The 288,358-nt window shown below is 41.6% G+C and overlaps 2 protein-coding genes across 2 annotated transcripts; both read left to right on the plus strand.

The window, feature by feature from the left end:
* Positions 1–25,232: 25,232 nt before the first annotated feature.
* Positions 25,233–171,765, plus strand: LOC126278845 (odorant receptor Or2-like). Its single transcript, XM_049979121.1, has 8 exons — positions 25,233–25,323; positions 79,681–79,769; positions 112,441–112,791; positions 120,963–121,411; positions 127,224–127,323; positions 136,369–136,473; positions 147,866–148,027; positions 171,420–171,765. Exons 1-8 carry the CDS (start codon positions 25,233–25,235, stop codon positions 171,480–171,482), a joined length of 1,410 nt encoding a protein of 469 aa, XP_049835078.1. The 3' UTR covers positions 171,483–171,765.
* Positions 171,766–212,506: 40,741 nt separating this feature from the next.
* Positions 212,507–272,643, plus strand: LOC126278846 (odorant receptor Or2-like). Its single transcript, XM_049979122.1, has 7 exons — positions 212,507–212,602; positions 226,678–227,028; positions 239,246–239,694; positions 250,736–250,835; positions 257,697–257,801; positions 268,792–268,953; positions 272,581–272,643. Exons 1-7 carry the CDS (start codon positions 212,507–212,509, stop codon positions 272,641–272,643), a joined length of 1,326 nt encoding a protein of 441 aa, XP_049835079.1.
* The last annotated feature ends 15,715 nt before the right edge of the window (positions 272,644–288,358 follow it).

Below are 288,358 nucleotides of genomic sequence, written 5' to 3' on the forward strand. Positions count from 1 at the left end.
ATGAAAGGTATAGTTTTACATCACGTTTCCATCTATATTCTAACTGCTGGAAGACTAAGATAACGATTTCCAACTGGTGACCATTGCTCGGTGATGATTTGGTCGGTGTAAAATGCTGTCTCCAATACTGTGCCATAAGATAACTTCCTGTCAATAAGCATCTGTAGCACATATAGCAGATGTATCACATTAATTGACGGACTGTAATGACACCTGGATACCATCCCCTTCTCGACAGGTAGAAATATTAGTATTATAACCGGCTGTCTCATCGTGATCAATTTTATGAGCTGCCATCCAGTAAAGAGAACAGTTTCCAAATGTTGGCCATTGCTCAGTGACCATTTGGTCGGCGTAGAACGCTGTCTCACATAACGTGTTACAAGACAACTATAGTAGCGACTGTAGTATATATAGCAGACGTATCACTTTAATTGCCGAACTCTAATGACTTATGATACCGCCCCCTTCTTGACAGGTAGACGGAAGGATTAGCATTATAACTGGCTTCCTCATCGTAATGAATTTTTTGAGCTGTTAGTCAGTAAGCAGATGGAAAAGTTTTCAGTAAGGGCCACTGGTATCTTTAGATAGCAGACAGCGCTACAGCAAATGTATTTCCAAACCAAACTCAAAATACTCTCTGTACCAATATCAATAGCTTTACAAATTTCACTTGTTTTATATAAGACTGGAAATGACTATTAGAAGATTACAGAAATACTGAATACTAGCATTTAACTTCGAGAACTGAGACAAAACGTTAATGATGTCATGGAAATGGTGACTGTACTCTTAAATAAAATCGTGAATAATTATTTACTGCATCTGCTTCTGCCACTGGATATATTGTATTACAGATACTGAATATTGTATATCAAAGAAAGAAAAATTATTTTCATAAATATTTTATATTACAAATAAAAACAAAGTGTCTATGAAATAATTGTGGCTCCGTGATGGTATATATATTACAGGTTTGTTCATATGTGGAAGATCACCATATTTGGTTTACCTAAGGAGTAATGTTACACGCTGATATGAGAGAAATAAATCAAAAGACTGATCAGAAATTGACTGTAAATTCAAGGATAATTTGTACAGCTGAGATTTACCTGTGTTTCAATTTTCTGGAAGTCAACATACAGTAGTCTCCCAAATCCACAACCTATGCTGATATAGCCTGTTGTCGTTGATGTGTCCAAGATTACAATCCCATGGCTTTATTTCCTGTTTCAGATGCTACTTTTATTTTACTGTAGTTGCTTGCGACGTTTTTATTACGGCGACAACGAAGCTCAGCGCCAAATTTACGAAGTGTCTCATGAATCAAATTATTATTTTGTAGTGTCAAATCACACTGAAAGAAAGTTTTCAAATGATTCTGTTGATCAATATACAACCCGCAGATTCTCAATGTTATTGGTTCTGTTCAAATACAAGTCTTATTTATCATGTATTGGTTGATATGGGGATAGAATGCAAAAAAAAAAACACAAAAAAAACAAAATGTAGCTAACGGGTGTGATGTTAATTGAAGCAGCGTCTTTTGTTTGAAACAAATGGCTTGTATCCGGACATTTTGACTTCGTACATCAACTATGGACTCTTACTAGCTCCAGAATGCTTTCCAAAGAAAGTGTCGAAAACCAATATGAACAATGCTCTCAGGTTTAGTTCTGCTGGGTTAATTCATAGAAGATACATTCACACAAAAGTTATTATGTCGCAGCTAATATGAGGTTTTTCTGACTTCCAATGAATGTTAGAAATTCTGAGGATAATTTTCAAAGGATAAAACAAATGCTAAAACACGAATAATGTGAAGAAAGCTGATAAAGTCAATATAAGTTCGAAATAGTGAAAGGTGAGGAAGATTTAAAACACTTTTCTGATGGACTGGAAAGTGTTACGATTTTAAAAAAATGCAAATACTTACAATAGAGCCATGATTCATGAACAGAGCGGAGAATTCATTAGAAATATGTCATACACGTAAGTCACTGTGACCAGTCTGAACAATACAATTCTAGACCACGTTGAACATAAATTTCAACTTTACAAATCTGTAAATATTGAAATGTTGCTGTAATGTCTTATTACAGACGCGATTGTAGTATGAAACTGCTACACGACAAAACGCAAACATCCTTAGTTCATATACAGAGCTAGTTAGTCTCTGGTGTGGTCTCTAATCTTACACCGCTTGTGTTGTGGCGACAGTAAGATGTCCATTATTTTTGTAAGTAGGCTGTTTAGGTTTTTATATTGGTAACGCCACGTAGCGCTCTGTATGAAAATCACTGGCTTTGCTGTGTGCAGTCTGCGGCTGGCTAGCATTGTTGTAATATTCGCTATTGTAGTGTTGGGCACCTCCCACCCATGAACCATGGACCTAGCCGTTGGTGGGGAGGCTTGCGTGCCTCAGTGATACAAATAGCCGTACCGTAGGTTCAACCACAACGGAGGGGTATCTGTTGAGAGGCCAGACAAACGTGTGGTTCCTGAAGAGGGGCAGCAGCCTTTTCAGTAGTTGCAGGGGCAACAGTCTGGATAATTGACTGATATAGCCTTGTAACAATAACCAAAACGGCCTTGCTGTGGTGATACTGCGAAGGGCTGAAAGCAAGGGGAAACTACGGCCGTAATTTTTCCCGAGGGCATGCAGCTTTACTGTATGATTAAATGATGATGGCGTCCTCTTGGGTAAAATATTCCGGAGGTAAAATAATCCCCCATTCGGATCTCCGGGCGGGGACTACTCAAGAGGATGTCGTTATCAGGAGAAAGAAAACTGGCGTTCTACGGATCGGAGCGTGGAATGTCAGATCCCTTAAACGGGCAGGTAGGTTAGAAAATTTAAAAAGGTAAATGGATAGGTTAAAGTTAGATATAGTGGGAATTAGTGAAGTTCGGTGGCAGCAGGAACAAGACTTCTGGTCAGGTGACTACAGGGTTATAAACACAAAATCAAATAGGGGTAATGCAGGAGTAGGTTTAATAATGAATAGGAAAATAGGAATGCGGGTAAGCTACTACAAACAGCATAGTGAACGCATTATTGTGGCCAAGATAGATACGAAGCCCACACCTACTACAGTAGTACAAGTTTATATGCCAACTAGCTCTGCATATGACGAAGAAATTGATGAAATGTATGAACAAATAAAAGAAATTATTCAGATAGTGAAGCGAGACGAAAATTTAATAGTCATGGGTGACTGGAATTCGGTAGTAGGAAAAGGGAGAGAAGGAAACATAGTAGGTGAATATGGACTGGGGCAAAGAAATGAAAGAGGAAGCCGCCTGGTAGAATTTTGCACAGAGCACAACTTAATCATAGGTAACACTTGGTTCAAGAATCATAAAAGGAGGCTGTATACATGGAAGAAGCCTGGAGATACTGACAGGTTTCAGATAGATTATATAATGGTAAGACAGAGATTTAGGAACCAGATTTTAAATTGTAAGACATTTCCAGGGGCAGATGTGGACTCTGACCACAATCTATTGGTTATGACCTGTAGATTAAAACTGGAAAAACTTCAAAAAGGTGGGAATTTAAGGAGATGGGACATGGATAAACTAAAAGAACCAGAGGTTGTACAGAGTTTCAGGGAGAGCATAAGGGAGCAATTGACAGGAATGGGGGAAAGAACTACAGCAGAAGAAGAATAGGTAGCTTTGTGGGATGAAGTAGTGAAGGCAGCAGAGGATCAAGTAGGTAAAAAGACGAGGGCTAGTAGAAATCCTTGGGTGACAGAAGAAATATTGAATTTAATTGATGAAAGGAGAAAATATAAAAATGTAGTAAATGAAGCAGGCAAAAAGAAATACAAACTGTCTCAAAAATGAGATCGACAGGAAGTGCAAAATGGCTAAGCAGGGATGGCTAGAGGAAAAATGTAAGGATGTAGAGGCTTCTCTCATTAGGGGTAAGATAGATACTGCCTACAGGAAAATTGAAGAGACCTTTGGAGAAAAGAGAACCACTTGTATGAATATCAAGAGCTCAGATGGAAACCGAGTTCTAAGCAAAGAAGGGAAAGCAGAAAGGTGGAAGGAGTATATAGAGGGTCTATACAAGGGTGATGCACTTAAGGACAATATTATGGAAATGGAAGAGGATGTAGATGAAGATGAAATGGGAGATATGATACTTCGTGAAGAATTTGACAGAGCACTGAAAGACCTGAGTCGAAACAAGGCCCCCAGAGTAGACAACATTCCATTGGAGCTACCGACTGCCTCGGGAGAGCCAGTCCTGACAAAACTCCACCATCGGGTGAGCAAGGTGTATGAGACAGGCGAAATACCCTCAGACTTCAAGAAGAAGTGTGTTAACACTTGTGAAAATTACCGAACTATTAGTTTAATAAATCACAGCTGCAAAATGCTACCGCGCATTCTTTACAGACGAATGGAAAAACTAGTAGAATCCGACCTCGGGGAAGATCAGTTTGGATTCCGTAGAAATGTTGGAACACGTGAGGCAATACTGACCCTACGACTTATCTTAGAAGCTAGATTAAGGAAGGGCAAACCTACGTTTCTCGAATTTGTAGACTTGGAGAAAGCTTTTGACAATGTTGACAGGGAATACTCTCTTTCAAATTCTGAAGGTGGAAGGGGTAAAATACAGGGAGCGAAAGGCTATTTACAATTTGTACAGAAAACAGATGGCAGTTATAAGAGTCGAGTGACATGAAAGGGAAGCAGTGTTTGGGAAGGGAATGAGACAGGGTTGCAGCCTCTCCCCGATGTTATTCAATCTGTATATTGAGCAAGCAGTGAAGGAAACAAAAGAAAATTTCGGAGTAGGTATTAAAATCCATGGAGAAGAAATAAAAACTTTGAGGTTTGCCGATGACATTGTAATTCTGTCAGAGACAGCAAAGGACTTGGAAGAGCAGCTGAACGGAATGGATAGCGTCTTGAAAAGAGGATATAAGATGAACATCAACAAAAGCAAAACTAGGGTAATGGAATGTAGTCGAATTACGTCGGGTGATGTTGAGGGTATTAGATTAGGAAATGAGACACTTAGTAAAGGAGTTTTGTAATTGGGGAGCAAAATAACTGATGATGGTCGAAGTAGAGAGGATATAAAATGTAGACTGGCAATGGCAATGAAGGCGTTTCTGAAGAAGAGAAATTTCTTAACATCGAGTATAGATTTAAGTGTCAGGAAGTCGTTTCTGAAAGTATTTGTATGGAGCGTAGCCATGTATGGAAATGAAACATGGATCATAAATAGTTTGGACAAGAAGAGAATAGAAGCTTTCGAAATGTGGTGCTACAGAAGAATCCTGAAGATTAGATGGGTAGATCACATAACTAATGAGGAAATATTGAATAGGATTGGGTAGAAGAGAAGTTTGTGGCACAACTTGACCAGAAGAAGGGATCGGTTGGTAGGACATGTTCTGAGGCATCAAGGGATCACCAATTTAGTACTGGAGGGTAGCGTGGAGGGTAAAAATCGTAGAGGGAAACCAAGAGATGACTACACTACGCAGATTCAGAAGGATGTAGGTTGCAGTGGGTACTGGGAGATGAAGAGGCTTGCACAGGATAGAGTAGCATGGAGAGCTGCATCAAACCAGTCTCAGGACTGAAGACTACAACAACAACAGTGCTGGGCAGTTGGATGTTAACAGCGCGTAGCGATGTGCAGTTGGAGGTGAGCCGCCAGAAGTGGTGGATGCGGGGGAAGAGATGGCGGAGTTTTGAGCGCGAATGATCTGGACGTGTGCCCATCAGAGCCAAGACTGGATGTCATGAACTTATATATATATATATATATATATATATATATATATATATATATATATATATATATATATATATATAATGACTTTTGAACACTATTAAGGTACATACATTGTTTGTTCTCTATTAAAATCTTTCATTTGCTAACTATGCTTATCAGTATTTAGTGCCTTCAGTAGTTTGAATTTTTTATTTAGCTGGCAGTGTTGGTAGTCGCTGTATTGCAGTAGTTCGAGTAACGAAGATTTTTGTGAGGTAAGTGATTCATGAAACGTATAGGTTATTGTTGGTCAAGGCCATTCTTTCTTAGAGATTATTGAAAGTGAGATTGCGTTGCGCTAAAAATATTGTGTGTCAGTTTAGTGTTGATCAGAATAAGTAAAGAGAGAAATGTCTGAGTACGTTCAGTTCTGCTCAAGTGTTTGAAAATCAAATAACGTAAGAGGTCTATCAGCATAGTAATTCATAAATGTTTCTAAGGGGACGTTTCATTTTATAGACTATAGACTGATACGAACGTGTCCCTAGTGGGTGAGAAGCCCCAATCTAAACAAAATTACTTATGTCTGTAAATTTTAAATAAGAAACCATGAAATTTTAACTGCAATCCTGTACGATTAATACACGTACAATAACAGTGCAACCCGTCGTTTAAGGATTATTATTTTCAAGAAGTAAACTTACATTCCGGAAGCTTCCTGTTAGAGACTTTATCTTCCCTTGCTTAGTTTGTAGCTTCTGCCCCGACTACGACTCCTAACTTTACTGTTGCCTTCTGCTTCGTTGAATAGACAGCCTTCCATCCGTTCTCTGCAGCAGATAATACTCGAATCTCAGACTGCTGCTAACTGTTACCACCTGTACTATTATCCGCAACATGCGTCGTCAAGAAATTGTGGTTAATAGACTGGACATGGCACAGAGGGCATCTAACGCCTGGTATAACGATCACTGCAAGAGATATAAAATGGAATGTTCCCATACATTCAGATGTAAGTAAACCAGGTGCGTGACTGTGGTTCATCGCATCGACAGGATACTTCGAAAATTCAGTTAGTCTACGAAGGAGATTGCTTAAAAAACACTATTGCTCAGTGTGTGTGACCTGTAATAGTAGTAAGTAAGGGTTCCAGGCCATTTTTATGTGATTTGCCATCTTGACCCCCCCCCCCCCCACCACCGTTTAGGTAACATCTTAATTTATTGGTCTCTAATTGGTCTCTCTCTGTCTCGGCCTTGTCACTCACTCCCTAGTTTTTTGGGGGATCCAATAGCGTTTGAGTATTGATACTGTTGCTATTTCAACTGTTTATTTTAGTACTGTTGCTTCATGCAGCAGCAGCTATAGCCACGTAAATCCTCAATACTGCAGAAACGTCATACTGAGCAGCACCACACAGCAGCAAGTAGCATAACTAACGTTGGAGTGTCTACAATACAGCCAAGCCAGTAACGAATTTCATTGTCTGCAGTTTTCTTTCGCTCTAGCGCACAAAAGTGTTGGAAAAAATTAACTGATATTTCCCTACCCGCCGTAATGCGACAGGCAGGGAAAAATTAGTACACACAACGGTAAAAACAAATTAAAAATATACAAAAGCCCACTGCAACTGATGACACAATCAACGGCTCATCACGTTAGCTCACAATACAAAATGGGGTACTACAGGCAATGCTCAACAGGACGTGAAAAATATCCCTTTGGAGATTGAAGACAAACTACAAGAACTGAAAACAATCAAACTAATGTCTGGCTCTGAGCACTATGGGACTTAACAGATGACCTCATCAGTCCCCTAGAACTACTTAAACCTAACTAACCTAAGGACATCACAAACATCCATGCTCGAGGCAGGATTCGAACCTGCGCCGTAGCGGTCGCGCGGTTCCAGACTGAAGCGCCTAGAACCGCTGGGCCACTTCGGCCGGTATCAAACTAATAGCCCACGATAATGGTTACAGCTCTGACACCGTCACTAAACTTTACAACAGAATTAAAAACAAATACAGTGACAAAGATAGCTCAGCCCATATTATCCTGTAGCCCTTACTTCCACTCCTTGCACTACAACCGCATTTCAGTCCGCCTTGACTGTTAGATTTTCGTCTCCCTTTACATACCCAATTACCCTTCAGCATCCTCTAACAGTTCCTCTCTCTCTCTCTCTCTCTCTCTCTCTCTCTCTCTCTCTCTCTCTCTCTCTCTCTCTCTATCTGCTGCTTGCGGCGTCGACATGTATACATGATCTGTTGTTGTCAGTGTTGGTTTGCAGTCGATTCTGAAGAGAAGAACCGTGTCACTGAACTGTGGGACGGCCAGTCTCAAAGCAAGATGCGGTGCATGCTGGATGTTGGCAGATGACAAAATTTATACACTACACATAAATTAAAATTTATACTACGCTCTATTGAACATCTGAAAATCCCTAAAAAAATATGCTTGATATCGATCTTAACAATCAATTTTACAGATAATCAAAAATAGATCAGGAAGTACAATAATTAATTTATCTTTCTCAGCTGAGTTCTTAATCAGTTCATTGACAACAAGTAATTGTACCAAATAGGAGTCAATTCTGCTTCGCTCCCACGGTGTTTCTTTCTCTTTAGAAAGCAGGTGTACATTAATCCGGGCATACAGTTAGTCTTGCTCACAGCGAATTCAAGTTGCTACATCTCTTCGCCGACTATCAACGTCTCTGGCACCATGTGTATCTTTGGCCGCATACGCAGTGGCTCGGTCCTCGGGTTTAAAAGGACGGAGCAAGTGCTCGAGCGTTAGTCACCTCGGCTCACTCTGAAGATGACTGGACGGTATTCAGCCTAAATATGAGACGAAGAAGCTGAATTTACGCGGCTGCACGCCCGAAATTTTATGGAACTGTCGGAGAACAGTTTAGAATAATTAATTTTCATTTTATCCAATAGGATTGAATCTGCTAGACACGACTACCATAAATACGTAAAAATCCTATAACCTTAATGTGTCACAGGATAGGCTCACAGTAGTGTACCAAGAGGGAAGAACCTGTTGTGCATGACAGCCAAACGCATGAAATTAAGCTCAACTTGAATCGCTACAGAGAAGCGTTTCGACACAGTGATCTTCAGCAACCAAACTACCAGCACAAGTGTCTGTTGGGAAGCTTTTCAGACCCACAGCAACTCCAAACACGATGGCTTAATCAGATTCGATGATTCAGTGCAATTCCGTCTAACATGTTTATTATCGTTCAATGTCTCACAGCGACAAAATACCTTTAAAAACGATACTTCAGACAGAGTGAATACGTACAACACTGTCCTAAATATCGAAATGCTACTCGGTGCCTTGCTCCGACGAAACACCTTTGAACAAGATGCTTTACACCGATTCAGTTCGCACTACAAAGCCATCCAACATATCCTGCTCAGCGCACTGATCGAACAAAACACCGTTATGAGTTTGAGATTCCAGACACATGCTGAGCCGTCGGCCATCAGAATCTCGCTTGTGACAGTCACCACTGTCCACTAGCTACCCCACCGACATGTGCGTAACGTCTACTCCTCGCTTCTGTCCACACACAGCAGCGGATACAACAGAAGGCAGCACGCCGCAACTAAAGCCTACTAGATCCACAGGCGTCACGTCTGCGCGGCGAAACTCGGACAGCGTGCCACAGGCGAGGCACACTTGCTGTTAATTTGGTTCCACGCTGCACCGTGTTGCTTACTGCCTGTGACTTTGGCGGCTCATTCCTTTCTCCTCTACTGACAATTGCATGCTCTTTGCCGATCCCGGTGCCGCTTCTTCTTGGGAGCGCAGCAGAAGTTTTCTCTGGGTAAGTGAGGCTCGTAGTTACCTGTAGCACTCCCCTACAACTCTCTCAGGAGTTGATAGCCGCTTCGATGGCACATCCTCCCCTGCCTAAATTGCGCCCAGGCAGTTGAAACAGATCGATTTGACAAGATGCATGTTAGGAATACCTACTAGCATCAGACTCTGATACTAAATCCGAATTATCTCAAACTTATCGTTAAGATTTATGCAGAGAAGAAAATGGAAATCATGATATTTTGCAGCCTAGACTTACCAACAACAACACATAAAATTACAATAACGGAAATACAGGATTTGTCAGAAAGAGGCATCCAGTTTTTAAAAAATCATAGCGATTTTGTTATTTGAGAAATGTCCTTGAACGACGTACTGTTTGAAAGAGCAAACACACTCTAGTTTTATATGGTTCCCGCTAGGTAGCAGCAGTGTGAACCCACTTCAGCTCTAGTAAAAATGGTGTCGATACAACAGAAAGCGTTTTGTGTGCGGGTCAGTAATAACTGTTTAGCGTGACTTTCGTACTAGGTACAGCTTGCGTCTTGCTACAGCACAGAGCATTAGACGATGGCATGAACAATTTCGAGAAACAGGTTGTTTGTATAAAGGCAAATAGCCGAGACATCCTCGAGTGTCGGCCTCAGACATCGAACACATCCGCCATTGTTTCACAAGAAGCGTGCAGAAATCCGTTCGCTGTGCAGTTCGACAGCTCAACATGCCCTCGATGTCCGTCTGGCGCGTGTTGCGTCGACATTTACACATGAAACCATACAAAATTCAGCTACTGCAAGCTCTTCATGAAGGTGACAAACAACAACGTGTGGAGTTCTGTAATTTCGTTCTTGGCAAGATGGAGTGTTACACTTTTCTTCCACGCTTAGTGTTTACTGAAAAGGCAACATTCCATTGAAATGGAAAGGTGAACCGTCATATTGTGAGAATATGGGAACGGAACAGCTACATGAAGTTTTACAAGATGAGAGGTACTCTCTAAAATTTAATGTGTTTTGCGCAGTTTCACAGGAAAAGGTGTGTGCACCATTTTTCTTTGCCGAGAACATTGTTACAGGAAGCACATATCTCGTATGCCTGAGAATTGTTTTCCCCACAGTTGGAAACCGAACTTCATTTACGAAGAGTACGGGGCACCGCCATACTGGCATATGTAAGTGCGGGAATTTTAAACCGAAGGATTACTGAACGATGGATTGGTCGCACTGGATCAAATGATTCAGACTTACACTACTGGCCTCCAAGTTCACCGGACCTGATTCTGTTTATATGCCTCCGTTACCAACAACAATGAATGAACTGAGACCTCGAATAACAGCAGTTGTGCAAGCTGTAACCAAGGCACGCTCGCTACAGCGTGTGAAAAATTTGAATACCGCATTGACGTATGCCATGCATCTCAAGGGGGGAATATCAAAAGGTATGAAAAACTTTTGGAGTTTTCCGTCCATCAAAAAACCAAAATTCATTGCATATATTTATTAGTTTCAGAAATATAGACGTGCCAAATCGGATGATTCTGTGTGATATGCCCTGTATAATTCGGAACATTACATATCACTAGTTGTTACAAATTCTTATAGAGCCATTACACCACACGAGTGACCACTTCCAATTTAACCTTAACTTATGCAGGTGGACTCCAAGAATCTCCGTTTGTAGATGTTTAACCAGGAAAGTCACAGGTATCACAAACTAAAGAACTTCCCACAGTCCAGTTAAATGGGCAATATTTTAAATAATCCCCTTTATTTTAACACCTACTACTCCCCCTCATCCTTACGCACGACGTAGGAAGTGAGGAAGGCTGCCCATTGCGATGACAAGTCACGTTTCCCCCCCATAGTGCGCTATCCCAAGGTTTCATCTTTTCCTTGCAACGATGAATAACATATTGTTTCCAATTCACGTATAAGACGATTTGGCTCAAATCGCTCTATAAGATTTTTATGTAACTGTTCTACATTACTTCTAGTCGAGGTTGTTGTTGTTGTTGTTGTTGGGGTCTTCAGTCCTGAGACTGGTTGGATGCAGCTCTCCATGCTAATCTATTCTGTGCAAGCTTCTTCATCTCCCAGTACCTACTGCAACTTACATCCTTCTGAATCTGCTTAGTGTATTCATCTCTTGGTCTCCCTCTACGATTTTTACCCTCCACGCTGCCCTCCAATACTAAATTGGTGATCCCTTGATGCCTCAGAACATGTCCTACCAACCGATCCTTTCTTCTGGTCAAGTGTTGCCACAAACTTCTCTTCTCCCCAATCCTATTCAATACTTTCTCATTAGTTATGTGATCTACCCGTCTAATCTTCAGCATTCTTCTGTAGCACCACATTTCGAAAGCTTCTATTCTCTTCTTGTCCAAACAATTTATCGTCCATGTTTCACTTCCATACATGGCTACACTCCATACAAATACTTTCAGAAACGACTTCCTGACACTTAAATCTATACTCGATGTTAACAAATTTCTCTTCTTCAGAAACGCTTTCCTTGCCATTGCCAGTCTACATTTTATATCCTCTCTACTTCGACCATCATCAGTTATTTTCCTCCCCAAATAGCAAAACTACTTTACTGCTTTAAGTGTCTCATTTCCTAATCTAATTCCCTCAGCAGCACCCGACTTAATTCGACTACATTCCATTATCCTCGTTTTGCTTTTGTTGATTTTCGTATTATATCCTCGTTTCAAGACACTATCCATTCCATTTAACTGCTCTTCCAAGTCCTTTGCTGTCTCTGACAGAATTACGATGTCATCGGCGAACCTCAAAGTTTTTATTTCTTCTCCATGGATTTTAATACCTACCCCGAATTTTTCTTTTGTTTCCTTTACTGCTTGCTCAATATACAGATTGAATAACATCGGGGAGAAGCAAAAACCCTGTCTTACTCCCTTCCCAACAACTGCTTCCCTTTCATGTCCCTCGACTCTTATAACTGCCTTCTGGTTTCTGTACAAATTGTAAATAGCCTTTCGCTCCCTGTATTTTACCCCTGCCACCTTTAGAATTTGAAAGAGAGTATTCCAGTTAACATTGTCAAAAGCTTTCTCTAAGTCCACGAATGCTAGAGATGTAGGTTTGCCTTTCCTTAACCTTTCTTCTAAGATAAGTCGTAAGGTCAGTATTGCTTCACATGTTCCAGTGTTTCTACGAAATCCAAACTGATCTTCCCCGAGGTCGGCTTCAACTAGTTTTTCCATTCGTCTGTAGAGAATTCGTGTTAGTATTTTGCAGCTGTGGCTTATTAAACTGATTGTTCGGTAATTTTCACATCTGTCAACACCTGCTTTCTTTGGGATTGGAATTATTATATTCTTCTTGAAGTCTGCGGGTATTTCACCTGTTTCATAGATCTTGTTCACCAGATGGTAGAGTTTTGTCAGGACTGGCTCTCCCAAGGCCGTCAGTAGTTCCAATGGAACGTTGTCTACTCCGGGAGCCTTGTTTCGACTCAGGTCTTTCAGTGCTCTGTCAAACTCTTCACGTAGTATCGTATCTCCCATTTCATCTTCATCCACATCCTCTTCCATTTCCATAATATTGTCCTCAAGTACATCACCCTTGTATAGACCCTCTATATACTCCTTCCACCTTTCTGTTTTCCCTTCTTTGCTTAGAACTGGGTTTCCATCTGAGCTCTTGATGTTCATACAATTGGTTCTCTTATCTCCAAAGGTCTCTTTAATTTTCCTGTAGGCAGTATCTATCTTACCCCTCATGAGAGAAGCCTGTACATCCTTACATTTGTCCTCTAGCCATCCCTGCTTAGGCATTTTGCACTTCCTGTCGATCTCATCTTTGAGACGTTTGTATTCCTTTTTGTCTGCTTCATTTACTGCATTTTTATATTTTCTCCTTTCATCAATTAAATTCAATATTTCTTCTGTTACCCAAGGATTTCTACTAGCCCTCGTCTTTTTACCTACTTGATCCTCTGCTGCCTTCACTACTTCATCCCTCAAAGCTATCCATTCTTCTTCTACTGTATTTCTCTCCCCCATTCCTGTCAATTTTTCCCTTATGCTCTCCCTGAAACTCTGTACAACCTCTGGTTCTTTCAGTTTATCCAGGTGCCATCTTTTTAAATTTACACCTTTTTGCAGTTTCTTCAGTTTTAATCTACAGGTCATAACCAATAGATTGTGATCAGAGTCCACATCTGCCCCTGGGAATGTCTTACATTTTAAAACCTGGTTCCTAAATCTCTGTCTTACCATTATATAATCTACCTGATACCTTTTAGTCGAGGTAGATTCGCTAATATGCCGGTTTAAGCGTCTCTCAGCATTTGGATATAGCAATAACAATTATTCTCTGTCTCCCATTTGCTTGTTCCTATATCTCAACTAAAAACAAGAACACGTTCTACGAATAATTCCGTTAGTCTCTGAAGAATATGCAAAAACATGTTGGGTAACCTAGCGAAACTACTAAACACGCTCGTCCACGCTCTTCCGTAGAAAGATCTGTGACACTCTTTTCAATTACATCCATGGCCAAGCCATTTACATGAAATACATACACATTGGTTAACAATCCCGTAATCTAGTTTATAATACCTTGACTTGATTTAAGTCTTCTGTTGGCAACTCAGAGGATTGAATAGCGTTCTAATGATTTATGTAACGAATCACTTGTGCCTCTATAATTTTTTGGAAAGCTCTACTTACTCACGCAATATCAACACGCAGTCTAACTCAGAAGTAGCAACTTCCGTATTGCGAAGAGCTACAAGCACCGAGCTACTCGGTCCGACGGTTAATGGCTGCCCAAACGATCTACGCAACTGCGTATTTGCTCGCAAAAGTCTCACTCCGATGACCACCCGTGGATGGCGAGTTCGCACCGCTTTTTTTCCTTCTTCGGGCCGCTCACTCCCCGTATCTCGTTCGGTTCCATGCAACCATTTCCTAACGGGGTAAGACTTTCACAAATACAAGTGGCACATTTAAAAAAGATTACTAATTGTTACAAATACTGCCAACGCCCGTAGCAGACCTGCCTGTGCTCTAACACTGGAACAGCGAGTCTCAAAGCTGGAATTCTGTTCATGTTGGGTCTTTTGATACGAACAATAATTGCAAATGATAAAATGTATTCCCAACAGATAAATTTAAATTAACAAGCCTACTAAGCATTTGAAATTTCTTAAAAGATACACTTGGTTGTGTTAAACAATATTAACACATTGAACAACAGTATAGTGTAGATGCCCCAAAATAGATTAAGTAGTACAATAATCCATTTATCTTCCTCAAGTGAGCTCTTAATCAATTCAATTAACAACAAATAATTTAGAAGGAAGTCCGAACCTACAGTCCACCCACAACCGAATTTAGGTTCAGTTAATCAGATCCGACTCTTAACCTGTGTTCGAAGTACATAAGGGAAATACTAACATAGCTACATCAAGAACATGAACCATCAGAAGCATAACTGTTTCCCTAATGTGAGCAACAGTTGCAGTTTGTACTGACAATTTTTTTACTAACCCAATCCAGCAACCATGAAAGGTAATATTGACATACAGTAATGACAGCATTCATAAGGTTAATATATGTGACTTGTCCTGTATGAGTGTTATTTACCGCCGGCCGGGATGGCCAAGCGATTCTAGGCGCTACAGTCTGGAGCCGCGAGACCGCTACGGTCGCAGGTTCGAATCACTCCTCGGGCATGGATGTGTGTGATTTCCTTAGGTTAGTTAGGTTTAAGTAGTTCTAAGTTCTAGAGGACTAATGTCCTCAGAAGTTAAATCCCATAGTGCTCAGAGCCATTTGAACATTATTATTTACCCAACATTTATCAAAGTTCAGAGAGAAGTAACATTTATTATTGTAAGGCTTATTTCTAGAGAAGTAACATTTCTTATAGTAAGGCTTGTTTCTAAATGTGCGGCTCAGCAAATAATAAATTACTCCTTCAAACTGGGCAGAACCTGTTCCACTTGACAGTAAAAAATACGAAAAAAGTATTTTACTATTTATGTGCCGCAGAATAGTGTAACAATAATTTACTTCAACCAACAGGGTAGGCCGAGTTACACATTACAACCCCAATCATGTAAAAATGCATCAATGCTAATGTGCCACATGTTAGGCTCCCAGTAGTGTATTGCATCGAACAGGGCAGAACCTGTTATGCGTGAGAAGCAAATGGATCAAACTAATTCAGCTGGAATCACTACAAAAAGCAACTTGACACGGTGGTCTTCAAGAAACCAATTTCCTGCACAAGTGTTTATTAGGAAACAGTTCCGACTCATAGCAAGAGCAAACATAATGACTTAACCACTAATTCAGGGTCCTAGATACAGCATCACTAGTCGGTGCCTTGCTTCAGCGCTATTAAACCCGGTGCTTTAGACGGATTCAGTACGCACTGCCAAGCCGTCTACATGTCCTGGTCTGTGCGTTGCTCCAACAAAATACTCTTACCAAATTGAGACTCCAGACCGCCGCTGATTCGTCGGGCATCAGATTCTCCCTAGTGAAATTCACTACTGTCCAGTAGCTACCCTACCGACGCGTGTGAATCTTGGCCCTTTACTCTGCCCCCACTCGGTAATGGATGCATGCCGCCACTACAGCCACGTGCCTACTCGCTCCACTGGAGTGACGTCAGCGAGGGGGGAAAAGGGACAGTGCGCCGGATGCCAGGCACAGACGGTGCTAATTTGGTTCCAAGCTGCAGTATATTGCTTACCTCCTCTCACTTTGGTAGCGGCGGCTCCTTCCATTTTCACCTACGGACACTTGCCTTCTCTCTGTCCCTCCTACTATCGCTATCTGTAGGGGCGTTGCTGAACTTTTCTCTGGGCCAGAGATGCTACTAGCGGTCTGCGCAAACGTCCCTGGAATCAATAGCCACCTCGACAGCTCAAACTGTTCACAATAACTTACTCGCTGCTTTTCCTTCCTATTTATAATGATTTCTGCTTCCGTTATACCACTTTCAGCTGCTGTCGATATTACTCTAGACTCATCTTGCTATGTCGTCTAAATAAGACACAGCCAGGGAGAAAGTATAATGGGCGCAAAGATGCGAGCTGGTGTCAGTACCATAGAGACTCGGCACTTGCGCGAGTTCCACCAGCGCCACGGTTGGAGCTGAGGATGAAGATTCTGACTTCACCTCGGCCAAGTGCCGGCCGAGTACAATGCGCCAATCACCGGACGACAACGAACAAAGGCCTACTCGGAAAGTAGAAGAGCAGCTCTCACGCACTTAGTTATACACTCCTGGAAATTGAAATAAGAACACCGTGAATTCATTGTCCCAGGAAGGGGAAACTTTATTGACACATTCCTGGAGTCAGATACATCACATGATCACACTGACAGAACCACAGGCACATAGACACAGGCAACAGAGCATGCACAATGTCGGCACTAGTACAGTGTATATCCACCTTTCGCAGCAATGCAGGCTGCTATTCTCCCATGGAGACGATCGTAGAGATGCTGGATGTAGTCCTGTGGAACGGCTTGCCATGCCATTTCCACCTGGCGCCTCAGTTGGACCAGCGTTCGTGCTGGACGTGCAGACCGCGTGAGACGGCGCTTCATCCAGTCCCAAACATGCTCAATGGGGGACAGATCCGGAGATCTTGCTGGCCAGGGTAGTTGACTTACACCTTCTAGAGCACGTTGGGTGGCACGGGATACATGCAGACGTGCATTGTCCTGTTGGAACAGCAAGTTCCCTTGCCGGTCTAGGAATGGTAGAACGATGGGTTCGATGACGGTTTGGATGTACCATGCACTATTCAGTGTCCCCTCGACGATCACCAGAGGTGTACGGCCAGTGTAGGAGATCGCTCCCCACACCATGATGCCGGGTGTTGGCCCTGTGTGCCTCGGTCGTATGCAGTCCTGATTGTGGCGCTCACCTGCACGGCGCCAAACACTCATACGACCATCATTGGCACCAAGGCAGAAGCGACTCTCATCGCTGAAGACGACACGTCTCCATTTGTCCCTCCATTCACGCCTGTCGCGACACCACTGGAGGCGGGCTGCACGATGTTGGGGCGTGAGCGGAAGACGGCCTAACAGTGTGCGGGACCGTAGCCCGGCTTCATGGAGACGGTTGCGAATGGTCCTCGCCGATACCCCAGGAGCAACAGTGTCCCTAATTTGCTGGGAAGTGGCGGTGCGGTCCCCTACGGCACTGCGTAGGATCCTACGGTCTTGGCGTGCAGCCGTGCGTCGCCGGGGTCGGTCCCAGGTCGACGGGCACGTGCACCTTGCGCCGACCGCTGGCGACAACATCGATGTACTGTGGAGACGTCACGCCCCACGTGTTGAGCAATTCGGCGGTACGTCCACCCGGCCTCCCTCATACCCACTATACGCCCTCGCTCAAAGTCCGTCAACTGCACATACGGTTGACGTCCACGCTGTCGCGGCATGCTACCAGTGTTAAAGACTGCGATGGAGCTCCGTATGCTAAGGCAAACTGGCTGACACTGACGGCGGCGGTGCACAAATGGTGCGCAGCTAGCGCCATTCGACGGCCAACACCGAGGTTCCTGGTGTGTCCGCTGTGCCGTGCGTGTGATCATTGCTTGTACAGCCCTCTCGCAGTGTCCGGAGCAAGTATGGTGGGTCTGACACACCGGTGTCATTGTGTTCTTTTTTCCATTTCCAGGAGTGTAGATCATCGTCCAGGGCTGACTTAGATAGGGAACTTCGCTTAGTGAACTCTTACAAGTGAACAGACAGTAGTTTTAATTTGCGTTTGCTACGTACTGTGAAGTTTACCAACGATTATTTCACTTAGCCCTTGAGGGCCTTTATCGTATTATATTACATGCAGTGTTGCCGACTTCAATATTCGACAGGTCACAAAGAAAAGTAAACCTTTTAACTCATTTCGTGACTTTGTTACTAATTTGTTGGAGTGTTGTAGAACCTTCGTTCCCCTATCCTGTTACCTGAGCCTGAGGCATAGCTCTGTAATAGTTGCAGAGAGATGTTGTCTTAGCGATGTACTGCACCAGAAGCTTTATCACGAACTCGCAAACTCGGCCTACCGCTACAACAGTGGCAACTCGGCCTCAACAGCGACGAGACTTTTACAAACCTAGTGACGAGGATTTACAAAACATCTGACCAAAAGTCCTTGTCTTTTTTCCATTTCAATTCACTGGCCTGCATTATGTCTACACTGATCCTCAGCAGTTCTCTTCTCAGATTTTCTGGCTTCGCTACTACGTTCAAATTTCTGACTTTCCACTTCCTGTCTCGTAGAACGTCATCCTTTCGTTGCTTATTCTTTTCTCGTGGTCATCTCTCCCTTGGCAGGTTCATCCCAGAAACCCGAACGAAGAACATGTCCGGAATCTTTTAGCAATGGAGAGACCATCATGACACTTTTTCAGTTCTAGACCACATATCCTGTGGTTACACAGCATTTGATGCAGTTGTTTCCATTTTTGTCCAACCCCTGTAAGAGTTCCCATGGAGCAATTTTGTAATATTTTGCTGGAATCCTTCACTATTTCTATGCTCTGTAGGTTGTACGAAATAATACTCTTCCGAAACGACCAGTGTAAAAAAGGCCAATGTAATTTTCACCGTCTCAAGAGAAGCGTGTGTAGGGAACCATCACCGGGATGTATGCCCGGCCCTGGTAGCTGAGTGGTCAGCGGACAGAATGTCAGTCCTAACGGCCCGGGTTAGATTCCCGGCTACATCGGGAAATTTTCTTCGCTCAGGGACTGGGGTTTGTCCTAATCATCATCATTTCATCCCCATCGACGCGCAAGTCGCCGAAGTGGCGTCAAGTCGAAAGACGTGCACCAGGCGAACGGTCTACCCGATGGGAGGCCCTAGTCACACGACATTTCCATTTTACCGGGGTGTGTAATATTCACCTTAGACAAAGGAACATAATTGTGTGATCTCTCCAGATCTGTGATCGATGGTCTTGGATTTTTGATTATTGTCGCATACGTCAGCATGTAACATATTTCCACACTTCTTCAGTGAGGTGAGCTTAACATGCGCAGGGGGAAAAGCTACTTCCTTTGCTGTGACGGTAAAAATGTGATAAAAAGTAAATATTCTGCTTATATTTTGCAGCAAACGTGTGGGTTGTATAAAATTTAGATTAGTTGGATCATTAATTTGCTCAGTTAGTGCTATCGGCCAAAGAACAGATACAATGGCGGACGTCTTCGATCATTACGGAAAGACATAAAATGCCGGGTACATCGCTTTCAAAAGGCAGGGGATACCAAACATATGGCGTAAAAACTATAAAGGCAAGCATTAGAGACATACATCAATTTGCCGGCCGTTGTGGCCGAACGGTTCTAGGCGCTTCAGTCTGGAACCACGCGACCGCTACGGTCGCAGGTTCGAATCCTGCCTCGGGCATGGACGTGTGTGGTGTCCTTAGGTTAGTTAGGTTTACGTAGTTCTAATCTCTAGGGGTCTGATGACCTCAGATGTTAAGTCCCATAGTGCTCAGAGCCATTTGAACCATTTGAACATCAATTTCAACGGCCCGCTGACGACAAGGTCGTTAGAGCCGGAGCAAAAGTTCCAAAGTTGGAAAGTAAATAAACTGCGTCATTTTCGGAGGGGTCATGCCAGCATTCGCCTTAAAAAAACTACTAGAAACTATTAATAGTGTATCTCTGGATGTCCACTCCTTTCGAATATGAAACGTCTGCCGTAATTACTGCGTGTCTCACTTAGACCTACTGGCTGTTGTTATCTCCGTTGTAGAGTCTCTTTTTATTTCTTTCTTGTTATTCTTATTATTTGTCAGGCATGGAGAGCTGGGCTACATGTGTTCTTCCCTTGGCTCAGAGGATGAGGTACAATAAAACATCCCTTACTCCAAGAGTTATTTATTGACAAACATTTCCTTGACAACAGTGCATTCAGCGGACTTCAACCGGTTTACTTTACTCGCTTGGTTCAGTGCTTCCGTAGCAACACGGCGTAGTGGCCTCGGTGCTGGCGGCGGCGGGAGATGCTAACGTAAACTGCAAGGAATGCCCCAGAAACAGCAGCTGACGACGGCCGCACGTGGCGAGCGCTGCTTACGCGGTAAGACTGTGTGCCGGCGAGTGTACTGGCTTGCAATTCAGGGCGGCTGGCCGGCCACTGCGATGACGAAAGTTGTCCCGTGCTAGGAGCGAACCCGTGTTCTCAGATTCGGCGGCTCTGGGCGGCGTCCATTGAACTGGAGTTCTTCCCAATTCACGGGTGACTTCACTGGTTCGGCCGCATCCCTTCGTCCGAACCAGTCACGTGGGTTATTCAATATACGTCTTCCTCCTATGCTATAGGTGAGACTTCGACTTTAATGACTTAACTCAGAACGAAGACTCGACTTCTGTGACTAGTTCGTAAGTCGTGGTAACTAGACGCTGCTATCAGGTTCGATGCTGTCCTATGACCTCCATAGCTGCCGCTTCTTCTTCATGCGTACCGTCGGGAGTACATCAGCACGCCCAGCAAACGTCACGAGGCTTCCGGAACATGACAAGCGTACTCCATAAGTTGACCAGCACTTCCGGCAGACTTCGAGCAGACTCCCAGCAGACTTCAGAAGAAGCTGCAACTTCGAGAGGGAGCTGCCTCTTCCTGGGGTATTTATTTCGTGTTCCTGCTGACGGCGTGACGTTTGTAGCACAGTGACTGACCTCTGTGGTTCGATGCTAGAAGGTTCCCTCGTGTATCGTACACGTGACTTATACTGGCTTCTGAACCGTCTGCCCTGCTTTCCAGCGGGGCGGGCAATGTCCTCCGGATGACGTCCCCAGTAGACTGCTGACTGCTTGGTTCGCATACTCGATAGGCCGATTACCTCTCCGCTGTCCTGCTCCACTTTCGTGTCTCTGCTAGCGTACTTGAGTCCCTTAACTTCCTTCACCACGTCTTTACTTAATTTTATAACTAATATTTACACATACGATCACTACACTTATTACACCGTGAATCGAATGACACAAAGGGATACAAATGTTAGTGGTATGCCACGAGTCCTCTAACACGCATCTTACGGTGGCTGTCAGCGTACAAAATCTGATCCGCTGAATCATTTTAATTACGTTAGTCGTTGACAGGTGAATAGGTCGTATCTAAAAAACAGTTACTCAAATCGACTTCTGAAAAACAATTCATAATTCGATGTACACTTTGAAATACGTTCAGAGTTAATCTGTAATAATGGGCGTCGAGCCTACGCTTTGTGAACAAACACGTCCCCATCTCTTGACTGTCAAGTCAAGTTAATGTGACACCTGTCAACAACCTGAATAACCACCTCGTGGAGAGTGGACCGCTGCGAGACGTGCAAGAAAAGAGTCAATCAGATTCTGGAAGTCACCGACAGGGATTTGAAGGCATGGCAACATTGGCGTGGCCAGCTGCACTAGGCTTATGGTTGAACATCCATGGCGCGATCAGCTGATCCAGTTGGTCCTGCAGATTACCGACTACCATCAAGTCTGGGGAGTCTGGATGCCAGTAGAGTGCGGTAAACGCAGCCTTTCGCTCTTCGAACCGCGCACGTTCGCTGAAAGCTATGCGTCACACTGGATTGTCCTCTGGTAGATGCCATATTTGCAAGGAAAAACAACTGCATGTAGGGGTCGGCTTGATCTCCAGGAAAGATGCATACCTGTACCATACCATTGCGCCTTCCAGAATGACGAGATCACCAAGGAAATACCACGAAACGTTCTCCAGCCCATACCGTTGTCTCCTCCGCCTTAGTTTCTACCGACGATTCTTGCAGGGTGTTTGGTTTCAGTCCGACTGAGTATTAAACGTCGTTATTCATCTAAGACGGCCACCTGTCGCGCTCGACTCGACATTCAAATTCCAACCTTCGTCGCCGATGAACAACAATCAGTATAAGTGTATGAACCTGGCGTCTGCTGCAGAGGTCCGTACGCAGTAACGTTCGCTGGACGCTTGCTGAGGAGACACAGTTGGTAGTCTGTTATTTCATCACTTGTCCAACAGTTTATAACACTACTTCAACGTTTGTTATATTATTATGCAGTTTACCTAGTCACGATAAGATTTTATTCCTGTGACAAGGGAGCCTATTTGTTATACCGGCATCATGCGTATTACCAAATATGGTATTACGATGCAGCAAATGTTACCCTGTGGGAGGATTTTAGTAAATTGACCGTGAGTTGCCTAATGGGTATGGATTATGGAACCTGAATTTAATATAACAGTAGAAACCAGAAAGCTATAGAATGAAATTTGGAAAATATCTTAAGTAACCAAGTTTACTTAAATGAAATAAAATACGGTCGCCAGCCTAATTAGGCATAGTAATATGAAAATTACTTTTAAAGAAATTGTATTAAATTTTGGTAAAGGAAGTCTACCATTACTTCTTTCCCAAAGAAGTGCAATGAACTCTACCCTAATGAGACAAGTGGTACAGTGATGCTAGCAGTTACAAATAATATATGCAAGTTGTCACAGAATAGTAATTACTTTGTTATATATGAATTATGTTATCACGAAAAGTTATGAAAGTCAGTACAAAACAAAGAAATGGACATGGACTTAGTCCTATTTCAATAGTTACTTCACAAATAGTACAAATATAATTAAAAGTCACTTTTAATATGATTTTTATACTGATTAAGAAGTAATATTGTTTCTATCTTTATGCAGGAGAGCAATTGCAGTAACTTTATCTGCAATGTTGGTGGGAACTCTCAAACTGTCTTTCCAATTTTCTTCACTCAACGTAAACAAAACTCAAAATATACTTCAACTGCAATTAATATATTCATTATTGAAGTAGGTTTATTCATTTTAAGCAACTCAAAATTGGGAACCTTTAAACTGTCCATTACCATAAAGCAAACTAACACACATTTATGAGAGAGTTTGTGAGATGCAAATCTTGGTATTATCCTTTCACTAATTTCACTCACATTGCATGGTTTTTAAAACAGCATATGCTGGCAATTTCCTCTACATAATTTTAAGTATGACTTCAAGTGCAATAAACTCTAACTTCAAAACAATGTGCTGTCTTATTACCATTAACACAACCAGTAATTTACACTAACAGAATTTAATGCAGTTAATCTTTAAAACACAAACGCTTTGAAATAAAGCAACTCAATCACTGTGGAGGTTTTATAAACGCAATACATACTTCCTCCCTTAACTTAAATTGAAACCACAGTATCTCTAGATATCTTTTTGCATTCAGAGTTATGCAAATAAACAAATATGCATTTTCATCAGTTTTTAACGCACAAGATTCTCGGATCGAAGTATTCATGTGGAGTGAATCCTAAGACGTATCATGAGAGGAACCAAATCACGGATCGGACATAAGTTTCCCAAAATTTGCCTTATTATTGCGAATTAAACCATACTTAAATGTACTGATTTACACTTTGACATAAAACGGACCTTTTAGATTTGCTGAAGTGATAGCGCAATATAGGTGGCGAGTACATGGTGGCTACCTGATCTTTCTTCTGGATGTAATTTGCTCCATTATCTTCTCGTTGGCGACGATACTTCCAACATTAGAGCCTTTTTCATTAATAGAGCACCATTTTACAGCCGTACACACATCCGGGGCCTTTCCATATTAATCCAGGTACTGGTTACCAACCTTGGCACTTGCGCTGTTCACTCACTTGCTGCTCAGACCAGACCGTCCAGTAGACAGCTGCCGACTGCCTCCTATTCCACCTTTTAGCCCGCACCAACCACATTCTGACGCTTGCCAACTCACTTCCGTTGCAAATGTGAAGTACTGTTGCTTTTCATTTTATACAATGCAAGTCCCTAGGTATGAACCAGCTTATATATAGTTGTGAACAAGCATCTTTTAAAAAATCTTAATATTTAAATACATTAACATGTCGACACAAAAGCCGCATAATTATATAACATTTTCCTCCAAGTAATACAAAGAATTTTAACAGTAAAGAGAAAACATTTTAGACAACTTTCCACTTCATTACAATAGATCAAAGACATTACATAGTGAAAAATACATACTTGACATGGAACATAATTAATTAGAACAAAATATTTACAGTATTAATTATGGTCTTACAAGCTGCACGTCTATTCACGCGTACACAACTCCTCAACCGTCATTCACCCATGTCACCTATTGTCCGTGGTGAAGCACCGGGTTTGGATAGCGTCATTATACCATGCACAGTATACTTCCAACATGTCGGCAGGTGAAGTGTTTATGAACTTAATTGTTTCAGAAATGCTTTTACCTTTGCCGTGAAAGTCAATGATCATGCCTTTTGGGCATCGGATAAATCGCTTCGTTAGTCGCATTACGATAGCGACTGATCTGTTTACCGCAAACCCTAACTTACGTTATGCAACCTGCACCGCTAGTGCTCCCACCTGCAATTTGTCAGTAATCATTGCACGTTTACGTCGTGCATAGACGGTGGTGACATTACTGTGAGAGGACCGTGTGCATTGTCGTAACTCCTATGGTAACTAGAGCGTTAAACGACGAGCTCCAATTTGAAACCCTGCAGCGGGATTAGTTGGCTCTGCGTAGTAAAACGTAAGCTGAAAGTTTATGTTGCATGAGCAAATAAATTGAAGTACCTATTCACCATGAAGCATAACAACTATAGATATGCAATGTTATCGCTGCAGCGTCTAGAACGATGTAAGAAGCAGCAGTGCAGAGATGCAGGGACGAAAGGTATGTGACGATGGCTATCAATTAGTCGACATGTTTTACCGATTCACATAATTTTGTGGAGAAAAACTTTAGTAAAAGTGGGTTTATGTAGAAAAAGAAATTCGACGTGACGTATATGGACCCACACAGATAGTCGCTCGCGGTAGCAAGCCGCTTCCAGGATTCGGGGAGGCGCACCACCCCCACATCGAATCTGCCCGGTTGGTTAACGATGATGTCCGGTGTGCCTGCCAGCGTGGATGTGGTTCTTAGGCGGTTCCTACATCCGGCTATGTGAACAACACATCGGTACCCGTGTTCCACCTCAGTTACAAGATTCGCTGATATTTCCACAACGTCCTCCCACTTTCACGTGAGATTAGATGCAGACAGATGGAGTACACAGGTTTCGTTCAGAGGCGAAGAAGGAGTGGCGACAGTGTTGCAAAAGGAAGGACGTGCAGCCACCCTTTGGTATCAAGACTGCCAAGTCCAGAGTATCACGCCGATCCCATGAAGGTAAGGCACAAGGCCAGGAAAAAGGAAGAAGTGACAGACTAGGCTTATAAAAACGAAATGAGGTAGTATGTGACATTTGGAAAGATACATCAACTGTTCTCAAAAGAGGTCCTTACATGCTTGATAAGCTAGTCGAAGCTTTCAGTCGGCGAAGGCTTTACTGTAACAAGATGGAGCTTAGATGCCAAATCCTTGAAATCACACCACATACTTCATGATTCTTAAATGAAAACTCGATGGTGAAAAACTTTTCTGCACCGTTGCATGCTAACAGAAGATGCTTAGACCACCTTGATAACGGCATCTTATTTATTAACCGACAGAAAATTATTAATTTCCTTCGGGTCGAGCTGATACTCTACTGCAGATGAAAAGGGTAGAGCAGGAGTGCTGGCATGTGATATACGCTGTGAAAATGATTGCGCTTCACGGTTGCCACGAAATTTGCAGTCAGTAATGAGCCAGCACTCTCTTAAAAGTACATAATGTAAGTCATGTTTATTTTTCAAATTATGTATCTAACACATTACACAAATTGCGTTAATTCCCAATTTCCTTTTCAGTTGTTAGAATATTTATACATTAAGAAAAGCACACGAGATTTGTATAAAATTGTAGAATATTACATCTCTTTCATGTGTTCTTTTTTTCATTAATAGCTCATTCCAGATTTTTTTCTGCGAAGTCAAAGCATTTTAAAATAGCTATTATTTTGTTACCTGTTTATTAGTCTGTAAGTTCCCGTCAACATATCCCCGGTTAGTAAATGCATAATAATGCCAACATATTGTTTTCTAAGTCCATTCGAGCTAATAACCCAGACTTAAGAATGAAATTTTCCTCCACAGCCTCTGTAAACCATTGCGACAGGTGGTGGGTCGTTCCCATTCTGTATTAAGCTTTCTAGCTTCTTCCAACTTTGTTCTCCTGTTAACCTAAGGATTCCAGAGTGAGATTTTCACTCTGCAGTGGAGTGTGCGCTGATATGAAACTTCCTGCCGGACCGAGACTCGAACTCGGGACCTTTGCCCTTCGCGGGCTAGTGCTGTACCAACTGAGCTACCCAAGCATGACTCACGCCCCGTCCTCACAGCTTCACTTCTGCCAGTACCTCGTCTCCTACCTTACAAACATTACAGAAGCTCTCCTGCGAACCTTGCACACAGTTTCGATCTGCCAGGAAGTTTCATTTCAGCGAACACTCCACTGCAGAGTGAAAATCTCATTCTGGAAACATCCCCCCCCCCCCCCCTCGCCGGCTGTGGCTAAGCCATGTCTCCGCAATACCCTTTCATTGAGAAGTGCTGGTTCTGCAAGGTTCGCAGGAGAGCTTCTGTAAGGTCTGGAAGGTAGGAGACGAGGTACTGGCAAAAGTAAAGCTGTGAGGACGAGGCATGAGTTGCGCTTGGGCAGCTCAGTTGGTAGAGCACTTGCCCGCGAAAGGCAGAGGTCCACAGTTATAGTCTCGATCTGTCACACAGTTTCGATCTGCCAGGAAGTTTCATATCAGCGCCAGGAAGTTTCAACCTAAGGATTCATTGCAATACAGTACCTTTCTGATATTTGATTGGTCATATTTTGTGCTGCGTTAGCAAAGTAGGATTGTTGGAGTTGTGTAGTATGCGTTTGTCAGGTAGGAAACTATTCATTTGCGCATTCTAATATAACAATATAAATAACTTATTGGCATGCATTCCTTATCTTAACAATGAGACGAGAAAAACTGCATGTTCCCCTGGTGTCATTCATCTCCAGAATAGCTCATACCTTTCAACAGTTGTGCATTCACTGTTCATTAAGAAACAAGACGAGGAGGATGCTTTCTACTGAACACATTTGTTGTCGTGTCTTTTTTTCTGGGCCCGACGTCTCACATGGTAAAACTGCAGATATCTTTCAACAGACAGTTCTAGAACTATTGTACATTACAAATAGAACTGTTTCTTTTTTCCTATAGAAATATATGTTGGAGTCCTGAAAGTTCCATAAAACCAACGTGTTTGAGCATCAAACAATTACGAGTGACCGATACTGGCAGTAGATGATTTAAAATTGCTCAGTATCGATTGTAAAAACTGCGAATTTGTTGTATGCTGTAAAGACAAAATGTTTTGCGCAATAATTCTCAATACCACATTTTTCCCCAGACTGTGAAAATACTTCGTTGGCTCCCACCTACGTAGGCAGAAATTATCATCATTAAAAAATAAAGGAAATCAGAGCGTGCATAGACAGATTCAAGTGCTCGTTTTTCCTGTGCGGTGTTCGAGAATGGAACGGTAGAGAAGTAGCTTGTAGGTGGTGTGATGAACTATCTGCCATGCACTTAATTGTGAATTGCAGAGTCCTCACGCAGATGTAGAATACGTTGACAAGAAACTGCCTCCAACAACTAGTTCAACAGCCACTCACCCAAAAATTTTGAATGGCCTGGCTGCAGACAGACCATATCATCTACGTCACAAGTGATAGAGGAACGATAACATCCACTAACGGCCTAAAGATTAACAAAAAACCTGTTTAATTGAGTAGAGGGTCACTGGGCATTCAAGCCTGGTATTCACTGACATCAGCATGAACATTTTCTTATATGTATATTACAGCTGACACAATTGCACATGTATATTTCGCTGACAGCAGTATCTGCACTTCCTTACCAACGAGGCCACTCCCCCATACCCCATACGCCTTAGCTCCATGTCAACCTTTCGGCAGCCAAATGCATGCAGTGTAATAGACAGGCTGTGACCTAGTGACGTTACAATAAAAATTTAATATCAAAAATGCCTAATGTTAGTGTAAGTGTCAAATACTGCAATACCGCCCCTACGACTTATCTTAGAAGCTAGATTAAGGAAAGGCAAATCTACGTTTCTAGCATTTCTAGACTTGGAGAAAGCTTTTGACAATGTTGACTGGAATACTCTCTTTCAAATTCTGAAAGTGGCAGGGGTAAAATACAAGGAGCGAAAGGCTATTTACAATTTGTACAGGAACCAGATGGCAGTTATAAGAGTCGAGGGACATGAAAGGGAAGCAGTGGTTGGGAAGGGAGTGAGACAGGGTTGTAGCCTCTCCCCGATGTTATTCAATCTGTATATTGAGCAAGCAGAGAAGGAAAGAAAAGAAAAATTCGGTGTTGGAGTTAAAATCCACGGAGAAGAAATAAAAACTTTGAAGCTCGCTGATGACATTGTAATTTTGTCAGAAACGGCAAAGGAATGGAAGAGCAGTTGAACGGAATGGGCAGTTTCTTTAAAGGAGGATATAAGATGAACATCAACAAAAGCAAAACGAGGATAATGGAATTTAGTCGAATTAAGTCGGGTGATGCTGAGGGAATTATATTAAGAAATGAAGCACTTAAAGTAGTAAAGAAGTTTTGCTGTTTTGGGAGCAAAATAACTGATGATGGTCGAATTAGAGAGGATATAAAACGTATACTGTCAATGGCAAGGAAAGAGTTTCTGAAGAAGAGAAATTTGTTAACATCGAGTAAAGATTTAAGTGTCAGGAAGTCGTTTCTGAAAGTATTTGTATGGAGTGTAGCCATGTATGGAAGTGAAACATGGACAATAAGTAGTTTGGACAAGAAGAGAATAGAAGCTTTCGAAATGTGGTGCTACAGAAGAATGTTGAAGATTAGATGGGTAGATCACATAACTAATGAGGAGGTGCTGAACAGGATTGGGGAGGAGTTTGTGGCACAACTTGACTAGAAGAAGGGATCGGTTGGTAGTACAAGTTCTGAGGCATCAAGGGATCACTAATTTAGTATTTGAGGGCAGCATGGAGGGTAAAAATCGTATAGGGAGACCAAGAGATGAATAAACTAAGCAGATTCAGAAGGATGTAGGCTGCAGTACGTACTGGGAGATGAAGAAGCTTGCACAGGATAGAGTAGCATGGAGAGCTGCATCAAACCAGCCTCAGGACTGAAGACCACAGAAACAACAACAAGTGTCAAATATAATAACGTGTCATATTTGCCTAAAATGCTGAAAATTTTGTCACCAATGTTTGATTTAGTGACTTTCAATGGCGTTGGCCTTTACACGAATTTGAGGTCTCATTGTGTTTGCAAGAAATCTCCTATTAACGTTAATTCACAAAATATGAAGTTGTAATACATGTAAGACTTTGCAAACACAACTACAGTGTAACTATAGACCAAGTGGAGTAATGTATCCAAGCCTGTATTTTTCGTGTACTAAAGTGTCTAAAGCTCCAGCCTATCAAGTCTATTGAGCCCTTGTCGCGAACGGTATTCCAACAACTGAGTATTCGCATCTTTTGCACTCAGTGCAATAAAGGGTGAATGCAAGGTTTATAGAAGACTGCTCTTTGTGAAATAAATAGGCTGTAAAACAATGATTATTAAATACCCATTGCTCTTATTTCCTGCCACTCAGCCTTGCTGCTTACCCACGAACCTGTGTGACAGCATTCAACAAATTAACTGTTAAGTCAGTACAAACACACACACTTGCAGTTTGAACATATACTACTACTATTGAGGTGTTGACATGGCTACTCTCTGAAGAGTAGAGAATTCTTCTCTAGGCGTATAGAAGAACTACCTCTTGGTCACAATGAAAACTGGTGTACCTGGAAGTCTCTTAACAGATTTTGGTAGTAATTACAGCTACACTATAAGGTGAAAAGTATCCGGACACCTGGCTGAAAATGACTTACAAGTTCATGGCACCCTCCATCGGTAATGCTGAAATTCAATATGGTGTTGGCCCACCCTTAGCCTTGATGATAGCTTCCACTTTCGCAGCCATACGTTCAATTAGGTGCTGGAGGGTTTCTTGGGGAAATGGCAGCCCATTCTTCACGGAGTGCTGCACTGAGGACAGGTATCGATGTCAGTCGGTGAGGCGTTCCAGAAATCGGCTTTCCAAAACGTCCCAATGGTGTTCTATTGTCCTCAGGTCAGGACTCGGTGCAGACCGTTCCATTACGGGGATGTTATTGTCGTGTAACCACTCCGCCACAGGACGGGCCTTATGAACAGGTGATAGATCGTGTTGAAAGATGCAATCGCCATCCCCGAATTGCTCTTCAACAGTGGGAAGCAATGGGCTGCTTAAAACATCAATGTAGGCCTGTGCTGTGATAGTGCCACGCAAAACAAGGGGTGCAAGCGCCCTCCATGAAAAACACGACCACACGATAACACCACCGTCTCTGTATATTACTGTTGTCACTACACACACTGGCAGGTGAGGTTCACCGGGTATTCGCCATACCCACACCCTGCCGTGTGAACCGTGATTCGTCACTGCACACAACGTTTTTCCACTTTTCAATCGTCCAATGTTCACGCTCCTTACACCAAGCGAGGCGTCGTTTGGCATTTACCGGCGTTATGTGTTTCTTATGAGCAGCCACTCGACGATGAAATCCAAGTTTTCTCACATCCCGCCTAACTGTCATAGTACTTGTAGTGGATCCTGATGCAGTTTGGAATTCCTTTGTGATGGCCGCGAGAGAGGTCAGTCTATTACACATTACGACTGTCTTCAACTGGCGGCGGTCTCTGTGTCAACTGACGAGGTGGGCCTGTACGCTTTTGCGCTGTACGTGTCCCTTCACGTTTTCTCTTCACTATCACATCGCAAACAGTGCACCTGGCAGTAAGTGGCAGCACAATGCACCTAATACGAAAAACGTATGTTTTTGGGGGTGCCCGGATACTTTTGATCACGCAGTGTATTCGTTTCTGTTGTAGTGTGCATTATAATTTACATAACCACACGCGGATAATGGTAGGCTGCATAATAGGCAGGTGGACACCGCTCTGTATGAGACATGTCTCATGAGTACTGGATTCCCGAGAACAACATACATGTACTGGTAGGAATAGCTCCACCTGATATCAGGCATTAAGCAGCTGCCGAAGATTTGAGCTCTGATATTCACTCACTGTTAAGCCTCTCGGCAACACCGACACATCCAAAAAATTTTTTGTAAGAGTCTACGTCAACACAAACAATAGGACCTAACGGCTAGACATATGGTAAAGAGAGTAGAGAATGCTCTCTTGGCTGGGGTCTCCTGGTCTCAATGAGAACTAGCGTACCGTAAAGTCCTTCAACAAATTTTAGCAGTAATTAGGCCTACACAACCTTGGAAAACATCAGTTACTACTGGTTGCTAACAGTTCTGTTCGTTAGATATTATTTGCTTTCGTGTGCTAAGTAACAGTGGAAATAAGAAAAGGTGAGTCCTTGTCTTAGCAAGCTTTGAAGGTAAATGCGTTGTTTTACAAACTCAATTTCATGGAAGAACCTACGCCACTAAGGACACATTCTGTACAACATGTAAAGGAATTTGATGTTACTCCTCTGAAAACTGGCTGTATAAACATTAATAGAAAGTTTAAAGAAAAAATTGCGAGTGGGAGAAAAGCCATGTGGTTACGTTAAATAGACACTTGTCATCGCTGTTAACATTTCTCCACACTCTACGTGAATCGTAAGGCAGGCATTATAACAAGTCAAGTCCACTGCCCGCCCCAACCAATCATGCGACACCAGCTGGAGACAGCCAAGCTATTCCCTGCACCACCAACCTCGCGTGTCGCTCCAGACCACCAAATTATCTTTGCGTATTGTTACTGTTAGTTTCATTTATGAACATTGCCATCAATAATAACTTAGTCGACTTGCAAAGACTATGCACGATACTACAAAAGTAATTTTCACAGGAGGAATCGCCAAGTATACTACAGACTTTGGTCATAACCAATATTGTGTTAGATACTTACAATTCACCATTGTTTGAATCACTCCGTTTCTTTGGTGACTTGCTCCTAGATCCTCATGTTTTGTGACCAAAACGCCAAACTTGTGACTTACTTTAAAATTTCAATACTCAATTTAACACTATTTTCAGCATGATGACTCCCACAAGGTTGGTTTTTTTAAGTCCTAGCAGAATCCTTAAAAAGCAAAAAGGGTATGTATATATTGGTTTCCCATGCTATTAATTCCTGTTACTCCTCTACGTGGTCGAGAGTTCTGTATCTTCAGGATGCTATTCTGCCATTCGTAACTGGAGGTAAGCAGAGGTTCACATATTAGCGAGTCTGATGGCTGCAATATGCATTTTTGCATTTTCTCTGTTACGTATAGGGAGAAGCCAAGTCCTGAATTATGTGCTCAAGCGTCAGTGCTACATGAAATTCTGTAGCATTTGTATCTTTATATAAATACATACTCGGAAGCCACCGTATGGCGCGTGACGGACGGTAGTACTCTGTACCACTACTGATCATTTCCTTTCCTGTTCCACCCACAAACAGAGCGAGGGAAAGACGACTGTCTCTATGCCTCCATATCAGTCATAATTTCTCACATCTTATCTTTGTGGTCCTTACGCACAATATATGTGGATGGAAGTACAATCGTTCAGCAGTCAGCTTGAAATGCTGATTATCTAAATTTTCTCAATAGTGTTCCTCGAAACCTGCATTTACAATCCATTTCAAACTCGCCACGGTACTCGCGATCGGATTTAATGTCATTTACTTTACAGACATGAAAACCGCTGATTTCCCACACTCAAATAAGATACAGTACTGCTTGCATTTATCATTTGCAAATCAAGTGCTCAGGACTGATTACAATGAGCCGTGCGTGGCTCGTGTTTCCGCCATCATGTATTTTACACCCTGTTTGCAACATTAATTTATATAACTACTGTCATTGAGCTGCTGCTTTGCCTGACCGTGAGCGACGTTAGCAGCGCGTATCGATGTATCCCCTCTCGTGTTGTCTTTGCTGGATTGCTATTACTTTCCAGTAGTTGTCTGTCGTAAAATACACTCCTGGAAATTGAAATAAGAACACCGTGAATTCATTGTCCCAGGAAGGGGAAACTTTATTGACACATTCCTGGGGTCAGATGCATCGCATGATCACACTGACAGAACCACAGGCACATAGACACAGGCAACAGAGCATGCACAATGTCGGCACTAGTACAGTGTATATCCACCTTTCGCAGCAATGCAGGCTGCTATTCTCCCATGGAGACGATCGTAGAGATGCTGGATGTAGTCCTGTGGAACGGCTTGCCATGCCATTTCCACCTGGCGCCTCAGTTGGACCAGCGTTCGTGCTGGACGTGCACTCCGCGTGAGACGACGCTTCATCCAGTCCCAAACATGCTCAATGGGGGACAGATCCGGAGATCTGGCTGGCCACGGTAGTTGACTTACACCTTCTAGAGCACGTTGGGTGGCACGGGATACATGAGGACGTGCATTGTCCTGTTGGAACAGCAAGTTCCCTTGCCGGTCTAGGAATGGTAGAACGATGGGTTCGATGACGGTTTGGATGTACCGTGCACTATTCAGTGTCCCCTCGACGATCACCAGAGGTGTACGGCCAGTGTAGGAGATCGCTCCCCACACCATGGTGCTGGGTGTTGGCCCTGTGTGCCTCGGTCGTATGCAGTCCTGATTGTGGCGCTCACCTGCACGGCGCCAAACACGCATACGACCATCATTGGCACCAAGGCAGAAGCGACTCTCATCGCTGAAGACGACACGTCTCCATTCGTCCCTCCATTCACGCCTGTCGCGACACCACTGGAGGCGGGCTGCACGATGTTGGGGCGTGAGCGGAAGACGGCCTAACGGTGTGCGGGACCGTAGCCCAGCTTCATGGAGACGGTAGCGAATGGTCCTCGCCGATACCCCAGGAGCAACAGTGTCCCTAATTTGCTGGGAAGTGGCGGTGCGGTCCCCTACGGCACAGCGTAGGATCCTACGGTCTTGGCGTGCATCCGTGCGTCGCTGCGGTCCGGTCCCAGGTCGACGGGCACGTGCACCTTCCGCCGACCACTGGCGACAACATCGATGTACTGTGGAGACCTCACGCCCCACATGTTGAGCAATTCGGCGGTACGTCCACCCGGCCTCCCGCATGCCCACTATACGCCCTCGCTCAAAGTCCGTCAACTGCACATACGGTTCACGTCCACGCTGTCGCGGCATGCTACCAGTGTTAAAGACTGCGATGGAGCTCCGTATGCCACGGAAAACTGGCTGACACTGACGGCGGCGGTGCACAAATGGTGCGCAGCTAGCGCCATTCGACGGCCAACACCGCGGTTCTTGGTGTGTCCGCTGTGCCGTGCGTGTGATCATTGCTTGTACAGCCCTCTCGCAGTGTCCGGAGCGAGTATGGTGGGTCTGACACACCGGTGTCAATGTGTTCTTTTTTCCATTTCCAGGATTGTAGTTCGCGTCGCGAGTTCGAGTCGTGAGTTCGGGTCTGCCAGTCAGCTGGAACGCGTCTGGACCGGAGTCCGGACCAGCCAGTCGGCGAGTTGCAACGCGGCACTACTGTAGTCTGGTTGGAACAGCAGTGAGGTCTGCGTCGACATGGCTCTCCCGACCATTGCCGCCACGCATCACTTGAGCCGCGCCACGATCTTGGTGGATCGTCGGTCGGTCGTCCTACCGCACGACACGTTTTGGCTCGCCGATCGTTCATGAGTCGGCTGTGTGTGTGTGTTTGTGTGTGCATCGACTCCCGATTTGTCTTCGTGCGTGTTTAGTTACTGTTGGCTATCGTTCAGGTCTTTGTGCAAGTGTTATTTCCACTGACGACTACTTTAGATGTTCTCGGCATTCTGAGGGAGGTCGGTCTGTTGCTGCGGACCAGGGAGGATATCTCCGCGCCGTGCAGTCGGCTGGGTCCGCTGGCGATCCCTGTGCAGTGTCGGAGCGTTTCTGGAGCTGTCCGATCGCTACGAACTTTGTGGTTCACCGAGCCAGGACTTCAAAGTTGAGTAGGTGTTTCAACTACCTAAGCCACGTCCATTCATGTTGTGTGGTTCGTTTCGATGGTTCGCTGTTGGGAAGGTTTTCCTGTGAGCAACACCGAGTGTTTCTATCGCTGACATTTAGCCGCCATGCGGTGCAATTAACTATATTGGTTCACTACAATTCAAGTCCACCTGTGGAATTTTCTGCCTTGTGGCCGTTAGTGTTCTGGTTTCCTGCCATGGCGACTAACGTAAATTCAGCCAGTGTTCCTTTTGGGTGAAGTGAACTATATTACCGTGTTTCAAATTCAAGTGTACCAGCGGAATTCTCTGCCTTGCGGCCGTTAGTTTTCTGATTGCCTGCCCTGACCAATAACGTAATTTCAGGCAGAGACCTTTCCGCTCCTGTTGTCGCTGACCAACACGGTGTATAGTTTTGACAGCTAATTCATACACTACTGGCCATTAAAATTTGCTACACCAAGGAAAATGCAGATAATAAACTGGTATTCATTGGACAAATATATTATACTAGAACTAACATGTGATTACATTTTCACGCAATTTGGGTGCATAGACCCTGAGAAATCAGTACCTAGAACAACCACCACTGGCCGTAATAACGGCCTTAATACGCCTTGACATTGAGTCCAACAGAGCTTGGATGGCGTGTACAGGTACAGCTGCCAATGCACCTTCAATACGATACCACAGTTCATCAAGAGTAGTGACTGGCGTACTGTGACGAACCAGTTGCTCGGCCACCATTGACCAGACATTTTCAGCTGGTGACAGATTTGGAGAATGTGCTGGCAAGGGCAGCAGTAGAACATTTTCTGTACCTAGAAAGGCCCGTACAGGACCTGCAACACGCGGTCATGCATTATTCTGATGAAATGTTGGGTTTCGCAGGGATCGAATGAAGGGTAGAGCCACGGGTCGTAACACACCTGAAATGTAACGTCTACTGTTCAAAGTGCCGTCAGTGCGACCAAGACGTGACCGAGATGTGTAACCAATGGCACCCCATACCATCACGGGTGGGTGATACGCCAGTATGACGACGACGAATACACGCTTCCTATGTGCGTTTGCCGCGATGTCGCCAAACACGGATGCGACCATCATGATGCTGTAAACAGAACCTCGGTTCATCCGAAAAATGACGTTTTGCCATTCGTGCACCCAGGTTCGTCGTTGAGTACACCATCGGAGGCGCTCCTGTCTGTGATGCAGCGTCGAGGGTAACCGCAGCCGTGATCTCCGAGCTGATAGGCCATGCTGCTGCAAACGTCATCGAACTGTTCGTGCAGATGGTTGTTGTCTTGCAAACGCCCCCATCTGTTGACTCAGGGATCGAGACGTGGCTGCACGATCCGTTACAGCTATGCAGATAAGATGCCAGTCATCTCGACTGCTAGTGATACGAGACCGCAATCGCGATGATTACAATCCGACCTTTATCAAAGTCGGAAACGTGATGGTAGGCATTCTCCTCCTTACACGAGGCATCACAACAACATTTCACAGGCAACGTCGGTCAACTGCTGTTTGTGTATGAGAGATCATTTGGAAACTTTCCTCATGTCAGCACGTTGTAGGTGGCGCCACCGGCGACAACCTTGTGTGAATGCTCTGAAAAGCTAATCATTTGCATAACACAACATCTTCTTCCTGTCCCTAAACTTTCGCATCTGTAACACGTCATCTTCGTGGTGTAGCAATTCTAATGGCCAATAGTGTACTTCATTGTGGATAATCACGTTCGTAAACTTTTGTGTTTGAGTTCTCATATACCGATTGGTGGCAAGCAATCGGTCCGTGTCTGTCCCCTAGTTGGGTTGCGACGGACCAAGTGTAGCTGGGCTCCCCACCTGTCTCACCTAAATGAACCAGGGCAGATCGGCCTCCCTAGAGGCTTCTGAGTGCCGTTTTCTTTATTGTCCTTCTCACCGGTGTTTAATTGTCTGTTTGTAATGTATCATACCCGAAGATTTAAAGATTTTTGTTTTTACTGGACTTTATGTATTTTGGAATTTTGGAAAATCAGTTGTGCGCCTTAAGCCGCTTAAAACCTTATTCTTGAAATTACCCTTTAAGCAAACATTGTAGTTTTCTTCCTTAAAACATTATGGTAATATATTTTAAAATTTTCAAATTTAATTGTGGTCCTCAGCCGCTTGTATTACAGCTTGCATATGTTTGTTCTTTTGCCTTGAGGCTTTCCAGCATAGCTGTGGTATCATACACATGTTAATCATTTTATTTGCTATTTTAACTGCATTTTTATTTTGTTGACTTTTAAGATTTCTTGTTTGGAGGCCCTCAGCCATGAAATAATTACCTTTTTGAAACTCGTAGTTTTAAAGGTTCGGCTATATGCCGTTTTGATTTAAAGGTGTTATTAAATTATAATAAATTACAATTTTGAATGAACCTGACCGACCTTATTTGGCCCTTTCCTCAATGCTAATCACCTGTTCTTCCCTGTAGGTTTAGTGGGCGTCTCTACAATACTTCTTATAAATGGTTCAAATGGCTCTGAGCACTATGCTACTTAACTTCTGAGGTCATCAGTCGCCTAGAACGTAGAACTAATTAAACCTAACTAACCTAAGGACATCACACACATGTATGCCCGAGGCAGGATTCGAACCTGCGACCGTAGCGGTCACGCGGTTCCAGACTGAAGAGCCTAGAACCGCACGGCCACACCGGCCGGCCTTCTTATAAATGGTCAGTGTGCATTTGAACGACCTGCTATGGGTACTAACCTGGTGAACATGGAATACGCTGCAATGGAAAATCTGTTTACACTATCACGACCTTTTCAGTTGTCGATAACTGACACCCATTTAAACTCACTAATTATCAATTTTGTGCTCTTCTACACACAATTAGGCTCGACGTTTTGGAGGATGATTCCTGACAACTTTAACCCAGCTATAAATAGTGGAAAATTGTTTCTTCATGTGTACACAGGTATAGCATCACAGACGTTTACCGAGCGAGGTGGCGCAGTGGTTAGCACACTGGACTCGCATTCGGGAGGACGACGGTTCAATCCCGTCTCCGGCCATCCTGATTTAGGTTTTCCGTGATTTCCCTAAACCGTTTCAGGCAAATGCCGGGATGGTTCCTTTGAAAGGGCACGGCCGATTTCCTTCCCCATCCTTCCCTAACTCGAGCTTGCGCTCCGTCTCTAATAACCTCGTTGTCGACGGGACGTTAAACTCCACCAACCTAACCTAACCTAACCACAGACGTTTCACAAAAGGGGTGAATACTCTCCGACGGGTTTCCAGGAAGAAAGTGAACGAAATTTATTACAGGAAAACTGCTGATCACGTACAGACATAGTAATTCCGCATGTTCAGGTGGCGGTTCCTGAAATAGTTTACTGTTCGACCTCGAAATCTACAGACTGAGCAAAATGGCGCAGTGGTTAGCACACTGGAATCGTATTAGGGAGAATGAGGGTTCAGAACTGCGTCGGACCATCCAGATTCAAGGTTTTCGGTGTTTTCCCTAAACCGCTCCCCGCTAATTCCGGGACAGTTCCTCTCCCTGACAAAATCAGAGCTTTTGCTCCGTCTCTAACGACCTTGATGTCGATGAGACGTTAAGCCCAATCTTCCTCTTACGTCTACACCCTTGTTCAGTAACAAACGTTACCTGTCGCTATCATTACTAGGTTCCTTTTGGCACCTGCTCTTCCAAACATCAGTACGCCATTGTTAATTATTTACTATTTCATCGTCATCCAAACATCAGTACACCATTGTTAATTATTTACTAGTTCATCGTCATCCTTTTCCTATAAGTTAATACGACTGAGTGTGGTTCCCAACGACCAAACTCGAGTGTTGCATTCTTATACATTGGCGCAGTTACTACTACTCTCGCTCTTTGGTGAATTGTACAGCCCCAGTAGGAACAAAAAAAAAAGTGGTTCAAATGGCTCTGAGCACTATGGGACATAACTTCTGAGGCCATCAGTCCCCTATAAATTAGAACTACTTAAACCTAACTAACGTAACGACATCACACACATCCATGCCCAAGGCAGGATTCGAACCTGCGACCGCAGCGGTCGCGCGGTTCCAGACTGTAGTGCGTAGAACCTCTCGGCCACCCCTGCCGGCGTAGGAACAAAGGCACAGGCTGTGTGGCGTCGGTGCGCGGTGGGATAGCACACGCTGCTCGTTCCTGCACACTTAGAAGACAAACACTGCGCTGCCGCCTTATACTTTACGCCGCTCTTAAGACACTGTCTGTTCCACTCGAGCACTTACGTTTTGTTATAACTCTTGTGCAAAGCGCACTAAACGATTGGCATTGCACCGCTTACTAACATACTACTGCCCATTAAAATTGCTACACCACGAAGACGACGTGTTACAATTTAACCGACAGGAAGAAGATGCTGTGATATGCAAATGATTAGCTTTTCAGAGCATTCACACAAGGCTGGCGCCCGTAGCGACACCTACAACGAGCTGACATGAGGAAAGTTTCCAACCGATTTCTCGTACACGAACAGTAGTTGACCGGTGTTGCCTGGTGAAACGTTGTTGTAATGCCTCGTGTAAGGAGGGCAAATGCGTATCACGTTTCCGACTTTGATAAAGGTCGGATTGTAGCGGTTTATCGTATCGCGAGATTGCTGCTCGCGTTGGTCGAGATACAATGACTGTTAGCAAAATATGGAATCGGTGGGTTCAGGAGGGTAATACGGAACGCCGTGCTGGATCCCAACGGCCTCGTATCACTAGCAGTCGAGATGACAGGCATCTTATCCGCATGGCTGTAACGGGTCGTGCAGCCACGTCTCGATCCCTGAGTCAACAGATGTGGATGTTTGCAAGACAACAGCCATCTTCACGAACGTTTGCAGCAGCGTGGACTATCAACTCGGAGGCCATGGCAGCGGTTACCCTTGACGCTACATTAGAGACAGAAGTGCCTGCTATGGTGTACTCGACGACGAACCTGGGTGCACGAATGGCAAAACGTTTTCGGATGAATCCAGGTTCTGTTTACAGCATCATGATGGTCGCATCCGTGTTTGGCGACATCGCGGCAAACGCACATAGGAAGCGTGTATTCGTCATCGTCATACTGGCGTATCACCCGGCATGATGGTATGGGGTACCATTGGTTACACGTCTCGGTCACCTCTTGTTCGCATTGACGGCTCTTTGAACAGTGGACGTTACATTTCAGATGTGTTACGACCCGTGGCTCTACCCTTCATTCTATCCCTGCGAAACCCTACACTTCAGCATAGCACTACGTCAGCGTTATGCTAACTTTGCATGTCTATGTGTCTTAAAGGCACCGCATATTCAAACATCAATATGTACGATCACAAGAGGAAAGATATCCAATCAATAATTATCATTGAAGCAGATGTCAACACCACAACAAATCATGATTAAAACTTTTGGTACATACTTTACGCTTTAAAAAAAGGAGATCACTTGTTTTGAGTTTCTGCCTAATTTACAAAAAATACCTTTCGTGAAATCCCGATGACGCAGGTAAGTTCATCGAGAGATGATGCCGCTGCACAAAGAGATCATCGATTCAGCACGGATATAGAACATTGCAGGTAGGTCAGAGCACATAAAATATAAAGAACATTTGTTTGAAAACCGGAATTTTGTACAAGGAAACCACTCTCCAAAGAGTTGAATCATTCACTAATTTTGCATCACGTTACTTGAAAGGTGCTAACGACATGAAAACTGTCGAACGTACTTTCTCAACAAAAAATTTTGAAGAGGCAACATTGAATTATACACAGTTTTATGTAATGAGACCACAAATTTTGCAAACAATTATCAAACAACAGTAGCACCTTTATTGTGTTGGCATGGATAAGGCCCAATGAGAGTTAAGTATGATTCAGCAAAGGAGGGTACGGTAAATATGTTGACTGTTATAACTGAATAATGATGAACTGACTGCTCATCCCACTCCTCTACGTACTTGGCCATGCATGATACGCAAATGTATCTTACTTGTATTGATTGTCTGTGTTTAAGAACCTCTAATTTGTTGCTAATTATGTTTATGTATTTTATATACTGTATTTCATGCGAGTTAGAGATAAGCTGATGGCAATCTCCCTCCCTTGAAGCTAGAAGAAACTAGTAGCCTATGACTTATAGTGATAGTAAGGGTACGATATCAAATGAGTACTTTTAAATGAAACACTATGCTGAAGTTGGTGGTTCTGTAGAAACTGGTAAATGCATTGAGAGGAAGTTCATGATTTTAGTATGGAGTATACAACATACTTGGTGATGAAGCTACAACATACTTGGTGATGAAGAGCAGCATTTCACATGTTTTTACTGGAAATTTTGGATAATTTACGCACGGAAGTATTTTTAGAAGTTAATGCTTCTTGTAATAGGATTTTTTTAAATTTCTATTGAGCATAGTCAAGCGGCTTCAATTTGATACCCTCTTGAGAAAACTACTTGTTTTGTGTTTTCAGTGGTGAATGTTGTTCTTTCATCGGTTTTTGGTACTGTGGGATACTTTGGCCAACTCAGATTATCGTATAATACAATTTTCTTAACTGTGGTTACACTTCTACCCTTATCCCAACCATTCAAACGGATACGAGTGATTAAGGAGAGTTCTTCCCAGAAGATCTGGCAGTAGTTACCTGTATTACAAAGGTCAATATTCAAACTACATAATTTTGACCCTACCCCGGAACTGTTGCTACAGATATGGAAAGATACTTGGCTATAATGTTTACGGTCAGACCATATCTGGCGCTAGCGCTAAACAATGAAAGTTGTGTCACCCTTTTCCAACATTGTTACCTTCTAACCACTTGCGTAAAGATGTTGGTGTTTACCCACAACAAACAAGGGAGAATGGGAGTATGTTCTTAATTACATGGTCTAGTACGCTACTGGTAAGGCAAGACACCGGTAGATGTCTGTAGTCACATGTCGCTGCCGTTATTGTTTTGAAACCATACACTTTTACTCCTTGCCCTATGGCCGAGTCATTGAGCTTGTTCTATTTTTTCTCCTTTTGTTATCGAGAAGTCTTCTCACATTACTCCGACAGTATGAAATATGCTCACTATTTTTATACACTTGAACTTAGCATATTTCGTGACAGTATTCACTTTTCCGTGAATGTTTATAAGATGATATTTGACTTTTTGTGTTTTTTGATTCCATTGGGTAGAGGCAGTTGTAGGTGGGTTACAATAAATTTTTGTTTATAACGGATTTGATGGTGAAATACTGTTGATGAAGGTGGATTTGACAGTAATTTGATTAATTTAATTTAATTTATATTGGCTCTGAGGTAGAGGAAGACTGAGATTGAAATATATGCAGTAAATAAGGTAGGACGTAGGCTGCATGTGCTACTCTGAGATTCCATAATGGTGTTTCATCGGCTGCGGAAATGTCCTGGTTCAATGCGTTTGCCTCATTTTTGGTGCTCCAAATACCATTTTTCCGAATGTGTTTCCTTCTTCGTTTATATAAAAAAGGTAGTAGAATAACTAATTTTTGTTGGTCACTTGCAAATTATTATAACGGGGAGCTGTACATTGTTCCACCGTCACACGCAGAGTGTTTATTGCCGACTGACTACGGCCAAAGACGACTCCAGCGTCAAAAATATTTCACACAACACACAAGCTTCCACTTGTAACCAGTCTCTTTGATATTATTCGTCTCATCTACTAATATTAATCAATATGCTGTCACTCTCGAACATGTAAGCAAATTAGCATAAAATAAGGCAAATTACAATTCACAAAAAATATTCTGACAAAAATATAAGAAAACATTTACAGCCTCCCTCATTAAATTTGGTATCGATAAATCCGGTAGACATTAACACATCTCCCACATCCATTACAGGTACCAGATCTATCTTTCTGTTCCACCCAATAAATACTGAGGCATTGTTCTTCCTTTCTCACAGCGTCAAATCTATCTGTTATTCGAAGATTTACCGCGTGGTATGAATTATGTCTCAAATGGTTAGTTAAGCAAAGAGCCAGCGTTACTTTGTCACACATGATACAGTATATCGCTAGCTAACCATTAAACACTACGCAAAAATGAGAAACTGTGCACTCACACATGCTCAAAATCTAGTACATTCCTACGTGGGCACCCCGCCCTGCGTCATGTGCTTCTATCATCTGTACCTTCTGAATCCTGATTCGTTTTTGCTTACGTGTATGAGTATGTGACTCAGCAGTTAGAGTCTCACTTAAATTTGTAACATGGTAGACTAACATTTATGAGTTTTGTTCATGCTCTTTACGCATCCTATTCTGCATCCCCTTCAACATTCTTGGAAGAGAAACACTTCGATATTCTGTTAGTGCTTCAGCGTCTCATTAACGTTTCAGAAATGTTCCTTCCCAATTCTTCTATTTGTCTCCTTCCTTGAAACTAATGTAATCGTGGCTTGCCAGTTGTTCTTTTCATCTTATCTAAATAGTACTCCTCAGGACCAATTAGGTCCGATTTTCAAGAAAATATGACAAGAACTCCATAACCATACACCTCCTATTTCAGCATCGTGAACACCTGTTTCCAGCTCGTTGCGTAGCGAGCTACCTGGTGTGGCGCGCAACATGCCGGATTGCTTAGGAAGCTACGAGCTTGGACAGCTAATCACTATTGGCTCCCTATCTTACGAGTAGCTCATAACCCTACTACATCCCTCTTTCTACTAAAGTTTGCTGGGACTGAGTTTCACACATTTAACCAGTAGAGTCATCACTAAATCTATCACTCTTTTTCATAGTTGAGCAATAATTTGAAATGGTGCGTAGGTTCTGATTTTATGATTTCTGCCAATATGTTATGAGTTCTGCTAATCGGTCATTTCAGAACACAATATAAGACATCTGTCTTGTGACTGTTTGTATGCGAGCTGCTACAGATTCCTCTCCTGTGCCAACCTCTTAATCTCAGAGTAGCACATGCAGCCTACGTCCTACCTTATTTACTGCATATATTTCAATCTCAGTCTTCCTCTACCTCAGAGCCAATATAAATTAAATTAAATAAATCAAATTACTGTCAAATCCACCTTCATCAACAGTATTTCACCATCAAATCCGTTATAAACAAAAATTTATTGTAACCCACCTACAACTGCCTCTACCCAATGGAACTTACTCCATGATGTCTTAACAGATGTCGTATTTCTATTCCTTCTCCTGATCAGTGTTTTCATATGTTTCTTTCTTCGTCCATTCTGCGGGGAGCCTTCTCGTTCATTAACTTATTAGTCCACCTGATTTTCAGCATGCTTCGATAGCACCACATCTCAGGCGCTTCTAAGGCCAATGTCTGATACCAGTAGACATCTCTTGGCCTCTTTGCCTTTGCCAGTCTGCTTTTAAAGTTCTCCTTGCTTGCAGGGTATCAGAATTCCTTAATTTCGTCTGATTGTGATCCCAAATTTTGATGTTTAATTTCTCGCTGTTTTCATTTCTGCAACGCGTCGTTATCTGTGTCTTTTTCCGGTACACTCTAATCCGTACTCTGCACTCATTAGGCTGTTCATTCCATCCAACAGAACCTCTAATCTTTCTTTACATTCGCTGAAAGTAGCAGTGTCAACAGCGAATCTTATCACTGATTTCCTTTCACCCCGAATTTTAATCCCAATCTTAAACGCTTCTTTAATTTCCATCACTGCTTCTTCTTTTTATAGATTGCACAGCAGTGGCAAAAGCTGTATCGCTGTCATACGCCTTTTTTAATCAGAACATTTCGTTCTTTGTCTTCCAGTCGTGTTGTTCCCTCTCGCTTTTTCCAAGTATTTTACATTACACATCTTCCCTATAACTTACAGCTATTTTTCTCAGAATCTCGAGCGTCTTGCGTAATTTTACATTGTCGATCTCTTTCTCTATCCTGACGAATGCTAAGCGTGTGTCTTGAGATTTCTTCAGTCTTCTGTCCACTATCAAGCGTAATGTGAGAACTGCCTCTCTCTTTCCCTGAAGCCAGACTGATCGTCATCTTAACTGTTCCTCAGTTTTCTTTCCATTCTTCGGTATGTTATTCTTTTCCCTAGTTTGGATGCATGAACTGTTACGTTGACTGTGCAACAGTTTTCGCATTTATCTGCCCTTGCTATCCTTGGAATTGTGTGGATGATATGTTTCCGAAAGTCCGATGTTACGTTGCCAGTCTTATAGATTCAACACACCAACGTGAATAATCGTTTGGTAGCCACTTCCGCCAATGAGTTTAGAAATTCCGATGGAATGCTGTCTGCCTTATTTTATATCACATTTTCCACAGCTCTTTTCAAATCCGACTCTAATACTGTACCCCCTATGTCATCCCCATAGACTCTAATTTCTTCTTGTAACACGTCTTCAGACAAGTCTTCCCCTCACAGCCTCCTTGAGTGTATTCTTTCCAGCCGTCTCTCTCTTCGGTGTGCTAAGAGGCAAGCAATACTGCGTGAAATAACCGCAGAAATCGATGTGACACATATGACAAACGTATCCATTAGCATAATGCGTCGAAATTTGGCGTTAATGGGTTATAGCAGCAGACGATCGACACGAGTTGCTTTTCTATCAGCGAGCCGCGATGGCCGAGCGGTTCTAGGCGCTTCAGTATGGAACCGCGCGACTGCTACGGCAGCAGGTTCGAATCCTGCCTCGGGCATGGATGTGTGAGATGTCCTTAGGTTAGTTAGGTTTAAGTAGATCTAAGTCCTAGGCGAATGATGACCTCAAATGTTAAGTCCCATACTGCTCAGAGCCATTTTTTTGTTTTTCTATCAGCACGGCATCGACGGCTCGTGACCGTATCGGTTGGACTCTAGACGACTGGAAAACTGTCACCTGGTCAGATGAGACCAAATTTCAGCTGGTAAGAGCTGATGGTGTAGTTCGAGTGCAGCGCATATCGCACGAAGCCATGGACGCTTGTTGTCAAGAAGACGCTGTGCAAGCTGGTAGTGGCTCCACAAACGTGTGTTAGCGTGGAATGGACTGGATCCTGTGTTAAAACTGAACCGGCAGTTGGCTGGAAATGGTTACTTTCTGCTATTTGGAGATGATTTGCAGCCATGGGTGGACTTCATGTTACCACACAACGACAGAATTATTGTGGATGGCAATGTTCCATATCACAAGACCACAATTGTTTGTGATTAGTTTGAAGAACATTCTGGACAATTCGGTCAGTTCGTGCGCACAATCCTGCACCGGCATCACTTTTGCAGCTATGGACGGCTATAGAGGTAGCATATAGAGGCAGCATAGTATTTCTACAGGGGACGTCCAACGAATTGTTGAGAATATACCACATCGAGAACGCCCTACACGATATTAGGAGGTATCCCATGGCTTTTGTCACTTCAGTGTATGTCTGTCCAACATCTATGATTGCCCTTTTTATAAATGTCCCACTCCTTTTCAATCGAGCCAAAATTTCCGACAGGTTATCGGTGGGTCGGATAAATTTACGTGACGATCCTGGTTCTCCGTGGACCTTCCATACAGTCTTGGTGGAACTCAACTATTTAGTCTCAATCTCTTAATGAAATTTCACATTTAATGACTTGTTCACATGCGTAGCTTTCAATGACTCGATCAGGGTGTACTAGTGGGTACCCTTTTGATAGATTTAAGATGGTGTACAATTAGCTCAAGAGTTTTATGGTTATATAAAAGCGATAATTTTTCAAATGAATCTTTCGCACGTTTTACAACAATAAATACAGGGTGTTACAAAAAGGTACGGCCAAACTTTCAGGAAACATTTCTCACACACAATGAAAGAAAATAGGTTATGTGGACATGTGTCCGGAAACGCTTACTTTCCATCTTAAAGCTCATTTTATTACTTCTCTTCAAATCACATTAATCATGGAATGGAAACACAAAGCAACAGAACGTACCAGCGTGACTTCAAACACTTTGTTACAGGAAATGTTCAAAATCTCCTCCGTTAGCGAAGATACATGCATCCACCCTCCGTCGCACTGAATCCCTGATGCGCTGATGCAGCCCTGGAGAATGGCGTATTGTATAACAGCCGTCCACAATACGAGCACGAAGAGTCTCTACATTTGGTACCGGGGTTGCGTAGACAAGAGCTTTATAATGCCCCCATAAATAAAAGTCAAGAGGGCTGAAGTCAGGAGAGCGTGGAGGCCATGGAATTGGTCCGCCTCTACCAATCCATCGGTCACCGAATCTGTTGTTGACAAGCGTACGAACACTTCGACTAAAATGTGCAGGAGTTCCATCGTGCATGAACTACATGTTGTGTCGTACTTGTAAAGGCACATGTTCTAGCAGCACAGATAGAGTATCCCATATGAGATCATGATAACGTGCTCCATTGAGCGTGGGTGGAAGAACAAACTAAAATGAGCTCTAACATGGAAATTAAGCGTTCCCGGCCACATGTCCACATAACATCTATTCTTTATTTGTGTGTGAAGAATGGTTCCTGAAAGTTTGGCCGTACCTTTTTGTGACATCCTATATATTTTCTACCACAGGAGACAGTAAGTTACTATTACCTTTCTCTTACATTCACAGACATCTTAGGTGGACTACCAACAAGAGGTCTCTTTGGAGTTTGGATTTTTGTCCAACGGACCAAACAAAACCATTTGGAGTAGAAATTGCAAGTGGGATGTTTCCCTGTTGGTAGCACTGTGTAGCGCTTTGCATTGGATCTCTGACTGCGCTTTCTTTGTAAGAGACTCTGTGACTGATCGGACTCGTTGTTGAGAGTTAATCGCCAGTACTGTTGGGCAGTCGGAAGTTAGTCGCCAGCAGTGATGGAAGTACTGTTGCGCAGTTGTAGATGAAGAGCCAGCAGTGATCGATGTTAAATGTGAGAAGACGGTAGAGGTCTGAAGTGTTAGCGTAGGCTAACGATCTGGAAGTATACGACATGGAGATTGAAATTTATACATTATCTTTGTTCTGGATGTCAATTGCGATTTATATTCGTGTTTGAACTGGATGTCACATTATTATGGTAAAAGATACATTATTTGGTTTGCAACAAAATATTTCCTTTTGCTAACCACATGCCTATTAGTAGTTAGTGGCTTTAGTAGTTTGAATCTTTTATTTAGTTGGCAGTATTGACGCTCGCTGGATTGCAGTAGTCCACGTAATGAAGATTTTTGTGAGGTAAGTGCTTAATGGAATGCATAGGTTATTGTCAGGACTGCTTCTTATTCAGGGTCATTCTTTTCTGTTAATTATTTGAAGTCGGGTTTTAATTTTTTTTTTGAGCAGTCAGATTGCGTTGCACTACAATATTGTGGGTCGGTGTTGACATGATAAAAAAAAGTAAAGAGAAAGTAGGTTCAGTACGTTCAGTTTTACTCAGCTGTTTCGGGATCAAATAACGCAGAAGTTTCATCTTCTCAGTCGTTCAGTAATTTAGGTACATATTCACATATTTAAATAAAGAAGTTTCAAAATGAGGGATCTAACCTCCACGGAACTCCATTGAGCAGCTACGGAAGTAAATGTTCAGCCATACAGAACCACACTTACCTAGATAGGCTTTCTACAACTGACCTGCTAATGACTGTTCCACCTCAACAGTTATGGGTTTCATCAAAGAGGAGCAAATCTTGAGATTGAGGGTTTATCTATAGAGGTTTCTACCATCCTCACATCCCGGCCGATAAGCCAAGATCCTTGTTCCCTGTGACACACAACTTCCAATGCTGCTCCACACGGTGGTTGCTCAAGCATGCGCAGGGTGTATGGTTATATTGGACTGGCACCCACGGATTCCCAGCTAAGGAAACCAAGATTTGTCAAACTCATACCCAGCAAACAAATGCTGAGCTCCATGAGGTCCCACTAATTGGCACGCCCAGGAGAAACGTGTGGCAAATGGATGTCGTGGTTATCATGAGTATTGTACTCGTCTGTGGGTGAGTATTATCCCGGTAGAATAGCACCTCGCTATCCTGAGTCCAGCCGGCCGGAGTCGCCGAGCGATTCTAGACGCTTCAGTCTGGAACCGCGCGACCGCTACGGTCGCAGGTTCGAATCCTGTCTCGGGCATGGATGTGTGTGATGTCCTTAGGTTAGTTAGGTTTACGTAGTTCTAAGTTCTAGGGGACTGATGACCACAGCAGTTAAGTCCCATAGTGCTCAGAGCCAGCCATCCTGAGCCCCAGGGAATTTTACCACAGGATCATAATCGACATCATCTTAAAAGGTGTTCAAACATTTTTCCATTAATAGATTTAGAACAGCTGAAAGCAAAAACCCGGCCGACAGCGAAAAAAAGTGCAAAATTGTCAAAATCACCTCGAGTACTTATGGTCAACGGAAGAATGTTTCCAAAACTAACCTACTGATATGACAGGAATGATAATTTTACTAGGTGTTTGTGTTTCCTGTTTTCACTTATGGCAATGTAACATGAACTTTCACTGTTGAAATAGTTCAAAATGTAAAGGTTCTTAAATAATTACATTGATCAGCCATAAAATTATGCCCAGCTACCTACTACCGATATAAACCCGTCCAGACGATAGCAGGATCACATGGCGAAGAATGACTGCTAGTGAGACACGCTATAGTGCATGTAATTTCAGTCAGCGAGCTTAGGGTATGTAGAATGGGGAAGGCGAACGATCAATCTTAGCTCGACCGAAGGCAGATTGTGATGGCTCGCAGGCTCGGCAGAAGCATTTCGGACACTGCACGACATTTTGGGTATTCGAGAAATGGTATGATGAGTGTCTTAAACACCTGGCGAAACCAAGGTGAAACCATGTTCGGACATCGTGGGGTTGGGTGGCCACCCGTCATTGAAGATGTCAGATGTTGTAGACTGAACAGACTTGTAAAACAGGACAGGCAGCGAACAGTGGCGGAACTAACATCAGACCTCAATGATGGGCAGCGTACAAGTATGTCTGGACACACTCCTAACAATGGGTCTCTGCAGCCGACGACCTATGCATGTGGCAACGTGAACACCACGACATCGGTAACTACGACAGAATTCGGCACGTAACCACTGGCACTGAGCGCCAGCGATGCGGCAGAGTATTGCCTGGTCTGATGAATCCCGATAGCTATGAATCCCGATACCTGTCATTCTTTCATTTTGAAAAATGAAGAATCCGCAAAATAGTTGCTTAATCGATTGTCTTTTATTGGGTACACAACAAGTTTCGGAACACTTAAAGTTCCATCATTGGTGTAAAAATTAAAATCACCTAATCTGAGGTCATGCTCACCCCAGTGTTGTCATGGAACTAAATGTTCTGTGTCAGAAAGGTAAAAGGCACAAAAATTCCATAACAAAACAAACTGTTCTCTCGTGGGGCGCAACCCCGTGGGCACATACTTTCCCTGTTTCCAATCCCCGGTCGTACAGCATGGGAGAACGGTTTATTTCGTTATGGAATTTTGTCCCTTTTACCTTTCTGACATGGAACCTTTGGTTCCATGACAACATTTCAGTGAGGATAACCTCAGATGGTAAACTCTATCTTTTGCACCAAACGATGGAACATCAAGAGTTCCGAAACTGGTCGTTGATGTTGTTGTTTTGGTCTTCAGTCCAGAGACTGGTTAGACGCAGCTCTCCATGCTACTCTATCCTGTGCAAGCTTCTTCATCTACCAGTACCTACTGCAACCTACATCCTTCTGAATCTGTTTAGTGTATTCATCTCTTTGACTCCCTCTACGATTTTTACCCTCCACGCTGCCTTCCAATATTAAATTGATGATCCCTTGATGCCTCAGAATATGCCCTACCAACCGATCCCTTCTTCTAGTAAATTTGTGCCACAAACTCCTCTTCTCCCCAATTCTATTCAATACCTCCTAATTAGTTATGTGATATACTCATCTAATCTTCTGTAGCACCACATTTCGAAAGCTTCTATTCTCTTCTTGTCTAAACTATTTATCGTCCATGTTTCACTTCCATACATGGCTACACTCCATACAAATACTTTCAGAAACGACTTCCTGACACTTAAATCTATACTTGATGTTAACGAATTTCTCTTCTTCAGGAACGCTTTCCTTACCATTGCCAGTCTACATTTTTTATCCTCTCTACTTCGACCATCATCAGTTATTTTGCTCCCCAAATCGCAAAAATCATTTACAACTTTAAGCGTCTCATTACCTAATCTAACTCCCGTAGCATCACCCGATTTAATTCGGCTACATTCCATTATCCTCGTTTTGCTTTTGTTGATGTTCATCTTATATCCTCCTCTCAAGACACTGTCTATTCCATTCAGCTGCTCTTTCAGGTCCTTTGCTGTCTCTGACAGGATTACAATGTCATCGGCGAACCTCAAAGTTTTTATTTCTTCTCCATGGATTTTAATACCTACTCCGAATTTTTCTTTTGTTTCCTTCACTGCTTGCTCAATATACAAACTGAATAGCATCCGAGAGAGGCTACAACCCTGTCTCACTCCCTTCCCAACCACTGCTTCCCTTTCATGTCCCTAGACTCTTATAACTCCCATCTGGTTTCTGTACAAATTGTAAATAGCCTTTCGCTCCCTGTATTTTACCCCTGCCACCTTCAGAATTTGAAAGAGAGTGTTCCAGTCAACATTGTCAAAAGCTTTCTCTAAGTCTACAAATGCTAGAAACATAGGTTTGCCTTTCCTTAATCTATTTTCTAGTTTAAGTCGTAGGGTCAGTATTACCTCTCGTGTTCCAACATTTCTACGGAATCCAAACTGATCTTTCCCGAGGTCGGCTTCTACCAGTTTTGCCATTCGTCTGTAAAGAATTCGCGTTAGTATTTTGTAGCTGTGACTTATTAAACCGATAGTTCGGCAATTTTCACATTTGTCAACACCTGCTTTCTTCGGTGTACACAATAAAAGATCGTGGATTATGCAATCGTACTGCGGTTTCTTAATTTTTCAAAATGAAAGAAAATAAATGATAAGATTTTATGACATCGGTATCCAGAGTGAAAGTAAAGAAGAATCCCAGGATATATTGAATGGAATGTAAAGTCTAGTAAGTACAGAATATGCATGGAGAGTAAATCGAAGAAAGACGAAAGTAATGAGAAGCAGCAGAAATGAGAACAGCGAGGTACTTAACATCAGAATTGGGGATAAACAAGTAGGCGAAGTTAAAGAATTCTGCTACGTAGGCAGCAAAATAACTCATTATAAGGCATAAAAAATATATTTGTGTTGGGAAAAATGGTATTCCTGGCCAAGAAAAGTCTGTTAGTATCAAACATATTTCTTAGTAAAAGAATACATGTCTTTGTAGGTTGTATTGTGCTTTATTAAAATCGTGCTACTACCTAATTTCGACCGTGAACGATTATCAATTATTGCCGTGCAAATCTGGTAATGTTAATGTGCTTGATAATGACTCCCAGCCGAAATTAGCTAATAGCACAATTTTAATAAAGCACAATACAGCTTATTCTTTTACTAAGCAGACATGGACCGACATGGAAGCACAAATATGTTCTCCTTAAACTCAGGGAGGACTTTCTGAAAATGTACGTTTGGAACAGAGCATTGTATGGTAGTGAAATATGGAAGAGAAGAGAATCGAAGGATTTGGGATAGGGTGCCACGGAATAATGTTGAAAATTTTGTGGACTGATAACGTTATAAATGAGGTGGCTCTCCGCAGAATCGGCAAGGATAGGAATGTGTGGAAAACGTGAAGGCTTCAGGGCAGAACCTCTATGGTGCTAGAGGAGATTTAGGGGGTAAAATCTGTATTCGAAGAAGGTGGCACATTAAATGAAGGTCAATTTCGCACATTACATTGAGAGTATTATACACTGGATCAGGAAGGTGAGTATGACAGCTAGTTTCCTTCAGCGGAAAAGAGCAGATTGTCTATAAGTATGAAAAGCAAATACATGATACTCAATCGATGGTATGAGCACACCAATCCTATATACTGCATGTTAATGAGCAAAATGTGAAACAAGCAGCTAGAGGAAACGAGAAGAAACGTTTTGTTTGGAAGCAGGTGCATGCAGGCGTAAAGCAAGCACCACAGGCGGTATAACAAAAAGCTCTCAGGGGGCGTCCCACGGTGGCAGTCAACGAACGAGCAGGTGGCTCGCGCTGGACCACAAGTAATGGGCCACTACAAGTATCACGGAAAGGAGCTTAAGATTTTCCAAGTGGACACGAACAAACCAGTGATGCAGTTGATCACATGAACAGCGAGTGGTACACATATGATATACACATGTAACTTTTAGGTGTCTGGAGTGGGCACGAAACGTTCGATTGGAGGAAACGAACTGGGAAGGAGTAAAGTGCCGAGATTTCAACACATTTTAATGGTAGGACCCTTGCAATTGGCAGAGAGTTTCCACAAAATAAGAGAAACGCTCCTATTGGCCGGAAAAAGCCGTGACGTGGAGCACGAAAGAACCCAGTTTTGCTGCGCGAAAGACAAGACTGACAATTTCAGGGCACTCTCCTCTGAACTGGCGTCAAATGCAGAACGGGGCGCATCATTCTCTGTATGATGCAGAGGAGAAATTTGTGTGAACACTGCGTTCACTGCAGCTCACATTCAGCTAGATATCAGCTGTAGCATCGCTGGGCTCCAACTGTGGAGAAACGGACCAGCCAATTAGTTAATCGTTCTTATGAGAACTGAGAAAGCATTGTAATATGCACGCTGCTCCAGCCATGCTCGTGCAAATCACCATATTCCGAGACTAGGGATGAGTACATGTTTTCTCGCCTAATGAGAAACGTAGGTTTCATTAGCTTTTATAGGAATTTTGGATGACGAGAGCAGCCATGCAGACGGCATCTCATCACAGCTAAGGTAAATACCGTGAGCGGAGGCGTAACTTGTTGGTTCACCAGCTGGCAACCACTGCCATTACCTTGGGTAACCTTTTGCTCAGCTTGTCACAAAATTAACCAGCCTCCATAGACTTGACTGTCATCCTGAATAGTACAGAACTTAGAACCAGAATCGGACGATTTATCGTAGTATTGGCCAACTTCATGGCGTAGTAGTAAGAATAATGTTATAAAGAAACTTCTAGTTAAAATTTGATATCGTTTTGCTTATAGTTATTTCACTTACTCAGACCGAGATGCGTTATCTTGACAACTGTCCTAACATTGACATGTTGCAAACTGTGTAAATTTGTGTATTTCTGTGAAAAAATTAGCATTAAAAACCAATATGTTTACAGATTAAACAAAGTTGTGAGCTGTCATAGAATAAGAATCCACACCTATACCGAAGTGTTAGAAATGGAGTACATCTAGCAAGTAATTGATGACGTAGCTTGCAAGTGCAATTCTGAGATGAAGAGGTTGGCGCAGGAGAGGAATTCGTGGAGGGGTGCGTCACACCAGTGAGAAGACAGCAAAAAAAAAAAAAAAGAGAGAGAGAGAGAGAGAGACTAGCGTTTCTTATGTGAGGATATGTGGCGTGGCGCAGGGAGCCACAGAGCATTGTTATGCCATTGTTATGCCATACAACTGAACGGTTGTCAGCGGATGAAGAACTTTAGCCTGTTCTGTTGTTCTCAAAGTGTTCACGTTGGCTCTTCATTAAGTTACAGTTAGCTTTTGCCATAGCTTTTGAGTGCAAAGCATGCAGTTAGCTGATACCTCATCCACTGTTGGTACATATGATGATCACAACAGATTTATGTTATTACACACGGTACACACGGTAGCTGATAAATTATCTAGGATGCGTATAGCTCAAGACCATGACATATGAAGGAGCCTGGTGGACTCATTTACCGGCACTAGGCGACAAACGGTTGATAATGAAGATAAGGAACTACGAGGTACAAAAAATAATGGGATTATCATGAAACAATATACACAGCAAAAACACAACTTAGAAAGTCTCTAAGGTTCCAGAGAACAATGGCACGCATAATAGTGATTAAAAGTATTACGTTCTATAGAGATTACTCGAATTTTTGTGTTGAAAAAGAAATGGCAATCAATGTTTGTTTTGTAATATTATTTAAATTAAATCTCGGAACTTTTCGATTGTAAAAGTCTCTGCCATAGCGATCACAATACTACATAGACGCGTTGCGTTGCATTTCTATTCGTGTCGCGCTTCTTTTTTTCCCTACCCCATTATGAAATACATTAAAGTTAAATCATCTTTAGAGAAAGATCTTTTTGGTTGACAAGAGTTGAAGAGATTGGAGGCATAGACGATTATCACTTATTGACACCGTACTGCAAGCTGTATTGTACCTATAAATTACTCTTATTACTCAAGACCTGTACAGATCTAATAAACATTTTTGTTATTTTGTTGTCTCTATTCAACTGATACAAACAAAATACAGGTGGGCCTTACAGACTTCCCAATTACTATCTCAGTGTAACAGCTATGAGTCTATCTAACTATAAAACCAATCGAGACGTTGGACGTCCATTCTTTGATTATACATTTAATTATACCTACAGACCTCCATCTCTGTCAAAAATTATGTAGATGCTAACTTACAACGCAATTTTATCAGTCATCAGTACAGGAAATATATACGTTGCCTTTTCTGACATTCGAGCGAAACAGACGAGGAATGACATACGCAGTTCCAGCAAATAAATCACGATACTAAACTCTCTTCAGTGATTCTATGTTGTATGGTGGATGACGAATTATTTGCAACGTAAGCTTTATGTCTCACTTTCTGATACCCTGCGGTAAGGAAGGGAGTGAACATATGTTTTAGAATAATCTATTCCTATTCTACGTTTCGAAAGTTGCTACCACTAATGTGATATGTACACCGGGATGGACAATTGATTGTCTTTTGAATTTGTTTTTCTCTTACTATTAGAAATTACTCGCATAGATCCTATCATTCTTCATCACAATCGCTTCCACTGTCTCACTGTGATCATTGCCTAGCTTATAATGAAGAAACGTACTTCCCCTGATGTGTTATAGCCATATTTCTCTTTTGCAGATTTCGACAGATCGATCTCGGAAACTACTGTCCTACTGAGTGCTTGTTAAAAGAATGAAGTGAAGCCACGCAGTAATGCTAGTATGACTAGAAATGGTAAGAATAAATACACAAGTATATGAAAACCGGCCTTGCTGCTTTGGTACTGCGAACGGCTGAAAGCAAGGGGAAACTACAGCCGTAATTTTTCCAGAGGGCATGCAGCTTTACTGTATGATTAAATGATGATGGCATCTTCTTGGGTAAAATATTCCGGAGGTAAAATAGTCCCCCATTCGGATCTCCGGGTGAGGACTACTCAAGAGGATATCGTTATCAGGAGAAAGGAAACTGGCGTTCTACGGATCGGGGCGTGGAATGTCAGATCCTTTAATCGTGCAGGTAGGTCAGAAAATTTAAAAAGGGAAATGGATAGGTTAAAGTTAGATGTAGTGGGAATTAGTGAAGTTAGGTGGAAGGAGGAAAAAGACTTTTGGTCATGTGAATACAGGTTTATAAATACAAAATCAAATAGGGGTAATGCAGGAATAGGTTTAATACTGAATAAAAAATAGGAGTCCGGGTAAGCTACTACAAACAGCGTAGTGGACGCATTATTGTGGCCAAGATAGACACGAAGCCCAAGCTGCTACAGTAGTGCACATTTATGCGTCAACTAGCTCTGCAGATGATGAAGAAATTGATAAAATGTATGATATACATGAAATTATTCAGATAGTGAAGGGAGATGAAAATTTAATAGTCATGGGTGACTGGAATTCGACAGTAGGAAAAGGAAGAGGAGGAAACGTAGTAGGTGAATATGGATTGGGGCTACGAAATGAAACAGGAAGCCGCCTGGTAGAATTTTGCACAGAGCATAACTTAATCAAAGCTAACACTTGGTTCAAGAATCATAAAAGATGGTTGTATACATGGAAGAACCCTGGGGATACTGACAGGTTTCAGATAGATTATATAATGGTAAGACAGAGATTTAGGAACCAGATTTTAAATTGTAAGACATTTCCAGGGGCTGATGTGGACTCTGAAACAATCTATTGGTTATGAACTATAGACTAAAAATGAAAAAACTGCAAAAAGATGGGAATTTAACGAGATGGGACCTGGATAAACTGAAAGAACCAGAGGTTGTACAGAATTTCAAGGAGGGCATAAGGGAACAATTGACAGGAATGGGGTAAAGAAATACAGTAGAAGAAGAATGGGTAGCTTTGAGGAATGAAATAGTGAAGGCAGCAGAGGATCAAGTAGGTAAAAAAGACGAGGGCTGGTAGAAATTCTTGGGTGACAGAAGAGATACTGAATTTAATTGATGAAAGGAGAAAATATAAAAATGCAGCAAGTGACGCAGGCAAAAAGGAACACAAACGTCTCAAAAATGAGATCGACAGGAAGTGCAAAATGGCTAAGCAGGGATGGCTAGAGGACAAATGTAAGGATGTACAGGCTTCTCTCATGAGGGGTAAGATGAATATTGCCTACAGGAAAATTAAAGAGAGCTTTGGAAAAAAGAGAACCACTTGCATGAATATCAAGAGCTCAGATGGAAACCCAGTTCTAAGCAAAGAAGGGAAAGCAGAAAGGTGGAAAGAGTATATAGAGGGTCTACACAGGGCGATGTTCTTAAGGACAATATTATGGAAATGGAAGAGGATGTAGATGAAGATGAAATGGGAGATATGATACTGCGTGAAGAGTTTGACAGAGCACTGGAAGACCTGAGTCGAAACAAGGCCCCGGGAGTAGACAACATTTCATTGGTACTACTGACAGCCTTGGGAGAGCCGGTCCTGACAAAACTCTACCATCTGGTAAGCAAGATGTATGATATAGGCGAAATTCCCTCAGACTTCAAAAAGAATATAATAATTCCAATCCCAAAGAAAGCAGGTGTTGACAAATGTGAAAATTACCGAACTATCAGTTTAATAAGTCACAGCTGCAAAATACTAACGCGCATTCTTTACAGACGAATGGAAAAACTGGTAGAAGCCGATCTCGGGGAAGATCAGTTTGGATTCCGTAGAAATGTTGGAACACGAGAGGCAATACTGCCCCTACGACGTTTCTTAGAAGAAAGATTAAGGAAAGACAAACCTACGTTTCTGGCATTTGTAGACTTAAAGAAAGCTTTTGACGATGTTGACTGGAATACTCTCTTTCAAATTCCGAAGATGGCAGGGGTAAAATACAAGGAGCGAAAGGCTATTTACAATTTGTACAGTAACCAGATGGCAGTTATAAGAGTCGAGGGACATGAAAGGGAAGTAGTGGTTGGGGAGGGACTGAGACAGGGTTATAGCTTCTCCCTGATGCTATTCAATCTGTATATTGAGCAAGCAGTAAAGGAAACGAAAGAAAAGTTCGGAGTAGGTATTAAAATCCATGGAGAAGAAATAAAAACTCTGAGGTTTGCCGATGACATTGTAATTCTGTCAGAGACAGCAAAGGACTTGGAAGAGCAGTTGAGCGGAATGGACAGTGTCTTGAAAGGAGGGTATAAGATGAATACCAACAAATGCAAAACGAGGATAATGGAATGTAGCTAAATTAAATGGAATGTAGCTGAGTTAAATTGGGTGATGCTGCGGGAATTAGCTTAGGTAATGAGACGCTTAAAGTAGTGAAGGAGTTTTGCTATTTGGGGAGCAAAATAACTGATGATGGCCGAAGTAGAGAGGATATAAAATGTAGAGTGGGAATTGCAAGGAAAGCGGTTCTGAAGAAGAGGAATTTGTTAACATCGAGTATTGATTTAAGTGTCACGAAGTCGTTTCTGAAAGTATTTGTATGGAGTGTAGCCATGTATGGAAGTGAAACATGGACGATAAATAGTTTAGCCAAGGAGAGAATAGAAGCTTTCGAAATGTGGTGCTACAGAAGAATGCTGAAGATTAGATGGGTAGATCACATAACTAATGAGGAGGTATTGAATCGAATTGGGGAGAAGAGAAGTGTGTGGCAGAACTTGACTAGAAGAAGATATCGGTTGGTAGGACATGTTCTGAGGCATCAAGGGATCTCCAATGTAGCACTGGAGTGCATCATGGAGAGTAAAAATAGTAGAAGGAGACCAAGAGATGAATACACTAAGCAGATTGAGGGATGTAGGTTGCAGTAAGTACTGGGAGAGGAAGAGGCTTGCACAGGATAGAGTAGCATTGAGAGCTGCATCAAACCAGCCTCAGGACTGAGTACCACAACAACAATGAAAACCTTGCCTGGATGTCGTTAAAAATCTGGGAATAATGTGTCGGGGGTGACGGTAGTCCCGGATATCAATCACTCTTTTCTGAGACGTAGTTCGTCCTCATCATGTTCTTTACATTCCTACTAAAGGCAGTAATTTACAACTGAAAGTTGCCCCTTACATCTATTGCACGTCGGTGAAAGATATGTAGGAAGAAAAGAACAGAAATGGAAAGATATCACTAAATACCGAAGTTCTATTAAGTAACGAGTCTGCCATTGGAGGAAAAGTTACCACAGTAAATATTCTCTGTGACACTGAAAGCTGCTGAGCTTCATTTCTAAAATTTTAGGTGCTGGAACGTAGTTGTTCAGTCAGAATCCTCCCCCCCTCCCCCCCTTCCGGTTATAGAAATCACATTTTTCGGTTTTCGAAAACTTGTTGTAAAACTTGCAATGAGAAGTAATTTTTTTCCGTAATATTGTTCTGAAATTCAAGTTATTAAAACATAATTTTTTAATCAAAAAAACAAAACCTTAAGATTTAACGCAAACAACAGGTGATACCTTCTGCCCAAGTAGCAGAGTCGATTTGCTTCCTAGTCCTGCTCGATACATATCGGCACAATTTGGTAGTCCTCGTTCCTACGACGCCTTACCTTAAACTGCTGCCAGCCGCAACGTTCAAACAACTGCACTATATCTGCACAGTGAACGTGTGTCCAGTATTAATTGATAAAAGATTTAACGATGAATGACGGCGAAAATATTCCTGACCCATAGGGGTTACGTATGATTTCCACTTCCCGGCGAGCTAGAAGAAACAAAACACAATGTGATATGACACACAGAGGCAGATGTTTAGTAAATGCTTCCAATGTCATAACTCACTGGGTGGTATGACACCTTGATTGTTTTTAGTTCATATTAATTACTACAAATATGCAACACATATGAACACGAACTCCCCGTACTTTGTTTACACGAAACTTTAATTCCGTGTGCAGTGGTCGCAGGTTCGAATCCTGCCTCCGGCAGGGATGTGTGTACTGTCCTTAAGTTAGTTAGGTTTAAGTAGTTCTATGTCTAGGGGAGTGATGACTTCAGATGTTAAGTCCCATAGTGCTTAGAGCCATTTGAACCATTTAATTCCGTGTGCAATTTGCACCATAGGAACTAACGGTGCATGGCACCTGAGTTGGTGGCATTTGAGGATAAAGAGAAAAACATTCCCGTCCTTCCCTCTTTCCCCTTTTCTCTCCGTGGCTACCAGAATCTTCCTCATCTCCTCCTCACTCATGTGACACTCCTATGGAGACAGACTATACGTATTACTATTCAGTCAGATTTTGTCGCTCATGTGGGAAAAAGAATTCATAAGTTTCTTGTATATAATTAATAAACAAAAAAGCGCTTAAATATAAAATGTTCCGGATTTAATTAAAAATATCTGACATTTTTTGTACACTTTTTTCTAATTTAACCAATTGTTGTGAGCCCCAAAACTATTCAGTTAAGCAGATATACAGGGTGAGTACGATAAAAGTTAAACTTTGAAAACGCTATTGAAATTGCACCCCTGGATAGAATGACGTCAAATTGCAGCGGAATATTATCGGAGAAAGGGGAGAACGTATCGCAGAAAAAAATAACGTGAAAATTGATCAACAGATGACGCTGTATGTGTCGTAATTCGTATATAAAAACACTTTTCATGGCACAACCCATTAAAGTTTGTATAAGCACGCCGGGTACACAGCTTTTCCTGCTTTCACGTCTGCGACGTTCGCCATGACTGTCTCAATGCAGGATCGCACTCTGCTTGTAAAGCTGCATTAAAAGAATAATGACTGTGCTCGTCGCTCTACAGAACTTCCGGACACTGAAGAGTTTCAAAAAGGCGTTGGTCTGACGACCGCCGTGAGTGTGGAGAAAAAGATTCGGAAATTCGAAAAGGCGGGTTCGTTTGATGTGCAACCTGGTAGAGGGAGGAAACGAATTGATTCGACGTCAGCGGAAGCAGTGGCCAGAGGAATGCAGGAGGAGACGAGTGGTGGTGTGCAAACGTGTAGTGAACAGAGAATTGCCACAACATTGGACATACACGTGAGCACGGTACTTCAAATCCTACGAAACATCCTTCTTTGTATCAATTCAAAATTCCCATGTGCACGAGTTGCTTCCTGTTGACCTGCCAGCATGAAAGACCTTTCGCTTTAGACGTTTTTGTCCGCATTGAAGTGTACAATGATTGGCCGTGGAAGATTTTGTGGACAGACGAAGCCCACTTCCATCTGACAGGATATTCCAGTACATAGAATTGTCGAATGTGGGCAATGGAAACCCCACACGCAAATCAACCAGTACCACTTCATCCTGAAAAGGTCACTACGTCGTGCGGGTTTACGGCATCATTTACCATAGGGCCTCATTTCTTCGAACAAGCAGGTGCTTCAGGTCCTGTTACCTGTACCGTTACTGGTAACCGCTTTGAGTGTCTTTTGCGCAACTACGTCATTCCAGCTCTCCAACAATGTGGATGTGGGGATGGGATCATTTTTATGCAAGATGGCGCACCTCCACACATTGCAAATCCAATTAAGCAGCTGTTGGAGCGCCATTTAAGAAATCCTAGAATTATTAGCCGCCATTTCCCTGCAGCCTGTCCATCCCGAACAACTGATCTTAATTTTTGTGATTTCTGGCTGTGGGGTTATGTGAAAAATGTGTTCAGTGTTCCGACTGCAACCTTAGCTGCAATGAAGGCACACATTGCGCAACACATTCTGGATGTGACCCCGGAAACACTTCGGTCATATGTAGAACATGCTGTTTCTCGATTTCAACTTGTTGCAGAAAGTGGTGGACAGTATACTGAACATGTTTTGCGCCAGTCACACGGAAATTAATAATCCGATTTTATTTTGACTGAAGCTTTCTATATGGTTTTTGGCCTCAGTACAATTAAAAGCCGATGTGAGTGATACTTTTTATGCGGTTTTTGGCCTCGGGACAGATTTTTCCCATCCCATGTGATATGTGACCTTGCTGTGGTGGATAGGCTTACGTAACTAACAGTATCACACCAGTAAACCCATGGACACTGAATAATGCAGTTTGTTTAACGTCAAACGTACACCTTAGGCATTGTTGTATGATTCATTTGTGTTTATTAGTGGACCACTATTAAATTAAAATGTTTACAACGCCATCTATTGATACTTTTTGTAGCTATTTATTTTTCTCCTGCCATACGTCTCCCCCCTTCTCCGATAATGTTCCGATACACCTGCCATACGTTTCCCCCCTTCTCCGATAATGTTCCGATACAATTTGACGTCATTCTGACCAGTGGCGTTATTTCTACAGCGGTTTGAAAATTTAATTTTAATTATAATCACCCTGCATTAGGAAAATAATTACACCATAGATAAAATCATTAGGCTCGAATTAATTTGAAAGTTGGAGAGGAACAATGTGGTGAAAATGCTAGGTAAATAAATAAATTGCAGATTAGCATTATGTGTGTATTTACTGCTCGTAAATTAAATAAGTCGTTGCTATGTTACTAGCCGAAGAGAAACGACTTTACCATTTCCCTAATATGAAACTCCATGTGTAACAGCTGAACTAAAGTAACGCATTCGTTGTATGTCAGCCCCACGACATGTTCGGTAGTGATTGTTTTCAGCGAGAGAACAGACGTTAGCATGGCTGTAAGTCTGAAAGAGAACTGCAGGTAGGAAGCAGGTTAAGCCTTACATATCGTTCACTACTGTCACCAACCTGACCTAAGAATGTTTCCACTTACCTCAAAATGTCTTCCGTTTCTCTTTATTTCTGCAGCCACTGATTATTTCTTCATACTGAAACTGTAATGTTAAGTTCGCTTGAAAATGCCAATGAAACCTCTCGTAAATTATTATTAGGAAAGTAATTGTGGAGGTATACGGAATGTAGCTGCTATGGTGGCGCTTTGCGACGCTAAGACTTTGTATTCAACTGTCGTCTGTACTGTCTGTCAAATCGCTCAAGAAACAATAACTATTGATCTGCGCACGCCATTCGAGATACATTATTACAAACACAAAACACAGGCTGTTATGACTCCACAGAAATTTGTTTAACTGGCAGTGGTCGCGAGGGTTACATTTATGTAACCCAGTTGCGTAAATTCAAAAAAAGTCTGAGAATCGGGTAAAGTTAATGTTTCGAGCCTTCGTGTACTTTAAGACGGGTAATTGACGAACGCTTTCAGATTACCACAATCTCCATTTGCGTGTGGTTGTGTCGTATGAGTTCTGCGAAATCAATGAGCCACCGCTGTAATCGATGCAACCTATTACATAATTATTTTAACACACAGCATTTCTTCTTAGTGACATATTCCCCTTTGTTTGTTAGAAATATATGTGTTATATTTATTTATTGTTGCAGAATGTATATAAATGTAATATAATCATATCATTTCCTAAATTTTGAAAAATCTAGAATGTAAAGGAAAAAGCTCCAGTCTTAGGGTTGCCGGAGGAAACTGCCCAAGTACATTCGTGACTTCACTTCTAACGATGATTACGATGTTCTTGAACACTAAGACCATAACCGCGAGTCTGAACAAGACAAAGGAATTCCAGGAGAGGCACGTTATATCGGGTTGGAATTTGTATTTGACGTACCGTTCTGGTGAAGCAGTTGCGTAGATGACACTATCTCGTCAAAGACTGCTCTTCTCAGAGGAAGACGTAGAAGCCATAAAGATGCCACTTTCATTTTATACAGCAGACAAAAACTACGTTGCTGCTCAACGTTGAGGCTTGCTCATCGACCTGCCTTTGGTGGAACGAAAACACTGACCCACGGAAAATTGCAATATAAAACGTTGGCAAGATCTATCTTTTTGAAAATAATACGCTTACTATCGTGAAATATAAAGGTTTCTTTGCATTACTCTGGTAGAAAGCTAGCCATCGACCTCATGACCAGGATGGAAGAGTTCCGCGCAATCTTGCTATTGCTATGAAAGAGCACGCAATAGAAGTACTCCTAAGGAGCGCAAATTCGTGTCAGAAATTCTTTTAACCCACAATTGTAAGTTCATCTGTATATTTTGCACAGGAACCTATGATTAGATTAATATATTTCAGACTATATTTATATCGGTCACAGCTGAATGTATGATAGTTAAAGTTAGGAGGAACTATCATAATTTTAACGATTTCTTTCATATATGAAATGGTATGTCAAGGAGAGAGTCGTTTAAAACAGGGTACTTAAAAAACAAAGTAGTTTCCCTTCTGTCTACTTCCAACTGGGCATGAAAAACATACATTTAAAAAATGCCTCATCACAGAAAAGAATTTTTTACATTGTGTCAACTACCCCTTTTTATCAAACTAATTGGATAAAACAAGGTACTACATTATAATGAAAATATAAAATAACAACTCGATTTACAAAGCCTGACAATCACTTCATGTACAAAAATGGTTCATCATCATTATCATCATTAATGACGGCGCACTGTTCATGAGCCCATTCACTACATTTATAGCACTTCATCCAGCCTTCTTCAGACTTAGAATTGGAGAAAAGTTCATTACAATAAATGCAAACCATGTTATTATCTTCTCCTTCCTCTTCTGACGATGTGCTATACTCCCGTACTACTCCAACTTTCTTTTCTCTCTTCTGTCCAACATTTCTGACTTCAGTAGCCTAGAACTGTTAGAATGTGGCCCCATTTGAGGTTTCTTTTTGGCAGTCTTCCCCTTTTTCATAGAAGAGTTTAATTATTCCTTATAAGGTGAACTTGTAAGAACAGCTGTCTTTCCTCTATCAGATTTTTGTTTCTTTCTTTCATCTATCGGCACTGCTCTTATGTCTTTCGAAGAGACGTGGAAAGCTGAAGTTGAAGGCTTAGGCCTAGCCGACTAGGAATATCCTGGGGTGGTTGGAAAAGATGTTTCTCTGTTTAATGCCTCTGAAGTTGGTTCCGAAGGCGGGACACGACCGTTCTCCAACGGTGGGTCAGTGTTTTTTCAGCAGGCTGTTACATCCAACCAAGGAAAATATCTGCATCCAGTTGGAAGATTACAGTTTTACGGAATGCATTTACAGCAGTCTCAATAGAAACAGCTTTCATGAATGATGTCCCATACAGCCTTGCAACTTGATTGATGGTTATCACTCGTCCAGGATGAAAGCAACTTTCGAACCTCTTGAGAGTAATAATTACTCAGTGGGGCCTTGAATGCAATATCCAGGGGCCGCATTCGGTGGATATAGTGTGGAGGGGAAGCATAAGAGATGAACATGGTTTTCTCTAGCCATATCAGTAAGTTCAATACTCTTTTGTGTGTGTTGAATGATCATCCCAAAGTAAAAGAACGGTTTTCTCTGCAGTCGGTTTAGAGAATTCAAAAAATCGTTGAAACCACATCAGGAAAATTTCTTTCTGCATCCATCCGCTAGGGCGATATTCCGCAGTAGATGCTGGCGGAGAATTATCCAGCAGCTCAGGCTTGGCAGTTTGTCCAAGGAACACAAACATTGTGGGCCTACAAATCCCAGAAGCGCTCATAAAGCCTACAGCAGTCACTAAGATGCCTCTCTCCGCAGAAACCAAACCGACAACTTGACGTTGCCCCCTCAAGGCTAGCACCTTTGATTGCTTATTAGTGACTGCTGTTATTTCTGTCTCATCCACATTATAGATACTCTATCGTCTGTGAAGTTGTACCTATTATAAAGTTATAATAGCAAACCAAAGAACTACTTCACCACTGCACTGTCAAAGTCCATTGCTCCGGCAAGAGAAGTTGGCTCGGCAGAACGCAGGCTTATTTCCGGATTCTTTTTCAAAAACATATTGTACCAGCGCTTACCTGCAACTCCTTAGTCTTGCTGAAGTTATGCGGCAAGTTATTTTTTCTGCCAGCACGAAAGCAAGACTCCGCACCTCATCGATGGTCAATCCAAACAATCTGCTTTCCATTAACAGGATATACTTAGCCAGTTCATTTTCCTGCTCCTGATTAAATACAGGTTTGTAGCAGCCTAGACCTAAAACAACAACAACAGTAATAATAACAACTGCAACAGTTTAATTAATTTCTTCTAAAATAGTAAATAGGCCTACTTTTCTTTGTAGGATCCTCTAAACACATTCCACTCTGGGCCTTTTTTACACGTGCTTCCAGAGTACTCTGAGAAACACTAAAGGACTTTGATACTTTCAAATAGCCCATTGTTTGCGCCAAAACTACCACTACAGCTTCTTTCATACTCTCTTGGCTCCGTGGCGGTCTGTCAGTTTTCCTTTTATAAGGTGCCATAATAAAACATAATTTAAGTTATATCCTGTGAATAATAATAATAATAATAATAATAAAATTCTACTTGAACAAACTAAATAAACAATTTGAAAATCACAAACGGCGATTTTTAAATGAGTTCGATAAACGGGGTACTACACTGTTTTATCAAAGTTAGTGGCATCCTGTTTTATCCGACAACGCCACGTTAAGAACAAGTTGATTTCAACTGTCCTTGAGCGGGACAAACATTTTGAAACACTCAGCGATCTGTAATGCAGACAACGTTTAACTTATATCATAATTACTTTACAGTCTTCAAAATAGTGCCTTGCAAAATGAACGCACAATTCACAGTCGAATACAACAACACAACATTGTAAAAATATATTTTTCCACCTAGAGAACTCACGGTTGCTTTCAACTGACCTACTCTAAGAATGAAGGTCACCAAGTGGGAAAGAGGCTACTATGTTTACTGGGAGATGGCAGCACATATCATAAGAGAAAAGTACGATACCCTGTTTCATCAGACTACTCTGTTTTATCACACTCTCTCCTACTTTTTGTGGATACGTTTTCTTATGCAGTGCGTGGTTAACACATAAGACTTAAAGAAAAACTTTTAAAAAAGGAGGTGACATCCTCTTTTATTTGAAAAATGATAACCCCCATGTAATCCACGTGACTACGTTCTTCTGTAAACAAAATTGTAATGCAATAAAGTTATAATACGGCTGACCATAAAATACGAGCCAACGGGCACTGTTTGCACACGAAAAGAACAGTCGTAGAAACAGACATGTAATACCTTTATTCCCATAGTGACCAAGGATCGTGGGATTTTCTTGTTAGTAATAGCAATAAGGTCAGACAAAATGATGTGTTTTATTCAGAACCAAGCACTAAACATAATTTTTTTATGAAATTATACATTACGTTACAACAATCAGCGAACGACAAACTAGATACACAGTCGACAGATTTGCTTTTTGCCGTAGTTTCTTTTAAATGGAAAACTATATTCCATGAATATCCGCCACAAACTGAATATCAAATCGTTATGTAACAAAAAAATCAAAGGGAGTCTACTATCAGAAATACTAACATACTTGCGGCAATCCGTCCGGGAAACGTTTTACACATAGCGTATATCTTCTGCGAAACGCTAACAGCACATTTGTCGATGAGACCGATTTATTACAAAAATATACATGCACTAAAATTAAAATCAGCTTCAGAGCATACTCAAGCATTTAAAAGATATAATTCCTAACAATCATCTATCTTTGGCGAATATTTTAGACATACCAAAGCTTTTTCCGTTCCATCATAGCTCTCGAAAAATTATTATTTTGCTCCAATGACATACCCTATGCATCCATAATACATTGGTTTATACACTGTACCATCATTATTTATTCATTTTTTTGTTTGAGCGGTTTGCTAGAAGACGTTACATTGCTTCAAGCACCGTTTCACAACATTAAAAAACTCACGTTTCAATAGATTTTTGGAGCGATTTGCCATTCAACTATTACAATGACAATTCTGGCGAAAGTCGGTGACATGTGATCAGTCAGTTATGATGCTCACATTATATATTTACTGTAAAAAGATACGTTTCCAGAACATACTGAATTTTAACTGAGCCCATACCTTTAATTAAATTCATCATCAGTGACACAAAAAATAAGGAAGAAATAAACGTCGTCAAATTATTTCAAACACAACCAATCAAAAACGAATAGCCTGAGCTGACCAGTATTTCCGTAATACAATATTGTCTTCACTAAATACTTCATCATTTCGGTTTTTCGACCATTTACCAAGTGCAGAATGATATCCCTTCGCCAGCCAAGACTCTAAATGTCGGGGAGGAGGAGGTGGAGGAGACGGAGGACGGAGGAGGGGATTAGTTTTTAACGTCCCGTCAGCCACTAGATCATTAGAGACGGAGCACAAGATCGGATTAGGGAAGGGCGGAGAAGGAAGTCGGCCGTGTCCTTTCAAGGAATCATCCTGACATTCGCCTTAAGCGATTTAGGGAAATTACGGAAATCTGGATATCCAGAGGCGGGTTTGAACCGTCGGCCTCCCAAATATGATTCCAGTTTTACATGACGCCTAGCTTCATATCTAGCCACAGGAGGACCCTGAAGTCTTGAGCGAAATAAACTACGAACAATGCTGATGTAGAGTGCAGATCTCAGTTTTGTCATAATTTAGCTCTTCGCAGAAAAGCCACGTTCAAACTCATTACACTGCAGTTTGTTCCTGGTAAGCATTTCTTTAAACATTGGTGGCTCTACAAGAATTGTTGGTGTTTCTCCGCATAGTACTGGTTTTTAGATCCTGTTTCTAATCTTTGAGGTCCATTATTATTTCACTAGGGCTGTTAATCCTAAATCTTTCACAAATTCGAGAAATCTCATTTTCTACGTAACTAATCGATGTACACTGACGGGAAAAAATCGCAGCACCGAAAAAAAATTAATGTCGAGCACTAAAATTTCATAAATACATTTGTCTATGTTACATATTTAAGTAATTAACGTTGCAAGATGATAGGTCAATACAAGTGAGAGGCAAGCCATTGCAAATGTGGAATGCGGCTACAGTAATAACCGGTATAGCTGCCAGAATGCAAACGTACATATATTGTGTTGTACGGATGGCCGATGACTCTTGCTTCAAGTTTTCAGTGTTGAGGAAGGTACATCACACACTTTAGCGGCCTTCAAAATCCCCATTTTCTTCGCCCTCGCCACAGGGAACGCTTCAAACATCGTCAAAGGGTCCCATTTCTTCCTTTTGTCCTTGGATTGGTAGCTACGCTTGTTACGGAGAATCCTGCAATAGAAAAACTAGAGTAGCTTGCAATTAAAATTATAGAAATATAAACTGGTCCAGTTATGGGCTAGCCCATAATTTGACCCCTCGTAGTACCCCATATTTGTTTTATATTGTGATTCCCACAAAATGGCCACGACGATCGTTACGAAATGCAGAAAGAAATATGGAAATTGGGGAACAGCTAGTTTAACATATCAGTGAAACAGTTCTACGAAGAAACTGCAGACAGAATTAAGTCAGAACGTAAAGGAAACGGTTATGTACATAGCTGTCGATAGACTGCAATCCGCAGAATTTTCATGTCTTAAAATCACTACAGCCAAACAGCGCACGTTCAATCCATCAACTCCTCATGGCCAACCTAGGAGGTACTGGAGAGTAGATTCACTCATTCACCAGGCAGATTTCAACGCTTTCTGGGCTCCAAGACCTCATAGACCATATTTAGATCAATGCCCAAATTCTTCTGCTCACACGGTAAGACAACTACGTGCGTTAGCGTTAGGTTGTTAACAATCCACAGGGGAGGAAAAGCCTGACTGTAGCAAAGTATTCCCAAAGTGGAGGCAAATAAAGAGAGAAATTTCTTCTTAGATTCCCCATCTAAAAATCGCAGCATAAAAAATTATTATTGTAGAGTAATTACATATCAGGAACACGTTTGATTGAATAAAATATTTAAGTGATTAATATTGCAAGATCAGATGCTAATGTAAGCAGAAGAAAATCCATTGCAAATGTGAAAAAATGCATTGTGTTGTACAGGTGCCGGATGTCAGTTTGTGAGATAGAGATCCACACCTGTTGCACTTGGTTGGTCAATACAGGGACAGTTAATGCTGTTTGTGGATGACGCTGGAGTTGTCGTTCGATGATGTCCCATATGTGCTCGACTGGAGACAACTTTGGTAATCGTGGAGGCCAAAGCAACATGTCGACACTGTAGAATGTGTTGGATTACAACATCGGTGTGTGGGCGATCATTATCCTGTTGGAATACACCCGCTGGAATGCTGCTCACTACGGTCGCACGTTCGAATTCTACCTCGGGCATGGATGTGTGTGATGTCCTTAGGTTAGTTAGGTTTAAGTAGTTCTAAGTTCTAGTGGACTGATGACCTCAGAAGTTAAGTCCCATAGTGCTCAGAGCCATTTGAACCTTGTTTTGAATGCTGCTCATGAATGGCAGCACAACGGGTCCATTCACCAGACTGACGTACAAATTTTCAATCCGGGTACGTTGGACAACTACAGCGGTTATATGAAATCGCACCACAGACCATAATTCCACATGTAGATCAAGTGTGTCAAGGACGCAGTGAGGTTGCCTGCTGGCCCTCTATTAGCCTCCTTCTAACCAACACACACCCATCACTCTCACCGACGCACAACCAGCTTTCATCAGAAAACACCCTGCTTTCCAATGAGCCCTCGTTTGGCACTTTACATCACTGAAGTCGCAAACGGCGGTGCTTTGGGGTCAAAGGAATGCACGCTACAGGACGTCTGTCTCGGAGCTCTCCGGGAAGTTAGCGTTTTGCAACAGTTCATTGTGTCGCCATGGTGCCAAATGCTGCTCACATTGCTGCTGCAGGTGCAGCACAATGCACCAGAGCCCCACGCCGAACACAGTGTTCTTCCATCTCGGTACCGGCACGTGGTCGTGTGGAACCAGGTCTTCTTGCGACCGTACGTTCTTGTGACCTCCGCTGCCAGCAATCATGTACAGTGTCCACATTCCCGCCACGTCTTCCTGCAGTATCGCAGTAGAAATACACAGCTTGACGTAGTCCTGTTACACACCTCGTTCAAACTCGCGGAGGCGTTGATAATGGCGTCATTGTCGCCTTAAAGACTAACATCAACTCAACACGTCCAACATCGGAAGTAAGTAACGCTCACAACCGTTGCAGCGCGTGTTTAAAGCGAACCTGATTTGCATCGCCATAGTGGCGCTACTAGCGCAGAATCACGCCTGCCAACTTTCGCTTGTGCCGCACAAGTTCCTCTTTGTGCAACTATTTTTTTCCGTCAGTATATTTTTAGACTCGAATTTGGGGTAAGTGACCTTGATATGATTCAAAACGAGATCGCAGGTTTCGGCTGCATTTATATTTAACAGCAGCCTGGATGACAAATTATTTGCCGAGCGAGAAAACTGTTTATCAGCAGTCTTAAGAATTTCTGTTTTTTACAGAATTTGACACAATGCAAATTCAAATTTTCTAGTGGAATCAAAGCTACACTTGCATATGATTCTACAGAATCAACCCGCCTTCCAGACGATTTTTAAAAGAGTGATATCGTTGTGAGCCTGAGTAATATTTAGACTTGATCTTTGAATATGTAGGGATAGATCAACCAACTTCTCCATGTGTATACGTTACAACAAGCATACAGACAAAAAATGTAGACGACAATTTATTACAAAGTGTTTTGTAAGTAGAACACTGTTTTGATTCACGTTTCCCGCCCTGTGACACTTCTAAAAAATGATTGCACTCAACTGTGTAACGTTCCCAGGCATCGCTTACTGACAAAAAGCTAGTGGCTCCCAATTAGGGTCAAGCACAAGAGCGGCCGCTGGTGGCCGAGCGGTTCTGGCGCTGCAAACTGCACGACCGCTACGGTCGCAGGTTCGAATCCTGCCTCGGGCATGGGTGTGTGTGTTGTCCTTACGTTAGTTAGGTTTAAGTAGTTCTAAGTTCTAGGGGACTTATGACCTCAGCAGTTGAGTCCCCTAGTGCTCAGAGCCATTTGAACCAAGCACAAGACCGAATTTCCAAATGTCTGCTTCCAGATCTTCAGCAATAACTGTCAGCTCCCAGCTGTTTTTCGGAGAGCAGCTGAAGATATTTGTAACTTAATCGAAGAATATTTTAGATTAATCCCCGTCACTTCTTCTATCGAACCGTGCACGGCGAATTCTAAACGGTGATGCTATGTCAATTACTTTGCGAGACCAAACTTTTTCCCAAACATGACAGACTTTCGATAGCCAGTCAAAGCGATTAAATGGTCTTTCAAAAAGGCGTAGGCTAGACCTAGTGACTGTAAATGCTTTAGAAGTCCCCACGATACCAGATGCTGCTGCTTTATTATTTAGCTCAAAGTTTCCCACTGCTTTTAACTTTCTTCTTCTTCTTCGCGGATGGATCACTTAAGACCACGCTGTAAACAACATTTGTTGGCCTTCCTTTTCGCCCAGTATTCCTTCATAAACAACGAATGGGCTAGCTTTCGTTGCATAGACCACGTATGTCGGTTAGTTTTTCTCTCTTCTTCCTCAAAACCCCTTTGTGATTTTTATGATTTCATTTCCATCATGTAGATTTCGAACCCCTAATTCTCTCAGGTCTTTTTCGGTCTGTTTGTACTAGTTCGGTCTTGTAGTTTTGTTCCTTAAAAATGTATGGATTTTGTGCGTTAACCTGTTTGAGTCCAATCTTTCTAAATACCCCATGAATTGGATTCTTCTCATGCGCATTGTGTCTGTTATTTTGGAGATATTTTTATATATTTCTGCATTGGGTTTTGGATAATGCGCACCATTTTTAGTTCTTGGTCCTATGATTTTCCTCATTATTTTGCTTGCAAGAGAAGCGGCTTTATTCAGAATTATTGAAAATTTTAAGTCATTCTTTACTAAATTAGATATCAGATCTGATGTCATCTGGTCAGAAGTATGAAGCACTATATTAGAGCATGCTTTAAAAGAGCTTGTGGTGCTCTAAACAATCATGGTGGTTTCTGTTTGTTCTATATCGTGTCTCCCTACCACGTTCGCGTAACGACGCTCTGAGTGTGTTTTTTAGGGAATTAACTAGTTTGAACCTGGGACCTGTTGCTGGTAAGGAGACGCCAGACCACACATGACATGTAGAATTCTGAAGAGTTCAGTGAGACTATCGATGATATAACCAAATACTTAATGATCTCAGCGTCAGCTCCACTGCACTCCCTGTAAAAGAATCTTAATACTAACTAAATTTAGTGGAAAGGGTTCGAGGCTTTCCTATTTTTAGTTAGCTGGTAAAATAACGTCGAAAAAGCAGTTAAGTTTACCATTGGAAATTTCATTCTACTCACAAAACATCGTTTATAAATTGCACTATTGATAAAAGGAAATGTTTTAATACAGAATGGTAAAAACCAACTGCGTTCAACAAAAATGTGAACCAATATTCCCTAAATGGGTTTCCAAGTTCTACAATCGATCGAAGGATGACCCATGCCATATCACATCTATAATCTCGGTTTAATTTAAGTTTCACAAAAGAGAAAACTATAAAAATGGTCTACAACTATAAAAATGGTCTACAGTGACCCTCAAATATCTATGATTACTTATTTAACTTGTCGTAAATTACAGTGGCTGATGTGGCTTCTCAATAACTAAAAATAGAAAAATTATCGCGTTTCAGATTTTTACTTCGAGTGGCAAATGTGAACACCATGAGTTTTAATTAACGATCGACACTAGTATTATGCAAAAAGGGGGTGTAACAGATGAGACTTCTGCAGTTCTGAGTGAAGCCTTATGCGCTCAAAAATGCGGCAGCGCGTGCGTTCATTACCTTGTCGGTGTTTTGGCAGCGTCAGGGCGACAGCGGCCGGCGCACCAGCCATCCAGCTCGCCGTCTCGGAACTAACTCTTCACTTCTCCTTACTACAATTTACCGAAGTTAGTTTAAAAAACTATCTGGCTATGTTTTCATCTGACCAATCAGGGTCACAATGTTAACCTTAAACTCCGCCTACAAAAAATCTGTCTATCCAATGAGAAACGTTATACTTTTCGTGGTGGGGCAATGTTTTTTAAAGTTTGCAACGTAACAGAGACGCTAAAAAGTCTCACGCTAAAACCTGCAGCTGGTGTGGTCCTTTTAGCGTTATCGTGAGATCTATACTGTTCATCTGGAGGTCTCTATCTTTTAACATGGGCTGGGGGTTGTCCTAATGTAACAGACATGCGAAAAAGTCTCACGCTAAAACTTGCGGGTGGTAGTGGCCCTTTTTGTGTTATCGTAAGATCTATACTGCTTTTCTGGAGGGCTCTAGCTTTTAACATGGGCTGGGGGTTGTCCTTGCTGGGGGTTGTCCTTGACGTACCTGAGACGCGAAACAGTCTCACGCTAAAACGTGCGGGTGGTGAGCCCTAGTGGTTAGCTGGAGACGTGGGTGACCGTCCCTTATCGTAGGACCTTCTAGCTTAACACGGTTCTGCTCTCGGCTTCTGTCCTCGTTTCTCCCCTCGGAACTGCGTCTGCCTCACGGTGGGAAGGTACGACATGCATTTAGGCATTCTTGTGTTATTCTGTGGTATTCCATTTGCTCACTCGCTACTCGTATTACTTTGGTTAATTTAATGTCACGATTTATTCGGAGCTATGTGACATACTAGTAGATTTGCTTATTATGTCAGGGTTTTCATGGAAGGTGTTGGATTTCCCTGACACCTTACAGTGCCTTTGCCGTGGAAGCAACTGAGTTTTGAATTTGATGTTTTTCTGCGTTTGTCAGGATTTTGCTAGCTAAACCGTAAGCTAGAGACATGCAGTGATCAAATTGGTTTTTTTCCTAAGAGGTGTTGGTTGGTCTTTTTTGTTTGCCCCATATGAGCTTACAGTTCCTAAAACTCATTGCTCACTCAGTTTTAACGTTTTTCTTTCTTTCAGCACCTAGTGTATATCCACTTCTACAAACTTGACAAATTTGCTTTTTTCGAATGATTAACCACGGGTTTTTAGCTTTGTATTCTGTGAACTGTTCGCAAAACTAATAATCTGGCTTTTCATCATCATTACAATTAGCATTGCTTTCTAAAAATGATTATCCAGAACCATAACCACCAATCTGGAGACAGATTCAGATAGCGACGACGACGTAGGAGATGGATCGTCTTCTTTGTTGTTAGCATCTTCTTTACATCGACAGTTGAAATCGAAGATTTTAAATTTAAATTGTAATTTTCATTATTCCCACTTTCGGCTTTAAAGAAGTCACTACTTTTAATAGAAATATAAATAACTCTTAAACTGTCATATACACTTATGTTCAAAATCTTTAAATAAACAACTCGAACTAATCCAAATAATGATGCCAGTTCAATGCAGAACAGTCGACGCAACTACATAACTGTAAGTGACTGATGCACGTTACGTGCATGAGTAATTGTTGAATGTGTGTTCCGCAAGCGTCATTTGGGTGGTTTGTTGGTTTCTCTGTGACGTAGTGATGGCTAACAAGAGAAATGTATTCAAATTTAAAATACCCCCGACACCATCTGTGCGAGTGGTGTACCATGAAGACTGAATTCAAAACATACATACACATGTTTCTTTTTTTTTTAATTCACAGATGTTTTTATTTACTATGTTTTAGTGTATATAGTTACTTTAGGTAACTTAAGGATTGAGACGTGGCACTAATTGCAAATCAAGTGGGAAGAAAGTGGGCTGCCGGTACGCTTCCTTGCAGTACGCTACCTAAACCTTCAGAGTAAAGATCATTACAAAAATTCAGCGAAAGCACGTACTTATTTTTTGCAACTGAGTCACATTCATCCGCATTGTGCTTTGTATGTGCTGAAACAGACAACATCAAAAGACAAAAATCATAATTGTTGGTCAGCCGTAAAAGACAAATATAATTATGACTCGAAGATCTTTTCGAGATCTACAATCTGGACTGCGTAATTTGACGTAGCTGTTATGGATTACCTAGTGCATATCAAGAAAGCACACTGGCGGGAAACATTTTTACTTTGTATACCTGTGAAATTTGAAAGGTTCAAAAGACTTTCATGAGACACAGCTAACAATTATACCGATTAAATGAACTTACAAATAAGTAAAAAATTGCATTGCAATCGGTCCTCTTTTTGGGAGCTACGTTTGCGCAGACAAACAAACATACAGACCTAGGAGTCAAATATACTATGTGCATTCGGTAAGTAATGCAACATTTATGTTTTAAGCAAGTTGGTTTTACTCAGGCTTCCAATACACCAGACTATTGCTCCCTCTCTTGACTACAAAAGCTTATTTTATTGTTCATTGGGCTAAACACACGGAGCTCGGAAGGTTGAAAATGTTCAAATGTGTGTGATTTCCTAAGGGACCAAGCTGTTGAGGTCATTTCACACTACTTAAACTAACTTATGCTAAGTACAACACGTACAGCCTTGCCCGAGGGAGAACTCGAACCTCCGGCGGGAGGGACCGCGTAATCCGTGACATGCCGCCTTAAACCGCGCTGCCACTCCGAGCGTCCAGGTCGGAAGGTGTGAGATCCGAGAGTGAATGAGGAACAACAATCCTACGAAGTTTTGTGAGCTCTTGGGTGCGCAGACTTGTATGACGCCTTGCATTGTCATGGAGAAGCAGTCCGTTTTCATTTTTGTGGCGACGAACACGCCTTTCTTCAATCTCTTGAGGTATCACAGTACACTTTCGAGTTGATCGTTGCACTATGAGGGAGGACATCAAACTGAATAACCCCTTCACAGTCCCAGAAGACCGTCAACATAACTTTATCAGTTGAGGGTGGGACTTTGAATTTTTTACTCGAAGGAGAAGTGGTGTGTTGCTATTCCGTGGATTGCAGTTTTGTTTCCAGTTTGAAGTAATGAATTCATGTTTCATCGCCTCTGGCGATGTTCGGCAAAAAAACTGACACGATCAGCCTCGTAAAGCGCAAGCGGTTCCACACATATTGTCCTTCGTTGCTCTTTATGGCCTTCTGTTAGACGGCTAGGACCCTGGTAGGCACACACGAATACCCCGACTTGTGCGCGAGTGTGTCAGCACTACATACAGACGTCCAGTTGTGCAGTGAGGTGTTTTACTGCGATACTTCTATCGCCTCGCGTGAGACTCTCCGCACATTCCAAACACTAAAGGAGTCACAGCTGTGTGTGAAAGGCTCTGAGCACTATGAAACTTAACTTCTGAGGTCATCAGTCCCTTAGAACTTAGAACTACTTGAACCTAACTAACCTAAGGACATCACACACATCCATGCCCGAGGCAGGATTCGAACCTGCGACCGTAGCAGCAGCGCGGTTCCGGACTGTAGCGCCTAGAACCGTTCGGCCACCCTATCCTGCTGTGGAAGATCGGCACGTGGGAGATCAGAAAGGCTTTAAAGACCTTGTTGCGATCATGGCAGACACCTCGCCCAACTACTCACCGTGCTTTTGTTCACTGCCAGGTCATCGTAGACATTCTGCAAGCGCCTCCGAATATCTTCAATAGTCTGGTTTTCTGATAAAAGAAACTCAATGACAGATGCCATTTTAAAGGCTACAGACAGCGCCACCACCTACTGGAAATTTATAAAAATATACGGGCTGAAGCGGGAATATTACAAGATGTGCCAAACAAATTCTTTTTTGCAACCAAAATTTGTTTAGAAAAAATAATACTACTTACTGAACGCCTCTCGTGTAAGACTACCGTTTTGCATCGGGAGCTAAAAATAGCCCCTGCTGGGAGCTCCCATCTACTGTGAAAGTATTCCAAGATAAGTTTAGCGTCGAAGTACGTTCTAGAATTGTTATGGGACAAAAATGTGTGAATTCATAAAGGAACAAACTGCTGAGATCATCGGTCCCTGGACTTACACACAGCTTAAACTAACTTATGTAAGAAGAACACACACACCCGCGCCCGAAGGAGAACTCGAACCACCGGCGGGAGGGCCCGTGCAAGCTATGGGACAGATAAGGAGAAAAATACATTGAGCGTCACGGGCAAAGGAACGTGAGGGGAAGGATGTTTATGTATCGTTTCCAAAGGTTACCAACTTTTAACCACTCGTGCGCTGTGCGCACGGTATCAGCAGCTATGGCGAAAAATACGACGCAGCAGAAAGAAGATTTCGTGAAATCACATTTTACAGACACTGCTTACATTATTTATTTATGACTGATACACGTAACACAAAACGTCACCATGCTACTTGATCGCTGAGGCTGCTGGCAGTCGCAAACAAAAGACGATATGTACCAAACACAACAACGGAACGAGCCCAAGTTATCTAGGTTATACTGCACGTGTCCGAGGTTGCTGACAGACGTAAACAAAACACAGCCATTACGAGGTTTGCAGATATATGCCGGTCACAACTTCGGAACGAAGCTCAACTTATCTTTATTATAACGGACACAGACACACAAGCATACAAACACACACACACACACACACACACATACATGGAGTATCTCGCCCAGACCCATCGCTTTGCTCTCACATTCGCTGGTGCCAGCTTAGCGGCGAACTATATTTACGTTACGATTTAATACGAGTGTACTGTTTTAAAACTATGCTGCCGACTTGATCCAGTGAGATCATGAAAAATTTCCTGATTGGTGCCGGAACGCCGTTCCGGTGCGTTCCGACCGAAATTGAGCCCTGCTGAAGGATGCAAATAAATGATTTACTGCGCTTATCTTCACTGGCCAAAGGACAAAAAAATGACAGTTAGAACATTAACATATTTATAGAGATGTTAATTACTGGGCAGGTACCACGACGAGGTTTCATTTGGTATGCAGAGGCGACAAGAAGTGACTATCAGTTTTTCCGAAGTCGTCATAAAATTCGCCGCTCGTAACACGAAAATAATTGTTGGGTAACAGAGTTTGTGGACCCATGGTGATTAAAACATGCTTAAATCACGGAAAGAAAGCGGACAGCGGCACGCACCTGAGATGTTAAATAGCTTTCTTTGGCGGGAGAGGGCTCTGTGAGGCAGTTGCAGCTCCAGCTACATCCTCGGCGCTCACTGCGCGCTCCCGAGAAATAGACCCGGTGAGATTCTCTTGACTTTTCAGAATAGATGTAAGTTTCAGAGTGTAAGATGCTATGACAAGCATAAAGTAGTAAAACAAAAACGCAATGTGAATTTCAACATATGAAAGGGATGTAAATTTGCATGAATTATGCCTGAAAAATTTTGTCACTATCAGTTTTCAAACATTTTCGAACCATGAAAACATTCGAACTGTTACAGGATGCACACTTAGTTCTTAGCTGATGTTGCTATATTTCATAGATCCTTTTCTTTTCTTCATAATCTGCTGATGAGCTGCATAATAAACTATTACCTGATATTTTGTTAACGAGTTGAGAATCGATTACTTGTAAGTTTAAAAGCATCAAAGTGTAATTTCACTCCCAACCACTTTTATTTTTTAGTACGGAAGTCAAAGCTGATATTACTGCACGTTAATAGCTTTGTGATGTTCATTAGTCTTAAACACGTTGAACTTAAAAAAGCAATGTTATTTTGTTTGACCTTCACAACACTGACGTCTGCCATCCGTGTTTTACAGCAGCATTTTAATTAATTCAAATTTTGCTTAGTTTAATAACATCAATGTGCGTGATAGCACTAAAATATTGTATTTAATAAAATGGAACACCTTCAACCGTCCTTACGATATTATTCATCATGTGGCTAACAGTTTCGGTGTTTCAGTACACCACCTTCAGTCCTTAACCGACGCTGAGAGGGTTAACTCCAGTACTGTACCACATTCCATCAATAACCAATATGTATGAACTGGTTTTCGCATACTACCTGTAACAACGATGTTGTGGCTCCAATCGTCAGCTACCATCTGACTACTGATGGAATCGGGAATACCATTGGAGTTAACCTCCTCAGATCTGAAGCACCGAATCTGGTCTAGTAAATAACATCGTAAGCACGGTTGTGGGTGTTACATTTTATTACTTAAGTGAACGACCGAAGTCCCTCAAAACCCCAGTCGGACGGACGGACATAGAATCATATTGGATATCTGGAAGAGTAAGAAATTATTTTCCCAAGGTAAGGGAGACACAGGATTTCGAAAGTTTTCATCGAGCAGTCAGAAATTATAATGCTGTAAACGATTTTTTGTTTGGCTCTTACTGCGTCCAGGATTGCTGACGATGTCCGCCCCCGGTAGCTGAGTGGTAAGCACGACAAAATGTCAATCCTAAGGGCCCGGGTTCGATTCCCGGCTGGGCCGGAGATTTCCTCCGCTCAGGGACTGGGTGTTGTGTTGTCCTGATCATCACGCCGAAGTGGCGTCATATCGAAAGACTTGCACCCGGCGAACGGTCTACCGCCGGCCAGAGTGGCCGTGCGGTTCTAGGCGCTACAGTCTGAAGCCGAGCGACCGTTGCGGTCGCAGGTTCAAATCCTGCCTCGGGCATGGATGTGTGTGATGTCCTTAGGTTAGTTAGGTTTAATTAGTTGTAAGTTCTAGGCGACTGATGACATCAGAAGTTAAGTCGCATACTGCTCAGAGCCGTTTGAACCATTTTTGAACGGTCTACCCGACGGGAGGTCGTAGTCACACGACATTTTTTTTTCTGACGATGAATTCTGGGCGGTTCGGGGCACCCAGCTACAGTTCACTAGATACGTGAAATATTGCAGACTTTACAAGGCTGAAAATAATTTATATCGATTATTTATGCACCGCATATAATCGATTTCGGAATACAGACACTTTTGCCAGATATGCGTACCTGGGAAACCAATAACATATATGTCGATTCAATTTAAATACGTCAGTTCATGGAAAGCCGCTAATCATCGGTATACTGCTTTACCACCTTATCACGTTGGTAATATCACGTAAAGTTATGCGAAAACTTTTCCCTGTTTTACGAGACATCCGAAAGCTAAACTGACTGTAGAGACCACCAATCGAACTACTCCACCCACAGCCAGTTTGGGTTTCATGTGTCGGAAAAAAAATTGCGTAACTTTACGTGATGTTGCTTACTTGATAAAATAGCATGGTAGGATTTCGGTGGTTAGCTGCTGCCTGTGCATGGACGTAATTCATTGAATAAATACAGGCATGGCTGGTTTCGCAGATAAAACCTACGACAGAATAAATATTTCGAAATCGATCATGTACGAATAATCCATGTCAATAAAGTTGATTCTTAGGAAGTCTATACTATTTCACGTAGTTAAACTTCTCTAGTTTTTCTCATGCGAATGTGTGTACCCAGCTCCGGTGATTCAATAAAGGAAAATAGTAGGAAGCTGTATAGTGGCGTACTTTAGTAAATGTAGTTCTATTGGAAATGGTCTCTCTGTCTCACCTACTTGTGATTAGGTCAGTCCCGCAACTTAGGAGGGGCTGACTGGGTTGCGCAGATAATGCGGTTGATAGCTCTCTGTCCTCAAACTGGTTTCGTACTCATGCCCTGGTAATCTGAATAGTTTTAAGTTCTTACATATACAATAAAATGAAACATTACAGTCAAAGTAATTATACACATTCCTAACACGCTTTATATGAATGTAAAATCGACTGGACGTGGGATATTCATACAACCTCTTTTTTATTTTCTATGTTGTATTTTTTTTAAGACGAGGTTTCAGAGCAATTACGGCTGGTCATACAGATCTCATACCCATCGCGTCTGGCTATTGTCCAAGCAGCCTGTATTGTACCTATCTTATACTTGTGCTCGGTGTCCTAGTGTATCAGCGTCTGTCGCTACTGCTAACTGTCAGCATCCCTGTGTGTGTGTGTGTGTGTGTGTGTGTGTGTGTGTGTGTGTGTGTGTGTACATCAAGGCCTACGAGAAAGAGATGCCGCGGCGCGTACATCACGAAGGTAGTCCGGCGCTACCTCGCTCTCTCGCTCAAATCAGCAGACAAACTACGTGTCTACACCTGTTAACTCGTAACTAGGCGTGTCCCTACAAACGGAAACTGAATCTTCTTCTAGAATCCGCTATTATGGAATCTTACTCTTATTAGTCCTATAATGATGGGAAGTCCATGGGCCTGCTTATAATTTGTTACGGCTGTACTGGCTTACAATAAAATAAAATCATACTAAAATGATTATCAGTTGCATAAGGCACCACTTCCAGTATGTAATGAGTACTGTTAAGCAGAAGAGACTAAATGCTATAAACAAACCGTTATACCATTTATATCGAGTATTGATCTTAAATTACATTTTGCTGTAGTACTGTTAATCAGTAAGACTTCATAATAGCAGATTCTAGTGGAAGATGCAATTCTAGTTAGTACTTACAATCCCAGCCGCGAGTTAACAGGTATAGAAACGCATTTTATCTGCTGAGCTGAGCGGGCGGGCGAGTTGAGGACTACCTTCATGACGTAATCGACGCGGCCTGTCTTTCTCGTGGCCCTCGGTGTACATCCCCTCGTTTGTATCGGTGTCAGTATCCCCCTGATTCCACGTTGCTCTATGTCTTCCGAATGTGTCCTTTGTGCGACGCATGGTCATGTCTGTCTGTTAAGTGTCGCCTTTGTTAAGATGACGCAGCAGTTCTGCTTAGTGCGTCCTATTCGTCAAGGCTCCTGTCTGCCTCTCCTCTGTCGCCTGGAGGTGGTAGGTCTTTCATCTCTCGTGTAAAACTTTCACAGTGCAATTTCCGATATGTTTACTGGAGCCACATGCCCGCACGTACTTTCATCTCTTTGCCTTAAGTCCACGAGTGTAGGTTCGCACAATGAGGACCGTGGCTGGTCAAAAAGAGAGCCGTGTTTTGGCTAAGGTCTACATCTTACGTCTTCAGGCGATCCGTCACAGAGAAAAGAGATACACGACGCTCTTAATTACTGTTCTCCCACTCCCTCTGCCATGTATTCACTTTCCAGAGTTGGTGCTTATTTGTGAACCTTTTTGATTCATTTATTGAGGCCATCAATTTAGACTACTGTTCCTTGGTTGCCTGCAACAGCACTTAGAAACATCAGTGAATGTTTTTCAGCTTCGTATCATACTAATTACAATAAGGGATAATAGGTAAGTAATTGAATTAAACATAAAATCTTATAGTTATACGTCCAATATAATATAAACATGCCTTCACGATGTGATTCTTGAAGTTTTCCTGGCGTACTAAATATTCTATGAGGTTTCGGGATTGCAGCCTGACCATGTTGACTTCTCGTTTCAATATTTCGGCTATAAACCGTCCAGATATCTTCAGGTGAGTGTCCGGTGGAGTGTGGAGAAGCTCATAGAATATATCTTTACCAGTCTTCAGAATTAATTATGATTCTAACTGTATCAACATTGGATGCGTGCCAGTCTGGGTAAAACTCGAGTCACAGCACCGACTCTATCCATTAGTAATTCTAATTGCTTTGCGGAACTCGTTGGAGGTCCAGTCCTCGCAACTGATATAGGTTGCCGGATATTTAGTTATATGTATCAACATAAATCTATTTACAGCAACAATAATTATCCTTCCCAATTTAAAACGAAATACGAGACGCAAAAGAAAAGAAATTATTCAACATGTGTGTTTAATGTACAATGCCTGACAAAAAAAATTAAGTACCCAGAACCGGAGGAGGAAACAAAATTCTTAGCTTGGTAAAGGATGTAATTTTAGTGATTACAAAATCGAATCTGATTTATAAATAATTTGGCAGTATGCGACCACTTATCAGTATGACGTAGCTCGCCCTCTCAACTGCATGTAAGCACTGATTCGGTAGGGAAAGGTGTCACCAATCTGTTACATCCTCACCTAAGACAAGGCGCTTGTAAGTGGTCCTTGAAATCCTGAATAATGACACTAGAGCCGGTCGCTGTGGTCGAGCGGTTCTAGGCGCTTCAGCAAGGAACCATGCGGCTGCTACGCTCGCAGGTTCGAATCCTGCCTCGGGCATGGATGTGTGTGCTGTCCTTAGGTTAGTTAGGTTTAAGTACTTCTAAGTCTAGGGGCCTGATGACCTAAGATGTTAAGTCCCATAGTGTTTAGAGCCATTTGAACCATTTTGAACCAATGGCACTAGGGCATAATTGATGTCCGAGCTGGTCTCTAACATGCTCTATCGGGGACAGATCTGAGTATTTTAGTGGCCATAGTAGTTCCTCATCATCACATAGTCTGTTCGTAGAGGCACGTACCCTGTGTGGACGAATACTGTCCAGTTAAAAGTGGCATCACGATACTGCCGCATGAAGTGTAGTACCGAGTGATCAAAAATTCAGTATAAATTAGAAAACTGAATAAATCACGGAATAATGTAGATAGAGAGGTACAAATTGACACACATTCTTGGAATGACATGGGGTTTTATTAGAACCAAAAAAGGTTCAAAAAGTGTCCGACAGATGGCGCTTCATCTGATCAGAATAGCAATAATTAACATAACAAAGTAAGACAAGGCAAAGATGATGTTCTTTACAGAAAATGCTCAATATGTCCACCATCATTCCTCAACAATAGCTGTAGTCGAGGAGTAATGTTGTGAACAGCACTGTAAATCATGTCCGGAGTTATGGTGAGGCACTGGCGTCGGATGTTGTCTTTCAGCATCCCTAGAGATGTCGATCGATCACGATACACTTGCGACTTCAGGTAACCCCAAAGCCAATAATCGCACATACTGAGGTCTGGTGACCTGGGAGGCCAAGCATGACGAAAGTGACGGCTGAGCACACGATCATCACCAAACGACGCGCGCAACAGATATTTCACGGGTCTAGCAAAATGGGCTCTTTCTTTTTTTTTTGTTCTAATAAAACCCCATGTCATTCCAAGCATGTGTGTCAATTTTTACCTCTCTATCTACATTATTCCGCGGTTTATTAAGTTTTCAAATTTATACTTACTTTTTGATCACCCGGTACATAAGTACGCACGATACCGTTGTATCATTACTGTTCCCACAGTCACTGTTAGCTGTGACCAGAAGTGATATCCGATGACTCCCCACACCATGACGTTTAGAAACATCACTGTGCTTCTCTAAAGCACTGGCAGAACCTCTATCAGGATCTCCACACGCTTGCCGACGACGGTCATCCGAGATAGAATAAAACTGTAATTCCTTCCAAAAAGACAATGTGACGATAGTCATGCTCTCAGAGGTCCGTTCTTCCTGGTTCGTGCTTCTCGATCATGGCAACATTCAAACCGCAGCCGTTTGTGTTTTGGCATTAATGGCAGCCTATGCATACGACGGTAATTCCCTAATCCAGCTGCGGCTAGTCTCCGGTGAATGGAGCGGGATACCTTGAAATGTTTAAGGGAGACCATCGCTAATCCAGCTGCGGCTAGTCTCCGGTGAATGGAGCGGGATACCTTGAAATGTTTAAGGGAGACCATCGCTTCGCTTATTTTCGGACGGCAAGCACAGATGTGAAGGAGTTACGATGTGCATGGTGCACAATACACCCATCCACTATTGCGATGGTCTGTCGTGGTCGACCTTTAACGATGACTATTCCTGCCCTTATTTCCCATGCACTCCAACATCGGACCATTGTCACATCCGAATTCCCCAGAAATCTACATACTACAAGTCTAGACGAGCACGCCAAATGGAGACCTACATCAAGACCTCTTTGGAACTTTTTGGGATGCTGATAACTCTGTATCACACGGGAAGGTGGCATCTATGTGTCCTCCATAATAATTACTCAATATCCGAAGCTGCTCATGCCCCTCGTATACCTCGCCAGGCCTGGTAACAACACTAAACACTAACAGTACTAGCTTACTTTGGTGGCCGTTGTGTCACACAATACTGCAACACTAATCATGCAGTATCTTACTTCCCAGAACGTCGGGGACACTTTGATAAAAGCGACTGCCAGGGTCCTTATTGCCACGAATCGTTTCTTCAGGATGTAAGCTGCAATTCATTCGTGATATTTTCCCTAGTGGTCTCCCTCAAACATCTCTATGTCCAGTAGCACGCTGTTTGATAGCTGACGATAAATTCGGCAGGATATAGTAACAGAAATTTTAACAGATTCCCAGTGTTATACCAAACACTCGCTTAAATATCAGATGCACTTTTCGCTGCATACGGCTCATTTTGCTTTCGCGCGCTAATAACGCAGTTACTGGGCCCACACGCTAGCTGTGAATCTAACAATGGCAAAAAGATAGCAATATCGCACATATCGCAGCTGCAAAATGTAGTTAACTCATACATCCAATTCGGAGGAGACTACAATGTTTTGAAAGCTTTTTTTGTGACTTGACTGACATGAGGTGAGAAACTTCTTTTATCGTCTTTGACACCCCTAAACATCTACTCTCTTTACTTCTATGAATGCAGCTCCATCATAATTTGAGAGTGACTCTCCAGCTAGAGATCGTCTTTTGATCAGCTATTATGAGTTTATTCTTAATGCCCCATCAGTGATATAACACTTGTTTTTGAGCCAGCTCTGCCCTCGCGTCTTCTGTGACAAGTAACAGAACCGCGTCCGAATACCAGCGTACGTCACGACGCCATATACACACATGAAAAAAAAGTTTTGTTTCATCTCGGTTCCGAGAGGTCCGGAACCTGTAAAGAAAATTGGAAAAGATCAACATAAACATTATTTCCGCCCTTTTTATTGGTCATGAAAAGCACACAATGCATGTTGTTCCACCATACAGCGAGATCTTCAGAGAGGGTGGTCCAGACTGCTGTACACATCGGTACCTCTAACACCCAGTAGCACGCCCTCTTGCATTGATGAATGCAAACCATCCACACTTCAACAAGGCAGTGTTGGTCCATATTGTCCTACTCCTCTGTGGCGATTCGGCATAGATCCCTCAGAGTCGTTGGTGATTCACGTTGTCCATAAACAGCCCTTTAAAAAAGAAATGGTTCAAATGGCTCTGAGCACTATGGGACTTAACATCTATGGTCATCAGTCCCCTAGAACTTAAAACTACTTAAACCCAACTAACCTAAGGACAGCACACAACACCCAGCCATCACGAGGCAGAGAAAATCCCTGACCTCGCCGGGAATCGAACCCCGGAACAGCCCTTTTCAAAAAATGGCTCTAAGCACTATGGGACTTAACATCTGAGGTCGCCAGTCCCCTAGACTTAGAACTTCTCAAACCTGACTAAACTAAGGACATCACACACATCCCTGCCTGAGGAAAGATTCCAACCTGCGACCATACCAGCCGCACGATTCCGAACTGAAGCGCCTAGAACCGCTCGGTCACATCGGCCGGCACCCTTTTCAGCATATCCCAGGCATGTTCAATAGGGTTCATGTCTGGAGAACATAATGGCCACTCACGTGTTCGATGGGGGCACGAATTGTCGTCCATGAAGACCAGTGCCTCGCCAATATGCTGCCGATATGGTTGCACTATCGGTTGAAGGATGCTATTCAGGTGTCGTACACCCGTTACAGCGCCTTCCATGAACACCAGCGGCGTACGTCGGCTCCATATAATGCCACCCCAAAACAGCAGTAAACTTCCACCTTGCTGCACCCCGCTGGGCAGCGTGTCTAAGACCTGACCAGGTTGCCCCCAAACACGTCTCCGACAATTTTCTGGTTGAAGGCATATGCGACACTAATCAATGAAGAGAACGTGATGCCAATCCTGAGCGGTTCATTCAGGATGTTGCTGGGCCCATCTCTACCGCGTTGCACGGTATCGTTGTTGCAAAGATGGACCTCGCCATGGACGTCGCATCATGCAGCCTATTGCGCACAGTTTGAGTCGTAACACGACGTCCTGAGGCTGCACGAAAAGCGTTATTCAACATGGTGGCGTTGCTGTCAGGATCCCTCCGAGCCATAATCCGTATGTAGCGGTCATTCACTGCAGTAGAAACCCTTGGGCGGCCTGAATGAGGCTTGTCATCGACAGTTCCTGCCTCTCAGTATGTCCTCCATCTCATAACAACATCGCATTGGTCCACTCCAAGACGCCTGGACACTTCCCTTGTTGAGAGCCCATTCTGGCAAAAGGTGACAATGCGGAGGTGATCGAACAGCGGTATTGACCGTCTAGGCGTGACTCAACTACAGACAACACAAGCCGTGTACCTCCTTCCTGGTGGAATGAATGGAACTGATAGACTATCAGACCCCCTCCGTCTAACAGGCGCTGCTCATGCATGGTTGTTTACATCCTTGGGCGGGTTTAGTGACATCTCTGAACAGTCAAAGGGACTGTGCCTGTGATACAGTTTCCACAGTCAACATCTATCTTCGGCTGTTCTGGGAACTGGATGATGCAAACCTTTTTTCGATGTGCGTACATCACCCTACTCATCCAGTCCGCCACTTAATAGTCCGTCCTCCACAGCACAGGCATATTGAGGTTTGGAGCACCCAGATAAACATCGCAAACTACCAGAGATTTCACCAGCCTGTATGATATCAGATGACTGAATATAGAATTGTATCCTTACTAACTTTTTATGCTGATTTGAAAAATGTTCTTAGTCTTCTTCTATCACATACAGTTTTTTTCATAACGGAATATACACTGAAGAGTCTACGAAACTGGTACAGTGTCTGAAGTAGTGGTGGAGGGAGCTGACACCACGAATCCTGCACTGATGCCCATAAATCAGTAAAGAGTACGAGGGATTGGAGATCCCTTCTGAACGGCACGTTGCGAGGTATTCCAGATATGCTCAATAATATTCATGTTTGGTGGCCATCGGAAGTGTTTAAACTCAGACTTGTGTTTCTGGAGCAACTATGTAGCAATTCTGGACGTTTGGGGAGTCGCATTGTGGTGACGGAATTGCCCCAGTTCGTCGGAATGCACAACGGACATGAATGGATGCAGGCGACCAGTCAGCATGCTTACGTACACCTCACCTGTCAGTGTCGTCGTTTGGCGCATCATGGGTTCCATGTCACTCCAACTCCACACGCCCCAGGCCACTATAGAGCCTGAGCCAGCTTAAATAGTCCCCTACTGACATGCAGGGTCCATGATGTTGTCTCCAGACCCGTACACGTCCATCCACTCGATACAATTTGAAACGAGCTTCGTCGACCAGGCAACATGGTTTCAGTCATCAAGAGTTCAACGTCGGTTTGGATGGGCTCAGGCGAGGCGTAGAGCTTCGCGTCGTGAAGTCATCAAGGGAACACGAGTGGGCCTTCTCCGAAAGCCCATGTCAATGATGTTCCGTTGACCGGTTCGCACGCTGACACTTGTTGATGCCTCAGCAATGAAATCTGCAGCAATTTGCGGAAGGGCTGCACTTCTGTCACGTGTATCGGTTCTCTTCAGGTGTCGTTGGTCACGTTCTAGCAGGATCTTTTTCCGGCCGCAGCTATGTCGGAGATCTGATGTTTTACCGGATTCCTGATATTCACAATACATCCATCAAATGGTCGTACAAGAAAATCTCCACTTCATAGATATCTTGGAAATGCTGTGCCTCATCGCCGACTATAGCACCATGTTCAAACTCACTTACATCTTGATAATCTGCCATTGCAGCAGCAGTAACCGAGCCAACAAGTGCACCAGACAATTGTTGTCTCATATAGGAGTTGCCGTATGAAGCACCGCATTATCCCTGTTTATATATCTCTGTGTTTAAATACACGTGCCTATACCAATTTCTTTGGCGCTTCAGTGTAATTGATTCAGTTCTTTTTTTCTTGTGTGCGGCAACTGGACAAAGCAAAATATTGGAGTGCTAAGCCATGGCCAAATCAAAGAATTTTTTTCTGTGGCTAGATGTATGTTGCAGGAACCTCTAATAGACAACAAAAAATATTGTTGGCATTGCTACATATCAAACTGGGCCTGCTTAAGCAGTTTTTAACGGTTCCTCCAAAAGATGGATTGAGCTTTAAGCAACTTTCTATGAACTCATCTTATGCAAAAAAGAAAAACTGAAACACAGTATTTTTACTGGTCTTCAGATTGACATATTGATGATGGAAATTGAGAATATAAAAATTTTTAGATTAAAAGTTGCATCTAATGCATCCAGATCTATTACTGAATACTTTCTAGGGAATAAGAAGCATCCAAAATATAAGAACATTGCAAAAATCATGTTGGACAATTTGAGGAAATTGTATTGTAACGTGAGTGTCATGGTTCACTTCATGTAGGCACAGCCGGCCGCTGTGGTCTAGCGGTTCTAGGCGCTTCAGTCCGGAACCGCGCTACTGCTACGGTCACAAGTTCGAATCCTGCCTCGGGCATCGATGTGTGTGATGTCCTTAGGTTAATTAGGTTTAAGTAGTTCTAAGTGCTAGGGTACTGATGACCTTAGATGTTAAGTCCCATAGTGCTCACAGCCATTTGAACCATTTTTGAACCTGCACGCACATATTAACTACTTCCCTGAAAATCTGGGAATTATAGAGAAGAGCACTTCCAACAGGAAGGGCATGGAGAAGAGGTTCTAGGAAAGATGGAACGGAATATTGATGGCCTAAAGGGAGTGTGGGGAGGGGGCGATCGGCGTGGGGAGGGGGGTGGGGCAGTAAAGGTGAATCAGTGGGGAAAACAGTGTCTGTACGTTAAGTTTAACAGAGTACCTGTAACTGATGGCCCAAAACTGACAGAAAATCATCGTTGATGACAAGCTTTGACAGTAGCTTGAGGACTGACTTGCTAATTGTGAAAATGTACAGTCCGATCAAGTTGAAAAGACGTCTCATCCGTAATCAATACAACAGCACTAAAACAAGGGACGACACAATCTTTTTGAATTATTCTCTGTGTGAGAGAAGTGTCCTGAAAGCTGGGGGGAGTACATTTATGTTACACCCTTCATAATCAGCACAGTGCACACTGTGAATGGCGTATAACCAATCGCAGGTGAGAATGTAAGGTAGAAAATCAAGGATCTGGTGGTGAAAGGGTTTGTACAAACAAATATTTGTGCCAAACGAACAAAATTTATTTTCTAAAAGCCAGTATGTCACAAAAAAAGATAAATTAAAATTTGTGGCCATAAGATTTAACAACAAAACAAGTGATGAATCAAACGTCAAAATGATACCAGAATGTTAATACAACGGGATTAACCAATTTGGAGATGACTTCATTCAGCAAGACTGATGCGCACTCTGCCTGACGAATCTCAGAACGTCCCACAGTAAACTGTCTGTATTCAGAAGACTGTGTCATTAAAATGTGGCAATAAACACGATTATGAAATTAGACAACTTTATTTTAACCCGCAGAAGTCCAAGCTCTGAATTTGTATACTCATCAAATTAAATAAATAGTATTAACCTTTGTAAAACATACAACAGATCATAATCACAGCCGAAACATAAAAAAACAAATCTAGTGGAAATTGTTTGCAGTTTTACTGATAACATTAGAAATACCAATACAGTCAGACCGCACTGTCGTAACGTTGCATAGCCCATGAAACGTGGCCATTGTTAGCCTCACGGGACACCAGTCACTGTCAGTGTAACACCAAAATGCTGATAGTGTTGTTGGAACCCTTCCTCGGTGATCCGGTGACGGTACACGGGAGGAAGCTGGCCTCAGCTTGTCACTAGCCAGGGGCTTCAGGCTACAATAAGTGTTTTTTGATACAGCCCATCGAGTAGTCGGGTGTTTTCCACATACTCCTTTCCTCGGCGATCCTGCGTAGAACCTCCTCATTCCTTACCTTCTCAGTCGACCTACTTTTCTTGTGTAGCACCGCAATTTTTATTTTGCCAACTCCTTATTTTATTTTACTTTTGTTGATATCATCCAATAATTCCTTTTCAAGGTATCGTCCATTCTGTTCAGCTGGTCTTGTGGGTCCTCCACCACTCCCACAAATTTTACAATGCGTCAGGAACTCTTATAGTTTTTAATTCTTCTTCTTAGTTTTAATTCCCTCTCTTAATCTCTTCCGGATTTTCTTTATTCTTAACACAGTAAACGAAGAAGAACACGAAGAATACGCTACTACCCTGATTAACTTCATTCTCACCTACTGCATCCCTTTCATGTCCTTTGGTTCCTTATACGTACAGTCTGGCTTCTGTAAAAATTGTAGATATCCTCTCTCTCCTGAATATTATCCATCCTTCCATCAAAAATTTAAAGAGTTTATTCCAGTCCACATAGTGAAAGATTTCAAGCTACAAAATTCATAACTGTAATTTGGCGGTTTCTATTGTCTCGCTCTTTTCTGCAAACTTATCTTCCCCTGAATCAGCTTCCACCAGGCTTTCCAGTTTTCTGTAATTCCGTTTAATATTTTGTAACCATAAATTATTAAACTGATGATGAGATGTTCACATGTGTTAACAAGAACCTTCTTTGAAATTGGGTTGATTATTTCCGCGTTAATGTCTTACTCTATTCCACTAGTCTTACATCTTTCGTGTATGGTGCAGCAATTTTCTTAGCTTTTTTTCTCTAAAAGATCTTAGGATAATAAATAACAATGTCGTCTCCTCCAGATGTCTTATTTTGACTTAGAGCTACTAACATAAAAAACCAAATTATTATATAATTTAAATAACAAGTAGCAGGTTCTTATACTCCACTTTCTTGTTTGGCATCGTAACTTTCTACTCGGTCGGTTTTGAATAAATGTTCGTTAACCACAGTTGATGCATTTGCCTACTCTATCTTTCCTGTAATCTGATGGCGTCATCAGGAAGTATCTTGTGTAATATCAGAGCCGTAATGCTGTTTCGAGATACCTGTTATCATGTACGCAAATTCAGTGCTAATTTGTGTTTTCAATGGAACCTTGAAATTAAACAATAGTCCGGTATATTTCACTTCAAAATAATTGATTGTACCGCCCAGTCACAGTAATTTCAAAAGTAATGATTGGTTATTATGGATAAACAAAATTACTGCAATCATAATAATGGGGAGGAATAATACAACAGCTGAAGGAAGTATGTCAGTGCTTCCAATTTTCCTTCTTCTTCTTGTTCTTACTGTTAGCGCCGTGCCAGTGGAGTTTTTGTCAATGCACGTCCTTTCTTCCCGTCTAACGCTTCCTGTTAATTTAGGCTTCTTAATCTTAGAACTGAGTCTATAGTGATCGTAATTTTGGTCTTACACGTTGTCTCTGGCGGTCGACCGTGCGATAGTAGCTTGAGCCCGCGGTCCTCAGCCGTCTTTTGTAATAATAAGCATACAGCAACTAACGGCAGAGTCAGAAGATTTCAACAGATATTAAGAGCTTCCTAAGAGAGCAGTTTTTCTACTCAGTAACAAACAAACTACAAAACAGAGACGGCAATAATTTAAGATGCGTTTAATTTTGATTGACATTTATGAATTGGGCTATGAGCTAAGCAAAGTTTGGCGTTAACTCAGGGGCAAAGGCTAAGTAGTGCGTCCCCGGTGGGAGGATGTGAGAGGCGAAAAGCTTTATTGTTTTAGTCTTCTAATGCACTGGCGTGTGCGATTCGTGCCATTGAGACGCTGAGATAGTGATTTCAAATGTGAGTAACGTGGATTCGTTAACTCGAAATACACTCCTGGAAATGGAAAAAAGAACACATTGACACCGGTGTGTCAGACCCACCATACTTGCTCCGGACACTGCGAGAGGGCTGTAAAAGCAATGATCACACGCACGGCACAGCGGACACACCAGGAACCGCGGTGTTGGCCGTCGAATGGCGCTAGCTGCGCAGCATTTGTGCACCGCCGCCGTCAGTGTCAGCCAGTTTGCCGTGGCATACGGAGATCCATCGCAGTCTTTTACACATGTCGCGACAGCGTGGACGTGAACCGTATGTGCAGTTGACGGACTTTGAGCGAGGGCGTATAGTGGGCATGCGGGAGGCCGGGTGGACGTACCGCCGAATTGCTCAACACGTGGGGCGTGAGGTCTCCACAGTACATCGATGTTGTCGCCAGTGGTCGGCGGAAGGTGCACGTGCCCGTCGACCTGGGGCCGGACCGCAGCGACGCACGGATGCACGCCAAGACCGTAGGATCCTACGCAGTGCCGTAGGGGACCGCACCGCCACTTCCCAGCAAATTAGGGACACTGTTGCTCTTGGGGTATCGGCGAGGACCATTCGCAACCGTCTCCATGAAGCTGGGCTACGGTCCCGCACACCGTTAGGCCGTCTTCCGCTCACGCCCCAACATCCTGCAGCCCGCCTCCAGTGGTGTCGCGACAGGCGTGAATGGAGGGACGAATGGAGACGTGTCGTCTTCAGCGATGAGAGTCGCTTCTGCCTTGGTGCCAATGATGGTCGTATGCGTGTTTGGCGCCCGCAGGTGAGCGCTACAATCAGGACTGCATACGAGCGAAGCACACAGGGCCAACACCCGGCATCATGGTGTGGGGAGCGATCTCCTACACTGGCCGTACACCTCTGGTGATCGTCGAGGGGACACTGAATAGTGCACGGTACATACAAACCGTCATCGAACCCATCGTTCTACCATTCCTAGACCGGCAGGGGAACTTGCTGTTCCAACAGGACAATGTACGTCCGCATGTATCCCGTGCCACCCAACGTGCTCTAGATGGTGTAACTCAACTACCCTGGCCAGCAAGATCTCCGGATTTGTCCCCCATTGAGCATGTTTGGGACTGGATGAAGCGTCGTCTCACGCGGTCTGCACGTCCAGCACGAACGCTGGTCCAACTGAGGCGCCAGGTGGAAATGGCATGGCAAGCCGTTCCACAGGACTACATCCAGCATCTCTACGATCGTCTCCATGGGAGAATAGCAGCCTGCATTGCTGCGAAAGGTAGATATACACTGCACTAGTGCCGACATTGTGCATGCTCTGTTGCCTGTGTCTATGTGCCTGTGGTTCTGTCAGTGTGATCATGTGATGTATCTGACCCCAGGAATGTGTCAATAAAGTTTCCCCTTCCTGGGACAATGAATTCACGGTGTTCTTATTTCAATTTCCAAGAGTGTAATATGGTCGTATTCAAATGTGGTACACGTTTGCGGCCAAGAATGTGGAATTAAATTAAGGATGTTGTAATGCTTCGCAATGAGTAGGAAAAACGTGAAATTCAAAGATTTAGCAAATGTTCGTCATCATGTCTCATATTACACAACGTATTTAAATAGATGTACAACTGAAATGTTCTCTGAAACAATGACCTAACTGAAATAGAAATGAGTCAGTAATTCTTACATATTTATTACGTCGTTCTGAAACCACAATCTTTCGGTTTCTAGTTGACTGAAAGTTTGCCCATTCACGAGAATCTGAAATGAATAAAATACTTAAAACTTTTGATGTATCTGGAGTCCAAGCTGATTATGCGGCTAAAACAGTCATCGTTGTAGCTTTGGTTCGGAGGACTTTTTGAATAGATGCTGGAGGTCGTGGAATCCAGCGAGCGTCGATCTTTGTCAAAAGTAAAATATCTTTCAAGATACTGAAAACAGATCCATGATTGAAATTCACTTTTTCGGCTACCGCATAGATCAATTGTCATCTAACATATTTGCTCAAGAGCCATAACTAACTGCGCTGGGGAGCCTAGGACATACATGCGCCGTTATTATTATTAACTGGTATCACACATAAAATATAATTCTGTGAGCCAGCAATATACTAGCTATGACGAGGGTGCCACTTGCCGCTAGGTATGATCGTTAAAGGTTGGGAACATTCAGACTATGTCTATTGTTTCTATTTATCAATTGTGACACCCTTCAAAACTGTGGCACTAATTGCTTGAAGGAATGTTGCCATGCTGTCAGAGAGAGCAGATGATTATTATATATATATATATATATATATATATATATATATATATATATATATATACTTCTGGAAATTGAAATAAGAACACCGTGAATTCATTGTCCCAGGAAGGGGAAACTTTATTGACACATTCCTGGGGTCAAATACATCACATGATCACACTGATAGAACCACAGGCACTTAGACACAGGCAACAGAACATGCACAATGTCGGCACTAGTACAGTGTATATCCACCTTTCGCAGCAATGCAGGCTGCTATTCTCCCATGGAGACGATCGTAGAGATGCTGGATGTAGTCCTGTGGAACGGCTTGCCATGCCATTTCCACCTGGCGCCTCAGTTGGACCAGCGTTCGTGCTGGACGTGCAGACCGCGTGAGACGACGCTTCATCCAGTCCCAAATATGCTCAATGGGGGACAGATCCGGAGATCTTGCTGGCCAGGGTAGTTGACTTACACCTTCTAGAGCACGTTGGGTGGCACGGGATACATGCGGACGTGCATTGTCCTGTTGGAACAGCAAGTTCCCCTGCCGGTCTAGGAATGGTAGAACGATGGGTTCGATGACGGTTTGGATGTACCGTGCACTATTCAGTGTCCCCTCGACGATCACCAGAGGTGTACGGCCAGTGTAGGAGATCGCTCCCCACACCACGATGCCGGGTGTTGGCCCTGTGTGCCTCGGTCGTATGCAGTCCTGATTGTGGCGCTCACCTGCGGGCGCCAAACACGCATACGACCATCATTGGCACCAAGGCAGAAGTGACTCTCATCGCTGAAGACGACACGTCTCCATTCGTCCCTCCATTCACGCCTGTCGCGACACCACTGGAGGCGGGCTGCACGATGTTGGGGCGTGAGCGGAAGACGGCCTAACGGTGTGCGGGACCGTATCCCAGCTTCATGGAGACGGTTGCCAATGGTCCTCGCCGATACCCCAGGAGCAACAGTGTCCCTAATTTGCTGGGAAGTGGCGGTGCGGTCCCCTACGGCACTGCGTAGGATCCTACGGTCTTGGCGTGCATCCGTGTGTCGCTGCGGTCCGGTCCCAGGTCGACGGGCACGTGCATCTTCCGCCGACCACTGGTGACAACATCGATGTACTGTGGAGACCTCACGCCCCACGTGTTGAGCAATTCGGCGGTACGTCCACCCGGCCTCCCACATGCCCACTATATGCCCTCGCTCAAAGTCCGTGAACTGCACATACGGTTCACGTCCACGCTGTCGCGGCATGCTAACAGTGTTAAAGACTGCGATGGAGCTCCGTATGCCCCGGCAAACTGGCTGACACTGACGGCGGCGGTGCACAAATATTGCGCAGCTAGCGCCATTCGACGGCCAACACCGCGGTTCCTGGTGTGTCCGCTGTGCCGTGCGTGTGATCATTGTTTGTACAGCCCTCTGGCAGTGTCGGGAGCAAGTATGGTGGGTCTGACACACCGGTGTCAATGTGTTCTTTTTTCCATTTCCAGGAATCTCTTGCCCAACGTAAAGCCCCGAGTGACTGGAAAAAAGCACAGGTGACGATAAGAAGGGTAGAATGATGGATCCTCAAAATTACAGACCAATATCCTTAACATCGGCTTGTTTCAGTATTCTCGAACATATTCTCAGTTCGAATATAATGAATTTCCTTCAGACAGAGATGTTGCTGTCCGTGCATCAGCACGGCTTTAGAAAGCATCGCTCCTGTGAAACGCAACTCGCCCTTTTTTCATATGATATCTTGCGAACCATGGATGAAGGGTATCAGACGGATGCCATATTCCTTGACTACCGGAAAACGTTTGACTCGGTGCCCCACTGCAGACTCCTAACTATGGTACGAGCATATGGGATTGGTTCCCAAGTATGTGAGTTGGTCGAGTAATGGAATCCAGTACATTGTCCTCGATGGTGAGTGGTCATCGGAGGTGAGGGTATCATCTGAAGTGCCCCAGGGAAGTGTGGTAGGTCCGCTGTTGTTTTCTATCTACATGAATTACCTTTTGGATAGGGTGGATAGCAATGTGCGGCTGTTTGCTGATGATGCTGAGGTGTACGGGAAGGTGTCGTCGTTGAGTGACTGTAGGAGGATACAAGATGACTTGGACACGATTTGTGATTGGTGTAAAGAATGGAAGCTAACTCTAAATATAGATAAATATAAATTAATGTAGATGAATAGGAAAAAGAATCCTGTAATGTTTCAATATGGCATTGGTAGTGTAGCGCTTCACACAGTCACGTCGATTAAATATTTGGACGTAACATTGCAGAGTGATATGAAATGGGACAAGCATGTCATGGCAGTTGTGAGGAAGGCGGATAGTCGTCTTCGGTTCATTGGTAGAATTTTGGGAAGATGTGGTTCATCTGTAAAGGACACCGCCCATAAAACACTAATACGATCTATTCCTGAGTTGTGCTCGAGCGTTTGCGATCCCTATGAGGTAGGATTGAGGGAGGACATAGAAGCAATTCAGAGGCGGGCTGCTACATTTGTTACTGGTAGGTTTGATCATCACGCGAGTGTTACGGAAATGCTTCGGGAACTCGGGTCGAAGTCTCTAGAGGAAAGGAGGCGTTCTTTTCGTGAATCGCTACTGAGGAAAATTAGAGAACCAGCATTTGAGGCTGACTGCAGTACAATTTTACTACCGCCAACTTACATTTCGCGGAAAGACCACAAAGATAAGATAAGAAAGATTAGGGCTCATACAGAGGCATATAGGCAGTCATTTTTCCCTCGTTGTGTTCGGGAGTAGAACAGGGAGAGAAGATGCTAGTTGTGGTACGAGGTACCCTGCGCCACGCACTGTATGGTGGATTGCGGAGTATGTATGTAGATGGAGATGGAGATGTACCTGATCACATGAGGTAAGGATTGGAAAATGAATTGAGATAACGTGAAGTATAAGTGGTTTGCAACTTCTAAATTTTTTTCAGAAACAGTGTTAACTCTTGCTTTATTCGCATTCAAGGAGTTGTTCCCAAGAAAATACCAGGTCTTAGTACAGAGACGATGTCTGGCTTGCACCGTCCCGTCTACTATGAAATGATACTGCACCCACGACACTGCACGCAGAATTCCTCGCCCCCTTCCTTATGATCTCATCAACTATGTTGTTATTACACTGAGGTTTATATCCACATATTCAGATGGTGGCACAAATGCATAAAGGGGCAGAGCATTGGCGGAGTTATCATTTGTACTCAGGTGATACATGTGAAAATATTTCCCACCTGATTACGGCCGCACGATTTTGGTGGTTGGAGCTAGCCTCACGGGGAATTCCATTTCGAAAATCGTTAGGGAGATCCACAGTGTCAAGAGTGTGCCAAAAATAGCAAATTCCAGGCATTACCTCTCACCACGCACAATGCACTTCAAAGTAGCGGCGTTTGTCAGTGCTAACGGATAAGTAACACTGAGTGAAATAACCGTAGAAATCAACGTGGGACATGTGACGCTTATGATAAGGATAGTGCGGTGACATTTGGCGTTAATGGGCTATGGCAGCAGATGACCGATGCGAGTGCCTTTGTTAACAGCAGGACATCGCCTACAGCACCTCTCCTGGGTTCGTGGCCTTATCGGTTGGACCCTAGATCACTGCAAAACCGTGGCTTGTCAGAGGAGTGCCGATTTTTGTTGCTAAGGGCTGACGGTAGGATTCGACTGTGGTGCACACCCCAAGAAGCCATGAACCCAAGTTGGCAACGAGATTATGGTCACTCGTTGTAAGTCCATCGCAGACATTCCACTTGGAAATGTAGTCACTGGCTTTCGAATTTGCGAGGGTGATTTCAACATTTACTGTCGCACCTGCGCGATTTTGGAAAGTAGGTGGATTGAGAGGCTTATTCATGACATGAAGACCAAGTTCTCGTACAGTGTCCTGAAGGCTCGACCTCTTTGATCTGTTACTCTGCTATGCCACAATGTTCAGTTTGAGTTTGAATCCATTACGTCCACTCGATTCAGTATTGCTGCAGTTATTGTTTTAATTTTTTATATGTGTTTAAATTTTTTATGTGTGAGTGTATTGAACATATAGTTTAGTTATGTAAAATTTTCATAAGGTAGTCATTATTTCTATTGTCAACGCATGTTCGTCACAGAGCTATCGTATCTTTGTCACTGTTATGTGTTTATCTGGCACCAACACCGCGGCCATTGGATGGTGACCTAATGTTGCGATCTCGGCTGCAACTGGAATGTGGAGTAATGCCCTGTTTCTGTAATATGGCTTCCGTATACGTTATACGAGGGTCACTCCTAAAGGAATGCACACTATTTTTTTAATCCATCTTTTATTTTACATGTTTGAAAGTTTTAAAGTATGTAGATACATCCTTTAGGAACAATATTTTCATTTCTCCATATAATTTCCATCCCTCTCAACAACTGCCTAACGCCATCTTGGAACCAGCGCCTGTATACCCGCACGGTAAAATTCTGGACCAACCTGTTGGAGCCACTGTTTCGCAGCGTGCACAATGGAGTCATCATCTTCAAGCCTTCTTCCACAAAGAGAGTCTTTCAGTTTTCTAAAGAGATGATACTCACATGGAGCCAGGTCAGGACTGTAAGGCGGGTGTTTCAGTGTTGTCCATCCAAGTTTTGTGATCGCTTCCATGGTTTTTTTACTGACATGTGGCCGCCCATTGTCGCGTAACAGCAAAACATCCTGCTTTTACCGATGTAGTCGAACACGACTCAGTCGAGCTTGAAGTTTCTTCAGTTTCGTCACATACGCATCAGAATTTATGGTGGTTCCACTTGGCATGATGCACTACGAGGCCTGCCACTGCGAGGACAATCCTCAATATTGCTGTGCCCACTTTCATCGTGTAACCTGCGTGCCCACCGACTAACTGTACTGCGATCGACAGCAGTATCTCCATACACCTTTTTCAGCCTCTTGTGGATGTTTCCCACTGTCTCGTTTTCACAGCACCGGAATTCTATGACAGCACACTGCTTCTGACGAACGTCAAGTGTAGCAGCTATCTTGAAGACATGCTGTGACAACGCCACTCACGGGAACAGGTTGAACTAAGTTTGAAAACAAGCGGGAAGGACGTATCTACACTCTGTAAAACTTTCACACATGCAGAATGAAAACTGTATTTTTACAAAAATAGTGTGCATTTCTTTTGGAGTGAGCCTCATATTTGTAAGTCCAGCTCCTCTAACACTTTCCCGAGTTCTTGCATCACCATTACACTGCGCATCGCATTTATCTGGTCAATTTAAATCATTTGTCTCTGTTGCATTGCTGTTGGGGTGCGCTTTGACTGTACATGAAAACTGCAGGGACCTAGTGAGAACATAGCTATGGGGCGAGTCTAACCTGTAATCACATACAATTCGGCCATGTGTCATCACTAATTGCCTGTAGAGATGCTCAGTATGAAGTTTCTTCAGCCTCCTCTTAAAGACGACGTGAAGTACAGTCTGCAATTCCTTTCTCTTTGTAAGCAGGTTGTTGACACCGAGCTGAACACGATTAACTTCCTCCATGACACGAAACTTTATGGTACAGCCTTTTGATGAGTGAACCTAACCAGATGCATTATTGCTATGGTTACCACATTCATATCCTCCGATTTAACCAATGTCATCGTGTTTTCACACATTTCGTACACAGGCCATGTGTCCGGCCACAAACTTCTTCCATTTTACATTTCATATACTCACTGTTTATATCCTTTTCGTAATTCTCGTTGTCATTTGTAGGTTTTGTGACCTGTGCATTTCCATAAACTTCCTCTCTTAGCTATTGCGTGGTATCATACTCCGCTATTTGCTGCCTCGCGTCACTTTCAAGTCATTCCACTTTCATGTTTTCCTGAATTTGTATGTCCTTCTTTAAATCTTCCTTGTCTAGAGGTAGGCATGCTATCCGTTCTTTATTTTTCTTTCTTCTTAACCACTGCCAGAAACTCCACTCCTCTCCATTATTTTTATTGTTGACCTTTTTATTGCCCATCTCGTTATCGCCCTTATGTATGTTGTGAAGTATGGTTTCGATTTGTGTTACTGTCTCTTCTCGTTCTACCCTTCACATTGGACCAGAATATTTTGGCTCTTTGTGCGTCTCAGTTTCTTTTCGACGGATGTTTCCGTTTATTACAAAGATGACAGATAATTTTATAATCCGTTTGATCAGTGGGCTCTGGTTTAACAGTTTTCTTCCTGAACAATGTTTCGTCTTCTTCGAATGTCAGCCTTAAATTTGCCGCATTTGTATTTACTCTTTAGTTTCCTGTTATGCTCGCCAGCAGTTTACACAGTGGTTCAGAAATCATATTCGGTTCTTTGAATTTGCCGCTACAGAAAAATTCTTTGAATTTGCCGCTATAGGAACATTTAGTACGTTGCACAGTCATTGTCTCGTTGGTTACATGATTTTTTCCTTATCACAAATGGAATGTACACTGGAGCTCCTTAATTTTTTACAATTCTCTTTTAGATGGTCGCACTGTCCACAGTGGCAGCATGTCGGTTTGTTTCCCTTACAGTACTTTGCAATTTGCACACATTCGTGGCAGTTACAGCATTTGGTGACTGCAACGTAGTTCTTCACAGTGGTTGATCAAAATCCATTGTATATTCTTTTCGGTGTAACCAAATGTGCTCTGACTTTCGGATTTCCCTCAAGCAGATGATTTATCGTAACTTCTCTGGTGGGCCTGTTTCGAACCTGGTTATAGTTTCTTCTAAGAACTGCTATATGTCGTTCCCTCGATGTTCTGTTCGTATAATGACTCAATTCACTTTCTGGGGACGTCAAACACTATGTGGTTCGACCTACGCTTCCTAGGTGGCACGCATACCATTTCTCTGTTCAGCTCCGAAATTTGTTTTGCATTCCTAATCTCCTCTTCTGTTTTATTTATGACTACAGTGTGTGCTGCCTTCAATTTCTAGATTATTTTCTTTCTTCGGATCAATTAGATCTGTCAGATGTGTCTGTATTTTCTTCGCACCTTTCTTGTCCTTAGAGTTAATGAATAGCGTGCTTCCTTGCGTGGCTTGTGTGGGCTCAATCGCTGATTTAGTGGCAGCCGTCTGAACGAGTGGAGCAGTGGCTTCCACAATAGCGGACGAACGGACCGTCTTGTGTTTGCCTAAGCGTGGCATTTTCTTTTTCTAATTGTTTTATACACCCAGTCACTTTTGCGTGTTATACTGCCTAATAAGTGTAAAATTTGTGGTTACGCGGAATTCCGCACCAGTATACAGTGTTATGTCCTCGAGGTCGTCTGACTCAACAATTGCAAACACAGATAATGACTTCGGCACTTGCATCTATCCCGAGTGACTACACAACCTACGCAAGACGAATTGGAAATTTTTAATGATAGAATTTAAAATACAACCAGTGCAGGGTATCTGCTACTGAATTAGTAGAGCTGAATTTGAATAACAGTTCTGTGTTCCCATTTGTCCTGGAGACTGGCAAAAATGAAGTTAAAGAAAAAGAAAGTAGCAGGACCTGATGAAATCCTGGAAGAAGTATTGCAACAGCTAGTGGACCAAATTGTGCAATATATAACAGTGTTATTAAACGAATGTCTTTTTTAGGGTCGGGTGCACAGAATTTGGAAAATCGCGAACAGCAGTATACTAAAAAAAATGGGGAAGACCCAAGAGAACTGAAATCTTCCAAGACGATTTGTTTGGTAAATTCTGCAGTCAAAGTAAAGGAGAGGGTTCGGTCTCGCCTTCTGAGGGACCACTGTAGTGCTGTTTCAGGAAAGGGAAATCTACCAAGGATGCGAGAAATCGTGCAGTGAATGTTGTGAACGCCTCGTCGACTAGTATGTTATAAGCATAATGATTGATATAGTTGTGGCTTTTGATAGTTTGTGGCGGCCTGCTCTTTTGAAAAGACTCAAGCAGGTGTCTCTATAACAGCTCACGAAATTACTGCACAAACATGCAGGTGCAATTAGAATGTCATGGAAAGAAAATTGTGAAAGACGTTGGAAAAGGCTGCCCACAGAGGTCTGTATGCTCCAGAGTTCTGAGATGTTGGGCTAGAGCCGTTACTAAACCAGCTTCCGAGTACAACAAACGCTAGAGGTTGTACAGCATACTTTTACGGTATACTGATTATAAAATCTGCTAACACAGGGACTAACTTGGAGGAAACTAGTAGGGTAGTTCTTGAAGGACTAAGTAACAGATGCGTAGAAAACAAACTCGTGATAGCACCTCACAAAGGAGTTTATATATTACTAAAAGGAACATTATCGAGAACGAGAAATTTCACAATCAGAATAATCGACCAAACTGTGAAACGAAAGACAGTATGTAGGTGCACTGGAATTAACATCGACGAAAAGCAAAACTTTCATGCATATGTAGAAGTTGTCTGTCAGAGAGGCATTACAATGCGAATTAAATAGCAAAAATCGCCAAGGAAGTTTTCAGCTCTCTCTAAATATAATAAGAATACATCACAATGCAATATTACTTGCCTTTATGGACCACGGGTCGAGTGTTTGGGCTCATGGAGCCTGTACGACGAGCACAGAAAAGTGTACCCCAGCACCCGACGGGCGCGTATAGAACAACACCAACTGAGGCGCTGCTGGCGATATTGGGATTGCTACCTCTACACGAAGCAGTAAGAAACAGAGTGTCCAATGTTGGCTCAAAAAGCGTGAATATGATAAGGTACAGGATACTGGGCACAGGGGCCGTTTGGAATAAGAATGCAAGCCCACATGGCTGGGCGACAACGAAGAAGAGACCATACGGTATGATAATGAGACGCGCCATGGCAGAACATCCACCTACATGTGAATAGCATAATTTTTAGTTATTACTAACACATTTGAAATTGTTTTAAAATATTATGTGCTATATTCATGCCTATTCATGTGCAACAGATTAAAAGAAAGCAGAAAAAAATGAATAAAAAATTAAATTGTCAGCTAGGAATTGTGCAAGCTGGTGGTGGCTCCATAAGACTGTTGGCTGTGCTATATGGAATATACTGGGTCCTCTGGCCTAATTGAATCGATCATTGAATGGCAATGGTTATGTTCGGCTACGTGGAGACCATTTGCAGCCATTTATAGACTCCGTTTTCCCAAGCAACGATGGTATTTTTATGGATGACAATGCGCCTTGCCACCGTGACAGTTGTTCGCGGCTAGTTTGAAGAACATTCTGGAATGATTTGACTAACCAGATTGCCCGACATGTGTCTCATCCAACATTTATGGGACATAATAGAGAGTCAAGTTCGTGCACATCCTGCACCGCCAACACTTCACAGTTATGGACGGCTGTAGAGGCAGCATGGCTCAATATGTCTGCATGTGACTTCCAAAGACTTGTTGAGCCAATGCCACATCAAGTTACTGCATTACGTCGGGCAAAAGGAGGTCCGACACGATATTAGGAGGTATACCATGACTTTTGTCACCCTAGTGGTGTAATGCAGCTACATCTCCTTACCGCTGTATCACTATTCATACTCCTGTTTTAGCCCTGCTTGACTCTTGCTACTCTATACATCTCATTCGTAGCGTCCAGCTCACCTCCTCACTACCCATTACTCTTCCTTCTGATCTGATCTGCTACTCAGCCTGGAACGTCATGCTCCCAGAGTTTCATTCTCTCACTTCCACACGTTATGCCGCCTATCCCCGACATCATCTGATCCTGAACACATGCTTTCATTGCTTCGGCTCTAATTGTATTTTTCAGAGGTGGATGGAAGAAGAAAGATATCTCTCCTTATACAAGGTCTATCACAATTAATGGCGTAAACGCATACTGTTCAAAGTACACGATACTAGAAGCAAAAAAAGTGTCAGTAAATATAGGGTCCAAAATGCAGACCGTAAGAGCTACGAGCAGTTTTTCATCTTCTGTTGAAGCTAATCTTTTCTTCTGCAAGCTCTTTAATCTCCATATTTTGAGAAGCAATAATATGAACCAAACAAGAAAAAAAAATTCATTAAACATGTGCTCTAAAATTCGTACCTTAACAGCTATGAGCAGTTGTTCATCTGCCGTACTTTGAAACACAGCTCTCCTAACGAACAAGTGCTCATAACTTAGAGCAAATGTTTACTGGAATTTTTTTCTTGTTTCGGTCCATATTATCAGTTCCCAAAATATGGAAAGCAAAGAGCTTGCATTACAAGAGATTCCCTTCATAGTGTCTAAGACGAAAAATTGCTCGTCGCTCTTAAGGTATGCATTTTGGACTATCTGTCACTTCTCACGCTGTGTACCCGTAATGCCCTTCTTTACAGGCTAATTACTCGATCGACTGGCGCCTGGGTATCGGCTATTTCATTGGTTTCATGGCGATACTACACCTAGCTTCCTCGTTACTATGCGGCAATACTTTCAAGACGTCCTTTACTCTCAGTTCCTATTGTCTCACATGGCTTAGCTTTTTCTTTGTTGATAGTCTTCATCATTCATCGGCCATTGCGTGGTCATCATCTCAAGAACGATTTTCGAGATGGAATGACTCTTGAACGACTAAAATGCACTTCTGTAAACAAAATTGCTGCCACATGGTCAACTGTTGAGAAAATATATGTCGCTTTGTAGGGCGAGTATTTAGAAAAAATTTAACACCAAGTCTAACGGTCGCAATTTGATTTTTTTGGATGGGGGGAGGATGGTATTGAAAAAAATTCCCCTACTGATCAGTCTGTAAGTCGAAGAAGCACTGATGGAACTAAAACAAAGCTTCAGGAGTGGGATCAGAATTCAAGGAGGGAAAACTTCAATGATGAGATTCGCTGATGAGGTTGCTATCCTCAAAAAAAAGGAGTAAGAATTACAGAGCATACTGAATGTAATGACAGTCTACTGAGCACATAAATAGAGTGGAGGCAAACCGAAGAACGACAAAACTAGAAAAGTTAAGATCAGTGATAAACGTGAAATAAAAACTGAGGACAGCAAAGTATATGAAATGGAGGAGTTTTGTAACCTTGGAAGCAAAATAACGTATGACAAACGAAGCCAGAAGCACATAAAATGCAGACTAGCGCCGGCATGGAGGCCATTCCTAGCTAAGAGAAGTCTACTAGTATCAAACATCGGCAGTAATTTGTGAAAGAAATTTTTGAGAATTGTGGAGCACAGAATTGTATGCATGGACTGTGGGAAAAACGGAAAAGAAATGTACTGAAGCGTTTGAGGTGTGGTGCTATATAAAGACGATACGGTAAGAAATGAGCAGATATTGCGCAGAAGCGCTGAGAAGAGAACATGTTGAATTCATGATAGGACATGCGTTAAGGCGTCAGAGAGTAACTACCTTGGCACTAAAGAGAACTGCAGAGGGTAAAACCTGCAGAGGAGGGCAGAGACTGGAATATGTTCAACAAACAACTGAGAATGTTGCCTGTAAGAGTTACTCTGAGATAAAGAGATTGGCACATGAGAGTGTCAAGGTGGGCTACATACACTCCTGGAAATTGAAATAAGAACACCGTGAATTCATTGTCCCAGGAAGGGGAAACTTTATTGACACATTCCTGGGGTCAGATACATCACATGATCACACTGACAGAACCACAGGCACATAGACACAGGCAACAGAGCATGCACAATGTCGGCACTAGTACAGTGTATATCCACCTTTCGCAGCAATGCAGGCTGCTATTCTCCCATGGAGACGATCGTAGAGATGCTGGATGTAGTCCTGTGGAACGGCTTGCCATGCCATTTCCACCTGGCGCCTCAGTTGGACCAGCGTTCGTGCTGGACATGCAGACCGCGTGAGACGACGCTTCATCCAGTTCCAAACATGCTCAATGGGGGACGAATCCGGAGATCTTGCTGGCCAGGGTAGTTGACTTACACCTTCCAGAGCACGTTGGGTGGCACGGGATACATGCGAACGTGCATTGTCCTGTTGGAACAGCAAGTTCCCCTGCCGGTCTAGGAATGGTAGAACGATGGGTTCGATGACGGTTTGGATGTACCGTGCACTATTCAGTGTCCCCACGACGATCACCAGAGTTGTACGGCCAGTGTAGGAGATCGCTCCCCACACCATGATGCCGGGTGTTGGCCCTGTGTGACTCGGTCGCATGCAGTCCTCATTGTGGCGCTCACCTGCATGCCGCCGAACACGCATACGACCATCATTGGCACCAAGGCAGAACCGACTCTCATCGCTGAAGACGACACGTCTCCATTCGTCCCTCCATTCAGGCCTGTCGCGACACCACTGGAGGCGGGCTGCAGGATGTTGTGGCGTGAGCGGAAGACGGCCTAACGGTGTGCGGGACCGTAGCCCAGCTTCATGGAGACGGTTGCGAATGGTCCTCGCCGATACCCCAGGAGCAACAGTGTCCCTAATTTGCTGGGAAGTGGCGGTGCGGTCCCCTACGGCACTGCGTAGAATCCTACGGTCTTGGCGTGCATCCGTGTGTCGCTGCGGTCCGGTCCCAGGTCGACGGGCACGTGCACCTTCCGCCGACCACTGGCGACAACATCGATGTACAGTGGAGACCTCACGCCCCACTTGTTGAGCAATTCGGCGGTACGTCCACCCGGCCTCCCGCATGCCCACTATACGCCCTCGCTCAAAGTCCGTCAACTGCACATACGGTTCACGTCCACGCTGTCGCGGCATGCTACCAGTGTTAAAGACTGCGATGGAGCTCCGTATGCCACGGCAAACTGGCTGACAGTGACGGCGGCGGTGCACAAATGCTGCGCAGCTAGCGCCATTCGACGGCCAACAGCGCGGTTCCTGGTGTGTCCGCTGTGCCGTGCGTGTGATCATTGCTTGTACAGCCCTCTGGCAGTGTCCGGAGCAAGTATGGTGGGTCTGACACACCGGTGTCAATGTGTTCTTTTTTCCATTTCCAGGAGTGTATAATCAATAAGAAGAATTATCATAAATATTAAAAGTTTTTTCCATCCATGGTATGATCAGACAATCTAACAGGGAAATTCATAAATCATACGAGGCTCGTTTCAAAACTTCTACACACTGTTAGATAGAATTGAAGAAAATAATTTATTTTACAGAATACATTTAGAGGCCTTCAGCATAATTTCCACTCTTGGTTAGGACAGCTTCCCAACGTTTCGGCAACTTCTGTGCTCCGGGTAGGACACATTCATTGTCGAGCTGATGATTACTCGGGTCAGCTCACTGGAAGCTTCATAAAATGTACCGAAACGTTTGCCAATGAATTGTTTCTTCAATTTGGAAAACAAATCTGGTGGGATCATATCAGGACTGCATGGTGAATGGGGAAGTATTTCCCATCCCTATTTGTAGAGCATTTCTCTTAGAGGTAGGACAATATGCGGTCTTGTATTATCGTGCAAAATGGGGACTCGAGCTGCAGGCATGACAGCCTTTCTTTGACGTATTTTCCGGTGCTAAATATTGCGCAAAACAGCTTCTAATACACGCCTGTTAAAGACGTCCTCTGGGCCTCTGTCTGCAGCTATGACCCCATTCATGTCATAAACAAAGATCACCATCAGTTTCACCTTTGATTGTTGGCGGCAGAATATTTCGGGCATGGAGAGACGGAACTTTCAGATTGTGACGACTGAGCCTTCAGCTTTGGCTCAAAATCTCGTATCAGCTTTTCGTCAAGTGCAACAATCCTTTGCAGAAACTGTTCTCCTTTTGTTCAGTAATACTGAAGGCTTCTGGGATTCTTCAGCGACCTGCTTTTTACACTTCACTTAGATCAAGCGGAACCCGTCTCGCAGCAACGTTTCTCACTTTTGAATTGTAAGACGGCTAGATTTCGCCTCTTTACATAATCAGTTAAAGTAATTGATTCATTAGATAGATTAAAATCTTCATTTCATTTGTGATCGAAGATTGGGGGGGGGGGGGGTAGGGGTTATCAGAGTATTAATTGTACAGGTTGATACTGGCCAGCTTCATACTAACAATTGTAATATTGCATGCTTTAGAAAAGTAATTTTTGAGCTAGCTAGAACCGCAAGAGGAGCTGTGGAAGCGACGGACTTTGGGCAGGGTGGGGGCAATCTTGGAGCTTTTGCTCAGTGCCGAAGGGCATAATTTTACAGCCCGCTGCAAAGTCGTCCTATGGAGCAGCCCAGCAAGCTTCGCCTCCCATTATCAGCAGCACATGAGACAGTTAAAAGGGGATAAAAATATAGCCTCCTAATCAGAATCATCTGTAGTTTTTTCAGTTCTATTGGAATGTGACTTTTGTCGCATGCAGGCAATGGTAGTCGTTGTTGTTGTTGTTGTCATCAGTCCTGAGACTGGTTTGATGCAGCTCTCCATGCTACTCTATCCTGTGCAAGCTGCTTCATCTCCCAGTACCTACTGCAACCTACATCCTTCTGAATCTGCTTAGTGTACTCATCTCTCGGTCTCCCTCTACGATTTTTACCCTCCACGCTGCCCTCCAATGCTAAATTTGTGATCCCTTGATGCCTCAAAACATGTCCTACCAACCGATCCCTTCTTCTAGTCAAGTTGTGCCACAAACTTCTCTTCTCCCCAATCCTATTCAATACCTCCTCATTAGTTACGTGATCTATCCACCTTATCTTCAGTATTCTTCTGTAGCACCACATTTCGAAAGCTTCTATTCTCTTCTTGTCCAAACTAGTTATCGTCCATGTTTCACTTCCATACATGGCTACACTCCAAACAAATACTTTCAGAAACGACTTCCTGATACATAAATCTATATTCGATGTTAACAAATTTCTCTTCTTCAGAAACGCTTTCCTTGCCATTGCCAGTCTACATTTTATATCCTCTCTACATTATAGCCTCTATGAAACTTGCTTTTCCTGTATGTGTAGTGTATCCCGGATACCATGGCAGCAGCTGGTCCAGCAAAAGCACTGGTAGTCAACACTAAAAAATTCTTCCCATACATAATGCATAGCGCTTTCCCATCACCATACACGGGAGGCCTTGTGATTGGCTAAGTTCTTGAAGAGGACTTCGATTTAAATTGTTCTAGAAGCTTCTAGAACATTGTGTGCGAACAGCTCGGGGGTTGGTCGGCTGTCTCGTGTCTAGAAAGAGTGGCTAAGTTGAGAGTCCACATTAGTGAACTGAGGTTTGCAAATATCAAAGTGGGAGGTGTCAGTGACTCTCTGGTGGGTGTCCAGCTGACATGCATCTCTGGAGAGTGTATAATTTGTTTGAGACACTGTTTGGCAAAGTGTCCAGCTATCACTCTCAAACTTATTCTGAGAAGAGTCTGATTGTGCCCCTAGAAGAAGAGTCATTTCGTTTCTCTGTGATCACAGGGGAAAATCGTAACTTTTCCACGGAGTTTCTGGTTTTCTAAATTGTTCACTTATGACTGCACACTTGAGTGAAGTGTCTGCACCTGGCAAGAGTGCAAGCAGATTGTCTTGACTTCTGTAGTTGAGTAGAAATTTGTGGACACAACCACACGTCCTTTTCGTAGTTGAAATCACTTCTGTACATCATACTTCACTTCCACAATAACCACAGCCTTCTGCAGATCAACGTGGTAGATATGAGTCACAGCTTAAAAAATAGGCAACTCTAATGATAAATGTGTTCTGTTCAACTAGGTTGATCACTGAGCTCTCTATTGTCAGCGTCAGAGAGAGTGGAGATTTTTACTAACAAAGAGGCTACACAGTATCAAGCATTTAAGTGTTCCTATTGCGAAAATGATAGGGGACGTGAATTTTGTGTAGAAGATGGATGTTGTGCGCATCTTAAGTCTAGTATAACCAGTAGAATTAATTGAGTGTTGTGACTGTACAGATTCTATTTTTCAATTTTCTTGATTTTTCGTAATAAATGTCTTCATAGGATTCTACTATTCTAATTTAAGTAGGATTCGTCTTTACCCCACTGAACATGAATAGGTTATTTTAGAAAATTAATCAGTCAGTTCAATTAAATAGTTTTTGTCTGACATCTGAGGGCATTCAACAGTAGCAGGGCTTGCCAGATAGCTACATATTATAATCACAACCCTTCCCAGTTATAATTCTGTAAACAGAAGCGATAGACATTATAGCCTCTATGAAACTTGCTTTTCCTGTATGTGTAGTGTATCCCGGATACCATGGCAGCAGCTGGTCCAGCAAAAGCATCGGTGGCGGCGGTAGAGGCGGCAAGCGACCTGGGCTACCTAACGCGGCCTCTCCACTGGGCGGCCATCATGCGACACCCGCGCAGCGTCGCCGGCTCCGTTCTACTCTTCCGGCTGCGTACCCTCTTCTTTGCGACCGTCTGCTTTACATTCTTATGCTCTCAGCTCACCGTGATGTGCCGTCAGGGCACCACGGACCTGGATGTCTTCACGCTGACGCTCAGTGTGGCTGATACCACCGCCATCTGGCTCGTCCGCCTGCTGCACATCGCTATGTGTGAGCGCGACTTCCACAGGCTTGCTCTTCAGGTCAGTATCGGAACGGAGTATGGCCAAATCCAGCCATTCTCACAAACATTGGATAAGGACATGTGTTTGGCAGAAATTATCATCCAGCAAACCATATTTACGTTTCTATTCGTTTCCATATATAACAACACTGCATGAAAAAAATGAACTTGCCACAGTGAACCCACTCATCATCACGCAGGCAGTTCAACGAGGCACCTGCAGTGTGTGGATGAGCATTATTCTGTTGAAAAATGCCAGCACTGTTCTGTTCCATGAGAGATGAAGTAGGATTGTTACTGAAATTCGCCAGCAGCCGTATAATTGAGACGTTATTTTATTTTCAAATGGTTCAAATGGTTCTGAGCGCTATGGGACTTAACATCTGAGGTCAGCAGCCCCCTAGACCTAGAACTATTTAAACCTAACTAATCTAAGGACATCACACGTATCCATGCCCGAGGCAGGATTCGAACCTGCGACTGTAGCGGTCACGCAGTTCACAACTGAAGCGCCTAGAACCGCTAGGCCACAGCGACCGGCTGTTGTTTTATTTTATTTTTGATTTTATTAACAGTTTCGGCATTCCACTATGCCATCTTCAGTCCCCATATGCAGCTCTCAAAAATAAATGACATTGCCGTAAAGTACCATATATTCCATAGTCAAAATAAAATAAGGCGAATTTAATTGATAATTACTTGAAAAGCGGATGTCCCCTGTCCATGATGGATCAACAGAGAGGTAAACTAGTTGGGGCACTTTTACATCTGAATGCCCCAGAAATGTCATGTCAATATTGCATGATTCCGTCAGCTGGCATAATGGAGACTCACAATGGGGACACTTCAGACTTGTCAGGCGCTGACAACGCTGTCTCACATGAACGCGGTTTACAGTTATCACTCATGTGTTCATACTTCTTTTATACTCTACCAGGTGTATACTCCACGAGGCAACGCTAATACCTTCTAGTAGTTGTTTTATCTGTCATGTAGTATCGCACCTCTAATCATTTATATACCGACCGATGGTGTCTACCTGTAGGAAGTTACCTTGACGCGCCAACATGTCTTGTGGGTGCTTCCCTGCTTTATTAGGCAGTATGTATATAAAAAAAATCATCGTTTGTTTTACTGTCCCTGTTGCATGCTGTGCCTAAAAAGCTCAACTTTTTCAAACATTGCCAGTATGTGGCTTTTAGATTTATGTAGCTCTCCCAAATGCTCATCAATGATACCATCAGAGTGCTTACATGTTAAAATATGTTCACCAGAAGTTGTTTTCTTATTGTGCATTGAAGCGCGCTCTTTGATACGCATTTCAAACGTCTTGCCTTTTCGGTAAACAGACATTTCTATTTATCGTATAATAATTAAAGCCTACATACTCAGTTTGTTACTTTATTTTTGGGACTGAAGACGACCAACTTTGATCGAAACTAGTGATAGTACAAAAATAAATGTGCAATGAGACTTGAAAACAAACTATAAATTCTTAATAATGAACAGATACCGAGAATCTTGCTACTAATATCTAGCAATAGTTAACACATATGTTTCATATAAGCAACCGAGTACCGTATGTTGAATTATATCGGGGTGTGCTCCAAGGCAGCGCATATGGACGTATAATGTTCTCAACATACGTATCCGATTTAGCAGTCAGAATCAGAAGCATTATAAGATGGTACACTGACGATGCTGTTGTGTGCAGGAAAGGATCGTCATTGAACGAGAGTAAGGAATTGTAGAAAGGCTTGGACAACATTTTCACTTGGTGTAATGAATGACATTTCTCTTTAGATGTCAATAATGCCTGACAGTTTTCAACATTACGGGGTGAACATTTCGAGCAAGTCACACCATATGACGATTTGCGGCCATACTGACCAGTAATATGAAATGAGACTATCATGTAAAATCAGTATTACGCAAGGCCAATATAAGACATAGTTTTCTTGGATGCATTCTCGGAAAGTACAGTTCGTCTGTAAACGAAATCGCGCACGAGACGCTAGTGTGAATAATTCTAGGGTCTCGTTTCGGTACTCGGAATCCTTGTCACGTAGGCAGCATAACAGACATCGAACTCCGATCGCAACGGATCGGTATTGCGCAAGCGAAAGTGGAACAGAAATGGTCGTTGGTCTTAAATGGGACACCTTAGAAGAAAGAGTAACCTAAGGTTATGAACCCCTGTTGGGTAAACTGAGGAAACCTGTGCACGAAGAAGACCTATCGACCATTATGCAACCATTATATACCCTGCGTAGGAATCATGAGAATACTGTAAGAGAGATAAGGGCGCGTACAGTCAAGAGAAGTGCAGTAGTATCAAACAAAAGTCTTAATTTGAGGAAGAATTTTTTGAGAATGTACATTTGGGACACATAATTGTATGGTAGTGAGACATGGACTGTGGGAAAACCGGTACAAAAGAGAATCGAAGTATTTGATATGTGGTGCTACAGATGAATGTTGAAAATTAAGTGGGATGATAAGATGAGGAGTGAGAAGATTCTCCACAGTATTTTGAAAACAGTGAGAAGAAGTAGGGGCAGCATGAAAGGACAACCTCTAGGGGCAGGATGATAGGACAACCGCTCTTGGGTAAAGACTGTAGAGGAAGAGAGACATTTGAATATCCAGAAAATAATTGAGGATGAAAGTTACAAATGCTACTCTGAGATGAAAAGGTTGACACAGGAGATAAATTCTTGGCAGGCAACATCAAACCATTCAGAAGACTGATGACTAAAAAAATAAAAGTAAGAAAGGTAAACACATAATGCAGTCTTTTTTCCTCGGCCAGACGTATAGGAAATATTGGTACGAAGTACCCTCCGCCACAGTGGCTTGTGAAGTATGTACATAGTCCATATATGCTATATGTCAGAAGTGTGCACAAACCTTACATTAATTGGCTGCAAACGGAAGGATTTGAGGCTAACGGCCTCGCCGCAGTAGTAGCATCGGTTCTCATCACATCAGCGAATTGTTGGGCTGGGTTAACACATGGATTGGTGACCATCCGGTCTGCCAAGCGCTGTTGGCAAGCGGGCTACACTCAGCCCCTGAGAGGCAAACTGAGGAGCTACTTGATTGAGAAGTCAAGTAGCTGTCGCAAACTGACATAGGGCTGGGACAGTGATGTCCTGACCAAATGCCCCTCCGTATGTGCATCCAGTGACGTCTGTGGTCTGAGGATGACACGGCGTCCGGTCTGTACCTCTTAGGCCTTCATGGCCTGTTCTGGCGGAGTTTCGTTTCTTAAACGGATGGAAATGATTCGAATAGAAGCTTGTAGTTTACATTAATCTTATTTAATCAATAATGAAACATTTATTTTTCATTTTAAAACTACCGCTAATGAACACCATTTCGTTACACAATAATAAATAAAAAGTTACTTTTGTGAAGTGCCTTTTAGCTTGTTCAGTTTTGCTGTGTCCTATTTGTAATCCAGCTGATAACTGCTAAGTGTAGTTCACACAAGTTCATTTAAACGTTCATCAGTTACTTCAGATCCTTACCTTGAGTGTTGAGTACTGTGATTCATACACATCGAGATCTGTCTCACGGTATGCCCTTTTGATATTGCGCATGTTTCTTTCTGGAGCCTTCTTTCATACTTCAGTAGTTGAACAACCATTCCATTACGGTGCTTTTAGTCTTTCGTCCTGTCGAAGGTCCACTATTTCAAATCTACAGCTGCTGAATCCTTTATAACTGAAACGTGACAGCCACCCGCCAATATCAACAGGAAATCCATTTTCCACCAATTAAAATAACAGATTAGAACTGACGATGTGTTCTGATATTTAAGCGCAGATATTTGGCCATTAGAGAGACTTCTTGAATATAACAATGTTCAAAACATTTTAACGCTAAATGTTCTTTGCGAAGAATACTATCGCCAGGTAAGAAATCATGATTTGTGTATCGGCATTTAAAAGTCCCACAATTTTTTTTTCATAGACGGAGCACAATGGGCAGCATTCCCGACAAGCAGCGAATTTTGTTACTGAAACATCTTCCACGGCTTAATGAATGTCAGAACCATGGGAAGTACCCTTCTATACTATCAGAGCCGAGAGCTTTTATGCCAGGTCATTTAATAAATATATTACAAATATAGCAAGTTGCGGCTGATATTTGATACCTGTTGAATCGTGGAAATCAGAGACTCAGTTTTGAATTCTGGATTTTATTTTATTTACTTTCTGTTTATTTTTTGAAAATAATTTATAAATGCAACTCGACTCACCATTCTACGTCAGTCAGAGGCCATTTGGCAGAAAGTTTTTTGGAGTTTCTTATTAACAAGGATCAGAATCTAAAACAGAAACAACTTGTGCAGTATTCCTCTTTATGAACTACTACTTTCTGTAACGTACTCAGTGTAATTAAACGGAAACGGTACTTGTGGCACAACGTCTTATAAGTGACGGATCGTTTGGTAGGACTCATTTCCAGGCATAGAGAAATCGTCCATTTGATAACGGAAGAAAGCTTTGGAGGAAAAACTGTAGAGGGATATCAAGACTTGAATACAGTAACCCGTTATGTAGGGTACAGTGCGCTTATGTAGAGGTGAAGAGACCCGCATAGGATTTACTGGTGTGGAGAACTACCTGAAATCAGAAGAACAACTGGATAACGTTTCTCTTTTTTTTCTCAGTGCTAAAAGTCTGTTGTGAAAAATCTGTTTAACTTCTAAAAGTTTATATTAATCTGAAACTGAAATTTTTACTTCAGTGATGTCAACTGGGAACCAACAGGAATGACTTAGTGGAAGCACTCTGATTAATGTCATGATACATTCCAGACTCTGACCTGACCTGACCTGGAAAAAGCTTGCATACTTTGCCTAATTTCATTCCATAATGTCATATGATATAATATTTTGGGATAACTCTCCAAGTCAAACAAAAGTTTACAGAGTCAAAAAGCGTGTAATACATATTATTTATGGAGTAAATTCACGGACGTCCTGTAGAAACCTCTTCAAAGAACTGGGTATACTAACTACTGCCCCTCAGTATATTTGCCCTAAATAATATATTTTCCCAACAAACAGCTCAGTTCATACATACAATACCAGAAACAAAAATGATCTGCACAAGGACTTAAAAGCACGTACTTTAGTTAAAAAAGGGGTCCACTACACAGGAACACTCACCTTCAATAATTTGCCAGCAAACATAAAACATCTAGTTACAAATGAAGATCAGTTTAAAAAGGAGTCTGAAAGACTTACTAGAGGCCAACTCCTTCTACTGCATTGACGAATTTTTTAATAGAAACAAATAATGTATTGTATATACCCATACTATTAGTATTGTTATTTGAGCTTTAAGAAAATGGAGATGTTCCACATCCACGAGGATCTCCTCATCACTTATCTATGGAACGAAAAACTAATCTAATCTAATCTAAAACCTTAAACTGTGACATCCGCAAACCATTTCTCTCTACTGCGACGGCGTCAGTAAGTAATCGAAAATATTTTTTTTTTCTCTGGGAGCAGGCTCGTTTTATTTACGATTCCAATACACCAAATTATTCCCCAGTATTTTACCTACAAAATCGTATTTTTCAACATGGCCTCCGTTCCATGCGACGGCCTTAAACCACCTTATTGGGGACGGGGGGGGGGGGGGGGGGGAGGCTGTACGCTAGAGTGGTACCACTCTAATGATTGACGTCGAAGCCAACGTCTTGCTGCACCATAACAAGCACATCATCCACGTAAAGCTTCACATGGAATGCGTCCTTCATTAGAGCAAACAGATGGAAGTCGGAAAGAGCAAGATACTGGTTGTAGGGTGGATGAGGAACAAGTGTCCAGTGCACATTTGTCAGTAACCCAACTGATGGAGGAATGTGTCACCGTTGCCAACACAGGCATCCAGTTGTGCAGCGAGATGTTTTCGATCACCTCGAATAGAGTGTCTGCACGTTCTAACACTGCAGGAGTCACAGCTGTGTGCTGCCGGCCGGCAACGGGAGACCAGACAGGTCTGCGCGGTCTTGTTGCGACAATCCCAGGTGCCGCGACCAAATAATTACCATTCTTTTGTTCACCGGCAGGTCGCCGTAGACATTCTACAGGTGTATATGACTGCGATGCTTTGGTTTCTCACCAAACATTTAATGACAGCTCTCTTCTTGGAACAATCCTTCGTCACAGAGGCCATTTTGAAGGTTAGAGATAGTACATCACCCATTGGAACTTCATGAAACTATAGGGGCTGCTGAAACGAGGTACTTAGGTAAGGCAGGAAGAGGTGTGGACGGGGCCTTACTCAGTTACTGTTGGTTGCTCTGCTCAGTAAACACGTACACTTTATTTAAGGAAATAATTTTTGGAACCATCATTTAAAAAAATTGACTTATACAAGCTACACTGACGGCTGAAGGCCTCATTAAGAAAGAATTGAAATTATTTGTCGGCTGAAGGCCACAAGCAATACTTCAAAACAGTTTACAGCAGAAGGCCTGAATTACAAATGAGGAAGAGAATTACTCGCTAAAAATACCAAAATAATTTTTAAAACCATCAAATAAAAAAAGCCTTATGCAACACGAGGTACACTGACGGCTGAAGGCCGTATTAAGAAAATTTTAATTATTTGTCGGCTGAAGAACACAAGCAATAGGAATAATTTAAACAAAATATTATTTTGAAAAGATTGACACGATCAGACCAAATAAAGAAGGGAGTGAGCCACAGACAGTGCTCCGAGGATCGACCTGATAAAAGCCCCTACAGCTGCGTAAACGGTGAGACAGGCAGCCAAGAGTTACGCTCACTTAACAGGATGGCAACTCAAACTAGGGACAGCTTAAACGTCGACCAGCACACTCGCAAAATCAACCTAAGATGCGATTACCAATACCACGATAGAATAACAGTTATCATCGCTAAATGACAAGCATTTAATTACGCAAGTTGACTGCACAAGTAGTACGCAGACAGAGTTAAGACCAAACTGTCTATTCAAAATATGATTAAATGCATATGGAACCGCAAAGTACAATTCCACAAACAACTCAGACAATTCTAAAACAGTCACTACACAGCAACAAGATGAATTGCCCGTAGACATGAACGCTAAGAACATAGAAACGGTCGGAAGACCAGATACACGTCGTCCACTGAGGCGACGGACCGAACGACCAACCATCGGTCGTTGCCAATAAAGTCAGGCAAGGGAAACATCGGAGTATAAAACCGCCAACTGACTGCTTGATGGCACAAGGTCACTTCGATGGGCGGACACACACACAAGTGAAAGTTGCACTACTCGAATATAACGATCCATTCAACTTAAACTCGCCGAATCCGGACCTCGACGTGGTCGTGAACTCTCGCGACCACATCCTTCCATCGGGCAGTGCATATATCGCCAGCTCCCTTGGCGAGTACCTCACTGCTGCTCCGTCCCAACTGCACTCCGACACACGACGACCCCTGAAATACTTGAGGTCGCTCCAAAGATAGTACCACAGTACTCGCTACCGATAAACGCCGCTGCTGCCACTCACGGACAGGCAAAGCGAGCAAACGTAGTGGCGCCAGTGAATGCACTAAGGAAACGAGAGGTCACAATCCGAACACACGACGCCAACCTGTCAACGGAACAAACGCGAGCTGGAACACGGCTCAGCTGAAGCGCGAACATTATACGGTGTCCCACAACAAATTCCGTACTTTTTCAGCCGAAATTGGCCGAGAAAAAAGAAATGTGTACATTACTTATTGAACACCTGTCATAAAATGTATTCCTCTCACCAGTCTGTCTTTCTCTATTCTCTTCTTCATAACTGCGCTTCTTAGACTACACACAACTTTTAAGACACCAGCAATAATTACATTTTTCTATAACCATGAAAAACAACGGGTAAATTACTATGCTAGTGGTTGTCTGACAACTACTAACTGCCGTGTACAGCTTCATTGAAGAGAGAAGAAGGTTGCATGGGCACAGCATTGCCAAGTCTAGTAGAACAGCACTGGACTGAGGCATGTGAGCTGTCTTGTGGTCATCATCGGTAGCCACGGTATCAGCACCAATTGAGTAGTGTTGTAGGAAACCATTATCAGTCTTATTTGACAAGCCATAAATTTACAGTCTCCAGTAGGTTTCTCAGTCAGTGGCTTACGTTGTACGCTGGGCGTTACAGGTGGGCCAGGACTTCGCAGAATTCCTGAGTCCGGAAGACGTGCCGGTGCTGCTCTCTCAGGGCCGCAGTGTCCGCCGCTTCACGCTGACCTACATCTCGCTGGGCGTGCTCGTAACCACTTACTGGCTGTTCACCCCCGTCAGCCCGGAGGGCCTCCCCTTCTTCCTGGCGCTGCCCTATGACGCGTCGACGCCCCTGGGCTTCGCCGTCTCTTGGGTCTACTGCACGGTGGGAACGGTGCACGTCGTGGTGATGACCATGGTGTTAGACTCCTTCAACGTCAGCCTCATCAATCAGCTACGGATGCAACTAGCTTTGCTCAACAACAAAATTGTCAGTCTCCCCAGGGAGAACTCCTCTACACCCTTGGACTCATTACAGACTACTGGCTACTGGGACCTTCATTATCGACTGGAGAAGTGCGTCCTACATCATCAAGCCATTATTAGGTAAGCGTTAAAGCATTACTCCACAATAGTACGAGCACTTGAAAGTTTTGGGCGTTTATTCGCATGCATATTGAGGGAAAGACAAGATATATTGAGCATTTGTCTACAAGTTCAGTAACATGTGTAATCAGTGTTAAATTTCAGCGAAGTGAGCGCTATTCGTCATTGTATTACGTCATGTATTGCTTTTCGTGGGGAACTAATTACAAAGAAATGACAGAATCAGGGAAAGAAAAAATATTTTCACTTTACTCAAGATAAAAATTATACCTGACATTATGCATTGTGACTGGGAACTATAGGTATGAGCATGATGACGTTTTGTACAGGGTCTCTCAAATCTTTTGGAAGTAGTGGGTCCACAGTCGATTATATTGATATAGGGAAGGAATGATCGGAAACTCATCTTTACTATGTTCCAGACTTACACAGTGTACACTGCATAACAAATACATAGCTAATAGTAGTCGTACAAAGTGACGACCGCCAGTCTCAGTGCATATATTGCAATGTTGCATGCAGTCCTGCTGCACTCTCGCAAAGGTTCTGGGTGTCTGTTTTTCATTGCAGCAGGCGGCAAGCGATACAAGGCCTACATCCCTGGCCACCAAACATACTTTACACAGCTTAGTTCGCAGTACATGTGACGACTACATGTCCTGCATCAGCCCATTAACCTGTGTCATACGCGCTCCACTGTCCCTGGTATCAGTTGTCCATTGCATCAGACATGTGACCATGGTGAGATGTATTGCCATGTACAGTGCATGGCAGGTAGTCAAAGACAGAACGTTACTCTTCCCAAGAATAGGCAGACGTGCATTTAATGTACACTATGCGAGGATGTGGTGCCCATTAAGTAGCACGAATGTACAGAGAACGCTTTTCCAACATGTGTCATCCTAACTGGAAGACGTTTATCTCCACGGGTACCAACTTAAGAGTGACGGTGTCGTTCACACCACAGAGAGCTGGCCAAGGTTCCTGCCAAAGAGTTATTCAAACAGTGGACTCTGAGGCGATCGTGTTGCATCATGTGGCCGATCAAAATATTCCCGTGAAACACACATTTCAAAGGATACTATGTGCAAAGTACTGCTGAGACAGGCATTACACCTTTATCAAAATGAACACGCCAAGTACTGGGACCACCAGACTTTAACCACGTTCATTTCGTTCAAAGGATAATGCAGTGCAGTACTGTATTCCCCAGCTTCACACAGTGTCTATTGTTCATTGATGAGGCCTCATTGACTGCTGATCACCATCACCCACAACAGCTATGTTTGGAGCGAGGGCAATCGTCAGACGACCCAAATCAGTGGCCACCAGCAATGAGTATCTATCAACATATGGGTAGGAATTGTCCAAGTTTACGTAACAAGACCTTATTTGCTGCCTCTACATTTGAACACTCAGCGTTACATGACATTCCTGTGAGATGTGCTGCCAAAGTTCTTGGACATTATACCAATTGTTGTCTGTGAAATGATAGTGCACCAGCCCACTTCGATGTTAATGTTTGTAACCACCTCAACAACACATACTCCCATCACTGGAATGGAAAGGGAAGTCCTTTTCCATGGCCGTATCCCACACCTCAGGACTTTCTTCTCTGGGGTTACTTCAAGATGTTGGTATTTGAAACCCTCATAGAAACGGATGAAGACTGCTTGCTAGGGTCTGATCTTACTGTCTTCTGGTACAACAGACACCAGGGATATTCGAGAGAGTGTGTGGCACAATTTCATGCACTGTTCCCATGCAAGGTGTCTCCTGCCACACCTCGGTAGATGTGACGCCACCAGCAGTCTACCATATGTTGGCCCTGAAGATGACCCCTGCGATAGGCTCAAATTGGTCGCCGCTAAATAAATAAAAAGTCGCAGTTAAGACTGTTTTCTTAATACTGAGTCAATATAATCAGTTGTTAACCCACTAGCACCTGTTTCTGTGTGACCTGGGTTAGCAGAAGATTGGAAAAAAAACGTCACATCAGTTTATTTGTAGAATTTATGGGGAATGTATGGTGGCTGATTTGTTACACAAGTTACGCTGCATACCACAATGACATTACTGTTTACAGATTATAAGTTCCCTGCAGAAATATTGACCCATGCTGCCTTTATAGCTATCGATAAGTGCGAAAGTGGTGCCGTTGCACGATTTTGTGCCCATAAATGTTCGATACGATTCGTGTCGGGCGATCTGTTTGGCTAAATCATTCTCTCTCAACGTCCAGAATGTTCTGACATGATGCATTTTGATCCATAGAAATTTCAACTTAGTTTGGGACCATGCTGTAAACACAGCCCACACTGTTAATGAGGCACCACTAGCTTGCTCAGTGCCTTGTTGACAATTTAGGTCCGTGGCTTCGTGAGGTCTGCGCCACACTTGAACCCTACCATCAGCTCCTAACGAACGCCGGCACGGTAGCTCAGCCTGTTCTGTCAGAGAGCTTCTTGGCCTCTGCAATAAAAACTGAGTGAACGGGTCAACAGCGAACTTAAACGCATGTCATGTGACGTTCGCAACGACCAAACACAATGATCAAAAAAAAAAAAAAAAAAAAAACACGATAGAAATGGGGACTCATCCGACCAGACCACGGTTGTCCAGTCGCCTAGGGTCCAACAGATATGATCATTAGGGCAGGGGAGGTGCTGCAGGCGATGTCGTGGTCTTAGCAAAGGCACTCACGTCATTCGCCTGCTGCAATAGCCCATTATATCCGAACTTCACTGTCCTAACTGAAACGTTCGTCGCACGTCCCAAATGGCTTTCTGCGATTATTTCACGCGGTGTTGCTTGTCTGTTAACACTGACAACGTTATGCAAACGCCGCTGCTTTCGGTCGTTAAGTGAGGGCCGCCGCCCACTGCGTTGTGCGTGGTGAGAGCTAATGTCTGAAATTTGGTATTCTCGGCACTGTTTGGTATTCTTGACACTGCGGATCAGGACATTTTGAGTTGCCTAACCATTTCCCATAGGGTATACCTATGTGTCTAGTTCCAACTCCCATTCCGCGTTCGAAGTCTGTTAATTACCGTCGTGCGGCCATAATCACGCCGGAAATCTTTTCACGTGCATCATCTGAGTACAAATGACAGCAATGCGCTGCCCTTTTGTACATAGTATGCACAATACCACCACCATCTGTATGCGTGCATATCGCTACCCTATGATTAATGTTACCTCACTGTAAGATGTTCAAAGAGGCAGCCATGCATTTCCACGTGGGGCGTCACCCAACGGTGCTACAGAATGTAGAAGATAACGTGTCCAACGCCTGCCGCTCGACAGAAAAATTGGGTTGTTTCAAAAAAATGTCTGTTCACCAGACGTAAAACTAAATTGTACGTTCTGGAATAAGTTGATACACCGAATCACTTCGCCGACTACCCAGCACAGGCACAGCTAACAGTACGTGTAGGGAACATAAAACAATACCGTACACTGTTGGTAACCGATTGTGACGTAATATACGCATCTGAAATACAACAGTGGTGCCTTTCATTAACCTTTACATTATTCAGTTTTGGAGGAACAAAATGATCAATAGTATGAAGTTCAGCTGTCTTAAAATTTGACAAAGATGACTCGAGTTAGCAGATATAACTAACTAAAATCGATCTTTAAAGATAAACGGAATAGTTGGTTAGTTACTTGTTCCACAGATCTATTCCACGATAAACGTTATGATGTGGAACGTGTCAACAGAACGAATATAGATCACTCATACACAAAAAAAAATTATATTTATATACCTGCTCGCTGGCTATTGACACGCAACTTTTTTAAATATATGACCATTTACCTGTATTGAAGAATTCTTTTATGCTATAGAAGCTGTCTTAAAGCAGAGCCCTCTTTAATCTGCATCTTAAAACCCTTCTACCATGTATCAGATATTTTATTTCCATGGATAGACTAACAATGGTTCTTATAACTCTATGTTTTAACCCTTTTTGTCCAAAGTTAGATTCAAGAGATGTGTGACGCTGATTACTTTTCCTTCTGCTGTTGTACTTGTAAGTAACTCTGTTACTCTTAAGCTTACGTGGATTTTTGATAACAAATTCCGAAGGTGAATAATGCATCGTGAGGCTGTGGTTAATATTCTCAACCGCTTAAAGAGATGTGTGCAAGATGTATATTTGAGAGCTCCACAAAAACCTCTAATTATTTTCTTTTGTGCAATGAATATATTTTGTCTAAGAGAGCAGGTTCCCCAGAATGTTATCTCATAAGACATCAATGAATGAAAGTTAGCAAAACCTGTTTACTTACTGTTTTCTACATCCCCAGATTTGGCAGTTATTCTCATGAGAGAAGTAGCTGAACCTGGACGTTTTAGCAAGTACTATTTTTTTCCTAGTTTACGTTTTCAGCAATATTCACACGTAAGAGTTACGATATTCTACCGTGTTTATTATTTGTTGTTAACATGCTAGGTTAGTTGGAGGGAGAATACTTTTGACAGCACAAAATTGTGCGAACTGCGTTTTTTTTTAAAAGTACAGAGCTAGCCCATTTGAGCACAACTGTGCAGTAACTTTCACAGAAACATCATTTACTATTTTTCTATTAATGCATCTTTGTTTGGCTTCATATCAAATTTGTATCATCTATAGAGAGGACTAATTCTGAATTCTGATTCAAATAAAATGCAAATCATTAAAGTAAAGCAAGAACAGCATTGGGCCAAAGATCGAACCCTGCAGGACTGACGAATACTTGTGAATTTCTAAGGCACCAAATTGCTGAGGTCATCGGTCCCTAGACTTACACACTACTTAATCTAACTTATATTAACAACAACATACACACACAGCTGCGCCCGAGGGAGGACTCGAACCTTCAGCGGGAGAGTGGGGCTGACATTGTAACATAAGATACCAACTGGTTATATTCTATCTTTTAAAGATTTTATTATGTGCTCAGTAGACGGGCCTTTTCCAATCCAAACTGTGTTTAGATAAGTAACCCATTATAACACAATGATGTGACAAACCTGGGGAGTACATTACATTCTCAAAAGTTTTTGAACGTGACGTATGAAGTGACGATAGGTATTAACAACTGTGGAGTCACCCTTTCCGTAGGATACTAACAATGCCATTTTTTAAACTTCCGGGGAAAACATCCTGAGTTAATGGTCCATTATGAAAGTGACATGCATTACACATAATAGACTCTCCAATTTACAGTGTCCTATTCGAGATATTATCCTCCCTACATGAACATTTTAGGATCCCTATTTCAAATGTTCCCTTATTTCAGACGGAAATGTGATATTAACACGTAATTCGGTAAACGTCCTTTTATAAGTTTCTTCGGAGTATAGTGCACAGCAAGAAAGGTACTGTTAACGTTTTTCCGCCATTTCCCAATTAAAGAGAACTGTCCCCCTACTTCACTAGCATTCCTGATTTTTTTAGCTTAGGGTCACTTCTGTAAGATAAACTAATTTTTGACGACTATGGTAATATCTGTCGATAGCTTGTGGCTCTTCCAAGTCAATAAGCTCACCATTGTCAGCGTCACACAATATCAACATATCACGTTGAGCATGTACGAAACATGTTTGCACTAAGATCCATAGGCCATTTTTCTAAATGAAACGTGGTATTGCGGAAGAAGCCGTGCAGTCCTTGTGCGAAGTGGAAGTCACATGTCTATTACAGGCCTCGACACGCATTTGAGGATTTTTCCAGTGAAAATTCTTATGCCTGTGTAGAAAAATCTGAACATAGTTCGTGTGTTGAGTAATCTGTATTGTGTCCTAGTGTGTGTTTTGTTTTAACAGGAACTCAGACTTGCTGGAGAAGTCCCTAAAAGGCATGTTACTGGCACAGAGCCTCTCCATCGGCGCCGCTGCCTGCTTCCAGATGTTCGAGGTCGCAATGGTTAGTGACTGCATTCAATCATCTTTATATTTAGTACACCTTGAGTGCATTGTGATTTGCTAGTCAATCAGTGTGAGACGGTCCAAGAAGTAAGTTGTGAGTGGACGTTGGGAATTACTAATGCAGGCAAAGCAAACACAAAGACATCGTACCTAGCAACTACGAAACATAAACAACGACTTAAACAAGTGTCGATGTGGAAACTACTCGCTCTAGAGCCCTGCCCCGGCCTCTGTGGCCGAGCGGTTCTCGGGGCTTCAGTCTGGAACCGCGCTGCTGCTACGGTCGCAGGTTCTAATCCTGCCTCGGGCATGGATGTGTGTATTGTCATTAAGTTAGTTCGCTTTAAGTAGTTCTAAGTCTAGGGGATTGATGACCTCAGATGTTAAGTCCCATGGTGCTTACAATCATTTGAACCATTTTTTTAACTCCTGCAACAAACACCACAGACATTCTGATTTACCCTACTTTTAGTTTGTTAATATCAATAAGCATTGTTTCATTTAAAACTGTTTGTGTTCGTACAAAAATACACTTTCTAAGTATTATTAGTACTTGTTCCTTAGCTAGCAGTACGAGGCCCTGACTATTAGTCCGTTATGTAAAAACCACACATCAATAGTACTTTCCATTTACGCAATATTTGTGGTACAAGTACAAGTACAATATTCACCCTGTATACGAAACAATTTCATAAGAGATGGTACTGGTTCCAACGCTACACGAAACAGCTCAGAACACTGTCTCAGAAGTAATGAAAAAGGCATGCGGAATTTAAAAGAACATAAAACCCTTAAAATTGGCGAAGTTTAAACTAGTTTGAATTTTAGCACGAATTATATTGCGCGGTGCGTTTAATAGTTTTCGCAACGAAACTCTGTCTCGAAATCTGGCAGAAACCCTAAAAACATTGTGGCTGCATGTAAAGTATAGCACTGACAAAACGCAATCAATACATTCATTGTGCGGTAAGAATGGTGATGTTACTGATGACAGTGCCATTGAGGCAGAGGTGCTCAATACTTTTTTCGAAATTGCTCCAGCAAAGGAAACGAAATAAATATTCGAGAATTCGAATCAAGAACAGCTGTCAACATGAGAAACTTAGAAGTAGATATGCTCGGTGTAGTGAAGCAGTTTAAATCACTTAATAAAAGCAAAGATTCTGTTTTAGATTGCCTACCAGTAAGGTCCCTTTCAGAGTATGCTGATACAATAGCTCCATACTCAGCATTCATAAAAAGCCTCTCGTTCGTTGAAAGATTCGTACCTGAAGAACGGAAAGTTAAACAAGTCACATGAATACCCAAGATGTGAAATAATTGTAATCCGCTGAATTACATACCTATATCGCTAACGTCGATTTGCAATAGGATTTTGGACGTTTACTCTGTTCGAACATTATGAATTACCTTGTACAAAACACAAACAGCCAACATGGATTCAGAAAATATCGTTCTAGTGAGAACGAAACTAGCTCTTTACTGTCACAAAGTAAACAGTACTATCGGCAGGGAATGTCAGATTGATGCAATATTTTTAGATTTTCATAAGGCTTTTGACACTGTTCGTCTCAAGCGACTTCTAATCAAACTGCGTGCCTATGCAGTCTTGTCTCAGTGGTTTCCGGTCTGAAATACCACAGTTCGTACTAACTGACGGAAAGTTATCGAGTAGAACAGAAGTAATATCGGGCGCTCCTCCAGGAACCGTTACAGGCCCTCTGCTTTCCTTCACCTACGTAATCGATTTACGAGACAATCACACAGATAATATTGTGGAGAACACAAAACAAGGACTGTGTTTTATTGGTAGAAAACTTAGAAAATGCAACAGGACCACTAAAGAGACTGCTAACGATACGCTTGTCAGTGTGGAAGATAGGGTGACGGAGGAAATCGGAAAAGTCCAAACAAGGGCAGCTCGTTTTGTATTACAGAAAATTAGGGGACAGAGTGCCACAATTGTGACAATCGAATTCGGGTGACAATCATTAAAACAAAAACGTTTCTCGTGGCGCCATTATCTCCTCACGAAATTCGAATCACCAACTTCCTCCTCAGAGTGTGAAAATGTTTTGTTGGCGTCCACCTACGTAGGGAGAAATGATACTCGTAATGCGAGGATTGCACAGAAAGTATGTTCCGATCGGTCGCGAAATGGAAACCATAGTGAAAACCAGAAACGTTTTATTTGCAACAGTTAGATACACCTTCCACCTACTTCTCTACATAGTCACCTCTCCAACTTCGAGTTTTGCCGTAGTGTTGTGCCACCTTTCCAATATCCTCGTCATAGAAAGCAGCTGCCTGTGCTTTCGGCCAGTTATCTGCACTGATAAGCAGCTCGTTGTCTGTGGAAAAGTTTTGTCTTCATAGCCAGCGGTTCTTGTGAGCACAGATGAGAGTCAGGGGGAGCCAATTACGGACTGTATTGTGGGTGATCAGAAGCTTCTCATCGGAAACGCTGCAGAAGCGTCTTCATTGTTCCTGCACGTGCGGCCGAAAACTGGCATGAAGAAGGAACTGCTCGACAGTTCTGCTATTTGGGTTGCATGATACAGGCGAAATCTCTAACCAGGCCATCATACTTGGCGGGAGACGCTATTCCCTATGCATCTTTAAGTGCTCACTGTTCACTCAAACCTGAAAAGTACGATGCGACACTATCGTCGGGCATACTAGAGACAGTGACCAATACATCCGTGCTATGCTTTACTGGATTTTCCCAGTGGTTTCCATTTCGCAACCGATCGGAACTTACTTTCTGGACAACCCACGTAAAATATGAGAAATCAGAGCTCGCAAGGGATTATTTACGTGTTCGTTTTCTGCTTGCTGTTCGAGAGTGGAACGATAGTGAAATTCCTTAAAGGTCGTTCGAGGAACTCTCTACCAGGCATTTAATTGTGAATGGCAGAGATCTGTAGATATAGGCCGCAAGCAATTTTTGTTTGAATAAAGTGCCGAAAATCGTGAGTCAGTCAAGCTTCCGCAATAGAAAAAAGTGGTACACATTATAGACAGATTTATCCTTATGCGCCTAAGAACATCTATTCTAAAGACACTTTAGTCGGTATGGTTTGTTATTTTGCATCGTGAGTAAACATTTTCAACCCCGATACCTTTTGACACAACAGTCGATGAGATGAGGCATATCTCTCATATAAATGTTGTTTTCAAAATGTAAAGAAACCCATACTGCCAACAATTCTAGCGTTCCAGCGCCCCTGACATGCGTACTTCGTAGTACCACAGTGATGCCAGTTGCAGAAAAGATCTTCAGACGATTATCCAAGTCCTACAGTGAGAAGCAAGCTGTAGGATCAGTTCAAACTTTTTGTATTCAGTGTTACATGCTAACCTGCTGGTATTTTGAGGGACTGAATCGCACGCACGAGACCGGTACTAGTTTGATACTTCTTCAGCGGCAGAGATTATTACGCTGCTGCCGACTCCCAAGGAATGCTGCTCAGCTACATTTTCCTCGCCCCTTGTCAATGGCTTATCCTTATTCTGTGTCACCGACACCATTCTGTGTTGGTCTTTCTTCAAAGAAGGGTAATGCTAAAACCTTCCTGAAGTATCAGTTCGCTATCTGATCATTCCAACCACGACTGGTAAAATAATCTTTATCATGCTGAGCACCCCAGCAGACATTAATATTAATGATTAATAAAAACCACCGCAGCTGTATTATTACACATTTATTGTGTTACTGATGGTTATGCGAACGGAATCGCCCATAACAAAACAATGTATAATAACACAGCTGTGTTGGTTTCCAGTAATCAACATAGTTACTGAGACATTGCGTTTTCCTCCATACCACATTCGAATAGCCCTCTCCATAAAGTTATGCTATAGGGAGTGCACTTTCTCCTGTTGTACCTGACCAGTATACAGTTCTCGTTATACCTGTTGTCTTCTTTGTTCTTCGACTATTTTCCACAGTCGCAGATACACACGTTGTATAAGTTAAATATCGTCTTTCGCGTCTCTAATGAAAGACTCATTAAGACCAAATGCGTTTCGCTTTATCAAAAGCATCCTCAGTGGTCACTGTAACGATACGGTATATTTGTAGTAGTTTTGTTTGCTAGGATCACGAACAGTTCGTATGTTATAACGTACTACTGTAAACGCTATTAATTCTTTTCATTACTCCAGATTCTTCGTTCCCTGTGTCATTCTTTCTGGTCTTCCACAAATATGTGGTGGATTTTAGTATATGGTACTTTCACTAACACTAATCATATTCACGGTTTTCTGTTTTGAAGAACCACTGTCATCTCGCCATTACGTGTACTTTTTTTTGCTATTGCCCTATGCGTTCGTGTTTATTTGCTTTGTTACGAGTGTGAGTGAATTGTTCTTTCTCTGTAGTACGTTTAATTAGTTTAAATAACGTCTGGCTACTAATGATTGCGTCGTCATTTGTTACGTGTTTCTTCCTTAGCACTGCCCTTAGAATTTTAAAGTTTTCTTGTACACTTAGCAGGCGTCTATTGTTACTGAATCTGACTATTTCAGTAACCTTTTCTGTCGTGGTAGGTTGGTGATTTCTTTCCGAAAATGTTATGCAAATGGCTGGTGCCATTTTTCGATGCTCTTTTGTGTTCCTCGTATGATGGCTAACCCGTGGTCTAGGTGTAGCGTCCTCGGTCCCGAGTTCGAATCACGCCACCGCTCAAATTTTGATTAATAATAAGCTGGTTGCCGAAGAGTTGCGGCGCCAGAAGTCAGCCTCATTCTGCCAACGGCCTTGTCAAAGAGGGCGGAGGAACGGACAGAGGTTCAGGGCACTCTCTTGTCCTTGGGATGGGAAACTGCCCAAAAGGCGGAAAAATTAGCAATGGTCAACAGCATGAGGATTCAGAAGACAATTGAAACCACTGCATTAAAGACACGTAACGTGTATAAACAGGACATGTGGCCTGAGACTGAAAAAGTGCCATGATGATCTATCCATTGGCAAAAGATTCCGGAATAGTCCTCGATTCGGATCACCGGGAGAGGTCTGGTAAGAGGCAAGAGATGATGAGAAAAAGACTGAATAATCAGAGAAAGGATAACGTTCTACGAGGCGGAGCGTGGAATATCAGAAGCTTGAACGTGTTTGGAAAACTAGATAATCTGAAAAGGGAAATGCAAAGGCTCAATCTAGGTATAGCATCAGTCAGTGAAATGAAACGAAAAGAAGTCAAGGTTTCCTGGTCAGATGAGTATAGGATAATGTCAACAGCAGCGTAAAATGGTATAAAGAGAGTAGGATTCACTATGAATAGGAATGTAAGACAGAAAGTGTATTACTGTGAACGGTTCAGTGACAGGGTTGTTCATATCCTAATCAACAGCAAACCAAGAAGGGCAACGATAGTTCAGGTATACATGACGACGGCGAGAGCTGAAGATCAAGAGATAGAGAAAGTGTATGAGGATACTGAAAGGGTAATGCAGTATATAAAGGGATATGAAAATCTAATATTCATAGGAGAGTGGAATGCAGTTGTAGGGAAAGGAGTAGAAGAAAATGTTACAGAAGAATATGATCTTGGCACAAGGAATGAGAAAGGGTAAAGACTTATTGAGTTCTGTAACAAATTTCAGCTAGTAATAGTGAATACTGGTTCAAATGTTTCTGAGCTCTATGGGACTTCACATCTGAGGTCATCAGTCTCCTAGAAGTTAGGCAATTAAAATTGCTACACCACGAAGATGACGTGCTACAAACGCTAAATTTAACCGACAGGAAGAAGTCGCTGTGATAAGCAAATGATTAGCTTTTCAGAGCATTCACACAAGGTTGGCGCCGGTGGCGACACCTACAACGAGCTGACGTGAAGAAAGTTTGCAACCGATTCCTCATACACAAAGAGCAGTTGACAGGCGTTGCCTGGTGAAACGTTGTTGTAATGCCTCGCATAAGGGGGAGAAATGCGTACCATCACGTTTCCGACTTTGATAAAGATCAGATTGTAGCCTATCGCGATTGCGGTTTATCGTATCGCACTATTGCTGGTCGCGTTAGTCGAGATCCAATGACTGTTAGCAGAATATGGAATCGGTGGGTTCAGGAGGGTAATACGGAACGCCGTGCTGGATCCTTACGGCCTCGTATCACTAGCAGTCGAGAAGACAGGCATCTTATCCGCATGGCTCTAACTGATCGTGCAGCCACGTCTCGATCCCTGAGTCAACAGATGGGGACGTTTGCAAGACAACAACCATGTGCAGGAATAGTTCGACGACGTTTGCAGCAGAATGGACTATGAGCTCGGAGACCATGGTTGTGGTTACCCTTGACGCTGCATCACAGACAGGAGCGCATATGATGGTGTGCTCAACAACGAACCTGGGTGCACGAATGGCAAAACGTCATTTTTTCGGATGAATCTAGGTTCTGTTTACAGCATCATGATGGTCGCATCTGTGTGTGGCGACATCGCGGTGAACGCACATTGGAAGCGTGTATTCGTCATCGCCATACTGGCGTTTCACCATCGTAATGGTATGGGTTACACGTCTCGGTCACCTCTTGTTCGCACTGATGGAACTTTGAACAGTGGACATTACATTTCAGATGTGTTACGACCCGTGGCTCTACCCTTTATTCGATCCCTGCGAAACCCTACATTTCAGCAGGATAATGCACGACCGCATGTTGCAGGTCTTGTACGGTCCTTTCTGGATACAGAAAATGTTCAACTGCTGCCCGGGCCAGCAGATTCTCCAGATCTCCCACCATTTGAAAATGTTTGGTCAATGGTGGTTGAGCAACTGGCTCGTCACAATATGCCAGTCACTACTCTTGATGACCTGTGGTATCGTGTTGAAGCTGCATGGGCAGCTCTACCTGTACACACCACCCAAGCTCAATGCCCAGGCGTATCAAGGCCGTTATTACGGCCAGAGGTGGTTGTTCTGATTACTGATTTCTCAGGATCTATGCACCCAAATTGGGTAAAAATGTAATCATGTGTCAGTTCTAGTATAATATATTTGTTCAATGAATACCCGTTTGTCATCTGCTTTTCTTAGTGTAGCAATTCTAATGGCCAGTAGTGTACTTAAACCTAAGGACATCACACACATCCATGCCCAAGGCAGAATTCGAACCTGCGACCTTAGCGATCGCGCGGTTCCAGACTGAAGCGCCTAGAACCGCTCGGCCACACCGTCCGGCCAATAGCGAATACTCCGATGAAGAAATGCAAGAGCGGGAGGGAGACTTAGAAAAGGCCAGGTGATACGGAAAGTTCTCAGATTACATCATGGTCAGACAGAGATTCTGAAATCAGATCCTGCATTGTAAAGGATACCCAGTGACATATAATCAGATCACAATATAGCGGTGATGAAGAGTAGGCAGAAGTTTAAGAGATTAGTCAGGAAGCATCAATACGTAAAGAAGTGGGATGCGGAAGTAGTAAATGGCTCTGAGCACTATGGGACTTAACATCTGTGGTCATCAGTCCCCTAGAACTCAGAACTACTTAAACCTAACTAACCTAAGGACATCACACACATCCATGCCCGAGGCAGGATTCGAACCTGCGACCGTAGCAGTCGCGCGGTTCCGGACTGCGCGCCTAGAACCGCTCGGCCCCCACGACTGGCGGAAGTAGTAAAGAATGAAGAGATGCGCTTGAAGTTCTATAAGGTTCTAGATACAGCAATAAGGAATAGCTCAGTAGACAGTAAAGCTGATGAGAAATGGTCATCTCTAAAAAAAGGCCATCACAAGTATTGAAATGGAAAACATAGGTACAAAGAAAATAACTGCGAAGAGACCGTGGGAAACAGAAGAAACACTTCAGTTGATCGATGAAAGGATATAGTGTAAATTTTCCGGGAAACTCAGGAATGCAGAAATAGAAGTTGCTGAGCAATGAAATAAAAAGGAAGTGCAGGGAAACTAAGACGAAATGGCTGCATGAAAAATGTGAAGAAATCGAAATAGAAATGATTGTCAGGAGGACAGACGCAGCATACAGGAAAGTCAAAACAACCTTCAGTGCGATTAAAAGCAAGGGTGGTGGTAACATTAAGAGTGCAACGGAAATTCCACTGTTAAATGCAGAGGAGAGAGCGGATAGGCGGAAAGAGTACATTCAAAGCGTCTATGAGGGGGAAGATTTGTCTGATGTGATAGAAGAAACAGGAGTCGATTTAGAATAGGTAGGGGATCCAATATTAGAATCAGAATATAAAAGAGCTTTGGAGGATTTAAGAGCGAATAAGGCAGAAGGAATACATAACATTCCATCAAAATTTCTAAAATCATCTGGGGAAGTGGCAACAAAACGATTATTCACAGTGGTGTGTAGAATGTATGAGTCTGGCGACATATCATCTTTCTTTCGGAAAAATATCATCCACACAATTCCGAAGACTGTAAGTGCTGTCAAGTGCGAGAATTATCGCACAGTCAGCTTAACAGCTCATGCATCCAAGTTACTGACAAAAGTAATATACAGAAGAATGGAAAAGAAAATTGAGAATGTGCTAGATGACGATCAGTTTGACTTTAGAAAAGCATAGGGACGAGTGAGGTAATTCTGACACTGTGGTTGATCATAGAAGCAAGACTAAAGAAAATCATGGCACGTTCATAGGATTTGTCGACCTGGAAAAAACGTACTACAGTGTAAAATTATTTACCGTCCTTTCTGGTGTTTCGGTTTCAAGAGGCAGCATTCAATATTAGCAGATGAGAGGTGTTGAGGGAAGAGGTTCGTTTTCTTTTTTCTTAGATTAAATTATGGAGTAGTCTAGAAGTAATTTTCATAAAATGATCTTATGTTGTAATTGATTGTTAGAATTCTTTATAAATATGAGTTGCAGTGACATACATTTATTTTTAGGTTGATATGTTGCAGATTCTTATAGGCTATCATTTATGATGGGAGTAAAAGGATAGGATTCGTGAACGACATGACTGAAATGCACTGTTCGATGTTAAAGTATTTTTACAGTAGTTTCTCAATTTAATTTTTTGTCTGTAGCATTTTTTATCTAGTTTCTAAAATCAGTTCTTTTATAGAGCGCGGACGGACTGCAGCAGATTGGAAAATTTGGCTTGTACTTAACTGGCATGCTTGCGGAGCTTTTCATTTACTGCTGGTTCGGGGATGACCTTATTACAGAAGTAAGTGGCTCATCGCTCAGTGACCGATACGCTGTATTAAATAGTTTTACTTTGCCCCAAGGTTTCTAGCTGTGAAAGTTGTGTTTAGTACTGTGATGTTCAGAATGGAACTCACGAAACTGTCCACGATAAAGTGTTAGCATCACAGCTGGGCGTCAAAGATTAAAATTTATTTCATTTTTCAGAAGTAAAATTTCTACATTACAAATGCCTTTTCATACAATTTAATTTTTTGTCTGTAGCATTTTTTTATCTAGTTTCTAACATCAGTTCTTTTATAGAGTGCGGACGAACTGCAGCAGATTGGACCATACCTGTAAAAGGCACCCATTCTGAAACGCCATAACTGCGACTACACAGAATTTCATTTATTCCTTTGATGTATTTCGTGGAAGCTTATTGACTCATTTATCTAATAGCCAGCACTCAAAATATTGTATAAAGACTTTTTGGAGATAAAAATCTTGTTGTTTCCGACAATATGAACTTTTTCTTTTGGGTTGCCTAGATGCAGAGGCATCAAACTCACAACATCCTAACATTCGTCGTTTCTACTAAGCTAGGCCCCTCTGGTCCCCCCTTCTTCTCTTCATCACCCCCTCCCCCAAATGATGTTTATGAGTCAACTGCTCAATATGTAATTCGATCTAAGGCATATACTGTTCCCATTAACAAGCAATGTAAATTGGCATTATTTTCAAATATGATAAGCCCTTCGTACATAATGGTGGAGAGAGAACCATAGCATGGGGTCATTTTCGAGAAGCAGGACTTATGAACAGCTTTGTGTTCAGCAGGAAACGATTTAAAATTTATTTAAGACGTAAAATACTGGTAGAAGATGAAAATGAAATAGTAACCAATGTGTTGTAGAGGTAACAGACTGGAACTTCAACCCATATATGATTATAATATAAATTACAAAAATTGTAGTCTGTAGACTGTAGATATAGAAAAAATGTAAGCAGCCTATTTGTTATGGAACTATTATGGTAATGAAAATGTAAATGTAACACACTGGTTCACTATTTGTTGTGAAAATATGAGCTGAACTGCTCATGGCAGACATACAATAGATGTATATACCAATTCCAGCCAGCAAGACCGCCAATTATGCAGTTGTCATTATCACTCGACTAGAATAATGTCGTGCGGTCCGATCTTCGTTATCAATAGGAAACCCTCACGTTGGCTGTTTCTTTTTTAAGACACCAAAATAGCGGGAACTGATTGATTTGTTTGTTTGTGTGTGTGTGTGTGTGTGTGTGTGTGTGTGTGTGTGTGTTTGTGTGTTGTTGTTGGCCTTGGAGCTCCTTGATTGGTCTGTTCCAAGAAGTTGTATGTCATGGGATGTGGAGAAGGGAAGGGTGAGGTGGAAGCAGGGAGGCGGAGCGAAAGGGCTTTATTTCATCTCAAGTACTCCAGAGCTCTTTTAAATTTTCACTAATATTCGATCCCCTATGTCTTCCATGGACTGATAAGGTAAGGAATGAGGAGGTTCTACGCAAAATCGGAGAGGAAAGGAATATGTGGAAAACACTGATAAGGAGAAGGGACAGGATGGTAGGACATCTGCTAAGACATGAGGGAATGACTTCCATAGTACTAGAGGGAGCTGCAGAGGGCAAAAACTGTAGAGGAAGACAGAGATTGGAATACGTCAAGAAAATAATTGAGGACGTAGGTTGCAAGTGCTACTCTGAGATGAAGAGGTTAGCACAGGAAAGGAATTCGTGGCGGGCCGCATCAAACCAGTCAGTAGACTGATGACAAAACAAAAAGTCTCCACAGCGACTAAAATTTCTTCTTCTATTACGTCGTCAGACAAGTCATCCTCATCATAAAGGCCTTCAGTGTATCCACTGTCCGCCCTCTCCTCTGATTTTAACAGTGGAATTCCTGTTATACTCTTAAGTTCACGAAATGCTGTTTTGGCTTTTCTGTATGCCAAGTCAGTGCTTCCGAGAAACATCTCTTTTTTCGATTTCTTCATATTTTTCCTGCAACCTCTAAGCCTTGGCTTCACTGCACTCCAAATTTATTTCATTCCTAAGACATTTATATGGCTGTATTCTTGCCTTTCCCTGAACCCTTCTGTACTTCCTTCTTTCGTCGATCAATTGATTTCTTTTGTTACCCCAGGTTTCCTCGCAGCTGCCTTCCTTGCACTTATGTTTGTCCAACATCTGTGACAGTTATCGTATTTTTCGCCTCTTTCTGTCTTCAACTTCTCTTCAACTTAACTGCCTATTCTTGTTTTCATTGTCGCAGCATCCGCGTCTTAAGCGAACTTCAGTTGCGTCTCATCATTCCTCAGTACGTCAATATCCCAGTTCCTTACACATGATTTCTTTAACTTAATTCTATTTTCCATCATTACTAAACTGTGAACAGAACCTACATCTGCTCCTGGGTATTCCTTGAAATCCTAAATCTGTTTTCGAAACCTCTGTCTGGCCCTTATGTAACCCAGATGGAATTTTCCCGTGTCTCTAGGTCTTTTTCAAGTATAGCTTCTGCTCTTGTGATTCTGGAACAGAATATTCGCTGTTACCATCTGAAATTAATTGCGGTACTCAATTAGTCAATATTTATTTCATTCCTAAGGCATTTTTATGGCTGTATTCCTGCCTTTCCCTGAACCTTTCTGAGAACCATAGCATTGGTCCTTCCCCTATAACCGCGTTCTAATTCCCCGTCATTATTAGATTTTCGTCTGTCCTTACATTTTGAATTACGGGTTGAATATTCTCATAGTACATTCTCTACGTCTTCATCTTCTGGTTGCGAAATCGGCATATTGTTGTGGCGTTAGTTTGCTGTCGAATCCGATGAACAACCGTATTCCTCCTCCCGTTAGACCATTTTCTGCTAACTAGAGCCGGCCGAGCGGTTCTAGGCGCTATAGTCTGCAACCGCGGGACCGGTTCGAATCCTGCCTCGGGCATGGATGTGTGTGACGTCCTTAGGTCAGTTAGGTTTAAGTTCTAGGAGAGTGATGACCTCAGAAGTTAAGTCCCATATTGCTCAGAGCCATTTGATCCATTTTGATAATTAGAAATCAGTATCTTCTTTCCATTTCATTTCACTTATCCTGTCTATGTCTAAGGTGAGCTTTGCATTTTCCTTTTTGTATTTTCTAGCTTTTCTAATAAGTTCAAATTGCTAACATCCAATGCTCTGAATCATTGAATGTTATCCCTTCGTTAGTTATTCCATACTTTTCTCATTGTCACCTCGCCCTTGGCAGTCCCCTCCAGGAGATCTGAATGGGGAATTAATACGGAATCTTCGGCCAATGGACAGATCATCATGGTACTGCGTTGAAGCACCAAAGAAACTGGTATAGGCATGCACATTCAACTACAGGGACATGTAAACAGGCATAATACAGCGCTGTAGTGAGCAACGCCTATACAAGACAACAAGTGTCTGGTTCAGATGTTAGATCGGTTGCTGCTTCTACAATGGCATGTTATCAACTTTTAAGTGAGTTTGAACGTGATGCTATAGTAGGCGCACGAGCGTTGGGATACAGCATCTCAGAGGTAGTGCTGAAGAAAGGGTTTTCCCGCACGAAAAAGATACTGCAAGAACGGGACCGACAACGACTGAAGAGTAGGGGACTGTTGAAGCTGGTGGAGGCTCTGCAATGGCGTGGGGCATGTGCAGTTGGAGTAATATGGGACCGCTGATACGTCTGGATAAGACTCTCAGAGGTGACACGCACGTAAGCATCCTGTCTTGTCATCTGCTTCCATTCACGTCCATTGTGCCTTCCAACGGACTTAGGCAGTTCCAGCAGGACAATGCGGCACCCCACACGTCCAGAATTGCTACAGAGTGGCTCCAGGAGCACTCTTATGAGTTTAAACACTTCTGCTGACCACCAAACTCCCCAGACATAAACATTATTGAGCATATCTGGGGTGCCTTGCAACATACTGTTAGAAGAGATCTCCACCCTCTCGTTCTCTTACGGATTTATGGACAAACCTGCAAGATTCATGGTATCAGTTAACTCCAGCACTACTTCAGACATTATTCGATTCCATACCATGTCATGTTGCAACACTTGTGCATGGTCGCGGAGGCCCTACACGATAACAGGCAGTTGTACCAGTTTCTTTGGCTCTATAGTGCGTTTCAACTACAGACCGCATGTCCTGTGATACACATGATGTATTTTTAATGCAATGGTTTCCATTGCCCTCTGCGTCCTCATGCCGTTGACCATTTTCGACTCATCCGACTTTTAGGGTCAGTTTTCCACCCCAAGGGCCAGAGAGTGCCTTGAACTCCGATTAACTCCTCCACCCTCTTTGACAAGTCTGCTGGCAGAAAGAGGAGTCTTCGGCCGCCATTGGTGATGTTTTTTGTTCAGATTTAACCAGGGACTAGGTTCTAACCCAGAACCGAAGACGTATTGATTACTAGTCAAAAACACCACCACGAATCCGCAGGTGCAAAATTTAAACTACCAATGTATGTAAACTGACTGTGGAAAACTAATGTTTTGAACAGTTAGTTGTCCATTAACTGAATGACTCACAGTTTAACAAGGATCTGAGGACAGAAAAGACATTCAACAAAGAAGCTGCAATCACAATTGTTGATTAATTAGTGTCACACCAAAAAATGTTTTCCACTAGCCTCCACGAGACTGACAGCTAAGCGTATGTCAGTTTCTTTGGTGAAAGAAACAGAAAAACGTCACGTTGTTACCTAAATCATTAGTCTTAAAATCGCAATCTGCTACTAAATTGATTTTCATGTTTCATTTATTTACAGTCAAATACGTAATGGATTAATTTCTACTACGCAATAACTCTTGTAGTCGTGAATAGAGCAAATGTGCTATTAAAGTCAACCCAATTAAACCAGCCTTTAAGAAAATAAACTGATATTTGCTCTGCCTCGTGATGGCTGGGTGTTGTGTGACGTCCTTAGGTTAGTTAGCTTTAAGTAGTTCTAAGTTCTAGGAGACTGATGACCATAGATGTTAAGTCCCATAGTGCTCAGAGCCATTTGAACCATTTTTCTTTATATTTGCTACACACTTGATTTCCGCGTGTAAACAAATAGAAAGGTGTAGGTTGGATCTTCTCTCGGTACCAGATTTAAGTAAGGTTCATTCGACGATAATGAAAGTATATTTTTTCCTACACTCGAAGCAGCACAGTGCAGAGGTTTGGAATGGAGTGTAGGAACCTCACGTCGCCAGCTCTTCCCCTGTTACGGATCAGATACTGGCATTAAAAATTTCTTCAGCCACTAATTCGAGAACTACCTGACAAGCGAATGCTAGCGAGACATGTACTGCAGATGAACCGTAATTCTTCAATTACATGTACGTCATACATACAGGATGCAGCCAGACATATAATTTATGGAAGTTGTTCAAGAATATATTCTGAGTGTTTTAGTACAATAGCTCCATGATTTCTGGGGGCTCGTTGCAGAGTAATAATGCAATTATGATTTATTCAGTTTATTACCGGAATTACTTTTGTTTCTATGAAAACAACTTCAAAGCGCAGAAAAATCTTGCAATATGCAGTTGTTATTCATGTAAGATGTCTAAAAGAGGAGTGGGGCTTGCGTTCAGAGCCAGTACAATTCGCCAGCTGCTGGTGGCACGTTCGTTCCAAATTCTGTGTTATACATTCTCTTCCGAACCTGGTGTTCTGGCATACCTTTCACGGCCAGCATCTTCAATTGTAATACGGAAGAATCAGGTATCTTGTAGGTGCCTTTATACACATCGAAAACAACTATGGTTCGTTGCCTTCACTGCGTAAAGAGCTCAGTGCGGCGTTGTTGTGCCGCTTTTCAATTGCATTCATTCAACCCATACACGATATCGGTAGTGAAGCCATCCATACTGCTGTGTGTCACTGTCAAGGTACAACTGATGCTGCCGGAAAAGAAACCTGCGACAGAAGCGAGCAGTAATGAATGCAAGCTTGAGGGTGGGGAGTAAAGTAGGCTGTAAGGCTGTGAGTATGTGGAAGAGCTAATCGTCGGCCTAGACCTGGTAGTCAGGAGAGCTGAATTTGCTGGCTTGGCTGGATGCGAAGCAGTGGGACGAGAGAGTCATGCGGCAGTCCAGCCGCAGGGACAAGGAGTGCGTCTTTGGAAATGGTTAAACCAAAAGCTTAGAATTTGGACACAGCTGTTGTTCACATGGAGACAATGTTATGCAGGAGAGAATTCTGCAGAAAAGGTGGAGTGTCAGGCAAGCTGAAAGAGGGCTTCTTACAGCAGTCTGAGAGTGTATAATAATTTACAGTCGAGTATCAATGCAAATCTAAATACTTCGGCGATCCCAGAAAAATGAGGTGCATCCAGTGACACAACAGTATTTCAGTACCTTTATAATATTACGGAAGCTAACATTTCGTAGCGAATAAACATTTTCACAATGAACCTCTTGATTAACAACTTTTAACCGCTTCATGCGATTTCAGTGTGAGACATCTCAGATGGTAGCCTGAAAGCACTCATCTGTATATGTTTTATAATACATTGACTTATGCAAATGTTTTCCAGAACGTCGTATTCTCCACATTTACACAGATAATGAACACATGATGAATATCTTACATATTGACGCACTTTTATAATTATTTAATGCACAATTCACTATTTCGCCAGTAACTTTATTTAAATGTTGATGTAAATGCTACAGAAAACTGAATTTAAAAGAGATCATTCGCAAGTGTTAGCTGACACCACAACCGAAAATTTAACCAAACGACACATCTGTCAAGAGGCATAAATAATCTAACGACAATTCGTTGTCATTTAATGTGAGAGCACTTGCGCAAAAACACGAGCTTATTTATTTATGAACAATCATTTATTTGTAAGTATTGTGAATGATCTATGAGTGACCAAATATTTATAACATTTCTTTGTTTAAATATTGTTGAAGTATGTTAGTTTAGTCCAGGAATTTGTCAAAATGAGTCAAGTGAGATCTCTAAGAACAATATAGTTTTGCTGGGACATTTTCGACAAGAGGACAAGGCTGCTTGGTGGAGCATTGTGTGACTGTGGAAAGACAGGGGGGAGGAAGGAGAAACTGGTAGCCGAAAAGGAGATTAGCAGTGAGGGGAAATGACTGGAGTGTTCAATGAAGATGAGAGTTCATGAATAGGAAGGTGGCGATAGGGCAGAGGGGTTGGAAACCAGAATCTGTTGGCTGGAGGGTGTGGGGAGTTTAGGTTGAGGCCGGGATAATTTCGGGATTGGAGAATGTATTGTAAGAATAACTCCCATCTGCGCAGTTCTGAAAATATCATGGTGGAGGTAAGGATTCAGCTGGCCCAGTTGGTGAAGCAGCCATTGAAATCAAGCATGTATATTCAGCCGAATTTTGTATCACAGGGTAGGCCACTACGCTCTTGGCCACCGTTTGAAGACGGCCATTATCCTTGTGGAAAGTTGTTTGGTAGTCATACTAGTATAAAAAGCTGCGCAATGATTGCAGCAGAGCAAGTATATGAGATGTTTGCTTTCACAGGCGGCCCTCACTCTGATGAGGTAGGATAAGTCTTTGACGGGACTAGTATGGGAAAGGCAGGGTTTGTCGGTAGGGCACATCTTACACCTGGATCTTCCATAGCGATATTCATCCCTCTGGACAGGAGCTGACATTTGGAGTGGTACAGGGAAGAACTAGGACGTTGTGGACGTTGGGTGGATGACATAACATCAGTTTAGGAAGCGTGAGAAGATCTTGTGCAAAATGTCCCACATTTCAGGGCGTGATGACATATAATCAAAACCCTGACGGAGATTGTGGTCAAGTTGTCCAGTCCAGGTTAGCTGATTCTTGGGGGTGGTGAAAGGTTTCAGGGTATGTGGAGATATAGATCAAGCGTTCTGTTTGTGGACTAAGTCTGGAGGATAGTGCTCGTACGTGAAGGACTTTGTGAGACAGTCGGTCTACTGAGTAAGGGAGTTCGCGTCACTGCAAATACTCCATCCCCAGGTGGCCAGGCCTTATGGGAGGAACTTCTTGGTGTGGAAGGGATGCTATATGTCGAGCTGCAGATACTGATAATTGTTGGGATGTTTAACGTGGACAGAAGTGCGGAAGGAGCAATCAGAGACGTGAAGGTCACCCTTCAGCCAGGTTAGACACTGACTTGAAGAGGACATGGCGAAGAGAGTAATCAGAAAGAATAAGTGAGCAAAGAAGAGGTATTTCCGAGAGGAATCAGGAAGAATAAAAGTGCAAAGAAGAGGAATATGGAAATATTAAGGAATAAAGAGATACGCCTTCTCAGAGGCTGTAGATACTACGATAATGCCTAGAACAGTAAGCAGTCCAGTTGAAGAGGAATGGGTATCTCTAAAAGGTACAACCAAAAAAGTTGGAAAAAAAGCATAGGTACAAAGAAGGCAACTGCAAAGAAACACAGGGTATCAGAAGTCAATCGAGCGATCGATGAAAGAAAGAAGTATAAAAATGTTCAGGGAAATTCAGGAATACAGAAATACAAGCCAATTGGAATAGAAATAAATAGAAAGTGCAGGGAAGGTAAGACGAAATGGTTGCATGAAAAATGTGAAGAAATCGAAAGAGAAGTGATTGTCAGGACTGGGTCAGCATACAGAAAAGTCAAAACAACCTTCTGTGTAATTAAAAGACAGGGTGGTAATATTAAGAGTGCAACTGGAATTCGACTGTTAAATGCAGAGGAGAGAGCTGATAGGTGGATAGATTACAATGAAGGCCATTATGAGGGGGAAGTCTTGTCTGATGACAAGATAGAAGAAGAAACAGGAATCGATATAGAAGACATATGGAATCCAGATTAGAATCAGAATTTAAAAGAGCTTTGGAAGACTTAAGATCAGATAAGGCAGAAGGGATAGATAATATTCCATCGGAATTTTTAAAATCATTTGGGGGATGTAGCAACAGAACGACTATTCGAGTTTGTGTGTACAATATACGAGGGCTGTCCGGAAAGTAAGTTACGACTGATCGCGAAATGAAAATCACAGTGAAAATCAGAAATGTTTCATTTGTAACAGTTAGCTACACCTTTCAGCTACTTCTCTACGTAGTCGCCGTTCTGACTCAGACATTCGTCGTAGCGTTGTACCAACTTTCCAATACCCTCATCATAGAAGGCAGCCGCCAGTGCTTTCCGCCAATTCTCAACGCTGACCTAAAGCTCGTTGTCTGTGCCAAAATGTTGTCTTCATAGCCAGCGGTTCGTTTGAGCACAGATGAAACTCAGTGGGAGACAATTACGTGCTGTATTGTGGGTAACCAAACATTTGCAATTGAAACGATGCAAGAATATGTTCATTGCCCCTGCAAAATGAGGCTGAGAATTGTCTTGAAGAAGAAACCGCACGACAGTTATGTAATGTTGGTTGCATAGCTTCAGGGGAAAATTCTCACCAGGCCCTCGTACTTGGCGGGAGACACTATTTTCTATAACATCTTTATGCGCTCACTAAGAGCTTAGGAATGAAAAGAGCGACATAATTCTACCTAGAGTCATACTAGAGACACTGCCCAACACATCTTTGCAAAACTTTATCGGATTTTCATAGTTGTTTCCATTTCGCGACCGATCGTAACTTACTTTCTGGACAGCCCTCGAATGTGGGTCTGGTGATATACCATCTGACTTTCTAAAAACATAATCCACACATTTCCAAATACTACAGAAGCTGATAAGTATGAGAATTATAGCACAATCGACTTAACAGTTCATACATCAACGTTGTTGATGATAATAATATACAGCAGGACGGAAAAGGACATCGAGGATGTGTTAGACGACGACCAGTTCGGCTTTAGCAAAGGTAAAGGGTCTAGAGAGGCAACTCTGACGTTGCGGTTGATAATGAAAGCAAGAAAAAGAAAAATTAAGATACGTTCGTAAGATTTGTCGACCTGGAAAAAGCGCTCGACACTGTGAAATGGGCCACGCGGGATTAGCCGAGCGGTCTGGGGGCTGCAGTCATGGACTGTGCGGCTGGTCCCGGCGGAGGTTCGAGTCCTCCCTCGGGCATGGGTGTGTATGTTTGTCCTTAGGATAATTTAGGTTAAGCTTAGGGACTGATGATCTAAGCAGTTAAGTCCCATAAGATTTCACACACATTTGAACAACACTGTCAAATGATGCAGGATGTTCGGAATTCTGAGAAAAATAAAGGTAACCTCTAAGGAAAGATGGGGAATACACAATATGTACAAGAGCCAAGAGAGAACAATAAGAGAAAAACGGTGTAAGACCGGGTTGATGTATTTTGCCCCTACTGTTCAGTTCATGCATCGAAGAAGCAATGATGGAAATAAGAAAGGTTCAAGAGTGGGACAAAAATTCAAAACGAAAGGATATCAATGAAACGACTGGCTGATGACATTGCTATCCTGAGTGAAAGTGAAGAAGAATTACAGGACCTGTTGACCTGTTGAATGGAACGAACTGTGTAATGTGTACAGAATGTGGATCGAGAGTAATTTAAATAAAGACGAAATTAATGAGAAGTAGCAGAAATGAGAAAAGCGAGAAACTTAACATAATAATTAAACATTACAAAGTAGATAATGTTGAGAAATTCTGCTACATTGAGAACAAAATAACCCATGACGGCCGGCCGCGGTGGTCAAACGGTTCTAGGAGCTGTAGTCCGGAACCGCGCGACTGCTACGGTCGCAGGTTCGAATCCTGCCTCGGTTATAGATGATTGTGATGTCCTTAGGTTAGTTAGGTTTAATTAGTTCTAAGTTCTAGGGCACTGATGACCTCATATGTTGGGTCCCATAGTGCTCAGAGCCATTTCAACCATTTGAACCCATGACGGACGGAACAAGGACGACATAAGAAGCAAATTAGCACCTGGAAAAAGGCATTCCTGGCCAAGAGAAATCTAATACTATGAAATATAGGCCTTAACTTGAGGAAAAAATTTCTGTAAAATGTACATTTCGAGCACAAGACTGTATGCTAGTGAAACATGGACTGTGAGAAAACTGGAACAGGGTGGAATTCAAGTTCACCCTGTGTAATTCTAGTTAGTACATTTCATTCACATAATACTCTTTCCTCAGAACAGGAAGTTTTCCAAAGCTATTACTGCTATGTATCAGTGCACGGAAATATGAAAATGTGTTATCTTATTTTTTTTTTCAGTTGATTTGCAGGGGACATATTCAGAGCGCTAATCAAATCTTCAGTCTCTCACTACTCCCTTCCTCCTTTTTCAGATTTGTAGACTGTATTTATAATTCGAAACAAGGTACAGATTACGTAGATTCTTCCATAGATAAAGTAACAGAAGATGTTTACATGCACGGAACTGTTGGTACATAGCCGTGGACATTATTGGAGTGGGTGCTGGTGGACTGTTGCAGAGCGAGAACCTAGCCGTGGCGGCGTACGACGCTGTGACGTCACTGCAGGGGTGCCCCCTGTCCATCAAGAAGTCTCTGCTGCTTCTGATGCACCGCGCGCAGAGACCTCTGCGGATCACCGCTGGAGGGTTCTTCCCCTTCTCCAGGGAGTCCTTCGTGGCGGTGAGGAGGCTCATTCTGGGACAATGTGTGACTCATACTGTGTCTTATTTACAGCGATCATGGAATGTGAGGGAAATTTCATAAATGAAATGAACATTTATGTATAGACTGTAAGGAAGTTATAGAGGAGTGTATAAAATGAACATTGTTCATAATCGAACAAGAAGAACTCGTAAAGACGACACAGGACGAACAGAAAAAAGAATAAGATGCAATTATAAAAAAGCATACTTTCATGTAGCTATGAAGATGAGATTAACAAAGAAATAACAATCCTTAAAAATTTAGCCAAAGACAACGATTTTGAAACACAAGTGATTATAGAAAAGCACAAACGAAAATTGAAAAGACAGCAAAAATTAGACAGGAATGGCATTATTCCAGAGAAAAAAACAGTTAAACAAAAGACTAATTTCACAGTTTCTCCGTATTATGGTAACATTTCAAACAAAGTACCAAAATTTTTTAAACATACAAAAAATAAAATCGGATTTCACACCGACAACCATGTTAAAAGGATTATAAGACACACTTTTCATAGAATGGAACATTAAATAAGTTAGAAACATATAAAATTGGGTTTGAAGATTGTGAAATACTATAATTGGGCCAACAGGAAGAAGTTACTGAATTCGATTTAAAGAACACAAAATGTGAAGAAAATTGTGCAAGTACACTAACGATTACAGCTCATACACAAAAACACACTCTTAAAACATTTACCATAAGCATCTAATTCATAATGCAAAGGAAGGGGAGAAAACAAATATTCTTCGAGAAACAAATTTTTATTCACTTAATTATCAAACAGATACACTAATCATCGAACAAATTGAACCAAACTATTCCTATTTTACTCACATATAATTGAACCTAAACTAACAATTACATTTGTATTTTCCACACTAACAAATAGTATTAACCATTGATAGTTTGTACACTAACATTTAGGACTGTTCATATTGTCTGTCAACTAAGTGTAATTTTAAATGTTTGAACTTCTATATTTTGAAACTTTACTTTTATTTCATTTTTATTAGCTTACTTTTCCTTTTCATACACACAGAAATCTATGTACCAAGGACTCTGAAATTATTAGACTGCCCTCGCTTTTTTGCTTTGGTCAGCATTCCTTTTTTGCACATTTCCCCGCTAATGTGCACCAGCTACTGCCTAATCATCATTCACAATCAGATTTACAAAAATACAAATTTAAATAGAAACTGTGAATGTCCAGCCATTTGTATATATGTGGCACCTTTCCTAGGTAACTAACCTTCTGTTAATTTGCTTTCATTCCACTGTGTTGCCATTTAATAGTGGTAGTACAGCGTGCTTTTCTATGCTACTGATTGCTGGTTAAAAGCTTAAAAAGTCAAAATCGATTGTGAAATGAAAGAAAAGTTTAAATGAATAACTGCCTGACTAAAAGAATGCGGCGTTCATTTTTGGAAGACGCTGTTTTGTCTGTAGGTAAAATCTTGTGGCTTGTTTGGTCGTGTCATGTTCCTTTTCGATTTTTTCTAACACAAACAACATTTCAACCCGTCTGTTGGGATCTTCATGAGGATCTTGTGGTGTTGCAGGTCAGCTAACTGGGAACACTAGAAGATCCCCAACAGAGAGATTGAAACGTCGTTTGTGCAAGAAACTGGAGAGTAACGTGACATGGTCTAACAATCCAGATGATTTTACTTTCAGTGACAATGACTATGAAAGCCCGCAGGCTTACATAAATCGTATTGTTTATCTATGGGTTAATTTGTTTCAAGAGATCTCTTCAGCATTCCATAGTCTCAGTGATTCTGAATCACATTCATTTTAGAGCTTCGGTGCTTGGAAATATTAGCCGGCCGCGTTGGTCTAGCGGTTAAGGCGCTCAGTCCGGAACCGCGCGACTGCTACGGTTGCAGGTTCGAATCCTGCCTCGGGCATGGATGTGTGTGATGGCCTTAGGTTAGTTAGGTTTAAGTAGTTCTACGTTCTAGGGGACTGATGACCACAGCAGTTAAGTCCCATAGTGCTCAGAGCCATTTGAACTTTTTTTTTTTTTTTTTTTTACCTGGAAAACTTAACTGTTCCATACAACGTTTACGTTCAGCAGTTCAACAGTGGAATTTCTGAGCTAAAGAATAAAAAGACGATTTCTTTGCATAGGATTTTCAACTTCAAGAATAAGTCGAAATCTGGAGTGCTCATGTCCGATTTTTAATCAGCATGAGTTAAAAATTGATAAACTACTTTCATGTTACTTTTCGGTCATGACATCATTCATATACTGGCGAATGAATGATAATTGTGTATCGAGCATTAGCAGTCAATTATTACTGTCTATAAGACACAACACAAATGCAAAGACCATGTCCCTCCCCTGTCAACCACCTTTTAATATCAGGGTCAACGTCATTTCCCCTCCTACTGATACTCTAGCACAGGCAAAATATTCCCCCCTCTCCGCTCTCCTCCCTACCCTACTGACATTAAAATCCATTATGGGTCACCTGTGTTGAATTAAAATGGATGTAAATACTACCGAACACAGTATGTTAGTCCTAAGACACCGGGAAACTTTTAAAAAAAATCCAAGGTGGCACCTTCCGTATGTGATGCAGTTGGTCTTCTTTGATTTTTTATTACAAGCCATAGCCGTCAGGCATGTGTCTAGTGTTTTAAACATGTAGGAGACACATTTATTTATTTATTTTATTTATTTATTTTATTTATTTATTTATTTATGCATTTATTTTACCTGGCAAGATTAGGGCCTTCAGGCCCTCTCTTACACCTAACCAGGCATACTCAGATTGAACGAGTTACAGTTTCTAAATAACATTAAGGACATTTAACGTATTATGCAGTATTGATGTTAAACAAAAAATTGAGATTATAACAGTAGTACAATGATAATTATAACAATAAAAATAATTATAACAATCAAGAATGATAATAATAACGATAATAATAATAATAATAATAATAATAATAGTGACTATGTATATGAAAGTAAACATACTTTTCTTTTGTGAATGTCAGTCCCATTGTTAGTTGGGAATTTTCTCGTTATATTCTTGCAGCTTGTGAGCTATTCTCATCGAGCAGAGACATAAGACGATAGAATGGGGTAAAAGAGATATATAAGAGGTAGATAGGTTAGAGGAAGAGAAAAAGATTGGTAAAATTCGAAGCTGTGATGGAGAGGAGAAAGAATGAGATGAGAGGGGCACAACAATGGTGGCTATACCGTCCCTAATATGTAAATTTTGAGTTCCCTCTTGAATGTTGAGTAGTTCTGGATAAGACGCAGATCACAGGGGAGCGCGTTCCATAGTCGTATGGCTGAGATGGAGAATGACACGGAGAAAGATTTTGTGTTATGTGAAGGTACAGCCAAGATGACAGACGTATCCGATCTGGTATTGCGATTGTGGAATGATGATAGGTGTTTAATGTGAGAAGATAAGTATTGGGGGCACCAGTGGCTAAGAAATCGATGAAGTAAGCACATCGTGTGGAGATCGCGTGCCTTATGTGGGCGTATCCAACCTAGCTGGGAGTATGAAGGACTGATATGATCATACAACCGAATATTGCACACGTATCTAACGCAAGCATTCATCACTAGCTCGAGGCATCTAGAATTTTCACTATTTGTGCCGTGTTGAACTACATCGCAGTAGTAAAGATTAGGCAAGACTAGTGCTGAAACGTGAACATTTTCTTAAGCGATCTAGGGTTTAAACAATATCGGGCCATCGCTTCTTTTATATTTGTTTATTTATTTATTTATTGTTCCATGGGACCAAATTAAGGAGAAGTCTTCATGGTCATGGAACGCGTCAGTACATGGAATCATAACACGATAGTAGAAACAGATAAAATGAAATATAAAAACATATTCAGGCGATAAGTCTTAAGTTTAAATAAAGAAAATCAACAATGTAACACCGGAATTTGCAAAATTTTTTAGCTCTTCCAGGAGCTCCTCGACAGAACAGAAGGAGTGAGCCATGAGGAAACTCTTCAGTTTAGACTTAAAAGAGTTTGGGCTACTGCTAAGATTTTTGAGTTCTTGTGGTGCCTTATTGAAAATGGATGCAGCAGAATACTGCACTCCTTTCTGCATAATAGTCAAGGAAGTGCATTCCCCATGAAGATTTGAATTCTGCCTGTGTGAAAGCTGCTAATCTTGGGAACAGGCTAATATTGCTAACAGCAAACGACATATATACTGCGAGGGCAATGTCAGAATTCCCAGACTATTGAATAGAAGTCGACAAGAGGTTCTCGAACTTACACCACATATAGCTAGAACAGCCCGTTTTTGAGCCAAAAATACCTTTTCTGAATCAGAAGAATTACCCCAAAAAATAATACCATACGACATAAGTGTATGAAAATATGCGAAGTAGACTACTTTTCGTGTTGAACTGTCACTTATTTCAGATAGTGTTCTAATGGTAAATAAAGCAGCATTTAGTTTCTGAACAAGATCCTGGACATGGGCTTTCCACAACAGCTTACTATCTATGTGAACACCTAGGAACTTGAACTGTTCCGTCTCGCTTATAAAATGGCTATTCTGTCTGATCAAAATATCGGTTATTGTTGAATTGTGAGTTAGACTGTAAAAACTGAGTCTTACTGTGATTTAGCATCAAATTATTTTCCACAAGCCACGAACTTATAACATGAACTACATTATTTGATAATGTTTCAATATTACACACAAGATCCTTCACTGCCAAGCTGGTGTCATCAGCAAACAGAAATATTTTTGAATCACCTGTAATACTAGAAGGCATATCATTTATATAAAGAAGAAACAGCAGTGGCCCCAGCACCGACCCTTGGGGAACACCCCACTTAACAGTGCCCGATTGGTACTGAACATCACTACCACTCTCAATATTGCGGAGAATTGCGTTGTTTTCTGTTCTTAAAGTAAGAGGCGATCCAATTGTAAGCTACTCTCCTTACTCCATAATGGTCCAGCTTCTGCAGTAATATTTTGTGATCAACACAGTCAAAAGCCTTCGTTAAACCAAAGAAAACACCTAGCGTTCACAACCTTTTATTTAATCCGTCCAAAACCTCACAGAGAAAACAGAATATAGGATTTTCAGTTGTTAAACCGCTTCTAAAACGAAACTATACATTTGACAGCAAATTATGTGAATTTAAATGTTCCAGTAACCTTGTATATACAACCTTCTCAATCACTTTAGCAAACACCGATGGCATAGAAATAGGTCTAAAACTGTCAACATTATCCCTGTCTCCCTTTTTATAAAGTGGCTTCACTACCGAGTACTTTAATCGGTCAGGAAACCGACCACTCATAAAGGAAAAGTTACAGATATGTCTAAGTACTGGGCTAACATACGTAGAACAATACTTTAGTATTCTGCTAGATACCCCGTCATATCCATGAGAGTTCTTGGTCTTTAGTGACTTAATTATTAACTGAATCTCCCTCTTGTCAGTATCATGGAGGATCATTTCAGGTAACAGTCTCAGAACACTTTTTTCTAAGAGCGCTATGTGATTTCCTGATGGGACTAGGTTTCTATTTAGTTCACCTGCTATATTCAGAAAGCGATTATTAAATATTGTACATATCAGCGACTTATCAGTAACACGGACATTCCCACTACACACGGATTATATATCCTCGACCTGTCTCTGAAGACCAGCCACATCCTTTACGACTGACCGTATGGTTTTAATTTCATCCTGAGACTTAGCTATTCTATCTGCGTACCACATACTTTTTGCCTTCCTGATAACATTTTAAGCACCTTACAGTACTGTTTGTAATGGGCTGCTGCATTTAAATTTTGCCTGTTTCTAACGTTTTGATATAATTTCCACTTTGTCCTACAAGATATTCTTATCCCTCTAGTCAGCCACACAGGCTGCCTGTTTGTGCTAGTACCCTGTTTTGAACGTTCTAACGGAAAGCAGCTTTCAAAGAGCGCGAGAAAAGTCTTGAGAAAAGCATTATATTTATCATCTACTGTATCAGCGCTATAAACATCTTGCCACTCTTCTTCCTTGATGAGGTTTACAAAGGTCTCTACAGCAACTGGATCAGCTTTCCTAAAAAGTTGATAACTATATTTAACATGTGTTGCAGCACAAAAATCTTTTAGAGTTAAAATTTGTGCAGCATGATCTGAAAGGCCATTCACCTTTTTGCTAACAGAATGCCCTTCTAGTAATGAGGAATGAACAAAAATGTTGTCTATGGTAGTCCTACTGTTCCCTTGCACTCTCGTTAGAAAGAATACGGTTTGTATAAGACTATATGAATTAAGGAGGCCTACCAGCATCCTTGCACAACCACTTATACAATTAATGTAGAAGTCACCACATATGACTAACTTTTTGTATTTCCTATAAAGTGAGCCTCCTCTAGCAGTAGCAAAAATGTTGTGAAGTCGGAGTCTGGGGATATATAAATAACGACAGTTAGAAGTTTAACTCCACTAAATTTAACCACACCTGCACAACATTCAAACACCTTTTCAGTGCAGTACTTTGAAACATCAATTGACTCAAATGGGATGCCGTTTTTCACATACGTGGCTACTCCCCCACACTGCAAAGAGCTCCTAGAAAAGCTGCCAGCCAACCTGTATCCTGGTAAAGGAGGCCTCTGAATTATCTCCTTATTTAAGAAGTGTTCAGATATACCAATAATTTCAGAGTCAACATCTATAAGCAGTTCACTAACTTTATTTCTAATACCCTGTATATTTTGATGAAATATACCCTCATTGCTCGGATACCTAAGCTTTGTCAAAAGTGGTTCCTTTGTTAGAGAGGCTTCCCATAAGCAGGAATACCTGTCAGCTGACTTCAATCCAAAAAAGGTGCAGCTCTAACACCCACTACTGCAGGAATTTTCCGATGAGTGATCCCACCACCCCCACCTATGCTGTCACCTATAAGCTTGGCCAACCTCCCCTTCCCATACCTGTTGAGGTGCAGGCCATGTCTAGTGAAACCTGTCCTGCTGATAGACTTCACCGACACCACTGAAATGTGACTCATTCTTTCTGTCATCAGAGCACCTCCAAGTCTCATGTTATTGCGCCTGACGGCTGTGTTAAGATGAGGCCGATCGTGACGCTGAAACAGTTCCACGAAATGCACATTCGTGTTGCCAGTCTTAGTGGCTATATTTTCCAGGTCACCATCTATGTCATACTCCCCATCCCTATCAATACTATTACCAGCCCCATCCACAATCACTACCTGATCCTCTTTAGTAAAATCCCTACATAACCCCCCTATGCTAACAGTCACCTGAGCCAATCCTGCATTAGGCTTCACAATGCTGGTAACCTGGTCTCAAATGTCAGGCTCACCCAGACAGTTAGCAGCCAGTGCAGAGAGTTCAGACACATGTCAACTACCTCCTCTCCGTGTCAGATTATTCATGTGAAGTTAACAGAACTAGAGCAGGTGTTTTATCTATTTAAACAATTAGGGATGCTTTATTTAGTGTTTGAACAATTACACGAACTTAAGTTGGCTATGGCAACATTGCTATGGATCGCACGTCGCTGATCGCATTATATATCACTTCCCTAAACAGTCAACTGTCTAATAAATAGCTAGATTCCATCAGTGCTATCAGGCAACCACACAGTATGTGGTATGATCTTCCCACGACCTGTAAAGGTTTCTAATGAAACAGAGGGAACTTATTTGCGAGAACACACATTTGAGAATTAAATGTGCACACATTATGTCTCCTAACATGCTATCGATGGACGCTAGAGCCAGCAATCACATGAGTACAGTTTTCCGTAAAAACTATGCACCGGTTTAATAACGCATTTCAGCATCTACATCTTACAGACGAGATCATCATTCAGTGTTTCTCTACATGCTGTGCATCCATTTTTAGCAATATATATTTGAGTGCATCATACCATACGTTTACACAAAATTAAGTTCTTATTTGAACATGTTCATGTATCCTGCTATATGTAGTGGTATACTAAATGAAGAAAGTGCGAGATGTATGTACGTTTCGTCTCTGTTTACGAATTTGTTATATGGTACCGCAAACAAGTATTCATTATTATGGTTGGTTGGGATAAACATGATATCTACAAAGACATTACAGTAGTTGACTGGACTTCAACACTGCTGCAAAACATAAGAAGAATGGAGCACTTCTGCCCTACAATATATGACAAAAATTATGGGTCTTTTGGATTACAGCAATAAAAATGTTACAGTGTCATTGTTAAGTCATGTGGATGGAGTTCACTTAGAACATGTGTATGAATTTTCAGAAACTTTATTTCAGTCCAAATACCAGAGAGTAGAAGAGTTATTGGATGGCGCAGACGGTATAACATACAAGATATTCTGTGAAAGCAGTGATATACCACCGGCAGAAAGAGTCAAGATGAATGCTGTGTTTGTGTTTGATGATTTTACTGTGAACTATAAAATATTTTTTTGTTTGAGCCAGAGATATTCTAGGATTCCAAAGCGCTTGGTAAGGGAGAATACAACCGTATTGTCACTTTATAACAAGGTAATATCGATTTAAAACATACCTATCATCCAAGGGAATCATCATCAGATTCCTACAAATTTCGAGAACATGTGGAAGGTAGACAATATGTTATCTGCGAGTGCTGTCGTAGTTGAAGAAAATACTAAAATATATGGTAAAATATATGGAAAGTTACCAGGAAAAGTATCTAGAATATAAAAGTTGAAGAAGGAAGACAGAATATCACCATTCTGTGGTTAAATGGTAAAGGTCGCTGAAGCTAAGGAAACGCTTGAATTATGAAAAGAAACCTAGATTTATCAATGCACTAACATTTATAGATTAGAAAGAGATATATGCATCATTATGTGTTGCATTATGGATAAGTTTTTTTCTGTTTTCGTTTGGACCACACCTGTGAAAACAGACTCGGAAGGAAGTCGCAGAAAACAGTTGCTGCAGGCAGGTACAGTGACCAATAAAAGTGAAACGAACTGACATTTGCGAGAAAGACTTTCTAAACACTGTAACTGAGAAACGATGGTTATACAGAAACGCACGACGCGACATTTAGAACGTTCTACAAGCACTTTCGGAAAAGCAATGCCCCGAAATTTTTAAGTGAAAACTCTGTAATCTTTTTAGTAAAATAACTTTTTTAACATTCTCCATCTATATTCTTCATGTCTACATATTTATTTCGCAACTCAGCCACACTGTCGACGAACACCTTCCCTTCAATTGGAGACCGGATTCATGATAGTGTCACTGTAGAAAATTTGACTTCGGTGATGGAGCCACAACCTTCTTTCTGCTTGGACTGCTTCATCATTGTCGAAGTAATGTCCTCGAAGTTGTTCTTCAAGTTCTGAAAATAGCTTAAAATCTTATGCAGCCAAGTCTAAACTGTACGGAAGGTGACTCATGACAGTGAACGCAAGGTGTCAGATTGTTGCAGATGTCGTAGCACGCGTGTGTGGTCTGGCGTTATCATACTGAAGGAGACGGTGCTTCATGTTTGGATGAACACTTAGAATTCAGTGCTCGATTACAGCGCATCATTTTCTTACACACCGACATACACTGAAGCGCCAAAGAAACTAGTATAGGCATGTGTATTCAAATACAGACATATGTAAACGGTCAGAATGCGGAGCTGCGGTCTGCAACGCCTATATAAGACAACAAGTGACAGATGCAGTTGTTAGATTGGTTACTGCTGCTAGAATGCTAGAATGTCAGGTTATCAAGATTTAAGTGAGTTTGAACTAGGTGTCATAGTCCGCTCACGAGCGATGGGACATAGCATCACCGAGGTAGCGATGAAGCGGCGGTTTCCCCGTACGACCATTTCACGAGTGTACCATTAGTATCAGGAATCCGGTAAAACATGAAATCTCTGACATCGCTGTTTCCGGAGAAAGATCTCGCAAGAACGGGACCGACGACGACTGAACAGAAGGGGACTGAACAAGCTGGTGGAGGCTCTGCAGTGGTGGGGGGAATGTGCAGTTGAAGTAATATGGGACCGTTGACATGTCACAGAGGTGACACTACGTAAGCATCCTATCTGATCACCTGCATCCATTCATGTCAATTGTGCACTCCGACGGACTTGGACAGTTCCAGCAGAACAATGAGACACCCCACACGTCCAAAATTGCTACAGAGTAGCTCCAGGAACACTCTTCTGAGCTTAAACACATCCGCTGAGCACTAAAATCCCCAGACATAAACATTATAGACCATATCTGGGATGCCTTACAACACGCTGTGCAGAAGAGGTCTCCACCCCTCGTACTCTTGCGGATTTATGGACACACATGAAGGATTCATGGTGTCATTTCCCTCCAGCAGTACTTCAGACATTAGTCGAGTCCATGCCACGTCGTGTTGCTGCGTGCTCACGGCGGCCTTACGCGACATTAGGCAGGTGTACCAGCTTCTTCGGCTCTCCAATGAAGTTATGTTACACACCGCCATGTTACACGCTACAGCTCGCAGCCCTCTTGTGAAACAGGGCTGCAAATATGTGGATATGAAGAATGAAAATAATAATGTTTGTTTTATTTAAAAACCTGTAAGGGTCTTCCACACAGAATTTAGAGGCATGTCTTTCCAGCACGCCTTTACAGAAGTGCACTTTAGAGACTACGGATCAAAAACCGTTTATAAAAATTTACCAAAGGAACGCCTATACAATTATTGTGCAATAAAGAAATCCATACTTAAAATAACGATTAAATGACACCACCAGTCATATTCTCCTGGAATAATTCGAAGTGGAGGAAATGGTAAACAGTTCAGTAGACACAGGCTCTACACGATTTCTAGATTTGCTTCCCATGCAATTGACGCATGGTTCACATGGCAACACCGCTGGTGCTACTGAGAATTTAAAGCCGTTGGAACATTAAGACGCCGAAGAGAGTAATCTATTAAAAAATAAGGTCATCAAAAAAAATGTTTTCTCGGATCTCTCTTCTCCAGTTTTCTCTGAGACAGGGTCAAGCGACCAGTTAAAAAAAAAATGGTTCACATGGCTCTGGGCACTATGGGACTTAACTTCTGAGGTCATCAGTCCAGCCGGCCGGGGTGGCCGAACGGTTCTAGGCGCTACAGTCTGGAACCGCGCGACCGGTACGCTCGCAGGTTCGAATCCTGCCTCGGGCATGGATGTTTGTGATGTCCTTAGGTTAGTTAGGTTTAAGTAGTTCTAAGTTCTAGGGGACTTATGACCTCAATATTTGAGTCCCATGGTGCTCAGAGGTTTTTGAACCATTAGAACCATTCGTCATCAGTCCCCTAGAACCTAGAACTACTTAACCCTAACTAACCTAAGGACATCACACACACCAATGCCCGAGGCAGGATTCGAACCTGCTACCGTAGCGGTCGCGCCGTTCCAGACTGTAGCGCCTAGAACCGCTCGGCCACTCCGGCTGGCCATGTCGATTGCACCACGACAGTATACGAAGTGCGGTTGTCACCTTTGGTTGTCACTCCAAGTATTTTGGATTAAATAAATATTTACAGTTGTCACCTGTACTCTTCGTTATGCAAGCTGCACAGTGCGTTGTTATTTCTATTTTGTCGGAGTGGGGACACCATACATGTATGCCTTTGCTCAGTGACACCAACGCTGCTGCACTACGAATTTGCCCACAGCGTCCCCAAATGGCAGTGTCACCGGCAACTTTTTCGTGACATTGTGTATCCTAATTTTATGTGGAGACTGCTCCCAGGGCCGTCAACATGGTGGCCACACGATGAAAATGTATTCTGTACAGGTGGCGTCTGTTCCTTCGACTGCCGGTCTTTGTGGCCGAGCGGTTCTAGGCGCTTCAGTCTGGAAGCGCGCGATCACTACGGTCGCAGGTTCGAATCCTGTCTCGGGCATGGATGTGTGTGATGTCCTTAAATTAGTTAGATTTAAGTAGTTCTAAGTTCTAGGAGGCTTATGACCTCAGATGTTAAGTCCCATAGTGCTCAGAGCCATTTGAACCATTTTTTGTGTTTCTTCGATTATCTTTGAAACAACAGACACTGATTTGATCCAGCAGCCACATAGACGCAGAGGTAATACGGACGTTGGCTGTAAGCGGAAATTGATTTAAATCAATGAGGAACGTTGAAAATCTGCACCAGACCACGAGTCGAACCCGGATATCCTGCTTATAGGCAGATACGCTGGCTACTGCCCCATCCTGGCACAGCGGCCATCAGAACTGCCCAGACTGACCCAGAACGCCTCGCATCGGACCCAAATTCTCAACTTATCCACACACTGTTAACGTAGCGCCCCTTGCTCATTATCCTCATCACTTGCGGCATTTCGCCGATTCCTGTAAGAGTTGACCTTGGCGTGTACCCACATTGAGGAGAGCATTGGTCGTCATCGTCTCATTTATACGGTAAACGTGCGGCCTTCGTTCTTTCGGACATATAAGCCACGACACAATATATATGATATAAGGCGACATAACTTATTAAAAATAATGTAATCTATTTGTTTGTCATACACAACAGCAGTTATGTTTGTTTACTTGCCATTTTGTTGCAATAAATTGAAGAAAGGAAGCTTGGCGTTTAGCGGAACAATGACAACGAGATCATGAGAGACGAACACAAGCTCGTATTGGGGAAGTGTGCGCTGTGGCATTAATCTTCGACGATTTAGGGAAATCAATGGAAAGTTGAATCTGAATTGCTGGGCGGGGATTGCAACCTCTTTTCTGCCGAATGTTAAGTCCATTGCCTTGCCTTCACCATGTCTTTTGCTCCTTGTTTGTTTGTTGTAGCCGTCTTCGTTTTGTTTCAACCTATACTGTCCTTAACTATCGCCTCAATTGCTCCTTATACTACGTACGCCTAGTGTTGGCGTGGCCGTTTGGATGTAGAAAAGACATTCTTTAATTTTTAGGGTTCCGTATCTTAACCGATAAAAACGGGACCCTTATGGGATAACTTCGTTGTCTGTTTGTCTGTCTGTCTGACTGTTAGAAACACTTTTTCTCAGACACTGATAGGCGTATCAAGTTGAAATGTATGTCACACACTAAGGTCTAGGATCCCTTGACGATGTAAATACTTGAAGCTTCAAAATCAATGCAATAAAAAGATACGGACATTTATGTCTCATATTGTGACACTCGCAAACTCCCATTGGAACATGTAGCTTACTTCCTGTTGACGTAGAACCATGAAATTTGGGAAGAAGTAACATTTTACAGTCTGTCGTTACATTGCACTTGTTATGTGACTTCTAACCTAAAATTATAACATTCTTGAAAGTCTTGGAATCCCTGGGACCGATATCTTGCCATTATCAATGTTGATAACAGACAAAAATCTTCATTCTCGATTTCCTTTGTTTGTACGGAACTCTTAGAGCGCGATTCATCATTGCACTTGGCCAATTTTTTGCGTTTTCTCGTCATATACGAGTCTACGCAGAAGTCTGGCTTGCGACGTCTATTCGATGAAGAATTCTAAAACTAACATGTTTGTTTGTGTGACCATCCTCCGCAGCAAACATATCAATACTTGTTTTGTAAATAAAACTGCCTTTTCCTGCTGCTAGTTACTTTATTTATCCCGTTCGCGTTTCCTCTTTTCCTTTTCTAAGGAGTCATCGGTGGGATCTACAACAATACAGTTTTGTTAGTTTTAGACTGTTAGACAGTTCACGTCGCGATTTATTGTAAAAAAGTAATTACTTACTATTTGCTAATCTGTGTTTCCTCACATCTGGTCTCGAGGCCTCACTATCACTTTTATTACTGCCATATAATCACAACTTTGTGTTCCTGCCTTCCTCGCACTGTTCATCATCTCTCTCACTCTTTTTTTTGGGGAGTAATATTGTTCTTTTGTCACTCGATTTTGTCAACAATTTAGCCGCACACTGGTTTCCACAACATAGATATTGCGACTCCATTAAGTGTTTCCTCCTCTTTGGTATGTTGACCTATTTGTGCCAACCTAACGAAGTATATGTTCGAGACTAACTTCTATTCGTGATGTTTATACCGTGTGTGTGTGTGTATGAGCGGGAGAGACAGAGAGGGACAGAGCCAACGAGTATTTTTATATTTTTATTTTTTTTATTTTTTTGAACTTTGGTGACAGCTGATTTGACTTTTCGTTTCAATATTCTGTGGAGGAGTTCATGGATGAGTGTGTGTAAATATGTTGTGTGCTGTTATTATTATATTGGACAGTATTATCATATTAATCCTTTTTGGGAGCGTTGTTCTATTATTTTATGTATTAGTGTAAATAATGAATTGGTTGCCGTGTGTACTTGGTCATTCGACAGGATTTACCCTACTTCTTTGGTTTTCTGTATGTGGTAATTTTCTTGCATGGTTAGGAGGTGTTTTTTATTGTTGATTCTAATTGTGTGAGCAAGGTCAGAACACGAAGCTGTGATTATATGGCAGTAATAAAAGTGATAGTGCGACCTCCAGACCAGATGTGAGAAAACGCACGTCAGCAAATCGTAAGTAATTACTTTTTTACAAAAAATTGCGACGTGAACTGTTAAATAATCTAAAACCAACAAACCTGTATCGTTGTAGATCTCACCAATGATGCCTTGGGAAAGGAAAAGGCGAAACGCATATGGGATAAATAAAGTTAATAACTGAAAGAAAATGCAGTTTTATTTACCAAACAAGTATTAATTCTGAAACTCTTTCGTGGATCATTCTGTTGCGAAAACAGAAAAGTCAGTGACAGGAAATGCACGAATATCTCACTACGGGGACAGTGTTTGGTCAAATAACAAACTCGCAAATGTGTGATGTTGAAGTCAACGTGCCCGATAACTGAAACTAAATGATGAATTAAACCATTTAACTGCGTCATCACTTTTGTTTCCTCCCACGACTCATTTCGAGGGCTTAAACCTTTGTCTTGAGGCAGATCTGTGGACTACATTGTATTTTTCTTTGCTGGATGTAGCCAGTTATTTATTTTGAGTTCCATTTCACTACAAATGAGTTATACGCAGCACTTGTTAAAGTAATAACGGGATTTAAAAATTAAGAACAACAATAAAGCTACTATCAAGATGTTGTAGCAGAAAGAACGCTGAGGGTAGTCAAAAATATACATTTTTATCTTAAGATGGCACAAAAACATGGAACGTCTTAAACAGTCCCGACAGCTGTAGGAGTACAGTGTCTTGTAACTCAAGAAGCTTAATTATCAGCTTACTTCAGGAATAACAGAACTGTCTGACACAAGTAATTGCTTTGATTCACCTTTGAGGAAATAAACACTCGCAGTTTCCAAATCACAGTCCATCACGAACGATGTAAGGTCAAAACTGAAAATGAAGATGTTGTTAGGTCACTGAAAAATTCCTTTTAGAACTAAAATTGAATACGCTGCCGTATTGGTCATTTTCCTATCTAATGGTTTTAGAAAATCTCTCGGGTCGCGCAATCAATAGAAAGCAATACAGACGACTACTTACTCGTATAATAAAACGCAATGAAGTTATGAACAGAATTACTTCCTAATGTTCCTCAAGGCTCACGAATTGAGATTGCGGAAGTGTTAAGGTAATTAAGTTTCATCGGAACGACTGCTATTCAATTTCCCCTCCAGACATAGAGATTTAGGCTTTCTGTGCTTTTTCAACACCTGCTAATGGCAAATGCTTGGTAGATTTCTTTGACAAGGATGTCATACACATCCCTATCCTACCCAAGCTTCCATTCTGCCTTTCTCTCCTTTTCTACTCTTTCTTTCTCTCTCTCCCTTTTACGGCTCTTTGCACAGACACAGCTCATGTGAAAGCCATCGGAAAGACTGCTATTCAGTTCCCCCTCCAGACATTTTACAGATTTAGGCTTTTCGTGCTTTCTCTACACCCGCTAATGGGAAAAGTCTGGGTGGTTACTTTGACAAGGATTTCCTACATATCCCTGTCCTACCCAAACCTCTATTCTCTCTCTCCCTCTACTTCCTTTCCTCTCTCTCTCTCTCCCTCTCTCTCGCTCTTTCGAGGCTCTTAGCGCATGCACCACTCGTGTGAACAGATTCGGCAACCTCGATGGCCAAGGGAGGTTTTGGCAAGCACGATTAAAAGCATTAGAAACTCTCTCTTTCAGCAGACAGCCATTATCTTGTTGAAATGTAAGCCCAGGATAGCTTCCCATGAAGGGTGACAAAAAGGGGTGTAGAAATCATCGACGTACCACTGCTATAAGGGCGCTGCGGATGACAACCAAAGGGTTCCTGCTATCAAAAGAAATGGAACCCCTGACCATCACCCTTGCCTCTCAGGCTGTACAGCGGGCGAGAGTCAGACTGGTGTCCCACCGCTGTCCGGGGCGTCTTCAAACACGTCCTCACTGGTCATCATGGCTTAGTTCGGTACTCATCACTAACGGCAATTTTACTACAATCAGTGAGATTTCAGGCCGAGAACAGTTATAATATTTCAGACAGTTGGTCCATTTCAATGTAGGCCATTTCTTATATTTCTTTCAAATGATTCCTAGTGCTCCCTTGCTAATTTTTTCCACTTTTTTCTTGACGCTGCTGTTTTGCTCCTGCGTAGGAGAAATGTCAGTTTCGTCATGACATCACGTCTAGTCTCCCCACCGCGATATTACATAGACAGGGTGTAAATTTTAAGCTGACAAACCATAATAACTCGAAAAATAAGCTTCACACGAAAAAAATTTGTATAATTCAAAGTTGAGTATTTTCGAGGTGGACATTTGCTGGTACTAAACTTAGCCCGTCACGCCAGCCCCCTGGGGGTGGGGTGGTAGACAACTTTAAAATTTCAAATGGAAACCCCCATTTTTGTTGCAGAATCAGATTCTACATAAAAAACTACGTACATTTTGTCTTAAACATTTGTTTTGATTCTTGTTAGTTGGTGCTGTAATTCAAGAAAATCCCTGTCTCGTTTTTGCGTGGCAAATGGTTACGGATAAATGAAAAATACTTATTTACTACGTAAATTTTGATTCGCCAAAACTAAAACTCACGCTTTCTCAACTTAGGGTGTGGTTTGATAGAGAGGAATTAGAGTTTTACAAATGTTGACCCAAATATTAATTTTTTCCACAGATTCGGATAATTGTTGTTTGTTTCGTGGTCATGAGGCCACACAACTTTTAATTATTAAACAAATCACCTGACTAGCTAACTAACTAACCAAACATCCTACTTACTAACGAGTGAACTCATTTTTATTTATCTGTAACCAATTTCCACGCAAAAATGAGAACAAGGATTTCATTGAATTACAGCGCCAACTACCAAAAATCTGTAAGACAAAATGTACATAATGTTTTATGTAGAATCTGATTCTGCAATAAAAAATGGGAGTTCCGATTTGAAATTTTAAAGTTGCTTCCCTCCCCACCCCCAGGGGGCTGGGGTAGCGGGCTAATTTTAACACCAGAAGATGTCCCTCACGATCTTTGGATTCTACACATTTTTTTATGTGAAACTTATTTTTCGATCTATTCTGGTTTGTCAACTTTAAATTTACACCCTGTATGTAGCATATCCCTCTCCTATATCCAGTGTTTAAATTAAAATCCCCCATAAATTCCATTTACTTCCACCGTAAAATTCTTCTCTAAGCATATCTACAAAATCGGTGAAACATTGATAAATGAATACGAAATATGTGGGTATAGGCAACGAACTGTAATTGATTTGTTATTGTTGGTTTCCCTGGAAAAGGAATGAGATATTTTTCCATGTGGTACACCCAGACACAGTAGCCAGTCGCTAACAGCTTAGTGAAGTGTACATTGGGCCTCTGGAGTGTTATTCCCACAACGTAAACCACTGGATACTGGAAGACACTACAAGTTTTAACAACAATATTCTGTAGTGAAAAACTGATGACTTTACCCTATAGTAGACTGCCAACATCGAAAAAACGGCGCTACTGCATGTGAATTTTTCGTTTTGAAACTAAAATCACGATTCTTTAATACTACTCACGTTTTTGAAGAAAGTATTATCTCTTGTGGAATAACAGTATTTGTGGGGAACAGTATTAGTTAATGTTCATTTCTGTTTATTAAGACCAATGGAACAACAAGACCCGCATCACCCAATCCGCAACAAGTTGTACAATATAACTATGCCTTTTTTAATCGGATACAAATGGAAACAGTGGTTTTTAAACAGATTTTTTATACCTTGTAATTTACTAGTAAAGGCCATCAACATCTAAAAATCCGCTATCACGTTATTACGCTCCACTAGCATTTACAGTGCATGTGGATCCATCCATTCACCATTCGTATCAGAACTTTTTTCCATATACTCTGCATAAAAGAGGCCTGCTTACACATCGACTGCAGACTCCCCTTTTTCGAGTAACGGTGTAGTTTTGCTTTGTGGCAATTGATTTCGCCAACATGAGCATTTTTTTTCGTTTTCTGGCCTCAAATATATTCCACATCATCTAAACTGTAAGGAGTGTAAGGAGTACATTCTTTAATAGGGATCGAGCTTACTCTGTGTACATTTTGTTAAATCAGAGGTCTTAAGAAAAAAGCACCATTAATTGCTATTATCCTCCACAAATACTGTTATCCCACATGAGATACTTAACTTCTTTGTTTATATTCCACGTGGATTACAAAGCATTAGAGACGCACAGTCACAGATCACTGTCGTAGAGTTACCAAAAAACTCTGTGTAATTATAGTCACCCGAAGAATATAGCTGTTTTTTTGCTAAAGTGATATACTAAACATCAACTTTGTATATCGAGACAGATAATACCCAGAAGATCAATTCTTAAAGTAATTAGACCATGACCTTAACACTTCCCTCGAAAACACTGACCATTATTAAAGAATCGTCATTTTAGTGTCAAAACGTAAAATTGACATTAAATCCTCCACTTTGTCTACATCAACAGGATTCCGTATGTTTCAAAAAACAACAATTTATTACCTATTGTCATTAAGACTTGCTGTACCACCGGCAACAATAGTTTGCGATGTGGGGATAGTACTGCAGGGGTAATATATACATTCTACTAAGTTAGTAACGACTTGATGCTATATGTTACTGTATTCCATGGGAAAAATCTGGAATCAAATATAACTGCAGAAAGCAACAATTATATATCAACTATAATTCGTTAACTATAGCTATATGTTTAATATTACTTTAGTAACACTATATCGATTTTAAACGTATGCTTAAAAAAGCTTTTTACAATAGAAATAATTGAAATTTGCACGTGTTTTAATTTAAGCACTAGATTTAGGAGAGGGATGCCATCATACATTTGTACTTTAGTAGTGGGAAGATTAGGCATCTTGTCATGAGGAAACTGAGAACTATGCTACGAAGGAGAGACAATGTGGCATTGAGAGGAATATTTGGAAAAATTGACACTGGGGACTACTTCTAGAAAATATTAGGAATATTCTGTAATTCTTTCGTGTAGATGACTTTCCGTTTATGGATCTTTATGTAATACAGAATTTTAGCAAGGATTTTTAACAAACTGGAGATGTGTGACTAACTAACATCGAACCCCTAGTTCTGTGTAAAGGAAGATGACTACCAGGAAAATAAAAATGTTATAGTAAATAACTATAAGGATGTTCACAAAGGCGAGCTCAAACCGTAAATATATGTAATGTACTTATACTTCAAAACACAAACCAAGCAGTGAACAAATTTAAGCGACCCATCTTACAATGTAACATGATACATGATTAATACGAACTTTTAGATCTTCCTCAATAAAATTGTTTTAAGCTACATGTTTAACTATGGAAAGGATTATCCATGTATGACCGCAGCTTATAAAACAGCTGCTGCGCTTTATTTAACAGCATTCTGCAATTTGTGCACTGGGGCAATCCGAAAATCGACTGGTGCACAAGTTAATCTTCCAGACAACCAACCCCGAGAAAAGATTATAAACTATATCCCACCTATATATATATATATATATATATATATATATATATATATATATATATATATATATATATATATATATATAGCCACATGAGTATCAATATTGTCGTAACTTGGTTGTTCTGTAGCACTGAAGAGTATGGTTTACCTATTGACACTGACGTGGTAACAAATGATAGTTTGCATACAGTAGCAAGCGAGGTGTACACAGTCTTTCTAAGTAGATTTACCTTCTTCGGTGTCATATAGCGGAAAGACAGCAGTGCCTTCTGGACAGGCCACTGCTGTGGTAATATCCGTCAGGGACCTCTTCTTTTATTTTGTTTCGGTGATTATCATACAGTTTCATCCGCCTTTGGTGTATCGAAATTTTCCCTGATTGATATTAATCTGGTGGACTATTAGGGATAGTGTAAACCACTGACTTATCTCACAGTACTAGCATGACTTCAGTAGCAGTAATAGAATTAAACAGATTTTTGGATGCTGGAGGTGTACATTGCAGCAGGAGTAGCTTTAGAACATTCTCCAAGCAGCAAGCCAGTTCTCGGATTCCTTTAGAGTCACCAAAATGGGCCCTGGGCCGGCCTTGTGCCGCTAGCGGCTAAGCAAGAGGGTGGGAACGCCATGGCTGAACTCGAAGTGACACTTCTTTAGGAAATGGTGGCGCCGGGCATCCTGGCGCTGGCCTAACCGCTTCCTTAGCGAGTGGGAATTTTGTGGGAGCCTGGTCTCCCTATCCCATGAGCTGGTCCAGGCAAAGCAACGTCGGCTTGGCGCCCAGCTAAAACAGCGGTGAGACGGAACAACGAATTTCTCCGGATGTCGGATTTCTTAGGTGCCACCACGCCCCGCCGAAACAGCGCCCACTAAATCGTTTTATGCACTAGACGGAGCTTGTTTTCACTAGGAAGCTTCCCTCATATTGTTTGCTGTTTCTTCAGAGAACAGAATGTTTAGTTCAAAAATGGTTCAAATGGCTTTGAGCACTATGGGACTTAACATCTACGATCATCAGTCCCCTAGAACTTAAAACTACTTAAACCTAACTAACCTAAGGACATCACACACCACCTAGCCATCATGAGGCAGAGAAAATCCCTGACCCCGCCGGGAATCGAACCCGGGAACCCGGGCGTGGGAAGCGAGAACGCTACCGCACGACCAAGAGATGCGGGCTGAATGTTTAGTGCACCGCAGTGGTTGACTGAGGAAGATCAGGTCTTCTTGCTAGAAAATATGATTGGCAAAGTAACCAATGCTGGACCATGATAGCTTAATTCGAGAACATCGGGAGGAATGGCTGTTTTTCATAAGGGTTTCGACTAAAAGGGAGAGACGAGGAATGGCTTCTCGACCATCGCGACGGACAGTCGCTAGAGTTCTTTCGATTCTACGGAGGGAGAGCAGTTAGCTGTAAAGACATCCGGACACATCGCTGATGTGAGACAATCTCCAGTGGATGCGGTGGTCATTTCCCGCTGTACGACACTTCAGCAGAGCCCGCACGCTGACAACAGTGTCTCGTCTTTCACCGGCTGTATCAGTAGTGTTGCACAGCTTCGGCAAATTCAGAAGCCTATCAATCGTTTCCATGAGCGTCTTTTTTCATAGAAGCTGTACTCGCAGTTGTCACTCCCAGTATCCTTTGTATATTTAATTGTATCTTGACGTGAGAGACCAATCAGTGGAACAATACGGCAGAGAGTGCTTACCTAGACAGACATGCATCCATTCACAGTAGCCAGTCTCATTTACACGTAAATTCCAGTTATATTCCACTAAGTCTATAGCCAACCAACCTGGGTTCATGTCAATGACATGTTACACAGTTGAAGTTTCTGTTTGTATGTTTGTTGTCTCTTGAACTTGATATTAGTTAACAAATCTCTTTGTGATACCATAGATCTTTGTCATTAATTTTTCAACGACACTCATTCTCACTACTTATGATGTCATTTATTTTGCTGTGGGTTTGAAGTAATTAAATTAATTGTATGTCTAGTTAGACAACTCAGGGGTGATCCACACAGGGGCCTCTAGTGTCAGATTTCCGTGATTTCAGTCGATAAATGTGGCACCTCTTGGGTACTGAGGTTACGACTTTTTAGTTGTTTGACAAATGGCCCAGAACCTCACTCATAATCGCTTATTAGATCCATGAAGGTTATAGAAGTTCGTAAAGATGTAGAACTAAGAAAACAAATTTAGTAAATCATAAACAGTTGTTTGCAGAGAAGATTCCGTCTATAGCGTATCTCCCTAAATAATTCTACCTTAACGGCTGTGTACAAGTATATGTGTTCAGCCTAATAATTTGAACACAGATCACAACAAAGTAACTTCTGTTCCATATTTCGTAGTGACTTTACAGGACATTTTTACTGGACTATCAAAAAAATTTTTCTTCAGAGTTTTATGTGTTAGGTTACCTGAACCACATTGCTTGATGTTATACCACCTGACCTTTCAGATGGCATTTAAAAGCTGATTTACACCAAATAGACGGTTTTCAGTTGAATAGTATTATGGCGATTTTAAAGTAAAATGTTCCATAGACAAAAAGTCAAAGTTAACTTCTTCTGTTTGGCTTTCATAGTTATTTATGAAACATTATGTCAACCAAGCGGTGGTCAGTCTTGAACACACTTTTGAGCTCTCTGCTAGAAGTCACAGACGTTTTCCGGTCACATCCACCTTTTTAACAGCAGAGTTCAACATTAATCCTTGAGTTTTGTTAATATAGACAGGTTCTTATAAATATCCCAAGAAGAGAATGTCCAGGCCAATAACGTCGGCGAGCTTGTTCACCATGGCATGTAATTTAAAAAGAAATGAGGCGTCCAGGGAAAACGTTCCTCAAGAGTCTCACATATGATCTTGCAGAGTGCGGTGCTGCACTAATCTGATAAATATAGGTACTGCTTGTGTTTCTCTGCTTGTGTTTCTGACGGAAACAACGTGTACAGCATGTGTATGTAACATTAGGAGACCTGCGTTTGTACAGAACAATTTAATAATTTGTAATGAGAACAATCACACATATTCATTGTCCACCAACTGTTGTTAATTTAAAATAACATTATTCACTATCATACTTCTATTATTATTTCGCACATTTTACCAAAAAATCATTTAATATAGGATCCTGTGAAAGTGTTGCAATGTTCTATCATTAGAAAATGAAGTGAGACAAAAAATAAACAGCAAGTTCTTTGACTTTGACGCAACTGTTGTACTGATAATAGAAACAAATTTTATCTTATTAACCAATGAAATAGTTATTTCTTACACTCTTTATGGGAGCACAGAACTTATACTTGCTATGTTAATGCAGGTAATAGATACTAAAAAGTAATGGCTTAAGAATTCTTAAGTAACAGTGTAATAATTCTAGGAATAGCCTCTAACTTTTCCTTTGTTTCTTTTCAGGTTGTCAATGTGTCCTATTCATTCTTCGCCATTCTTCGAAATTTCAAGGATGACCAAGAGTAGCGAAAATTTGTCTTAATACTTTGTTGTGTTACAAAACTATGACATGAATAACACCAATTAATATTATGTAATGAAGACTTGTATCCTTTATTTAAAATAATAAGTGATGTCCAAATCATCGTGTCAAGTGAATAGCTCAGTGACACTGTGAAATTAATGCCACAAACCTATTCCAGCCACAGCTGATAAAACATGTTCCATGGTATGTGTAACATTTCCAATTCATCATCAATACATACAATGTACTATTGGCAATAATGTACGTAAAAACTTCACTGCAAATGCTTACTGTTACAACCTTTCCTAAATATTCTTATGAGGCATATGTGTTACCTTTAGAAATATTGTAATGACTGAATTTATCCTTCATTTTAGCTTTCATGCTGCCAACTTTGCAGAGCTTTGTTGTCACCCTCCTATCCAGCATAGATTCAACCAAAGATCATTGCAAGTCCGTTGTCTGACCACTTTCTCATACCTGGAGTAAAATATGTTTCTAGGACCATTATTTTTTATGTTCCTTTGTGAAAGATCTTTGACACGAGGTGTGCTGTAGTAGAAATCGTTCAGTTTTTCCAGCTTCTCTTGAATCATGTAATACTTCAAATAAGAATTACCTATAAAGAATGTATGAAGAGTACACAGGGAAGTCGAACAATTAAGACTTTCTTCTTCATAGGCATATAGTTAATATTGTCTTCTGTTTTGTATCACAATTTTATGAGAGTTTAATTAAATAAATTGCTTGGAATTATTATTCAGGCTAAAATAAAGTTTTGCCTTGTGACACCAGTGACATCTGGATACCACGCTTCTAAACAAGTAGGAAGAATTACTACAACTGGCTATTACATTATTATGATACTTTTTACCTGTCAGTCAGTAAACTGATAAAAAGAACTTTCAGCGAGCACTACTGTTATATATGTATGCAGTAGACAGAGCGCCACATCAAGTTCATTTCCTTTCAGTGATGGCTCAGAATGTGAAATGGGAGCTATATAAAAACTCAATACAATCTCAAAACCAACATCAGTAGTTTGATACTTTTAGTCGTCTTAGGTAATACTGGAAGTGACTCTCATAAAGTTACAGAGATTGTTAATACCTGCAATTTATTTCGCGCTAAGATGAAACTGCACTCTTATACCCGCCATTATGTGTGATTAATTATTTGCTACGTCTACTTATGCTACGGAAAGTATTTCATGACGAATACTGAAAACCACTAAATGAAATTAATGTAGTTTATTCCATCATATAAAGTTAGTGGTTATGTGTTATCACATTAATTACGACACCTAACAACTATAGTCACCGCAAAAGCTATTGAAACTTATTAATCAGTGGCGAGAAATACAGGTTTACACAAGAATGCAAACTAGTATTTCTCTAAAGTATGAATTTAAGTTCACAGCGGACTTCGGTTTGCAACATTCAATATTTAATAATTTCAGTACCCTCATAGCAAGTTTTCTACAAAGATACAGTTCTGTACTGAGTTAACCGACAATGGTTATCTCTGTATTAGTCTGTATAGCGTTTTGATTCCATGTAGTCACAGCCCGCATAGCGGTGAACACTGGGTATCATGGTTGAAGACACATGTTTGTTTACTATCAGTGTTTGCGGAAGGTCTTGTGCTGTGTGATGGAGCGATTGTACATTAGAGGCTCGACGGGTTGGTAAGATATAGTTTGATGGTGTGCTGGATTAGCACTTTTGTAATATATGTTTGTTATTCTTATACAGATATCGTTTAGTTCGTGTGTAATTATCTTCTTAATTCGCATCACAATGTCAAAGGTACAGTATGTCACTGAACTTTGATGACTTGGAAGCGTATCTTACATGTGACAATCTCGTGTTTGTTCTGCTATGTGGTACGGAATCTGTTTGCTGTTGATTCACCGGAATGGCTAAACGTTTAATTTCGTCACAATTCTTACCGACTGATGTTTTTTAGTGTTTGTGAAAAGCATAGACTTCGCTGTCTTTGATTTTCTGTCAAGCTGAATCTCTGTGTCCCAATGTTTTCTGAGTATTAATGATAGATATGCAATCATGGTGTAGCTATTTATGGAGACAATTATTTGGATTTATATTCAAATCAATTTTTCCTTTCCAAAACGGCCCTATTTATATCAACGTACTCTCAGCAATTGGCATACAAGATCTCTATGCAGAATATACTACTTGCCTTCAGCAATAGTAAAATTATTCTACATTTTTTACTACACTTAATGTCAAAAGTGAGTCAACCACTACGACCATTGTATTTGTCATTTCTATGAATGATTTTTCAGCATAAAAGTTAGGTATCTGATCTGACAGAGCTGGAAGTGTCACACTCTTTTCTCCTATAGAAAGTGCAGTTACTTGCTGATGAATCTCCATAACAGAACAGGTCCACATGCCCACAGCACATCACACCGCTATAAGCCACTATCCTTACACATTTTCATGCAAACTAAGAAGATTGTTACGATTACTCAGGTTCATGTAAATTCAGATTACTTTTACTCTGTCCATTATAAATAATTTCATAGGGTATACATTGTCAGTCTATGTAATATTATATAAATTTGTAATCAGATCACATTACTAGATCTAAATATAGCGCACGTGAGAACATCTCTTTGAATTCAGGGCATATCTGGTCTTACTGTAATGGGTAATCTAATTCAAAACCCACGAACATTACAGACTTAAATACAATTAATACAAGGAAATCTTAGTGTCACCGTATTTTTGTGAAATATGAGTACTAATGATAACATCAGTATGTCAGCAAAATTGTATGTAAAAAAAGAAAAAAATGCTAAAAATGTTTTAAGCTGCAAGTCGAAGGAAACACTCTTAGAAATAATAGTGTGATTGTTGGTGGTACATGTACTGCACGTTTCTTTATATGTTGGAGACCCGCCATAAATTGCATATACTTGAGGAGTAATTTTACACGTTAAAATGAAAGAAACAAATCAAAACTTTTATCAAAGTCGGAAACGTGATGGTACGCATTTCTCCTCCTTACACGAGGCATCACAACAACGTTTCACCATGCATAGCCGGTCAACTGCTGTTTGTGTATGAGAAATCGGTTGGAAACTTTCCTCATGTCAGCACGTTGTAGGTGTCGCCACCGCCTCCAACCTTGTGTGAATGGTCTGAAAAGCTACTCATTTGCATATCACAGCATCTTCTTCCTGTCGGTTAAATTTCGCGTCTTTAGCACGTCATCTTCGTGGTGTAGCAATTTTAATGGCCTGTAGTGTATTTCCAACGTTAATGTAACTGCGAGGTAAACCATTGAAAGCTGGTACATTAATAACTAGTGTAACTGCCACAATGTTGCATGCAAGAAAAAAGCCCTGGATGCATTGTGTGTTACATGTGCTTGTCAGTTCGTGGCATGAAGCACCACGCCTGTCGCACTTGGTTGTTCAACACAGGGACCGTTATTGCTGTTTGTGGATGCCGCTGGAATTAAATTCCGATGATGACCCATATGTGCTCGGTTGGAAACGGATCTGGCGATTGAACAGGCCAAGACAACATGCCGACACTCTGTAGAGCATGTTGGGCTACAACAGCGGTATGTGAGCGACTGTTATGTTGCAGCGCACCACGTCGAATCACCAGACTGACTTACAATTTGCAGTCACGTTGCCGCGGATAACCATGAGAGTGCTCCTGCCGTCATACGAAATCGCACCACAACACCTGTATACCTAGCACAGAGGCAGGAATTGTTGAGGTCTCCTAAATGGACCGGGTATACGCTACATAAGAGAGGCTGCTATTTAAGTAGTTGTCTTTGTACAGAGGGCACACAAGGTTTTTTTTTTCTTTTTTTAGGTTAGACCACTCCTATCCACTTCAGATAACTATGTCTATAGGTGACTGAAGTATTAGCTTAAGATTCAAAAAAAGTGCCCCCTATACCCCGCCCCCCTCCCACTAGCAGGCGAGGGTACCAAAGTCCTAGCTGTTAATATTCCAACCATTCCCAGCAAACTGTCAGAGTTTTCTGAGCTCGAGAAAAGTAGCGAAGCTCACATAATGCTGGCACAGAAAGGTGGTTAAAACCCGAAACATGATGCAGACCTGTTGAAAGCCTCCCATAACAAATCCACCAATTCCCAGACTGACAAGAATTTTACTTCTCCTAGTATCACGACAGTAATGCAAATCAGACACGGTCTGGCACTCATCTGGCAGTAGCAAGCGACAATTTTCAGCAAAAACATGAAATACTTTGAAGGTTTACTCCTTAATGTCACAGCATTAACAAAGCCACATTCATTCTCAACAAGAGGAACTACAGTCGTCCAGAAACTCAGTTTAGTTCATTGGCAGCTTACTTACTGAAATATGATTTCCAAATACTTCCCTGATTTGGTCCCAATAGTGAAATATCCTGCCCAACGCTCATACTAATACATAGATCAAACTTTACACTCACTGTGAGTTAGTCTGGTGCAACGTGTTTCCCCACACTCACATCAACATACTGCAAACAATCCTAAATCAGATTAAGCTCGTAATTTTGGTTTAACTTCTACTGCGTGAGCATTATGTTCAGCCGAAGTCTCCCTCTCAATTGCAATGCTATTTGAATTCTGGTGATCCCTAACAACCAACTTGCAACTCTCTTACTCTTTTGTTTTCTTAATTTTGTAATAATACAATAACACTTGAAACTTGTTCTTGACCCTCCATAATAACTTCATGACTAGGCTTCATCCTCAGTCTCCACAACCGATCTGTCTTATTCTTTTCACATTTCTCCCTTAAATTCTGAAAGTCTCTTTGTAACTCTTTATTCTGCTTATTAATAGTGTCCTGAAATTTAATCGAAACTTCCTAAAAAAGGACAAGTTTTATCTTCAACAGTAGAAATTCACTTATCGAAATCTGAATATCTCTCTACTCTTAATTGTATACTAAGAACAGTAAATTGCCCTACCAAACCATCACCAACAGATTTACATTTTTGTTCAATGCTGTGTATCTGTCCCCGTACAGTAATAACAGTAGTTTCTAATTTCTCAGTTAACTCTCTTGAATTAGCCTCTACTCATTCTCTTAATTTCTCACCCAACTCTTTACTGCTAATCTCCAGATTCTACCAAATCCACGTACAATGAATCCTGCTCTTTTGTATAATCTCTCGCCTAATTCTTTGTTACTAGCCCTGTTATTGGCGTCTACAAACGCCACCAAACTATGAAAGAATTATTGATCAACACTAAATTTAGGAACTGAATTACCATCATGTGGCTTAATTTTAATAGAACAAGCTGTATTTGCCACAGAAGCACCTACTGATATACCACAACTACTACCAGACGCCAGTGGCTAAGTCACATCAGAAACAACAGTTCTCTCTCTCTCTCCCTCTCTCTCTCTCTCTCTCTCTCTCTCTCTCTCTCTCTCTCTCTCTCTCATTAATATCTCTTCCTCTAACATCCTCTACTTCAATAATTGATTTATTAACCAAATCACTATAACACACACTCACCTCACTGCGTAGCAGCATTGCACGGTGCATTCAAGTTCTAAGGCCTCCGATTTTTTTTCTAATTAACTACTCACCCGAAATAGATGAAACTGGCGTTACTTCTCATCGTAATCTCCTTGCAGACGTACACATTTTTCACAACGCTGACGCCACGATTCCATGGCAGCGGCGAAGGCTTCTTTAGGAGTCTGTTTTGACCACTGGAAAATCGCTGAGGCAATAGCTGCACGGCCGGTGAATGTGCGGCCACAGAGAGTGTCTTTCATTGTTGGAAAAATCCAAAAGTTACTAGGAGCCAGGTCGAGTGAGTTGGGAGCATGAGGAATCACTTCAAAGTTGTTATCACGAATAAACTGTTGCGTAACTTTAGTTCGATGTGTGGGTGCGTTGTCTTGGTGAAACAGCACACGCGCAGCCCTTGCCGGACGTTTTTGTTGCAGTGCAGGAAGCAATTTGTTCTTCAAAACATTTTCGTAGGATGCACCTGTTACCGTAGTGCCCTTTCGAACGCAGTGGGTAAGGATTACGCCCTCGCTGTCCCGGAACATGGACACCATCATTTTTTCAGCGGTGAATCTGTGTGCTTCCATTGAGCTGACTGGCGCTTCGTTTCTGGATTGAAAAATGGCATCCACGTCTCATCCATTGTCACAACCGACGAAAAGAAAGTCCCATTCATGCTGTCGTTGCGCGTCAACATTGCTTGGCAACATGCCACACGGGCAGCCATGTGGTCGTCCGTCAGCATTTGTGACACCTACCTGAATGACACTTTTCGCATTTTCAGGTCGTCATGCAGGATTGTGTGCACAGAACCCACAGAAATGCCAACTCTGGAGGCGATCTGTTCAACAGTCACTCGGCGATCCCCCAAAACATTCTCTCCACTTTCTCGATCATGACGTCAGACTGGCTTGTGCGAGCCCGAGGTTGTTTCGGTTTGTTGTCACACAATGTTCTGCCTTCATTAAACTGTCGCACCCACGAACGCACTTTCGACTCATCCATAACTCCATCACCACATGCCTCCTTCAACTGTCGATGAATTTCTATTGGTTTCACACCACGCAAATTCAGAAAACGAATGATTGCACGCTGTTCAAGTAAGGAAAACGTCGCCATTTTCAGTATTTAAAACAGTTCTCATTCTCGCCGCTGGCGGTAAAATTCCATCTGCCGTACGGTGCTGCCATCTCTGAGACGTATTGACAATGAACGCGGCTTCGTTTTAAAACAATACGCATGTTTCTATCTCTTTCCAGTCTGGAGAAAAAAAATCGGAGGCCTTAGAACTAGCATGCACCTCGTATGTCGTCTCCCTCCTGACGTTTCCCAAAACATGCCATTTTTGTTTTCCCCTGACTAACTGTAGGCTTCTTCTTCATACACTGAATAATAACACCACAAGTATCAAACAACAACTTTAAATCGAATCCTCAGAACACAAATCCAACAACAAATTTCACAATTCCAATTTGCCTTAAAAAATGAAAAATCAGCGACTAAATCTCGAAAAACTCTTTTCAAAACACTAATTATCAACATCACTGCTGAAATTTCATCTCAGTTCCATACAACAGTATCAGAATCAGCAATAGTCAAAAGCATGAGGATGCAGAAGGCAATGCAAGCTACTGCATTAAAGACAGATAATGCTTATCCACAGGACAAGTGGCCTGCAGCTGAAGGAGTGTCACTGGCAAAAGATTCCAGACTAGCTCCAAATTCAGATCACTGGAGGGAGACTGTCAAGGGGGAGGCGACCATGAAAAAGATTGAATAACCAACGAAAGAATAACGTTCTACTCTTGTTCTTCATTAAAGCTATAGATACTGGGATAAGGAATACCTCGTAGGCAGTTCATTTGAAAAGCAGTAGACATCTCTAAAAGTGCAATAACAGAAGTTGGAAAGAAAAACATAGGTAGAAAGAAGGTAGCTGCGAAGAAACCATGCATACCAGAAGATATTCATGTCAGTCAATGAGAGAAGGAAGTACAAAGATATTCAGGGAAGTTAAGAAATACAGAAATACAAGTCACTTAAGAATGAAATAAATCGGAAGTGCAGGAAAGGTAAGGCAAAATGGCTACTTGAAAAATGGGAAGAAATCGAAAAAGAAATTATTGTCGTAGGCACTGACATAGGTGTAAAGAATACATTGAAGGCCGCTGTGAGGAGGAAGACTGGTCTGATGACGTTACACAAGAAGAAACAGGAGACGATATAGAAGAGATAGGGGACTTAGTATGAGAAACAGAATTTTAAGAAGATTTGGAAATCTAAAGATAAAAAAAGACAGAAGGGATAGATAATATTCCATCACAATTTCTAGAATAATTGGTGGATGTGGCCACCAGACCACTATCCATGTTGGTGTGCAGAATGTGTGAGACAGGCGACATACTATAAGACTTTCGGAAACACATCATCCATACAATTCCGAAGACAGCAAGAGCCGACAAGTGCGAGAATTATCGCACGATGAACTTAACAGCTCATTTTACTGACAACAATAGTATACAGAAGAATGGAATAGAAAATTAAGCATCTGTTGGGCGACTATCGGTTTGGCTTTAGAAAAGGTAAAGATGCAAGAGGCAGTTCTGATGTTGCGGTTGCTAACGAAAACAAGACTGAAGAATAATCAACATATGTTCATTGGATTTGTCACTCTGGAAAAAGCGTTCGACATTGTCAAATGGTATAAGGTTTTCGAAATTCTGAGAAAAACAAAGGTAAGTTATAGGGAAGGACGAGTAATACAAAATATGTTCAACAACCAAGAGAGAGAGCTATAAAAGTGAGAGACCAAGCACAAACTGCTCGGACTGAAAAAGAGTAAGACGCGGATGCTCTCTTTCGGTCCGACTGTTCAATCAACACTTGAAAGAAGCGATGACGGAAATAAAAGAAAGGTTTAAGAATGGAGTTAAAAATAAGGTGAAAGGGTAACACTGATAAGATTCGCTGACTACATTGCTATTCTCTGCAAAGGTGAAGAAGGATTTGTTGAATGTAACGGACAGTCTAATGAGTACAGAATATGGACTGAGAGTAAATCGAAGAAAAGTAAAAGTAATAACAAGTGGCAGAAATGAAAATACCGAGAAACTTAACATTAGAATTGGTGATCACGAAGTAGGTGAAGTTAAGGAATTTTGCTACCTGTGCAGCAAAATAACCCATGATAGACGAAGCAAGGACATAAAGAGCACGCTAGCAGTGGCAAAAGGTACTCGTGGCCAAGAGAAGTTTACTAATATCAACTATGGGCCTTAATTTAAGAGAGAAATTTCTGAGAATCGCTTGGAGCAAAGAATTATATGGTAGTGGAACATGGTGAAACCATAACAAAAGAGAATCGAAGCGTCTGAGATGATGCGCTACAGAATGAAATTAGGTGGACTGATAAGGTAAGTAATTAGGTCATCAGTCTGATCACCGAGGAAAGGAGTATATGAAAACCACAGGCAAGAAAAATGGACATGATTATGAGACATCCGTTAAGACATCAGAGAATAGCTTCCATGGTTCTACAGGGAGGTGCAGAGGATAAAATCTGTAGAGCAAGACAGAGATTGGAATACGTCCAGCAAAAAATTGAGGACATAGGCTGGAAGTGTTATTCTGAAATGAAACGTCTGGCACAGAAGAGGAGCTCACGGCAGGCAGCATCAGATCAGTCTAAAGTCTAAGGAGTCAGGGAAAGAACTTAAAATTGAACAAAGTACTATTGCAGAAACACACTCAAGAGTATTCATAAAAGTACTAACGAACGTCTACAGAAGTTCAAATAATGATAATACTTCAGATCCTGTTTCACATATAAGTTTTCACGTCCCAAGTACCTGTCTCCCAGTCAGTGATGTAAATTATATTATGCTCAACATTTTAACATCCTGTACTTGTCTGTAAATGCCTCTGCCTCCTTAGTCAACTATGTGTGTCAGTATGTTCATGATCAGATTCCAGCTGGGGAGGGCTGAATCTTCTCAGGCCTGCATCTTCACAAAATTAACTCTCTAGGAAATATTGCACCAAATCTGTCTCACAACATTAATAATTTCTGTAGAAACCCCCATGGTTCCGCTTACTAAAATCTTATTCACAAAACTGAACAGATATAGCGATTCGGACGCTTTCCTCTAAAAACAGAACTAAATTCGAGTGAGCCAACATCCTTGTGAGAAAGTAGACATTCGACACAGCAAGGTGTGTACATGAAAACTAAAATCAGCACTGCAAAAAGAATTTCTACCTTCAAAGCACAAAAAATATTATTTCCACACACTACAAAATACCTACGATATAATATGGAGAAATCCAGCCAGAATATAATACAATTTCATTCTTTATTCCTCAACAAAAAATCTCCTATTCGTGGAACTGAACGATATAAGAGACGAGAGTCAATTGTATATTTAAATCTGAATAAAATTTTCAGGTACAGTTCAGTGAAGCTACATTCCATCAGTTCACCACACTGGATTGCTTTAAACCTCTCAATGATCACAAATAGCCGGCGTTCTTAACTCTGTGGCACTGTACTTCACCAGCACACTTTTAACCTCCTTAATTTCAAACTCCAAAATACAGGTAAAATGTAAATAGTAAAATAATTGTAAAACAGGTATGTAAATATGAAGTTACGAGTTCTCACCAAAAGTATTGATACTATAAGTGAAAAATTTAAGTAAAATGTTGAAAAGCACATACAAAACTAGACACACAAATTCTATGTCTAGGCATGGTGGGACAACAGTGAATCAGTTTAGACGACAGCATGAAAAACAGTAAATTATCAGAAAGATACAGAATCAGATCATGGCAGCCGTCGTCAAAATCTTCAACTTGGGATGGCACTGACACACGAAACACTCAGTGCAATTATATATAATGACAATGAAGGAGATAAATATCCTCGCAGTGTCACCACAACGGAAAGATGTGATAAAACAAAGACTACCGCCATAATTAGTGGTATCAGACCTTGAAACTTTCAAGTTATGCAAAACGTAAAATTCTCATGCCGCAGAGAAAAAATTATCTAACACATACCCATGTATTTCAATGAGTCACTGGAGATGAAAAGATGTGGGCTTCTATTATTATAAAATAAATATTACACAGTAAGCACTGTTTTCTAAAGGCATAGAACCAACCTGGACATGTGTTAGCTATGTCCTTGCACATGATGTTCGGAAGGTTGCTGTGCGGTTACAACATATGTTGGAAATTACGTCCAAGTCCCGCTATACAAGTTTATACTCGCTTAATTTGATTGGAAAACGCTTTCTGCAGATCTGATTGTGGTATGCTTCTCATGTACAAAGTTATTTCAGGTTTTAAGTTACAAAACATGCGTTGGCGTTGCAATACACTATAGATTTCGTTGTTCCCCAGAGAAAAAGTTTAGAGTAAGGTCTGATATGACACGTTCCCCAAAAGACTCCTCCAGAAGACGCATAATGTTGTAAACCCTGAAACCATGATTTGTTGATTTCACATTCCTATATCTGGCTACTGAAATCATGGGCCATTAAACGATAACGTTCACTGCCCTAAATTTCTTAAAAAAATAACGGTCCAATAATGCGACTTCTGAATATTTTTACGCCAATTTCAATTTTCTGATCATACACTGGCGTTTCTAGCACAGCTCAGGGATTATAGAATGACTATAATCGCATGTCTTGTGTATTAATATGTCCACTGAGGTGGAATAACCCTAGTCAATAAAGAAGGTTACGTCATGAATATCAACGGTATCCCATTAATAAAAGATGCAAATCATATGCAGTAATGGAGTCACTTTTCGTGGCCCGCAGGTTTGAATTCTTGCTGTAACCTCATATAGGAATAACTTCATTGTTTGTCTAACAGCTTATGTGCTGTTGGAAGGCCGATAATTTTTTCTTGTGTCAACTTGCGCATTGAGTTTGCTGAGCTCTGCTGGTTTGAGTCGGAAATATCAACAAGTTCTTTTTTTACATGGTCTTACAGGACATCGGAATCTTACTCTGGGCCAATCTCTCCAAATTTCTCAATAAGCCGACAAACCACATTGCAATAAAATACAGCTGTTTCTAGGAATTATCAGTAAATGCCTCTTGCACTACCCCATGTATTTATCGCCTGGCCGAAACACACGGTCGACAAGAAAAACAACTGCCTCAGTCGAGAACATAATTTAAAAAGAAACTGAGCTCTAAACGTTAGATGTCACATTCAACACTTGTCATCAGTATAGGATTATCGCAGATTCTGGGCCGAAGGTTACTGATATCAGTGTCAGCTTTCCTGGGTTTCTGACAACATCGCATCCATATACTTGAACCAAGCCCTTCGTAGTATATTGATTGTGTGTAGTACTGAATCTTTGAAAATCAAAAACATGTCGCACATGGTTCTAACTGCAATTCCAAAACGAAAGGAAAACATTGCAATGGGTAATCTCGTGCTACAAAAAGCTCTCTTTCTAACCATGAAGTAAGTTTTGTTTTTGCCCTTACACTCAGTAGGATGCCGTACGTGTTACTGATCAGTTGATATCAAATTTCAGACTAACACTGATGCTGCTCTTATGAGTGCTGAGACTAAGACTGACGCGATTTATAGCTGGAAAACTGGATCCACGTAGAATCTATGCAGCATTACACCAGTAGCAACTGTACCTGATACATTACCGTTAATTAGCATATTATGAAAAGGAAGGCTGCTACTCACCAGCAGCAGTCCATGATGGGAGCGGCAGTTGGGTGCAGGTAAAGAGGAGGTTGGGGCAGGGAGGAAGGGATAGTGGGGTGGGGTTAGGGGATAGTGAAGTATTGCTGGAGAGTGTGCAAGGATGAGAGGGTAGGGCAGCTAGGTGCATTTGGGACAGAGGGCAGGGAAGAGGTGGAAAGGGGGGCGTTAGTGGTGGAAAACGAGATAAGTTAAAGGGCTGGGTGCACTGGTCCAATGAGGGCAGTGTAATGTTGAAATGGGAACAGGGAAGAGGCTGTCTGTGTGAGAAAAATGACAAACAAAGTTTGAGGCTGAGTGGGTTATGGGAAAATAGGATACATAGCAGAAAGGGTTTCCACCTGTGGGATTCAGAAAAGATGGTGTTGGTGGGAAGGACTGTATTACACAAGCTGTGAAGCAGTCCTTGAAATGAAGGATGTCGTGTTGGGTAACATGCTCCGCAACAGGTTGGTCCACTTGTTTCTTGGCCACAATTTGTTGGAGGCCATTCATGTGGACATACAGATTGTTGGTCGTCACGCCCACAGAATGAAGCACAGTGGTTCTGGCTTAGCTTCTGGATTATGTGACTGGTTTCATAAGTAGCTCTGCCTTTCAAGAATGAAATTTTCACTCTGCAGCAGAGTGTGCACTGATATGAAACTTCCTGACAAAACTATGCTGGACCGAGGCTCGAACTCAGGACCTTTGCCTTTCGTGGACAAGTTCTCTACGACTGTGAAACCCAAGCACGACTCACGATCCGTCCTCACAGCTCCTGGAAACACCCCCCCACCCCCCACCCCCCTCCCACTCTGTGGCAAAGCTATATCTAAGCGATATCCTTTTTTCCAGGAGTGCTAGTTCTGCAAGTTTTGCAGGAGAGCTTCTGTGAAGTTTGGAAGGTACGAGACGAGTTACTAGCGGAAGTGAAGCTGTGAGGACGGGCCATGAGTTGTGCTTGCATAGCTCAGTAGTAGAGTGCTTGCCCAAAAAAGGCAAAGGTCCTGAGTTCGAGTCTCAGTCCAGCACACAGTTTTAATCTGCCAGGATGTTTCAGTCCTGCCTTTGATGGGATAGTTGATGTTTGTGACCAGACTGGTGTAGGTGATGGTGGGAGGATGTATGGACCAGGTCTTGATTTAAGTCTATTGCAGGGATATGAGCCATGAGTATATTGCGTAGTTTTGGTAGACACCAGTGTACCATTGTGTGAGGGATGGGAAGGATAGTGGGCAGGACATTTCTCATTTCAGGGCACAACAATATTTGAAACCCTGGAGGAGAATGTAATTGAGTTGCTCCAGTCCTCAATGATACTGAGTTATGCAGGTGGGGTGATTATGATGATGATGATGATGTTTGATTTGTGGGGCTCTCAACTGCGCCGTTATCAGTGTCCGTACAAACTCCCAAACTTGGCTCAATCCAATCTCGCCACATTCATGAATAATGATGAAATGATGAGGACAGCACAAACACCCAGTCATCTCGAGGCAGGTGAAAATCGGAACACTCCCTGCAATATATCCTACGTTCTCACAACTCTCCTGGCCTCAACCATCGTTAGCCATTTTTTATCATCCCTTCCTGCCCCTTCCTCGTTCCCATTCCAGCGTTACACTTCCCTCATTCCACCACCACACCCAGTCTTTTTACTGCTATCCTTTTCTACTGCCAACCCCACCCCTACCCCTCCACTGCTGACCGTCTAAGCTCCCGACTGCACCTGGCTGCCCTACCATCTCTCCACCTCGTCCTTCCATACTCCCTAGCAACACTTCACTGTTCCCCACCCCTACCCCCTATCCCTACCCCTCCCCATCCCAGCCTCCTCCTTACCCCCACGTAGTTGCCAGTCCCATCATGCACTGCAGCTGTTGCTCACAGTGTGGCTTCAGCTGCGAGAGGCAGCAGTCATGTGTGTCGAGTTGTGTTTGTGTGTGTGTGTGTGTGTGTGTGTGTGTGTGTGTGTGTGTGTGTGTATGTGTGTGTGTGCCGTCTATTTTCGACAAAGGCCTTGCTGGCCAAAAGCTTATACTGTAACATTTTTTTGTTGTGCGTCTCTGTGACGCAGCATCCCCACTATGGTGAGTAGCAATTTTCCTTTTTGTAATATTGTTATGTATACACACACACACACACATATATATTACATTCGACGAAAAGGTCCGTTCTATAGGCCTTAAATTCAGTGTGTATTACACTGTCCAACAGGCATGAATACGTACATTCGAGTATCATTTGTGAACTGAGCATCTAAGGGCTAGATAGGTTCAACATTGATAATGTACAATACAGGACTTCAAGTTTGACAGCACTTGGATGTCCTAGATATATATGTTCACATCCCATGAAGTTAACTCTACCATTGCCTCAACATGTACATCTACTATAAATATCTACTATCAAATCTTACTCATTCGCCATCTTCATCTCTATATATACCATTATTTAACAAGTATAGCTCCAATCATACCATGAATATTGAACTTAAGTACCAAGACATTGTGTGTTGTTCACTTCTATTATCAGGTCAAAGCCAAAGTCTGGTGAAAGAGACACACTGATGTGCATAGATCCACTCGCTATCACACTTTAAGTTTTAGTGAGGGTAGTACTCTTACACGTCATATCTGTGGATCATTGAGTTATGATAACTCTGGCTGCAGTTGTGGCATTAAATACTTGAAGAGCGCCATGTGTGTTAGATTAGGAAGACATCCTGTGGATAGTGGCTTGTGTTGCTGCGGAGGCACTAGTACATCACAGAACACCTGTGTGTCCTGGTCAAGCAGACTGGTCGATACTGGATAAGGATCTGTAACAATGACAAAAATACTTAAGTATAAACACATAATTTCATGATATTATTAATTTATGACGATAGGTCAGCGCATATGTAAAATAAACATGCAGCTGCCTTCTCTAAGTCTTGCATGGAATAAGAAAAACATTAGCTGCTACCCTCACATTAACTGACTCTGTTAGAGCAAAAAGGATTGACAAAACATTTATTGGTAGTCTTCTTCCCAGCTGGTCGATGCTGCTGCTGCTAGCCATACTTTACATTGGGCAAAGTACAGATGGCAGATGTTGACATACACAAATCTGAATTATAAAAATTGACTTTGGGTGGGTGTCAAGTTTGCACACCATTGGCGGAAAGCACAATGACATCAAGTAGGGTTGTGAGGGGGCGGGGCTCTGTTGGTTAGGTTACGTGGGGGTGTAGCATGTGGAGGGTGGTGTTCAGATAGGATTCATAGGGCAGAAACATGGCCTTGGGCTTGGTATGATTTCAGAATTCTGGGTGTTGTGTGAGTAACCCTACATAGTAAGCCAGGTGCTTGCAATGGTCGTAATGATCGCTGGAACAGTTGATGTTACCCATAGATATGCAAAGACGTACATCACATGGCAGCAGAAGCGTGTAAAACAGAACACCAAGAGAGCACTGACATAGTCACACAGGATAGATACTGGGAAAACATCAGACAACGTCCGAAGAGCAGTGGTTTGAATATGTGGAAGTAGTGGGGAGTACAGGCAGGCATCATTTCTCTAATAAAAGGCCTTTCTTACCTTCAAAATGTGACACATTTATTAACTTGATTTTAAAATAGTAAGTGAACATTCGTCATCATGAACAACAAGATCCTCGATAGAGTTTGTTAAATAAAATTCCTGGAGTATTATTTTAACACATCAAAGAGCAGCTCTCAGAATCAATTTACAACTATTAAAACTCAAAATCCCTTTTTAAGCAAAGGGTAAAACTACAAATTGCATAATGCTGGATTAAATAAAAGATTCTAACTCCACATAACACTGCCAACATTTTCATAGATATCACTTATGATCTCTAAAGGCAAAATATTAATGACTAAACTTTTAATTAAAACAACTTAATTGCAATAAAACATTATTACTATCAATGCACACTCATACCCTGTAGCCTCTACAATGTGCACCCTATCACAAAATATTTTCCTTCCTTTTAAACACTTTACACCATAAACCTCCCTAACTGTGGTGCATACTACACCCACCGAATTATGACAAATAATTAAGCATAGATGTTATAATTAACCATTATGTAATCTTTTCCTTTCAAAATGAATAAAAAACAGACACACAAATCAACTCTTAATCTCAGTGGCTACATGCGTTAAAAAAATATACACTCCATATCTTTTGATATCGTTGTGATCAAGCACTGTAGTGCACCATGCTCTCCTTCAAGATCACATGCGGAAGGGGGAAGATATTCCGCCATGTAAGAAAAGGATAACAGGGCGCAACCAACTTACACAACTTGTATACTGGAATTACACGTCGATGTGGATGTGGCTCGCAAATCTTAAAATGGGCGAGGGAGTAGATGCGTACTATTGAATACTTTGACTATACCTCACCAAACAGCAGTATGGTGAGAAAGACAAGAGACTAATCAACAACTGTTGCAAGGCAACCTTAGCAAGTTACTAAGAAATCATTTGGTATTTTAAACTCTTGGGAGGGCCACACCAAACCACAGAATGACGTTCGAAGCTAGATTATGAAAATACTATCGACCGTAAAATACCATAGGAAGTGATCTGCAATTAACACGAGTTGTAAGCGCCTGACTGAAAGCTCCAGAGTCAATCTTTCCCTTACAGTAAACACTTAACAGTACCTGCAAAGTTCACTCGTGGACACTTCCAAAGTGTCAATCACTCATTATAACTGTAGATAACAGAGTTTAACACGCTGGTGGCTGACTTAGGTTTCTTAGTAAGACAAGCAATGATTCGGGTCAAATGTCTCTGAGCACTACGGGACTTAACATCTGTGGTCATCAGTCCCCTAGAACTTAGAACTACTTAAACCTAACTAACCTAAGAACATCACACATATCCATGCCCGGGGCTAGATTCGAACCTGCGACCGTCGCAGTCGCGCGGTTCCGGACTGAGAGCCTTAACCAATGATTCGGTCCCTCACTTGGATCCACCTTCAATCCACAACAGTCATTTACTTTAAAGCAGCTAAACAGATGACAATGCCGATATCAAGGCTCTCCTCCCAAGCAGCGCTCTAACTGGAGACTGCAGTACAGAATCAAATCTTACACCACTCACAAGTCTGATAAAAGCGCCACAAACGTGCATGCTTTTGGAACTCTTGTGTTCACCTCATACTCCAGACTTTGCGTAATGCTTCGTCGGAATCCAAGGGCAGAACCAAGAAATCACTTTTCAGCCTTTGAATGACCACACGATAATCGCTATCGGGGTAACACCGGCCCTCCACAATAGGATCTTCGGGCCCACGGCGTTCCGTCCCTAAACGACTACTTCTGCAGGACCCACCGACCGAGCGGCCTTGCCCTACGACATCGACGTCGCTCCTCATGCTCAGTCCAGAACTGACTCCCAGCAACCCCCTTCTTCCTTGTTCTCTCCGCCTCGCGGCGCTTGAAAAGCCCACTAGCCAATGATATACAGCGAGCAGAGACTCCAATCCGATCTCGACATTGACATCGCAGTGAGTACCGAGAAGAAAAAAATTTAAATAACGAACCGTAGCGGCTCAAGCGTGTTCACATAAGATTACAACGATCTGTTTTTGAGTTTTTCCCATGATAAGTTGGAGAAAATGTAACATGGAAACAAAGCATTTCCAAAACCATGTTTATATAAAATAATTTCTTTGTATATGTGTGAGGAATGTATCCTGCAATTTGCACCGTACATTTTTGTTACACCATGCAATGTAGCTTTCATGTGTAACACCATGAAATAACGGTAAAGGCTCTTTTACAAATGTGGTAACTGCACAGCACCACATCTGAAACCCCTAATACTCATAACTATATGTTTTGTTTATCCAGAAAGCTATAGTATGTGATTTATGTGTGTGTGAGTTTCATAACTTACACAAATCATTCGGCCTCTGCATAAAATGACAAATGGTAAATAGTGTCTCCAAGGCATTGGGACTGTTACTGTGAATCCCAGCCTAGCAGAGTGATCAGAGTCATAAAATAATTGACTTAGAACAATTGTGGACCTGCAACTGCATTTGTGACTCAGTTCCTTCAGCCTGAACCATGATGGACATGACAAGCAATCACCTCTGAACTCTATTGAACCAGTTCCAATACTGCTGACTTAGGGCTTTCAAACTAAATCATTCTGAGTATGATGCATCATATGGGTCTTGAATTGAATGGCTATATATATAGCATTTTAGCAAAATAAATGAATCCCTCTCTACCACTTTACACCACAATAGTAGCATATAGCAGTGGTGATGAAAATATCACTTGCTAATATGAGAAACAAAATTACATAGCACTACCTTTGAGTAGTAGAGTACCTGTAACCATATGATATCCACACAGAGAAATTCATAATAATTTGTGGCACCTTACAGTATCACCATTCAAAACACAAACTAAAAAGAAAAAAAATGTTAAAGTACATAAATGAAAATGTGTAAGATACGCAGCATAGCTTGCATACATTATTTGATAATAGTAACTTATCATCTATATTGTCAACCTATGGTGCCATAGACACTTCGTACCACTGAATACTACTACCATTGATTTTGTTACACAGCTGGAATTGATCACCATCACCACTAGTAGTCCCAGAGTAAGGATATATATAAAGTGTAGACTACCTCAAGACAAGTTTAGAATATAACAGCATGTTGAGACATCACATACTATGCTTGCTAGAATCAAAGCAGAAGAGGTAGGAGAATAAGAATAAGAAACAACTCCATTTGCCAATAAAGCATCATAAAGTTTGTGGGGAGATTTGAGCTGAATACACCAACATGTGCAAACTTTGTTATAAAAGATATTAATTCCATTCTACTTTTCATTGTTTACAAAGACAGAGAGAAATGTAATATTCACAGATATATATTAAATTTTCAACTGTGGAGCTCATATGCTACAAAGGAAAAAGCAATTTGCTAATACTGCCTTAATTAAGTGACAAAACCACTCCCACAGTAAATGCTACAATCTTCCAACACACAGCAAACAAGAAATGAAGAGCACAAATTTAACACACATAATAATGTGTTTACTTGAACGGAATATTGAAACCCACCTTATCCTGGAAGCAAAGTTTACACACATGAGTTTTTTCAACCACATTCTGATTGTGTGACACTGTTTTATTTGGAATTTTAGGATAAGTTTAATATTAGACATGTCATTTGCTGTAGTTATTACATTTTTCTTTAGAATGGTGTTATACACAAAATCAATGCCCTACACATGAATCAGCACATAATCATTATGTCACACTTTTTCATCAGTGGTGTTACATATTAATATTCATTATTGATAACAGATTATGTCAGTCATATTTCGTTGCAGGTTTTAAGTTTCCATGCATATCGCTCTTTTACTACATTCATTTCTTGACAATGAAGACAACTGCTGAAGATGTCAAATGTAAGCGTTTGAAAACTCAAGTCTATCATTCTGACATCGCACATTTAAGCATTCAGTTTTCCTTTTTCTCTTATTCCATACCACGTCTTGATGGAAGCGCTAGCAATTATGTCTAGCAGAGTTCTATTTGCAGTGCTCATAATGAATGCAAGTTAATTAAATGCAATAGTATAAAACCATATAAAAATATATATATATTCTGTTCCATATAATCACACCGTTTCCTCACTTTTTCTACAGTTCAGAATGAGTAGGCATAAATAGATATGACTGATGCATCTTGCTGTTGTGCAGAATTCTAGGAATTGTAATGGAGATACTTATGGCAGTTATGCAATAAATAATTATTACTTAAATAAAGAAGCACAATTTCCTACTTTTGAGAATAACTGTTAGACTTAACATCTTAATGAACATTATTCGTTCAAGATTCTTATGCATCAGGGGTAGTAGGAAGTCAGGTACATGTTGTATAATACTGGTGATGCAGGGCAAAAATTAGAACAGGGAGAAAACAAAAGAGTTTACTACTAAATACTTATTTTAATTTTTTGTTATTATACAGTATCATTTAAAATTTACTTGATGGAATTTAGTACAAAAATCATTTTGGGTAAATTAATGGAATATATAATATGAAAACAAAGGTATGGATGCATGCATATGATGCTATGATATAGAATCTTATACTATTTTACATGCTGTAAAGTTCATCAAAAAATATACTAAGATAGTGGAATATATAACTCTGCTGTGATTGATCCACCAGCTTTGAGGAGGTACACTGGCAAATGACATAGTGGCATATCACATTCCAGAACAGCATTTGATGAAATACTGCTTTGCCACCCAACAGAGGCTTCAGTATCTTTGTTACCATAAATGTATGGACTGGGCTGCCTTTCATATCTCAGTTAAGTTTCTGTAATTCCATCAAAGCGGTCTATACAGTGCTACACCAATAACAAAATAATGGTACTTCCAACGTTGTCTGTTAGACATTAACATAAGGTGTTCACACCTACATAAATCTTAATCGAATCGAATCTTAGTCCAATCTACTGAAACATATACATGTGTGTAAAGATTACACTGCAAAAAATTCTTTGATATAATATGAATGTTGTTAAGGGTATATACATCAAATACAAAATAGTTGCACTCAATGGTGAAACATAAAACAGGCATCCTATTTGCAGTCCAAGTATAGCACATCAGTATACTGCGAATACTACAGAATTGTTTTTCCTTCTCACTAATGCTTGAGAAACATTGCAGAAGAAAAATCTCTTTTACCTAACAGCTCCGCCATTATGGCCTCCTCGTAAGGCATATATATAATTTTTTTTGCTTTATATTAGGGTACTGCATATCTATCGGCAGAGTTGCAAGCTGTGCAAGGCGTTTCAGCAAGCCAACCCCAATTCTGATGACTTTAAGCTTCTGTAGAGATGATGATATGTTCCTCTTTCGAAATATAAATTATATGTCCCCCACTCAAACTTTAGCAGTACGTAACTAGGACTATACTAAAAAATATATGTGTGCATACCTGCATGTTGACTTCCCCTGTAGCCATGCACATTGAAAGTTATGTACATTAATAAAAATATAGTGAACGTTCTCTTTAAATAATAAAAATATAGTGAAAGTACTCTGTTTCTGAATATAAGCCTGCACCATGATAAGAAATGAACAGTCATAATGTGAAAGAAAACCTGCACTGTAATAATAATGAATTGTCCTAATAGAAAGGGAAGTGTTTCATATTGTAAAATTTAGCAATAGAATTGTCTCTCCATGTGGGAATATCAGTGAGCTGAAAAATATGAATATCATTTTCTATAAAAGGCATTAGACATATTGTCAGCATATTGACAAATGTTACATTCGCACAGAAATGATTTTTATTGCACACATGTAATGTATTTCTGTGGAAATCGTGGGACAGAGCTTTTGGCAAATGCTGTGTTAGATTTTTTTATGCACACATGTCACCAACTCTGTGAAACATTTCCTCAGCTGTCGGCGTGTACACAGGTTACTGACTGTAGTGCAGTCGAAACTTGAAATGCATTTCCAAGAGCACATGTATATGTGTGCAAAGTGATTCTGACAAAACAATGATGTCACGCATTTCATGATCATGTGTACAAGGGCAGACTCAATGATAATCTGTGATAACATGCAGCAGACTTTATGTTCCTATGGTATAATTTTTGGCACTTTATTTTACAGGTCGATCTTGATCACACAAACTTTTACACTTCACTATTACCAATTTCGGCTTCTGCCATCTTCAGATCATAAAATATTCTGATGTAGTAAAAACGTCAAACTAAACATGTAGGTACATCAGAATATTTTATAATCTGAAGCTGGCAGTAGCCAAAACCGGTAGTAATGAAGTGTAAAAGTTTGATCAAGACGGACTTGTAAAATAAAATGCCAAAAATATGATCATGGACTCATTTTCAGACTTCAGTTGATAAGTATAGATATTTCATTGCACATGTGTTGTAGATTCTGGTGAAATAATAATGTCATACATTTCCACAGATGTTGGTGTGTAAGCACACTAAAAATCATAAGACTCCCTGCCGCAGTGCAACTTGACTGCATCCAGCTGCAGTTCTCCTAATGCACTGGGCAAGACTCTGCTGTCAACTGCCAGCTGTTGGCTCAACTAAATCTCTGCATGCACAGAAGGCTTCCATTACTATTAACTTCTTTTTCGTTCGAATCCTGTCAGAGGCTTGAGGATATGAAGACAAAATATCCATATTCTTCTGAATTTACAATGATAGGTTAGAGATTTATAGATGGATGCATGCACACTCCTCTAATAGTTTGGTTTTTACAATATACCAACGTATATATAGTTCACAATGTCATACTATGCATCTGCAACATACAAATGCCAGTGGGTCACTCTATCACAATTATTAACGTAAAGTATAGATCACATACATCGCTTCTCCACAAATATCCACAGTTGACGCTTTCCTTCCAAACGTGTGGATGTCACAGGTGCATGAGATGGGCCCTTTCCTAATGTAGCTCGTCATACTGCACACATACTAATGTCTAGCACAAAAAATTAGGCGTTCTTTAATTCAGTTACTACATTACAGGTTGTGTTGGTCCTAGACCTCTATTCACACCTTTGTATCTTAACAGCGGCCAAATTCTAAGTATTGGCAAACATAAGTATTCTGATGGGTTTCAACAATGAGGGTAGTTACGATAACAGATGCTGCTCCACAGCATCGCTTTCATACACAAATACAGCTAATTAATACTGTTGGTGTCAAGGTGTTACCATTTGCCCCTCACTATGCTGCAGTTAGATTTTGCAGTAAGTTTCTCTGGATTTTTACGTTTGCAATTCTTTTTGGAAGATGTTGCCGACGTGTAAGTGACCTATCCAGAGTGATGCAAGATACTTTTGATAGCTGTTGCACTGTGATGCACTATCTCTAAATGTTACTTGTGGACAGTAATATTCATTTTTCTTTCTCAGGCGGATCATTCAACTTCAGTCTAGAGTTGGTTTTTTTTCTGTGTTTGAAATACTCATTCAATACGGGAATATCGTCTGCCACTATCAAATTTGTCTTGAGTACAGGTCTGTTGGATTAGTAGGTAGAAGTCAGCATGAGGAAGAGATGAGTGGTGAGAATTGCAAGGAGAGACAGGAACATTTTCATCACGAAATAGACTGCAGTGGAAGACTTTGGGTGGATTGTACAAACATCACTGATTGGAGACCACTTTTGACGTTAGTTCAGTAACTGAACTCTGTTCGGGAATTCGCTCTGTTGCATAAAACTAGCCTTGGATCAACCAAAGGAGGGTCTGTTTATGGCAACACTGCAAAAACCGGGTACTGACACGATTATCGCACTTCGAACATAGATTATAAATATCTATGAAGTGAGTAGTCGCATGTGCAGAAGGAGAATTATGTCTGCAACATCTCCTGCAGCTCAAGTCACGTCGTTTTTGGATGGTGCATTTTAGTCCGTTAGCACTTAGCGTACTTTGAGTGTTATTACTTCGCTTCTACAGATAGATCACCCTCACAAATACCATGAAACTTTGTATACGAGATTTACATACATCTTAACAATTTGGTACCTGGAACTTAAGGTGGCATTAAGATGTGAAGAGTACTGGTTCTGCGTTTTCTTGGTAATAATATCATATCTCAGATTCCATTTTATTTAGTTTTTTTTTCGATAACTGCATATAAAGTGACAGAAAACAATGTTTTTTACGTCTCCTGTTGCACTTATTCAAATAGTATAATCCTTGTTCTGATTAACTACGTTACAACGACACTGAAGACGGCGCTGGGGTGTCACGAGAGAACAACGAACTTGGAGCTATGAAACTGTTCCTGTAAATGTGGTAAGGGACGTGTACCATCTGTAGCACCAGTATCGATTGTAAGTAGTTTATACTGTGTAATTCTATTATGTAACTATGAAGTAGTTGTTCTTAGTTTATACTGTGTAATTCTATTATGTAACTATGAAGTAGTTTTTCTTTACTGATTAAGTTCATTGAGTTGTGAAAGGAAAGTTTATATGGGTAAAATATGTAATATAAAAACTTAAAAGATGTTTAAAACGGGAGAAATTTTGTAAATTATGCCTCTTTATAAAATATAATTAGTAATTTGAATAGTGGTTCATACTTAGAGGAATTGTATGATGTAACTTAAAAGACGTAGGGAACCCCCTCCGCTATGGAAGGGGCTTGACGTGTGGGAAAAGATGGATCTGGCCCGGAAGAGAGAGCACATTAGGCAGTTAGTGGCTAGACGTTGTAGTGTTAACAGCGCGGGTGCCAAGTGAGGCATTTTGAAGCCAATTTATGTTGAAACTAACTTGGATTGATTTTGGCTGTCGTATGTTGCTCTTGTTATCATGGAATGGCTCTGAAATGAAGGAAATGCGTCCCAAGAAGAATTTATTTATTCAACTTCAAGAGCATGCGACCACTTAGCCGCCACGTGCTTGCCACCACTATTGCGCCACTGCTTCACCAACTGCAGGAGTTCAGGTATTTATCACAGTATGGACCACTATATTGATGTGAGTGTTTTTTAATATTAATTCCAGTACCATAAAACTGTGTTCGCGCCTCGAAACTGTCCTAATCACAAACCAGTGTAGGGTCCTGTCCTTAATGTACAGATCACTGGGCATCCTGTTTCTGAATATATAATGGTTTGTTGTTGCACTAAAGGCGCTAAAGTTCAGTGCAAAAATGTTTAAATGTTTTTATCAAAGTTACCTGCTTCACAGGTAGTGAGAAAGGCACGTATATTGGACTATTATGAAAAGTAAATTGCATTGATTAGTATCATGAGCTATTTTCTGAATCTGATTGAGCTTAATATTTGAATAACTTGTTTTAAAGCATTAAAACATAAACAAATTTAAGTGGGGTTAGATATCCACAATGGTGTAATTAATTTACCTCTGAAGTAGTTACAGAATTTGCCAGCAGAGTAATTGACAGTTTATGGGCCTCCACTATATTCTTTTCCGTTATGAGGAAGTTAAACTAAAAATTGTTTTAATTAAGAAGTCTGAAGTATTTCCATAAATGAGATAAGCTAAATAAGTATATGTACAATGTTATTTATCTGCATCTGTGGTGTATGTGTTAGTTAAACGAGGACTATTGTCATACTTCATTTAGTCTTATGAGGTCTCTGATAACTTCTTGGTGCTGAATTGGTTAATGGTTGAGGTGGTGATTATTATCAATGGGAGTGAAGTGGTAATTATCTTTTTGTGATTGCCAATTTACGCAAATGATTACTACTGCTTACCATTGGTCATTGCATCTGGTATTTGTGTGTGTTCATTGCACTTTACAAAGAGAGGAAGAATGAAACCCCCTTTTGCTAAATTATATTTAAATTCTTTGAGATTAATGTTCCAAATGGTTATGCCTAATTAGGCTGGCGAGCATTTGTTATTTCATTTGTATGCGTTTACTACGTTCTTTATCTTCAAAGTCTTTCAGCTTTCTATTAACTGCCGTAGTAACGAAATTCATGTTCGATACCCTCTATCCAATATGTAAACATACGGTCAAATGCAAAATTCCTCCCTGAGAGTAACACTTATTGTGTGTTAGTGTCATATTTAGGTTCTGACGTAGGGTATAGGTGTTAAACATCTACTTGTCTATCAAGATTTTCAATTTTTCTTTATTTGCCCCTTTGCTGTTTATAGACATGTAAAATATCTATAACATTTTTTCGTCGTCTCATCAGGAAAGTAAAACTACACACAACACACAAAAAAACAATACTTCTTTTAGGTTTTCTATTGCACTGACTTATATTGTCGAAACTATTCTAATTCATTACTTTACAATTACAATGTATAGGAACCTGTCTCATGCAGAAATACTTAGATACACTCAAGGGGTCACGAAACTGCAGGGAATTAATCAGACTGTGGTGTACAGGTATAAATGTTATTTTCATATGAAGATAGCACCTGCACGCTGACTAGCAGTTTACTGAAACAGATCCCCCGGCTGTGGCTAAGCCATGTCTCCCCAGTATCCTTTCTTTCGGGAGTGCTAGTTCTGCAAGGTTCGCAGGAGAGCTTCTGTAAAGTTTGGAAGGTAGGAGACGAGATACTGGCAGAAGTAGGGCTTTGAGAACCGGGCGTGAGTCGTGCTTCGGTAGCTCAGATGGTACAGCACTTGCCGGCGAAAGGCAAAGGTCCCGAGTTTCGAGTCTCGATAGGGCACACAGTTTTAATCTGCCAGGAAGTTTCATATCAGCGCACACTCCGCTGCAGAGTGAAAATCTCATTCTGGTTACTCAAACACATTTGGAAATTTGTCTAGCTCTTGTCTCGAAAACACATGGCCATGAAATCATAGAAAGTATCTATACAATACAAGCCTTTACAGTACTGTGTCTCGATATTTTTCGGCATTTAAGGTGACTCATATCAAAATGACATTTACAGTTACACATTTTTTTTTTTACATACCAATGAAAAGTAACTGGTCCTCCTTTCACGTATTTCTCTTTATATCCGTAGCAATGACAGTACTGGACCGTAGCTGTTACAAAAACCCAAATGTGCACTAACGTATATAAAACAAGGCGAATACGTGTACTATCCAAATTTCGCTATTACCGCAGATTGTAGACAGCCAGTGCCGTTCCAGGACTACGTGACTCTCCCTATTTGATGTTGAGAACAGCCACTGTAGGCTATACTCGCTCCATACATACACATATCCTATGTTTCGAACGCAGAAATTAATCGTACATCGTATATACACAATATTTACACATATCAATAAAAGTTTTGCATCACCCCGGTTCCAAAAACTCCTGAAGATATATGTTGCTGTGGATATTGTATCACAGACACAGTCCCTTTGACTGTTCAGAGATGTCACTAAACCCGCCCAAAAATGTAAACAACCATGCACGAGCAGCGCCTGTTAGACGGGAGGAGTCCGACAGCCAATTATTTCTAGTTATTCCACCAGGAAGGTGGTACCCGGCTCGTGTTGTCTGTAGTTCAACCATGCCTAGACGGTCAGTGCCGCAGTTCGATCGCGTCCGCATTGTTACTTTGTTCCAGTTAGGGTTGTCAACAAGGGAAGTGTCCAGGCGACTTGGAGTAAACCAAAGGGATGTTGTTCTGACACGGAGGAGATACAGAGAGACAGAAACTGTCGATGACGTGCGTCGTTCAGGCCGCTCAAGGGCTACTACTGCTACCTATGGATTATGGCTCGGAGTAACCCTGACAGCAACGCCACCATGTTGAATAACACTTTTTGTGCAGCCACAGTACGTCGTTGCATGAAGCGGAACTTCACTCCCGACGTCCATGGTGAGGTCCATCTTTAGAACCACGACATCATGCACCGCGGTACAGATGGGCCCAACAACATGCCGAATGGACCATTCAGGATTGGCTTCACGTTCTCTTCACCGATGAGCGTAGCATATGACTTCAATCACACAATTGTTGGACACGTGTTTGAAGGCAACCCAGTCGGGTGAACGCCATAGACACACTGTCCAGCGAGTGTAGCAAGCTGGAGGTTCCCTGCTGTTTTGGGGTGCCATTATGTGGGGCCGACGTACGTCGCTGGTGTCACGGAAGGCGCCGTAATGGCTGTACGACATGTACATTCCATCCTCCGACCGATAGTGCAACCATATCTGCAGCATGTTGGCGAGGAATTCGTCTTCGTGGATGACAATTTGCGCTCCCATCGTGCACATCTTGTGAATGACTTCCTTCAGGATAACGACATCAAAACACATGGTTCAAATGGCTCTGAGCACTATGGGACTTAACTTCTAAGGTCATCAGTCCCCTAGAACTTAGAACTACTTAAACCTAACTAACCTAAGGACATCACACACATCCATGCCCGAGGCAGGATTCGAACCTGCGACCAAGCAGTCGCGCGGTTCCCGACTGAGCGCCTAGAACCGGAAGACCACCGCGGCCGGCATAACGACATCGCTCGACTAGAGTGGCCAGCATGTTTTCCAGGCATGAACCGTGTCATACATGCTTGGGATAGACTGGAAAGGGCTGTATCTTGACGACGTGAGCCACCAATCACTCTGAGGGATCTACGCCGAATCGTCGTTGAGGAATGGGACAATCTGGACCAGCAGTGCCTTGGTGAACTTGTGGGTAGTATACTACGACGGATACAGGCATGCATCAATGAAGGAGGACGTGCTACTGGATATTAGAGATACCAGTATGTTCAAGAATCTGGACCACCACCTCTGAAGGTCTCGTCCTATGGTGGTACAACATAAAATTTGTGGTTTTCATGAGCAATAAAAAGTCCGGAAATGAAGTTTATGTTGATCTCTGTTCCAGTTATTTGTATAGGGTCCGGAACTCTCGGAACCGAGATAATACAAAACTTTTTTTGATGTGTGTATTACCGAAGGTTTTGTGCTATAAAGATGGAGGAAAATAAGCAGATCAAGGACCGATCTTCAAACTTCCACCCCTACAAAAAAGATTTGTTTCTGGAAATCGTACTGGACCAATAAAAACACAATAGAATAGAAAAAAACCTGTTAAAGTTGCTAAGGACAACAACGAAATGACCTAACTGTTTTCTTGTACATATATTGATTAAAATTCGGCACTCCTTGCACTGTGACTCCTGTTAGCTTTATTTTCTGTTGGTTCCGGAATTTCTTCCTAGAAAGACTGCCATTCCTAAGTTACGCACGATGCTTTCTACGCATTCAGTACGCTCTGAATAAGCTTAGTGTCTGCTATTCCTTGAACATTTAAAGGTAGATGTAGGGCAAGAACCGAAAGAAATGGAAAATACTTTATTTCTTAATTTATTGAAATTACGCTTTCAAAATTACATTTCAAAGTTTTATAATCGAAATCTGCCTAGAAATATTTTTAAAAAATTTTCTTTGGCCATTTAAGCCTGCCACATTGCCTTTCTTCGTGCCCTCATCCACAGTCACATAATTTAAACGAACGGCAGGTGTATCTAGAAGGCTCTGAAAGAATTGAAGAGCAGGAAATTAGAAGATAGAAAGCTACTGGAAGGTACTAACAGATTCTCAGACAAAGAAATCTACACATTACAAACTAAGTTCGGTAAAGCCATCAGGGACAATGTACATAGTGTGCAAACAAAGCAGAAAGCAGCGTGAGTAATATTCTTCCAAAAACATTCCACAGACAAGAATCTTCAACACTTCATTTATAACATACCGTGGCGCTAAGATCTTCAGTCAGAAGCCAGTGGGCAGCCTTACCCCATCAAGCATGGTTTTTCAGTTGCCGTTTTAAATGTTATAAAGCAAACTTTTAGATACCTAGCCAGCCATGAAATGTTGAAAAAGTGTGTTCATGAGAGCTACAGTCACTTTGTATGGATGTGTTGTCCAAAATAAGTATTTTTGCCCATTAAGATGCATTCGCACTAAAGATACTCAGAAGCTTCGATGAAACACGATTTGGCAAAGCCCAGGCACCGAACGAAAATATGCAGAAGCTGGCTAGGCAAAGGAGGCAGGGGTAGAGAATACTCCAGGAAGACAAGGGAGAGGATTAAGATCATGGATATAAATATAATTAGTGACTAGAGGTATGAAAAGATTTTTGAAAACTACAATAATAACTTCAAATGACATTTGCCGTATTATGATAGTTCTGAGATATAATGCACCTTTTCTCAGGAACTATAAAACTTAACATCCTGAAATTTGCGGTATTTCTTAAAAATCACTTACTAAGCAATCCTGAGCAGCATTTTTTCATTCAAATCCTTAAAGACGAATGTCCACGAACGTTATCCAACAAAGGCTGTATATCATATCACACACTATGTCCTGCTCAACAGTAAACAAATTTGACATTTCAACCGCATTATTACAGAATATATTGATGTTTGTCTGCCAGGAAACTACCTGTGACGATTCCTAAATATCTCTTCACTTTTTCCACCAGAAGATATGATGGGGACGTGGGTGCAGCCCACAGTACCTAAACACGAGGAAAACGTGGTACTGTATTAGATAAAAACCACACCGGGTCTTCCTCATGTCCTTACCTTTCTTAGGCATTTTGGTGAATTCTTTCGTCAGTCGGGCAATGCAGCCTGATGCCTCGTGGACAACTCTGCAACATGTTGCTGCATCTATTTTAAGCAAATCGTCAACAATCGTCTGAAAGCTTCGTGTACAATAAAATCTTAATGTTAAGAGTAGCGTGCACATTGTAGTCAGTGGCTGGTAATTTTATCCAAGCGAAGCTCAGCTTAAATGATCACCTTTTAATTTCGATCATGCGTTCACCCGTTTAGCGTCCTCTGCAGAAACATCGGAATATCGGATATCTGTAAATGAAAGGACATGATATAATTCACAACGCGTTAAGTTTCTTGCACACAAAATGCTGCCTACCACATTGGCCCAGAACGTTCTGAAAGCGGAAAGAGCGGTTTGGTTTCAAAACATAGCGTTCTTTATGGACAGTTCAACAGCGGACGTAGCATAGAATGGAAATAAAATGTCCTATAATTGACCTGGAGCTGAACATGAGTTCTTTTAAACGCGATCCTAAAATGCATGCTCTGAATTACCGAAACAGTGACGTCAGCAACGGCTGATAAACAACAACTTGTTGAATGACTGACGTATAATTGTTCATGTTTTATTCATCAATTGACATGCAAATACAGTTTAGGCAAGTATTCGACAGGACAAAAATTAATACGCGTTGTGTACTTGCAGCTACTAGAGCCGAGAGAGCACATTTATAACGGACGTTCAATTATTAATGGCTCTTAGAATGAAATTTTCACTCTACAGCGGAGTGTGTGCTGATATGAAACTGCACTGGCAGATTAAAACTGTGTGCCGGACCGAGACTCGAACTCGGGACCTTTGCCTTTCGCGGGCAAGTGCTCTACCGACTGAGTTACCCAAGCACGACTCACGCCCCGTCCTCACAGATTTAATTCCGCCAGTACCTCGTCTGCTACCTTCCAAACTTCACAGAAGCTCTCCTGCGAACCCTACAGAACTAGCACTCCTGGAAGAAAGGATATTGCGGAGACATGGCTTAGCCACATCCTGGTGGATGTTTCTAGAATGAAATTTTCACTCTCAGTTCAGCACACAGTTTTAATCTGCCAGGAAGTTTCATATCAGCACACACTCCGCTGTAGAGTGAAAATTTCATTCTAAGAGCCATTAATAATTGAACGTCCGTTATAAATGTGCTCTAGTAGCTGCAAGTACACAACGCGTATTAATTTTTGTCCTGTCGAATACTTGATGCAGCGTCTGGGGTAACCGCAGCATGGTCCCCGAGCTGGTAGTCCATGCTGCTGGAAACGTCGACGAACTGTTCGTGCAGATGGTTGTTGTCTTGCAAACGTCCCCATCTGTTGACTCAGGGATCGAGACGTGGCTGCACGATCCGTTACAGCCATGCGGATAAGATGCCTGTCATCTCGACTGCTAGTGATACGAGGCCGTTGGGATCCAGCACGGCGTTCCGTATTACCCTCCTGAACCTACCGATTCCATATTCTGCTAACAGTCATTGGATCTCGACCAAACGCGAGCAGCAATCTCGTGATACGATAAACCGCAATCGTGATAGGCTGACCTTTATCAAAGTCGGAAACGTGACGGTACGCATTTCTCCTCCTTTCACGAGGTATCACAACAACGTTTCACCAGGCAACGCCGGTCAACTGCTGTTTGTGTATGAGAAATCGGTTGGAAACTTTCCTCATGTCAGCACGTTGTAGGTGTCGCAACCGGCGTCAACCTTGTGTGAATGCTCTGAAAAGCTAATCATTTGCATATCACAGCATCTTCTTCCTGTCGGTTAAATTTCGTGTCTATAGCACGTCATCCTCGTGGTGTAGCAATTTTAATGGCCAGTAGTGTAATACTGACCGAATTTTAAAATTTAAAATGTTACAGCGCATTAAAGGGTTAACACAGTAAGGCAAATGTTACAGTTAGAAATTGTGTACATGACTTAATGCAGCGTAATGGACCGCGTGCAAGAACCAAGACTATACTCACGTATTATATGAAAATGAGAGCACTTACTGTCATGCAACAAACTTCACACCTAATTTCAAACTTTTACGAATCTTTTTGTCGGAGACACTGCCCACAAAATGATGAAAGCTAAAAAGTTTATCGCTTACCTGCTCATGCAGGTGAAACTGCCACGTCCGACTTAGACATGGCGTTTTAATTTATTTCTTCTTTACTGCTATCTCTATTCGCAACACTTTTTGCAGACAGTGTCCATATATACTACTGAATATATACTACTGAATGTACCTGCAAAATTATGTCACTGGACGACGTATAGCTGAGAACATATGACGTCATACAAATTGAGTTGCTTGAAAAAGTAGCATTTGCTCGCAGAGGAGCTTGAATTACCAAGACATACTGACACATTGTTCTTTAATAAGAGAATTTGAAAAAAACTTTCAACAAATTTTTAAGCCTTTTCTCGCTTACATGCTTAACGCAGATACCTAACATATTATCTCATTAATATAGTAATCAGGATTTTGATGCTCTTCTTTAGATGGGAGCTCGATTCTTTAAAGACTCAGGTGCTTATTGGTAGTGACTATAATGAAAATAAGATGGACGTAAGGTAGACATACCGATAAAAGAGAGCTCAAATAATTTCTTTGTTGAATTTGAAGCTACGAGAAAACATCTAGACGGCGATCTAACAACTGTAAGATGCAGGAAAAACATAATTTTATTTTTTTGTGCCTTTGATCTTGGGTGTGTATAGCGTGATGACAGTTGATTTTACATGGTTATTAAAGAGGCATTTATCTAACAGTAGGTGACAAACGGATGAGATGAGAAGGTACGAAACCAAAGAAAAAAATAATAAAAAAGGTACCTGAAGCAAAAAATATGACAGACTAGAATGAAAGAGTGATTTTTCTATTAAAAAAGAGATGAGAAACAATTTTTCACGACAATGCAAGACTTTATTTTGTAATATCACTGAGACTCAATCTCGAAACATTTCAGTAGTAAAAAGTCTCTGCTGTGGCGATAGTAATAGTTCATAGACGATTCGCGCGCGAGATTTTCCTTATGCCAGGATCCCTTTTTTCCACCACCCCACCATGATATATATTAAAGAAGAATTATGGTTAAAGAAACCACTATTTTCTCGTTTACAGACAGATATTGGCTGTATAACTGACTGGTACATGGTACAATGAATTACTCATCTGACCCGGTGATCTACACACATCTAATTAATTCATTAACACTATTCAGCTGATATTAATGATTATATTGTGAGGAGCTGTGTTGCACCCAATATGGTGTAGCGGTAGCGTCGCTTGCTGCAGTACTGTGAGCCGCCGGTTCAAATCGAACCAACAATTGTTTGTTTGCCGTTTTTTCTTGTTGCTCTTTAGTTGCTTCTATGTTCTTGGAGATGTGGTTTGTCTAATGCACCTAAATAAATGGCAGTTCGTACTGTGTCCTGCACGTTTCTCTTATTTTTATTTATGAAGAGTATTCAGTGGCCTGTAATATATGTTTGTTTCTGTGTACAGAGTGTTTCACAAACCGAAGGCAAAACTTAATGGAATGGGTTCCTCATACTATAACACGAAAAAAAGGCTATGTCAGCACAGCTCAGGAAATGTATAGTTACCGAGTTATTCGAACCTGTTACTGTTACACAGTGCACGCTGACAAGTGCTGTTTGCCAGAGGAAAATGTACGACGCCAGTTACAAGTGTTACTTAGAAGGCATACCACCTGCATACAGTCGACAGCAGTACTTCATTCCCGACTGCGCTCCCGTACATTTCAGTCCGTCTGCCCAGAGGCACCTGAATGAACATTTTCCACGGCACTCGATAGGTAGACGTGGACCGATTGTGTGGTTACCCCGCTCGTCTGACTTAAACTCCCTGAATTTTCACCTGTGGGGACACGTAAAGCCTCTCGTGTATTCGGCTGCTGTGGTGGATGAACCTATTCTCCATGCAGAAATTGTGGCAGACTTCCAGACAGTACGGACTACACCAGACATTTTAGATCGTGCGGAACTCAGTGAGGCGACGAACGGAGACCCGTGTTCGAGGAGGACCTCTCTTTGGACGTTTCCTCCGATACGTAAACTGAGTGTACCAGCTGGTGTTACAGACGTACACTGCAGACAGTAGGAAAAAAATGAAAATGAGTGTATGACATTGTTGGTCGGGAAGTTAGGCTGCCAAGTGCAAGTCTTATATCAGTCGGCGCGACACTGGACGACTTCTGTTCCGGTTATGAGGATGAAATGATGATGAGGACAATAAAACACCCAGTCCACGAGCGGAGAAAATCTCCAACCCGGTCGGTAATGGAACCCGGGCCCCGCAACATGGAAGGGAAGCACGCTACCACTCATCTAACCATGCGGACAGTTACAAGCAAACAAGGGTGCAATAAGTCTGTGATGATGCATTTCCGGCCCCACGTAGACGAAGCTTCTTTTTCTTCTCGTTATATGAGGAATTCTTTACTAAAGTTTTGTCGGCGAGTTTTGAAACACGGTGTTTAATAACCGCGTTATACAGGGTTTATCAAAAAGAATCATCCGCTTTAGCAAGTCTATATTTCTGAAACTAATAAACATATACAATTAATTTAGTTTTTTGATGAACGGGAAAGTCAAAAAGTATTTTTTTCATACCTTTTCATAGGTGTTCAATATGCCCCCCGTTGAGGTGCACGGCATATGTCAGCGTGGTATTCAAATTGTTCCCACATTGCAGCGATATTGAGTTACAGCTTCCACAGATACTTTATGCGATGTCTCTGTTCACTCATTGTTGCTGATAATGCAGGCATAATCAAAGTCTTTTATAAACCCCCAGAACATATAATCAGATCCAGTAAGGTCCGGTGACTTTGGTAATACTTTGCTTTAAACATTCCGACACTTCCAGAAGCCAGTGCGGCAGTGTCCCATCCTGTTGGCAAATGAAGTAGCTCGAATCCGTCTCCAACCGTGGGAAAAGAAAGTTCTCAAGCATATCGAAATACGTGCTTCCTGTAACAGTGTTCTCGGCAAATAAAAATGGACTATTCATGTTTTCCCGTGAAGCTTCTCATGTTGGACAACTTCCTGTAGTTGTTCCGTACCCCATATTCTCACATTATGACGATTCTACTTTCCATTAAAATTGAATGTTACCTCGTCACTAAGCACTAATCATGGAAATAAACTGTCGTCATCTTAGCCGGCCGGAGTGGCAGAGCGGTTCTAGGCGCTACAGTCTGGAACCAAGCAACTGCTACGGTCGCAGGTTCGAATCCTGCCTCGGGCGTGGATGTGTGTGATGTCCTTAGGTTAGTTAGGTTTAAGTACTTCTAAGTTCTAGGGGACTGATGACCTCAGAAGTTAAGTCCCATAGTGCTCAGAGCCATTTTTTGTCATCATCTTGTCAAAAAAGAAATTCCAGAACTCCACACTTTGTTATTTGCCACCTTCACGAAGAGCTTGCAGTATCTGAGTTTTGTATGGTTTCATGTGTAAACACCGACGTAACACACGTCAGACGGACATCAAGAGCATGATGAGCTGTCTACCAGGATGACCAACGGATTTCTGCGGACTCCTTGTGAAACTACAGCAGATGCGTTCAACGTCTGTGTCAGACACTCGAGGACGGGTCGGCGATTTGCCTTTACACAAACAACCTGTTTCTCGAAATTGTTCATGCCATCGTCTAATGCTCTGTGCTGTAGGAAGATCCAAGCCATACCTAGTAAGAAAGTCACGCTGAACAGTTATTACTTAAGCGCAAAACGTAGAACACAAAACGCTTGCTTTGTTCCGACACTATTTTAACTGGAACTGAATTGGGAGTACACTGCTGCTACCTAGCGGGAACCATAAAAATCTAGAGAGTTTGCTCTTTCCAACAGTAAATTATTGACACACTTATCTCAAATAACATAACAGTTACGATTTTTTTTAAATCAGATGATTCTTTTCGATACACCCTGCATAACAATGCAGTGATAAGAATACAAATCGTAAGTAGAAACAAATGGTAAGTTACCGAAACTTATGTTACAAAAAATAATTTCTCGGCTAAGAACAAGAGAATAACAAAATACTGTAATGTAGTAATAGATCTCTTATTGTATAATGCAGTTATTATGAATATGTACGAAAAGAAACATTTATTACAGGCCATTGAAGATGCTTCAGAAATCAAAAGAAGCGAAACTCGTAGGACACAATACAAACAGCCTTTCATTTAGTTGCATTAGACGAACTACAAGCCCGAGAATTATTTGATATTCCATAATTATCATTTCTGGATGGTTCTAGAGATTTCTTACGTTCATGGTCTTTGTATATTCTGGACTATTCTATATTTGTATCAAAAACATAATGCTCCGTCCAGGAGTTCAGTCCTCTTCTGGCTATATGTTAGTGTTCGCGATAAACATGCTTTCAGATCTAAGTGCGGTATTTCATTAACGTCCCTGGTTTTGCATATAGAGTTTAGCGTAGGTACGATGTGATAATGTACAGATTACAGGATGGTGATACAGACTTTCCAAGTACTACTTTAGTGTAATAATTGCGTGTCTGTCTGACGAAACCAACGCTGGCTGGACGTTCACTCTCTAATTATTCATCTGATTATACTTGAGAACCTCCAGCTTCGTGACAGTTTTCCCAAGATTTTTGTTAATTTTAACTTACAATGTAATCGTTTATGCTTTATTTTTAATAGTCATCAAGTAGTACAGATAAATATTTACATTACATTTTTTAACATTCGAGAGAATATGACAAAACTTTACTCTAGCAGAGAAAGCACTAAATAAACAATCTTACGTCATTTTATGTTGCTTGGTGCACGATTGTTTTCTGTCTATATGCATATACACTTTGTAATGTGCCTATGAAGAGATAACGTATTCCTAAAATTTTTCATGAAGACAAATTTACTCCACATTCTGAAAGTTACAACCACTGAGTTCAAAAATGGCTCTGAGCACTATGGGACAACTTCTGAGGTCATCAGTCCCCTAGAACTTAGAACTATTTAAACCTAACTAACCTAAGGACATCACACACATCCATGCCCGAGGCAGGATTCGAACCTGCGACCGTTGCGTTTCCAGACTGTAGCGCCTAGAACCTCTCGGCCACTCCGGCCGGCCAACCACTGAGCGATGTGTACACTAATTCAGACGATTGTGTGGGATTTATTTTCTTTTTGCTATTTCAGCAACAATAATCTAATTCATCATCGCTGTCATACTCCATCTTTCTCATTGAGATCATTGCTCATCTCCCTTTATGTATTATGGCAGAATTTCTTTTAGAGCCCCATCTCGCAAACTGCTGTCATCGCATAGTGCGTGCTTATTAAAAGAATGAAGTGAAGACATGCAATAATGTCGGTAGCACTAGGAATGACGAGTACTAGTACGCATGTATTTGAAAAGTTTGTCTGGATGTAACTAAAAATACAGAAATGTCGTCTCGAGGATTCAAAATTCAAGCACAGAGTTCTGAGATATTCTTCGACCTGATTACATTCTTCAGGTTCCTATTCCTAGTAAAGACAGTAATTACCCTCTACAAATTAATAATACCCCTTACGCCTAAGAGAACGTCGTAAATGAAATGTAAGAAGCAGAGAACAGAAATGGAAAGGTGTCACTGCTGACGGGATTTCCAAAGTTCGATTAAGTAACGGGTCTCCTGGTTGAGGAAAAGCTACCGAAGTAAATCATTTCTCTGATACTGAAGGCTACAAATAAATGATTTATTGTGCTTACCTCCACTGACCAACGGACAAAATAATGACAGTGAGGACATTGAAATATTTATAGAAATGTTAATTACGGGGCAGTTACCACTTCGAGTTATCATTTAGTATGCAGAGGAGCAAGACGTGACTACTACCTTCTTCCGAAACTGTCATAAAACGCGCCGTTCGTAATACGAATGTAATTGTTGGGTGAATAGAGTTTATGAACCGATGTTAATTACAACATGTTTAAATCATAGGAAGAAAGCGGAAATCTGGACGCACCTGACATCTTAAATAGCTTTGTCTGACGTGAGAGTACACTGTGAAACAGTTGCTGCTCCAGCTAAATCCTCGGCGCTCACTGTGCAACAGAGAAAAAGGCCCGGTAAGATTCTCCTATGTTTTCAGACTGGATGCCAATTTTAGCGCCGAAAGTGGTACTTAACGTAGTAAAACAAGAGGGCAGTGTGAATTTTAATGTAGAGAACGGCTGCAACATGCACGAATTATGTTAGAGGGGTGTATGTCTCAGCAAAAAGGTGCATCGATTCCTGTAACAATAGGAACTTGCGCTCGGTATCTATGTACTGTATCGCATGTGAGGGGAGAAACAGGAAACAATTTTTTGGGTGAGATATATTTACTGGGTGGGATTTTGTCGAATGGAAACAGATTATGAGACAGTTTTAAGAGCATCACGAACTATTTTCTGAAATATGAAAACACTGCAACTTCCACTGGATACGCACTTACTTCTTAGCTGTACGCTACCATGTTTAATAGCTGCTTTTCCTTATAAGCTGCTAATGAGCGCGTAATAAATAAATAAATGATGTACTGTTAACGTATACAATAGGGAGAGTATGAACGCTCAAAGGCCTGAAAGAGTGATTTTAACTTCGAGCTATTTCATTAGTGAGAACCCGAAATCAAAGCTGATACTGATATGCAAATAACTGTAATATTTTCTCTGATGTTCAATAACGTAATAGGATTTGAACTTAAAAAACTTTATTTTCTTTCCTCTTCATCACAACCCTAACGTCTCCAGTCTGTGTTGTACCAAAGAATCACAACTAATTCATACGTTGCCTATTTTCATGACAACGATGTATGTGATACCACGATATTGCTGGATATCCGGAAGTGTACGAGAATTTATTTTCCCGGAAGTAAGGGAGACTCTGTCTTTCGACATTCTTCATCGACCAGCAAGAAATTATAAAGTTGTACACAATTTTTTTAATGATTTCTAATTTTTCCATCGTTGTTGACAATAGCATCTCTCAGACACTATGTCGTGTTGTGTTTTGTTATTTGGAAGATTATAGACTTCCTCAGGCTGCATAGAATTTATGTCAAACAATTACGCAACGTACAAAAGAGAATTTGGAATATTCGTTCTACCACGAGATGTATCTCGGAAATCAGTAACATCTATACCGATTCTATTTAAATACTTCTGTTCATGGATAGCCAGTAATTACCAGAATGCCACCATACCACTTTAGCACGCGAGTAACACCACTTAAAGTCATGTGAAATGTTTTTGCTGTTTTACGAAACATAAGATACCGAAAGTGAATGGAGAGTACCAGCTACGGTTTCAGGAGTCGTAAGGTAAAGATAAGAAGTTTCCACGTAACATTACTTAGTGTTGCCTAAGCAGGGCGGTTTCTGGTCCCTACAAAGCTCTTACAGTCACTTACGGTGTTACTTTACACCGATGTCGCCCCCCTTCCCCTCCCCAATGAAGGCAGAAGCCCCTCCATGTCTCTCACTTCCCATTGTTCCTTCTTGCAATTTCACTGATTTTCCAAATACCAACAACTCCACCCTTATACTTGAACAAGTACTGCAGCAGGGTATGTAAAACAATTTTTGTACTGCATTATTTAAGATCAAAAATGCAGTTGCTAAGTACCAAGCCTACATTATTATTATTAACAAATATGCTCTCTATGAGACTTTAAAATATCACAAGACGACAGTTAAAGAAACTCTTGCTATATACCAAATCTACTTCATCCCTACATTCCTTGTGTGTATGAAGTCCTACAGTGTAATTGTTAAAATGTCCTATTGACAGAAATACTATAATAACATCATTGCATTTACTGTGAGCCCTACAAGGCATGAGCACCACCTGACGTTCCAAAACACACATATAAACACAAGTTGTTTCAATGTTTAACAATTTCTGCCGTGCATTATTTAACAACGAATACGCACTTCCCATTATTCCTGCATCATCAGTGTATGACGCCACTGTGAAACTGTCTCTAGTAGACTTGCAAATGACGATGGAAAAATAAGAATATGCACATTCACAACGCATTGCTAAATGCATACTGCAAGCAGTTACGACCGCGAGTATTAACAAAATGATGTCATGGTATATTAGAACAACAATGTCACTAACAGAACTCCTCCGGAAGTTGGACACTAAAAGAATATAGGAAGCTTGTAAACAGTAAGCAACATAGCTACCAGTGGACAGGAGAGGAAGAATACATTTCATTAGAAACAAACTAAAGAATGCTGTCGTGTATTGCACGTATTCACCTCGACGCATCTCTCCAGATAGGGTGCTCACAAACAATTGCTGCTAGCACCGGCCGAGAGGCAGTATCAGCAGACGCCGCCCAAGCAGAACCAAAGGTCCAGAGGCAGCCTGTCCTAACTCAATGATCGCGGGAGTCACGCGTATGTGAGATGGCTAACGATCAAGATAGCGGGCTCAGCTCTGACAGCAATAAGGCTAACGGAGAGCTCTAATTGCTAAGCATCTTTTCAGAAATTAGTCGTTATTAATATTCCACATACTATCAGAGTTCTTCTGTTCAGTAAACATTTTTTTATACTGAAAAGAAACTCATCCAGCTGACATTTTCAGTGTCGCACTCTTTAAACGCACCTACCAGTAGCAGTAAGAGAATGTACTTAGCTGCACAAGACACAAGTGGAGCTTCATTTCTCGCTCGCCAGCGGACTAATGCTGGCGTACAGATCAATTACGAACACACAAACAGTGTAAGTGACCTTGTCATGTAGGCTGGAGATGCTTTGATACACATATACATTAATTTCTAGCTGTTTTATTTCGTTGAAATTCGTCGATATAACATACATCGATCTCCACAGATATCTAATTTTATAGTAACCTGCTGTTTGGTGTATGGGTGTGTTAGCCATACTGCAGTGATGCCAGTTTTTATTTTATAGAGGCGTGATTCTGCTAGTTGCGTGATTCTGTCGGAATTAAATCTTATATGCCTTTGAGCACGTCTGCCTACTGATGGCTTTGCCATTATTGTCTTCCAGTATAGGTCTTTGCGTGTAATCTGGTAAGGAGGTTTCTTCCGAATGTTTGCGATTATTAGGAATCTTCTCTAGATACATACAATGCGGTTTTTAAGTCTCAAGGTATCGTTGCTAACATCCTAACGTAACCTATATTCTGTGCTGCTCTATTCCCTTACAGCCTTTAGCATTCTCAGTGAGTATAGAGTTGGATATTCTGGAAACCCTTTGACGCACATATACATTAACAATTTGGTATTTATTTTGTTAACCAGCTACCCACTTCCTCACATCCAAAAGATTTACATACAGATTACTGTAAATAGAAAACTTAGCAGAAGTTTTAGTACGCTCGGAAACAAAAAAATAAATATTCTCGAACGTAATCTGTTATTAAATTTTGGATATACATTTACACACAGAAAATAACTCTTTCTCTACGTTTTTTGTGTATTTTCAATGACATCCAACTTAATTTTTAACTTACAATTAAGATAAACATTAGAACCATCTAATTCTTTCTCCACCCAGTAATTTGACAAATACAAAGAAACTATGTTATCCAATTCCAATATGTATCTATGTTTTTGGCTTCAAAATACCTCCTATATGACTTTAACATCTAGTTTCATTCCTTCTTGCGATTCTCCTAGCCGAGGATATTTGCGGATTTTAATTTCACCTCTTATTTCCTGCCTAAAGTATTGTTAAAACATTCCACATCTACCGGGGTTTACACTGATAGCTCTCCCATATAACAATCATGTGGAATTTCCAAACTTTTCTGATAAAGTGCCCATTAAATGTTCTTATTCCACGACTTCCTAACTTTAAAAATGACTCCTGTGTTACAAGATGCACAATGTTTGCGAAAAATTATAAAACATTTCCTATTTACCATGATCCATTGTACATCTATCGAATGATTGGGGAAGTTGGTAGTTGGATAACGGAATGTCCTATGTGCCATATTAACGTACATTTTTTAAAGATGTGAAGTGGATGGTCTGTTTCAAAACTCTTTCGTTATAAACATTTCTCAGCGAGTATGGAGGTAGAACGCTGGAAACGCTCTGACGTCCACATGCGTTAGTATCTTGTTGTTTATTCCGTTATTCAACTACCAACTTCCCCAATCATTCGAAAGATATACAATGTATCATCGTAAATAGGAAATGTTTTATGATTTTTCGCAAACTAATAATATTCATGTACACGCAAAAATCTCTCTCTTTATGTTTTTTTATGTAATTTTGGTAATATCCAACTTAATTTTTAATATTCTCACATAACCAGATAAATTATACCAAAACCCTCGAAGAGAATACAAGTATGACTACTTTTCTAAATGCATTTACGAATTAGTGTAATATCACAGTGATCTCTGACATACGGTGTACATAGCCCGTAACACATTGAAACATATTACTTGGAAGTGGAAATCATACTGAGTAGGTATCATGTAGTTGATAAATACACTCCTGGAAATTGAAATAAGAACACCGTGAATTCATTGTCCCAGGAAGGCGAAACTTTATTGACACATTCCTGGGGTCAGATACATCACATGATCACACTGACAGAACCACAGGCACATAGACACAGGCAACAGAGCATGCACAATGTCGGCACTAGTACAGTGTATATCCACCTTTCGCAGCAATGCAGGCTGCTATTCTCCCATGGAGACGATCGTAGAGATGCTGGATGTAGTCCTGTGGAACGGCTTGCCATGCCATTTCTACCTGGCGCCTCAGTTGGACCACCGTTCGTGCTGGACGTGCAGACCGCGTGAGACGACGCTTCATCCAGTCCCAAACATGCTCAATGGGGGACAAATCCGGAGATCTTGCTGGCCAGGGTAGTTGACTTACACCTTCTAGAGCACGTTGGGTGGCACGGGATACATGCGGACGTGCATTGTCCTGTTGGAACAGCAACACAACGAAAACATTTGGGGTTACACTTGTCTGGTATGCGACGTTTCCGGGCTGGGGAGCGGGGAGTGGGCGGGGGGGGAGGGGGGGGGGGGTGTCCACTAGGGGCCGAACCGCAAAATAACCCTGGTTTCGGTGTGGGGCGGTGGTGGAGTGGGTGGACTGCTGTGGCCTGTTGTGGGGTTGTGAACCACAAAGGGCTATGGCGGGACGAAGCCTCTCCGTCTTTCTAGGTCCCCGGTATAATACACACACAATAGACACACATCTTATCAGACTGATGGCGTAAGGGATTTCGCAAATGACGACAGGCACACATTTTGAACAAAACTCTATGCATTTCTCAGTTTACTTGTCGGTAGTTATAAATATGTTTGTCCTAATAATGTAAATTAATCAAGAATAGTAACTAGTCAAATAACTTGAAATTCACTAAAAGTTTATGCAGATACACATGTTTTCTTTTAATTTTTTTTCCCTCAAATGCCACATAATTTAAATAATATGACCAGAAATGAAAGAAATGTAGATTAGAAGTTACGTTTGAGCAAGAGTCGAACCGTGGCGTTATACACTTCCGTCTTAAGTAGCACCAGCGCTAAATCCAGCACCTACACACAGACACATAAGCTACGTAAGAGACACATAAAACTTCTCTAGAGATTTTCTCGGAATTGCCAGAGTAGTGCACCTTACTACTTACACACTGTGTTGTTTTAATGGTCTATTAAACGTGTACAGGTCTGAAGTAAATCTGTGATCCCAGCGTCGTGTCCTCCCCTTGTAAGTTGGATGCCAACAGCTACTTATGTACCTGGTCTTCCTTGCAGATATTGTCTCCTAGCCTACTTGATTATTAACTACAGTAACCATACTCGCTATGATGTAGTTTGAAAACCTACGCCAGCGCCGAAAAACTCTTTCAGTTTCCTTATGTTGTAAATGACTTTTATTTAAAATCATCCAGTGTGTGTGATGTGTTATGGTAACAACAGTAACAATGTGGTTTACACCATGCGACATCTAGAGGTAGCCCAATTGACCTATCTCCCCTCCAAAATTCAAACTTCCGGCCAGGGGGGCTTGGCAGGGGGGTGTGGCACTTTGCAGTCATCTTGAGTAACGGTACTCGCGTCATCAGCTAACGTCACAGCAGCCATATTGAATGACATCAATCGTGTCACAGTGCAACATCTTGGATAACAGTACATTGGGGTGAGGCCCTTGTTGTCTGCGAGAGGCCATGGATCAGAATGTCTTAATGTCAGTTTAGAACCTGACACAGACCTCGAAGTCGAGGCAGAAAAACAAAATGTTTGGCAGTGTACGAAGTGTGTTAGAGCAGAAAAATACAATGTTTCAAACAATGAGAAGGGGCCACAGGGGGCGTCTCTCGTGACTTACAGTTTGTCTGCAGGATACGATCATCCTCCTACAGTACAGGTCATGAAACTGGTCTGTGCAGTTGATCAGTACCTGTATATTTAATAGGATCGTCATATGTGCTCGATGCCTGCACGCATGCAGTATTTGTTTTCGATATATGGGGGGAGAGAGATGCAGTAAAATTCTTATATAGTTATCTATCAGATGAAGATAGTTGAGCTTTTATAGTTCGTAATTTTTCTCTTTTGGATGGCACAGAATAACGAAGATAGCATGTTGGGGAGATAGATGTGAATGGAAATGGATCTGTTGTACTTGTATGTAGTTTGGAGGTGCATCACAGTGCAGTAGCAAAAATCCTCGCCCTTTTCTCTGTTTCTGTTTCCATAAAATGGTCAAAATACAGTCCTGTTGCAGTAACGCAGCTTAGCCTGTTTCTACACGGTATGCAGATGGTTGTGGATACAGTTTCCTCCAACTTCTACTCAGTTCCGACTTACATAGGAACTATCACAAGCGCAAAGCTGCAGGGATGGTAGTGCAGAGTCTGAGAGCGCGGTTACATGATGCATAGGAACTACCTAAAACGAGGTTGGAATTTTACTGTAGCAGATAAGTTCGAGATATGTGACTCGTTTCTAGGTATGGTAGATATTTCTAATATTTCTGATTCACTAGTGGCTGTAATCATTAAAAGACATCTCCATAGGATCCAAGACAGGTATGTGCTTGAATGGAAGGACCTGATTCCAAATCGCAAATTCTAGCGGATAGCGTAGCACTAGAGATCTGAAAAGCTAGTGTACATTTATTATGAGCTCAATCAGCACACCATCTACTACTGTTTGTGATCCTTCTCAGTCAAGCATTGCCCATAGCCCATTTCATATATCACCGAGCCTCTGACATGGCATCCAGACAGAAAGCGTTACAAATACTGGAGAAATATCTAGTGGCGGTGGCATGAGGGAGCTGAAAATCCTGGTTTCATACCACTTTCCTTAGCCAAATTACTTTCTAAATTGGGTAATTTTGTTATGAGGTTTCACCGTCGGTGATGGGTAAGAACACTGTTGGTCTCATACTATATACTCCAGTGATCACTGTCACGGTGTTTGTCTGGACAAAAAACCTCCTCATTCAACATCATACCTATATTTGTAAAGTGGGTGTCGCTTTTAACATGGATACTTGTATACACCTGTAGAACCAAGACCGGTTGTGATGGTAATATGGTTGTGTTTTTTCTTAACATCTCGCTGTTTGTAAAACGACTATGCCTCGCTTTCTAGTACACAGTGGTACACTAGCAAGAAAACTTATTAGGCATGTCCACCCATCGTTGATTTTCGGTCAGTATTATTTCGTATCGCCAGAAATTACCTATTGATGAAGTATTATACTTAGTAGTAAGGGATGTGTGATAAGTTCACCTTGAGCATCAAGCTTACAAAGTATATGTTTGTGTTCCAACATGTGTAAAAAAATGGTTCAAATGGCTCTGAGCACTATGGGACTTAACATCTTAGGTCATCAGTCCCCTAGACCTTAGAACTACTTAAACCTAACCTAAGGACATCACACACATCTATGCACGAGGCAGGATTCGAACCTGCGACTGTAGCAGTCCCGCGGTTCCGGACTGCAGCGCCTAGAACTGCAAGACCACCGCGGGCGGCCAACATGTGCAAAGGAAGGAATGGATTTGATGTGGAATACTGTGATGGCGAAGGGAGGTGTATGTCAAGTCATAAGAATGGTAGAGATATTTCTATTTCCACAGCCACAGCAGTCAGCTGGGTGTATTTCCGATACTTCGCTCATTGTCGAATTTCATTCAACTGAAACGGGAATCCTAACATTTAATTGTAAATATAGCATTCAAATATACGTTTGACCGATTACGTAGCATAATTCTGTCTATGTGTGGTCTGTGGTGGGCATGATTCACGTTTCCCGTTAACGGCAGGATCTGTCAAAATGGAAAGGCCTGTTGGAATGCAGGAATGTAACTGTGTTAATTGTGTCGTCCTCTAGACGGCCTAACAGCGAACTAATACTTAGTATGTGTTGGGCAGCTTTCGTGATCTCGTGGAAATTTGAGAAGATTCAATATGGACATATGTTTGTGCTGGACCGTTATTCCATCCCATGTAGATTGTTCAGCTGATTGCTTTTGCACATTTCGCATGTTGATTTAGTTGAGGAAACATCACTTGTGCTGTGTGCATCTAGCAGGTGAAAGACTGGTGGAAGACAGGTTTGCTGCTTTTCTAGACATGAAAAACACCTTAGTTGACTTTGTATATTATAGGGATGATTTGGTATCTATTACACCACTGACATCGGTATTCGTGAGTGGAAATATCAGTTTGCTCTATTTTTTTCGAGTTTTCACGTAAAGGTCTTCACAGACGGGATAAGTATCTAGTTACTCAATGGTTTACAGCATGCTCCACCTGGCTAAAGTTTCGTGTTTGTAGGGGAATAATTTCCAGTCTGTATCTTAGAAATTATGTTGCATGAGCAGTCGGTAGGGTATTGCTATGTGCTTGATACCGAGAAGTATTGCGAAAATGATATGACATTCTGGCAAACCATGCGAAATTGCATATGTTCTTGTAATCTCAGAGTCTGGAGATGTGTGTAGAAAATCGAGTAAGCAAGCATTGTACCGAGGAGGAAACATCAGTTGTTTCACAGCAGTTCTGAGAGTGACTTCCATCCACTGTGGACGCTCTGGTCACGCATTGGGATGGGTGACCACCCAACCTCGGGGGAAATATCTAGTGTCATGAGTATACCTAAGGTGTATGTGCTTATGCTGTCCGCTGTCGCGGTATATGTACGAGTGTCTGGCGACCGATAGCTATACAAATGATGTAAAAACAACTACATAATATAGCAGTGCAAGTGTTCAACTGGACCTGCTATAGTGTACAAACAAGATGGGCAATACGGCTGTAACAATACGTCCCCTTATTGGCACCCCTAAGCGTACCCTCGTCTTTTCCTTGTTGTTCTATAGATAGTGATATTGATTACAGTACACCAACCCACGTCGGTGATGTCTTTCTAAACATTAAGTCCACACACAGTTCCGGACACCTGTCCTTCATAACACTTTTTTGAGAGAATCTCGGCAGGCTGAGGAGAATCGAGACATATAGCCGGTGTGAGTGTAGGTATACCATAACATTTTCGGGTGCTTACAAATATAAAAGACAACTGCACTCTTTGTGTAAAATGTGTATACTTTGCAGTGTAATGTTACTGTGGCTTATGTTGTGGCATGACCAGAGAAAATGAGTGTGTGTGCCCTATCGTGAGGGATGTATAGATTCAGCGTAATGATAACCACGAGGGCATGAGAGAGATTTTTACATGGAAAATTACATGTACTATAGATACTGAGATTCGTTTCAGAACCACAGCAGTCACAAGGAGACATTACCTGTAAACCGATCGGTGTCAGACTACAGCAGCTATCATAATATTTAATTGTAGTTATGCTGGTAAATATGTTCCTGGTTCACAATATTCTTGTGAGTCTTGTATATATTTGGTGATCTGTAGACACCTTTTGCTGGGTTTAATTGCCGATGCAATATTGCGATGTCTAAAAAATAGTTTTTGCCACTGAAAGTCTCGTCTCCCAGAAAAAAAGCACGGACAGTGCTCCCACACCAACAGCAGCAGCAATTTAACAGGTAAATTCAGTGATGGACAGGCTGTCCAGTTAGGATTGCTAGGAAGAATGTACCCTGTGTTATTCTGGGAAGTATTGCAGCATCTCTCTCGGCACTGGACCCGCACCACAGCTATACGTAATCGCGCCAGCAATGGTTCCTAGGTGAACATGCGTTTTGATAGGTATTTCTCGGGTGTCATGTATGAAAGAGATGCCTCATCCTGGCGGGACCCAAAATGACACCTACATGTGGTTTGGCAGCTGACAGCTGCATCATCACTTTGCGGGGACTGCCGGTGCATCCCGACTCCTCAGTATGTGTACAGAGTCGGCAGCATCAGGCATCGAGTGGCGAGATGTGTTTCTTGCTAGCCATCTTTTGTTTAAACTATATTCCATCGATTTCACTGACCAATAGGACGCTGCAAATTAAAAAAAAGCTACCCCATATATGTGAAGAATACCGATTCAAATAATTTGTATACATGTTTTTATACGAACGTGGTGTTAGCCGTACAATAGTTAATGGGAGGGTGTGTGTCAGTGGGTGACATGGAGCAGAACAGCAGGTTAAGTGCAGAACACTAGGTACATTTGCATACTTTTTATGTAAAATGCAGTACAGTGGTCTACAAATAAGAGTGCGCCAGAAATGGCGTTCAAAAGCACGTGAAATTCGAAAAGTGTACCAGAAAGTGGTAGGAGGACATAACTGATTACAAAATATGGTATCAAAGGCGGTACAATATTTTAAGGAAATGGTGTGACATGGGAAACCACTTAACAGGACAATAGGTTAAGTGCCGACAAAGGGTCAAACATTTAAGTTAAGACACCTAGAGTACCATGCCTTACATTAGGTTATGCAACATGTTTCCTCCTTTTAATTACTTGTTACAAGACCTACATGATTCCAAATAGCAGAGATTGATGAGTAAGAGTAATCCAAACCCCACACACTTGATGGCAGTGCTACCTCTAATTATTTACATAAAAACTGGAAATAAAGACTTATGTACAGCACAGGCAGATCCATTTCTCGCTAATCACTAGGAAGAGGTGGCGCTCAGATAGGTTAGTGGAGGTAGCTATGGTGTGTTGCATTGTCCTCATGGAATTTGAACTTCCCGCGATTTTTGGGGAGGAGTGGGGAAGGGGGAGGGGAGGGGTATACCAGTGCATGAGAGGTTAATTAATAGATCAATTTAATTAAGTAGTGAATGAAATTGATAAGAGTGAGAGGGGCCTATTCCAATAACTCAGACCTGAAAGTGTACCTGTAGCAGCAAGGGGGGAGGTTTTCTGAGTAGGGGGAGTAGGAGAGGGTGGGGGAACAATAAGTTAAGTGCCTGTCGATCAAAAGGAAGAATCCTTGTAGCAGAACAATAGGTTAAGGACCTGTCAATCAAAGCAGAACAATCGGTTTGCCCCTGAGTGCATACCTGCCCCTGATATAGGCAACCCCGACCAAAATGTGCCACCACATACACTGTTCCACTACTCCCGACTGTGGAGAGATGCAGCGATCTTTCTGGCTAAGGCAGGTTTTGGTAAACACAGACATGCAACAAAAACTATCTCCATAAATGGGTATTACCTTACTGAAATATAGCCGTGAATGACAAAAATCTGGGTGTAGAATATCGTCGATCTAACAGTGTGCTATAAGGGCGCCAAGGATAACAACCAAAGGGGTAATGCAATGAAAAGATATGGCACCAGAGACCAACACTCCTGATTTTTGGGACCTGTGGCTGGTGAAAGTCACGTTGTTATCCCACCGCTCTCTACAGTGCTTCCAGATTTTCCCTTCTCATCAGGACTCTTTTTGAAGCAGGACTCGTCACTAATGAAAATTCTACGCCAGTCAATGAGATTCCAGATGGAACAAATGTCTTCAGATGCCCTGGATAGCTGTGGAATTCCAACATCCCTTTCGCCTGTCAAATGGTCTGACAACCGCACGTGATTGTATGGGGCGCCATATCTTTCACTGCTGGAACCCTTTGATTGTTATCCGCAAAATCCTTACAGCACAGCTGCACGTCGATCTTATTTGGACGCCCCGTGGTCTTGCCCTCATGGCAAGCTGTCCTGGGCTTATATTTCAGCATGATAATGCCAGTCTGCACAAACGAGAATTTCAACTGCATGTCTTCATGCTTGTCAAAACCTAACTTAGCCAGCAAAGTCGCCGCATCTCTCCGCAATTGAGAACGGTCCAAGTATTATAGGCAGGGTCCTTCAACCATCCCAGGATTTTATCGATCTATCAATTGTACAGAATTTGGCATGATATCCCCCAGGAGGATATCTAATAACTTTACCAATCAATGCCAAGCCGAATAACTGCTTGTATAAGGGCTATAGATGGACCTGTATGTTAATGGCTTGCTCTATTTGTGAAGCACTTTCTCTTGAGTAAATGACCCAAGTTTTCTAAAATAGTAATCATTTGTTTGTCTGTACATGTATATCACATTTCCCGATCTTCAGCATATGCAGATAGTTCTTTAATGGTGCATCGTTTTCTCTTTCTTTCCTTTTTTCCCTTAGAGTGTATCAAGTCCGATTAGCATGTGATCTAAACCGCCATCTTCTGGAGAATTAAATACTGGACTCTTGTGTTGGAGTGCATCCATTCCAGGTAATGGGACTGCAACTGGTAATAAAGCTATATTCTATCGTAGTTGAAATCACTTAGCTTCGACATTTGTTACATGATCTACCAAACATCAGTGTTCACAGTTATATTGTGAATTATCTCTGGGATGGATGACTGTCTACTCATCTTAAGCAAACCAGTTTTGGATATAGCACCTTCCCAGAGATTTTTTTCAAGTGCTAAGAATATGGAAAGTTACAATGCTCGTAAATATGAGACTGCAAACAACAACTAAACACCCCTAGAGGACCTGACTGTCTTACTGACAGAGATATAGAACAAATTATGCCTTCCTGGTACATACTCTCTGCGAATCCAGAACCGCTTCTTCCTACATTTAACAACCGTAACCGCCGCATCCAAGCTTTGCACGCACTCAGCGAAGACGTAAATGCAATGGTCTTGTACTAGCACCAAAAATTCTCAGAACTTTTCCTAATTATATCTGCCGACACTGGCTTATTCGTGTCAAGTAAACCGGTCTTTCAGAAGTCAACGTACTTCAGTTGGTGGAATTTATAAAAACGGAAATAGACACCGCACTTGTTTGACAGAACATCCGCTGTGATAATAAAACGTTAACTTACACTCCCACGGCTGGAGCCCTTCACGTACTCCCTAATCAGAAAAAAGACGTTAGCCAATGCAATAAAAATTACAGTCCATTTCGCGTCTTTTGCGAAGAAAATACCCATTGGCTCCAAGAATGTAACAAAATTACTGACGCCACCGAACGAAAACAGAAACTGAAAGCAGTAAAATATGTTTTTTATGGCAAAACAGACAACACAAAGTGTCAGATTGTGAAAAGAAGGGTACAGCATTTTTTGGTGGCTGTAAAAAGCCGCATAACAAATCGATATGCGTCGAAAATACGGCGTGTGGGACCAGAGCAGCACAGAGCAACGTCTCTGCTGTTAGTAAAATAGACGCAACTACCCCTACCCCTACTTGGGTTCCCGCTTCACCTTCACTGTCTTGCGTTCGCATCTTGCGATGGATATCAACTACTAAAAATCTTGATGTTCAGATTCACGTATTTTGTAATGCTTCGGGGTTCTCTACATCCTTAGTGTTTTACACGGAAACACAGCGATTCGTTTAGCCTGTTGTAAGAACACACTTGCCCTGTCAGAAAGATAACACTGCCACGTCTCGAATTTCTAGGTGCGTTTATGGGAGAACGATTACTTTGATATTTCTGTACAGCTGCAGGGTACGACATTAGTCACTCAGTGTTGTGGACGGACGCTACAGTGACCTTACACTCGATATACAGTGCTGATAATCGATGAAAGAATTTCATCTGTAACAGAGCGACAGAAATTCAAACATATAAGTCGCCTAGTCAGTGGAGACTTTCTCCTGGACATGATAACCCCGTGGATCATCTAATACGGGGCCTTCTGTCGATCAAATCCAATTTGGGCATGTTTGGTGGAAATGACCACCATGGCTTGTAGAAGAATATTGACCCTCTGGTACTCCAAATGTGCGTCATGACCTCCGAGGTGAGAGAAATAACTTAAAACATGTGATGACACTTACTATACTTCCCAGCCCCATAGACATTTCCGAATTCAATTCCTCTTGGAGACTACAATAGGCCGGATCCTTCGCTTCTCACGTAAGATTGATCACAAGGATAAACTTGCTGGAGAGTTGACTGCAATCGAGCTCACAAAAGCACACACCTACTGGATCAAATGTATCACGTATGAAATCCATGCACAGACGCAAGACTCTAAAATTGAACACTTCATCTATTGACTGAAGATGAACTCCTTCATCTAGGAGGCAGATTACGGTTTGCAGATCTCATTAGTAACCAATACTCCTTGACACATCACTTCGCTTCACGATGCTCGTCATCTTGCCAACACGTATTGATCTTTAGCATGTCAGTGTTCAAATTGTTTACGCAAACTTCAAAAAGAATTTTTGATGTTTAAAATTCCTCAAACCATTAAAAATATCGCGAACACATGTTTTCCATGCAAGAACATGATGACTCCAAGAGGACAAAAAATTGAAGCACCTCCTCCCACACCTGCAGATCGAATGAGACCACCCAAGACTTTCACTCTCCCTCGCAGGTCCTCTCTAAGTCAACATAGGCGTGAGAATAGTCGTGGCCTATGTAACACTATTCACATGCGCAGCAACAGGCACACTACACGTCAAACTCTGTTCCAATATGAATATCGACACATTTTTTTATGCTTTTACAGAGATTTGCTAGTAGAAATGGATTGTCGTACCATCTACACAGATAACGCGAAGGCCTTTCAAGTCACCTACACACAATGGTCAGAACCATGGAATTTACTGACCACCTCAGAGACCTATCGCTTCCTAGCCAAATGGAAATCACTTGGAATTTCACTGCACCAAGGGTGTCTTGGTGGGGAAGTGGTAGCACCGTCGAGTGATGTTTAATGAAAGTGTCAGGATGATCAGGACTAACTGCAGAGCAGTTCTACACTACCTTGGTCATGATCGAAGTTGCAGTAAACTCAAAGTCTAATCTTCAGGAGATGACATTGAACTGTTGACACCGGTTGACTTTTTGGTCAGTGAGGGACTGAAAATTGTGCCAACTGTACAAGAATCTACCACCACGCACAATCTGACAAAAAATTTTGAACTACGGCAGAAACTAGCAGACGACTTCTGGAAAAGATGGACCAAGGAATATATTCTCGAACTTAGGAGCTTTCACGATTTAAAGGCACATAAGTAACATACATTTGTTTCCTATCTGGTGACCTGACATTGATTCAAGAGGACAGACGCCCGCGACATGTCTGGAGGAAAGGGAAAATAGAAATATATGTACAGGGAAGAGATAACAAAATAAGAAAGACAATACTGCTTACGTTATTAGCAAACCAAATAGCTCGTCCAGTGCAGATGTTCACCCACCCACCCAACTGGAGGATAAGCAGGGTTGGACGATGCTGCAAATTGATGTAGTCAATTTATATCAATGATTTAGTATTGCTGAATCCTAAGATCACTTGTTTTAAGCACTTTAGTTATACGGGATGGTTCAGCTGTCCCAAGCCGACCGCAGTGGCCGAGGGGTTCTAGGCGCTTCAGTCCGGAACCGCGCGACTGCTACGGTCGCAGGTTCGAATCCTGCCCCGGGCATGGATGTGTATGATGTCCTTAAGTTAGTTAGGTTTAAGTAGTTCTAAGTTCTGGGGGACTGATGACCACAGATGTTAAGTCCCATAGTACTCAGAGCCATTTTGAAATATAAATTATATGAACAGAACCTTTTTGTACGAAGTTTAATGTAGTTAAATATTGAACTGGAGTATGTTATCGCTGAATGTCATGGATATCGTTTGAAGATCACTTTTGTATGTCTCCCTAGAATATGGTTCAAATGGCTCTGAGCACTATGGGACTTAACATCTGAGGTCATCAGTCCCCTAGAACTTAGAACTACTTAAACATAACTGACTTAAGGACATCACACACATCCATGCCCGGGGTAGGATTTGAACCTGCGACCGTAGCAGTTGCGCGGTTCCGGACTGAAGGGCCTAGAACCGCTCGGCCACCGCGGGCGGCTTCCTTGAATAAGTCGAAAATTACAGCCTCTAGCGAAAAGCGATCTAGTAGAAAATTTATCTACAGAAAATTTCGTACCATGATGGCATCTTATTTTTTCATAGGACTAGTAGTTTGTGCACAGCCAACGAAAGAATATCAAAATCTAATTCATGCTATTTGAAGGGATTGTGGGTTGCATAAAACCCAGATGTATGGGCAGCTGAATAGTCCGTTATGTGACTTGTGACTGGTAAACAACTTGTTGTGTTAGATTGCAAATCGCTACCTAGCAGTGCCATTCACAACAATGAAGGGAAAAAACTGTAGGAGAAAACACAGATTCGTATACATTCAATAAATTAATAAGAATTTTGGGTGGGTTTCTCTGAGATAAAGAAGTTGACATGGGAGTGAAAGTTATGGCGGGAAGCATCAGAATGATGAAAGAAATTAAAACTTTTTGACTATCCTTGTAGTTTACGGTAATCTAACACAGAATTTTGTAAATCATACAAAACTATAAGCGAATGACACTTGCAGAACTCTTGTTCTGTGTGCGCAGTGTACCCTGGATTCCATGGCAGCAGCTCCTCCAGAGAGGGCGTCTGTGGCGGCGGTAGAAGCGGCCAGCGACCTGGGCTACCTGCTGAAGCCGCTCCACTGGGCGGCCATCATGAGGCATCCGCGCAGCCCCGCTGGCTCCGCTCCTATTTTCCGACTGTGCACACTCGTCTTCGCGACCGTCTGCTTCACCTTCTTCTGCTCTCAGATAGTCGTGATGTGCCGCGAGGGCACCGCGGACCTGGACGTCTTCACGCTGACGCTCAGTGTGGCAGACACCACCGCCATCTGGCTCGTCCGCCTGCTGCACATCGCTGTGCGCGAGCGCGACTTCCAAAGACTCGCTGTTCAGGTCAGTATCGGAACAGTGTATGGGAAGGACCAGTCATTCTCAAAAACATTGGATACTGGACACGAGTTTGGGATAAGTTCTTGTACTGCAAACCGTATTTAGGTTTTTCATGGTTTCCATATGTTGTTACATTGACTGTACAAAAAAAACACTCCTGGAAATGGAAAAAAGAACACATTGACACCGGTGTGTCAGACCCACCATACTTGCTCCGGACACTGCCAGAGGGCTGTACAAGCAATGATCACACGCACGGCACAGCGGACACACCAGGAACCGCGGTGTTGGCCGTCGAATGGCGCTAGCTGCGCAGCATTTGTGCACCGCCGCCGTCAGTGTCAGCCAGTTAGCCGTGGCATACGGAGCTCCATCGCAGTCTTTAACACTGGTAGCATGCCGCGACAGCGTGGACGTGAACCGTATCTGCAGTTGACGGACTTTGAGCGAGGGCGTATAGTGGGCATGCGGGAGGCCGGGTGGACGTACCGCCGAATTGCTCAACACGTGGGGCGTGAGGTCTCCACAGTACATCGATGAAGGTGCACGTGCCCTTCGACCTGGGGCCGGACCGCAGCGAAGCACGGATGCACGCCAAGACCGTAGAATCCTACGCAGTGCCGTAGGGGACCGCACCGCCACTTCCCAGCAAATTAGGGACACTGTTGCTCCTGGGGTATCGGCGAGGACCATTCGCAACCGTCTCCATGAAGCTGGGCTACGGTCCCGCACACCGTTAGGCCGTCTTCCGCTCACGCCCCAACATCGTGCAGCCCGCTTCCAGTGGTGTCGCGACAGGCGTGAATGGAGGGACGAATGGAGACGTGTCGTCTTCAGCGATGAGAGTCGCTTCTGCCTTGGTGCCAATGATGGTCGTGTTTGGCGCCGTGCAGGTGAGCGCCACAATGAGGACTGCATACGACCGAGGCACACAGGGCCAACACCCGGCATCATGGTGTGGGGAGCAATCTACTACACTGGCCGTACACCTCTGGTGATCGTCGAGGGGACACTGAATAGTGCACGGTACATCCATCGTTCTACCATTCCTAGACCGGCAAAGGAACTTGGTGTTCCAACAGGACAATGCACGTCCGAATGTATCCCGTGCCACCCAACGTGCTCTAGAAGGTGTAAGTCAACTAGCCTGGCCAGCAAGATCTCCGGATCTGTCCCCCATTGAGCATGTTTGGGACTGGATGAAGCGCCGTCTCACGCGGTCTGCACGTCCAGCACGAACGCTGGTCCAACTGAGGCTCCAGGTGGAAATGGCATGGCAAGCCGTTCCATAGGACTACATCCAGCATCTCTACGATCGTCTCCATGGGAGAATAGCAGCCTGCATTGCTGCAAAAGGTGGATATACACTGTACTAGTGCCGACATTGAGCATGCTCTGTTGCCTGTGTCTATGTGCCTGTGGTTCTGTCAGTGTGATCATGTGATGTATCTGACCCCAGGAATGTGTCAATAAAGTTTCTCCTTCCTGGGACAATGAATTCACGGTGTTCTTATTTCAATTTCCAGGAGTGTATGTATATAAAAGTTGCAACAACATAATGGAGAGGAGAAAAAAGTGATCCTTCACAGGTTTACAGTACATATGACGTTATTTTTGTGATTAAAAATCAAGCAAATTTAGAAAGAGCTTGGTAGCATGAGCCCAAGACCTTATGCTGCATCCCCTCTGGCCTGGATGCATGCCCTTTTCGGTTGGGAAGAGTGCCATAAAGATGTTGTACCCTCTCCTCAGACAAGTACGCCCACAACTGTTGTTGCTTGTCGTTAGTATCCTAGGTATTGACACAGGGGCATCTAAGCTGATCCCACACATTTTCTATCGGGAGCTGTTCCGTGTATCTTGTAAGTAGGTTGTCTAGGTTTTTATGTTGGTAACGCCAAGTAGCGCTCTGTATGAAAATCACTGACTGTGCTGTGTGCAGTCTGTGGCTGCTTTGCATTGTTGCAATAGTCGCTATTGTAGTGTTGTGCAGTTGGATGTGAACAACGCGTAGCGATGCGCTGTTGGAGGTGAGCCGCCAGCAGTGGTGGATGTGGGGAGAGAGATGCCGGAATTTTGAAAGCGGATGATCTGGACGTTTGTCCATCAGAGACAGTAAATTTGTAAGACTGGATGTCATGAACTGATATATATATATTATGACTTTTGAACACTATTAAGGTAAACACATTGTTTGTTCTCTATCAAAACCTTTCATTTGCTAACTATGCCTATCAGTAGTTAGTGCCTTCAGTAGTTAGAATCTTTTATTCAGCTGGCAGTATTGGCGCACCCTGTTTTGCAGTAGTTCGAGTAACGAAGATTTTTGTGAGGTAACTGATTCATGAAAGGTATAGGTTATTTCTAGTCACGGCCATTCTTTTGTAGGGATTTTTGAAAGTCAGATTGCTGCGTTGCGCTAAAAAACATTGTGTGTCAGTTTAAGCACAGTCATTTATATTTTTTTTTAAGGGGACGTTTCATAATCTATCTGGCCGCAGTATCACGTCAATACCACAGAAACAATTCACAGAGTCACGTGTCAAGTGCGGACGAGCAACAGAAGCTGCAAAGAAAGACATAGGTACAAAGAAGATAATTTCAAAGAAACAATGGGTAACAGAAGAAATATTTCAGCTGATCCATGAAAGAAGGAACAACAAAAATGTTCAGGGAAATTCAAGAATACTGAAATACAAGTCGCAAGAAATAAATGGGAAGCACAGGGAAGCTAAGACCAAACGGCTGGATGAAGAATGTGAAGTCCGAAATGAAATGATAGTTGGAAGGACGAGTAGGCATACAGGAAAGTCAAAACAGTCCTTCGTGAAATTAAAAGCAAGGGTGGCAAAATTAAGAGTGCAGCCGCAATGCCATTGTTAAATGCAGAGGAGAGAGTGAATAGATGGAAAGAGTATATTGAAGGGCTTTATGAGGGGGACGAGTTGTGTGATGTGATGGAAGAAGAAACAGGAGTCGATTTAGTAGAGATAGGGAATCCAGAATTAAAATTTAAGAGAGGTTTTGACGACTTAAGATCAAATGAGGCAGCAGTGATAGATAACATTCCACCAGAATTTCTAAAATCATTTGAGGCAGTGGCAACAAAACAGCTATTCACGTTGGTGTGTACAATGTATCGTCCACAGCATTCCGAAGACTACAAGTCTCCACAGCATTCCGAAGACTACAAGTCACATACAAAAATAATATACAGAAGAATGGAAAAGAAAATTGAAGATGTGTTAGATGGCGAACAGTTTGGCTTTACGAAAAGTAAAGGCAGCAGGGAGGTAATTATGACGCGGCTGATAATTAAAACAAAACTAATGGAAAATCAAGACACGTTCATAGGATTTTTCGACCTACAAAAAGCGTTCGACATTGTAAAATGGTGCAAGATGTTCGAAATTCTGAGGAAAATAGAGGTAAGCCAGAGGGAGAGATGGGTAATGTACAATATGTACAAGAACCAAGAGGGAATAATAAGAGTGGACGACGAAGAACGAAATTCTCGGATTGAAAAGGATGTAAGACAGTGACGTAGTCTTTCGCCCCTACTGTTTAATCTGTACAATGAAGAAGCAATTACGGAAATGAAATAAAGATTCAGGAGTGGAATTAAAATTCATGGTGAATGGGTAACAATGATACGATTCACTGACATTGCTACCCCGAGTGAAAATAAAGAAGAATTACGGGATCTTCTGAATGGAATGCACATTCTAATGAGTACAGAATATGGAGTGAGAGTAAACCGAAGAAAGACGAAAGTAATGAGAAGTAGCAGAAATGAGAAGAGCGAAAAACTTAACATCAGGATTGATTGTCACTAAGTAGATGAAGTTAAGGAAACCTGCTACCTAGCCAGAAAGATAACTAATTGCGGACGGAGCAAAGAGGACATCAAAAGTAGATTAGCATAAGAAAAAAGAGCCTTACTGGTCAAGAGAGGTCTACTAGTATCAACATAGGCCTTGATTCGAGGAAGAAATTTCTGAGTTATACGTTTTGAGCACAGCATTGTATGGCAGTGAAACATGGACTGTGAGAAAACCGGAACAGAAGAGAATCGAGGAGTCTGAGATGTGGTGCTACAGATGGATGTTGAAAATTAGCTGGACTGATAGGGTAAGGAATGGGGAGCTTTTGCGCAGAATCGGAGAAGAAAGGAAAATATGGAAAACACTGACAATGAGGAGGGACAGGACGATAGGACATCTGTTAAGACATCAGGAACTGGCTTCCATGGTACTAGAAGCAGCTGTAGAGGGTAAAAACTGTAGAGGAAAACAGAGATTGGAATTCATCCAGCAGATAATTGAGGAAGTAGGTTGCAAGTGCTACTCTGAGATAAAGAGGTTGGCACAGGAGAGAAAGTCGTGGTGGGCCGCATCAAACCAGTCAGAAGATCGATGACTCAAAAAAAGGAAAGGTGGGAGAGCTGATTGCACAGACAATGGGCCTAAGAGGAATGTGTTCCTTATGTATCTTCCGCAGTCCATAAAGCCTGGGAGGTCTGGCAGAGCGAGATATTAATTCCTTCATTACTTCATCTGGTAAACCAGATTTCTTTAATAACTTCCCTGTCTTCCTGACTATGGCCTGTCTCAGATCGCGACTAAGCTTCCAGTATCCGTCATCTTCTACCTGGAATCGTCAGATTAATACGTCATGTTCTAATGACAACGTACTTCTTGTACCACAACGAATATTATTAAAAGACGGATGGCACAGCAATGGGCTAAGCACTGTCTTCTGTAGTCGCGAATTTCTCCGGAGCACTTTGAGGAACAAGCTGTGAACTCTGCGGTGTTGTTTCCGTCTTGCTTCCTTAGGTACGTCGATAACATCTTTCTGATATGGACCCTCGGTGAAAATACACTGCAGCAGTTCAAGGATCACAAGAACGGTGTAAATCTCAACATTAAATTTTCCATCGAGAAGGAGAAGGATGGCAAGCTATCGTTCTTAGATGTTTTAGTTGAGCAGAGAAGGGAAAGAAGAAGTAGGTTCTGAGATAGGGGAGAGAAAGGAGTGAGAAGAGTGGGAGGCACGACATAACCATAACATATCTGCATCCGATTAAACATTATAGACTTATGCTAAAATTATAAAATGTGAACAGTGTGTGAAACAAAATTAATGTAAATATCTTAAAAACATAAAACTATGGAATGTAGTGTCACTACCCAGTTTTAGTCAAACTTGGGATACTTTGAAAGGAACCACAGTACAACACTCTGTCAAGCTACTGCTGGGCAGCACACGCAGTGTGGCATCAAAAGGCTCACAGCACCAAGTTCACAAATGGATGGTGAGATGAGCCAGCTTACTCAGCGGAAAACTGCACCACATAGTGGTAATAGCTGGAGCGGGTAGCATGGTGCCACTACACCAGAGCAAGATTCTTATTAAGAGATACTTCACTAAAAGTAGGGTTTTTGTGCGAAACTGCACATCATAGCTATCAATATAAATAGTAACAGATTTTGAGGAAGAGACATTTGGAGTCCAGCACAACCACCACTACTCCTGGCCCAAGCCATATGACGAGACGACTGGGCATCATCATCGCAGCAGTGAGTTTGGGACTAGGCTGGACTAGCTGCCTCCTGCATTGAGTCTCCTTGCAGGATTTGCCATCACAGCGCTCATGCCCTGCCGTCCAAACCTACCACCTTCATGTGCTGCCACACCTGAGCCGCCCAAGTGAGGTGTCCTCCACTGCGAAATGCCACTGCAGCAAAACACGAAGATATGCTGACTTCAAGGCCGTGGCCAACTGTCAGGCCATCGGCCGTCACTCTGCTTGACGTCAGCATCGAGGCGCCGTTTATTCTCGCTAGGGAGGCGGCCGCCACCTGCGAGCCTTCACCGGCCTGAGTCGCTGGAGTGGGCGTATCTTTCTCACACTTCAAACAACATAATGTGTATCCGGAACAAGTAAAGCATTGTTTCTCAGTAATCAGTATACCCACTGGGCCCCACCAGCCCATCACGATCACCATTCACCCTACCAAGATGGTTCAAATGGCTCTAAGGACTATTGGACTTAACATCTGAGATAATCAGTCCCCTAAACTTGTTGTTGTTGTTGTGGTCATCAGTTCTGAGACTGGTATGAAGCAGCTCTCCATGCCATCCTACCCTGTACAAGCTTCTTCATCTCCTAGTACTTACTGCAGCCTACATCCTTGTGAATCTACTTAGTGTATTCATCTCTTGGTCTCCCTCTACGATTTTTACCCTCCACGCTGCCTTCCAATGCTAAATTTGTGACCCCTTGATGCCTCAGAACATGTCCTACTAACCGGTCCCCTCTTCTAGTCAAGTTGCGCCACAGACTCCTCTTCTCCCCAATTCTGTTCATTACTTCATCATTAGTTATGTGATCTACCCATCTAATCTTCAGCATTCTTCTGTAGCACCACATTTCGAAAGCTTCTATTCTCTTCTTGTCCAAACTATTTATCGTCCATGTTTCACTTCCATACATGGCTACACTCCATACAAATACTTTCAGAAACGACTTCCTGACACTTAAATCTATACTCGTTGTTAACAAATTCCTCTTTTTCAGAAACGCTTTCCTTGTCATTGCCAGTCTACATTTTATATCTTCTCTACTTAGAATAAAATAAAGCTAACTAACCGAAGAACATCACACTCATTCATGCCCGAGGCAGGATTCGAACCTGCAACCGTAGCAGGCACGCGGTTCCGGACTGAAGTGCCTAGAACCTCTCGGCCAGAACGGCCGGCCCATTCTAAGAGCCACTGACACTCATCACAAAGCATAAAACTGTAAACGGTATAAAACAGTAAAAATATAGGAACGTAATTATTTGCAGTAACTAAACTTACAGGGAACAGGATGTAAGAGCTGTAGTTAATTGTATTTGCCTGTGTTTGGTGGCCTGTGTGGCGTGGAGGCTCTGCAGTGTGCACAGAAACCTGGCTGCACGTTGTCTTGTTGCTAGGATGGAATGTGAGATGCTATGCCACCGCCGTTTCTTCTTGATGAGTGGTGCTGTTGCTGACAGTATCGCTGTGTTGAGGTGGACGACTGAAAGAGACTTTCAAAGTTACCAAAAAATACACCCTTAATAAAATAGTTCTGAGGATTTAATACGTTCAAAATGGTTCAAATGGCTTTGAGCACTATGGGACTAAACTTCTGAGGTCATCAGTCCGCTAGAACTTAGAACTACTTAATCCTAACTAACCTAAGGACATCACACATCACGAGGCAGACAAAATCCCTGCTACCGCACGATATTTAATATGCTTCCAGACTCTCGTAAACTGGGTGAAAATCTCTATTTCTTCCAACATTTTGAGTAGGTGTCCTTAGACTCATCACGTAGAGCTTTCAGGTGCTTATCAGGGGTTGCGAATTAACGCTCAGATGTTAAATGATATTCACGAAACGCTGTTTTATCACTGTGTTTTGAACTGAGCTCTTTCAAAAGTGCTGGTAATCGACAAAAATATGGAAACCCCGAAAACACAACATATTACCATGCCTAATACAGGCTAGAGAATCCGTTGTCATTCAGAACGGATTCCAGTCGTCTGCAAATGAATAAATACTGGTCCTGTACTGTTTTCAAAAGAATCCGGTACCATTCTTACTCCAAAATATTGTCAACTTAAGGTAACGGTGAGACCGGTAGATAACGATCACGCACCCTTCTCTCCAAAGTAGACCCCAAAGGTCCAATAATACTGAGACTGTAGTGACATGGGGAGATGCAACAGCTCACCTCATACACACAAAACTAGTCCTGGACGAACCGAACTATACTAACTGGCGTTCTATCGTCTTGGAACACAGTGTCACCATTCGGGAACAAACATTGTACTACACGGAGGACTTAATCAGCCAAAAAGATCACACAACTCTTGCAGAAATACGACCTTGCAGATTAACCGAGCTGCCCATGGAACACAACGATATGGTCGCCCAGAACATCACCGAACCCCCCGTCATTTTTCACTCTTGAGCTGTAAACTTGGACAGAAGTTGTAAAAATCTGGAATAAAAGTCATTCGACAAAATTACTTTCTTCCATTGGTCTATAGTGAAGGTTTCATGGTTTGAGCACAAGGTTTTCATGTTACAGGCACTTTCCTTATTGGTGTGTGTTTCTGGAATTACAGTTGGCCACGAAGAATGGAACACCCTTCGTGTTGTTTTAGTGTTGACAGCGTTAGCAAGTGCGACATTCAGTTCTGCAGTCGTTTTTGCAGCTGTTATTCTCTTATTTTTCGTCACCATCCTCTTTAACGACCGCCTGTCAAGGTCTCTCGACACACACTCTTCATCCGCACAGTGACTTAGCGGATGATGTTTTTCCGCTTGCTCTGTATGTGGTACAGATCTTTGATACAATGCCTCTTGAGACCCCAAACACTACCGAATTACTCACCATGCGAGCGTCAACAATTTGCCCACGTTTGAATTCAGTTAACGCCGACACAACGTATTCACAACTACAGAACACATGATCATGACTAACACTTGCAACGTATTGAGGACATTGGAAAGGTGATGTTCGTGGTCAGATACAACAGAGCAGCCGACATGCTTGGATATCATCTGCATTTATGTTGAAGCCCACATTTCTCGTTGTATTTCTATATTTTTGTCCAACTTTTGTTTTTCCAGTATCTTGACTGCTTGGTAAATAGGTATATGCAACATATATTGCGATGAAGTGTTCAAATGAGATGAAAAGTTAAACCATAAATATGGAATATCGAAACGGCTTCTCTGTCTCTCGCCACGAATATGTCGGCAATAGTTACGTAATATGCTTTACAGAACATTAACAGTAAGTTACCTTAAATGGAGAGAGTTTCATAGAATTACAGCAACATGGAGGTGTGCCCTACGGAAGCGGATTAGCACATCTAATGTTCTCACGCTGATGGGAAAAAAATCGAGAGGTCAAAAAAAATTAACGTACAATAATGAAATTTCCGGAATACATTTGTATAGGAACCGTATTTAAGTGATTAACACTGCAAAATCACAGGTAAATATAAGCGCGAGATAAGCCAATGCAAATGTGGTACGTTAATAACCGATTTAACCATTTAACCGCCAAAATGTTGAATGCAAACGTGCATACGTTGTATTAATATAATACACGGACAGTTAATGCTGCTTGTTGATGACACTGAAATTGTCTTCCGATGATGTCCCAATGTACCCGACTGGAGACAGACCTGGCAATTACTGGCCAAGGCACCATCTCGACATTCTACAGAGCATGTTGGGTCACAAAATCGACATGTGAGCGAGGGTTATCCTCTTGGACATACCCACTGGAATTCTTCTCATGATCGGTAGCACAAGTCAAATCACCAGAGTGACGCACACGCACAAATTTGCAATCAGGGTGCGTGGGATAACCACGAGACTGCTCCTGCTGCCATACAAAATCTCACTCAGACCATAACTCCAGGTGTAGGTCCAGTGTGTTCAGGCTACAGACATGCTGGTTGTAGGCGCCTCGTTCTAACCAACACACGCCACTCACTGGCAACGAGGCAGAATCAATTTTCATCACCCTGCCCTCGAATGAGTACTCGTCTGACAGCACTGAAGTCTTAAATGGCAGTGGTCTGGATAAGCTAATTGCACTAATCGGCGTCTGGCTCGGAGCTGTCCTGGAAGTAAGCCACCTGTAACAGTTCGGTGATAGTATAGCGCTCAAATTGCTGCTGCAGAAGCAGTACAATGCGGCAGTGCCATACGCTGAACACGATGGTCTTCCCTCTCGGCAGTGCCACGTGGCCGTCCGGAGCCCATTCTTCTTGCAACCTTACATTCCTGTCACCACTGCTGCCAGCAATCGTGGCTATATTCCTGCCAAGTATTTCTGCAATATCGCATAAATGACATCAGGCTTCACGCAGTACACGACCTCGTTCAAACTCAGTCACTTGTTGATAATGGCGTCTTTGTGGCCTTAAAGGATTCTCGACTGACATCAATTCACCACGTGCAATCTCAAAGGTAATTAACGTTCACGAGCGTTACCTTATGTATTTAAAGCAAGCTTTATTTGCATCCACATACTGGCGTTACTGGCGCCACACGTATGTCACTGGCGCGAATTTGAACAGACATTGTCTTTTAGATATAGAAACACGTCTACCAACCTTCATTTACGTCACACATCTCCTTCGTTTTGCGATTTTATTTTCCATCATTGAACTCGTATATCAAAAGCGGGCACTAACTTTATCTAAGTGAACTGAAAAGGCATGTAATTAATTCGAAGACAGATGCATTGTTTGGGAACTAACACTTTACACCAATGAAATATTTTTATTTCGCTAATGAAAAACTTATTTTTATTCTACAACATCATTTCATTATAAACAAGAAGTACTAAATCACTTTTATGAAGTGCCATTTTGTGTCCTCAGTTTTTCTGTGGGCTGTTTGTAATTAGGCTGATAAATGGTGAGCCTAGTTCGCTGAAGTTTATTTAAATGTTCATAATTTAGTTGACATCCTTAACTTTAGTGTTGAGTACAGTATTCACACAAATAAATGTACCAAAAAACTGAGATTAGTCTCGTGACATTTGGTTTTGTTACTGAGTGTTTCCTCTTTCAAAATTCAGTAACTGAAGAACCTCTTCCTTTCAGGAATTTTCGTCCCTCGTCCTGCCGAGGTTCCAATAATTCCAAGACTACAATTGCTGAATCCTTTATAACTAAAACGAGTCAGACATCCCCACATCAACAGTAAACGGATTCTCCAGTACTGCAAATAAAGGATTTAAAATGACAATGTATTTTGGTATCTGAGCTGATGTAGTTGATAATTTGCAGAACTACTTGAGTATGAGAATAATGAAAACATTTAAATGCTGAATGATGTTTGTGAAAAATACAGTGGACAGTCGTGAAATCATATTGTGTATGTCGGCATTCGAAAGCCTCACAAGCAGATTTTTTTATTACCTGGTATACACAGTGCACAGTTGGCAGCAATACTGGCGATATACCCGTTCGGCAAAAAACAACTTTATTACAGTACAATCCACGCATTATTTAACATTACAATCTGGAGAAATACCATGTGGTACAATCACGTATAAGTACAGTTACACCAGGTCATTGGATACATACTGTTTCTTACAAGCAAGGATCTGGGTCTAAAATAAAAACAAGTTGTTCAATAATCTTCTTTATAAACTCTTTGACTGTTTAAGGAACTGAATATAAATGGGGAGAAACCAACCTTATGGCACAACATGACTAAGAGAAGAGATGGGTTGATAGGTCACATCTTGAAGCACGAAGACATCCGTCGATTTAGTAATGGAAGGAAGTGAGTAGCGTAAAAACTCTGGAGGGAGATGAAGATCTGAATAGAGTAAGCTGTTAATGCAAGATGCTGTAGGTTCGTACACATGGAGAGGCTATAGCACAGACTAGCGTGGGCAGCTTCGTCAAATCATTCTTCCTGTATTACAACACTGTGTAAGGTTTCTTCGCTTTTGCCATACTAAAAACCACTTTCCGAACCAGTTTTATTTGTAATCTTGCACGTTGTTCTGATCTTTAAGTCTTTCTCTCAGTAACGTCAATTTTAGTTTTCCTTAAATGGGAGCCAATAGGTAAGTGGAACTATTCTTATTAATTTCTTGATGACGTACCAGATTACTGGACTTCAAAAGTGATAGTGTCTCCTGACACAAAAGGAACATGTGTACATCGCGTCTATTTTTCGAAGCGGAATCCTCTTCCCAGTCTGCATTAGTTTATCCTGCTTTTCTTATTTGTGCAACTCAGACTGTTTACAAGTATCGTGACAGCAGCAATAATTACACTTTTATATAACCAATGTTGCTGCATGACAAACAACAAGTATACTACTGTGAGAGTGACGGATTAACTGACTGCCAACAGCTGAGTACAGCTTTATCAATACGAGAACCACGGACATAGTATTGCTAAGCGGAGAAGCGTGGCATTAGACTGGGGCAAGAGCCGTATTTTACTGAGGCAGGAGCCGCATTTGACTGAGGCTCGTGATCTGCCTTGTAGTCATTCTTGTTAACCCTGGTCTCTAGCCCATTCTTGTTGTGTTTCAAAAAACTGTCACCAGTTTCGGCTGAAAAGCCTTACAGCAATTAGTGCAGAGAAGCTCTGGCAGGCAGTGGTTGACGCCGTACGCTGGTGCCGGCAGGTGGGCCAGGACTTCGCAGAGTTCCTGAGTGCGGACGACGTGCCGGTGCTGCTGGCGCGGGGTCGCACGGTGCGCCGCTTCACGCTGACCTACATCTCGCTCGGAGTGGCCTTCTCGGCTTGCTGGCTGGTCTCCCCCGTCAGCCCCGACGGGCTGCCCTTCATCCTGGCCCTGCCCTACGACGTGTCGACGACCTTAGGCTACACTGCGACTTGGGTCTACTGCACAGTGGATACCGTGCACGTCGTCGTCATGACCATGGTGTTCGACTCCTTCAACATCAGCCTCATCGCTCAGCTACGTATGCAACTCTCGCTGCTCAGCAGGAAAATTGTCAGTCTCGGCAAAGACAACTCCTCACGACCCTTGGACTCATTACAAAGTACTGACTACCGGGACCTTTATTACCAACTAGAGAAGTGCGTCCTGCACCATCAAGCAATAATCAGGTAAGTCTATGAGCAAGTTGCATGCATGTTTTGAGTGTTTATTCGTCTGTGAAACGGCTGATTAAAAATTCATGTCACAGGCTTATAGGGCCTATAGAGGAGACTTAGGGGATGAACTTTCTACAAGTAACACATGTCCAGATGTTCCATTTTCATGTAAAATCAGTTTGAGGGCGGAATCACTTTCAAATTCAACTTCATGGTATGTACAGAGTGGAGGCACTGAGTTCTGACCTGTGTGTTGGTGGAGCACATGGCAAGAGCTATGTTTCGAGTACTTGTCCTCGACTTCTTTTCTACTTGAAAAAAGACGTTCTCTTCAAAGTCGACAGTGCAGCATGTCCTTGGAGCACCACAGCCTACCCTTCTAGTACCGAACGTATCAATATGTATTTAGATGAAGATGTTATGTGGAGTAAAAATTACAACTGGAACAGAGACGACGGAGCCATTTTCTCACCTTGTGTGCATACCGTGAAGTGGAAGATTTGGTAGTGATCCGGCCTTCAAACTTATTTTATTGATATGTGGTACTTATTGGAATTAAGTAAAATGACTTTCTTTTCACACAACCTGCATATTTAACAATATACATTCCTGGAAATGGAAAAAAGAACACATTGACACCGGTGTGTCAGACCCACCATACTTGCTCCGGACACTGCGAGAGGGCTGTACAACCAATGATCACACGCACGGCACAGCGGACACACCAGGAACCGCGGTGTTGGCCGTCGAATGGCGCTAGCTGCGCAGCATTTGTGCACCGCCGCCGTCAGTGTCAGCCAGTTTGCCGTGGCATACGGAGCTCCATCGCAGTCTTTAACACTGGTAGCATGCCGCGACAGCGTGGACGTGAACCGTATGTGCAGTTGACGGACTTTGAGCGAGGGCGTATAGTGGGCATGCGGGAGGCCGGGTGGACGTACCGCCGAATTGCTCAACACGTGGGGCGTGAGGTCTCCACAGTACATCGATGTTGTCGCCAGTGGTCGGCGGAAGGTGCACGTGCCCGTCGACCTGGGACCGGACCGCAGCGACGCACGGATGCACGCCAAGACCGTGGGGTCCTACGCAGTGCCGTAGGGGACCGCACCGCCACTTCCCAGCAAATTAGGGACACTGTTGCTCCTGGGGTATCGGCGAGGACCATTCGCAACCGTCTCCATGAAGCTGGGCTACGGTCCCGCACACCGTTAGCCCGTCTTCCGCTCACGCCCCAACATCGTGCAGCCCGCTTCCAGTGGTGTCGCTACAGGCGTGAATGGAGGGACGAATGGAGACGTGTCGTCTTCAGCGATGAGAGTCGCTTCTAGCTTGGTGCCAATGATGGTCGTATGCGTGTTTGGCGCCGTGCAGGTGAGCGCCACAATCAGGACTGCATACGACCGAGGCACACAGGGCCAACACCCGGCATCATGGTGTGGGGAGCGATCTCCTACACTGGCCGTACACCTCTAGTGATCGTCGAGGGGACACTGAATAGTGCACGGTACATCCAAACCGTCATCAAACCCATCGTTCTACCATTCCTAGACCGGCAAGGGAACTTGCTGTTCCAACAGGACAATGCACGTCCGCATGTATCCCGTGCCACCCAACGTGCTCTAGAAGGTGTAAGTCAACTACCCTGGCCAGCAAGATCTCCGGATCTGTCCCCCATTGAGCATGTTTGGGACTGGATGAAGTGTCGTCTCACGCGGTCTGCACGTCCAGCACGAACGCTGGTCCAACTGAGGCGCCAGGTGGAAATGGCATGGCAAGCCGTTCCACAGGACTACATCCAGCATCTCTACGATCGTCTCCACGGGAGAATAGCAGCCTGCATTGCTGCGAAAGGTGGATATACACTGTACTAGTGCCGACATTGTGCATGCTCTGTTGCCTGTGTCTATGTGCCTGTGGTTCTGTCAGTGTGATCATGTGATGTATCTGACCCCAGGAATGTGTCAATAAAGTTTCCCCTTCCTGGGACAATGAATTCACGGTGTTCTTGTTTCAATTTCCAGGAATGTATAAACTGTGTTTAACAGATAATCGAAGCATTTAACCATAACATTTTCTTTAACAAAATGAACAAATTTGCAAAATTCTTTTGATCTTAAACCTTTAACTGAAAAAGCGTTTAATTTTTGCAAAAAAATCTGAAGTGCTGAATTTCTAAACAGCAAACAAAATGAAATGATTACAAAACGGCCGTACCTGCAGCCCGCGCGTTATTGGGTGAAACAGCAGTGTTTACTACCGCGCTGGACACAGTCTGTCTTATTAAATGCCCCTCTGCAGTACATGAGAGCTATATAAGCACCGTTGATGTCAAGAGTGATTCAATTACTCTAGACAGATGATGTAACTTTTGATTTGAAAGGTGTATGTCGAAAGGTTCGGGATCAAGATGCGCTCCTGTGTTTAAAGGTTAAACAGATTAGCAAACAAAATGACAATGACAAGGCTTACTTCAAAGCAGCCAACCTCTTCATTTCAGTCAGCAATTAAGGAGCGACTGGATCCCATCCCGTCTTTTCTGAAAATTTTATTTTGGTTAAAGCCCTGCTGACAGTTGGCTGTTAATATTTTCAAAGTTAATGTATTGTCAGTTATTAGGACCGCTCGTCTTAAAACATTACTTGTGAACAATTATTACAAGAGAAGCCACTCGGCGGAACCACAAGATCCAGTAAAATATATCAATACTCACCCGGTCTTTCAAGCACAGAAACGAACAACTCAGCACAACAGGTTGTTCAGATTATAACTAATGACTGAGAAATGCAATTACAATCAAAGAACTGAACAGGTTAACAGCTAAATCTAGCCACAAGATCACTCTTTCGTTTAACGGCAACCTCTGCTTTAGTACAATTGTTCTGGCTGTATTTACGACCAAGAGGTAGAAGAGGGCAGCCAGCCCATGAGCGGTCTTCCGACACGAATGTTGCTAACCAACCGACGGGATGTCGGCCTGCTGTTTGTAGACGACGCCGACCCCGGTGAAGTACTCCGGTATCTTCGCCTCCATGCGTAACTCCTGGCTTCGGCCGCTCGGACCTCGTGACCATCTCTTGTCGCGACGCTACCGCCAATCCCCAAACTTCGTGTCTCCCTGTCGGGCCAACGAACCCCGTATAGATATCGGCAAGCAAACACCTTCTAAGGACACAATCCACAGATATTGGCAATGGAGCCACAAGAGGGATGGTCGATACTACACCTGAGCCAGTGGCCCCAGACAGAATACTAACTCAATGGCGCCACGGCTCGTTTACATCCAAAAAGTGCAGTTCCGGATGTGGGTTCCTTATCGAAACTTCAGCTATTAAGTCCCCTCTACAACCTTTGAAAGCCTGTAATATGAATTTCGAATCACTCTTATATGGGAGAAGACCAGATATATTGAACATCTCTATGTAAGTTATGTTCGGTAACAAATAATCAATATTGAATTTCAACGAAGTGTGCTCTATTTCACATATTATTACGCCATACTCGTACTTTTCTTTTTGTGGTAAGCTCACTACAAACAAAAGATGCAGTCAATTGCGTATATTGCTTTTGTGATAAGCTCATTACAAAGAAAAGATGCAATCAAGAAAAAGAAGAAAAAATGTTCACATTATTCAGGATCCAAAGTATATCTGACATTAAGCAAGATGATAGAAAATTAGTTACGAGTGTCAGCGTATGGCAAGTGACAAGAGACGGATAAAGAATATCAGTCTATGTCTACAAATGTGTGATGAATGCATAGTGGTTCATTTATTTCAGAGCACTGCGCTATGTACCACAACAGCATTAGTGTCTGCAACTTCAGATGTCAAAGAGGCAACCTTGCGTTTACACAAGGAACGTCACCCAATGGCGCTATTGAGTCGAACATGACGTGGCTGACGCCTGCCTCTGGACAACAAATTCGGGTTGTAACGCTGCAGGCCAGCAAGCAGTGCTGTGACAGGAAACGGTGCGGCGTTAAGCGCCATCGAACGTCGTCTCAGGGTGACAGGCTCACTGCATGAAGGTCTGCTTGCAGTTCACTGTTTGCTGTCGAAGGGTTGCCCAAGCTGCCCCCCATAACATCGAAGCTCAATATCTTATCGAGTGACGTTTCTGGACATGTGTTCCTGTCCTCAATTTCTCACCCAAGACACACTCACTCTACAACTCATCAAAGTTTGTTGGCATTGTTATGTTAAATCATGTGTGCGTGTACGTGTGTGTGTGTGTGTGTGTGTGTGTGTGTGTGTGTGTGTGTGTGTGTGTTAACGAGCCAAAGATGACATTGTATTCTTTTATTCTTTAAAGTTACAAGATGTTCATATTATGAGAGTGATAGGGTCTTTTGTTTTCAAAATTTGTATCTTGATTTGTATGTAATATGTACATAGAAAATGTATCTTACTAGCTTTTTGACAAATTACGAGTAGCATAGGAAAATGTTAACTAACACTGCTGAATCGCTTTGAGATAATAGAGCTATCAAGGAGATGAGTGAAAATAATATACATGAGACAGCGGAAGGTAGTAAGACACCAATTTCAGATAATTCGTCCTTAGTCAGCATGGAAATAGTGATACAATACTTTGTTTTAGTCGGCTTAAAAGCAGAAGTCGACCCAATGAAGAAACTAATGTGGTCCGTAGTAGACAATGAGGTGTTTGTCTCTTGTTGATATATATGAGGCGAGATACCAAGTCCTTACTCGATCCCATGTAATAACACTTACCTTCCTTTCCGAATTTCCCGGTCGCCGTCTTGTTTTCTCTTGAGGCTGTGGTCCTACTTTGCAGTGACACGCATTTAACCGCTGACTTCGTTTCCGATTGCACAGGGTTGAGGGCTATAAGAGAGCTTCTATATTTAAATAACTTAGTGCAAAATCACAAACACTGTCTCCATAATTCTTCTATATTCAAATAAGTTATCAACTTACAACAATTGATAATTAGCAAAGCTTTTCAGAAAACATGTTCATACGTGACGCTTCATCAAAACCATAAGACGGTACTTAAATCGAGATAGTCAGGCAGGGTGTCTATATAACAACATTGATTTTTCTTTTATGCTTGGCCATTTTCGCCTGGCCACTTTCTTCTTGAAGCCCACCGCACGACTGCAACGTGCGATTGACCCCTCACGGGCCAGTCCAAATTACGCATCAGCCATCGACTTCTGGGCTGTGCCACAGCACTTTCCCTTCTCGTATCTGCACATAATTTCCAACAAACCAAGGCACAACAGAGCTCTGTACTCTACCACTAATTAAAGTTACATTTTTCACACGCACGTCTTTCATAGGTCTAGTAAAAAGAAAGTGAGACGTGCTGCTATGTTTTAAAGCAACATGTACCACTACAACAGATAGGGTAGAGCTGAAGAAAGAAGTTGGAATATATCCTACAAACAACTGGGAGCTATTACTGTTGCCCTAAGACAAAGAGGTTAGCACAGGAGAAGAATTCGCTGCGAACATCATCGGAGCAGTCAATACGGACTCGCAAATTACAGACTAATGTCCTTAAAGTTGATATGTTGCAGAATTCTTGAGCACATTCTGGGTTTGACTATAATAAATTTGCGTGTGAGAGAAAAGCTTCTATCCGCAATTAACACCCGTTTAGAAAACAAACCTCGTGTGTAAGTAAGCTTACCCTTTCCTCGCACGATACTTTGCGAAACATGGATGAAGGCAACAGGAAAATTCCAAATTCATGGATTTCCGGAAATCGTTTGATGCTTTCAATTCTGCAGAGCGTTAACGAAGGTCCGAGCACATGAAATAGGCTCCCAGATACGCGAGTGCCTCGAAAACTTTTTTAGTAATAGAAACGACTACGTGGTCCTGAAGAGCGAGTGTTCATCGCAGACAAGGGCATCGTTAGAACTCTACCAGGGAAGTGTGTTCTCTACACACATAAACGATCTGACAGGTAGGGGGAACAGAAATCTACGACTGTGAAACTTCCCCTTTGTATGTAAAGAATGACAGTGCTCGAAAGACTCTTACGTTATTTGATTTTCAACAACTGAGCAAAACTGAACGTACTAAGACAGTTCTCTTTTTATTTATTCTCATCATCACTAAACTGACACACAATATTTTTAGCGCAACGCAGTCTGACTTTCAATAATCCCTAAAAAAAGAATGGCCCTGACTAACAATAACCTATACCTTTCATGAAACACTTACCTCACAAAAATCTTCGTTACTCGAACTACTGCAATACAGCTAGCGTCAATACTGCCAGATAAATAGATGACTCTAGCTACTGGAGGCACTAACTACTGATAGGCATAGTCAGCAAAGTAAAGATTTTGATAGAGAACAAACAACGTATTTACCTTAATAGTGTTCAAATGTCATTATATAAAATATGTTATGTGGACATGTGTCCGGAAACGCTTACTTTCCATGTTAGAGCTTATTTTATCACTTCTCTTCAAATCACATTAATCATGGAATGGAAACACACAGCAACAGAACGTACCAGCGTGACTTCAAACACTTTGTTACAGGAAATGTTCAAAATGGCCTCCATTAGTGAGGATACATGCATCCACCTTCCGTCGCATGGAATCCCTGATGCGCTGATACAGACCTGGAAAATGGCGTATTGTATCACAGCCGTCCACAATACGAGCACGAAGAGTCTCTACATTTGGTACCGGGGTTGCGTAGACAAGAGCTTTCAAATGCCCCCATAAATGAAAGTCAAAAGGGTTAAGGTCAGGAGAGCGTGGAGGCCATGGAATTGGTCAGCCTCTACCCATCCACCGGTCACTGAATCTGTTGTTGAGAAGCGTACGAACACTTCGACTGAAATGTGCACGAGCTCCATCGTTTATCCACCACTGCTGGCGGCTCACCTCCAACTGCCCAAGGCTACGCGCTGTTCACATCCGAGTGCTCAACACTACACTAGCGAATATTCCAACAATGAGTCCAACGAGCCTCGTACTGCACACAGCGCAGTCAGCGATTTCATACAGAGCACTACGTGGCGTTACCAACAATAAACCTAAACAACCTACTTACAACTATTTGCTGATAAAGCTGTAGTGTACGAGAAAGTATTTCTTCTGTAAAAATCATATTTCGATTGAATCATTTGCCTTTCCTTTAGAACTTTTGCGAGTATTTGTTAGCATAAATTCTAAAGGCTATATGTCTACAACTAATCAAAGTTGGACACATGTTGTACGGAGTATTTGAATTCGTCTCACTCCCTAAACTATTTGCTATTCCTCATGAAAAACCTTACATATCCAGGAGTTGTTCTGTGAGGAAAATTTAATGTGCGAATATGTAATTCTTGCAAAGCACGCTGTTTCTTCTACCTGATGATGTACCAGTGATAGCTTGACAGACTATTTGATGAGAAATGATGAATCGCTATCTCTCTCGAGTATTATCGTATGCCAGTATCGTAAAATGACCCATAAAAGGTGGTTAGCATCATGTGATACTGCTGCATCGTCAGCGCGTTCAATTTACTTAAACTACCTCCACTTTTAATTCGAATTCAGAGCCTCAGTCAAACAACGCACTACTTCGTACAGTCTTTGATTCTTGAGCTAATTATTATATCGACAGAGCTGACTATGGCTATGGATGAATTTTGTCGCCTTTTGTGTTCTTATTTTGGTTCTAAACATGACAGCTGATGCCAACTCATCATATTAGTGTTGATTACTGATATGTATATTTCACCTGCATGTATACGTTATATTAACGTACGAAAACCTGACCTCACGGTGTCACACAACTCTGCACCACTACATTGCACCAAAAATAGTCGTCAAGCATCACCAAATTTGAGAAAATAATGAGCAGGGATTATATTTCCCTCTGTTCTTAGAAGATTAATTTAAAACTGTCGACGGTGGAGCACTCCAGTCCATTCTCGAAACTTCTCCCTTTATCCCTGGAACGTTTCCCGCTCTATTGGTAAGGCTGTGAATTATATAACAAGCTCGCTGAATCACGTATATCCGATATACCTCAGTGGTTCCATTCATTTGAAGCTATACCTTGTAATTTTTGCGAAGCTAATTCCGGTGATTAGTTCGGTATCCTATACACCAAGCACATAAGTAAATGTTTATAAAATATACCACAACTGTATTTCAGTTATGTTTATTACTCCACAACTGATTTCGTTTTAAATGAATATCTTCAGGCGACTTGCGGTTCAAAACGAGACAGATCGGGCTAAAATTGCTAAAACATGCACGTAATACACTGAAGAGCCAAAGCAACTGCTACACTTGCCTAATAACGAGCGCGGTACTCGTGAACACGCAGAAGTGCCGCGACACGACGAGTCATGGACTTTACTAACGTCTGAAGTAGTGCTGAAGGGAACTGACACCACGAATTCTTCAGGGCTGTCCATAAATCAGTAATAGTACGAGGGCGTGGAGATTTCTGAACAGTACTTTGCAAGGCATCCCAGATGTACTCAATAATGTTCATGACTGGGAAGTTTGGTGGCCAGTGGAAGTGTTTAACTCACAAGAGTGTTCCTGGAGCCACTGTGTAGCAATTCTGGGCGTGGAGGGTGTCTCATTGTCCTGGTGGGATTTCCCAAGTCCTTCACAATGCACTATGGACATGAATGAATGCAGGTGATCAGACAGGATGCTTACGTACGTGTCACCTGTTAGGGTCATATCTAGACGTACCTGAGGTCTCATATCACTCCAACTGCTCATGCTCCATACAATTACAGAGCCTCCACCGGCTTGAACAGCCCCTGCTGACATGCAGGGTCCATGGAATCATGAGGTTGTCTCCAGACCCGTACACGTCCATCCGCTCGATACACTCTGAAACGAGACTCGTTCGACCAGGCAACATGTTTCTAGTTATCAACAACGCATTGTCGGTGTTGACTGGCTCAGGTGAGGCCTAAAGCTTTGTGTCGTGTAGTCATCAAGAGTACACGAGTAGGTCTTCGACTCCGAAAGCCGATATCTATTATGTTTCGTTGAATGGTTCGCAGGATGGCACTTGTTAATGGCCCACCATTCAAATCAGCAGCAATTTGCGGAAGGGTTGCATTTCTGTTACATTGAGCGATTCTCTTCAGTCGTCATTGGTCCCGTTCTTGCAGGATCTTTTTCCGACCGCAGCGATGTCGGAGATATGATGTTTTACGGGATTCCTGATATTCACGGTACACTCGTGAAATGGTCGTACCGCTACCTCGGAGGTGCTGTGTCCCATCGTTCGTGCACCGACTATAACACCACGTTCAAACGCACTCAGATCTTGACAACTAGACATTGTAGCAGCAATATCCGATCTAACAACAGACACTTGTCGTCTTATATAGGCGTCGCCGACCGCAGTGTCGTATTCTGCCTGCTTTCATATCTCTGTATTCGAAAACGAATGACTATACCAGTTTCTTTGGCGCTTCAGTGTATATGACATGTAACTCACGCCGGAAACTCACCAACAGCCTTTGTAACTAATTTCTCATACAATCGCAGAAATGCCTAAAGGGCATAGATAACTCTAAAAGGCACGGTATGGACACGACGAGGACACTGAATCACTTCACCGACTGCCTGGCACGAGGACAACCAACAGTATGTTCAGGGAAAATAGCAACGTGCTGCGTCATACTGTAGTCTACAGATCATCCAAAGATGTTCATTTACAATAAAAACGGTTACGATACAGTAAATGAACCTGAAATACAATTTTGGTGGCTTTTATTAACATTTCCGTTATTCATTTGTGAAAGCACAAAATGATCAAGATTATTAAGTTCAGGAATTCTGGACTTCTCAGAGATGAGTCGGAATAATTCAATCAATTTCAATTAGCCGACACAACAAACTAAGTCTGACATTTAAAGGGAAACAGGAATAGTAACACAGGTGTCGATAACCGTTCTCTATCCTTTCCCAGTGATGGAGCAGAACTCTCTGAACCTCATAACTGACTGTTGTACGATCCACGAACGATGGCGTTTCCTGCATGTCGAGGCAAGGACAGGAATGGCATTGTTGACGATTCCAAGCGACAGTTGTGGTACACAGATGCGCCTGCTTTCCGTGTGAAGAAAGGGCGTATCCTGCAAATTATGTCTCTCGATTGCTTATGCAGAATGTAGCACTTACCACCACCATCAGCAATGGCAACCCGCAAAAAATGAAATACAAATTCACTAAACAACTCGCTAAGATCACTTCTAATACTCGCATTACCTGCAGCATTCAAAGCAGAGCGAACAAAACAGTACTGCACCCTCTTTGGCTGTCGGAGCATGAGTGACGTAGGTGCGCAGAACAAGACTAAACTCGACCGCCATCGTTCGTGACTCCAACTACACATTCCTGGTTGTTGTACTTTAGAGATACCTTTAGATGATAATACGTACTTCTGTGTTTCGCTACAAAACAGAATGCGAAGCTAATCCTTTGAAAAAATATAATATCAGCTGTCGATAGCGCGCGTCTCTTATATATCAATGAGATCACCTTTGTCAACAGAGCTCTATTCCTTTGTTGGCCTCCACATTACTGATACATCGCGATGACCATGGTGGGAAACGTGCTTACAGTAAGTGCCGCAGACAGTCTCCCTAGATGAAATGTAGACTTGTAGAAGACGCCTCGCAGTCCTTCTTCCAGAAGCAGGTGGAATACCTTTACAGATAATGAGCCAATTAGGTACTGAGAAAGCATGTATGACTTCATCTATAATGATCTTCCCAGCGCAAAATTCTTGTGTCTCTATAAAAAATGTAAAACATTTTGTGCTTGGATTAATTTGTATTTTGATAGTCTCTATCACAGAGGGAGTATCTCTTGGAACCATTAAACAGTCGCTGATACAGTCACTGCAGAAACAACCAGTGAGCACCTGTAACAGTCAGATTTGATTCATGTGTGTTAACTGTATGTAAGTCGAAAAATAATATTTGGCTTATTAACACTACTTTTTTTAAAATTTGTCTCTCATTTTCCCACGCTACAAGACTACTCGGTTGACATCTTACAGCGTGTGTCTTGGCTGCCATGCGTTGACAGGAACGCTGACTTGCTGGAGAGGTGCCTAAGCGGAATGTTGCTGGGGCAGAGCATCTCCATCGGCTCCGTCGCCTGCTTCCAGATGTTCCAAGTTGCCCTGGTGAGTGACTGCGTGCAGCCATCTCTGTGGCTTAAAGCTTCGGCACTTACGCAGCATCTACAAATACAAATAAAAAATGAGGGCTATTCTTGAGTACTGTTTTAAAAGAAGTATACAACTATGTAAAAATCACTTTAAAAACGTTTAGTGTAAAGGAATGTCCACAGCATGTAATGATACTATCCCAGACACTGAAAACATGCATTTAAAAACTTACACATCCAAATAATTCTTACAAGACCATAAAACAGTTTAAAGGGAATAAAAACCAATCAAAAACTTTCTGAGGCAGAGAATTCCCCTCCCTCCCATACTCCCTACTTCTGCTCCTTCCCCTCCCCCACACCTTCCCTCATACTCAGGATAATTCTTTCACTCCCCCACTCCTTGGGCCCTCCTACTGCAGACAAAGGAGCTCCTTCTCCATACACGATCCCCCTGGACAATTCTGTCACCGACAAAAATTTACCACAGACCCCTACATCTACATCTACATGGATACTATGCAAATCACTTTTAAGTGCCTGGCAGAGGGTTCATCGAACCACCTTCACAATTCTCTGTTATTCTAATCTCGTTATGCTACCGTCTGCAGATGGTGTGAGACGTCACTAGATGCTGATATCTGCATGCTCTGCATGAGCCATGAGGGTTTCCCTGAGTCACCGATCCACAAGCCCTGTAATGTCATCGGGCTGCTACTAGTGGTATGTATGGGTCTTCTTCCTCTCCAGTATGACTAGCAGCGGTCGCTATAGATGTGTCATGATGCTGTCTGGGGAGTAGATGAGGTATCACACATAGGTGCATCTTGAAAATGTTGCCTCCAATTCGCAGCACCATCCTAGGCCGATGCCTCAAATAGCAAGTCACTTTTCATTACTGACAGACATTGTTCTGATGCCCAAGGCTCAGTGCTAATGGAATGAGCCATGCCGCTAAGCTTCACAAAGCAATACGACAAACCAGCATCTCAAAGGCACTCATTGGCAGCCTGAATGTTAGATGTCCCACTTGCCAATGATAGCTATGAGCTGTCCAACTGTGTGTGAACACCAACGACCACGTGGTCGGCTCTACCTGCCTGTAATGAGTGAGTGTGCATTGACAAATAGTAGTCAGAGTTAGCAGGTAGAGGCTTCTCCCTGGAAATTACACAGCTCGACCACAGACCTCACTGCAAGACCCTCTCGGCGACTGTCTGACTAGATGGGTCAGTGTGTGTATGGGGACCTTAAGGCTAGATCCACTGGAAGTGCAGGATCTATATGGTACTTCAGGACTTCATAGCTTTACTCTTTAGTTTCCAGTTGCTTGGGCTTGTAGTGAATGAAGAAAGTGGTGCCAGTCGATTTTTCGTTATTGTGTTTTCTTATTTTGTCTCTAAAAGTGAAGGCTTTAGGCTGTTCAGGTTACAAGGCAAAAATAAAATATCTGAATCTCCAGACAAAGTAAAATTCACTCAGGCCACAGACGAAAGGTGTTGCGTCAAATTTAGATCAACTCACAATGGTCACATACCACACTTAAGTCACTTTGGGCTGACTGAAGCAGAAAAGGAAATTAGAGCTGCAGTATTACTTACAAAAATATCTCGAAAATTCGGTTTCCTGATTCATGGCAGTGAAAGTGTAACGTGAGAGAATAACGTATTTCTGACACCCAATACTAATAAGTTGTCAAAGTTCAGAAATCTGTGTTTTAAAGAAAGTGAAGTAAAATTGGTACATAATGTTAAGGCAGAGGCTCAGCTTAGTTTGATACACTTTTAGACTTACATTGGTGTGTTAAAAATGTTATATAACTAGAGACAGACATCACAGATACAGTGACAGAGTTAGCATTAAACCGTAGTATGTGTTTTGTATAATTGTTTACATTAGAGAAATCATCACTAATTTTTAGAAACATTTAAAACATTTAGTACAGAGTGTTTTTCATTTTAGCTGTAAGAATCCAAGCTCCAGGAAGAAGCTTGATTCAGCATCATCATAGAAGTTAGGGAAAATGCTGCACCAAGTGATACAATGTGAATGCTGAAGTGGTCTCAAAACAGTCAGCAATATCACTAACAGGGCATTGAGCCAGCTAATAAACAAGAACCGATCACAAAATAAAAGTATCGATGTACTGAGAGTGATTTATAGATGATGCAAGGAGGTTAAAACATAGAAATGGCAGTGGGGGCAAGAAGATCAACGTGGTTTTATGTAAGAACTTAAGATGTGCATAGCTTTGTAGTGAGTTTCATAAATGCTCCGTATTGCATCGACAATGGACGAAATAAATAAACACGATGCCTAATATACAACGAAGTTGAGTAAAAGGAAACAGTATAATCGAAATTTACGAAAATCAGACTTTACGTCAAATATTGATTTTATTTTCCATTTTATAATCAGCAAAGTCCATATTATTAACGACTAGTGAACGCATCAATGCTTCGCAATTCCTAAATATGTAGGGATTTGGATATATCTTCAACACCCTCTTCTCTCTGTCCATCTACTCCTCCCCCTTTATTTCTCCATCTCCTCCTACTCCCCCTCCTCTCTGTCCATACACTAATCCCCTCTCTCATCCCATCTCCTCTTTTCGGCTCTTTCTGTCCATCTCCTCCTTCTTCCTCTCTATGTCCATTTCCCCACCGACGCTCTTTCTCTCTATTCCCTCTTCTCACCTCTCTCTGACCGTGAGCCTTGTTTATGCTTATTGGAAAAGAAGCATTGATTGGGAACTGAAGTCACATGAAATGAATAGAGTCATTTTCTCCCCTTTGATCTCCATTTCATCTGATACCGCTCTGTTAGTAAAAAATGATTTCATATCGAAATTTACGAGAACGTCACTTGCGGATATCTTCACTATACGTAAAATTTCTAAAAAATCTTTCGAGTCTTTTACAAAAGTATTTGTTCTCCCAACTAGAAGGGTCAGTTTTCCAGATAAATGGAATGCTTAAAAGTAAGGTGGGGAGTTAATTCCACTGACTATCAGTCTCGATGGACACCTTTCTTTATATATCCTTGGTATTCTGGGTGAGAAAGGTATTGAAGGCATTAGATACGTAATAACGGAACTATCAATTCTGGAATCTGTTGAAAGATATCTGACTTTACGAACGACTCTGTTCGTAGCATAGCTTTTTTAAATTGAAGTACACAGGACCCGGTATTAGTTGTTCCATCTTCTTGTGGGATTTTGTAGCTTTCATAATAACTATAGTATTACCCTTATCTCGTTTCGCCACCACGATGCTTTCGTCTCTGTTGAGGTCATTACGAGCTTTCCTTCCCTGTGCCGATATGTTGCTTCTGGACGGTTTCAATTTTTCGTAGAATTCTCGACACATCCTGTCTCACTTCTTTGGCCTGTACCTTCAGAAGAGAAAACAATGATGCTTCGACGACGCTGATAGTTTCTTCAACGGTAATTCTCTTAGGTGTAGTTCCGAAATTCGAACATTTGCCCAGACTAGAGATGGCTGCTTCATAGAGTTCATGCGACGAAAGGTTCGCCACTACTCGCTTCAGATCCAGAACGGCACTTTTTTGTGTATTTTATCCATCCTTTTCATGATCTCCTCTTTTTATTTCACTGCATTGAAATATGATAATATTTCTGAATCATTGAACGTTATTTTGTCTATTGTATCCCAGTCTTGATAGGATACATTTGTCTCCAGTAATAAACGCAAAGGAATGAAAACAGAGATCTCATACTTCAAGTCCTGCGCATCTGCTGGATTCTTTCACGGACAAGTGCTTCACTCGACCTTTGATAGTTCCTCCTTTCCATCACTGTCTGCGCAGAGTGACTATTTCTGTTGAAATGGTGATATCATTATAACGAAACCCGGAGAAAAATGCCAGATCACTAAGTAATTTATCTCTTCTTTTGCACAGTTTCTGCAATCTTCCGAGAGTGACATAAACACTTTGTCCATACAAGCATTTTATGTAAATCTGCTGGCTTTTGTGGGCTGCTTCATACTTCTTCTACACTATCGACGTTCCGACCTCCCTGATAGGATCTTCTTCAGAATCTCCTGGTGTCAACGGTTAACACTGTGAAAGTAAAGCGTCATGATCTATTTTAGATTCTTTTTGCTACAATTAGTGGGTCACCGTCATTGGATAGAAGCGAAAAGGACAGAGCAGGAGATGGGGAACATTTATCGAAAATGTTATTGTCTGCAGAAGTGACTTCCTGGACGTTATTTGCATTGGACGCGCACCACAGCACCGTTTTCACTTCCCTGACAATGGGGAGCCAGGAAGCCAAAATCCTCTAGCAGTCCTCTCTAGGGCACTTACATTCTAGTGCATTACCGTCGTTATATATTTCCTTTCTCTTTATCCCTCTGAACACACATGCGATAACTCTGATACAGCATTTATTGTTTTCATACCAGTGGTCAAAACATCTGTCAGAAATCCATTAACGTCAGTCTTCTGAATATAATGAGAGGAAACGTGATTTTGATTAATTAGGCTGTTATTTTATGTGCTGTTCCACACTAGCAATTAATGTAATTTCCCTGATTACAGAGACTATTACTAGCTGTCTCTATACTGGTAAAGTTAAAAAATTGTTTAATGTGAACATTGATGTTAACGAGAAATTACATATTCAGTTCACATATACTTTAGAAGTGTCTAATAAAATAATGTTTCAGTTTGTGTTTCAATGTCGTTGAACAACTTTTCACCAGAATATAAAATCCGATTCTGACCCCTGAAGAGGGATAAGTAATCTGCTTTTACTTCTTATTATTGTGGATGTGAAATAGTTTTAGTATTTTAAGTTGAGGAAAGAGCCGAAAAGAGGAGATGAGAGAGGGGAGTAGTGTATGGACAGAGAGAAGGGGGAGTAGAAGGAGATGGAGAAATAAAGGGTAAGGATCATACACCATAAAAGCAGGAAGCAGACCAACAATTGTATGGTTCGTTGAAGATACTATTTTTAACAGGTCACACTCAATAATGTAGCCCTAATCCCTATCAACACTGTTTCCTACTTAACCCACTATCACAACATGATTCTGCCCTTTAAAAACCAATCTACATCTACATCTACACGATTACTCTGCAATTCACATTTAAGTGCTTGGCAGAGGGTTCATCGAACCACAATCATACTATCTCCCTACCATTCCACTCCCGAACAGCGCGCGGGATAAACGGACACCGAAACCTTTCTATTCGAGCTCTGATTTCTCTTATTTTATTTTGATGATCATTCCTACCTAAGTAGGTTGGGCTCAACAAAATATTTTCGCATTCGGAAGAGAAAGCTGGTGACTGAAATTTCGTAAATAGATATCACCGCGACGAAAAACGTCTTTGCTTTAATGACTTCCATCCCAACTCGCGTATCATACCTGCAACACTCTCTCCCCTATTACGTGATAATACCAAACGAGCTGCCCTTTTTTGCATCCTCTATCATTTGGCTAAGACATGCACTGGGCTTTAAAAAGAGCATGTATTGGTTTTACCGTTGTTAAATCCCATTTTAGTGTTAGTTATTTGCATGAACATCGTGTAATGCCGCGTATAAGAAACGGAAACGTCTCCCAGCATGTGTGGGAATCTGACAGCACCACGACTGTGCCCTATTGAGTCTGCAGTTCATCGAATCGCGAGTTTTCTGCCCACGTTGGCTGGGTTGCTACGACTCTCGTGAAAATGTAGAGACGATGGATTCAGAGGACCAGGCTCAACGCCATGTAGGATTTGAGGTGCTTCTCACCATAAGGGACCAAAAGGACAGGCACTGATAGTTTAAGTGTGCAGCATCGTCTCGTCACATGATGGACCTTGAGTTAGGCCCTGGGTATTTGTGCGGCAAAACAAGTATCCACACGGATAGTACGGCAACATCTGCAGAAGTATTGACTGTCACTTGAGTGACCATTGCTGCAGATTCCACTGATACGTCAGGGAAGAGTGACACATCGACATTGTTCTGGTAAACGACTACACTGTGTACAAGACTGGTTCTACATCATCTTTTCAGAAGAACCCCAGTTCTGTAGCGAACATGACGACGAAGATATCCACGAATGGAGGCTCTCAGGAGAAAGAACACTGCCTGATTAGTCATCGTCATAAAGCGTAAAATATGGTTTGATGTTATGGGATTCCATTATATATGGAACAAGATTCAGATGTCAGTAAATGGGGCAACAGCGGCTACATTCCGGACATATTAAGTGCAGTGGCTGTGCCCTATATGTGACGATTCAGTGATGGTACCTTTCAACAAGATAACGCAAGAAGACATCTGAACCGCTGCGAGGGTAGTCCAGCCAGCAGGTACTCCAGATCTCTCACCCATTTGCAACATCCGGTCCTGGGCTGCCGTCATTAACCACTGTGACTGATGGACTCTGACGTAGAGCTAAAGGGGCGTCTGCCATCCATAGCTCAGTTCGATTCAGTACTCAACCAGGTTGGAGCCATGGCTGCCATCAGACTTGGCAGCTCATTGTATCAAATTTCGCACCGTATGTAAAGCAAAATGTCTTATATATTTAATCATCTTTCGTCCTACTTCTTATGTGCGCACGTTAAGTGAACTTTCCGTACTTCCTGTCGTGTCTGGTGTTGCAATTTCAATGGCCAGCAGATTTTTTTTTTTCAAACTGAATACTTTAGGAGTACTTTACGTAGATATCTATGTGATAGGATTACCATATGTCGTAACTCGTTATTAGAATATTTAACAAAGAAATTTGCAGTGACTTGCTGTTAATGTATAACTTGATGCGTTCTACATCCCTACAAACTCTCATACAAATGGAATTTCATTTTCTGTTTGTATCATTCCTGGTTTCTAACATCATTTCATTTATAGAGTGCGGATGGACTGCAGCAGATTGGAAAATTCGGCTTTTACTTGTTCGCCATGCTTGCGGAGCTCTTCATTTACTGCTGGTTTGGGGATGACCTCATCACAGAAGTGAGTAGCCTATTTTTCAATAGCTTATACGCAATACATCGCAGATTTACATTGCAAGAAATTTGCTTCAGTGAATATTTTGTTTGATACTGAGAATTATAAACTGATGCAATAAAGTATTAGCATCACAGTTTTACTTAGAACGTTAAAGTTCTTTTACTTTTTCAGAAGTAAAATTACAGCATTAAAAATATCTGTTCATACAATTACATTTCAAATTCTGAAGGTGGCAGGGGTAAAATACAGGGAGCGAAAGGCTATTTACAATTTGTACAGAAACCAGATGGCAGTTATAAGAGTCGAGGGATATGAAAGGGAAGCAGTGGTTGGGAAGGGAGTGAGACAAAGTTGTAGCCTCTCCCCGATGCTATTAAATCTGTATATTGAGCAAGCAGTAAAGGAAACATAAGAAAAGTTCGGAGTAGGCATTAATATCCATGGAGAAGAAATAAAAACTTTGAGGTTCTCCGATGACATTGTAATTCTCTCAGAGACAGCAAAGGACTTGGAAGAGCAGTTGAACGGAATGGACAGTGCCTTGAAAGGAGGGTGTATGATAAACATCAACAAAAGCAAAACGACGATAATGGAATGTAGTCGAATTAAGTCGGGTGATACTGAGGGAATTAGAATACGAATAGTGACACTTAAAATAGTAAAGGAGTTTTGATATTTGGGGAGCAAAATAACTGATGATGGTCGAAGTAGAGAGGATATAAAATGTAGACTGGCAATGGAAAGGAAAGCGTTTTTGGAGAAGAGAAATTTGTTAACATCGAGTACTGATTTAAGTGTCAGGAAGTCTTTTCTGAAAGTATTTGTATGGAGTGTGGCCATGTATGGAAGTGAAACGTGGACGATAAATAGTTTAGACAAGAAGAGAATAGAAGCTTTCGAAATGTGGTGCTACGGAAGAATGCTGAAGATTAAATGGGCAGATCACATAACTAATTACTAGGTATTGAATAGAATTGGGTAAAAGAGGAGTTTGTGGCACAACTTGACTAGAAGTAGGGATCGGTTGGCAGGGCGTATTCTGAGGCATCAAGGGATCACCAATTTATTATTGGAGGGCAGCGTGGAGGGTAAAAATCGTAGATTCAGGAATATGTACGCTGCAGTAGGTACTGGGAGATGAAGAAGCTTGCACAGGATAGAGAAGCATGGAGAGCTGCATCAAACCAGTCTCAGGACTGAAGATCACAACAACAACAATTACATGCGCCGTATTTGACCAGAACTAAGAAAGGGACCCATTTTAAGACGCCACAACTGCGAATATCACAGGATTTTCTTTATCGTTTCCATGTATTTGGTGGAAATTTTTGTGAATACTTTGTCTAGCAGCAGCATCCAAATTACTATATTAAGGTGTTATGAAGGTCAAAATTTGAGTTAGAAATGCCACCTGCTTTGCCTGTTGGTTGCTGTTGTTGGCCTGTTGAGACTTCTGGTAATCTGGTTGTCAAATGGCTCGAGCAGGAATGAAGTGACGACATTACACAATATATATCCTTTGACCTTTTGGTTGGCAGGAGCGAACACATGAAATCATCATGTTGGTCCTCTCTCTTAAGCCATGCATATCCACATCTCTTGGTCTCTCCAACCTTCACCCCCTTCCCCCCTCCCCCAACCTTCCCCACATGAAAAATCAACTATTTCTCATATTATTCGATCCGAGCTACTTACAGTTTTCACTATAAGCCAATTTAATTGACATTATTGCCAAAAGATTATGTATACTTGCACACCACGATCAAATGAGCACTAACATTTTCGTGAGGGCAGGACTGATCAGCAACTGTATGCGCAAGAGGACGCTACTAGAAATTGGTTAAGCAGTAGATTTTTGTTTTAGAAGAAGATGAAATTGTAGTCAATGTGTTTGATAGGTAATGGACTGCAATTGTGACCTATATGTGGTGATAATATGATATACTGAAACTGTAACCTATATGTTGTCTTTATAGAAAAAATATAATCTATAATTGAAGCGTAGATGTGACACAGCTTTTATGGTCATGAAGAAGTAATTGTGACTCACTGCTTAAGGACGTATTAGTAAAATGTAACGAAAAACTTCCATTATGTTATGAGCAACATAATATGTGTGGTAGACAGATAAGGCAAATACATGCCTCTTCCAACCAGCGAGTCGGACAATAAAGCAGTCACCATCATCAGTGGACAAGAATGATGTCGTGCCCCGCACCCATCCTCACCACAGGCAAACTCTCTACTTGGCAGTTTCATTTTTTATGACGGTTAAATAATGAGCTGTGATTGCAAGACCAATGGTTTTGTGTGTGTGTGTGTGTGTGTGTGTGTGTGTGTGTGTGTGTGTGTGTATGTGTGTGTATGTGTGTGTGTTGACTTAGAAACTCTATGATAGGTGTTTTTCCAAGATAGGGACGTCGCTTAAGAAGCAGTTGAAAAATGTGGCTGGGAGTACAAAATATTTTTTTTGTTGGATTAGAAACTCCCTGACTGTTCAGTTGCCAAGGAAGTGACGTGGCTTAGGATAGGGAAGCTGTAGAGAGAGAGGGATGTTGTCCTGCATTAACTGCTCCTCTTATACATAGGCAACCCAATGATCAAACACCAAATTTCAAAGTCGGTATCGCATTATTACTACCTACCTATCTTAGTAGTCAGAATAATAAAATGATTGTCAGAACATAATACAATTTATATAGTGTGATACTGAATTGTTGTAACAGCGTATGAAGAATGGAAAACAGAGAATCCGTTACACCATGATCAGTTTGGTTGCGGGAGGCAGTTCTGACGTTGCACTTGATGATGGAAGCGTGGCTGACAAGAAAATCAGGTGACACTCGTAGGATTTGTAGACATGGATATTGTTGTTGTTGTTGTTGTGGTCTTCAGTCCTGAGACTGGTTTGATGCAGCTCTCCATCCTACTCTATCCTGTGCAAGCTTCTTCAACTCCCAGTACCTACTGCAACCTACATCCTTCTGAATCTGCTTAGTGTATTCATCTCTTGGTCTCCCTCTACGATTTTTACCCTCCACGCTGCCCTCCAATACTAAATTTGTGATCCCTTGATGCCTCAAAACATGTCCTACCAACCGATCCCATCTTCTGGTCAAGTTGTGCCACAAACTTCTCTTCTCCCCAATCCTATTCAATACTTCCTCATTCGTTATGTGATCTACCCATATAATCTTCAGCATTCTTCTGTAGCACCACATTTCGAAGGCTTCTATTCTCTTCTTGTACAAACTATTTATCGTCCATGTTTCGCTTCCATACATGGCTACACTCCATACAAATACTTTCAGAAATGACTTCCTGACACTTAAATCTATACTCGATGTTAACAAATTTCTCTTCTTCAGAAACGCCTTCCTTGCCATTGCAGGTCTACATTTTATATCCTCTCTACTTCTACCATCATCAGTTATTTTGCTCCCCAAATAGCAAAACTCCTTTACTACTTTAAGTGTCTCATTTCCTAATCTTATTCCCTCAGCATCACCCGACTTAATTCGACTACGTTCCATTATCCTTGTTTTCCTTTTGTTGATGTCCATCTTATATCCTCCTTTCAAGACACTATCCATTCCGTTCAACTGCTCTTTCAAGCCCTTTGCTGTCTCTGACAGAATTACGATATCATCGGCGAACCTCAAAGTTTTCATTTCTTCTCCATGGATTTTGATACCTATTCCGAATTTTTTGTTTGTTTCCTTCACTTCTTGCTCAATATACAGATTGAATAACATCGGGGAGAGACTACAACCCTGTCTCACTCCCTTCCCAACCACTGCTTCCCTTTCATGTCACTCGACTCTTATTACTGCCATCTGGTTTCTGTACAAATTGTAAATAGCCTTTCGCTCCTTGTATTTTACCCCTGCCTCCTTCAGAATTTGAAAGAGAGTATTCCAGTCAACATTGTCAAAAGCTTACTCTAAGTCTACAAATGCTAGAAACGTAGGTTTGCCTTTCCTTAATCTAGCTTCTAAGATACGTCGTACGGTCAGTATTGCCTCACGTGTTCCAACATTTCTACGGAATCCAAACTGATCTTCCCCGAGGTCGGCTTCTACTAGTTTTTCCATTCGTCTGTAAAGAATTCGCGTTAGTATTTTGTAGCTGTAACTTATTAAACTGATAGTTCGATAATTTTCACATCTGTCAACACCTGCTATCTTTGGGATTGGAATTATTAGATTCTTCTTGAAGTCTGAGGGTATTTCACCTGTCTCGTACATCTTGCTCACCAGATGGAAGAGTTTTGTCAGGACTGGCTCTCCCAAGGCCGTCAGTAGTTCTAATGGAATGTTGTCTATTCCGGGGGCCTTGTTTCGACTCAGGTCTTTCACTGCTCTGTCAAACTCTTCACGCTGTATCGTATCTCCCATTTCATCTTCATCTATATCCTCATCCATTTCCATTATATTGTCCTCAAGTACATCGCCCTTGTATAGACCCTCTATATACTCCTTCCACCTTTCTGCTTTCCCTTCTTTGCTTAGAACTGGGTTTCCATCTGAGCTTTTGATGTTCATACAAGTGGCTCTCTTATCTCCAAAGGTCTCTTTAATTTTCCTGTAGGCAGTATCTATTTTACCCCTAGTGAGATAAGCCTCGACATCCTTACTTTTGTCATCTAGCCATCCCTGCTTACCCATTTTGCACTTCCTGTCGATCTCATTTTTGAGACGTCTGTATTCTTTTTTGCCTGCTTCATTTATTGCATTTTTTAATTTTCTCTTTTCATCAATTAAATTCAATATTTCTTCTGTTACCCAAGGATTTCTACTAGCCCTCGTCTTTTTACCTACTTGATCCTCTGCTGCCTTCACTACTTCATCCCTCAAAGCTACCCATTCTTCTTCCACTGTATTTCTTTCCCCCATTCCTGTCAATTGTTCCCTTATGTTCCATGTGTACAACCTTCTTTTATGATTCTTGAACCAAGTGTTAGCTATGATTAAGTTGTGCTCTGTGCAAAATTCTACCAGGGGGCTTCCTCTTTCATTTCTTAGCCCCAGTCCATATTCAAGTACTCCTTCTCTCCCTTTTCCTACTACCGAATTCCAGTCACCCATGACTATTAAATTTTCGTCACCCTTCACTATCTGATTAATTTCTTTTATTTCATCATACACTTCTTCAATTTCTTCGTCATCTGCAGAGCTAGTTCGCATATAAACTTGTACTACTGTAGTAGGTGTGGGCTTCGTATCTATCTTGGCCACAACAAAGCGTTTACTATGCTGTTTGTAGTAGCTTACCCGCATTCCTATTGTTTTATTCATTATTAAACCTACTCCTGCATGACCTGTATTTGATTTAGTGTTTATAACCCTGTAGTCACCTGACCAGAAGTCTTGTTCCTCCTGCCACCGAACTTCACTAATTCCCAATATATCTAACTTTAACCTATCCATTTCCCTTTTCAAATTTTCTAACCTACCTGCCCGATTCAGGGATCAGACATTCCACGCTCCGATCCGTAGAACGCCAGTTTTCTTTCTCCTGATAACGACATCCTCTTGAGTAGTCCCCGCCCGGAGATCCGAATGGGGACTATTTTACCTCCGGAATATTTTGCCCAAGAGGACGCCATCATCATTTAATCATACAGTAAAGCTGCATGCCCTCGGGAAAAATTACGGCCGTAGTTTCCCCTTGCTTTCAGCCGTTCGCAGTACCACCAAAGCAAGGCCGTTTTGGTTATTGTTACAAGGCCAGATCAGTCAATCATCCAGACTGTTGCCCCTGCAACTACTGAAAAGGCTACTGCCCCTCTTCAGGAACCACACGTTTGTCTGGCTTCTCAACAGATACCCCTCCGTTGTAGTTGCACCTATGGTACGGCTATCTGTATCGCTGATGCACGCAAGCCTCCCCACCAACGGCAAGGTCCATGGTTCATGGGGGGAGGAGACATGGATATAATGTTCGACAATGTAAAATGGTGCAAGATGTTCAAAATTCTGGGAAAAATATGAGTAAGCTACAGCGGAAGTCAGGTCGTATACAGTATGCAGCGTACAAGAACCAAGATGGAGCTACAAGATCGGAATACCAAGAGCGAAGTGCTCGTATTAAAAAGTGATAAGACATGGATGTAAGAACGTAACCAGGATTCTGTGAAAGTGATGGTCCGATTTTTAAAGAAGACCTTAGCAAAGCTCATATTTTTGTGTAAATTGAAAATATACTTTTATTTCTTATGTATGAGTAATACCCAGATAGGCAGTTAAATTCTTTTGTTTGGAAATGTGATAACTTTATTTTATTGCTAAATGAATTAAAACTCTAATATAATGTATTGCCACTTTGCCAACAAAACACAGCTCAGTCTTCTAATATAAAGTTCACTATAGCAGAGCAGAAGAATCTTAATGATGGACTGAATAACTTATAATGTTAAAGGGTTCGAACCTCTTTTGACAAAAGCTATGTTTCTCCTACTACAATTTTGTATTTAAGTTTTCATCTTACCTGAAACTAAGTCAAAATTCTTTAGCACAATTAGGTATCCCAGGCTAAAATTAAGTATAATTTCATTAAAACTCTTCAGTTTTCTTAAGGACCAATAACATCTCTAAAAATTATTATTTTAATAGTCAACTTGAAATTATTGTAACAACCAAATTTATTTATAAAACAAGACGGAATACACAAATACCATGAGCTACAGTTCTGGGATCTTAAAATTGGTTCACGCATTGATTTTAGCTAAACTTGCAATGTATGTGACGTCACAAAAGAGTTTGTGGTTATTCATGGTAATATAGTTGTACAGTCTTTGATGTTAATAAGCTCCTCTGTGATGTACAACTTGCGTTATCTCTTATATGACGCTTATTTACGAATACCTCAGAGTTACCGGTTGTGACGGCTCGACACACTGTTCCAAGCATATTACTAACAATAATTTCAGTCTACAACATCTTTCTTGCAGTAAAATTAAAGACGTGCTATTTCGCCACTCCATAAATTAGCCACACTTTCGCATAGATACGTAGCACAGTATGACGATCACTAGCTGCCATCCAATATAAAAATCGCTAAACTACGCATGTTGTCGAAATCTTACGCAAAGCAACATTATAACTAACTGGAACCCTAGAAGTAAGTAGCTAATCCCCAAATCAAGGTAAGTAATGTTATAAAATTAATGAAGAAAATATTTTTATATAATTTTTTCTACAATTTCAAAACATTACACTTCGAAGATAATCATAGAACATCTGATAATGCTTCAGTTTTATGGTGATAGATTATGGATGAAAGGGGAGGGGGGGCTAGAGGGGGGTGCAGGGCGCAATCGACTCGGACGATTCATGCAACCCACTGAAAAAATCTTTCGGAAACGAAAGAACTATAGATTGTGCTGTCATTACATACACCTTCCGCTCTCCAGAAACGCCTCCCCGTCATTCCACATCGGAACAGATTTCCATAACTAAGTACTGCCCGAGCGACCAGACTAGTGATATTTTCCCATTTTCGTTGATCAAGGTGATTTTTGGGTGACACAGCCAAATCCAAGTGTCTTTTTAAGCACTTATTTTAATCTAATGTTATTTGTAGTTATGTTTACCGCTCCAATGCCTTGTGAAATACTGAAATACTTCAAGCCCAAAGTTCCACGTTCCAAGTAACGACTCCAGTGGTAACATTAAACGGCTTTAGATAGGTGATTAGGCTATTAGAGTAGTGTGTAAATATTTGTAACTTTGCATAACGCTACTGGACGTATCGAAATAGATTTTCCTTCTCTTTCTTGTTACAAACATGTCCACAATTAGGAACTATCACACAGAACAAAAGCACTTATCGGGACCACTTACATTAAATTCACATCCAAGTAAGAACCAAACTAACCAACAAAACAACAACTGAGCTTACGCAAAGCCAGCACTGTGTGGCACCTTCGTCTTGGCTAAAATAGGGATGTGCGATAACGGATAATGCTATCGACATATCAATAATGTAAATCTATGGCCTTTTCGTCTGTAGACAAGAATATGAAAATATTTTTCAATTTCCACTACACGGCAGCTTAGTCGAGTGCAATTTCTTTTACGCAATTGGGGAGGTGGAGGGGGGGGGGGGGATGGGTCCTTATTCTCTGGTCCCCTCCCCCCTTTGGCTACGTCGTTGACGGATGCAGTCTTTCGGAAGAAACAATGACGGAAATGAACGAAAGTTTCAAGAACGGTATTAAAAATCAACGTGAAAGGATATAAATGATAATATTTGCTGATGACATTGCTATCTTCATTGAGGGGGAAAATGCATTACGGGATCTTGCGAGAGAAATGAGCAATCTAATGAGTACAAAATATAAATGAGTTAAGAATATAGACTAGGGGTAACTGAAGAAAGACGGAAGTAATGAGAAACAGCAGAAATGAGGTTAGTTGCCAGCTTAACATAAGGATTGGGGATCACGAAATAGAAGGAGTCTAAGAGTTGTGTTTCCTTGGAAGAAAAGTGACGCATGACGAATAAAACAAGAATATACGAAATCAGGCGGTTCTCCGCAGTATCGGAGAAAAAAGGACCATATGGAAAACATCGACAGGAAGAAGGGAAAGGATGACAGGACATGTGTTATGAATCAGTAAATAACTTCCATGGTGCAGAATGTGTTGTAAAGGGCAAAAATTGTAGAGAAATATGGAGATTGGAATATATGCAACAAATAATTGAGATGACGGATGCAACAGCTAAAAATTCACTGTAATTACGTAATAATATTTGATAATTCGTCAATTTATAAGGTTATCAACGTTTGTGAACTTCTTTTTTCATGGTTATTGCTATAAAAGTGACCTTTAATAATGGTGGTCTTTGGACACATTTGATTCCTATAGTTCCGTTCTCCACATTTACAACAATGCATCGGAAACATAAAAATGCCACACTAGTCCCTTGTCTATGTGTCGGTGCTTATACACTCGCATCGGGGTTGCACTATGCTGTATATAAGCTGCAGCAACTTTTTGGCTGCCCCTTGTAATATGTCCTGTTCAAGCCTCTTCGTCTCTGCATAACTGTTGCAACATACATCCACTTGCACCTGCTTTCACAAAGTAAACCTAGGTCTGGTGTTAATATTTTTGCCCGCACACACATTTGCATTTCCAGAATTACTATTCTTTGGTGCTTCATGGTACGTCCTATCAAGCTATTACTTCCTTTAGTCAAGTTGTGCTATAAATTTACTTTTCCCACCATTCGATTCAGTGTCTACTCATTACTTATCCGATCTACCCATCTAACCATCATTATTCTTCCATAGCATCACATTTTAAAAGCTTCTATTCTCTGCTTCTCTGCACTGCTTATTGTCAATGCTTCACTTCTTTACGAAGCTACACTCCAGACAAATACATTCAGAAAATTTATTCACTTCTATCATGCTGCACGGAGCACTGGACTCTGGTGCGCAAACAGTATCTTGAACTTAGCCTCTCAGACAAATACTGAGGACAGTCTACAAATACGATGGCGCTATGGTAGGAGTTGTGTGGATGCCTTGATAATGTACTACCGAAACTGGCCGACATTTATACAAAAGAGTATTCTGTTCAACGTTAACTGCTTTTTAATATCATTGAATCATTACAGTCGAAAAAGACTGCCGACAGTTGAACTGATAGACATTAACTAATTTCTGTTTTAGAAAAATGCTTTCCTTGCTATAGCCATCCTGTATTTCATGCCCTCTCTTGGCCATTATCAGTTATTTTACTGCCCGAATAGCAAAATTGAGCTACTACTTCTAGCGTCTCACTGCAGTACAGATACAAAAAAAATGGGGTTAAGAAGTCAAAATAAATGCAATTCCTCTGCAACCAATCACGGAAGACCAAGGACCCCATATGTCAAATTACTCAGAAAATGTTCATGAGAAACACCAGAAACTTTACTGCTGAAGTTTTGTCCATTCAGTATGATTCTAGTTCATCAGATAACACTCCCTTCATAGGAGAGAGAGTTTTCCAAAGCTATTACTGACAAACATCAGTGAATGGATACATGAGAAAAAACTTATTGTTTCCAAACTCCTTTCTTCATTTTTCTTTGAAAGCTTGTTCCAAAGTTCGAAGTTTTCAGGGGATAATCTACCAATTGAGTCTCTGGACTATACTCAGAGGGTAAACAAAAGCCTCTATGTGCCACTACTCTTTTTCAAAGCGGCAGACTGAAGCCCTGAGACGTAGGCATGTTTACATGACGCTCTTGATAGACTGTCGTCACGAAACCGCACAATTTCTGTTACTGGCACTGACAAAGAAACTTTAATGCGTTGGGGGGAGAGGGGGGGGGGGGGGGAATATCAAAGTGGAATCACTGCAAAGTGAATGTTTCATTTGGGATGCTTGTATTACCTGGAAACTGAAATTTTCCGCCTCCTCATTTGAATATAATTTGTATCGTTGAGTACAGTTAGAACAGTAGAGGGCTACTAACTGAACTTTATGATGAGACAATAGCAATTTACTCTCAGGTAAATGATGTGTCACGACACCTACAGTTTGAGTGCGGGTAATAATCGTATAATGGTGGATGTGATAATGTTCAGAATGAAATTTTCCCAATGTGATTCTAACCGTGAAACGGAGGACATACCAGTGCGTTATTTGTTTGTTTGTAATTGGAGCCGGCCGCTGTGACAGAGCGGTTCTAGACGCTTCAGTCCAGAACCGCGCTGCTGTTACAGTCGCAGGTTCGAATTCTATCTCGGGCATGGATGTGTATGATGTCCTTAGGATAGTTAGGTTTAAGTAGTTCTAAGTCTAGGGGACTGATGACCTCAGATGTTGAGTCCCATAGTGCTTAGAACCATTTGAACCATTTGTAATTGGAGACACATTACGTACTATGTAGGTTCTTCCAGAGACATCGTGAATCATGATATTTTCATGCATGGAACTGTTATGTATACAACAGTCATCATTAGTTCAGTGGATCTGGTGGGCTGTTGCAGAGCGAGAATCTGGCCCTGGCAGCGTACGATGCGGTGACTTCACTGCAGGGATGCCCCCTCTCCATCAAGAAGTCCCTGCTGCTTCTGATGCACCGCGCGCAGAGGCCTCTGCGGATCACCGCTGGAGGGTTCTTCCCCCTCTCCAGGGAGTCCTTCGTGGCGGTGAGGAGGCTCATTCTGCATTTCTGGAACCTTGTATGACTCATGCTGGTCATAGCTGCACTGGTCATGGCGTACGAGTATGAGGAACATTTTATAAACAAGACAAGCAATTAAAATGTGTTCTGAGTAAGGAAGTTAGAGAGAAGCATATAAATAAAATAAATGCCATAGTTCACTATCCAATGCAAGGAATTCATATAAACGACCAAGCACTAAAAAAGAGAAAAAGACACAATGATGAATAACCAAGTAATAATACATTTCGACCTAGAAGAAGTAGAAAACTCTGCGGAATATCTTCCACATCCAGGGGTAACGGCATACTATGGTTGGAACACATGTAAATTTCAAACGAGGGAAAGATAGCTGGTGTCCTTGAATTGGCAAACTGTAAGAAACGTCCGTTAGGGCTCTTCTGATGATTAACAATGGATCATAGCCCTGGAATTGTTAGTGCTTTATCGATGGCCTTTAGGATGCCAGAGATTATTATGATCATGTTTTGTGCAGTATATAACCAATTAAGACTGTTAGTACATTCAAAGATGAGCTGTTAAAGAAATTCCCATCTGAAATCGACGACGAGGTCTTAGCATTAGATGGGTGTGTTTTGAACAGCACCACTTGCCACAAACACACAGAACACAGGGCTTAGAAAACAGAGAACACAAATGGGAAGACAACTAGGTGTAGCTACTAGCGATAGAAAGAGGTTATGGACATGTCATTAACTGATGAGCAAATATCAGGTTGTGACAACATACGAGTAATTGCATTTTAGATGCAAACGTTTAAATAAATTTCTTCTGAACTGCTCCATCTCGAACAAGTAAAATCTGACTTAAAAGTTTGCTGTTGGTGAAAGTTGAAAATAGCCACGGCTTCGTTTTAGCGTCAAAGTTTCTGGGATCAGTCAGCACACAATGTGCAGAAGTTACCCTTTACCAAGGAAAATGTAGTTTCTCATGTGCAGCATTCCCAAACAGAGCAGTCTTGCTGAGCTTCTAAAGAACGCAAAAACAGTATTTTAGGTTGTAATTACCATGGAATAGAAGAGAGAGATTTTACCTGTATCAAGAATTCAGCACTACAGTACAAATTACTACATTTGTTGTGGATAATATCACATTGTTACCAGGTAGAGACTTTTACCTAAATTTATCAGTGATGCCGAGAGCACAGGTAGCTGATTGAATAAATCAGAGCCACAAGAGGCATCGCCCACACCCCTCAGCGAATCTCTTCAGAACTGCAGAAAAGGTAAGAGTACATCTGAGACGTAAAATTGGGAAAAGATGGTTCTCTAGAAACATACGGCGCGATATCTAGTACATTAGAAGCTGAGGTTGCACACACTGAGGTGAAGCCTACAGACTGACTGTGAGATAAATATATTCTTACTTGAAATGGAAATCAAACAAATGTCATCAATGATATTCTTCTGAAATTATTCAAAGCAGTAAAAATGACGATTAGTTCAGTAAATGCGTTGGTGAAGAAAGACTGTACGACTTTTAAACATACCAGGTTTCAGGTGTTTCATAATTCATGAGGGAACACCTCTGATGTAAGTGAGTTTCAAGTCGTCGAAGCACTGTATTGACATCACAATCCAAATCAAGGCTTTAGACAGAAGTTTAGTGCAGACCAACTAATCATCTTGATTTAAGAAGGCATTACGATAATACTGAGAATGTAGAAAAGCTATTCGACGCTCAACTCAAAAGGTAATGTAAGGTACCTCCAAGAGAAATACCAGCAGCAGCTTGTGTATCTGTAACGAAGGTTTTGCGTGAAACCTATAAATTACAAAATCCTATACAATGTGGAGTGTTTAAGAATAGAATTATACTTGGTTATTAGCAAAGATGTGAAATTGTTTCACTTACATTGGCTTACTAATGCCATCAACATCGGTTCTACGCACAAAGTTAAAGTTTCATTAGAATGGAAGCTCAAGGGCCCATGAAGGCATGTGGAGTGAACATAACACGCAATCCATCGATTACTTTCATTTACTTTTCTAAATATTCCTCGTTGCAACAGCTTAAATTAAGAGAGGGGACGAAGTTAGAACCTATTTGAGGTGTTAACGAGAGATGATGGGTCAATGAGTGCAAATGATGGTCATTTATTGTTTCTTCAAATAATTACACCATTATCATCAATATTCACAAAAAGGCGAATAAGGACACCTATGTCAAATAGAACACAAGTGATCAGGATAATTTTGACTAATGGTCCCCTGAATAATAAGTAAAACAAGGCTATGAACGTAAAGGTATTATACAGGATGTAAATTTTAAGTTGACAAACCGGAATAACTGGAAAAATAAACTTCACACGAAAAAATGTGTACAATCCAAAGTTGATTATTTTCGAGGGGGGCATCTGCTGGTGCTAAAATTACCCCGCCACAAGGCGGGGGTGAGGCGGGAGGCAACTTCAAAATTTCAAATGGGAACCCCCATTTTTTATTGCAGAATGAGATTCTACGTAAAAAAAGACTAGGCACATTTTGTCTTAAACGTTTATTTTGGTTGTTGGTAGTCGGCGCTGTAATTCAAGAAAATCCCTGTTCTCGTGTTTTGCGTGGAAAATGGTTACGGATAAATAAAAAATATTCTTACTTATTTCGTAAATTTTGATTCACTAAAACTAAAACTCTCCCTCTCTCCCTATATGGTTGGGTTTGAGAGAGAGGGAATAGACGGCTTTCAAATAAACAGTATTTTGTTGATTTTAGAGAAAATCTTTTCTTCATTCAAAATCAAGGTAAACATCTTCTGTTTGGCTTAAATGGCACTTATGAAAAATCATGTTCTCCAAGCGGTGATCATTCTCTCGAACACAATTTTCAACTCTCTACTAGAAGTCAAAGGCGGTAGCCGTTCATATCCATCTCTTTAATGGCAAATTTCAAATCCATTAAGCTCTCAGGTTTGTTAATATGGACTCACTGTTTTAGGTAACCCTAGGAGAGGAAATCCAAGTGGCCGAGTCTGGCGAACTGGTGACTACGGCACGCTGCCGAAATGAGAAACGGGCTTCAAGGGAAAAAGTCCCTCACACTGCCATGGCTTATTGCGTACTGAAAATAAATACGTCTTTGGGGTTATCCGTCGTCTCCTCAGTTCTGACACAAAGAAAGTGTTCTACATTTACACACACGTTAGAAGTTAATTACCACTATCAAGTCGTTCTTCTCAAACGTCCGTTTCCTGTTGTTGCATGGAAAAATTTAAGTCACAGTAATTACTTCTATGCCCTTCTCCATAAACATTTAATTTAAAATAATCTGATACGGTACAATTATTATTCCATGTTTTTCAAATTCATCACTAAATTTAGAGTCACGTTACACGATCCTGTGAAGATCGTTACAAATAAAGCAAGATCAAACAATAAGGGACCTGCTTTTTTATTATAATACAATTGCCTCACTGACATTACAAACAAAGACTAGGGATGAAACATCGTGTTAACTAACTGAAATTTTCTTTGTTAAAACCTTCATATGGAAGTGATGGAGATAAAAGATACTAAAAAGATATTACGTAAGAATTATTAAAAACAGATAACTATTTTCTGGAAACTGCCTCTAATTACTCCTTTATTTCTTCGCAGGTCGTCAATGTATCATATTCATTCTTCGCCATTCTTCGGAATTTCAAGGATGAACAAGAGTAGCGTAAATTTGTCTCAGGGCATTGCTGTTTTATGAAACGATGCCATGAATAATATTCGTTAGTATTATGTCGTGAAGATCTGTATCCTTTATCCAGAAATAAAATGTCATGTAAGAAAACACTATATGCTCATATTGTGTCAAGTGAACAGCTCACTGACGGTTTGAAATTAAAGCAGCAGAAGATTGGGAACCTGTCCCAGCCACGTTTCCAAAGGAAGCGGCGGAACCACATATCAGTACGTAAATGGCACTTCATTCCTCCCTAAATCCGTACGTTATACCATTGAAAATATCATACGCAGAGGTTTCACTACAAATATTTACAGTTACAACATTTTGTATAATATTTCTGCCACGTAGATATGCTTGTAAGTCTTCTCTGTTACCGCTATAATTATTGCAGTGAGGTTCCTTGCCACCAATTTTCGGACAGCTTTGACGCCATCCTTCATCTCTTCCTGTACTGCGTAGTTCAAATCAAAGATCATTGCATATCCACTGCCTTTCATAGCCGCTTTCACGCACCAGGGGTAAAGAGTGCATCTCTCTTCTCATGAGTTGTACTTAGCGTGAGGCGCGCTGTAGTGGAAGTTGTTTAATGTTTCTAATCACATCTCGTGAGAATAAAGTACAAAAACCGAAAGTCATGTAATACTTGACCTAAAAATTATCATGGATGAATGAGGAAGGCAGAACACTCAAGACCTTCTTTATTTTCTCATGGACATCCAGCTCCTTAGTATTGTCTTTTCTTTTGCTACATGCATCAGGTTGTGAGAGTCTTACTTAAATAAGTTGCTCGGATAATGCTATCAAGCTAAAATAAAGGACTCGTATATTTAAAGCTGTCTCACGTATTTCACCCTGAAAGCACATAAATTTTCAATAAAGGTCATATACGGTCAAAAGAATATAGGCAGAGAAACCAAACATGGATCTGAAAGTGCGAGTATGACCATAAAAATAGCTATAAAGTCTTTTAACATAAAAGACATAGTTTTGCATCACTTTTGCATATGTATTCGAACGGCAGGAAGATTTAGAAAACATTACCCAAACAATGAAGTTTCCTCAGTGACCATGATTTCCGGACAGATACCTTACTACATGCAATGCCACATAAGAACTTTCTATTGAGAAGAGCTATAACATATGTAGCACACTTCTTATTTTAATACCATGTTCCTTCACAGGCAGACATAAAGAATGATGTAACTGGGAATTCCGACGTGGTGGACTTTTTATGCTCGCAGATAGAAAATCCATGAAAGAAACTTTCACTATGGAGGGATATTATCTATAGATAGCAGACGGCACTGCAACAAGTATATTTCCATTCCCCGATGGTCTCAGGATGTGAATTAGGGCTCCTTCCAAACTCAAAATATTCTCAAAACCTACGTAAGTTTCATGCATTTCACTTATTTTAGACAGTATTGGAAAATACTGTCAGAGCATTACTCAGATTGTCAATAGCAGCATTTCACTTCAGTTACAGATGTAACTACAATCATGTGATATTATAACATAAATCCTGTATAATTATATACTTGTTATATCTTTTTCTGTCATGGGAAGTATTGTATATCAAACACTGGAGAATAGTAAATAAGATTAAAGCAGTCTTATGAACTATACAAAGTTAGAAGCTATGTAGAACACATTGGTTACTATTCTTAACAAAACTGAAAAATTTTAACATTGCCTCAGTCATTTTCAATTTACGGATAAAAGAGTAATAGTTTAAAACTATCAACATATGAATACAAACCAATATTTCTCTAAAATATGAAATTTAACACAAGATTAAACATCATTATTACGAATAAATCTCAGCAAACTGTAAAATATATGAAACATGAGTATTTTTATATTCTAATGGTGAGAATGCCACAGAATTAAAACATTGTGTCAGCGACATTTTACGTAAAGGAAAGAAAAAATATGTTAACCAATGTATTACACATTACATCAAAGGAAATTTCTTTTGAGATAATTGTGTCGTTGTTGATGGTACATTTAGTTGGTGCATAACTTTACAGTATTTTTCCATAAATTTAATAAACACAGCAGACAGGTGCTGCGTCTATTTAATGCTTAATCTTTACCTTATGGAAACAGCCATATAATCAGAAGATTGTGTCGTCATTTGACTTCAATAAATTTGTGAATTTGCACAACTTCTTAGCTTTTACTTTGTCTTACAGCCTGTTACTATCTTGTGTTTTGTGTTCTGTTATCAGTTGCTACAAGCTCTTTATGCCATTAATAATGAAAAAAGAAAGAGACATGAGGTGTAAAACATTTGCAGCAAAGTGTTGATAAGATATAAATAAAAATAAATAAATCTTCCACAGTTATTACGTAAACAAGAAATAGAAAATGGCCAAAATATTCAGCACCTGAATGCACTCAGGAATACAAAATAAGGACTTATAGTAAGAAGAGTAGCCAAAAAGTTAACATGTTAACTCTAATGTGGTGCCAACTCAGGCATAGGGTTCATAAAAGTCCTGTTGCACTGTGGATGAAGTAAGCGAAAAAGTACACACGTCAGACTTAATTTTCGGTTTCGGATTAACTAAGAATTTTTAAGTTTGAATGCTGGCATGCACTGAATTCTTCACTTAAAGCAATATATAATGTATCTCATCTTCAAATATTAGGCAGCATCTTGTATTCTTTCATATATCGAACTATTGTTCCACAGCAAACCATTCAGTACAAACTCAATTATTTGCAGACATGTACTTGTATTCTCAGTTTAAACCGAAAACAACATAGACTGACTGATGCTTCCACCAATGTTCATATATTCCAATCGCTTCTAACAGTGTGTCTGTTGTAACAACACTGTTCTTTGTGCATATTACCTTGTCTCACATTCACTGTGATATAAAACCTGGCCGCAGGCTAACCACCGCATGAAATATGTCTGAGTCGTTAACTTAAATGCCCAATAAAACTGACCGCTCCTCAGAATTCTAAGTCCAGACATCTGCACTAAATGGAAACTTGTGGAAACTTGTAGGGTGCAGAAGTGTCTGGAGGAAGTGTCGTCTTCAGCTTGGGTGGCTGCAGTGCTGTATCTGCTCACAGCCTAGTGTCGTGCAATGCGGACACAAACTCGCGAATTTGAGTCCATTCCTTCTTTAATTTTGGATGTCTGCTAAAGATATCACCTGATGGAATCTCAAAGATAATTTGCTTCCGTTTACAACCTACAAGTAAGAGCAAGACCTTCCACAAACATTTTCGTGAAAGCCCTCACGGCTACATCAAAATCAGAATACTACATGCACGAGAATTGACTCCGAGACACAAACAATTGTTCTTCTGAGAGATGACATCGTCGTCGGGGAACACATCAAGCATGAAGGAATGCAGCTGGTTCCGAGATTTCAGCATGTCTTCAATTACTACCACAGGACCCATGCAAACGCAGCAGAGTGTCTCCCATAGCATAATACTGCTCCCACTAGCCTGCTCCCGTGGCGCGCTGCACGTCTCGATCCCCCGTTCACGTCGATGAGGATCATGGATCCAGTGTAGAAAAAATGTGTTCCACCCGAAGAGCCGACACGTTTCCATTGATCGATAGACGAATCGCGACAGTCCCGTGCCCACGGCAATCATAATTGACAATGTCGTTAGGCCAACGTGTGAACAGGAGTGGTTGGCCTGCTGCGGAGCTCCGTGTTCACAATGTACGATGAACGGTGTGCTCCGAAACACTTGTGCTTGCACCAGATTTGTGGAATTTCAGCAAAGATGTCACAAATCACCATCTGTCCTATTTTACAGAGCAGACAGGCCTCTGAACCACACGTTCTGTGAAGAGTCGTGGACTTCAACATTTAGCGCTTAATAGTAGTTTCACTGTCCTTCTACCTCTTTCCATAGATGCTGACGAGAGTTCATTTGAACATTCGACCAGCTTCACCGTTTTCGAGATACTCGCCCAAGGTGTGTGAGTAATAATAATCTGTCCCTTGTCGAAGTTTCTTATCGCAATGGATTTTCCCATTTGCACGCCTTATCTTCCACTTAATACTTTTGTTACGGCGTCACGTGGCCACAACGCCATCAGGCGGCATCCAAAATCGCAGTGGGCAATGGTAATAATACTTCGGCTTATTAGTGTATGAAAATGGATGTAGTATATGTGTATGTATGTATGTTTCACGTCTCCTCCTAAACCAATGGATCGATTTCAACCAAACTTCGTACACGTATCACTTACTGTCTGGAAATAATCGCTATGGAGTAAGAACCAGCCACCTATCAAAGGAGTGGGGGTGGGGGTGAAAAGGCAGTGTAGCACACGACGCACGAATGACACACTTCAGTCATCCAATACTTGAGAATGAGAGTACTTAGAGACTTGCAACAAACCTTACACACAACTTCAAACCTTCACGAAACTTCTTCTCGCTGACAACCCCCACAAAACAATGAAAGGAAAGAAGTTTATCACTTACTGTATTTTCGCTGTTCATGCAGTAGAAGTACCGCACAAATCAAATTGTTTTAATTTATTACTTATTTACTACTAACTGTATATCCGCGGCTCGTGGTCTTGCGGTAAAGTTCTCGCCTCCCGCGCACGGGGTCCCAGGTTCGTTTCCTGGCGGGGTCAGGGATTTTCTTTGCCTCGAGATGACGGGGTGTTGTGTGTCTTTCATCATCATTTCATCCTCATTCACTCCCAAGTCGCCGTAGTGGCGTTAAAGAACTTGTGGAGCGGCTGTCGAACCGCCCCGGAGGGGTCTCCCGGCAACCAGTGCCATACGCTCATTATTATTACTAACTGTATTCTCGACAGATGTTGCAGTCAGTATTCACCTACACCATTGACTGTACCAGTAAAATTATATCATTATAAGACACATAAATTACGAGATATAACGTCATAAACAGAGAGATGCTTGGAAAACTGTTGCATCATACATGAAATTTAAATTTATTTCTTCGTTGCTGCTAACTGTATTCGCAAAACGTTTCGCACACAGTGTTCACATCTTCCGCTGAATGAATTTACACAAATGTACCATTGTTCGGCACATAATTCACGAGATACAACGTCATAATCATTGAACTGCGAGAAAATTAAACTGCAAGGCGAAATTCGGTATGCGACAGAAGAAGAAACAGGAGTCGATATAGAAGAGACTGGGGATCCAGTGTTAGTATCAGAATTTAAAAGAGTTTTGGAAGACTTAAGATCGAATAAGGCAGAAGGGACGGATACCATTCCATCCGAATTTCTAACGTTATGGATGGAAGTGGCAGCAATACAACTATTCACATAGGTGTGTAGAATGTCCGAGTCTGGCAATATACCATCTGACTTTCTGGGAAACATCATCCACACAATTCCAAAGACCGCAAGAGCCGACAGGTGCGAGAATTACCCACAATCAGCGTAATAGCTCATGAATCTAAATTGCTGACAATAATACGAAGTAGCAGAAATGAGAACAGCGAGAAACTTAACACCAGGACTGGTGATCATGAAAAATATTAAGTCAAGAAATTCTGAAACCTAGGCAACAAAATAACCCATGACAGTCAGAGCAAGTAGTATCAAAAGCAGAGTAGCACTGGCAAAAAGGCCATTCCTGGCCAAGAGAAGTCTACTAGTATCAAATATAGGACTGAATTTGAGGAAGAAATGTCTGAGAATGCAAGTTTGGAGCACAGCATTGTATGCTAGTGAAACATGCATTTTAGGAAAATCGAACCAGAAGAGAATCGAAGAGTTTGAGATATGGTTGTACAGAAGAAAGTTGAAAATTTGGTAAGACTGATAAGGTAAAGAATCAGGTTCTTTTGAGAAGCACTGAGGAATGGAATATATGGAAAACACTGACAAGAAGAATGGACAGGATGGTAGGACATCTGTGAAGACATCACAGAGTAACTTCTCTCATACTAGCGAGAACTGTAGAGAGTAAAAACTGTAGAGGAAGATAGACATTGGAATACAGCCAGCAAATAATTGAGGACGTAGGTTGCAAGTGCTACTCCGAGATGAAGAGATTGGCACAGGAGTGGAATTTGAGGTGAGTCCCATCAAACCAGTCAAAAGGGTGATGACTGATCACTCAAAAAAACATGGGGAAGAGGGAGGAAGAGATAGGCGGAGGGGGAGGAGGAAGTAGACAGAGAGATGGGAGACGAGGAGATGGACAACATGGTTCAAATGGCTCTGAACACTATGGGAGTTAACTGCTGAGGTCATCAGTCCCCTAGAACTTAGAACTACTTAAACCTAAGTAACCTAAGGACATCACACACATCCAAGCCCAAGACAGGACTCGAACCTGCGACCGTAGCGGTCTCACAGTTCCAGACTGATGCTCCTAGAACCGCTTGGCCACACTGGCCAGCAGAGACGGACAACTAAAGGAAAGTGAAGGAGATGTATACAGACAGAGGGAGGAAGAGATGAACAGAGAGAAGAGGAGGAGATGGAGAGAGGAGGGAGGAGGAGATATGTAGAGTGAGGATGGATGAGGAGATGGACAGAGAAAGGAAGGAGGTGAAAATAAACAAGGAGAGGGGGATTAGGGGATGACCAGAGAGAGGGGAGGAGGAGTTGGACAGAGAGAGGGAGAGGTGAAGATGGACAAATGAAGGGGGAGGAGGAGATGGAATTAGAAGGGGAGGAGCAGATGGGTAGAAGGGGAAGAAGCAGATGGACAGAGCGAGGGGGCAGCACCAGATGTACAGAGAAAGGGGCAGGGGGAGATGGACAGAGAGTGGGGGTAGAGCAGGTGGACAGGGATATGGCGTGGAGGGGTTGGGCATTGAGAAGATGAAGAACGAGACAAGCATAGATAGGTGGAAGGAGAACATGAAGTAACAGAAGATTGGAATAAATACTTATCAGGGAAAAGCCAGGAACTCATGTGGTGTTGTTATATAAAATGACATTTCTTTCATTATTAAAAAAACTAAGTTTCGTTCACTGCTCAATATCAGGATGTAAAATTTTTTGCTCTGCATTTCTTACACTAATTCACAACAAGGTCCACTTCTCTCATCGGCGTCATATGGAAATCTCGCAAGTGACATTACGCCACCACTATTCCAACAATGTCACATTTAATTCACCTGTCAGTGCTTTGCGTTTGTCGGCACGCATTTTCTATCGGGGCGCGGGAAGCGAGGGACAGCCTTCGTTCTCGTTATTTGTATATCATATTCCATCAACAACTCATGAATGCAATTCTGTTTCTCGAACACTTTCACGTTCACATGCGACACAGGTGAAATAACTGCGCTGGGGAGCCGCCTCATAGTACGGCGTTGTCCACTGTAAAGTGAAATGACTAGAAGCAACCAAGCTACTTCGAGCACCGCCCAGAATCAGAAACGCATGTTCCTTTGGAACAAATCGATTGTCTGTGGCGAGAAATCCTTGGAAATCAAACAAGACGTCGTACATGGTTCTGAAAAAAAGGGTAGGAAAATAAAGTAATCGGCAACCTATCAAACAAAATCAGATTCTCTTCCTCAGAATGAGAGAAGTATTTTTCCCCCATAACCTGAAGTAATACGTCTGCCTCCAACGCTCTTACCCTTGAAATGACTCATAATTAGATCACAGTCGAGTAGTATCTTATCAGCTTACTCCTCGGCAATCAATATTACTACGCAAACTGTCTTCAGAATAATAAATGTTTTCCCCTCCTTACTTGCACACTCTAATACTCAGCAAAATACTGATCAGTAGTGACTGCCAAGGCTACTTATGTACTCCAAAGTTCCAAGATGGCAGCCCTCCAACCAGGTGATCAAGACGTCGAGAAGATTGCGAGACTTCCTGTTCATACGTAGAGCATTAAATTTCTGATATATAGGTACCTTTATAGTGATGCTGATGGTATGTGCTATGGGTCTTGTTAGTTAGAGTTTAGAAATTTTAAGCAAAGTTGATGACACCTTTGATTTTTGAGCTTTTTTAACGTGTTGTAGTTATACTTTGTTGAATAATTTTAGAAAGACCTTACTATTTCTGAAGGAGACGGTAAACTGCCGAAACTATCAAAGTAGCATACAATATTACCCTTCTTGGTGGAAGACACCCAATGTGACCATGGTTCACTTTCCGTCCATCAGTTGACTATCAGGTTTTCATACGTTTTAAGTGTTTCGGGTGACGGATCCCCTAATTACAGGCCCTTCCCTTCACGAAGTCCTACTACTCCCGCTGCATGACTGTGACTTTGCATGTCCACCAATTGTTGGGGAGCCGCCTTTGTGCAATAATTGCCTTAACAGTGCCTGCTGTTTCACCAGCTAATCCACCAAGAGCTGATAATGCAGAAAATTGATCCACTGAAAGTGCGAAAACTTGATCAGAATAAGTTTTGTTCAACGATTAATAATAATATTGGGGACGAACTAAATAAAACTGTCCCCAGTTCCATGAAGGAGAAGAAGGTCATTGAAAGTATTAACTGTAAGCTTTCTAAATGTGACGCCATAATAACTAGGGCGGACAAAGTGGGAACTCTTGTAATCGTTGCAAAAGATGTCTATATTGCTAAAACTCTAAAATTCTTTGAAGACAACAATATTAAGAAAACAGATAAGGATGCAACGTCCAAAGCTCAGAAGAAATTGCTTAATCAGTCAGAAACCTGCAGTAAGATAGCATCACAAAGGTAGGTACAAGGGCTCAAAGTTATGAATCCCTGGCACCAACACTTAGGGCACGAACAAGGGTACATGAAAAAAGCTATCCGACACACTTGGTGGTGGATGGTAGGAGCAGTCCTTTCTGTAAAGTAGCTGAAAAATATTTTCCGTCTCTTAAAAATCATTATAAATTCTACAACCAATTTTCTATTAAGATAGTTTCGAACTTATCAAGAAAATTAGTCATACACAAGTAACTGATGAAATGAAATTTGTTTCTCTGTATATCGTCAACTTATACACAAATATACCCGTCGAAAAAGCTGTGTAGGTAGTTCAGCTTCATTTAATGGAACAAAACAAGCTTTCTAAGAGAGAAATAGGTGAATTCATTGGTCCACTTACTATAACTTCAAAATTTAACTATTTTAAATTTAATGGAGACACTTATTCCCAAAGAGACGGCATAAGTATGGGGAGGTCAATATCTGGAATGCTCTCTGATACATTTATTAATTATCAACAAAACAGGTTCTTTCCTCAAAATCCATCATGGGGCGACAAAATTGTATATTACCTTAGGTATGTAGACAATACGCTGCTGTTAACAAAGGGTAACGATGATGTCATCAACACTATAGTATATATTTAATAACTTGCATCAAATGATTAAATTTACTTGTGAGTTTGAAACAAATAGATCTATTGCTTTTCTAGATTTTTCAGTTCGGAATGAAAATACCAGGCACACATTTTGTATCTTTTGTAAAGAAACTTGTACCGACGGTACTCTGGACTTTACATCAAACCACTCAATTCAACAAAGTAATCATTTTTCAATTTTGTTGTCAGTCGGGTGTTCAAAATTCCATTGTCGAAAGATGATGATGAAATGGCAATAATAAGGCAGACTACAAAAGTGAATAATTATCCACCTGACGTTGTATTAATATATATAAAAAATAGCTAATAAAAACAAAAATAAGATGACCTATTACAATAATATGGCTTCTAAAATAAGTACTATGTTCATCTCATTAAGGAAAAATGAGTACAAGGATTGCAACTGTCTTTAGAAAGTAGAATGTGACAATGTCTTTTGGAACCAGAAATAACCTAGGATGTTTTATGCAACGTACTGTAAGTACAAAGAATGGGTTTCATGTTTCTGGAGTTTATAAAATTGATTTCCAGGACTGTGGGGTCTGTTATGTTGGTCAAACGGGAAGGAGGCTGGAAATTAGGTTTGGCAACACGTCGCGTTGGACAGAGAGGATTCGACGGGGAAATGGTTGCTCATTTACTTACAACGAAACATAACCTGCCGACTTTGACAACTAATGTGAGGTTGCTGTGTAAGTGTGAGAAGGGCAGGCTCCTCGACCTCCTAGAAGAACTAGAGATCTTTTTCCATCACAAAAAAGTTAACTGCAGCCTTCTACATTATCGAATCATTATGAAAAATATGAAATTTGGGAGCTCTTTGAAAGCTGCTTGGTAGGAAGCCGTGAAGGATATGGCCCAGAACTTTTTCCATGTTACACTCGTTTAGATACATGTACATTGTTAACAACAGCAATTCAGTATATTGGTTTTATTTTGCTTATAGTTAATACTTGTTTGAAGTGGCACAGAGATTAGTACTCTCTACGTCCATAACGGAACAGCAAGTCACACCAACTATCCAGCTGACATTTGGCGTCATCTATGAACTATTTTTTAAATAAGAGGATCCACATACCTCAACACAATGATTATGTAAAGAGAGTAATAGTACAAAAGATAAAAATTTTTAAATCAAATCAGTTGTTACAGTCACGGAGTGCAGCATATACCCCCTAGTGTTTTGTAAATATATTTTAAAATAATTTTTACAAATCCGACGTTACCTAGGTATTTTAAAGAATAACAAAAGAATTGGGTCACAAGAACTGAATCTAGAATTTTGTTACATATTCTATGTTTACTGCTAAATGTGGTAGCATGTCAGAGAGGAACGTAAGCAGTTTTAATTGTACTTTATCATGTGCTATTCCTATGCAAATTTCAAGTGTTTTAGTCTAATGAATATTACGTATTTCATATATATATGAGTTCTCGGCAAAGCCTGTCTTAATTATACAGCAGTCTTGACTGAACTGTGACAGAAGCCCAAACAACAGGGGACTGACATACTAGGACATTTATTGAAACTATTAAATAGTGGTATGTAATTTAATGTACATGCAATATAGGTTATGCCAAGAGTTGAAATGTTTTATACTATAACCTGACTATGAACTTCTCGTGTTTTTAGCACTGATAACGCTTGGGCACCAGCCGAAATCTAGATTTCGTTTAATAAAATCTGAAAGGAAAGGATGACTGATTGTTGTGCTCCATAACTTTGAAAGATGGGAAATACTCCTCCTGTTTACGGGAAAGGAAAACGGACATCTCTGCAAAGCGATTTTCCTTTTGGAGCGGTTTGTGAATCAGTTTTACGAGCTGTTTTTGAGGCTGTTATGAGATTACTGTCTGGCTCCAGACACTTTACTTAGGACTGTTTTAAATGTTCTGATCCTTTCATTCTCTGCATTCTTCTTTTGCTTCTCTTTTTCTATGGAGCACCATAATGAAATAGACACATTTTATCCATGCCAAACATATAACGAAATTCCGAAACAATTATTTAGAGACAATGCTAATGTAATTATTCTTTTCACATCAAACGAATGTAACCTGAAGGATGTATTCAGCCATCACATTAACCCAAATATGACTTTTAATACATTCTTCAGATGTACAAACTATCATGGAGTGAAATTGTAAATTATTTCCCAGTTGATTTAAATAATGTGTGATACAGCATTTAATTTCGATAACTACATTTGTATATGAGATCACTCGCTACATGTGCACAATGGTACAATTTAGATGTTCGCTTCTGATTGCTTCAGTTGTGATGGAGCACTGCAGTTGGCAATACGTGGAATGGTCTGAGGTCAACGTTGAAAATGAAGTAAGGATGCTATGTTATTAATACGATACCGATATCAGGGAATAATTAGCAACAGATCAGTTTATTGAAGTAATCACACCTAAAAGATTTTACAGAATACCATACAGACAGTGGTAGGAAGTATATCAACTGATGTGATTGACACAGGTGCTGTGGTAAGCATTACAACTAATTTCTACATCAAAATACATGAGGTTACAAGGTTAGCACATTTAATGTACAGAAATGTAGAATCCTGGGCGCTATCGGTGTTAAATCGTGAAAGGTTAGGATCCAAGCACAGGTTGAAGTAAGATTAGAAAATGGAGTAATAAAATTCCCATTCTTAATTACAAATGGACAGATACTCGAATGTATTTTGGACCTAGATATTTTATGCAAGAGGGACACAATAATCGACTTCTCTATGACTAAATGGTATTTGATTGTAGACAGCCAAAGAATCACAACAGATCTGCTGAAGAGAAGAGTAAACCATGCCGAGTACTGCCAAGAGCTAAAATTAGAGTTAGTTAAAACCAAGACAGCATCCTCATATAGCATATTGATCAGATTATTCAAGTTGAAGATAGTGAGAACCAGATAGTGGTCAAAGTAATGGGGGCTTGATTCATCACAACGAATGGAGTTTAAAAAATTAGTATTAAAGCTTGTGCACATATTTAGTATCAAACCTGGCATCATAAACACGTATCAGTACCATATAGAAGACTGTCTCCATGAGATATAGTGCTACAATACCTATTCCATCCCATGATCTGAGAAATCAGCAGATAATAAGGAAATAAAACAGATGTTTGACTGGTATATCATAGAACCTTCTATTTCGTCCTATTGCAGTACACTGTTAACTATTACAAAACCTGGTGGAGATGTTCCTTTGGTTTTGGATGTTAGGGCAATCAACGAGGTTATCAGTCTTGTATGAACTCGTCCAAAGAATCTGGGAAAACGATTAAGAAATTTTATTGGGGTTAAATTCTTTACTAGTCTCCATTCACAAAGTTCTTACTGCCAAGTAAAACCCACTCAAGAATTTAGGAAGAACACTGCCTTCATTACCAGTGGAAGAAGCTGTTAGTTCTATGTACTGTTATTTAGCTTATACGTTCAGGAGTATTTTCCACACCACAGATACTGTCTAGTACAAGAACTGCTTGACTAATTTTTCTGTACTCATGTGATGATGATATACTAATAGCCACACACATGGCAAGAACACATACTACTGTTAGAAGAAACACTACACAAATTCTGTGAGGTAGAAGTGATAGAAAAATTGCAAAAGTCTAAATTCGACAGAGAGAAGTTTATGTTTCTTGGTCACAGTATCACCTCTACTGGAATAACAATGATAAGATTAATGCCATCAAAAATTGTTGCCATTCTTGGGTTTCAGCTGATTTTCTCTTTGATTTCTACCCAACCAGCTTTTAAACAGTTTTTTGAGAAAAATGCACTATGTATTTGGACAATGATTGTGAGAATGATTTTGTTACAATACGAGAGGCTCCAGTAAATTCTGACATTCTGCACCATCCTGATATGAGTAAAGATTTCTGTTTAGTTACAGACACATCATTTTCTTGATTAGGAGCTTGGCTACTTGACATACATGGGGAAGAGGGAAAATGAGAAATTCGAGTCATAAATTTTGCTATATGGAGAGGAGGGGTATTTTTTTAAATCTTCTAGTAACCCTCAAGTGGGCGTGACAATGTATAAAGTGTGTCAACCACAAATAAATTAGCTTTGCACAATTCCATTGTTGTTTCACAATTGCGAGCTCATACCTATTCTTTCACTGTTGCTACAGTTAACACATTTATAAACTGTGTCATACGCCCAAATAAGTAGCAATGATATAAAATAGTCAGCTAGCTGCATGAGAAACAAATTTATGATCCATACAAGAAAATGACCCAGTTACATGCTAGCAGCACAATCCCATGCTGAGGCCATTGCCTGCGAGATGATTAGTAATCACATAACTGGTTGGCTGGGATCTGATGCAGTTGGCTGTTTAATGCTTCTACTGGGTTACTACTGTGGTAACACCTGTCCCTGGCTATAGTGTGATGTAATGAAACTTTATTTAATTAACCAGTGCTGTAGCTCACATTATGTGAGTTAATTTTATAGTTGTTTAATTAAACTAAGATTAAACTGTAATTTTGATCATACATATTTACCTTGGTAACATAAAGACAACCATTCTCTAAATGTGTGAAGTGCACTGAGTCCCCACTTGTGTTATGAAAAACAATGCTCCTGTTCGAGGGTTAACAGAGTTGCACTATTAGTGCCAACTTGAATTTTTTTAGCTGGAGACAAAAGTATTGCTCTGCATGATTGGTTGGCACAGGGGAAAGAAGACGTTTTAAATTTTCCACTTATACTCTTGGACTACTTCCACCATATTGGTTTTATAGTACTGCACTATGTGACTGGCTGGACATAAGGAGAGGGAAGGGCGTCATGCGTGACATCACTGATAAACATGATTTAAACATGATGACATCATTTTTCAAGGTCACCGGGGAACCAGGGCAAGACAAAAGTGGTCAGAATGCCAATACTGTACGTAGGCTGTTTAGGTTTTTATGTTGGTACCGCCACGTAGCGCTCTGTATGAAAAATCACTGACTGTGCTGTGCGCAGTCTGTGGCTGATTTGCATTGTTGGAATATTTGCTATTGTAGTGTTGGTCAGTTTGATGTGAACAGCTCGTAGCATTGCGCAGTTGGAGGTGAGCCGCCAGCAGTGGTGGATGTGGTGAGAGAGATGGCACAGTTTAGAGAGCGGACGATCTGGACGTGTGTCCGTGAGAAAAACGAAATTTGTAAGACTGGATGATATATATAACTTTTGAACGTTATTAAGGTAAATACATTGTTTGCTCTCTATTAAAATCTTTCATTTGCTAACTATGCCTATCAGAAGTTAGTGCCTCCAGTAGGCAGAATCTTTTACTTAGCTGGCAGTATTCGCGCTCGCTGTGTTGCAGTAGTTCGAGTAATGAAGCTTTTGGTGAGGTAAGTGAGTCGTGAAAGGTATAGTTTATTGTTAGTCAGGGCCATTCTTTTGCAGGGATTATTGAAAGTCAGATTGTGTTGCGCTAAAAATATTGTGTGTCAGTTTAGTGATGATCAGAATAAGTAAAGAGAGAAATGTCTGAGTATGTTCAGTTTTGCTCAGCTGTTTGAAAATCAAATAACGTAACAGGTTTACCAGCACAGTAATTCATATTTTTTTCTAAGGGCATGTTTCAATAAGTATAGCACATTTGTGATAAGTGCTACATCTGACTGAACAGTATTGCTTATTGTTCGAATGTGGCTATACAAAACAAACATTATTATTAGAGCCTTTCCACAGCGTTGTATTTACTTGATTAATTGGTCACAGATCTGACTAAACCTAAGCTAGATACTTGGAGATAATAGTGTATGGTCTGGATCATATTTAATTTGTTTACTCCCCTGTCAAGGTGAAGTCCACGAGATACCTGCGCTAAAATCCAGTACAGGGTCCTCTGACTTTAACATAATTCATTATTATACATAGTGTGGATTAGAAGGTGCATGCCACCTAAAGTTTTTGAATTTATTTCACATACAACGAAACTGAGGTCTCTGGAAACCAGCACAAGTGTTTCACTTTTAGATAAAATTCAGATGCACCAAATAGGATTAGTAAAATACAGGCACTCTGGTGAATATAGCATCCAACAAATTTTAATTTTGTCCATGAGAAGCGAATCCACTGTTATGTTCTAAACGATCTGCCTTAGAATAAATAATTAGTTTCTATGGGCATGTGGAAAAATTGGGTCTACTGCCGGATGTTTGTATCGCTCTAGAACAATATTTCGGCCACGTAACTCGTTGCCTTCTTCAGGTGCTACCTGAGACTGCCGTATTGGAGGATCTTGTCCAAGATCTTGGAGAAGATCCTCCAATACGGCAGTCTCAAGTAGCAAGCACCTGAAGAAGGCAACGAGTTACGTGGCCGAAATATTGTGCCAGAGCGACACAAACATTCGGCAGTAGACCCGATTATTC

Source organism: Schistocerca gregaria, chromosome 6 (assembly GCF_023897955.1).
Source record: "Schistocerca gregaria isolate iqSchGreg1 chromosome 6, iqSchGreg1.2, whole genome shotgun sequence".
Classification (NCBI taxonomy): domain Eukaryota; kingdom Metazoa; phylum Arthropoda; class Insecta; order Orthoptera; family Acrididae; genus Schistocerca; species Schistocerca gregaria.

Excerpts from the sequence above, each read along its gene's own strand:
- LOC126278845 (XM_049979121.1), top strand. The coding sequence starts at position 25,233 with ATGAAGCATAACAACTATAGATATGCAATGTTATCGCTGCAGCGTCTA. Across the intron at positions 112,792-120,962 it reads TCCACAGGCTTGCTCTTCAG|GTGGGCCAGGACTTCGCAGA; the intron begins GTCAGTATCGGA and ends TGGGCGTTACAG. Across the intron at positions 136,474-147,865 it reads GGGATGACCTTATTACAGAA|AGCGAGAACCTAGCCGTGGC; the intron begins GTAAGTGGCTCA and ends GGACTGTTGCAG.
- LOC126278846 (XM_049979122.1), top strand. The coding sequence starts at position 212,507 with ATGTACTTAGCTGCACAAGACACAAGTGGAGCTTCATTTCTCGCTCGC. Across the intron at positions 212,603-226,677 it reads ATTACGAACACACAAACAGT|TGTACCCTGGATTCCATGGC; the intron begins GTAAGTGACCTT and ends CTGTGTGCGCAG. Across the intron at positions 257,802-268,791 it reads GGGATGACCTCATCACAGAA|AGCGAGAATCTGGCCCTGGC; the intron begins GTGAGTAGCCTA and ends GGGCTGTTGCAG.